The following is a 288358-nucleotide window of genomic DNA, read 5'->3' as shown; positions in this document are numbered from 1 at the left end:
TGGTGCAGTTCACTTCTAACTGTCTACGATGCATGGATTCAGGGTGGCAAGTCGATGCTGCATATATGGATCTAAAAGCTGCACGGTGGACCATAATATCACAAACGAAGTGACAGACGACTTACTGGCGAAGAAATCCATTTAAATAATGTGGTTCACTGTAATAGAATTTTCTTGGAAGCTTGTGCCATCATCCACCAGATGGGTTAGTTTTTTTGTTTTGATTTGAACAAAGTTGATTTTGTGTACAATGATTCTTTGACAGTGTGCAAAGAGTGCGTATCATTTTCTCATTTTTTTATGCATTTCAGTTTTGAGTAGAGTGAAAGAGATAGAAACAAAATATTCTAGTACATTTGGTGAAAATGCTAGTTCAATCCAATAGTAGTGTTGCCATGTGGTACAATCCAGTAGTAGTGGTGTTGCCATGTGGTACACTGAAAAATTGCAATAGAAGGTTAGTCACCAAAGTTTTCGAGCCGCTCCGTCTGTCACTTCGTTTGTGATAATATCTTGCTGGCCAAGCTGGAGATACTTGGCATCTCGTCAACTGCTGTGGATTGGTTCAGATCTAACTTGGTGAATCGCTATGTACATGTCAAGATTGGCGTGTCGGAAGCGGATGTTTTCTCAAACAACTCGGGAGTTCCGCAAGGCAATAACCTAGGACCGCTACTATTTTCGATCTTTTTAAACGACGTCGCCTTGTTGATACCATCAGGATGCCGCGTTTTCTATGCAGACGATACGAAAATCTACAAAATTATTATAAAAGCCTCTCGGACTGCTGGGATCTACAGAATATGTTAGGTATTTTTGCTGACTGGTGTTCAAGAAATTTGATGAGTCTAAGCATAGAAAAATGTAACAGTATTTCCTATCACCGAAAAATCGAACCAATCATGTTTGGCTATGTTCGCTACGGACGCTGTCTTGCTCGTGTAGAGCACATAAAGGATCTCGGCGTTACCTTGGACTGCCTTCTCACTTTCAGAATCCACTATAATGACATCATCTCCAGAGCTAATCGACAATTGGGCTTTATTTTCAAAATTACTGACGAGTTTCGTGACCCGCTATGCCTCAGGTCACTTTACGATTGTACGACTTTTCCCCGAAAACCAGTCCCCCGAAAACACTTTCCCCGAAAAACATTTCCCCGAATGTAACTTTTCCCCGAAATACAATTCCCCGATTGGAACAGTTCCCCGAAAATAATTTCCCCGAATCTGCAAATCTTCGCTGGTTAACTACTTGTTCCGAACAATACCACAATAAACATATTAATGTGTGTCGAATAAAGACAATAGGTCGTATGAATAAAAGCGTTTACTTTACTTTTCTTACGGGAAAGTAAAGTAAACTTTTTTTATTCATACGGCCCAATAGTTTGACTTTCGTTAAAACAAAATGTAAAGGTCAAGATCCATAAATCGGTGTAATCGGTGTAATCCGGTTCTATAACATTCCCCAGAAAACCATTCCTCAGAAACCTATTCCCCAGAATGCACCATTCCCCAGAGAAAAAAAAACATTCCCCAGAAAAGCATTCCCCAGAATGTACCATTCCCCAGAAAAGATGATGAAATTAGTAATTTTCACTTTTCTTTTTTTTTTTACTATTGATAATACACTATGTTTACTTTTATGGAACTATGTATTTATCAATTCCAAACCATTTTTTAACTCTTTATAAAATGACAACCTTCAAGTTGTCGAGCACTTCGTTCATCATTTAATAAGTCAAAGGGTCTATTATGCAATCCAATTCAACCAGTCGGAAACTGTTAAACCTTATCGAAGAATTGTTCGACCTGAGTTGAAGAATTTCTCGTGATGGATTAAAAAATCGGTGCATGGAACGTTGAACTACCGATTACAAATTTATAGCATTATTCCACTCGTTATTATCCCAAATGGTCCTTACCCCGAATCCCTTACGAAAAGCTATTGATTATATATTTTCCTTATTTATTAAAAGAAGGGGATATTCCCTTCTTTATCATACATCCAAAGAATTAATTATTTTCTCTTTTATATATTCAAAGAAGGGAGTATTCCCTTCTTTATCGTTTGTCCAAAAAATTAATTATTTCCTTTTATTATATTTTCAAAGAAGGAAATATTTCCTCCTTTATCATATATTTAGCAAATTAATGATGTTTTCTTTTATATATTCAAAGAAGGGAATATTCCCTTCTTTATCGTGTATCCAAAAAAATAATTATTTCCTTTTCTTATATTTTCGAAGAAGGGAATATTCCCTTCTTTATCATATATTTAACGAATTAATGATGTTCTCTTATATATATTCAAATAAGGAAATACTCCCTTCTTTATCGTATATCCAAATAATTAATTCTTTCTTTTTGTTATATTTTCAAAGAAGGCAATATTCCCTTGTTTTTCATATTGTTTACATATTTAAAGTAGGGAATATTCCATTCTTTATCGTATATCCAGAATTAATGATTTCCTTTTCTTAAATTTTCAAAGAACAGAATATTCCCATCTTTATTATATATTTAACGAATTAATGATGTTCTCTTTTATATTCAAAGAAGGGAATATTCCCTTCTTTATTGTATATCCAAAGAATTAATAATTTTCTTTTGTTCTATTTTCAAAGAAGGGAATATTCCCTTCTTTATCATATATTGAACGAATTAATCATGTTCTCTTTCATATATTAAAAGAAGGGAATATTCCCATCTTTATCGTTTATCCAAAGAATTAATTATTTCCTTTTCTTATATTTTCAAAGAAGGGAATATTCCCTTCTTTATCATATATTTAACGAATTAATTATGTTCTCTTTCAAATATTAAAAGAAGAGCATATTCCCTTCTTTATCGTATATCGCGGTATATTATATATATTTACAAAGTTTTTCTAGCGAAGTCTTCATTATGAAATTATTCGATAGGAACCACTTTGTTCGTACACTTTACACACTGGTCAAACAAATACGAATGCAAGGTTTTAACGAAAGCCGTCGCCAAATGTCATAACAAGTCATAACCACTAACTGTATCTAGGGTGTTGAACGACTTTGTACTGTTTATCAATATTCAGCAGAGATATTTTTCTGAATTTCATATAGATAAGTTGTAACAAGCCCTAGGATCATATTTAAATAGATCGTACAGTGTAAATTGTATCTTTCGGGGAACTAGTTCTTTCGGGGAAATAGTTTTCGGGAAAACGTTCCTTTCGGGGAACTGGTTCATTCGGCGAATCGTATTTCAGGGATAAAACTTTCGGGGAAAGCGTTTTCGGGGAAAAGTCGTACAATCCACTTTACTGCTCGCTTGTGCAGTCAAGTTCAGTTGTTTGGTGCCCTTTCCATGCTAGCTGGTTCACTAGAATTGAATCCGTTCAACGCAAGTTTGTGAGATATGCTCTTCGTTTCCTCAACTGGCGTGACCCAACGAACTTGCCACGGTACGAGGCGCGTTGCCGTCTTCTGGGAATCGAGCCATTAGAAGTAAGACGGACGGTCGCTCAAGCTATGTTCGCTGGAAAGCTGCTTACGGGTGACATTGACTGTCCAACACTGCTGTCACAGCTAAATATGTATGCCCCTGAGAGGTCTCTTCGTCAACGCGACTTTCTGTTTTTGGAACCACGGAGCCGGAATTATATACAACACGAGCCAATTCGAGCAATCAGCCGGCAATTCAACAACTTTTTTTATATGTTCGACTTCAGCTGACGTGTTTCGTCATCGGCTACTTGGCCTTTTCCGTACCGTTGACCGTAACTATTTAGTTGAAGTTTTATTCATTTAGACCGAGATTTAGACAATAATTGTCAGTTGAATTTTTTCAATAAACAACGAACAATAAACAAATGTAAGTACTTGAACAAAAAGAAATAATTTAACTCAAATGCTTTAACTGCATATATAAGAAATTTCGCGTATTGAGATACAATATTGTCGCTAGACTTGGAAACCGAAATGACCCACTCGCGACAATCGATTTTACTCTCGTTCTGTACGTTAAACATAACGTCGCATCTTGCGATCGGAATCCTAACAACAGCCGTAAATCTACTGGCGGAGGTGTCCTTGTAGCTGTCCGTAGCGGGTTGGAGGCAAAGGCCATCGAGAACGATTCATGGAACAATGTGGAGCAGGTTTGGACAGCCATCAATCTGGGTGATCGCACACTATTTCTATGCGCTCTGTACATTCCACCTGATCGAGTCCGCGACAATGAACTCATCGATACTCACTGTCGGTCAGTTTTCACAGTTGTCGAAAGTTCCACTCCAGTTGATGAGATATTCATTTTTGGTGACTTCAATCTGCCAGGCGTTTCGTGGAGTCCATCTCATAGCGGATTCCTGTATCCAGATCCTGATAGATCTACATTTCACGCAGGAGCTATTAGCCTTCTCGACAACTACAGCGCAGCGACGCTTTCTCAAATTAACCATGTAGTTAATGAAAATGGTCGTAGTTTGGACCTCTGCTTCGTGAGCACACAGGACAGGGCTCCATCAATTTCCTCGGCTCCTTGTGCACTAACTAAGCTAGTTCCACATCACCCTCCTCTAATTGTCACTGTTGAGGACAAACTCGTGCGTGATTTTGGCGACTATACTGCTACGGTTTCTTATGACTTCCGTAAAGCTGACCACCGTAGCATCATAGATGTATTGTCTAGCATGGTATGGGAGAACATCCTTGATCCAGATGACGTTGAGGCTGCAGCGCAAACCTTTTCACATGTCTTGGCATATGTCATTGACAGACACGTCCCGAAAAGAACTCACCACAAAGTGTCTCACCCTCCCTGGCAAACGAGAGAGCTACGTAGGTTGAAGTCAATCAAGAGAGCAGCATTGAGAAGATTTACGAAGCATCGCACACTTCCTCTGAAACTACATTATGTGAGGCTGAATCACATGTACCAGCGAGTCAGTCGTGAATGCTTTTCAAATTTCCAACGAGGCATCCAGCGCAAACTTAAGCTACACCCGAAATCCTATTGGAACTACGTGAACGAGCAACGCAGGGAATCCGGCCTCCCATCGTCTATGGAATTCAACGGAGAAGTTGCTGCCACTGTTCAGGATATATGCCACCTTTTTTCCGAAAAGTTTTCCAGTGTATTCACTAATGAGACACTAACTGACGACCATATTAACCTGGCTGCCAGGAACGTTCCAGTAAACGATCAAACGCTGGGTGCAATTGATGTAAATGCAGAAATGATTTCTAAGGCCGCGACTCTGCTCAAGTCATCCTTCAATCCTGGACCTGATGGAGTTCCATCTGTATTTTTGAAGAGACATATTGCTAGCTTGTTAATTCCGCTTCTTCGCCTGTTCCGAATGTCTCTCTCAGGTGGCATATTTCCATCTTGCTGGAAATTTGCGCACATGTTTCCCGTCCACAAAAAAGGAAGGAAACGAGCTGTGGATAACTATCGAGGAATTACATCGTTAAGTGCCGTTTCGAAGCTATTCGAGCTAGTGATTATGGAACCGTTGCTGTCCCATTGCAAGCAGTTTTTGAGTGCTGATCAACATGGGTTTACTGTCGGCCGCTCTACAACTATCAATCTGCTGTGTCTCACATCGTATATAACCGAAAGCATGTCGGATCGGGTTCAAACGGACGTTATTTATTCAGACCTATCCGCAGCATTCGACAAGTTGAACCATGCTATTGCGATTGCTAAACTCGGCAGGCTCGGTGTATGCGGTAATCTTCTGAGTTGGTTTCGATCATATCTTACCGGTCGGCAACTAAAAGTTGCCATAGGAGATTGCAGATCAGCTAGCTTCTTCGCCACATCAGGTATGCCTCAGGGAAGCCACATGGGACCGTTAATTTTTATACTGTACTTCAACGACGTGCATCTGGTCATCGAAGCTCCTCGGTTATCATATGCAGATGACCTCAAAATCTTCCTACGAATCTGCTCCATTGCTGACTGTCACTTTCTTCAACGTCAACTGAATGTATTCGCTAGTTGGTGCAGGTTAAACAGAATGGTAGTGAACCCAGCCAAATGCTCCGCTATTACGTTCTCACGAAAACAACAACCGATAATATTTAGCTATGACCTGCTTGGCTCGACAATCGAACGCGTGAATCAGGTGAAAGACTTGGGTGTGATCTTGGATTCGCAGCTTTCTTTCAAGCAACACATTGCATATGTTGTTGATAAGGCGTCAAGAACTTTAGGGTTCATTTTTAGGATAGCTAAAAACTTCACTGATATCTACTGTCTAAAATCTCTCTATTGTTCGCTTGTTCGATCGACGCTTGAGTATTGTTCAGCGGTTTGGAACCCAAACTACAACAACGGTGCCGAGAGAATTGAATCTGTTCAACGTCGCTTTCTTCGTTTTGCGTTGCGTAGATTGCCTTGGAACGATCCGTTTCGATTACCAAGCTACGAAAGCCGTTGTCAACTTATCGACCTAGAACTTCTCCGGACTAGAAGAGACACAAACAGAGCCCTTACCGTGGCCGATATTCTACAAGGAAGGACAGATTGTGAGGCTATCCTGAGGCAAATTGACCTGAATGTTCAACCCCGACCGCTTCGTAATAACCTTATGCTAAGACTGCCTCTACGTCGCACAAATTATGGAGCGTACGGTGCGATTTGCGGACTGCAGAGAACATTCAACAGAGTTGCATCCGTTTTCGACTTTCATCTCTCCCGTGATGCGCTTCGTCGAAAGTTTTCTTCTGTTTTTCGCCGGCAGGAGTTAAGATATTGACTATAAGATATACGTTTTTTAATGTTTTTTATGTTATGACCATGCTTGAATGTATTTTTTTTTTACCATAGTTGATAAGGTTTAAATCATTGGGGCTTCATCCAGCCTGTTGATGTAATTAAATAAATAACAAATAAATAACAAATCTAGTGCGAACTATAGCGCATCATTTAACAAATACAGCGCAATAGACGTTATGTTTAACGTACAGAAAGAGAGTAAAATCGATTGTCGCGAGTGGTTCATTTCGGTTTCCAAGTCTAGCGACAATAATAATAATACACTGAAGTCGCTTTTTAAGCCATTTTTAACACGTTTTTTTTTTACGCGGATTTCAGAATCTACACGGTTTTTTTATGCGGATTTCGGATTTTTTTACTCGGATTTCAGAATTTACGCGGTTTATCGTTATACACTGGAGTCGCTTTTTACGCGGTTTTTTACACGGTTTTTTTTACGCGGATTTAGGAATTTACGCGGTTTTTTTTAAGCGGCACGTATCCCCCGCGTAAAAAGCGACTCCAGTGTAATCGTGATATTATCTGTTTCTTTGCTAACAAAACACGCCGAAAACGACGCAGATATCATTGCCATACAAATTCCTATGGCGACGATTTCTGCGTCGTTTTCGGCGTGTTTTGTTACCAAAAAAACAGATAATATTAACTGCTTATTTGTTTGTTAAATTGCGTTGTACAACGATTTGTTTTGATAAAAACATTCAGCTCTTTTGAATGATTTGATGAATTACCCATTTATTGTAACAAAATCATGTTTTTTTTTCGGGAAATAATTACCTCCTAAAGCGGTCCAAAATACATCCGTTACCCTATATATGGTGTGACAAGTACAATCATACTCTATATGCTCAGGGAAATCGAGAAATTTTTCAACCCGAAAAATACCTAGACCAGACCGGGAATCGGTCTTGGTGGTCTTGCTTTGTAGCTGCGCCTTTACTGACTGAACTAAGGGAGGCCCCCGATGTAACATTCAACTACATGCTTTGCTCAACCATACCTTAGAATGTTGCTAGAATCCTAATAGGTTTTAACGTTCTTTTTGTTCTACCATAGCAGAAAATGGATGTTATAAATGCAATAAATGATTGTATATTTCTTTCCCCAGTTAGCATTAGTCGGAGTCATCCATATCATCGTCTTCGTCCTCATCGTCGGAGGTTTCATCCGGATCATTGACCTGATTTTCACATTTCTCACACTGACATTGGAACAAATAGTTCTCGCTGAGCATCTTTTGTCGAGAGTGACGCGACCGTTCCAGTGCACATTCATCTAGATAAGAAATGCAAATTTCTTCACCTACCTTAATGTCTCGAGTCGTCGTCAGTGCCACTACGTTGTTCGAATGTGGGAAACGGCACTCAGCATTTGGAGTGCAGCTGTGATTAACTTTGCTCTGAAAGCTGTACAAAGCCGATCCTTCATTGTTGAGAAAACTTCCCACCACTTCATCTAACTTGTTATACAAATTGTCAATCAGTACGTCTAACGATTCGCGCCGATTGTCCGGGAGCTCCAGTTCCGATACATTTCGGACCCAATCGGCAAATGAGCTGGTGCCAATGCCCTGACCGTTGGTGCCTATCAAAGCCAGCAGTGACCTGAAACCGCTCAACGTTAGCCACTGAAGACGTTCGTCCGTAGTCGGTTCAAAAGCCCTGCATATCAGCTCATACAACTCATCAATTTGCTGTGAGAAATTTTCTCCAAGCATTTTATGGAAGATCATCAGGTCTTCGTTCATCGTCTGACTAACGAAATCCTCAAATTTGGCTCGTAGTCCCGTAATGTCGTCGCTTTGCTTGAACATGCTGATGATTTTCACCACCAGCTGGATGCTAGATGTTTCAGGCGGATAATGCATCTTCCTGAAAATACAAAGTATTAGAACAAACTATTGGTTCTTCAAGTATCTTCTTTATGTGATTAATCATACTTCCAAAACTCTACAAGTGCATTCGTAGGATGTTCCAAATTTCCCTTTTCCGCTCCCAAGCACAAAGCTCTGTGGTACAGTTTAACAGCATTCTGCAGGCACTCTTCACTACAGTACACTTCCCGGCAATCAGGGCACTTTGTATGACCGCTGAGCTGTTCCTGTACTGGACAGCATTCTACGTATGGTAAACTGATCGAGAAGTCATTCGCAAGTCGGCGAACGTTGGTTTCGGCTGTTTCCAACGGTTTCAGACAGTATTCACATGCCAGATACCCGTAAGTATAGTTCCATGAGAATTGAGCCGAAACCAACGGAGCTTCCTCGAACAGAACTGTATCCGCTTTGATAGGCGCCGTGGCGAAGACTCCTCTACCCTGTAAACAAGACGAATGATCAACTATGCTTAATGTAAAATCTTCATGTTAGTATACTTTTTGAGTGGTCGTTCGCACTTCCACAACAGACATTTTGTTGTGGATTATTATTTTAGATTACAATTTAGCTGTGCCTTTTAAAAAAGCCGGAATTTTCTGTTTCACGTGCTTAAGCTGATGTTTATTTTTGCTATACCGCCCGAAGCGGTCGAGAGAGGAGAACCCGCTTTCGAGTGTCAGGGAAAACGTCAGAATACCGATGTCATTCCAATGCAATGACTGGATTACCGAGGTATAGCAATCGGTTAGGTTGTGTGAGTAAAACCCCTGTACGATACAAGCAATTAGTGACGTCACTACTTGCGTTTACGTTGATTTTTTGGATTACTAATCCAACCATATTTCTTGATCTGCTTCACCTCTTTTTGATCATTGATTCCAATGACTTTATATCTCGCGTCACTTTTCAAATAGACCAATGTAACATATCCACCATTTTGAGAAAATCGAAGTTGAAGTTCGACAGATCTCGCGTCACTTCCCGCATAAACGCGAACCATCACATGACCTTACCGATAATGGTTATAAATTGTTTATAATCCCTGCTAAACTTCAACTGAAATGGTTATGGAACTTTACATGAACGTTTAATGATAAAGTTTTAACCTTAAGTATTATAGTTTTTTGGAAGTGGACCTTACAAATAATGGTTTGTTGAGAACCATTACCATTCAAAATTCTTGTTTTCTCCATACATTTTCGGAAAGAAAACTATACTAAAACCTTTTAACTTATGGTTTGAGAACATTAATGGTAATGGTTATGGTAACCAGTAAGGTCCATGAATGGTTTTGTAACATCGATCAACTTTATGTGGAATATATCGCGAATTGGTTGCCTGTAAATTACTGATTACCAATTCACGATATATTTCACGTAAAGTTGAGCGATAATACAAAACCATTAATGGACCTTACTGACTACCATAACCATAACCATTAATGTTCTCAAACCATAAGTAAAAACGTTCTAATATAGTTCTCTTTCCGAAAATGTATGGAGAAAACAAGAATTTGGAATGGTAATGGTTCTTAACAACCCATTATTTGTAAGGTCCGCTTCCAAAAAACCATAATACATAAGGTTAAAACTTTATCACACAAACGTTCATGTAAAGTTGCATAACCATTTCAGTTGAAGTTTAGCAGGGATTATAAACAATTTATAACCATTATCGGTAAGGTCATGTGATGGTTCGCGTTTATGCGGGTTTTCAAATAAACCAATGTAACAAATGTAAACAAATCGAGTTAAGCGATACAAACTATTGCTCTTCTATCATTGTATGTGATACAAAAACATCCATCCAAATTTACTTTCATTTATTTAAGATAATCATTGATCAAAAATTGTCCAATGTACAGTTTGAAATGATGGGTACATGCACAAACGAATTCGTATGGGTACATGCACAAACGAATAAGTGACAGACGGAGCGGCTCGAAAACTTTGGTGACTAACCTGCTATTGCAATTTTTCAGTGTACCTCATGGCAACACCACTACTACTGGATTGTACCACATGGCAACACTACTACTGGATTGTACTAGCATTTTCATCAAATGTATTGGAATGTTTTGGTTCTATCTCTTTCACTCTACTCAAAACTGCATAAAAAAAGACAAAATGATACACTCTTTGCACACTGTCAAAGAATCATTGTACACAAAATCAACTTTGTTCAAATCAAAACAAAAAAACTAACCCATCTGGTGGATGATGGCACAAGCTTCCAAGAAAATTCTATTACAGTGAACCACATTATTTAAATGGATTTCTTCGCCAGTTAGTCGTCTGTCACTTCGTTTGTGGGTACATGATTGTTACTTCGGTCATTCGGACTGCCTAACATGATTGGTGCTCATTTTCCAAAGGCGGGGCCAATCTAAAGTTAGGTACTGTACTCTGAAATCTGTGAAAGGGAATCTAGTATCACAAACGAAGTGACAGACGGAGCGGCTCTAAAACTTTGGTGACGCACCTGCTATTGCAATTTTTCAGTGTACCACATGGCAACACCACTACTACTGGACTTTACCACATGGCAACACTACTACTGGATTGAACTAGCATTTTCATCAATTGAACTAGAATGTTTTGGTTCTATCTCTTTCACTCTACTCTAAACTGAAATGCATAAAAAAAAAATACAAAATGATACACTATTTGCACACTGTCAAAGATCATATTGCACACAAAATCAACTATGATCAAATCAAAACAAAAAAACTAGCCCATCTGGTGGCTGATGGCACAAGCTTCTAAGAAAATTCTATTACAGCGAACCACATTATTTTAATTGATTTCTTCGCCAGTTAGTCGTCTGTTACTTCGTTTGTGCTAGTATCATGTAGACAAAACTTCCAATGTAACACTCATTGATTATGTCATTGAGAAAAATCGTCCAATGTACAACTCGACTTGTAGAAACGTCCTATGTGGTTTTTTCTATGTTGTAGCATGAAATTCAAAGTAAAATTGTGATTTTACCGTTTCTTCTGAATTTTCAACGTTATTATAGACTGAACCATTTGGTGGATTATTTTAACTTTTAATAATAAAATAATGTGGTTCTCTGTAATAGAATTTTAGTCCACCTTTCGCCCCTCACCGCCAGGTTCGCTAGTATTTTTGTTTTGAATTAATTCAAGTTGGTTTTGTGTGCAATGATCTGGCAACCCGTTTTTCCTCGCTCGCGTTGACGAGGTGCTGTTTTCTCACTCATCGAAGGAAATTTTGATTAGAGTGAGAAAGTAAGGAACAGTCAGCGCGGGAACCGTGTGCGTTACTATAGGTGCGGCAGAAGGAATGTAGGCAACTCTTTCGTTCTCACGGTGTTCTTACGCATGATCCAATGCTACGTCACACTAGATTATGCATAAGAACGTCGTGATAATGAAAGAGCTGACTTGTTGCCTCACCAATCACATTGAGATGTTTTTTTTTTATTCTGAGAAAAGTTGACCTGAGTAGCCAGCCACTTTGGGAAGCAATGTTTTAATTTCATTCATAATGTAGAGGGATGGCGGTTTCAGTGAAACAGTGAGCAAAAAAAAACGTTTGCTAGTATGGAAAACCGTGGCATACATAGTGGTCCCATTCTACTAGCGGTTGCAGAATATTTCCCTGCTGTGACGATCCGACAGGGAACGTTGATTACGTATTCCGGCCATGCTTTTGGACATTGCTGTGCGGACCATTTATTGGTATCATGCTGCCCGGCATTCTTTGTTGCTTAGCAAACATGTTACCACAGACAAACAAACATAACACATTGAATATTTCTCACTGTAAAACATCGTCGCTAAGACATTACCGCCATCTGTTGAGTACACTGTGGTGGGCACTACACTGAACAGATGGCGGTAGTGTGTAAACGTCAAACACAAGGGAATTGACTATGCGCGCCACAGCTGGCGGTACTACCAACTACGATACTTTTAAGTTGTCCGTTAAATGCTTGTTCTATGAACAACTTGCGAGTGTTATGTCTGTTTGTCTGTGATGTTACTGTTATCCTTCCAGCGACCCTGGTGTGTCCCAATTGCTCGGAATGATTAAGCTCTGCAATACTTTTCAATATCTAACAAGTGGTTTATAAACCAGTTTTGCAGTACATATAGAATTTCTGGAATGTTTGCGTTGTCCTATTTTTCCTTCTTTCAACAACATTTGTGGGCTTCGTGGTCCAGTGATTAGCAGCGTCACCCGTCGCTCACCAGGGTGTCCATTCAAATCCCATTTTTTAATTCCAGGTATTTCCCGGTTATTTATAAAAAATGTGCCTTATACCCCGGACAGACTATGGCTTATATCATGTAATATAGGCTGTCTTGCAATGAGCACTCATACATTGGATTTCCAGTGAAAACTAATTGTATGAGTGTTCATTGCAAGGCAGCCTATATGACATTATATGAGCCATGTCTGTCCGGGGTATTAAACAAAAAAAGGCGTTCAAAATTAACCCTTTAAAGTTAATGATATAATTTTGTCAGCAGAATTGCTTTACAATACGTCTACTTTGCGGGGCTGGTAGTGGGTACTTTGTGCTTCTACTCTGTAAGTTCGACACACAGCAAAAAAAGTTGTTGAATATTACATCGAAACTGCTGCAACCAGATCAATCCATCGGTTGTGTAATATCATATTGTACGATGTACATCGATTTTGCGAACAAAATTACATCCATTGCTGTAATATTATATCTGCTTTTTGCTATTACATCATTATTTCATACATCAGCTTGAATTACGTTGATCGATATTACAGTTTTTTTTGCTGTGCATATATTGTGAAGAGCAACGCAAACGTTTATGATCGACGTTGCCTTCGTTGGACTGTAATGTAGTTCCCTGGCTCCTAGCAAGCAACGAAATCGAGGCTTCAGTATGCCAATAACCCTCTCTATAATTCTTCTAGCTTGACTATGCTTGTGGTTGAAATGTAGAATGTCTATTTCATGCCGCTTACATCAAATTCGGTTAGTTTAATAAAAAAGAGGGGGTTAGAAGCAAGGGGTGTACCGTAAAGTACCCATATTCCGTTCACCTAAGCCCCTTATTCCAATGATTTTTGAAAAATTCCAAAATAATGTAAAATGTAAAAATCTCAAATTAAGGTAAATGTGCAAGAAGATATTAACAAATGTTATATTGGAAAAATATTTAATTCAGAAAACTTTCCAATGTATTGCAAATAAAGCCAAAAATGACCGGAATTAGGCGCTGAACGGAATTAGGGCACTTCACGGTAAGTGATTTTGAGAAATTCTCTTCATTGATATTCTCTTTCGTTAATAATTCGGTTGCAAACACATTTCTTGATGCGCTTACCATTCTGAATGCTGAATGAGAATCTATTTTAGCAAGCTATGTAGCCGAAATAGCGCGAAACTAGTTTGTTTAGGCGTGGTTATAAAAAAAAGTCGATGAAAAGAATCGCTCAAAATCACTTGCACCCCTTTGCTTCCAACCCCCCTCAATTTAGATTTTTGATTGAACCCCAAAATTCTGACAACTTCAAGATACATCTTATTGTATACTTCTCACTAAACTAGACTATTTGACTGATTTTGAAAAGTAAAAGTGCTATTTTATGTCGAATTGTCTCGTATACCTTCATAGCACTTATTGCTTGCTCCGTGAGGAATAACTGCCCTGAATCAAGACGATTGGTTGCAGAAGCGCAGTTTTATTACCGTTTCAGCACTTTGCAAAGTCAGAAAAACAGACGAGTTTGGTGCGATGTAAGCAATACTATTTTTTGAAAGTGAACAAGAATGTTATTTACTGAATTACTAATGCTAAAAAAAGAGTCTTACCGAGAAGCCATGGATGTCGCTCGCCGCCTTCATATGCCTCGTACATTTTTTGCCTTAATGCGAAAATGTTCCAGATGAAGGCGTCATGATAAGACCCTGGATATCTGGCTTCTATGAATCGTATCATAGAATTATGATCACAAGCCTGAAAACAATTTCCAAACATTGTAAAGGATTATGAAATTTTCTTCCTGGCACATCAATAGAACTTACAATCAAAGCATTCAAGCTGTAGAAACCCTTCCTGTTGTAATAAACATGGCGTGTATTCTTGCTAGGTGCAATAATTTTAATAAACGTACCATCTATTACTTGTGTGATACCGGGGATGCCACTTTTTAGGTAAAAGGTTCTTTTAACGTTCCGTTTCTCTTGCCCCGTTATTTCGGTTTTTATCCATAGTGGGCAGATCTTGCGTTCCATCACCTCCAGAAATTCTGCCAAGATATTTGACACCGTTGGTTGACTTAAACCAAGATGCATGTCCGTTACCGACACATTGTTGATAGCTTCCAGTCGCCAGAAATCTAAGCGATGCACATATTTTCAAGACTGGTGAAATAGCCGTATTCCTATACGTCAACTTGAAACTGTTTTTGGTTAAATCTACCAGATACAAAATCGCCTCCTTATTCAACCTGTAAAATTTCACGCAACTGAAAGGAAAAAAGGTTGTTCAATTGAAATGTAGCATTTCCACACCAAAACGAAAAAAAAATCTGATTTACAGTAAAACGTTGCGCAGAGATGTTCGTTATCACCCAATGCTGCATTTTTCATTGAGATCTTTTTACCCATCAATGAAAAATGCAGCATTGGGTGGTAAAGAACATATGCGCAAACATTCATGCAAATCGGAAATCATCATATCCAACCGATTTGCGATTTGGGCTAGAAATGCTCAATGATCAAATCTGCTACACTAGTATTTACTTACTCATTGTCTGATAACGACATTGGATTTGAAGTATCACGAATATTTCTACGCATTATAGAAATATTAACCAGCTCCTCTTGGTTATCCTCGTCTTCGTATAAAAAAATCAACACTTGTCCACATCGTTCTCTGGTAGTCAAAGCAGATTGCGACTAACTGGAAGGCTACTTAGACTTATTTTAATCATGGTTTCAATACAGGATAAAGAATCACGACTAGGACCAAAGATCTGACAACTTACGATAACAGTTGAACCACAAGCTAAATGCCATTAAAATACTTGAAATCCACCATGAAACCTCAACTTCGTTAATAACAAAAATTACACGAAATTCAATATTATTACAAAAAAATCTTCAACGGAACAACAAAAACAAACTTGAATATTATTAATCATTAAAAATATTGATCGTTATCTGTCAAAAATGACATGACGCTAGCGTTTTATGGCCAATTCAATCTGATTCAGTCGACTTCCATAATGCCTATTGCTACACTCGACAGCCACTCGACGGCGTCGAGTGTCGAGTTACTCGACGAGAGTGTCGAGCTACTCGACGAGAGTGTCGAGTTACTCGACACTCGACGCTCGACTCGACTTACATAATTGGGGCCATGAAAAAATACACATTGATCGACATCAAAGTTGCAAGCCTCACTCTGCGTAAAAGGTTGGCGCCCAATGCATAAGTTTCCGGGTTTTTTGACAGATATTGCATGGGCTAACTGTCAAAAAACCTAAAAACTTATCCATTGTGCGCCGACCTTAACTTTTATCAACTCTGACTAGACCCTCTCTACTTTTTTTTTTCATTTTGTTTATTTGGCAGGCTCAAATGTTAAAAGAATAACTTAGCGGAGCCGAGTAACATGGAATACCAATTTTGGTACTCAAAATACAAACAAAAGATATACAAATGCATATTATTAAAGAATTTTCCTGGGTGGCGATCGAAGCGGCGACAAAGCGATCTTCTCCCGTGCACGCAACTTCTTTCTTTCCCGAATTTGTTCCTCATTTTCGTTGAACCCGAAACGTGATCGCTGCTGCTGCATCTGAACATCGTTTCCCGTTGCATGCTCTCCGCTACTCTCGTCGGTCGTCGGGGTAGTCTCGTCCATTTCGTTATCTTCATTCAACATCTCCAACCCCGTGTCCGTTTCCTGGTCGCTAATGACAAACGACGCACCTTCCACCACTACACCAGCATACGTACTGCTGCTGTTTTGTTTTCTTTCACTTTGCTTTCCTTTTTCATTTAGTTGCTTCTCCGGTTCCTTCCGAGCCTTCCGCTTGGGACAGGAAAGCTTCCGGTGTCCGTCCGCCTTGCACAGAAAACATTTATCTTTGTTGCCATCATAAAATATATTTCCTTTGCGGTTGAAGAAATACAATGAAGTGGGGATTTCCTTCTTCACATCCATATATATACCGCGTATCCCTGTATAAACCTCAAAGCACATATCAGATGGAAATTTCTCCCGGATGATGCGTTTAATTTTTCCATATTTCCCCAGCACTTTATCCAGCTCGTTGTCCGGTACCTCTGGTGGCAAGTCATACACACGCACATACTCGATAAATTCACCAGCATGCGACATGCGTACCTTTGCCGTCGTTCTATTCGCATAATGGAAGATTAAATCCTCCGAATTGTATGTCAGAGCATGGAGCATCGCTTCCTTTAATTTGAACTTTATGAAGACTCCCCTTTCCTCACCAATGCGATAAACAGCTTCCATTTTAGCCGGATCCGCGTCGAGTGCTTTGGCGAAATTTACAATCTCTCCGATGTTTGGTTTAGCATCATAATGGCTGAAGCTAAACTTGATGGTGTTTTTTACTTCACACATCTTGCACCGTAGCAACAAAAGGCACAAACTGATAGAAACGAACAAAGGGCAACTATGTAATAGCGAGTCTCAAAAACAGGCTATCGCGGGGTTCACACCGAAATAAAAATTCGACTGCTGCTGTAGACAGCTGTGGGACAACTGGGACCCTCTCTACTTATTCGGCTTGATTTGGCATCAAAAACAAATTTGATTTCATGTAGGGGCTTATTACGGATGTCACTTCACGGTGAAAACTTGTCACTTGTCTTCACGGTGAAGTGATTCCCATTTGATTTGTACGGCAATCACGGCTCTTATTCTGAGTTTCACTTCATGATCACCGTGTAGTGACACCCGTAATCGATGTGCGGTATAAGAGGTGAGGAGAAAGGAAACTAGTGGACTCTTTCGTACTCGCGTCTTCTTATGCAGCAACAGACGTGACGTCACGTCTGCTGTTGCATAAGAACACCGTCAGAATGAAAGAGTCCACTAGTTTCCTTTCTCCTCACCTTTTTTTTACCGCACATCGACCCGTAATAAGGCCCGTAATGTCAGCCTAAACGCCCCTACTTTGGGCCCATACATAATTCAGCAATCGACTAAATTTTCAATAGCGACCAAAAATATTCATTAGTACCGTCCCAATGACGCGTTCATCAAGATAAAATTGATAAATAGCAGATTTTTAGCGATGGGTCCAATCTTAGATCCATAGGCCAACATTATAGCCATTTCCCCTACTTTGACGATTGCAACATTGATTACCAGATCGGCGGTAAATTGAATCAACTTATTTGAACCATTTACGGTCGCTTTAAGGAAACGTTCGGAAATATACATTAAGTCGATGAACTACGTAGACAGTGTTTGACTGATTTTTTACCCCCACCCGCTGTGTAAAGTCATTCATATATTTTGACACTGCCGTTAAACTGTCTACGTAGTGTATCGATAGCTTTTTATGAAAAATGTATGAAATATTTTATCAAGCATCAATATGCAGCGGCACAGAATAATATCTATCTACCTTAATTTACCTATAGACTGCGCTATATGCCTCGTATTAAAGTCTTTCCAGCATTGGTTTCACATTTCGATCCCAATTTTCGTCCCAGCGCAGTTGTTGAAATTCCTTCAGCTTTTGGTTAATTAGTTCCTTTTGATTAGTCAGTGCCACGTTCACTGGAAAGTCCTGAAACCATTCGCAAATTTGGCCAGCCAATTCCTTTGACGAATCGAAAATGAATCCATTCTGACCGTGCTGGACCAGTTCTTCAATGCTAGAACATGAAACCGGGAAAAAATTCATTAGAACTATTAAAATTAACGGAATTTCGATGTCTTAAATATACCATTTGAATTTGATCGCGCATACAGGCAGGCCGGAACCGAACATGTCAACTACCTTCATTGGGAGATCTAGTCCGCTGGAACTGTAGTGCAGACAGACACCGAGATCTCCTGCCGCCAACAGCTTTGGATAATCAGAATTCTCCAACCACGGTGTAATAACGATAACTTTTTCCCAAGTTTTTTTACGGATGAGCATTTTGTAGTGTTCTTTCTGCGGGCCTTTACCAGTGATGACGCAAACCAAACAGGGGTAAAGGATAGGGTCGTCAACGGCTTTGGTCTCGTAAGCGTCTAAAGCATCTAGAAGAATCCTAAATTCCTCATCCGGAGTCCAGCTGGTGCTGGATATCAGAAGAGCAGGTCGGTTCTGTCTGTACCGGATATCACCGTTGGAGAGCTTAACTGTGAAAGCTGAAACCTCTTGCGCATCACTGATTTTTTCATCGTCGGGAACGGTGCCTACAAATTCCGGGATAACTTTTGACAAATTCATGAACAAATTGTGTCGCTCCTCAAGTGTTGTTGGATGAAATTGTATGGGTGGTCGATCGTACAGGACAGTGGCCCTAAAAGGATGAGAGTTTGGCGGATTAATACACAATACTAGTTTCAGCATGTTGTAGGTAAATAAGTCACCGTATGTTCCAATTATCTTGGAGGTCTTGTTGCATCGCCTTGGTGACACAGAGATTTTCGGAACTCTTTCGCCCAAAGCGAAATTCAATTGCTTTGGCAAACTTTACGATAGGACTGCCTGGCGAAGACGTGATGGCCAGAATCGAATGTGTATAGTTATGCCAATCGATAATCATTTTTGTCGACCGTGCAAATAGACAGTAGACGTAGACTACCGCTACGGTTGGGATAGCCGGAGGATTCTGGCACAGGATAAACTTTGGTTTCCGGATGCTTATCAGCACCATCAGCAGGGTCAGAGCTTGCCAACATGATTTAAATACATATTTTAGAAGACCTGGGAGATGGAGTTCCGGAAAGGGATTCAAAGGGTGAATCCTAACGTTGGGGTTCGACGTTAGATCTTCCAACGGTTTAGATTCCACGTATGCAATCAGATCGACACAGTACCGCGTTTCGGCAAGGCTTTTTACGTGATACTGCATCCGTGGACTCCGGCCGATGTCGCCCAGCACAACCACACACGCGTTCTCTATATTGGGAGCCAAATGTTTCATCGCTTCACCATAGAATAAGCAACTTATTTAGAAACTATTTCACTATAAAATTCGTTAGTAACTGTTTTTGATTAATTTAGCGATGACGAAAATAGAAAGTTGACATCATATTTTTGTAAACATAGTTCAACACACTCATGGATGAGTCTACGTTTTTCTTTATTTTTTAACACAAAACAATTTAATAATTATGATTCTCCGATTTTTCACGTCAGCTCTGCAGATTGGAAATTATATGAATTATGTATTTAGCGTTCATATTTGAGGCATATTATATTCATATCACATCATATATATGGTTAAATTAAATTAAATAAAAAAAAAAAAAAACAGTATACGGTAGAATCCGAGGTAAAATCGGTAAAATATTTATACATAGTATATAGTTAATGTTTGAGTGATTTATTTTGTGCATACACCTCAAGACACACTGATTTCAGCGCTTTCACCACATCAATAATGCGGACGATGAAAGAATTAAAGCGGGTGGTTTGTTTTTCTTGCAGTTTCAATCATTTTCTTGCAGTTTTCAACGGAATTTTCGCGGTACGACTTGTTTTGTTCGTCGCTCGTATCGTCTCTCTCTTCGCTACGCCAAACACTCGGTTCGATTCGGTATAAATCAAGATGGTTGTTTGCAAGAAGTGGAAGCAGTTGGTGATAGGTGAAAGTTTTTATTGAAAATAAAGTGAACTTTTGATTGAAATCGGCTGAAATTAGTATTAAAACTACGTTTTGTTCGTTGGCCATCGAAATTGAGTATTGAACACGAAATAGAGCGGTGCATTTTGTCCTGGGAAGCGATCATAGCATTCCGCGCCTTCTGCACTTAAGTTGCTAGGAGCGGCTGTTAGAAACACCTGGAGAAAAATGGCACTGCTGAATGGAGCTCGTTTGAGTGTCCTCCGGAAGAATTCCGACGATGTCACTCAAGAAGTGTTGATCCGGACCAGTCAGATAAAGATCGGATCCGAAGTAAACTGTACCATCCGTCTGAAGAGTGAACTGGCGGAGAAGTTACACTGTAAAGTTTTTGTCAAAAATGAGAAGGTACGTAACTAGATTGTAATAATTTATTATATTATAAATTTGTCGATTGATGTTCGATCAAAACAATCATGATATTATCATATTATGATACCCTATGATCGGTATGGCGCATTTTTTTCCTGTAGCCGTTGATCTTCCAGGATGCATATTTTTACCAGTATTGGGCGTTACTGAATTGACAACGATTGAAAATACTAGCTGAACATTTCAAAAGGTCCTTTCGATTCTCTTAATCGACTTCTGTCGTTAATACTAGACTAATATTTGAAAAGGCGGAATTCCAGAATCATCATATCGAGAAAATTAATCCTATTTCACGACTTTCCATTTTCTGGATGATTTTATTAGCTTGACTATATAGTTATTAGTGCAATCTATCATCATGCATCACCAGAAAGATAACACGAAACGAAAATCAATTATTTTATTCGTGTGTTTCACTTATACATTTTTGCCAAAACATCAAACTTATACATTCCATAAGACAAACCACATAGGTCCTATAAGAATGCATAAAAGGTATGTGTGACCGCTTATACATTTCATTTGACACATGATATTCATTAACTTTTAGCAAGGCGTCTGCTTATTAGTTAACTTATACATTTATGAATAATCAGCAATAGAAATTTTCCAAAAGGTAGAAGGAGATTTCTATCCGTTAAGATGTCTCTTTAGAAAACATCGTACGCCCTGATAATTTCTTACATGTTGTTCCCCCCTGATCTTCCACCATTCGAACTGCCAACACTGGTGATACGCCGTGGAAATACACCCTCGGGTTTTTGTTTTTGTTCCTTCTTGGTTCTTCCTTCGCAAATTTGACGAGAGTGGAATTGATGAATCTACGCGAAACTGCACCAGTGCATGCGACACCTTGGTTTGAAATCCAAAACCACAAAAGTGATGATGTACTAAAAAAATATTCCATACGATTTGACAGCTAGCAAAACGTCATTATCATTTAATGAGCTGGATTACCTCATTGATTATCATTTTCACATCATTTCCATCTGCTGGCCGACCGTAACGTAGATTCACCGACAAACCGACATGAAACTTAAACTTAACTCTTGATCGAGACGATAACGGCCGATTCAAATGTGCAGCGATCCCATCTGTCAAAACCATAGAAATGTTTTATTTGTTTATTTGTTTATTTGTTATGGTTGCATCAACAGACTAGTAGTTTGTGAACTGTTCTCTCTATATGTGGAAAAATATGGTTTGTTTACATTTTGACTCTTCCGCCCCTTTCAAATGTTAGTCTAGAATAATTATGCATCCAAAAATTCCACATGATTTTCATTTGATCACACATACATACTTAGAAATTATCGCCGACTTCGGTAATTTTTACCGAAATCTGAACAGCTGAAATTTGATCATTTAAAAAAGGTTGAACATGTTTTGAAATTATTTTCAAATTCAATAGCCTTTAAATCTGTTCTGATTTCGGTAGAATTTACCGAACACGGACACAAAATCTTAGTGTATAGACAGAATCCACTCAGAATGCATTATAATATATTATAAATGAATATCTAGTATGTGTGGCTTTTATGTGTACACATATTTAGTATGTATCCGACACAGGTAAAGGGTGTCCACGATGAAATTGCCACACAAAATTGATTCGCAAAATTCGAGTTTTCATCCGATTTCCATCAAATTTTCAGGGATTGAGAAATAACTATTAAACTTCATTTTACCATTTTACTCGTATTTTATTTACAGTCCATACGCAAATGCCCGCACCTTGGCCTTAACCCCGGCCATAAGATTCTGCACAACCTGTGAATCAACCGTTTTTTGCATGTAAACCCATACTTTCTTCAGTTCCTCGACTGTCTTCACTACCTTAGGTCGTTTAAGAAGGTGCTGCTTCATAATCGCCCAGTACTTCTCGATGGGGCGGAGCTCCGGAGTGTTGGGAGGGTTGAACATTTTCGGCACGAAATTGACCTTATTGTCCGCATACCACTTCAGCACGTCCTTGGAGTAGTGGCATGAGGCCAAATCCGGTCAGAAGATTGTTGGGACGTTGTGGGCCTTCAGGAGAGGAAGCAGCCGCTCTGGAGGCACTCTTTTATGTACACCTGTCCGTTCATCGTGTCCTGGGTCACGAAAGGTGCACTCCGCTTCCCGCACGTGCAGATGGCTTGCCAAACCAGGAATTTCTTCGCAAATTTGGACATCTTCTGAGTGCGGACATGCTCCGGAACGCTGAACTTATCCTTGGCCGTGAAAAACAGGTTGCCGGGGATCTGTTTGAAGTCGGCCTTCACATATGTTTCGTCGTCCATGATGCAGCATTCAACTTTCGTCAGCATGTTGAGGTACAACTTCCTGGCACGGGTTTTGGCGGACTTGTTCTGCTTCTCGTCGCGATTAGGGGCCTTTTGTACCTTGAACGTTCAAAGCCCAGCCTTAGTTTTGGCCTTCTGGACAAAACTTCGGCTTAGGTGCAGCTTCTTAGCCACATCCCTAACGGAGGTGTTCGGATTTCGGTTGAAGGCCCCAACTACGCGGTTGTGATTTTTGGTATTGTACGGAATACTTTTTCCTTCACTTCTGGGCTTCCGATCGGTGGTCAACCGTTCCTCGAACCGCTTAATCACTCGCGACACCGTGGAATTCGCGATTCCCAACGTTCTAGCGATGGAACGATGCGAGAGATCCTTGTTCTCGTGATGAATGCGCAAGATTTTATCACGCACGAGCTGTTCTTTCGACTCCATTTCCGCGAGTTTTGATCACAGGACTTTAAAACTTTGCAGGATGTAAATAATGCACTATGAACTAAATCCACCCAAATTTTCATTAAATTCTACCCAACGGTTAAAAAGTTAGAGCAATTTCATAGTGTGGCAATTTCATCGTGGACACATTTTATCATTTGTTGATCACATTGAAAAAATTCATGTGTGAGATGCACGTTAAATTCAGCCTCTTTAATAAAAACAATCTTTGTATTTAACTTAGACTAATATTTCAGAGGCGTCGCGTGCCTCATTTGTTTACCTGTGCACCAAACTTTGTTCGTTATAGCTTACCATCACATATTAGTTTTTGTATATTTTTCAATGCTTCATGAATTCGAGGGACATATTCTCAATTATTATATTAATCACTACCTAACGTAACATTTGAAGGGCCTATAATCTTTTGACTGAAGTGTAATGAAAAATATCCGTCAAACACTTCCGAAAACATTTTTTGATAAAAAAAAAACATTGTCAAAATCTATAGAAAATTCACGACGTCCTATGAGGAGCAAACTTGAATTAATCAACTCTTTATTCATCAGAACAACACTATCAGAATGTACCAGGGGATGCTCATAAGTTTTCACAGGCACACCGGCGCAACCATCGGTAATTGAGAGATTTATAACTGACAAGAGAGTAAGAGCGAGCTTTTGCGCTCTCTTTTTCCATTACTCTCTTTGCCTGCAATCAGATATCCAAGTGCACAGCGAGAAATGCACACTTTAGGCACCCATACATCACAAATGTTCTTCTAATTTAAACTCATACATTCAAACTTGTCTGCCAGTATGATAACGTCCAAAGCGTACCAGACTGCTGTTTCCGTGTTGCTCCCGTTTGACGCGTGACTGCTGAAAGTTTCAATTACAACTAGTGGTGCAAACCGCCATGTATTGTGGAAAATTTGTGGTATGTTTCAAGAAGTGATAGAAGGTCTGCTTGGCTTACATCAGGCATTGACCATTCACAAACTTGCCACCCACCACCTAAAAAAGCTTGCTTTTAGGTGCACTATTTAACTAGTTTTGTCATGGTAGTGTTATCGATATGCTTAAAAATCAATGCATTAGGGATTAGGCAGACCATCCGAACCTTTGTGAAGCAAACCAAGGTCGAAGATTTAATTGAGCCACACTATAAATAGTGTATTCATGGTCACTTGTAATCTGGAGTAAAGTAGTACAGCTATAATGTGACCATAAAATCTATAAAAAATCTAAATGCATTATTTTAATTATTCACACCTGTGTCGTGCACTGGTTGCACATGTGGACGCAACACTGAATATTTGTAAAGGGCGGAATTCCAAAATCATTATATCGAGAAACCGGTTCCGAATTTAATGACCAGATTCCACTGGGGGAGAGAGAGATGATTCACAAGCAAACAGTCAGAGAAGTGAGAAAATAAAACAAAATAGATACCTACACGGTAAGAAAAAAGCACCCAAAAGTAAGTTCATTTCACTCATCTCGGTACTATAGTGCAGGAACCCAAAAGTAGGTAAAGCGGTTCAAAGTATTTTTCATTTACTTGTGTGCAATTCGTATGGAATTTTCCAATCGCTTTCTACCCAAAAGTAAGTTAGTTGTACCCAAAAGTAGGTAAATATGATTATACTCAACGTTGGGTTCCCACACTTTACTATCCCTGTTGGGTGGTTTTGCTCGTTCATTTTTGACAACATTAGAAGGAGAAAAGGAGACAAACTAGTCAAAAGTAGGTAACAGAGAATTGGCCGTTGGGTACTTTTTTCTTACCGTGTACGTGCTACTTTGCCCTTGCTGGGTTTATATCAGGCAGGTGAGTTGAATTGGCCACTTTGTCAAGCAGTTTTGGCGTGACTTTCTACCAGCGATTTCACAAAACTGGACCAACTAATATCTATTTTTTCATGAAACGCACAAATCAGTGCCAACATTTCAAAGGGGCGTAATTGCTTTTGTAAACAATGACTTTAGCCATCAATTTCTCGCGAATGAAATCTTACCTCTCCAAAATTACAATTCTAGCTGGTAGAGGAAACATTCCTCTACCTTCTAGTGTCATTATTTTTCATGAGTGAGCTTTTATTCGCGAGAAATCGACGGCTAAAGCCATTGTTTACAAATGCAATTACGCCCCTTTGAAATGTTGGCACTGAAATGTTGGCTACTTTTCTCGAGGTTCTAGAAGAAAAAATCTGAAAATAATGTTTTTTTTTTCAAAGTTCGAGTAGTAAACGTCATTTTAACTGCTCGAATGAAGTGGTTAATTCAACTCACCCTGATTTTTGGTTGGTGTTCCATTGAGTTGACAGCGAATAGAGCTAGTCCGACGTTTGATTAGTTTCTGGACGTTCATTTCGCAGTTCAAGTGAGTTGAACTCTGAATTGAATCTTCAAAATCCGGCTTTACCGTTTCTACTGCTTATATTGTTGCTGCTTTGCAACAATAGATGCTGGTCGTACACAATGAGCTGGATTACCGAGGTGAAGCAATCGGTAAGTTGTGTGAGTAAAACCCCTGTACGATACAAGCAATTAGTGACGTCACTACTTGCGTTTACGTTGATTTTTTGGTTTACTAATACAACCATATTTCACGATCTGCTTCACCTCTCTCTGTACCTCATTGGGTCGTACACACCGTCCGTGTGTTGGCTCACTTCTTTCTGCTAGTTATTGATGCCGTGTATTTTGCCGTATGGTATATTGAGGGAAATTTTTATGTTTATTTTCTTTTGTGTGCATGATTTCAATAATTAATTTTATTTATTTTAACCAATTTCAATTAAACTATTTTTATTAATCCGGGTGTTCGGATTTACCTTAAGAAAATACACCACCTTTCTGTAGCAGCTTTAAGTAGCAGCTCTAAACTGTAATTTAATATTTTAATTAGGTTGATGCACAATTTAATCTTACAATAACTTACATTTGATAGTTTCTTTCCAGGTCCTCGTGCTACTGAGGTTCGGCAAGGGCTTACAAAGTTGATTACGTACTTTTGTAGGCTAAATACAATGTTTTAATTATCTTTTAATTATGTAACTTTTTAATTTAGTGTATATAGATAGGCTTAAATCACTTACGTTATTGTTTAACTAAGATAAGCTAAGTTTTAAACCCTATTAGTTCAAAACAATTTAGTTTTATTTCACGTACTGCATTCCCTAGAATAAGTAATACTTTTATAATTGAAATTCATAAATGGAAATATTTTACTACCACTATTTTTAGGCTCGAGTTGAGAAGTTAATCTTAGTTGAAACACTATTGTTTCACTGTAGTTTTCTACTATATAATCGCTATTTGTATAGCTAACGAAGTTGTACCTCCACTTATATTCACCGAGGTTTGTTTTTGTTTCTTCCTTTTCCTTCCGTCCGATCGCTGTCAACTAGATCGATCAACGATCTACGCTATGAGTTAGACCGTCACTCTCCACGTACTGTGTGCCTACTGGTTTTCGCCACACCCCCGCCCGTAACTCCGGTTCCGGATTCTCGTCGGAATTGCCGGATTTACTAGGAACCTCGATAACCGCCAAGTTGGCAACAGCCCGTCTGAACACACCTCTAGACGTTCGAACATTGACCTGTCGTACTCTGCCATCATTACCTTTAAACACTTCCTCGACGATCCCTCTGATCCAGTTCTTCCTTCGTGCGCCATCTACGACAAACACTAAATCGCCTACCTGTATCGCTTTGCGCTCGTTGATCCATTTTGTCCGCTTGTTTATTGTCGGCAGGTATTCTTTGCACCAGCGCTGCCACATTTGGTCGGCCAAGTACTGCGACCGTTTGTACGCATTCCGCAGAGCTTCCGCAAAGTCCACAGCGCCGTCCACAACCATGTCTGCATCCTTTATAACGCCACGGAGAAAGTGGTTTGGTGTTATCGCTGCAGCTTCTGCAGAATCTTGTGGCAGATAGGTCAAAGGACGAGTGTTTATCATATCCTCTGCCTCTGACAACGAAGTCAGCAAGATTTCATCCGTAAGTTTTCGACCATCATCGAGCGCCTTCAATGCCTCCTTTACCGATCGTACCATACGCTCCCAAATACCACCCATGTGTGGGGTACCTGGGGGAGTGAAGCTCCATTTAAGTTTGGAACTTGTCACGCTTTCTGCACATGCTCGATCGATGTGCCACATCCTTGCCAACTCATTGCTAGCGCCTTTGAAGTTTGTACCGTTGTCGGAGAATATTTCGTCCGGAGCTCCACGTTTGCAGACAAACCTCCTAACCGCCATTAAACACGCCTGAGTGGTCAAACTGTGCACAACTTCTAAGTGCACTGCTCGCACCGCTAGACAGGTGAAGAGCGCTATCCACCTTTTCTCCCACCGTCGGCCCACCAACACTTCTACGGGTCCCAAATAGTCTACGCCAACCGAACTGAACGGACGAAGTTGTGGCGTAATCCGTTGTACCGGTAGCGATGCCATCATGGGAGCTTGCGGCAAACAGCGATTGACGCGGCACCACATGCAACTCTTCACCGCTTGTTGAATAGCCCATCGCAATTTGGGTATGTGGAATCGTTGCCGCAATTCATTACACACGGTCTCACGATTTCCATGGCCGAACTTCTTATGGTAGTACATTATCAGCCTGTTGGTTACCGCATGTCCTTTAGGGAGTATGACCGGATGTTTCATGTCGAATGTGGCAAATTCCGCTTGCTCTATTCTGCCTCCGACACGCATAACTCCTTCGGTATCGAGTACGGGGCTTATCTTGCAGATGGAGCTTGATTTTTCTAATCGTCCCGGAGCTTGTTCCGGTTTCAGCTCTAGGTTTCTCTCAAGGATCCTTTTCTCCTCTGGAAACCCGTCACGTTGAGCCTGCCTCCACAAGATCGTTTCGGCCGCTTGCAACTCGTCCTGTCGAAGAGGTTGCAGGATAGATTTTGGTTTTACTTTTAACAGACGTTCCTGACCCGGGGTTGCCTTGGACACCAGGATGGGTTGACCAGCTATTTTTCTGCGACAGTTCGCGACGAACCGAATCACCCTGGCTGTACTTCGAAGCAGACGAATCCAACAATACGTTGACTCAATGTTGATCAAAGGAGCACCAAACGCCACTTCATGATGTAGTACACACGTACGCATCTCTTCACTGGTATCAACGGCAGGCAATCCGCTTACTGGCCACAGTTTCTCAGTCTCCAAAAGAAATTGTGGACCGTTGAACCACGCACTGTTCGACGCCAATGGAGGACCCTGTCCCCATTTTGTCAGAACGTCGGCGATATTTATTTTTGTTGACACCCAACGCCAGTCGGATATGTTTGTGTTTTCCCGAATCTCGCCAATGCGAAAGGCCACAAACTGCTTATATTTGAGCTGGTCGGAGCGAATCCAACTGAGTACGGTCTGGGAATCAGTCCATAGGAATTTGTTATTAATAGGGAGGGAATGATGTGACTGGACCGTACACAACAGCCGTGAACCCAGAACTGCTGCCATCAGTTCAAGGCGCGGGATCGACTGTCCTTTTAACGGCGCTACTTTCGTGCGAGACATCACCAGAGAAGTCTTCACGCTTCCATGCACTACCGTTCTGAAATAGGCCACACATCCATACGCGTGCTCGCTGGCATCCATGAAAATGTGAAGCTGGAGTGATTCGACGGCGGATGAATATGAGTCCCCGAGATAACAACGAGGAATACGAATACCTTCTACCTGCGTCAACAGACCCGTCCAACGCTTCCACTTCTTTAACGACTCATCGTCTATTTCGTCATCCCAACCGCAGCCCGTCCGCCACAAATCTTGGATGAGCATTTTGCCGTGTATCGTAAACGGAGCCAGAAGTCCGAGTGGGTCAAAGAACCCCATTACGTAGCTTAGGACCAACCGCTTTGTTGGTCGTTGAGCACCTTCGAAAAGCGGTTTTAGCTCTGGTCGATGATCGGTGGCAAATGAAAAGACGTCTTGGCTTGGATTCCAAATTATTCCAAGGACTCGCTCGTTCTCCGTTGCTTTTTCGACATTGAACTGAACTGTTTGGGTCGGCTGTGGTTCTCCAAGACACTCAAGTACTTCGGCGGAGTTCGAGACCCAGTTTCTAATCTCGAAGCCCGCATTTGAATGAATGAATCGTACCTCTTTAGCTCGACGTACTGCTTCTTCGATGGTGTTGACACTATCGTAATAGTCATCAACATAGTGTTTTTTGATTATAGCTGCCGCCGCCTCTGGATACTCTGCTGAAAACTCCGACGCGTTGAGATTTTTAACATATTGTGCCGAACATGGGGAGCAGGTTGACCCAAACGTGGCAACATCCATGATGTACACGCTCGGCTCCTCATCCTGTAGATTCTTCCTGAACAGGAATAGCTGCGCTCCCTTGTCGGCCTTGCGGATTTTCATCTGGTGGTACATCTCACGAATGTCTCCCCCGAAAGCAATTCGGTGCTCACGAAAGGGACAAAACACAGCAATCAGTGGTGTCAGCATATCGGGACCTTTGAGCAACTGGCTGTTGAGAGACACACCATTTACTGTTGCTGCAGCGTCCCATACGAGACGGATTTTCCCAGGTTTCTTCGGATTTTGGACGTAATTCAGAGGAAGATACCACCTCTTTTGTGGATCGATTTCCGCCAGCTCCTTCGACGTCGCTAGGTGGGCATAGCCTTTTAGTTGATACTCCTCAATCTGTTGTCGAATCTTCTCGTACAACTCGGGAGTCTTTCCCAAACGCTGCTCCAACTGCTTCAACCTCCTACGGGCCATCGGAAAACTGTCCGGAAATGTTGGATCGTCGGTTCTCCAGAGCAGCCCTGTCTCAAAACGATTACCGACACGCATGGTTGTTCGCTCCAAAATCTCCCGAACTCTCTTCTCGTCTTTTGTCTCTTGTACAACCGCCACTATGGATTCTTCCAGAGAGTAGTGGTCTTTCAGCAAATTGTAGATATCTTCGTTGCTAATTTCACGGTGATGTCCGATGATATTTCCACCGCCTGTTCGTCCTGCTGACGGACCATAAATCGACCATCCGAGCTTAAAACGCACAGCTATCGGTTCTCCAATACCCCGGACCTTGGCTTCAATTGGCGCAATGGTGTGAAGATTGTTTAGGCCAATGAGCAAACCCGGATGTTGATCCGTGTACGAGACTATTGGCACGTCACGAAGATGGCTATATTTAGCGGATATTTCCGCAGCATTCAGTGACTGTTTCGGAAGAAGCAGTTTTTCAACCGTCTGCGCGGACGAGAGTAGGTATTTTTCTTCTTTTCCCACAGCGGAGATCCTCAAATCCATCCTTCTGGAATTCGGTTCAACACGTGTGACATCCGCGGTCCATTTTATGGTGAGTGGCTGCTTGACACCTTCGACACCTAGCTGTTCAGCCAGAGAATGTTCAATCAGGGTAATCGATGCTCCTTCGTCCAGGAACGCTAGCGTCGATACGTGCTTTTCCCCGCAGTGTAGTGTCACGGGCACCATCCGGAAGATTACGGAAACCGACGTGCGGATGTGTGTATTAATGACCACCGCACTTTCGAATGGGTGCAGTAACGGATGATGGCGCTCACGGCAGTTTCCTACGTTGCATCGGATTTTAAATTTACATGGAGCGTTACCATGATCATTTAGGCAGATTTTGCAGAGCTTGCCTTTCTCCACGATCTTCATACGATTGTCAAAATTCAATGCTTTGAAGTCTTGGCAAAAGCGTAAGCGATGGTCCGTTCTTTTGCACATTTTGCAGGGTTTTAATTTATCGGTGGTTAGCTCATTTGCTGCGTTTTCAGGCGTGCTATGATTGAAAACGGACCCTTTTTCACGGCTCCTTCCCTTTCCAGCGTGTCCCGGGAACTTAGTTTTGGGTTCTGGTCTGTACCCATTGCTTACGTTGGCCTCGCATGCCTCCGACACAATCTTAGAGAGGAAATTGGAAAAAGTTCTCAATGTTACCGTTTTCCTCTTGTTCCGGAAACGAATCCACTCTCGCTTGTCACCTGCAGGTAATTTGTCCACCAGGTCCTGAATCAAAAGCGGATTGATCAAATGCTGCTTTAGGCCCGCAGCCTCTAGATGGTCACACAGCTGTTCCACTTCGTTTCCGAAAGGGATGAACGTCTCCAATTTGTCTGCTTTTGGAGCATCTAGACGCTTTACTTTTTCCAGGTGACAATGCAACAGCTGCTCTGGGCGTCCGTAGAGTTGACGGAGTTTGCCCATCACCTTCGGCACTGACTTCGGCATCAACAATTGCCCACGAACGCTCTCCAACGCAGGACCCTTCAGGCTATCCTGCAAGCGCACCAAGTTCTCAACATCGTTGAAGCCACAAGCTGCATTGGAGGCTTCGTAACTCCCGACAAACAGCGGCCACTCTTCGGGTCTCCCGGTGAAAATAGGAAGCTTCTTAGAAATCCCATTTCGCGCTGCCAACTGAGCTTTTGTTGGTCCGACCGGCTGGTGCCCCTCCCCGTGTGAGGCTACCTTTTTCTTTCGATGTCGTGGCTCATCTTTTGGTGGTTCTGGATCTTCCTCCGTTTCGTAATCCGATTCTTCGTCTGACTCTTCAACGGTCGTTTCCCCCGAGCAATCATCATCGACCTCCTCATCGTCGCTGTTTTCTTCCGCCGAATCGTACTCGTCATCCGAACTTTCATCCGACCTTTCATGTACCCTATGTTTTCCGGTTAATGGCTTCTTCCGTTGGACCTTCAGCTGCTTAGCTATTTTCGGCGAGTCTTTTACTGAATCCGGTTTCTTTTCGTCAGCTTTTCCGTCGTCGTACTTCTCGTCTGCTCCACCATTCCTTGACGTACCTTTCACACCTTTAATCGCATTTCCATATGATTCCCGCATCTGCTGCATACGATCGGCATGCGCTTGTGCATCACAAAGTTCTTGTTCCAGCAATTGCTTCTCTTGCTGCATTTCCTTCTCTCTTAGCTCATTTTTCATTTTCCGCAGTTTTTCCTTCACGATCCGATCCATTTCCATACGTTTTTCTCTTAGGATCTGCTCGCTTTCCATTTCCCTTTCTTTTGCTTTTCGCTCCCTCTCCAACGCTCTGAGTCGTTTCTCAAGAGTGGAACCGGCTTGACGGTCAGATTTGGTACTGGACTTATCCGACTGTTCATCCGTTGCAAGCAGTTTCTTCGGCTTCGTTCCTTTCTTGGCTTCCTCCAACTTTTTACGGTACTCATCATCTACTTTCCGGCAGGTCTCAGACAGGCAGTACCACTTTTCCTGCCCTTCGAGAGATTCACGGGTAAGTCCCACGCATCGAAAATGATACCAAAGGTCGCACGCATCACATCCCACCATGTCCTCATCAGTCTCCGATGTATTCGAGCAAGTACCGCAGGGGGTCAACGTAAAACTCCCAGACTTCACCATAGTGTTTGAGGTTATATCCGATATCAAATTTTAGAGAATGTTCGGATTTACCTTAAGAAAATACACCACCTTTCTGTAGCAGCTTTTAGTAGCAGCTCTAAACTGTAATTTAATATTTTAATTAGGTTGATGCACAATTTAATCTTACAATAACTTACATTTGATAGTTTCTTTCCAGGTCCTCGTGCTACTGAGGTTCGGCAAGGGCTTACAAAGTTGATTACGTACTTTTGTAGGCTAAATACAATGTTTTAATTATCTTTTAATTATGTAACTTTTTAATTTAGTGTATATAGATAGGCTTAAATCACTTACGTTATTGTTTAACTAAGATAAGCTAAGTTTTAAACCCTATTAGTTCAAAACAATTTAGTTTTATTTCACGTACTGCATTCCCTAGAATAAGTAATACTTTTATAATTGAAATTCATAAATGGAAATATTTTACTACCACTATTTTTAGGCTCGAGTTGAGAAGTTAATCTTAGTTGAAACACTATTGTTTCACTGTAGTTTTCTACTATATAATCGCTATTTGTATAGCTAACGAAGTTGTACCTCCACTTATATTCACCGAGGTTTGTTTTTGTTTCTTCCTTTTCCTTCCGTCCGATCGCTGTCAACTAGATCGATCAACGATCTACGCTATGAGTTAGACCGTCACTCTCCACGTACTGTGTGCCTACTGGTTTTCGCCACACCGGGATTTCAGTGACTAGTGAAAACATTCCTTTCTTCGAATATTTATAAAATTTCTTTTTCGAATCTATCTTCTTCTATATAGGTACATACAAATGAATTTCTGTCTGTCTGTCTGACCCTTATAGACTCGGAAACTACTGAACCGATCGGCGTGAAAATTTGTATGCAGGGGTTTTTGGGGCAGGAAAGGTTCGAGACCCCTCCCCCTCTGTAGAGGGGGGTTCTTATACAAATGAATCAGAAATTGCTGCATTACTCGAGAACTAATCAAGCAAATGGAACCAAATTTGGCATGTCGAGGTCATAGGGGGTAGCCCCTTAGATAAGAGGGGGGGGGGGCTTCATACAATATAGCATGCTTTTTTTAATTGGCGCATAAACTCAAGCTAATATTGAATCCCGAGCAAGGCCGGGCACACTCAGCTAGTATTTAATAAAGACAGAAACACAACCTTCTTTGAATATTCATGAATAGTTCTTAAGAGCTTTAAACGTTAAAAAAGTTTCGATTTTGTGAAAGAACGATTGCTGCTAAAAAAAAGTAATAATCATAGATTGTAAAGTAACTCTTGGTTTCCATAATATATTGAATTAGTGATTACGCCAAACGTCCGTTATGTCAAGTGCCCATAATGCCAAACGTACCAGACTCGATAAGCATCATTTCGACTAATTTCCTGAAACAATCTTTTTAGGTTTTCATTGCAAATTATTCCTTAAAACATCCCATATCTGTTGACGGAAAACTGATTCCAAAGCGCGCAATATTGAATGATGGGTGCCTTATAGAAATATGTCGAACGCGATTTCGTTGGACCTTTGACACAACCCTTCTACAAGCTCGAACGGAGAAGGTTAAAAAGGCAGAAAGAACTCCAACCAGTTCAAAGCTCGGCAAACCTAGACGCACGACAATAGTCCGCAAGAAACAGATAATCGAACATGCGGAACATGCCGTTGGTTCCAGCGGTAGAAAATCAGGTCCGAAAAAATCCCAGAAAACACCAACATACACTCTACCTAAAAACAATAAACAGCTATTGAAGAACATAAAAAAGAGATTTACAATGCACAGGTATGACCTTATTTTGATACCAATTGATTGTACCGATATAAGACTTAATTTATTTCTGCTTTGAAGTGTTATGGTTGATCATAATTCCGACGATGACGAAGAAATAGACGACGAAGATCACGATCATAATGAAAGTACTGGTAAGTTTTAGTGTTGTATTTGTTTTAATTTGTAATTTTTCATTGTTGATATTCAAATTTGGTTTTATTTTCTATAGCTACGGAATCGAACATCGACCATGATATAAGTGATACTCCCAGAAAACTTGCTCCTCCTGATATATCGAAGAATAATACACCATTCTATACACCAGATCTGGAGAAGGAAAATCAAACTCCCGTAGCAGTTGGTAAAACTCCGGGAACCCCAAAGGCTCAGGCCTTACAATTGGAAAACTCTGCCATGATGATTCTGTCGTACACGCCAGTCGTTGGTCCTCGTTCCAAAGTTAATGTTGCGAAAACGCCACTATCATCAAACAAAAAAACTACACACGCTCTACGTTCTGGCTTCTTGACGCCTAAAAATAACAACATCTCGACCGTTGCGACCACTTTGAACTCGCCAAATGTTTCTAAAGTGGGCAGTTCTATGTACCTTATCGATCTTACAACTCCAAACTCAAAAAACAGCAGCTATGCCAGTAATCGATCGGATCAGTCATTTTCATCGCCAGCTGGATTAATCGATCTTACAACTCCCCCTTCGAAAAAGTCAAAAACTCCATCATCTGCCATTGCCAAGTCGTCCCAGAAAGGATTGCTACGCTCGGCTCTGAAAAATGCCAGGCAAACTCCTCTTTCCGCGTTGCGTTCTGGCTACGCGACTGGTACTCCAAAACATGTCCCGAAATATATGCTCGAGGATTCGGTGAGTAAATCTCCGAAAACACCGGGAAAAAGCATTAGAACTCTACTGACTCCGTCAAGCAGTTCTAAGAACAAAACTCGCAGTCAAATGACAACGCCAATTATGAATAAAACATTCGATTCACCCGTTACCGCTCACTCTCAAAAGCCACAAACGCCACAACATAAGGGCGAACACGGCGGCGAAACTGATACGCCAAAAGAACCACCGGTTATGACTACAGATGAACTGTTCGATACGTTAGTGGGTAGGCAATCCATCAAGAAAACATATTCAAGGAAATCCGAATCTCCGAAAAAGCTGCCGTCTCCATTGGTCCCAGTGGAAGGGTCGTGCGAACTTCCGAAAACTGATATCGACATTTGGGTAGAATCGGTCGTGGCTGCCGTCACTAGCCCGGAATCTCTGGATGCGGAATCTTTTATGAAAATGCCCAACCGTACGACGCAAGTTCGTTCATCTCAATACTCCGATATAACTCCGCATGAATCTTTCACAGATGCACCAGTTGCAGTAGCAATTGAAATGCCTCCAACGGACAAATCTCAAGAGAACACAAGCCCTGACGAAGTGTCGGCAATTATCAGCGAAGGTGAAATCGAAAAGCATGATAAACCAAATCCTGCTTGGACCCGCAGAAGTCATACGCCCTTAGCGAGTAAAATCGTTCGCTCACTGGGCTACAAACGGCAAACGATCGGAAACTTTTTCACCAACATGTTTGGAAAATTGACTGTCAGTCCGGTGACCAGAGTAAGCATTACTGGTGAGAACAGTGACGAGGTAACAGAAGAAACCCATCAACCCGACCTGGATCGTAGCTCAGAATCCGAGATTTCAGAAGAGGAATATCACGACAGCGAATCAGACCAGCAGATAGATGTAGCTGTTCAATCCGAGGGCATCAATCCTAGTCCAAAACTGCGTCAGTCTTTGCGGGATACTAGAAGGTTTATCGGAAATGCGTTGACTTCATTGAATACATCTAAACTGACGTTAGACAACTCAGTTGAAATCGACGAAAGTCTACTGTTGAGTGAAACCTACGACGACAATGTAGTCAACCAAAGCGCATTGGTGGAAGAAAATTATGATTTGACTGATCTCAGTGCTCGACCGGAAACGGCACACCTGATTGACGTGCCGTGTGCTGTTACTCTTGATGAACATTCACAGCCCTCGACATCCGCAAGGAAATCTGCTAGAAAGGTCGTTCATCCGGATTTTAGATCAGAGATATCTCCTACGGACAACGATACACAACCGCTTTCGCCACGGTAAGTTTAGTATTTATGTGTTGTCGATCTTACTTCTACTGTAAAATTATTATCGTTCTTTAGGGTTGTCCATCAGTCACGTACATCTGTTTCCCTTTCTACGCCATCAGTTCGAAAGAATATTCGTCAAACGCTGGATGTTGACATTAGTCCTCTGGCCGTCCCCCTTCAGCTCACACCAGTCAAGGATTCCCGGAAATCCGTTATAAATTGTTCGATGACCGATCAAGAAGTTTCAACGTGCGTCATCGATGAACCCCACCAGGCACCGGTTACTGCTGCACGGTATGTGGCAGATGCTTTTTAATTTCAGAAATGGATTAAGATTGAATTCTAATAATAACAACTTTGATTCGCAGTGAAAGTGTCTTGGTTGATACTAGTCCTGATGCTGATACTGCTATCACAGAGAAGAGAAAATCATTTGTCTCGAGACGGAGCTCCAGAAAATCTATTGTACATAATTCTATTTCCGACACAGGAGCTTCCACGGAAGAATCAAAGGACCACTCAAGCGTTTCTGAGTAAGTAGCATTGATCAATGAGTTGTTTGTTCCTCTTTTTGACGTAGGACTACGCCTGTGATTTCTATATGGGGGTACACTTTGTGAAAACCGAAAATGGAACATGTAACGAAATTATGAAAGATTGTGAATGTTAATAACTAAGCTGCCCCTGGACCAATTTCAATAATTTTCTCAATAATCGATCAGAAATATTTCTACGGATCGATAGCAATGCTTTCGACTGTTGATTTTCAACGAGAAACTAGTGTCCAAAAGCGTCGAAATAACTAACAAATCCACCAATTACGTACATGTGTATGTTGCTTCCCCAACACAGTTATCAGAGAATCGTTTCTTGACGTCTAAACATGTCGATGTTGCATTGACTTCTTGCCACAAGATTTCACCAATACAACGTTGCTAGTATAGCCGTGTAAAATCGATTTGTTTATTATTTTCAACCACGAAATCAGTTGTCAAAGTGTTCGACTTAACAGCTGTTTGTTTTATTTTTTTTATTTTCAAGCAGTAAAATGCTTGTATTAGTTAAACTGCTTACTAATCTAACGGTGGTAGAGAACTCTATTGCTGCTTCTCCAACACTGTCATCAGAGAGTCGTTAGTAGACGAAATAAGTCAAAGTGGCATTCGCTTCCGATCTTCGGGCGTGTGTAACATTTTGCACACTCATCGCCATGTTCAGAACACACACAAAATGCTCTCCATGCTGATGTTCTGGATGATTGAAGAGCATAGCAGAAATAGTGCAAAATACGCTAGTGAAGCCATGGTCATCAAAAGAGGAAATCGATTAAGAGAATTGACTTTCACACCTCTGCTTTCTAAGCCCCTTAATTCAGTCGTCGTCATATAGCAATGAAAACTAACATCGCACCGCTTTTGATGCTTGGTTTAAACTTACTGGTTGCAATTCTGCTGTTCGAGCTTTTCGAAGGACCAAAAAACATGAAATTATTAGACTATTTTCTATGGATGCCTAAAGTTCAATTATTCAATTAACGACTAATCGTAAAGATTTTTCCAGCTATTCGATTAACTATTTATCGAATTTTCAATCATTCGAGCACGTAACCGCCATCCCTTCTTATTTCTACTCGTTTGATTTAGCGCAGTATAGAAAATAAATAAAAGTATTAATTTATCTGAACAGGCATAGACAAGAACCATGACGTGAAACAGGATCATAAATTCGTCGAAAAAAGTGTTAAGCGTCTTTCTGCTAAAGGCTAAGATTTACCAACCAATTGAACCTCTGTCCAGCAGCAGACGAGTCGAGACTCTTGCGAGTGCCCAATCATTAAACCGAAGAATATGGGATTGTCCGGTCCGATTTGCTTATCCAGCTCCCTACACGTCATCATCATCTTCCAAAGGTTTTAAGCCTGTACTACCATCGGCTCTTTTCAGGGCCACAAAGATTTTCCAAAGAGTTAAATTTCTGAACATGTTCCAACTAAAATTCATATCAAAAGGTTCTTTTCAAGGCAATCATAGTCATACTAAAGAGTATAAAAAGAGAAAACCTCGCTCAAATTCCTATTCCTACACAAAACACAAGCTCCTGCTGCAGTTAACAAATAACATATATTATATAATACCACGTAGTCCTACGTCACCATTGCGTACAACCCTATAGGGCTGTCCCTTGTAGATTTTTTTAACAAGACTAATTATATAATTTAAGCACGGAATCGTCCGACGTTAATTGTCCGGTGGAAACGACTGAGAGTGCAACACCTCTGCGTTCTCGTCTATCCATGCGCGTTTCCAGAAATTCGACGGTCAATGTCGAAGCGCAACAGTTGGAACCTGCGGAGGAATGGATTCGGGATGGATTGCATCCCTCTGCGGACGTTTCTTCTGTTGATCACATGTAAGTTATCTAGATTTGAATCATTACGTATGATATTTTGTGTAGTGTAATCGTGCTCCCCGACTAAATTACCTTGAATCGGAAAATCACATTTATTTCTGCTCGGGACATTAAAAAACCAACAGTTTAGAGCAGCTTGGTCAACAATATTTTCTTATTCTTTTTGCCAGTATCAACACATCTGCTACTGAAAGTACTACACCAAACCTCGAAGAGGGTACAGTACGTGGAGAAGTCCAAAACGGAAATGACGCATCTGTTGCAAATAATTCTGGCGTCGATAACAACGAACTGGAGCAATCAATCAATCTCGAGGACGCTGAAGAGGTCACATCCACGAGGCGTTCTCGTTCCATAAAAATACATAGTACTGTCCCAACAGAGAATACGGAACAAATCACTTCAAATCAATCGACCACTGAATGTGTCGCATCCAAAAATATTTCTCACTCTAGGAGAGCTACGTTTTCGTCTTCAACTCCACTGCAAGAGGAGGTGGGAATGAAGTTAGCAAGCCCTGAACCGACCTTAGGACTGCAAATGATGTCGTCTGCTAAGCGAATTACTCGAAAGTCATTAGCAGTTACTGCTGCTAGTTTACCAAATGCTAGTCGGACTATCAGCACAATGATTATGAGTGAACCTAAACTATCACTTCGGGGAATTCGATTGCCGGCAAGGTTGTTGGGCCTCTAGTTAAAGCATTGAATGTAGATTTGACCTACTTTTTTTTATAGCTTACGTCTCAGTTTTCACGACCCATCCATGGATGATCTTAGCAGCTCGCCCGACAAAACTTTAACGGAAAACCCTGTCATTGACGAAGGTAATACAGTTCAACAAATCGGTCCAGAAACGATCAGTCCCACTTCCAACTCAGACTCGCCGGACAACGTCTCCTCCGCCGCTGGTGACAATGAAGAGTTAATGGAAGCCAACCATGATTCATTGTCTACGTCAACTTTGGAAGCTGTAGACGCTGAAGTAAAAAACTTAAACGAAGATAAACACCAAGATCAATCGACCGTATCTGAAATGGTACAATCTCACATATTAGTTAGATGGGCTGTTACTAGTTATTTATATACACTTGCATTCCTCATAGGTTTCCAACACACCTGTTCGCCGAGGAAGGAGTTCTCTCCGACAAAGTCGAACGTCTACAGGTAAAAGCGATAACGATAGACTGAGTGCATCGATGGGAAAACCGGTAAAAAATCCAACGAATGGTACACCGATTTTTAGAAAAGCTATCTTTGCCATGTGTACCCCATCGCGTACATCCGGTTATTCAGATGCCCCTGGATTACGTGCGATGGCAGCTGGTCAGGTAACTAAAGAAATGACACAAGTTCGTACAGAATCCAAACCAGGAACTCGTGCGCGTTCTACAAGAAGATCAACTATTGGTGCAAAGGAATCAACTCCCGCGAATCGTAATCCAGAAATAGATGCTCAAAATGAGTTCGCTATTGTGGATGTTGCAGCAAGTATTAGGTCACCCAATAAGGATTCGGAGCAAACGTCAATGCCGACTGAAGGTTTACGACCAGATTCCTCACCGGTAAGACAAATACATTTTGGTTTAGATTTTTGTCCGTTTTACGGAATCCTCTTCGATGCTTCCACGCCTACCATCAATGCAATCGATAACGCACTTTTGGCTGATATTAACCATATGTAGGCTAAATGAACCAGTTTTTGGCCCAATAAGTTCCCTAATTCGTCCTATCTTAGTTTTATTTATTTATTTATTATGAGCAAATGCTAGTATAAAAATGAATAAAAGTTATTCATTTATGAGTAACTGATAATCAATTCTAAAATGTGTAAAAAATATACACCTTTAGGGGTAGTCCCGATGGATCACTTACACTATTTGCTACATCTTTCGATGTTTTGTTGTTGTTTTAGTCAGTTAACTCTCGTAAGGTCGTAAATGTTTTTTTTTTTTTATAATTTTTTTTTGATATTTTTAGCCGTAAATGTGTCGATTTTAGGTCGTAAATATGCTGTCGAAAATTTGGCGCAACTTTTCACATTTTGTTCTTTAATGCTGAACATATAAAACGCCACAGTCAGTTCTTCGTTCTAGTCCTTCGCTGTAAGGATCTGCGGAAAAGTTGGCTAACTGTACTAATGTTAAATATTCTCAGCTGCAACTTTACTGACGACCACTTTTTAACGTAGGACTACGTCTGTGATTTCTATATGGGGGTACACTTTGTGTAAACCGAAAAAGAAAATATAACAAAATTATGAAAGATTTTGAAAATAAATAACTCAGCTGCCTCTGGACCAATTTCAAAAACTTTATCACCTGTTCGATGATTTGCGCATCCCTACTGCGCTCCCCAACCGCAAGACTTTGGCACACCCTGTGCGATAACAATTCAATTACAACACACAGTCCTTTTCTGTTCTTTTGTTTGACCGAATAAAGTTAGTTGTGCTCCATAGTCATGAGAATCGAGACGCTTTTTATTAGATTGACTATTGATTGTTCGTAGAAACCGAACCCCCAAAATTTACAGTCCACTCGATACCGTTAACAAAGTGGTCCTTCGAACCGGATCCTAAGAAACCGGTGGATTTCGACGCGGTTTACGTGAATAAAGTACGTGATTTCTAGTGAGGAATTTCGATCCGAGCATCGGTTTTGTACTGCGGTCGAACCGGTGTTAGTGACGCGCTAGCAGCTTGGCTCAAAGCGGTCGCTACATGTGAAAAGTGAAAGAAGAATTCCTATCTGATCCGTTCCGAAACGTTTCCGACGCTAAAGCGTTTTCAAGTGCATTAGTGCCCTTTTCTAAAAATTCGTACAGCTAAAGCGGGATTTTTTGCAAATGGCGGTTTAGTTGTGTGCGCGAGTGAAAAAGAAGATGCCACCAAAGACACCGAGAACGCCTGTACAGCCAGCTACACCTGTTGCTGAACAAAAAGTGGAGAAGAAAAAGAAAGAAGAAAATAAAAGGATGGAAGAGCAGCTCAAGGGGCTAGTCAATCAGAGAGTGGCAGTTCATGGCAAACTGGCCCGTGTTAACACTGCTTTGCAGTACAGTGCGGATCAACCGAATCCGAACATTAGAAACATTCATTTTCTTCAGTTCCACAAAAAGACTGTAGAGAACTGTTATAACGAGTGCAATAGTATTCAGAATCAGATTTATGTACTACCACTCTCTGAAGACCGCCAAGAAGAAGAAACCGAGAGCTACATCGAATTCGAGTCGCTATACAACGACGTTTCCGTTCAATTGTGTATGTTGATCGAGGCGGTGACGAAAACAGAAACTGAACTAATTCTCCCGGTCGGACATCCGAATCCAGTTCCACCGTTTCCAATCCATCCGTATCTCCCACCGCTACAAGTGCCCTTGCCGACATTCGACGGCTCTTACGAAAAGTGGTATTCGTTCAAGTCTTTGTTTACCACCGTGATGAACCGCTACCAGCAGGAGGAACCAGCATTGAAACTGTTCCATCTGCGAAACAGTCTTGTCGGGCAAGCAGCTGGCATCATCGACGAAGATTTGATAAATAATAATGATTATGATGCCGCATGGATGTTGCTTACACAGCGGTACGAAGATAAACGTGTCGTTGTTGACAAACACGTTGAAAATCTATTCAACCTGCCGAAGGTTAGCCAGGAGAACGCAGCGAACATGAGGAAATTGATCGACAGCAGCACCAAGAACGTGGAGGGCTTGCGGCATCAGAACTTACCGGTGGATGGACTCGGAGAACAGATGCTGGTGAATCTTATCGCTGCAACGATAGACTTTCTGCAAGAGCAGTGTCGAATTTACGAAAAGCTCGACGCGAGTATGAAGCCGTTGACGGAGAGTGCTAAACCGAAAGCGATGGCTAGGAGCCATACGCTAGTGACAAGTGATATGAAGAATGACAAGTTTGAATACAAATGTCCAGTGTGTAAGGCAAGCCATGAACTTTGGAAGTGCGAGGCCTACAAAAACAAAAGTGTCAGTGAGAAATACGAAGTGCTAAAAAGGTGCGGCGCCTGCTTCAACTGCTTAGGGAGAGGCCACCAAACCAGTGCATGTGCATCGTCACGTTCTTGTCGGGAATGTGGCAAGAAACATCACACTACGCTCCACGTTGAAGACGCATTTAAAAACGTGAACAGCTCCACTTCCTCAAATACGACTGATTCTTCCACGCCAGTCGTAAAACCAGCTGGAAACCTGATGACCAGCACTACAGCAGGAACGTCAACAACCCTGTGTGCTGAGAATTCCGAGAAGCAGACCCTGCTTTCTACTGCCGTTGTTTTGGTCAACGGCTTGTGCAGCACTCCATATCCATGTCGTGTGCTTCTGGATTCCGCTTCGCAAATGAATTTTGTGACAGAACGATTTGCGAACCTACTCTCACTGAAAATGGTACCTGCTAACTTCACGGTTAGCGGTCTGAACGGCAAGAAAACTAGGATTTGCCGTATGCTGCGCACCACGATTAGGTCTTGTCACGCTGGCTTCACTACTGACCTAGATCTACTGGTTACCCCACGAATCACTGGTGATCTGCCGGTGAAATCATTCGATGTTTCGGAGTGGCCCATCTCGAGCGAGCAGGTGCTGGCCGATCCGACGTTCAACAATCGAGGACGTGTCGATATGTTAATCGGCGCTGAATACTTCTGGAACCTGATGGAGGATGGCCAAATCGAACTTGGTTCGAATCTTCCAATACTACGAAACACGAAGCTGGGATGGATTGCTGGAGGAATAATCGCGAGCGATGCACCTGTCGTTGCGCGCACTTTCTGTCAAACAACTGACGACGACCCGATCATCGACCGGCTGAAGAGCTTCTACAGGGTGGAGGCTTGTGATGAAATTCGCCCATCCGCTACAGCGGATGAAGAGAAGTGTGTCGAACATTTCCGTCGCACACACCTACGAAATGAGGAAGGGCGGTACATTGTGCGTCACCCCTTTAACGAACGCAAGCACGAACTAGGAGATTCACGTGAAATGGCGCTGAAACGCTTTCTGCACCTGGAGCGGAAGCTAGACAAGCAACCAGAATTAAAGGAGCAGTACTCGCTGTTCATCCGAGAGTACGAACAACTCGGGCACATGCGAGAGATTCAGGAGACAACGGAGGAACCAGGATCGGTGTACTATTTGCCACACCACTGTGTGCTGAGACCCACCAGTACGACGACCAAATTAAGAGTTGTATTTGATGGGTCGGCTAGAACGTCCTCGGGTGTATCGATCAACGATATACTGATGACTGGACCAAGTGTTCAGAGTGATCTCATCGCGATTTTGCTTCGTTTCCGAGGATTCCAGTTCGTCTTTACGCTGGACATTCCAAAAATGTTTCGTCAAGTTGGCGTACATTGGTTAGATACAAGGTACCTACGCATTTTTTGGAGGTACAACAAAGATGATATTCTGACCGTCCGAGAGCTGCAGACGGTTACGTATGGCCTGGCATCATCACCGTTCCAAGCAACGATGGCGCTCAAGCAAACTGCAGTTGATCACAAGGAGGAATTTCCGGAAGCCGCAAATATCGTCGAAAAAGGGACGTACATGGACGACATCCTAACAGGTGCCGATACGCTAGCTGAAGCATGCAAGCTCCAACGAGAAGTGACGGATCTGCTGGCGAAGGGATGCTTTGGCGCTCATAAGTGGTGTGCCAACCACCCCGATATTGTGAAAGGTGTTTCTGAAGAGCTACGAGGAAACTCGTTCGTAGTATCTGACGAAAATTCAAAGTCGATCGTGAAGACTCTTGGCATGACCTGGGATCCGGTCGACGATTGGTTTTCTGTATCGGTTCCGGAATACGACGTTTTGGATGAAGTGACTCGTCGCAAGCTTCTAAGCCAGCTGGCCAAGATTTTCGATCCGCTGGGCTTCTTCGGCCCCGTGATTACAACTGCAAAGCTGATTCTGCGAGAGGTTGGCGAAATGCAGATTGATTGGGACGAGCCAGTCCCTTCTGAAGTGAGATCCAAGTGGCTAAATTTTCGCACAGAAATAGCCGTCCTTAACAAGGTGCGAATGCCAAGGTGGATTTCCTGGAATGGTGCGTTCAAGCTTGAGCTGCATGGATTTGCGGACGCCTCCGACGTGGCGTACGGAGCGTGCCTCTATACACGAGCAGTTTTTCCAGACGGATCCGCTCAGATGAAACTGGTTTGCAGTAAATCCCGCATTCTACCGATGAAGAGGGCGAAAACTAAGGCTGTCACGACTCCTCGTGCTGAACTGTTGGCGGCCTTGTTACTCGCCAAGTTGACTGTGAAGTTGCAGGACGCTACGGAATTAGACTTCGCGTCGACGAATCTGTGGAGTGATTCAAAAATAGTGTTAGCGTGGATCAGCAAACCACCGAACGTCTTACATACCTACGTTTCGAATCGTGTAAGTGAAATACAAAAACTTACCCCGAATTGCAGCTGGAAATATATTCCTACGGACGAGAATCCGGCCGACCTTATATCCCGAGGAGAGCGGCCGAAAAAATTACTCGAGTCTAAGATGTGGTGGACTGGCCCACCCACATTCAACGGTTCTGTTGTAGAGATGACAGATGTAGTAGCTATTCCGGATGAAGAGTTACCGGAAATGCGTGCTGGCGTAGTACTGGCTGTGGTTGCTCTCACCAAAAGAATGCCAATGTTTGACAAGATTAGCGATTTCACGAAGGTTGTGCGTAGCACAGCCTACCTGGTACGCTTTGCGATGTTCATCATATCCAGGAAGAAGGAGTTGTTAAAGGGCCCGCTCACTGCTGAAGAAATAAAGCGGGCAACAATAGTGATTGTACGGTTGGTTCAACACGAAACGTTTCAACCAGAGATTCTCGCCCTGATGAGCGGCACGGACGCAAAGCATCGACTCAACGGATTGAAAGCGTTTTTGGACCCGGAAGACGGCGTGTTACGAGTCGGAGGTCGAATCAAGCGAGCGTTCATACCATACGATAGTCGACACCAGATGTTGCTGCCAGCAAAGCACCCGATCACGGAAGCACTCGTCCGACACCTACATCTAGAGAACCTTCACATCGGGCAGAAAGGTCTACTTGCCATCGTACGACAACGATTCTGGCCATTGAACGTGAAAAATACAATTCGCAAGGTGATTCGAAATTGTATGGTGTGCTTTAGAGCAAATCCGTTGAAGACAACTCAGATGATGGGTGACTTGCCATCATATCGTATCCGACCTGCTCCAGCCTTTTCGGACACTGGTGTGGACTACGCTGGGCCTTTTTGGCTTAAGTCATCGTCTACTGCTCGTAAGCCCTATATTACCAAGGCCTACGTGAGTCTCTTTGTGTGTATGCAAACCCGTGCCATACATCTGGAATTAGTCTCCGACTTGACGACGGCCGCGTTTCTTGCTGCTTTGAGACGATTCCACAGCCGACGTGGGTATCCGAAAACAATGCGCTCTGACAATGCAACAAACTTTGTCGGAGCCAAGACCGAGTTGCATGAGCTGTGGCTACTGTTCCAGAACCAATGTTCTACAGGAAAGATCGTGAGGTACTGTACCAACAAGGGAATCGAATGGTCCTTTATCCCACCGCGAAGTCCACACTTTGGTGGCATTTGGGAAGCTGGCGTTAAACAAGTGAAACATCATCTCAAGCGTATTGTCGGTGACCGGAAATTGACTTTCGAGGAGCTGTATACTACGCTGACTCAAATCGAAGCTGTATTAAACTCTCGACCCCTGGCGCCTAGCTCGGATGACCCAAACGACTACACAGCTATAACACCTGCTCACTTCTTGGTAGGCCGCGAGATGCAAGCCATTGCTGAACCGTCGTACTTGCATTTGAAGGAGAACACTTTATCAAGGTGGCAGCTCGTGCAGACCATGCTGCAGCACTTCTGGAAACGATGGACAGCGGAATACCTGCCGGAACTCCAGACTCGATCCAAGTGGCTGAAAACGAACGAAATCAAAGAGGGTTCGCTAGTATTGCTTGTGGACCAGAACGCACCGCCGCTGCAGTGGCCACTAGGAAGGATTTCAGCCGTGCACCCCGGACAGGATAGCGTGACACGTGTCGTTACGGTGAAAACAGCAAATGGAGGAGAGTTCAAGCGTGCTGTGACGGAGGTCTGTTTGCTGCCATTTGTCCATGAGACTTGAAATCGGCATTTCAACGCCGGGGAGCATGTTCGATGATTTGCGCATCCCTACTGCGCTCCCCAACCGCAAGACTTTGGCACACCCTGTGCGATAACAATTCAATTACAACACACAGTCCTTTTCTGTTCTTTTGTTTGACCGAATAAAGTTAGTTGTGCTCCATAATCATGAGAATCGAGACGCTTTTTATTAGATTGACTATTGATTGTTCGTAGAAACCGAACCCCCAAAATTTACAGTCCACTCGATACCGTTAACATCACCAATCGAGCAGAAATATTTCTACGCATCTGTTAAGTTTAAGACTTTGTCATTTTTCATAATGTTGAAAATTTCACGAATGTGCAACTGTTGCTATGATAATTAAAATGATCCTCGGTTGCCTGCGAAAAGCGATTTCCCTAACACAGATTTCAAAGTTGAATTGCATCCGGTCTCACCAAACGGTGTTCTCCAGTACACAACGAAAGGCTCCCCTCAAGCAGCTAGCTATCAAGGCTGCCTTCAACCGCTGATCGGATTCAGTTCCAATCACCGTGTGTGGTGGAGTGCGGACGTCGGCATCAGCAGCAACAGCAGTGCTTTCGGCGCGTGGCGTTGAACATTGTTCTCCAGTACACAACGAAAGGCTGGAAGAAGCCGCACCACTATTGATCGGAATCAGTACCTCTTCGTGAGTCGCTGTGGGCCATCTATGCTAAGCGCGTCACCCTCATTCCAAACAACATATAGCTCACAAAAAGGCGAGATGTTTAGCTCATTGGCTAGTTCATCGCGTACTTTCTTAATTGGATAGGATGCAAGAAATATCCGCACCCGACTATTCCACGTTTGTTATTAAACCGTATCCGACCCGAATCCGAAAATTTATTTATTTGCATACTCGTACCCAACCGAACCCGTTACGGTTCGGGTTTCGGGTAAAAATGCCCGTACCTGACCGTCTCTTCTAAAAAGGCTATTTAATCCAGGATGATTTTAATCACTGAAAAAACCACATTAGGAAATAGTTCCGATACTATTCCGAAATGTTATGATGAAGTTTTCGGTAACAAATTCAAAATGGAGTTATCTTCACAAGTCACATATACACTAATAAAATATTTTGGTTTAACTTCAACTTTAAAATGTGATATTTTGACAGCCACCATAGTGACACGCCGATGCACGCCGCCGATCAAAGTCAACGGCTTCACGCCGCCGAGGCAAAAATGGTTTCTACGCCACCGCCGCCGATGAAAGGACCGAGAATTCAGAACATCATCTATACATTAGCTACTTACCTGAGTTCTATCAGTTTCCTATGCAAAAGTTACAATTTACCGTACATAATTACGTGGCAGAACTTTGTTTTGCCCAAACATCCAACATCTGTTCATTATCAGTTATACATCAACATTGATGAGAATTCGGTAAATATTATATAAAACTGTTGCTTCGGTTATCCTTTGTACTGAAAATTCGTAGAGTTCAATAAACAAACTACTTTACCGTTTAATCTGTAAAAAGATTTGCAGTATAGGGGAAATGGATGTAATGTCGGCCTAAATGCTCCTAATTTTGGCCCATACATAATTTCAGCAATCGACTAAATTTTCAATAGCGACCAAAAATATCCATTAGTACCGCCCGAATGACGCATTCATCTAGATAAAATTGATAAACAGCAGGCTGATGAAATTCATATGAAAAATCATATAAAATTAACGTGATCCCATAAATGTTATGTGAAATTCAGTTGAATCCCATGAATTTTGTTAATGGATGAAAATCATTTGCGTTTCCAATGGAAGCTACATGAAAACTATTTTCGGTGTAGAGCCATTTCTCCTACAAACAGTATTATTTCGGCAACTTAACTGATATTCAGTTATTAAATACCGATTGTCGGTTTCAAACCAGTTCTGAGCTGATGTTTCAGCTATAATTTTGCTTTACAAACCAGAGTCAGTAAAAATAATTATCGAACTCCTAAATCCTGGATGAGTGTGTAGAGTTTGAGGTTTTCAAGTTGTTCGGAATACTACTTAAGATTGCACGAACTTTTTATAGCAGCTGATTTACGCAGCTTTAAAATAGATAGTTTTCCTTAAAGGGTGATACGGTCAAAATTTGGTCAATATCAACTTGACGTATTTCTTTCAATTTTGCATTTAAAAAACCTGAACACCCCTCATTTTGAAGGTGTGTGTGTGTAGAATGTTGCTCCTATTTTGATTTTGGAATTCACTCTTCAGTTGTCAAAATGCCGTCCAAGCAAGAAGAGCAGCGTATCAAAATTTTGCTCGCGCATCGCGAAAATCCGAGCTACTCGCACGCAAAGTTGGCAAAATCGCTAAAAGTTGCCAAATCAACCGTTACAAATGTAATTAAAATGTTTGGGGAACGTTTGTCGACAGCCAGGAAGTCTGGATCGGGGGGAAATCGAAAACCGGAAGCCGCTGAGACGACAAAGAGAGTTGCCGGTAGTTTCAAGCGAAACCCTAACCTCTCTCTCCGAGATGCCGCAAATAAGCTAGGTGTATCGTCTACAACCGTGCATCGAGCCAAAAAACGAGCCGGAATATCGACTTACAAGAAGGTAGTGACTCCAAATCGCGATGATAAACAAAATACGACGGCCAAAGCGCGATCCCGGAGGCTGTACACGACGATGCTGACGAAGTTTGACTGCGTGGTAATAGACGACGAAACCTACGTCAAAGCCGACTACAAGCAGCTTCCGGGACAGGAGTTTTATACGGCAAAAGGAAGGGGAAAGGTAGCAGATGTTTTCAAGCACATGAAACTGTCAAAGTTCGCAAAGAAATATCTGGTTTGGCAAGCCATCTGTACCTATGGCTTGAAAAGCAGCATTTTCATAGCTTCCGGGACTGTCAACCAAGAAATTTACGTGAAAGAGTGTTTGAATAAACGTCTGCTGCCTTTCCTGAAGAAACACGGTTGTTCCGTACTGTTTTGGCAGGATTTGGCATCTTGCCATTACGGTAAAAAGGCCATGGAGTGGTATGCCGCCAACAACGTGCAGGTGGTTCCCAAGGACAAGAACCCTCCCAACACGCCAGAGCTCCGCCCAATTGAGAAATACTGGGCTATTGTCAAGCGGAACCTAAAGAAGACCAAAAAACTGCTAAGGGCGAGCAGCAGTTCAAGGCAAACTGGCTTTCTGCGGCGAAGAAGGTGGACAAGGTGGCTGTACAAAATCTGATGGCAGGGGTCAAGCGTAAGGCCCGGCAATTCGGATTTGGAAAAGCGGAAGCCTAACTGAATATTTTTCCTGAATTTTATACTAATTGAACTTGAAAAAGAAATTTAATTTGATTTTTTAAATAAACGATTTCACCGATTTACACGCGTTTTCCCTTGACCAAATTTTGACCGTATCACCCTTTATATCTCGTCCTACGAGTGATGCGTTGAAGCTTTTACTTTTGCTCCAACACTAGTTTTTTCTAGTCAGGATCTTTGTCCGCCTTTCTAGTCACTAGTTTACGGTATCTGTAATTTTAGATTCAGTTTTGTTTTCCAGTGCTATCCAACTTTCAATTACTGGTAGCGCAATTTTCTAACTGAACAATTACACTTCGATCAACACTATTTTAATTACATTAGTAATTCCACTATAATAAATGTTTTTAATTTACTCACTTATAACATTCCATACACTTTAGGTCTCGATTTGTTTTTTTTTTACTGTTCTCCTAATCAATTCCTCCGTTTACCTAACAGCGATATGGCGTTATCACTAGACTGGTATTTGGCCCAAACCGTGTGGCCAGTTTTCTTCACACAAGTGCTGAGTATAAGCAAATTAAAAACATTGGAGACGTGTTGCTAAAATCGGTCCGATACTGTATTTGGTCTGGCTAAAAATTGATGGTGAGACTGGAGCAGAGGAGCAGAGCGCCGTTGTTAATAGCGCAACATCATAAGCGAAATCGGATCTTACTAAGGGTTTCATTTGGGGTAATCCATTTAGTTCTGAACTCTGCCGCTAGAGCGACACTGTTGCTAACTTTTTAAAAGATCATCATAGAAGTACGTTTAATTGTATTTGTGTGTATTTGTATTTATAGTATTTTTAGGAAAAAAAAAGTTGATGGTTGATTTTTTTCCTTAAACTTTCCTATTTGTAGGTTTATCGTGTACCCTTGTTCTATGATGTTCTTCATTATATTCTATGGTACCTACAACTTACTTCAGCATCTCAATAACTCAGATATAAAATCATGGAGAAATAGCGATGATATTTATGAAATAATAAACTGATAAATGAAAATGTATGGTGTTTTTGCAGATAATCTATACACCACGTACACGAGGAAGGGCTTTGAAAACTGAAACACCGATCGCTGCGCCTGTATTAATTGACTTTGAATTCGAAACTGGTATTAAAACACCGGCATCTGTGAGAAAGTCCCAACTGATAACTTCGGCAGCGACTTCTTCTGCTGACAAGAGTATAAGCATTCAGATAGTGGAAGAAATTCACGATTCAATCGTTGAACAAGTCGTGACAAAATCAGAGGTTTTCACGCCATTCGAGGAGTTCAGCGAAAACGTTGCAACTTCATCGAAGATTGAATCCATGCCTGAGCATTCCATCGAAGTCGGCAGCCCTCTGCCAGAATCATGCTCAAGAAAGTCAACGGTTAGTGCACGCCAAAGCATAGTCAATGCTGAAACAGATCCTCAAAACGAATCCACAATTTCGGAAGTTAGCGAAAACATTGAAACTCCATCAATGTACACTTCGGAACAAACGTCAATGTCAACTGACATCATAGACGAACCTGCAACAGTTCCATCAACGGTAATATCTAGTTACGTTTGATTGAATTATTTTCCCTTAATTTTAAATTGTATGATATTGCAGGTAGAACATACGCCGCTTACACGAGAAAGGTTAGTTAGTGGTAAAACATCAGGATCTACACGAAAACCCCTGCTGACGACTCCTGCAGGCACTCGTTCTGCTAATGAAAGTGGAACGATGTTGCAAGACCAAATTCTCGATTCATTCGTTGATCAACAAGATGCTTCGATAACAGAGCCTGAGGTTTTCACACCATCTGAGGAGACTTCTGTTATGAGAGAAAACGCTACTGATGCTTCAAAGGTAGCATCCTTTCCTGAACGCATCAGCCCTGCACGAGCATCGCGTTCTTCAAGAAGATCAACGATTAGTACAAATGACTCGATACTTACGTGTAGTGATGCAGAACCAGGTGTTTCAAATGAGTTCGCTGTTTCCGATGTTCCTGTAATCATTGGTTCATCACCGAAACAAACGGAAATGTGGACTGGAGGAAACTTGCAAACATCTATATCAGCATCTCCATCGGTAAGACAGTTACATTTGGTTTTTAATAGTTTTCAATACTATGTACTATGTTCAGGTGGCCTGCGTTTTAGTTGGGCTCCAGTTAGTTCGGCTGTAGCCCACCAAAATCGAAATCAAACGTCATTTTTTACAGTGCTACAACAGTACTTTCCCGTTTTTTGTCAGCCGTACCTGAAATTTTAGGCTGACAAAATCGGGAAATTTTCTTCTTCAATATTTTAACTATCAAAATTATTCTGAAATCAAGTTTAACCATTATTTATCCACTATTAATGGAATTACTGATAAATGTTTACTATTCTTACAACAAAGGGTAGACCAAACGTCTCGAAAAGTTTGCGTACGGTTTGTTGAGCCGGTACGTACTGTTCGGTTTCTTTTAATTCCGCTTGGTTTTCATCGCTGCAACCAAGGCTGAACCTCCATATCTCAGTATCAACGTAAATACACTAGCCAGGAGCCGTCTCTTGCTACTACTTGGTCCCAAGATGTTCGGTATGATTCTGGCTACCGCGTTGATGGCCTTCGCTGCCTTCTCGTAGGCGTATTCTACGTGGCTAATGAAGCCAAACGGTCGTCGACCATCGCACCCAAGCATTTTAACACGCACTTCTAGTTTATTGCGTGCTCCCCAACGGTAATTTCTGACCGCTGCAGCGCTTTAAAGTTACTGATCAATACCACCTTGCTTTTAATGTGAGCTATCTGCAGCTACGCTCCATGCATTAGGTTTCCAATCATGTCGAACGCCTCGGTCGCCAACATTTCCATCTATTCCAGCGTCTTGCCTGTTACCGTGGGTAACGTAAAACGACGTCGTCCGCAAAGCCAACGATCTCAACTCAGTTTTAGGCCTCCATTTTAAATCACGTTCCAGAGCGTTGGACCAAGAATGGAGCCTTGTGAAATTCCCACCGTGATCCTAATCGATCTCTGTCCCATATTTGGCTCGTAGATAAGAACCCGGTTCTGGAAGTTGCGTCGGCCTCCCAGCTGGAGTTGTTGAACGCATTCTTGACGTCGATCGTTATCACAGCGTAATATCGATCTCCTCTCCACTTCAGTTTCGACGCCTTCTCGTTTCGGCTCTCTCGACAACTGTCCGAATTGCATCCACTTTGCTCTTCCTTTTTGAAATATGAACTGCCTCTCCGGCAATCCTTGCTCACTCTCCGTGCATTTCGTCAGCCTGTTTAGGATGATCCTCTCCAAGAGTTTTCCGAGTGTATCCAGCAGGCACTGCTACGAGATGCTCGTTGGTGACTTCGGCGTTATCTCCCTCTCCGTTTCCGTACGATGTAGGTGGCCAGGTCGTTGGATCGTGCTTCAAGAAAAGTCCTTTCACGATGGCTTTCAGGTTCTCTAAGCAATGCTACGTGCTAGAAATACTCAGAGGGAGAGATAGGCGGAGAAAATGTTTTGAGCCAATCGAACATTCCCATTAGAATTTTCCGAGGATTTCTTATTCTTACTAGATTAAATTTGAGAGTATTGCAATCGAACAGAAATTCAATCACTTTTATGTTTCGTGTGCTTCTGAAATTCAACTAGTTTTTGGAATCAAAAGCAATATTCGAACTCTATTGATTAATTGATCTTAGTTGGTTAATTAATGGCACCAAGTAATGTGCAAAATCTTGCGATGCAATCAATTATTATTTTACACGTAAATCGAATCAAATATAAAAATCATATGAAATGCTAGCTTCTGGCAAGGGTTGCAAGATAATTTAGGTACAAATCTCTGCCTCCGAATTGTATTTTGTTTTCTCCGCCCATCTCCCTCTGAGTATTCCTACTGCGTGGGGTCAACAATGTCAATTGACGTATGATATTGGGCTATAGCACTGAATTTCACTTCCGACACTGCCATTCGTAGTAAGCATGAAATAAAGTGGTTCGGCTTTGATATGAATATCACTAGCGAAAAGTAGAAAATCTTGCAGTTCATCACAGAACTTTGAATATCAGTAGTCCCTTTACTATGTCCACTGACATTGAGGCAAATGATATTGATATTCTAACTGTGGGAAATGACACTGACATCAGATGGTTAGTGAAATTCAGCATATTGTTGGTATTGATATTGATATTTTGCAGCACTGTCTAAGAACATTTCAGCGGGCATAACTTGACTTCTGATCTTCGTCATCACGACTCGGTGTGCGTCGTTGGCAGCAGCGTCTCGACCCAGCTCCAGTTGACAGTTTGACTTGCTTTGCTTTATCTCTCGTTTATGTGCTCGGAACATTCCTATACGTTCCTCTCTATATGCTTCTGTTCTTGCTCTCTCTCTGAACACGTCCTCTCTTTGCAACAGTAAGCTGTAGGCCGTCTGTTATTTAGCTCCAGTTTCCTTGGCATATGGTCGTGTCACATGCTCTCCCTAACGATTCTGTCAACTCATCTTCCTTTTTTTAACTTTATTTTTGAGATTTTTAGCCGTAGGCTAGTTCATCTCGTCCATGAAAGGTGAGGCCTCAGAAGGAGGACCCCCAACAGAGTAGTTTTTTACAGTGTTTACTTCAACCGAAAATAGTTCCTGGCTCGATCGTACATTTACACAACATAGTAAAGACACAACATTAAAATCTGAATAAGACAGATCTCCACACCGGGGGAACCGGGAGGCAACCACCAGGCAGAGATGTCCCATCAGCCAAAATGAATTAAAAAGACTAAACTTTAAAAAGCGCATTACTGCTGCCAGTGTGGAGGGATCATCACCCAGCATGTCATGTCGCGTATGTTATTTTGAAGACCATGGAATTCCCGCAGGTTCTGGGGGCATACGCATATAATGTGCTCGATTGAGGCTGGAGCTCTACAACAGACGCAAGTCCTGTGGAACGGCGTTCCACCGAAATTGTGCGAGATCTTGGTGTGACCGGTCCTCAAACGCGACGCTATCTTCTGATCCCGCTGGTTCAACTGTTCTGTCCATTTCCTCGTCGTCCCTTGATCCGTCTGATGAAGAGGGAGCGGTTTTGAGCCCACTATGCGTCGCAAACTTCCCGTACTTTGCTTACGATCCATCGCTTGACATCGTGTAACGGTACTTCGTTGGTATAGCAAGGGGCAGATGGTCCTGCCCCAGCCAGAAAGTCAGCTTCAGAGTTGCCTGGTTTTCCGCAGTGCCCCGGAACCCAGCAGAATACCGTGTTTGGTGGTGCGGACTTCATCGTCGCCTGTACCCAGGGATGAATTGGGGCCTCAGATGTCAGGGCTTGTATGACGCTATGCGAATCCGTGAGGACCAAGATCGGTCGGTCAGAGAGCGTTGTAGCAGCGATGAAGATGGCAGCAGCTTCAACAGAGAAGACAGAACATAGCGGCGGTAAGCTGCAGCTGGTTGGTGTAATGTTTCCGGCTAAACCGATACCGACCCCGGCCCGAGCGCGAGATCCGTCCGTGTATCGGTGAGTGTGCGTGGGTTATTTTTTCCTAACATTTCAGTTATAGTCCTTTTCATGGCCACGGAATTGTCTCCGGCTTTGAACATGTCCTTAATCCGGCTTTCGATTTTCGGTAATGGTGTTTGCCAGCATTTGTCTCTATGCCTGTGGACCCTGACCACTGCGGGGAGATCTTCGTTGGCAGCCGTGCGGAGGAGTCTTTCACTTCAGGTCGCAAGTTGTTGTCCTCTCTACTGCCACAGGATTCCGTTGGCCGATGCCATATCGGATTGCCTGATGGTCACTATGGGTATATCCTTCACACACTCTCCAATTCATGTTTTCCACCAGCGACGGAGTCCGCATAAAGTGACGTCGATGATGGATTCCCGGTCATCTATGCGAAAAGTGCTGGTGGTGCCTTTATTGAACATCCTAATTTCCAGCTTCGAAAGAGCTTCCAGCAAAATGTGCCCTCTTACATTGGTACATCTATTTCCCCACTCCACTGCCTATAAGCATTGAAATCCTCCGACGACTACCGGTCTTCGTCCGATCAGCTCTTCGGTAAGTCCAACCGGCGTCTCTTGGAACCGCTCCATCGTCCATCGGGTGCGTAACAACTGCATATGAATATTCCGGTAATTTTGGCGATCACGAAACCTTCTTCTTGAATGGAGTATCTGCCCATAACATGTAGGTATTGTAGCCATCCCAGCTATATCCGCCACCTAGTTACCTTTATCGGGAGGGACTCGGTACAGCTGTGTCACAGTAATTGAGGTTTATTTGAGTTACCTCTGTTATTGTTGCGACAAAACAATTAAGTGTCATTTGGAGAGAAATGCTTGAGAATTCATGCTTAAAAACCAAAAAGTTCGGCAAAATATTCAGGCTGACAAAATCAGGAAAAAAGATGACAAAATCGGGAAAGCACTGTATTTCTTTTTCGATGGGCTCATGTATGAACAATTTGGATAATTGCTAAAGGATTGTGATGATAATAAACAATCGGTGTATCCCTCAACCAATTTTCAGCTTGACAGCTCAGCCCAACTAACGAAAGTTGACTGTAGTATAATAATTTACTTATAATGAATACATAGTATAATACTATATTTATAAGAAACTTGTGATATTTTCAGGTAATTCGTACGCCACGGGTACGTGCTAGTGCGACGAAAATTGCAATATCAGCCGTCTCTCCTGTGTCCGTTGATTTTGAGCACGGTGCTGCTGTTAAAACACCAGCATCTGTCAGAAAATCTCTGCTGATCAGCCGTTCCGCTAATAAGAGGGCTACAGTGGCAGAACAAATTTCCGAATCGATCGTTGAACAACCAGATGCGTCAATAAATGGAGCTGAGGCTCCGACGCCATCGAAGGAATCATTCTTCATAAGTGAAGATGTGACACAACCTGAACTGGCGATCGAAGATGAAAGTTCTGTTCGAGCATCTCTTTCAATGGTAGAACACACATCAGAATCAATCGTTGAACAACCAGATGTGTCAATAATAGAGCCTGAGGTTCTGACGCCATCAAAGGAATCATTCATCATAGACGATAATGTGGCAGAACTTGAACAGTTGATTGAAGACGGAAGTCCTCTTCGAGCATCTTTTTCAACAAGGTCAACAATCGCTGCTAAGGAATCAACACCTGCCCGTCAGAACATAGTCGATGTTGAACCTGGTGCTCAAAATGCGACAGTTGTATTAAATGTCACACCGTCAATTCAGAGTTCAGAACAAATGTCAATGTTGGCTCAACACTTGCACAAATCGGTAGCTACTTCATCACCGGTAAGATATTTTAATATTAGTTACAATAAGGTGCACTAATAGAGCATGTACGATTTTGCAGGTAATTCATACGCCACGTACACGAAGAAGGACTTTGAGAATGGGAACTTCGTTCGCTACGCCTCTGTTGGCTGAAATTGAACTCGGAACCAGCATTAAAACGCCAGTATCAGTAAGTCACGTGCAAGTTCACGATTCAGCCGTTGAACAACAAGATGTGTCAATAGCAGAACCTGAGGTGTTAACACCATCTAAGCAGACTTTCGTTATCAGTGGAAACACTGCTAGTGTTTCGGAGGTAGGATCCACCCCTGAATACAGCAGCCCTGCACGAGCATCGCGTTTTTCAAAAAGATCAACTATTGTTTCCCTTGATGCTGATAAGAGGGCTACAATGGTACAACAACTAGCTGAATCGGTCGATGAACAACCAGATGCGTCAACAACAGAACCAGAGGTTTTCACACCATCTAAGGATACTTCTGTTAAGACTGGAAATGCAGTTGATGCTTCAAAGGTAGTATCCACTTCTGGACACATCAGCCCTACACGACCATCGCGTTCTTCAAGAAGATCAACGATTGGTACAAATTATTCGAAACTTTCGTGTCGTGATGCAGAACCAGATGAGCTCGCTGTTTCCGATGTTACTGAAAGCATTGATGCAACCCCCAAACAAACGGGAATATCGACTGGGAACTTGCAAACATATATGTCAGCTTCTCCATCGGTATTAGACAGTTTAATTTTGGTTTCAATATTTGGCAATGATATGCAATTTCTAATATTTACAGGTAATCCAAACGCCACGTGTATGTGCTAGTGCGACGAAAATTGCAACATCGACCGTCTCTACTCCTTTGTCGTATGATTTTCAGCACGGTGGTAGTGTTAAAACACCAGCATCTGTAAGGAAATCTCTGCTGATCAGTCGTTCTGCTAATAAGAGGGCTACAATGGCAGAACAACTTTCCGAATCGATCGTTGAACAACCAGATGCGTCAATAAATGAATCTGAGGCTCCGATGCCATCGAAGGAATCATTCTTCATAAGCGAAAATGTGACACGAGCATCGCTTTTAAGGACATCAACAATTGGTGCTAAGGAATCAACACCTGCGCACCAGAACATTGTCGATGTTAAACATGGTGATCAAAATGAGGCAGCTGGCTTGTCAATGTCACTGTGGGTTGAACACTCGCAAAAATCGGTAGTTGCTTCCTCATCGGTAAGATAGTTAAATATTAGTTTCAATATGGTTAATCTATAGAAAATGCGTGATTTTTTAGGTAACCAATACGCCACGTACACGAAGGAGGACTTCGATAATTGGAAATCCGTTCGCTACGTCCCTGCTGGCTAATGTTGAACACGGAACCAGTATTAAAACACCAGCATCAGTAAGGAAATCCCTGTTGACGACTCCGTCAGGCACCCGTTCTTTTACAGAAAGCTCTAAAGTTGTGTTTCACGAGCAAATGTACGATTCAATCGTTAGACAACAAGATGCGTCAATAAGAGAACCTGAGGTATTCAAACCAGCTAAGGAGACTTCTGTTATGACTGGAAGTGCTGCTGAAACGTCAAAGGTAGCATCCACTCCTGAACAGTCAACCGAAAGCGTGGCACCATTTTGTGTTGAATCCAAGGACAGTATCCCTACGCGAGCATCTCGTTCTTCCAGAAGATCAACGATTGGTGCAATGGAATCGAAAGAGATTGTTGAACATGCTATAGTGCAAGTTTCATCACCACATCCACAATCACCGGAGCAAGACTTGAAAGAATCGTCAATAGCTTCCTCACCGGTAAGCCCTATAATTCTCATTTTGTATTTCAATATTTTATAAACATATCCTTGTACACATTGCAGACAAAACATACGCCACGTACAAGTGGAAGACTTTCAAAAATCGGTACACCAGCCTTAGTAGTGGAGAAAGGTGTAAGAACGCATGCGTCCGTGAGAAAATCCTTACCGACAACTCCGACGAAGCATTTACAAGAGAAATTCAACGAATCAGTCAATGCACAACATGATATCACAATTTCAAAGGACGAGCTTCTAACGCCGGTCAAAGAGATATCGACGGTTGAATATCGAACCGTTGAATTTACTCCGGAGTTAACTTATGCGTCCCGGGATCTCGATTGTGTTGTTACACCAGCGTTGGACACGATTTTCAAAACTCCTCTACCAATCCGCGGTACGCGAACCCCACAAGCAGCAGTGAAACGAACTCCGGCGTCAACTAATGAGGAGAAGCAGTTGTCGAAATCAGTTGCTTCTGGAACTCCAGTACAGGAAACTCGTTCAACCAGAAAGAGCAGTCATGAATTGGATGCAGGTAAGGTTTATTTTACCTAAATATAAACCATATGTTTTATTGGTCAACGTCCTATCGTGTTAATAGTCTTAATGTCACATACTTAATTGCGGTTTTGCAACTAAAATCAAAAAGCGTGCTTGCCAAAAACAGAACAATACTTCAGTCAAAACAAAAGTCAATTGTGTTGCAACCATACAAAACATGATGACATACGACTTGCAAAGCTTATTAAAAAAAAATGTTAATTATTGGCTAATATTTACATCTCAAAATAAACAAAAATGCAATGACATTGTATTTGTTTATTATACAGACTTTCAGCCTATTGAATAAAAACAGCATTTCAGCAGTACTCTAATTAATTTTCTTATTTCAGATGATCGCAAAGTATCCATTTCGCCGCAAATTGAGGCAGTTCACGATGATGATTTGATCAACCAGACAGACGAACTGTCCATAAGTCACGACACGAATATTCGCCGTTCGACAAGATTTAGTACCTCTGCGCTAGCCAATGACAACGCAGAACATCAAAACAGCAGAACTTCCGAATATAGTCTGAGCTCATCCATGATGGTTGGTCTTTGCGACTCGCCCCTGACCGTGACGGATGCTAACATCACTGCAGCTCCATTCGTAATTGAAGAAACGCCAATTATATCCGTTGGACCATCTGTAAATATGAGTAATGTGTCTGGAAAGACAAGCTCTGTCGATGTTTGTCCTGACTTGTTGAAGCATCTTTGCGAACGGGTCATTACTTTGGAACATGAGTTGGACATTCTGGCAGGCGATTCTGCCAACTCAGTCAATGTTCTGCAATCACTGGATGAAACTGCGGCAAACTGTACTGACACTTTGATGGGAATCCAAAAACTACTGGAAACGCCATCAGCAACATCTACGCTCAGAAAGAAACTACGATCTTCCACTATTCCGACAGAATTGAGGGAAACATCAAATTTGGATGGCGTCGAGCAACTGTTGAAAACACCGATCGGTAAGAAGTTGTTGCGAACTCCAGAGACCGTTTCTGTGGGTACGTCGATAACAACAACTGCGCATTCTGAACTTGACGAAACAGCACAGGATAGCATTGGCTATCTAGACGGTATCCAAAAGCTTATGGAAACACCAGTGAGCTTGGCGGTCCGAAGAAAGAAACTGCAAAAAAATCCTGCTATTGATTTAAGCAGTTCTTACCATTCGACTCTCAATACCACTGTCGATTTGGAAGATGTTGGGCAATTTCTAAAAACTCCTACGGTAAGTTCTGTAATGAAGATAAAGCTTACTAGAACTACACCCGATATTTCAATACAGTTGGAAGGTGTTCACGAGTTGTTGAAGACTCCGGTAGCTGTTGCTGATGATGCGAACGAACGACTGGATAACAGTCCCGTCGCTATGGAAGGTATACAACGAAGACTGACTCCAACAGCTAGTTGTGTTGTTTCGTCCTCTGATAGAAGTACATTGAGGACCTCAGTTTATTCGATAGATAGCTCAACCCATCTAGAAGGAGCCCAGCGACTGTTGGAGACTCCGGTGACATCAGCTGTTTCACCAAACGATACATTCAGCTTGGACGGCGTTCATCAACTACTGAGAACACCACTTTCTACATCTACTGTCAAGAGGATTCTTAAATCACCGACTAGTCCTGATTCGACGTGTGCTCAACAGCCAAGTAGTACCATTGAGGGTGTCAAACGGACACTAGATACACCTAGTACTGCTGATCTGGAGAAAGCGGAACGATTGCTCATGACACCGGTTGGCCACGGTTCAAACTTGGAAGGTGTTGAGCAAATGTTCAAAACGCCAATTGCACTATCGACCGCACGGAAAAACGTAAGGTCTACAACTAAAGTTCCGATGATTAAATTGGATGAAAGCAGTAATTTTGAGGGCATACAACAGATGCTGCAGACACCGGTGGCATTCATAAGCAAAGGAAGACTGTTGAGGTCTCCGGCGAACAACTCAGTAGATGATAGTAGCATAAATCTCGAAGGTATGGAACAATTGTTGAAATCGCAAACTGCTAGCACTCCTATTGTTAAAAAGACAACCGAGACTCCAGTCCCATCTATCGGCGTTCGAAAGAGCTTGAGATCTTCATCCGCAATCAAGTTAAATTATACCGACCTAGACACCAGCAGCAGCCACTTGGAAGGAGTCCAAAAACTGTTGCTAAGTCCTGTTGCAACACCTATTTCCCCGGAGAAGCAATTGGATGCTACCAAGGAAACTACACTTAACAAAACCGTCGATCTAGAAGGAGTCCAACAATTACTGAAGACGCCAGATGATGCTTCCGTTGCCAAGAAGGTTGACTCTGACAAGTCTATCTGTTTGGAAAGTGTTCAGCAATTATTCAAAACTCCAAATCCAATTTCGGTTGTGAAAAGGAAGGAAAGATCTGTCACTACTGCTGCGGTAGTAAATCGATGCAATTTGGATGATAGTGATGCTTTGGAAGGAATCCAGAATCTACTAAAAACACCAGAAGTATCTTCAACAATTAAGAAGCGCATAGGAAGAGAACATCCTGTTAGTCCTGTGAACTTGAATGATACGCCTATCAACATGGAAGGACTTAAACAACTTCTGGAAACACCGATGGATACCGAGAAAAAACTAGGATCCACATCTGCTGTAAATGACGACACTGTCATCTTGGATGGTATGCAACAAGTTTTGGGGACAACGACTTCTACGCGTGGAAACGAATCCCAACAACATGATAGAACTTCCAATCTTGAAGGCCTTCAATCGATGCTATCGACGCCGATGGCATTATCCAGCACAGGAAAAACGGAGCCTAAGTCAACCTCTGCAGTTGATGGATTGGATCAAAATTCCTCCCGGTCTACACCGGTTCCAGTTGTCACGAACGAATCTGTGAGTTTGGAAGGCATCCAACACATGTTGGAAACGCCAATAGTTATGTCCACCGGCAAAAATATATTGAAACGTGCCATCGTCAACCCGATACGTGGAACGCAATCCAACACCTCTAAGAACACGGAAGGAATCCAACAGCTGTTAGTCAAGCCTACTATAATTTCCGGTCAGAAACCATCTGAAGATTCTCCGAATGATAGTAACTTGGAAGGCATTCAGCAGTTGTTGTTGACACCGGCGATGACTTCCGTGAAGGTAGACGTTAGCGTTAGTGATGCTGTGACGGAAGTAAGTACTCCATCTAACACCAGACTCAGGCGAAAGCTCTACACCAAAAACGACCCTGAAGATAGGACTCCGGAATCAGTTAAATCGCCGGAAATGCACCCTGTCACTAGCAAAGATTATTTGAACATTTTGATTCCAATTGCTGCAAAAGACACTAGGCTGGGTAAAAAAATGGCGAAATCAACAGTGTCCGACAACACAAGCAATAATACCAAATCCTCCGCAGATGAACCAATTCGTAAAAATCCATCTAGAACCTCCAAGAAACACAATTCGTTAACGGAAGAAGTACTGGCAGGTGCTTCGCCAGAAGTAACACACTTTAAACCGAAACAGCCTAAAGTCGTTGAAGAGCCTACGCCTATAACTCCAGTCGAGGTAGTGGCTTCGACGAGCTCCAAGTCTGATTCTGGTATTCAAGATCTGTCCGCGGGACGAAGAAAGGTGATGTTTAACGAAAACCTTCAGATTAAGGAAATCAACTCCCCGGCACCCGTAGGCGATATCATCCTGAAAGTGTCCCGGGGTCGCGGACGCAATGCTCAGAAGGTAGTCCAGGTCATCGTTGAGGAACCCCGTGAGCAACCTATGATCAAACCTGCCCGGCGTGCCACGAGAAAAGATGCGGAGAAGGAAGAATCAAACAATGCGGATGAACAGCCCAGTGTACAACTTGTTGATGCTGAAGTGACGAATAATACTACTATGACAAAACGTTCTCGGCGTGGTACAAAGAGAGTGATGAATGCGATTGAAGTCTCCAACGATGATATCAACAGCCAGCCCAAAGCAACTTTAGATAGAACAAACGAGGAATCCAAAGGTTGCACTGTTCCCGAAGTAAATGATAAAAGCGAAGCAGAACAAGTGGTGAAGCGTGCACGTCGAGCCGTAACGAAGAGTAAACCGGAGGCTAAAAAGACATCAACGCGAACACGATCCAAGAAGCTTGATACTGTTGAGGTGCTCCACAACGAAGCAGCTGTTTCTGCAGATCAAGTTGAGTTTTCAGCTAACCAAGAACACTCCAATGCCACTTCAACCCCGACACCCGAACGATCTCAATGTGACCCACAGAAAAACATAAGAGACATCACATCTCCATTTGAACTGACACATGATGAACAAAGCGCTCCCGAACCTGTGGCCAAGATATCGGAAGATGACCAAGTGGTCGAACCTTTGTCTGGTCGAGGCAAGCGTGTAGCGAAACATCCCACAACTAGATCGAATCGGGCAAAATCGTCCAAAAAGAACGTTTCGAATGAAGATTCTACTACCGATGCACATACTGTCATGGAATCAGTTGAGCAGGAATCAACTGTAACAACAAATATCGATTTGGAAGCATCTGATTCTGCTGCAGAACCGTTAGAAGAGAAAGCTGCACCCAAACGTACAAAACGGGCAACTGTAACCAAGAGTCGACAGCGTCGGGCTGTTGCTACTAAACCTGAAACATCGGATGCTAGGTCGTCCAGTGGTTTGACGCAAATTCAGGAAGAACAAATTCTTGATACACCGATACTCCATACTCCCATGGATGATGCACCCGTTGTTGAACAAGCAGCAGCAGATTCCACCAGCCACGACGAACCGGAAACAATCCCAGTCAAACGAGGTCGTGGACGCAATACTCGAAAACCAGCAACGAAATCTACGGATGAGCCAATTGCTGCAATGAAAGAAGCATCGCCGATGCCCCCTCCTCCAGTGATGGATGAAACCTCCGAAAAGTTGACTTCAAAACATGGTAGCAAGGCTCGTAAAAAGCCTGTAGTGCAAGTAGAACCAGAAGTGCATACCACTGAAGAATCACTGAATGAATCGCGTATGGCAAGAACTATGCTACCTGCAACGCACACGTCGACACCACTGTTGAAGATTGAGGAAGAAAAACCCAAGTCTACACGAGGTCGTACGCGAAAGATTGTGAATCCAACTGTTGCTGCACTAATCGCGGAAGAATCTACTCCAAACAGACGTTCCCCAAGGAGCCGTCAAGCTGGTTCTGAAAGTAGAACGCAGGACAGTCAGAATGCAACAGATGCAGAAGAACCTAAAATCAAACGATCTCGAACTCGCACCGCCGCTAAAATAAATTTGAATGACGATTCAAAAGACCATCCACCAACCGACGAAAACATTTCTACTGCCACCGAGGACGGCACATCAAATGACAAAAAGCCATCACGAATTCCTGCCAAGCGAGGACGGGGAAAAACTGATCAGACTAAAACAGAGCCAGTGGTTGTGAAGGAAGTAGCACCAAAGCGCATTCGAAAACTGCCAGCAAAGCTGCAAGTTACTGACTCTGTTTATGTACCAACCAGTAACGATACTGAGACCGACACTGACAAAGCTGATCCAGAAATTCCACCTTCGCGCAGCCGACGTGGTGGTACAAAACATATAAAACAAAAGGCGGATACATCGTCCACACCAGTAGTCGAATCCAACGATAATACTAACGATGTCGAAAAGAAGCCATCAAAGGGTCGGAAACCAGCGGTTAAACGACCTGCTACGCGTAAAAAGACAGCTCACGTTCCAGAAGAAGAGGCAGATGCTGATGGATCAGCAACCGCCAAGGAAATTCAAAAAGACGAAGAACCAGTGGTGGAAAGTTTCGAAAATGCCACGGCCACAACCAGTCGCAGGCGACCATTGCGATCGCGAAAGTGAATCCGTTGTTGAAGGAGTCGTCATCGAAAGGGATCTCTTTTCTTAATTTTATTTCTTTTTTTTTTAAATTTAGATGGTAATGTCACCGTGAGTGAATGTTTCATATGACTTTATTTTAACTGTTATTTTATATTTTAACCCTTTTATTCAAAAACAAACTGAACTTTTGTATTTTATAACCTAAGTACCTATACACAATAAAATTTGTTTGATTTGGCCAATGTATACGACTTTATGCAAACAGTAAATATATGTTCGAAACTCCTATAATCTGATGGAAAGCTCGGAGGGTTCATGATGGAAAGCATCTAATGGTGCTAAGCTCCAACGGTATTATCCTTAAATTAAATCCCGATCAAGAATGTCGGGCTGCTTTGATGTCGACGTCGGTGTTAATCAATGCCTTCCTAAATGAGCATTTGGTAGATCCCCCATCAGGGCCATTATTAAAAGGATTCAAAGCTTACTGCCACAGGGGGATGGGGCAAGAAGACAATACGGGGAGAGATGGGCCACCGTTCGTTTGGGCATATTACTTATTAACTGAATCTATTTTTGTTACAAACTTGTTGAAATTTTTTTTTCCTTGATTTGTTTTCCGTGCTGAGCACCAATGCTACCGGCGCCAGGGAGGCAGCTCCCACACCTGGACCCTACCTATCGACCCATCAATTCATGAACCGGGGACCAACGGCTTTACTTCCCATCCGAAGGAAGGCGTGATCAGAGATGTTATGCCTCAGAACATCCCGGCGGCGCCGACTGGGATTGAACCCAGGCCTGCTGTGGTGAGAGACAAACTTGTTGAAAATGCTTCTAATATGAATCTCTATGGAAACCGTATTAAGATTCAATTATAATATGTCCAAGATAATGATGGAAATGTAACATTAACTCAAAATCTCTAAAATATTATGAGATATGCAGTTAAGAAAACTAACATTGCATTCACTATATTGTATTTTACCGATCCGCTGGTTCTACAGCGAGCAATACACGTAACAGTCGCTTAAAGGACTTATGTTTGTATTTCACATGATTGTTATTATCTAGCGACATGCTGACAAAACGTCTAATTTGACTAGGGTGCTTACACAGACAAACAGACGTAACACTTCATTGTACATCTTCGTTCACGCATTTAACGGTTGATTTGAATATTATCAGTTCCGCGAACTACTCGCCGCAGCGCTGGCATCGGATCACTTTGACATTTGTATACATTCTATAGAACTTTTATGCAATATTGTTTGCTAGCTAGCGAGCAAGCTTGTTTTCCGCGAGAAGCCCGAGAGATGTCATTACTGAGGTCCTATGTTTTGAGATACTATGTTTTCAAGAAAAACTTTTTCAAAGAGTTTCGTCTGTTTGTCTGTGGTGCTTATATTGCCCCGGAGCAAAAACTGAACTTTTTCAAACATAACAATTTAATGGGTAGGGGAAATGGCTCTAATGTTGGCCTATATGGATCTAAGATTGGGCCCATTGTTAAAAATCTGGTATTTATCAATTTTATCTAGATGAACGCGTCATTGGGACGGTTCTAATGGATATTTTTGGTCGTTATTGAAAATTTAGTCGTTTGCTGAATTTATGTATGGGTCCAAATTAGGGGCATTCAGGTCGACATTACATCCATTTTCCCTATATCATATTGTATCCATATTTGAACACTGTATGTACATTATCAAACATATTCCATAGCATTGGCATGATCACAGCTATCATGTATTTATGAATGTTTTTCATGTTTTATGATGTGTTTTTCTTAGGGGGACCATATTGACCCTATCTACCCTAAGTGTTGAATGGAAATGTTTTAGGTGGGTATTGGGCTGTTATTGAAACGCCTAGGACCCTTTAACAAGATTCCTGAAGGCGCGGAACTATCGGATCACTGGTTAAGTGTCCTTTGAGTACAACCATACTCTATACCCAGGGATGTCGAGAAAAAAAATTACGATACCGGACCGGGGATCAAACCCAGCCGCCTCCAGAATGGACTTGCTTTATAGCTGTGCCTTTACCCACTGAGCTAAGGGAGCACAGCGGAAGGGACAAGGGTGACCAATTGAGAGCTGCCTATGTCAAGCATTTTTTTGGAACTTTTTCCGTGAACTACAACCAAGTTCGAACTCTCGGAATTTTTTTTTCAAGCTCGGAATTCTAAACTTTTCCTTAGTACGGGATACCAAAAAGGAAGTTAAAGATCTAAAATAAACTGCAATAGTTTCAAAGGTTTAGAAATTTCCATTATCCAAGACACCCCTCACCATCCCTCTCCAAAGGGGGAGTTTGTTAAAGAGAGATAAAACCGATTTGTACCTTCCTAAAGTTGTCCTAGCTCGCTTTCTACTCTCTATATGCAATTGACCACTTTGTTAAGCAGTTTTGGCTTGACTTTCTATCAGTGATTTTACAAAACTGGACCGACTAATTTTTTTTTCTCGAGGTCCTAGAAAAAAAAAATCTCAAAATAATGTTTTATTTCAAAGTTTGAGTGGTAGTAAATGTCATTTTAACTGCTCGAATTAAGTGGTTAATTTGCACTCTGCCGTACTCTAAACGGAACTATCAATTCTATACTTTCAACTCCTCATCTATCGTATAAAAACTACCACTTTAGTCTGTTATTTGAAATTAGTATCTTCAACTAAGTGATGTGATGATGATGTTAGTTTGCGTAGGCGAGCCTTGAGTCACGAGAAAAGTGTTTCGGACATTATGTTCGCAATAGCTGATGTGCTCTTTTCTGTTGTTGGTCGTGATTTGCTCAATTGGTTCCGCTATTTGACAGCTAAATTGGTTCCCGATATTTTATCCACCAGACTATGAATATAGCGACTATACACTGAGAGCAGTTCCGCAGTTGATAATACTATATTGTAAAGTTGTTTCAAATACATAACACCACTAAATTTGTGCAGACTACATATGATATTCTTTTTAAAATTGATAGTTGTGTATTTTACCATGACAATCATGTCAATGCATTGGAGTTAAAACTAATATGCTTCATAGTGCTCTCGACAATAATTCCAGGTTAATAGTTTAACCATCAGTTGCGTTTAAAACCAGCACGTTTTTAAAGTAAACTTAACTGTGGAGTATACACGCAGAAAAAAGTTTTTTAATTTCAATGATATTATGTATTAAAAACAACAACAAAAATTATCATTCCCCGGCTAATAACTTTTTTTATTGAATTCAACAATAAATCTTTATTGTTCGGACATAAAATATTGTTGTTTTCAAAATCTGTCAAAAACGCAATTAAAAATATATTTTGTTGAATTTACAATATTTATTTTCAAACAGACAAAATCTTTTTTTGATAAAAAAAAAATAAGTTGCTACCAACAATAACTTTTTTTTATTAAAAAAAAAATGCTGCAAATAACAAATTGTTTTTAATAATTTAAAAATAAAATTGGTTTGGCATAAATATTTTAATTTTTAATTTTAGCAGTTTTTCTATTCGAGAAATAATTTTCAATAAATTTAAAAATTGTTTTTGGTTTCATTTTCTATTTATTAACAAACGGTACAAATAGTGATTCAATAGGTTTATCAATTATACAAAAAATACCGAAATTATGACCTCTCATTAACGGTCTGTAAATTAATAGTTTGCGTTTCGAAACGGGCAACGTTTCCACGGTGTATTGATTTGCTGGAATCGGGGAAAAAAAATCGTTAAAACACGTATTAAAATGCAAATACTGAATTCCTTACAAAGAAAGCAACTTGTTCAAAAAAAACTTCTTCCGACGAGACTGGGAAGCCGAGACTGCACAGGCATTGAAAACACACACATACATTGACAAAATGAGCCTGTGTATGTTTTGGAAAAGTGTTACTTTTAAATTTACAATATATTTTTAAAAAGTAGTTAAAATAATATTTGAAGACAAAAATATATTTTATTGAATCTACAATATATTTGTTTTCAGAATTTGCAATGAAAACAACAAAAAACATTTTTGAAGCTACAAAATATAAATATTGAATTCAAAAAAAGTTATATTTGACATTGCAAAATATTTCAATAATATTTTTTTTTTGGTTCAATAAGGTCAATTTTCTCTGCGTGTGGTATATTTTAAAACAAGGGTTGTTTTTCTTGGTATAGAAAAATTAAAGTTTTTGATTTAGTTTTACGATTTATAATTTATCCTTTTTTTATTGAATTTGAAACTCATTTATTCAACTATGCTTATATAATATGACATTTAATTGATTACATAAAGAATTTCTTAAGTCTAATGTAACTGTTTCCCTGAACATTGTAAATATGAATTGGAGGTCCATCAAATAGGTCTACATGGAGTATATGAAATAGTGACGTGCAGCTGTTCACTTTAAAGGATGCAAAGTGGGTTGAATATTCTTGGATCTGCCATTGTTGACATGCAACATTTAAAGCATTGTTTGAGATTAGTAAATCTTTGATTTGATGTAGTTCTATGGCATTCATATTTATGGTTGATTTTGTTAAAAATTGACCAACTCTATACTCTGTGCCTCTGTAGGTTACAGTGCATGAAGCTTTAAAGCCTGAAGTTAGTAGCTTACTTGTTAAATTTAACGATGAAAAATAAGGTAAATCTATAAGCCTCAAGCTAACAGTATTTTCGTAAACTAAAGGGTCCTTGAAATGATTCAAATTTCGTATATTATGCATAAAAATTAAGTTAGCTTTCGTGCAGAGTGTAAAGCATATGTTACGCCTAGATGTTATGTTTCTGCAATATTTCTTAAACACTTGATGGAATGCTTCAAAACGGAAACTCCATGTGTATCGCGGAGGGCCTATTTTTTTAATTGTCTGAGGATAGTGAAGCAGTATGTGGTACTTTGGTTTAAGATGTTCATCAAATATTTCTTTGTACAGCGTGTGGTGACAAATTATTTGTTTTTCTAAAGTACAGAGAAGTTCATCGTTAAATCTAGGAAGCAAAATCATGTTCACTAACTCAACCAACGATAAAACAAAATTCCATACTTTATCATTTTCTGGTATTAATTCACCAAAAATTAAAGGAAAGTAATGCACAAAGAACATCATTTCTCTTGCTGTCATTTTAAAATTAGTTGATTTGATTTGTTCCTTAGTAATTGTTTTAAACGTATTCCTTTTTTCTGTTTCTTTACAATCAAACATTTGAATTCGGTAGTTAATGGTTTTCAAGGAAATTTTCAAATGTTTGATCATGTAAGATAAAACAAGAGACATGTCATAGTTACAAATTCCATGAGAATAAAAATCATGCATTAAATCAACACAAACAAATTCAGCCACATGATAATGCTTTAATTTATTGAATGTAGACTCTTCTTTTATACCTGATTCTTTAAATGGTTTTTGAACGTCAATAGCATAATTGCTTTTGTTTCGGTTTTGATGAAAGTCAAGCCTTACATTCGTTTGCGATTCATATTTATTCATAGTGCAAAATCTGCAATAAAGCAACTCACTGAAGGATGTAGCATATCCCATTAACGTATTTATTCCCAAATTATCTCCTAAGATACCCATTAGAACAAAAAAGAAATAAATCTTACTTCCGTTAATATCCAATTCAATACCGTTTTGCTCTACATCAATGAACACGTCAATTAAATCTTTCAAAGCCTGGGATGGGCCTAGTTTTGTTAAGTCAGACGATTTTATGAAACCAGCAACAAACAATTTCTCCAATCGTGATAAAAAATGTGTAGAGATTGTAGGAAAATTATAGTATAATCTTGTCACCTTGTGAGTACCAGAGCATCGTTCATCTCAACTTCGTCAGAGTATAAAAAATAGGGAATTACAAATCTACTAGCAAACTCTTCTTTTTCATTTTTCCACAACGTACCATTGACGACGTTTGTTATAACATTACTCTTCTCCAAAGAACTCATATGCATAATTGTTTCGTTGAACACGTCTCCACTTTCAAAAAATAGTTTGAACTGATGCTTGATCGGCATAAGACATCCTTTAGAAATTATACTTCCATCCCTTTTTTTTTTTTTTTTTTTTTTTTTTTTTTTTTAACTCTTTATTTGTTCCAAATTCAAAATAAATTACATTTCATTTTAACCTAGGTGCTCCAGTTACTGCAGTAACGTACCAGCCTTAATTGTTATGATATATATCTAAGTGTTTTTACATTGTTCATGTCTTGGCAATTCAGTATTTTAAACAGGTTTTTTAACCTGCATGTCAGTATAACAATTGATATCTTAAAATTAAAAACTAAAACTAAATCTTATCTAAGTATAAAGGGAATTAATCGTTGCAATTGAGGATTGCAACGATTTTTGCCTGAAATTATTAATTATTTTGTTGGACATTTGTGCTAAAGTCTCAACATTCGAAATTCTATGTACTTCGGTTGTACTGTACCAGGGAGGCAACTTCAAAATCATTTTCAGAATTTTGTTCTGAATCCTTTGAAGTGCTTTTTTCCTGGTAGTGCAGCAACTAGACCATATTGGCACAGCGTAAAGCATGGCCGGTCTAAAAACTTGTTTAAATATTAGAAGTTTATTCGTCAGGCAAAGTTTGGATTTCCTGTTTATAAGAGGATACAAACATTTTATATATTTGTTACATTTCGCTTGAATGCCCTCAATGTGATCTTTAAAAGTTAATTTTTGGTCAAGTATTAATCCAAGATATTTCACTTGGTTTGACCAGGAAATTGGAACTCCGTTCATAGTGACTATGTGACTACTACTAGGTTTCAAAAACGAAGCTCTAGGCTTATGTGGAAATATTATAAGTTGAGTTTTGGAAGCGTTGGGAGAAATCTTCCATTTTTGTAAATAAGAAGAGAAAATATCTAAACTTTTCTGAAGTCTGCTGCAAATAACACGAAGACTTCTTCCTTTAGCGGAAATGCCTGTGTCATCAGCGAACAAAGATTTGTGGCAACCCTGAGGCAAATCAGGGAGGTCCGAAGTGAAAATGTTATACAATATAGGCCCAAGAATGCTACCCTGAGGAACTCCTGCCCTAACAGGTAGTCGATTAGATTTGGAATTTTGATAATTTACTTGAAGAGTTCTGTCAGTTAAATAATTTTTAACTAATTTCATAATATAAAGTGGAAAATTAAACTTTTTCAATTTAGCAATCAAACCTTCATGCCAAACACTGTCGAATGCTTTTTCTATGTCTAGAAGAGCAACTCCAGTTGAGTGGCCTTCAGATTTGTTTGAACGAATTAAATTGTTAACTCTTAAGAGTTGATGAGTAGTTGAATGCCCATGGCGAAATCCAAACTGCTCATCTGCAAAAATTGAGTTCGTATTGATGTGAAGCATCATTCTATTCAAAATTATCTTTTCAAAAAGTTTACTTATTGAAGAAAGCAAACTTATTGGACGGTAGCTAGAAGCTTCAGCTGGATTTTTATCCGGCTTCAAAATTGGAACAACTTTTGCATTTTTCCATTTATCAGGAAAGTATGCCAAATGGAAACATCTGTTAAATAATTTTACCAAGAAAGACAAGGTACTCTCTGGGAGTTTTTTGATGAGGATATAGAAAATTCCATCATCACCTGGAGCTTTCATATTTTGAAAAATTTTAGTTATAGACCTTACTTCGTCCAAATTAGTCCCCCAGGAATCATCAAAAATATTTTCCCGAGAGAAAATATTCAGAAAATCCCGAGCAACCTGATTCTCAATAGGACTAGTAAGACCCAAACTGAAATTATGGGAACTCTCGAATTGCTTAGCAAGTTTCTGAGCTTTTTCCAAATTTGTGATCAAAATTTTACCACCTTCTTTAAGCGCTGGAATAGGCTTTTGAGGTTTTTTCAAAATTTTTGTGAGTTTCCAAAAGGGTTTGGAACTCGGGTCTAATTTAGAAATATTATTTTCAAAAGTTTTGTTCCTCAGGGCAGAGAATCGCTTTTTAATTTGTTTTTGCAAATCCCGCCAGATAACTTTCATGGCAGGATCGCGTGTTCTTTGATATTGTCTCCTACGGACATTTTTAAGACGGATCAAGAGCTGAAGATCATCGTCTATTATAATTGAATCGAATTTAACCTCGCATTTTGGTACTGAGGCAGCTCTTGCTTCAACTATAGAAGTAGTCAGAGATTCAAGAGCATAATTAATTTCATCTTTGGTTTGCAAAGGAATGTTTGGATCGAAGTTATATTCCATAAATGTTCGATACTGCTCCCAATCAGCTCTATGGTAATTGAAAGTAGAGCTGTTGGGATTACAAATTATTTCTTGGGATATTTCAAAAGTTACTGGAAGGTGATCAGAACCGAAGTCAGCATGGGTAACCAGTTGGCTACAAAGTTGACATGAATCAGTTAAGACCAAATCAATAGTGGAGGGATTTCTTGCAGAAGAAAAGCATGTTGGGCTGTTTGGATATTGAATAGTGTAATAACCTGCAGAACAATCATCAAACAGAATATTACCATTGGAATTGCTTTGAGTATTATTCCATGAGCGGTGTTTTGCATTAAAATCACCAATAATGAAGAATTTAGACCTATGACGGGTAAGTTTCTGGAGGTCACCCTTGAGAAAATTCTTTTGCTGGCCTACGCATTGGAATGGCAAATAGGCAGCTATAAACGTAAGTTGTCCAAATTTTGTTTCAACAGAAACTCCCAAAGTTTCAAAAACTTTGGTTTCAAATGAAGAAAGAATTTTATGTTTGATTCGTCTATGAATAATGATGGCAACGCCACCACAGGGTCCATCAAGACGATCATTTCTATAAATCAAGTAATTTGCGTCCTTCTTAACCTTATGTGCAGGTTTAAGGAACGTTTCAGTTATAACGGCAATATGCACGTTATGAACTCTCAAAAAGTTAAATAACTCGTCTTCATTATCTTTAAGAGATCGAGCATTCCAATTTAAAATATTTAATGCTTTAAAATCCATTACTGAATTTTAAAGTCATGACAATATTATTTGCAAATTTTACTCCAGTTTGAATAGCATCAAACATGGAGTTAGATTTAAGCATATCAGAAATCATGTCAATTAATGAATTCTGTAAAAATTCCATTTTGGGGGCAGTAATGCTTCCTAAGTCAAAATTGTCAAAATTTCCGTTAGAACGGTGGTTAGTATTTTGATTTCTACCCGCTGCAATAGCAGCATAGGTAGCTCCATTAACTCGCTGAACATTGTTAGCAGCGAGGGGAGTAGGTACAGATGAAACATTTGAAGCAGGGGAGATATTTGTACCTACGGGTACGAATGTAGAATTTGTTCCTCGCTGACCGTTGTTAACAGCAGAGGAATTTGTACCTGTTCGGAAACGTGGAGCGTTTCCTACCTGACGGTTAGAACGAGATTGTAGGATCGCTTTGCGAGTCTTACATTCCCAAAAATTGGATTTGTGGTTTTCACCACAATTTGAACATTTAAATTTCTTAGGATCTTCCTTCACAGGACAGTCGTCCTTTGCGTGAGAGGAATCACCACAATTCATGCATTTAGCTGGCATGTAGCAATTTTTAGTTCCGTGACCCCATCCCTGGCACTTACGGCACTGGGTGAGGTTTTGGAAATTTCCTCCAGTCTTCCTGAAGTGTTCCCACTTCACTCGGACATGGAGCATAAGGCTAGCTTTTTCTAAGGCCTTAAGGTTGTTTAGTTCACTAGATTTGAAGTGAACTAAATAAAAATCATTAGAAATCCCGTTGCGCGAATCGCCAGGACGGGATTTCATTTTCATTTTGATTACTTGGAGTGGCACAACTCCAAGTAATTTTGCCAGTTCATCTTTGATCTGATCCAGGGATTCACCACTGGGCAGTCCTTTCATGACAACCTTGAACACACGTTCAGTTTTGGTGTCGTAAGTAAAAAATTTGTGCTTCTTCTCAGTAAGATACTTGAGAAGACATTTAAATCCGTCCAAGGTTTCAGCCAATGCACGGCATTCACCCCGACGTCCAATTTGTAGTGAAAACTTAACTTTCACGAAATTCAAAAGTTCCATGCGAAGAGCATGGAAATCGGTAGTGGTTATCACAATAGCGGGAATCTTTTCCTTCTTGGCATTAAGCCGGGAAAGTTTACTAGAATTTTTCTTGGATGATGGATCATTCTCATCATCCGTGAGCAAATCAAATTGATTACTCAAATTAATTTCATCAGAAGGGGGGTCAAGAGTTTGCCCCTTTCTTTTGCGTTTAGGCGCCATGGCGGCAGTAAATTTTTATCCAAATCGACTTCCAAGCAGATTACTATAAGAATCTGAAGGATCGAAGAGGAATTTTCCAAATCGATATCCAAGAAGGATTACCTCGGGTAGGGTCCAAACAAGGATCGAAGAGGAATAAGAGTTGAACAAGGTAGAAATTTTTTACAGGTTGAGCACTGAAAACTGCTGTTTAAATTTGTTGTAGCTTTAGGTAGTAGTAACACTTCCTTCAGCAAAAAGCAAATAGATCCGCACGGCAAGAGAGCACGATGCGGACTGTGATACTTCCATCCTCATCTTCATAGTGGATCACTTTTTTTTTTTTTTTTTTTTTTTTAATAATTCGTTTATTTTTCCAGGCGCATTTGCTGTAGCTTTGCGGAGCCGATATTCATTGTTTAGATAACAAAATTACTTAAAACTAACGTTAGTAAAGCGGGGGCCGATTACTCGCGGCTATCTCGAGGTTAGGGGTAACAAATTGTAACAAATGGATGGCAGGGTAGGGATTGTGAACACAAGGTTTGGAGAGCAATGTGCTCTTGATCTCGAACTAGGCGACACTCTGATGAAAAAGACAAACATGGGGGTACACCGATGGGTAGCTAACAACTTGGGAGAACACAAGATGACACTAACTTCTAAATCCTCAAATCTATCCGTTTTAAAAACACATAAATTAAATTCAAATAGTCAAGGTCTCGGCTCGCCAAGACATCTCTAACGGGTATCGCGGGTTGTTTTCCTCGGGCCCTGAGGGATGTGGATAACTCAGATCTGGCAACACGGTGTAAGGTACACGACCAAACAACATGCTCGATATCGTGATAACCACTGCCACACGCACATAAATTGCTGCCTGAGAGCCCAATTCGATAGAAGTGCGAGTCTAACGAGCAGTGATTGGACATAAGCCTTGAAATAACGCGTATAAAGTCGCGGCTCATGTCCAACCCTTTGAACCATGGTTTGTTCGACACCTGTGGGAGAATAGAATGTAACCATCTTCCCAATTCACCATCATTCCATTTTTGTTGCCAACTGATGAGGACTTGCTGGCGAGCAATGGAGAAAAATTCGTTGAAGGCGATTTGTCGCTCAAAAATATCGCCTTCCATAGCGCCCACCTTAGCCAATGAGTCCGCTTTCTCATTACCCGGAATTGAGCAATGAGATGGGACCCAAGCTAAGGTGATAGTATAGGAGCAGTTAGATAAAGCACTCAGTTTAGATCGTATTTCAGGCAGGAAATACGAGGAGTGCTTCATCGGCCTCATTGAACGAATAGCCTCCAATGAGCTAAGACTATCCGTAAAAATGAAATAATGGTCAGAAGGTAGTGAGGCAATTCGCTCTACTGCGTAAAATATAGCTGCGAGTTCCGCAACGTATACGGAGCATGGTTTCTGCAGTTTATAGGAGGCGCTATGAAATTGATTAAATACACCAAATCCAGTGGAAGCATTTATGGTTGACCCATCTGTGAAAAATCTTTTATCGTTACTTACATGGTGGTACTTGATTGCAAAAATTGAGGGAACAACCATCGACCGATGGTGATCTGGTATTCCATGGATTTCTTGCATCATGGTCAGATCAAAATTTACAGAGGAACTATAGAAGGCTTGGAAGCAATCACGATTGGAGATTAATGAAGAAGGACCAACCTCCAGCGTCATGTACTCATAGTACAAACTCATGAATCTTGTTTGAGGATTTTGGTCGAGCAGCTTCTCAAAGTGTTCTATTACCAAAGGATTCAATACTTCACAACGGATGAGGAACCGGAAAGACAGCTCAGCGAAACGATCTGTCAGTGGGAGAACACCCGCGAGTACTTCGAGGCTCATCGTATGCGTCGAGTGCATACAGCCAAGCGCGATTCGGAGGCAACGGTATTGAACTCGTTGCAGCTTCAAGATATGTGTTTTCGCCGCGGATTGAAAGCAGAAGCTACCGTACTCTAGAACCGACAAGATGGTTGTTCGATACAACCTGATAAGATCTTCCGGGTGTGCTCCCCACCAAGTTCCGGTAATTGTACGAAGAAAATTGATTCTTTGTTGGCATTTTTGTTTTAGATACGCAATATGTTTTCCCCATGTGCATTTGGAATCGAACCAGACACCTAAATACTTGAAAGATATACTTTGAGTGATTGTTCTACCCTTTAGTTGAAGCTGTAACTGTGCAGGATGATGCTTCCTAGAAAAAACAACCAACTCAGTTTTCTCCGGAGAGAATTCGATACCCAGCTTCATAGCCCAAGTAGACAAATTGTCTAAGGTATCTTGCAATGGTCCTTGCAGGTCCGGTGCACTTGGCCCTATAACGGACACAACGCCGTCATCTGCAAGCTGCCTTAGCGAGCAATTTTCATCAAGACAACCATCAATGTCTTTAACGTAAAAATTATAAAGAAGGGGGCTTAAACATGAGCCCTGGGGGAGACCCATGTAACTAATTCGTGAAGTTGTCGAGTTTCCATGAGAAAAGCTCATATATTTCTCAGACAACAAGTTGCTCAAATAGTTGTTCATAATTGGTGAAAGCCCACTATCGTGGAGTTTATCCGAAAGGACATCGATACAAACAGAATCAAAAGCCCCCTTAATATCCAAGAAAACTGAACCCATTTGCTGTTTTTGCGCATAGGCCAGTTGAATTTCAGTTGAAAGCAACGCAAGACAGTCGCTCGTTCCTTTGCCTCTTCGAAATCCAAATTGCGTATCTGAAAGTAAACCATTCGACTCGACCCATTGGTCTAGACGAAAATGAATAATTTTCTCCAACAATTTCCGTATACAGGACAGCATCGCGATGGGACGGTACGAGTTATAATCCGACGCGGGTTTACCGGGTTTTCGAATGGCGATAACTCTTACTTGCCTCCAATCATCCGGAACAATGTTGTGCTCCAGAAATTGATTGAATAAGTTCAACAAGCGTCTCTTCGCGACGTCTGGGAGATTTTTGAGCAAGTTGAACTTGATTCTATCCATTCCTGGAGCTGAGTTGTTACATGAGAGGAGAGCAAGTGAGAATTCCACCATCGAAAACGGAGAATCTATTTCGTTACTACCCGACGGACTATCACGAACGTTGGTTTGAACCGACACCGAATCCGGGCAAACTTTCTGCGCGAAGCTGAATATCCAACTGTCTGAGTACTCCTTGTCTTCGTTGACCGGTGATGACGCGTTGCGCATTCTCCTGCCGACATTCCAGAGTGTTCTCATCGAAGTCTCTCTCGACAAACCATCGACGAACCGACGCCAGTAACCGCGTTTTTTGGCTTTAATCAAGCTCTTAAAAGTTTTCTCGAGGTCGGTGTACCGCTCGAAATCTTCGACCTTACCGTGTTTGCGGAAGCGTTTAAACGCGGCGGACTTCTCGCTGTTCGCGTCGGTGCAATCCTTATCCCACCACGGAGTGAGAGGTCGTTTGCGAACGAAAACACCCGGAACGCGTTTCGTCTGTGCTTGAAGAGCGCAGTCAACGATAAGTCGCGATAAAAAGGAGTACTCATCCAGCGGAGGGAGTATGTCAACCGAATCAGTACCACCGAGAACCGCGGACGCAAATTTTTGCCAGTCGATGTTTTTCGTGAGGTCGTACGCGATGTCAACCGAGCGAGTGGAAGATGAACCATTGGTAATAGAAATTTTGATTGGCAAGTGGTCACTACCGTAGGGATCTTGAATTACTTTCCACGAGCAATCCAACGATAGTGAACTCGAACTGAGGGAGAGGTCTAATCTACTTGCTCTTGCTGGAGGTTTGGCCACTCGTGTTACTTCCCCAGTGTTTAGAATTGTCATATTGAAGTTATCGCAAAGGTCGTATATCAGGGTTGAGCGGTTGTCATCGTACAGTTCCCCCCAGCCTGTACCGTGGGAGTTAAAATCTCCTAATATCAACCGAGGCTCAGATAAAGCTGAGCAGATATCTGAGAGACCTTGGCGAGAAATCGCAGTTCTTGGAGGAAGATATACTGAGGCAATACTGAGGCTTTTACCTCGAATATTTACCTGACATGCGACAACTTCAATGCCTGTCACGGAAGGCAGATCGATTCTATGAAAGGAATGGAGCTTATGAATCCCGAGAAGCACCCCTCCATACGAATCTGCTCGATCAAGGCGAATAATGTTAAAATCGTGGAAAGGGAGATCGGTGTCTGAAGAAAGCCATGTTTCACAAAGAGCAAATGCATCACAAAGTGAGTTGTGAACTAAAAATTTGAATGTGTCAAGTTTCGGTATAAGACTTCTACAGTTCCACTGAAGAACAGAGATCATATCCCCGACCTCATTCGGAAAATTATCCATCAAAGGATATGATCGATGCAAGGAAGGACCACCTAGAAGCTAGTTGCTTCAAAAGAGTTTTCACGAATGGAAGCACTAAATTAATAATGTTCCGAGTTGAGTCAGAGACGTTGAATATATTGAAGATGCTCTCCACAATTTCAGAAAACGTGAACATGGCATCATGTTCTTGCTGATTATTCAGCTGTTTTTCTGGCTGAAAAACTGGGATATCTGGGGTTTTAGATGATCCCGGAAGTGGCGGAAAGTCCTTGTTAAAATTACAAGATTTAAATCCCGGTGGTGGGGGTTTCGGTACATTTCCGCTACCTCTTAAATTTGTCAAGGTAGGTTGGTAGTCCATACGAGAGGCCTTACGAGGTTTTTGGGTGACGTTTATTTTGGACCGCTTCCTCGTGTTGCCATTAAAGACAAAAGGACTACTCTCACCCACCTCTGAGTCAGAGCCCTGATCATCATCTGGCAGGAGGTGGAATGTGTTGTTGCTTTTTGGGGTGGTTTGGGAAGATGAAGCGGTCGTTTTTAAAATTTCTGCTAACGAGCGCTTAGAGCGAGCTTGCAAAGACCGCTTTAGTTTTTCTCCCTGCTGTTTGTACTTCGGGCAATCACTCAGAGCATGCGGAGCATCCTTACAGTAAACGCATTTTGGGGTAGCATGACAAGGACCCTCCGTATGCTCCTCCCCACATTGATCGCACCGCGGTTTGTTGGAACAAAAGTCCGCGGTGTGACCTAGTTGTTTGCATTTCAAGCAATTCATTACCCTCGGTACAAACAAGCGTACAGGTAGTCGAACCTTCCCAATTGTGACGTAGTCAGGTAATGCCGATCCTGAAAAGGTCACACGAAACGAATCTGAGAGGGTATACTTTTTTTTTGTGCCTATGTGCGACACTGACTGCAGTTGAATGCAGTCCAGTATCTTGACTTTCGGGAGGGCACGGTTTTTGAAAATGCCGAAAGATTCGACTTGCAGGAAATCCTCACAAGTCAGACTCGATTCGGTGACCACTCCTTCAATTTCTACGTCACAACTGGGGACGTAGACTCGATATTCGATCGAAAAAAGCTCACAGGCAACAATCCGGTTTGCCTGTTTCAGGTCATCAACGGTAACGCGCAGTTTGTTTGACGTTACCTTAAAGATATCGGTTACGGCCGAAAAATGTTTTGTCAGATCCTTCGAAATCCGAGAAATATTCAAAGGTTTTTGTTTGGGCCGGAAAAAAACAACCCACGGACCTTTTGAGTCGCTTGGGTAAGCTTTATGGCGGGGGGTCGCAGAAATTTTTAAGGGAACGGTTGGAGTAGGGGGAACAGGTGGACGAGGGGGCGATGGTGGAGAAGGGGGGGCAGGGGGTGAAGAAGGTTGTTGTTTAGACATCACCTTTGGGTAAGCTCCAGTGCTCGTTTTGGGGTCCGAAGTAGAATCCCCTGAGGTATCCATTTCCTCTTCAGTGAGAAGCAGATTTTCGAATGATGGAGATTTAACAGACTCATCATCGGAGATATCTGCTAGCGAAATACCCCCGCCATCATTGGTTTCATCCATTGCGGGGTCTTAAGTACCTCCGCAACAGATTTCGACATAAAAAAGGAAATATATATATATATATTTATATATATATATATATATATATATATATATATATATGCGTTGAGAAAAAAAAATAATAAATAAAAAAAAAATAAGAAAAAAAAAATAAACTTATCCAAAAAATATAACGGTAAAAATAATACTTAATCCAACAAAGCAAAAAAAAAAAAAAACTTTAAAATGGAAAAAAATAATGCCAGGAAAGTTAATCAACACTATAGGGAGATTAATCAACTTGCAAAAAAAAAAACAGTAAATGAAAAAAAAGAGAAAAAAAAAATGAAAATTTTTTCAGGAAAAAACAAAAAGGTGTCAGAAAAGTTAATCAACACTGTATGGAGATTAATCAGGTTGCGGAGAACGGAAGATAACCGTTTGTTACTTAACTCTCCACACAAGCGCACGGAGTGTGGCTGATGACGATGATCTATCCTGATGTGAGAATGATGGTGATGATCGTTCTATTGTTGCCCTCGAGTGTTTGCAACAAAGCACCGGCTGGCTCGCCGGCTGGTGAACTCGATGACCTTGAGTTTGCCGTTTCGTGATGCGATGAAACTTGTTGGTTAGAGATGTACAGCTCATCTGCCGGACTCGGCCGGAAATGACTGCTTCCTTTCTCGAACGATTGAGCGGCAATTACAATTCCGCGATGCTCACTGCACTGTTGTATACTACAACACCACTCAGTATGAAAGCGGATTGAAAAAAAAAACCTCAATAGGGGAAAAAAACTAGTACCGATTACGGAGTGCAAGCAATACTTGACCGAAACAGTCGAGCGTTCGATGTGGAATGATAGTGGATCACTTGTAATGTATCTTTTAGATTTATGCTATGCAGTGTCTTGTTGAATTTTTGTTCAGTGCCTATGAATTGAAATGGTTGGTATATATCATTGATCAACTCTTTGATGTTTTCATTACTATCAACTGTTGGTTTTCCAACGAAGAGAAAGTAGACTCCGAACGTTTAACGATTTATTGAGGATACGTTAAAATTTCCTGGAATGATTTATGCCGTTGAAATTACAGTTCTTAGCTTCTAGTAGTATAATATCTTACGTTTTGTAATTCTCCGTCGTTGTAACCCGGTAACGAAACTGTTTTATAAGAAACTGGCCAACTCCTGAACCGAGTCCTGAACGGGGTGATAGTTCGAGTTAGCTGTATATAATTATGTTCATGACTCACAATTTACCGTATTAGAAACAACGAAATTAGGTTTCAATTTAGAGGCTCGATCGTTTACCCAATCAACTTAACCTACAACTTTCTAGAAAGGAAAATGAGTTCAGTTTTACTTCAACGCTTCGCAAATTATTGTTGCTTTAACTCACGCAACTACAAATAGCAACTTAGATTTAAGCACAGATAATATAGATAACAATTTCATTAATTTTAAACTAAATCCAAAGAATAATTTTAGGTAATCGCGACATCGTGTCACATGGTTTCACTTGTTCTTAAATGACAATTATTTTCCCGTACCGTCCCTATCGGCATTCCAACAACTGTCAGCCGAGCCAAGGCAAGTAAAGGTTGGAGTTTCTTTAGCTGGTGAGAAGGTGCGTTGCTACACGAGGGGTGTCGCAACAGTCCCCCCCAGTGGTTGGACCCTGGTCCCGATCACTCTTGTCTGCACCGACGTCCAGCACTGCCAGGCGAACTGCCGGGCGCTCGTACATACCTGAAGCCGTCCGTACCGTCGCCGATCGTACTTGACCATCCTTGGATACCTTCGTGTTGACTACCCTGCCTTTGGGCCAGCAATTTCTCGGGAAACTTGGGTCCACGATAATCACGATGTCTCCTATCTGGATCTGTCGACCGGCCGAAAGCCATTTAGTTCTTCTAGTAATTTCAGGGAGGTACTCCGCCAACCACTTCTTCCAAAACATATTGGCTAGGACTTGTGATGATTTCCAAGCACTTCGGAGAGCTAAGCCGCTATCATCGTGGAGTACTAGGGGTTTCGAACCATCGGTAGAGCCCAGCAGAAAGCTATTCGGGGTAAGAGCCGGGGCAGCCTCGCCGTCAACTGGTACATAGGTCAGAGGGCGCGAGTTGATGATGTTCTTAATCATCACAAGAGAGTTCCTGAGTACTTCGTCTGTTGGCAGCCGTTGAGTTGGAAGTATGCTGGTCAAAATCTTCTTTACTGATTGTATCAGTCTCTCCCAGCTTCCTCCCATATGAGGAGAAGCAGGTGGGTTAAACGACCATTTGAGGTTCTCGGTCGTAAACTCTTTCATCAGCCGCTCTTGATCTACCTGAGCTAAAGCTTCCTTCAGCTCTTTACTCGCACCGACCAGGTTGGTTCCTCGATCACTAACAATCTCGATTGGAGATCCCCGTCGCGCTATGATGTTTTGCAGGCACATTATACAAGAGTCCGTCGTCAACGAATGAGCCAGCTCGATATGCACAGCTCGAGTGGTCAGACACGTAGCTAGCACGCCCCAGCGCTTCTCAACACGGCGACCGATTACTACCTGCATCGGGCCGAAATAGTCAATGCCCACGTAAGAGAAAGGCCTAACAAATGCCGCGAGTCGAGTTTTCGGTAAATCGGCCATTGAAGGAGGCTGTGGTTTAGCAGTCATGATTTTACATTTCTGGCAATTTCGACGAGTTTTGTTGAGAACTACCCGCAAACGAGGAATGTAATATCTTCGCCGTATTTCGTTCAGCACGGTCTGGTTGCATTGGTGATGGAATTCCTCATGAACTTTTTGAACGACCAGTGATGTGATGTAGTGCTCTCGAGGAAGGATGACAGGATGCTTCGTAGACTCATCAATTAAATCGCAAGCGCTAATGCGACCACGCATACGCATCACCCCAGCACTATCGAGATATGGTTCCACTTTATACAGAGAGTTACCTTTAGGTAGAATCCGCGTACCAAGAGCCGGTCCAGGTTTCGCAAGCAGCTTCCGTTCCTCTTGAGCTCGGCGATAGATATAACTGGCAGCGTCGTTCAATTCATCAGCACTCAATGGACCAGTATCAGGTTGTTCGGCAGCTATCTTTTTCCGGAGATTCCTGGGAAACCGCATTACGAACGCCACAGCATGAAGCAAACGTTTCCAACATGAAAAGTCTGTTGGAGTAAGAACCCAATCATCAACGTCACGGTGGTGTAGCAAGTTTTGACGGTTTTGACGGAGCTCCTCTTTGGTGGATTCTAAAGCTGGGAGCTTCGGCCAGTTTTCTTCCGGTTGCAGCAAAAATTCAGGGCCGTTGAACCACCGACTATCATAATCAAGGCTTGGTGCACGCTTCCACTTCGTGGCTTCGTCGGCAACATTCAATTTCGTAGGCACCCATCGCCATTCAGCAACATCCGTGGTCTCCAACAGCTCACTTACACGGAAAGCGACGAACTGGCTATATCGTCGATGGTCGGAATTCAGCCAGCATAAGACGTCACGAGCGTCAGTCCAGAAGAATCGCTTGGTGATGTTGTACGAGTGGCCTTGTTCTACGGCTTTTGCCAATCGGGCGCCGATGACCCCTGCCTGCAGTTCTAAGCGGGGTATGGATACAAACTTGAGCGGTGCTACACGACTTTTGGCCCCGATCAATGAGCATTCGATTTGATCATCCTCTTCAAACCGGAAATAACACACAGCAGCGTAACCGTTCTCGCTTGCGTCCACGAATATGTGGAGTTGAACGGAGGAATGTACCGACGTCTTCTGGCAGCGAGGAATCCGCAAATTTTCAAGCTTCGGTAGAAACTGCAACCCAAAAAACAATGATGACGCGTCGTCAACGAACAGTGTGTCTAGTCGGTACAGTTCGGTGTCGGTGTTTTCCGATAGCCTCACCCAGCTGATGGAACGGCAGAAACTGGAACGAGCTCGGGCAGAGCTGGAGCTGAAACGTAAACATTTGCATGAGCAGCAACGATTGCTCGATAGTGCACTAGCAGCGCAGCAGACTGACGGTCACAGTAGCAGTGTTTTCGCTCGTGGCCTCAACGAATCGCTTGTTTTGCCGTCACCAACGATGGGCAAACCTTCTCGCGCGGTGCCGCAATCAGCAGCAGCAGCAGAAAATGTACGTCGTAAAGTGACTCGAAAAGATGCACCTGCCGAATCGTCGCTCGTTACACCAATGGTGTCGATTCCTGGGGAAGGGTCGCCAGCTGTGGAAAACGATTCTCAAAATGCTCTGCGAGAGCTGAAGATGTGAGTAGTGCAGTGTGAAGCCAAAGGAAAGCCAACACCTGAGCAACTTTCCACCCTGCAGGCGCAGTTGGAGGCCTGCCGAAATCTGCTTGCAGGATTCCAGTCCAGTGTGGATAACCCAGTAGTCAGTCAGCCGAGATTGGAAAAGCAAACCGGTGCCATCCCAAAAGCATCCCGGACAGTGCCAACCGTTCCGGAAGGGAAGCGGTTCCGAGCAGAACGAAACGATGCTGTCGAAGAGGCAGTGGGAGGTAAACCATCAAGCATCTACTGGCCTGTAGGAATCCCGGTAAGCCAAACGGGCTTGCCGCCGGTAAGTGGAACATTCGGATCGACCGAAATTGATCCGAACCAAATGGAAAACTCAGGTAAGCGTCATGCCTTGAACTTGTCAGACAGATATGCAAATGAAATAGCCTCCCACAATCGCCCCACGACCAAAATAAATGAAAATACCCGCGAGCAGCAGCGTAACGACGCGCGCCCGGGATGTTTCGGTGTGTCTTTTGAAAATCTCCGTGAGTAGCAGCGATATCTTGACGCGCGCCCGGGTGCAATGACTCCCTTGACTATGTCCTACAGTGAAAACGAACCAAAATTTGTCCTAGAGCAGTCGCGTTTTCCTCCCGCGCGCTCGGGTGAATTAAATGAATTGTCTGTCCCCTCTCGTCCGTTTATCAATGTGCCCCGGAACCACGATGCTTCACCTCGAGTTACTAGTGGTCCAACGCAGCAGCAGCTAGCAGCGCGGCAGTCCCTGGCCAAGGAGCTTCCTCGTTTCTCCGGTGATCCTGCTGACTGACCTATATTTATTTCGAACTACCGCTATACTACCGAAGCGTGCGGTTTCAACGATGGAGAAAACATGCTCCGCCTGCAGCGGTGCTTGTCTGGGCCAGCATTGGAGACAGTTCGTAGCCGATTGGTGCTGCCAGCAGCAGTACCTCAAGTGATTGAAACCCTACGTATGCGTTATGGTCGCCCAGAATTACTGATCAACGCATTGCTCCGCAAGGTGCGAGACATCCCAGCTCCAAGGTCCGATCGGCTGGAAGGATTAATCGATTTCGGGATGGCCGTTCAAGCGTTATGTGATCACATCGAAGCAGCGGATGAACAGGCTCACCTTTCAAACCCGTCGTTACTGCAGGAACTGGTGGTGAACCCGCATAAACGCGAACCATAAATTTACCTTACCTAAAATGGTTAAAAATTGTTTATAATCCCTGCTAAACTTTAACTGAAATGGTTATGGAACTTTACATGAACGTTTAATGATAAAGTTTCAACCTTATGTATTATGGTTTTTTGGAACTGGACCTTACAAATAATGGGTTGTTAAGAACCATTACCATTCCAAATTCTTGTTTTCTCCATACATTTTCAGAAAGAGAACTATATAAAAACGTTTTTACTTATGATTTGAGAACATTAATGGTAATGGTTATGGTAGTCAGTAAGGTCCATTAATGGTTTTGTATTATCGCTCAACTTTACGTGGAATATATCGTGAATTGGTAATCAGTAAATTACAGGCAACCAATTCGCGATATATTCCACATAAAGTTGATCGATGTTACAAAACCATTCGTGGACCTTACTGACTACCATAACCATTACCATTAAAGTTCTCAAACCATAAGTTAAAAGGTACTAATATAGTTCTCTTTCTGAAAATGTATGGAGAAAACATGAATTTGGAACGGTAATGGTTCTTAACAACCCATTATTTGTAAGGTCCAGTTCCAAAAAACCAAAATACATAAGGTTGAAACTTTATCATTAAACGTTCATGTAAAGTTCCATAACCATTTCAGTTAAAGTTTAGCAGGGATTATAAACAATTTTTAACCATTTTAGGTAAGGTCAATTTATGGTTCGCGTTTATGCGGGAAACTTCCCGCCGATCAGAAAATGATGTGGGCGGGCTACAAACGAGGGTTCCAACACGTCGACCTGAAAACGTTCAGCGACTATATGGCATCGGTGGTGCAAGATGCATCTAGTGTGGTGACATTTGAACCCGATGGCAGAAAAAACAGTTCTCGTGATCGTCCGAAGAACAAGGGATTTGTGAATTCCCATTCGACGCAAAACCAGGGGACGTCAAGAGATTCAGCGAGTGAGCCGACAGCGAAACAATTCAACTGTGCATACTGCAACAAAGCTGAACATCGAGTGCGTGACTGCGAGGCGTTTAAGGCGTTGAATGTGGATGATCGTTGGAGGAAAATTCGAGAGTTGGATTTGTGCCATACTTGCCTGTTCAACCACGGAAGGAGAGCCTGTCAAACTCGGAAGATCTGTGACGTAAACGGATGCCAGTTCCGGCACCATCCACTTCTTCATTCATCAAGAAGATCTCCGAAGGCATCGACCTCTTCGGTTGAGGTTGCGGAGAACCACACTCACTGCAATTCGAACTCGTCTACACTGTTTCGGATCATCCCTGTGACTGTTCACGGAAAGACCCGTTCGATCAACACTTTCGCCTTCCTCGATGAGGGTTCGGACTTAACTTTGGTGGAGAGTGATTTGGCTGAATCATTGGGCGTTACAGGCAGCCCACAACCTCTATGCCTCCGATGGACTGGCAACACTACGCGGATGGAGAAGGTTTCGCAGCGAATTTCTATCGAGATTGCTGGCATGGGACAAACTAAACGGCAAAAGCTCAGTAACGCGAGAACAGTCCAAAGCCTCAGTCTTTCATATCAAAGCTTCAGCGCGGAAGAAGCCGTGAAACAACATGCGCATTTGAAGGATATTCCCATGAGCAGCTACGAGAATGCAAAGCCAAAAATTCTCATTGGTGTCGACAACCTTCGTTTAGCGGTTCCGCTGAAGACTAAAGAGGGCGATGGAACTGGTCCTGTGGCGGTAAAAACCAGGCTGGGCTGGTGTGTATACGGTCCATGCCGGAACAACGAAAATGAATCCCACAACTTTCACATCTGCAAGTGCAATTGCGATGAGGATCTTCATGAGACCATCAAAGAGTTCTTTGCCGTAGAGGGAGCTGGATTTTTTTTTTTTTATTTTTTTTTTATTCTTTATTTAAGAGATTTTTAGCCTTAGGCTAGTTCATCTCTAAGAGGGAGCTGGAGTGCAGCAAGCGGACGTTCCGTTATCGAAAGAGGATGAACGAGCGTTAACCATAATGGAAGCTACAACCCGGCGAACGGAGAATCACTTTGAAACGGGGCTGTTATGGAAGGAAGACGAGTTCGAATTTCCTAACAGCTATAACATGGCTCTGCGCAGACTAGAATGCCTCGAGCGCCGAATGGAACGTGATCCGGTCCTGAAGGAGAACCTCCACAGAAAAATCGAAGAATACGAAGAGAAGGGCTACGCGCATAAGGCTACGAAGGAGGAGTTGGATGCGGCTGATCCTAGGAGGATATGGTACCTTCCGATTGGAGCGGTTATGAACGCCAAGAAACCGGGAAAAATTCGAATCATTTGGGACGCCGCTGCAAAGGTGGACGGCGTATCACTGAACAGTGCTCTTCTCAAGGGACCTGATCAACTATCTTCTCTTCCGGCTATTCTATTTAACTTCCGACAGTACAACGTGGCAGTGAGTTCGGATATCAAGGAGATGTTCCACCAAGTTGCAATTCTGAAACATGACAAACACTCTCAGCGCCTCGCTCAGCGCTTCCTGTGGAGGTCCAGTCCGTCAGAAGAACCCGTCATCTATCTGATGGATGTCGCTACATTCGGGAGCACTTGTTCGCCAGCATCAGCGCAATTTGTCAAGAATCGGAATGCCGAATTGTACGCTGAGCTATATCCTGAAGCAGCAAAAGCGATTATCTATGATCATTATGTTGACGATTACCTAGCGGGTTTCAGCACCGAAGAGGAAGCAGCGAAGGTGGCGAGTGACGTGCGTTACGTTCACGGCAATGGAGGATTCCAGTTACACAACTGGCGGTCGAACAGTAGCGTCGTACTGGATCAGCTAGGTGAAGTGCAGCACGAACCAGCTAAGCAGATCAACCTGATCGATGGATCGAGAACTGAAAGAGTGCTCGGTATGCTATGGAGTCCGTCAACGGATGAGCTCAGTTTCTCCACCCAGATGAGTGACGAGGTGCAAACGCTGATGAGCACAGCGACGCGGCCGACAAATAGACAGGTCTTACGCTGCGTTATGACACTATTTGATCCTCTTGGATTGCTCGCGCCGTTCGTCATCCACGGAAAGGTGTTGATACAGGATCTGTGGCGAGAAGGAACTGGATGGGACGAACGAATCAGCGACGAAGCCTACGCAAAGTGGCAGAGGTGGGTACAAATGATCGAGTACATTGCCGAAGTCCGAATTCCCAGATGCTACTTCCCTCATGCCACTCGAAGGACCTATCAAGGCGCAGAAATGCACGTTTTCATGGACGCTAGTGAGGTAGCTTATTCTTGCGCAATTTACCTGCGCATTTTTAGCGAAACAAGTGATCCGCAATGCTGTCTGATTGCCGCCAAATCCAAGGTCGCTCCATTGAAGCCATGGTCTATCCCTAGATTGGAATTGCAGGCATGCGTTTTGGGAGTGCGATGGTCAAAGTTCGTTCGAGAAAATCATGATATGTCTGTGTCGAAGGCAATCTATTGGACGGATTCCAGAACTGCGCTAGCCTGGAATAAATCCGATCCGCGTAACTATAGACAGTTTGTTTCCTGCAGAGTGGGCGAGATACTGGAGCACACCACAGCGAGTGAGTGGCGGTGGGTACCTTCAAAGTCTAATCCCGCGGACGAAGCGACGAAATGGGGAAGCGGACCTTACTTCGACCACGAGAGCAAATGGTTCCACGGACCAACCTTTCTAAAAGTTCCCGAAGAAGAATGGCCCCGCTCCAAGGAAGCGACATCGACAACCACGGAAGAAATGCGTGCATCAGTCCTGCACCATTGCTCCTTCGAACCAATCATAGACTTTAACCGTTTCTCCTCCTGGGACAGATTGCAACGTGTGACAGCTTATCTTCTACGGTTTCTGCACAATGCGACCGGTAAACTGCCGAGGTTCAAAGGACATCTGCAACAGTCAGAATTACAGGTAGCCGAAGAGATCATACTCAAGCTGGTGCAGCGAGAAACCTATCCGGATGAAGTTGCAGCACTGTCAAGCAAACTGCCCAATGAAAGCGGTCAGAAGGTCATCGGGAAATCCAGCGCTATGAGCGCTATCTATTCGCTAATGCCGATTATGGATAAGCAAGGCTTGCTTCGGGAACAGGGTCGTATTGGAGCCACCAAGGACGTTTCTTACAACGCGTGTCATCCAGTGATCCTTCCGAATAAACATCGAGTCACAGAGCTTCTGGTGCATCGATACTATCGCTACTACCGTCATGGAAACTCTGAAACGGTAGTGAATGAAGTCCGCCAGCGGTACGCGATTCCAAGGCTGCGGGTGGTCGTTAAGAAGGTGAGTTGCGATTGCATACCCTGCAAAATTCATCGGGCTCGACCAGCAGTTCCTTCGATGGCACCGCTCCCTCAAGCTCGCCTAGCCCATCATGAACGAGCCTTCACTTACACCGGAGTGGATTATTTCGGACCGCTGCTTGTGAAGCTGGGAAGATCCAGCCGAGTTTTTTAGTGATAACGGCACAAACTTTCAGGGAGCCGAACGTGTACTACAACATCAGATAAGCCAGGGACTGTCTGAAAAGTTTACCAGTGCCAACACCAAGTGGACCTTCATCCCGCCAGGAGCACCACATATGGGCGGAGCGTGGGAACGCCTAGTACGATCCGTAAAATCTGCCATGGGAGAAGCGTACTCCGAGGGGAAGCTTGACGACGAGGGGCTCCAGACATTGGTCGTGGAGGTTGAAATGATTGTGAATTCAAGGCCTCTGACGTACTTGCCACTTGAGTCCGAGGAAGCAGAGGCCCTAACACCGAACCATTTCCTGCTGCTAAGCTCAAACGGGGAGAAGCAGCAAGACAATTTGGAAGAAACCGTTTCGCAAACATTTAGCCATTTGGCCCGCGGTCAACTCCTGGGTGTTTCCTGGAAGTTGATTCAGCAGCAGCTGGATACATTCTGGAAGCGATGGTTAGTGGAGTATTTGCCGGTAATCCGTCGGCAACCGAAGTGGTTCGACGAAGTGCGACCGTTGGAGCCAGGCGATTTGGTGATGGTGGCAGAACCAACGAAGCGGAATGGATGGGAGCGTGGGCGAATCATTAGGATGATCCCGGGAGCAGGTGGTCGAAACCGACAAGCTGTCGTCAGGATCGGCACGAAGACGCCAGTGCGGCCGGTATCTCGGTTGGCATTGCTCGACGTGAAGGAGAATGGTGGAGTTCCGGAGAGCTCCGGACTACACCCGGGGGAGACTGTTGGCGCCAAAGACGACGAGCTGGCCACCCTGATCACGGACGTTCCTGAAGGGTGTAACGCAACGGTCGAAGCTGTCAGTGTCAGCGAGTAAGCGTCTGGCAACACGATCGAAGGAGCGGACTTCCGGAAAAAGGAGAAAAAAAGGCAGTGCAAGCAAGCAGTGAACACGCAAGATTTTGCTACAAATAAAATTTGTTTTCCTATTACTACAATAATTAAACTATATTGAGCTAAAGTAGGGATAAAGGTAACTTGTTTATAACTAAAATTTCCTTATGTAGACTAAAATTAATTGCCTTAAAAATATTGATTCCTAGTTCAGTGAGACCTAACCTAACTTAACCTAAATTCGGATAAAAGGCCCTAGATCACGAAAGGCCACTGATTAGTAAGTACTGTTGAAGAATTATATAAACTTAAACTAATTGTAACCCTCCCTAGCTTTGAAGCTGTAACGATAATAAAACCGCTATCAAAATCAGTGCGGGCTTTTTAATCCGACCGACGCAACACAACGCTTTTGGAAAATGCTTGACATTCCACTTTTTCAATAGTTTCTTGTTGAAAATCAACAGTTGAAAGAATTGCTATCGATGCGTAGAAGTATTCTGATCGATTGATGATAAAATTATTGAAATTTATCCAGGGGCAGCTGAGTTATTAACGTTCAAAATATTTCATAATTTCGTTACATGTTCCATTTTCGGTTTTCACAAAGTGTACCCCCATACAGAAATCACAGACGTAGTCGTACGTCAAAAAAAAAAACAATGGCACTGACTGACACTGATTCGCAAAATTTTTCAAGAAGATTATGTGAACTGAACAGAACATAAGTGGAACTTCGGATCAGAACTCCAACTTTTCATTGGAGAACACAGTGCACCTAGCAGTAGAAGGCATCTTCTGCCTGCAGTTAAGATATGCAGCACGCTATGATAGTGTGAGTGCGCATAGCAAGCCCGTGTGGAACGCTACCACCAACAATCAATACGAAACTAACGATTTTAAATTGGCTCACCACTTTAGTAGCCTATTGGTCCCAAGCAAACGATTAACGTACCCTATTCTAGTTGAAATTCTATTACTACACTATGTTTGTTTTGATTCGCTATGAAAGTTTGACAGATAACATCAGGGTTGTGTGGATTCATGCAGAACATGCAGGGGTGAGTGAAATAGCTTGGGACTGCTTGGGACCGTTGTTCTGGTACTGAGTGATCCAAAAATAATAATGATTTTCTTCGGGACCCAGTGGTCTTAGAGTTACCTCTATGCTACCACTACGCATCACTTGTTGAGCAGAAAAACGTACCACTTTTTGATTCACCGATTTGTTTGCACTTCCCCTTCTGTTCTGTGCGTCCATAGTCACTTGAAAATTTTTAAACACGAGGTGGTGTAATCCTATAGGATTATATAGGGGAAATTACGGCTTCGGCATGACAGACTATTTTCGGCAACACAAATTGAAATACTATTTTCACTGGATTTTCTTACGAAAACACTTCGCTGAATGCATGCAAACGATTCTTTATGCTTTCAGCTTCAATTTGACTATAGTTTTACCACTGAGAAAAAGCAATCTAGCAAGGTTTTCTTGAAATGCAACACACGCACTACTAATTGTAGCTGATTTCGAGTTGCCGATAATAGAACAGTAGATTTACATGCAGTTCAAATGGAACGGTTGCCGAAGAAAAACTGGTTGCCGACAATACACGCTCTCACTAGAGAAGATTGGAGCTTTATAAATGCGTTTCAAAACAGTTTTTGACAATTCTTTCGACTGAAATTGTTAGAGCAGCTGGCAGCAAAAGATTGCAAACAAACCAATACTGCATATGTGTGCGTTCCTTAGTGAAAAAGGCTATAGAAAGAAGGTCGCTGCTTAGGTTGCCGAGAATACGTAAATTCCCCTATATGATCTATATGGAGATAAAAAAAAATTAAGATGCAAATTGGTAACTTGTTTAAAATGCTGGATTGCCAAGGCAGAAAAAATGTCAAAACACTTAGATAGGGTTAACTACCCCATTTCCGGCCTATTAAGCACAACCCGCACTTAGTCGTTCTTAATCTAGCGCAGTTTAGCACCAAACGGTATGTTATTATTACTCACGGCTTTCAAATTTATTTACCTTTCCGTACGTACCGTACACTGCAAATAAAATTCACGTAATTTTCACCTGAAAAGGTACGTAGATATTTTCCATCGTACCTTTCAGGTGAATATTACGTGTTTTGGGAATGAAATCCAGTTTAAGTGATGCATATAAAAATCAAGTGATTTTCACGTAAATGTTACCGGACCTACAGATGATATTCAAATTGGCAACACTTAAAAGTTACGTGAATTTTCAAGTAAGGTTCACAGGGTTTTATAGTTATATTTAAATGAGTTTATGGTAAATTTCGATTTATTTTTTCATGAAGTATATGAAGCCAGTTATTTTGGTGACACATTTATTTTCCAAATGTATAAAAAATAAATAATACAAATACAACAAAATTTTGTATTTAATTGGTGCGCCACCTATTTCATGATTTCACTTGATCTGCTGCCTGTTTTTTCCTCATCCTGGGGTGGAACTGCATCTATAAGGACTCACGTTTTTTACTTCAGGAAAGGGCTTCAGTTTCTGGGAGCTCGGTATTTTCATTAAGATCGCTGATTTCTGTATAAAATAATAGAAAGTGAAAATTGATCATCATTCTATTTTTTTTTCAACGTAAATAGTTGATTCTTACCATTTATTTAGCCAGGAACTGATGATCTGGAAGCTTTCCAAAAATCCCCCATTTGCTGGAATAATCATATAGTTCGCCAATTGAAATTATAAGTAGCCCAAATAATCTAGCAAACGCTAGGATTAATAAAAATGAAATTTTTTTTTCTGAATTCCAATGAAAGTTAAAAACTGGGCTGTCTGGCAATCCAAAATCTTCCAACAATGGGGAATGCCTATACTTTCTTCTGTCGCCAACTTGAACTTCGAGGTTACGCACAGAACATTTTCTCACCATGAGATCACGTAAAATGTATGTGAATTTCACATAACCTTCACCAGCATGACACATGGACTCGACCAGTAATCCAGTAAATTTCATCACCATGTCGTTAAATTTTACGTGTAGCATGTAAATCTTATTAAAGGGTGATACGGTCAAAATTTGGTCAAGGGAAAACGCGTGTAAATCGGTGAAATCGTTTATTTAAAAAATCAAATTAAATTTCTTTTTCAAGTTCAATTAGTATAAAATTCAGGAAAAATATTCAGTTAGGCTTCCGCTTTTCCAAATCCGAATTGCCGGGCCTTACGCTTGACCCCTGCCATCAGATTTTGTACAGCCACCTTGTCCACCTTCTTCGCCGCAGAAAGCCAGTTTGCCTTGAACTGCTGTTCGCCCTTAGCAGTTTTTTTGGTCTTCTTTAGGTTCCGCTTGACAATAGCCCAGTATTTCTCAATTGGGCGGAGCTCTGGCGTGTTGGGAGGGTTCTTGTCCTTGGGAACCACCTGCACGTTGTTGGCGGCGTACCACTCTATGGCCTTTTTACCGTAATGGCAAGATGCCAAATCCGGCCAAAACAGCACGGAACAACCGTGTTTCTTCAGGAAAGGCAGCAGACGTTTATTCAAACACTCTTTCACGTAAATTTCTTGGTTGACAGTCCCGGAAGCTATGAAAATGCTGCTTTTCAAGCCACAGGTACAGATGGCTTGCCAAACCAGATATTTCTTTGCGAACTTTGACAGTTTCATGTGCTTGAAAACATCTGCTACCTTTCCCCTTCCTTTTGCCGTATAAAACTCCTGTCCCGGAAGCTGCTTGTAGTCGGCTTTGACGTAGGTTTCGTCGTCCATTACCACGCAGTCAAACTTCGTCAGCATCGTCGTGTACAGCCTCCGGGATCGCGCTTTGGCCGTCGTATTTTGTTTATCATCGCGATTTGGAGTCACTACCTTCTTGTAAGTCGATATTCCGGCTCGTTTTTTGGCTCGATGCACGGTTGTAGACGATACACCCAGCTTATTTGCGGCATCTCGGAGAGAGAGGTTAGGGTTTCGCTTGAAACTACCGGCAACTCTCTTTGTCGTCTCAGCGGCTTCCGGTTTTCGATTTCCCCCCGATCCAGACTTCCTGGCTGTCGACAAACGTTCCCCAAACACTTTAATTACATTTGTAACGGTTGATTTGGCAACTTTTAGCGATTTTGCCAACTTTGCGTGCGAGTAGCTCGGATTTTCGCGATGCGCGAGAAAAATTTTGATACGCTGCTCTTCTTGCTTGGACGGCATTTTGACAACTGAAGAGTGAATTCCAAAATCAAAATAGGAGCAACATTCTACACACACACACCTTCAAAATGAGGGGTGTTCAGGTTTTTTAAATGCAAAATTGAAAGAAATACGTCAAGTTGATATTGACCAAATTTTGACCGTATCACCCTTTATATTCTTGGTTTTAAGAAGTCACCTACATTTTCAGGTAAAATTTACGTTTGTCATAGGTTCAGTGTAAGATTTGATAAAGAGAAACCAACCGTTGACATATTTTCAAAAGTCTAACACTGCTTCGTGACGCCAAACTCGGCCTAACGCATTGAAACGCCAATGAATTCACTTCGGCCTATATCGTATGAAGATAAAAATTGATTCGGTCGGAGCGCTTCTTTTGTTTTTGGAAATTATGGCTGCAAACCTTCATATCACGCGTTCTCATTGACTTCATTCGGTAGCTTATTAACTAAAGTATCGTACCAAACGCATAATTGACTTGTTAACTCTGAAATCATGGATTTATTTGAAGTTTTCTGCTCGATATCCCAAAATGGGCGATTAGGCCGAAGTAGTTCCTACCCTATATATCATGCACTGAAGCAATTTATTTTGAATTTGGAACAAATTAAAAAAATATATTTCTCTTAAAGAGACAGGAGCTCATTGGTTTTCTTAGTTCGGAGAAAAAGGGGAACTACCGAACAAGATAAGGGGAGTATGTGTGTGATGAAAAATCATGGTTTACGGTAAAAGAGATGGTTGTACAATTTTATTAACCTTTCAAATCAGTAGAATTTCTGTCTTCTGGTGTGTGAACCAGTGGCATCGTGGTTCTAAAGGTGAAACAACGCAAAAACAACCTAAAATGTGTGAATATACTTCTTATACCACAGGATAAAGCTTTTAAAGTAAATTGCGACATACGCTACCATTAAATAATCACAGCAAACACAGTTCTCATGGAGCTGACCATTGGCTTAGATTTAATTTTAATTTCAAAATGCTGATTTATTTTACGTTGAAATTCTATTACAGCTCAGTGTGTTGCGCTTCTTGGTTGGAGGAAGCATCTCCTGAAAATGTGTAAGATTAAAAATGTTAATTGCAAATTTCGACCGGCCTTACCGACAACTTACCTTGGGAATGTGAAATCTGACCAGCCTCGTGTTCAAGTTCGTCCACCTTAGCTTGAAGTCGTTTTATCTCCGTGTCGTAGTCTTTCCATTCGGGCACGAGTCTTTGGGCCGCGGTCAGTTTAGCCTCCTTTGTCAGAGGATTATTGCAAAGATCAATGGTCTTTGCGTGTTGCAGTGTATCGCTACTGCACCAGGTTTCGCACCATAACCATTCCTGGGGCAGAGATTTAATTGCAACCTGGTGTATCATATTATTTGGCAAATCTTGATCCAGATTCGACAAACTGTTTGGATCCTGACTCAGTGCTTGATACTGTCCGCGGATACGATCCCCGGCGGCAATCTTACGGAAACGCTTCAAATCGACCACGTACAGCGCCGAAATGTGGTACTTTCGGCCTTGCAAGTGGTTCCTCCAATATCCTTGTTTCCAAAATCGGAATCCTTCCATTTCCTGACGGGAGTCACAGAACGGAGTATAACCATACGGTGCTCCGCCGAGATCGAAATCATTGAGCTCCTTCATATCAGCACGAACGATTTGATCGGCATCCACGAAAATAAATTTTTTCACATCCAGTGGGAAAAGTACGTCCAGGAAAAGAATTTTATATCCCCAAATTATCCGTTGTTTCTCCGTTTGCTGATGCAACCACCGTGGCCATTTGTACTGTACTAGTTCGTACTGGAAATTGTACTCTTTGGCCATGTACGGCAAGAAGTCTATGAATTGTGGCGATAGATAGTTCTTCAAGAACCAAAATTTGACGGGAGTTTTGGTGTGCTTCAAAAGTGACAGCATCATAATTCGTAGCAGACGCTCGTACAAATGACCGGACGCAACAGAAAAAATGTTTAGCACTTCTTTATCTTGAGCATCACCGGATCCTACGATGGAACTAATAGAATCCCATATGCCACCACCGGAGTCCTTATCATCACCTAGCAAATCAGCACTAGCTTTGCCCGGTTTCTTGGTCACCCTTAGCTTCAATACGTGTGACTTCAACGAACTCATGATAACTCTTGTGTCGTCACTGGAGTGCACTGTGCTGGGTCCTTCGGCGCTGGTGATGTCGTAGATATCGGCACTCTTCCCGTGACGCAATTTCAAGATCCAAGCTCCTGGGTTTGCTTTCAGTTGGAAATAACCCAAATTGGCCATCACAATGGTATCGACAACAATAGGATGCTCCTCGGTGCCGAGAGTGATTTGTAATCCTCGTGGGGGAGATCCCGTTGTAGTGTCGAAGCAATGGCCCTCCAGTAGCAGATATTCCAGCTCGTAATCACTGTGCACCGGTCCGTTGATTTCCGAAAGCTTTATGTTGTCCAGGTCGTATACGGATCTCACCACTTCTACGAGCCAGTTCTCGGGCACCTGAAAGCGTAAAATAGTCGTTAGATATGATAATTCCTATGATCATGGGTGTAATTGGTAATAAGATTTACGTTGAGACTTTGAGTCAGCAAGGGATTGGCAGGCAATCCAACGAACTTGGCGTACGGACCCGGAGCGAGCTTTCCATCTGATGTGAATTGTAGTTCCGGTTCGACGACAAATCGGTAAAATCTGGAATATGCAAAAAATACAGAAGATGATGACGTCTCTAAAAATACGATTTTGTTATGGAATTTACAAGGCTACAACATAAATTGGATCCGTTGGTGATACGTTGCGGCAAAATGGCAGCTAAATCTATATTGACGTAGCTAGACAATTTTACTGGAGTGGGCCTATGGGGGGGTATGTTTGCTTTTTTGTTTTGTTAAACTACAGATAGAAACTCTGGAACTGCCAGTCAATCAAAAGGCGTCAAAGCTATTTGTTATTTTAGTTTCTTGTTGGATTCATTTTCACTTCATCCAATACGACCTATTATTTTTTTTTTTTGTTTATTAATTTATTTGGTGAGGCTCAACCGAATTAACTTTACAGAGCCGAGGATTCATGGTATACTATACAATACATCTTAAAAATATAGTCAAAAGGTACAACACAATAAACACTTTATCTTCCGCTATCCAAAAAGCCTCCTCCATCAGAACTGGAGCCGCTTCCAGTAGTTTCATTGTATGGCAAATTGTTGTACGCCAACGAGGGTCAGAGCGCGTCCATTGTAGCAATGGACGCAAAACGTGGTCAGCACTCACACACTCATCACGAAACGGTTGCTTTCCAAAGTCGACGACGCATCGACCGAAAGAACTGCTGATGAAAGCGGACCCGAAATCATTCTGGAATTACGTTAACGACCGAAAATCGACGAAAGGGATTCCTCAGAACATGCGCTACCAAGGAATGACTACCACTACGCAGCAGGAATCAGCGAATATGTTCTCGTCTTACTTTCAAAGTGTGTCAAGTAATAACTCACCACCTTTGTCTGTAACGTACCTGGACAGTATTCCGCAGTATGATGTAAACGTGCCACGGATGAATTTTTCACCAAACGATGTACTGCTCAAGTTGCAATCAATCGACGGTTCAAAAGGCGCTGGGCCTGACCAATTGCCTCCATTTGTCGTTAAACATTGTGCGAATTCTCTAGCGTTACCTGCAAGCATTTTGTTCAACCGTTCACTTAACGAGAAGTGCTTTCCTACGAATTGGAAATCTGCTTCAATCACACCAATTCATAAATCTGGTTCGCTCAACGATGTAGAGAATTATCGTGGGATCTCCATTCTCAGCTGTCTGCCGAAGATCTTCGAAAGCTTGGTGCATGATGTGCTGTACCAGTCTACCAAATGTATTATCTCTACTGAACAACACGGTTTCATGAAAAAGCGCTCGACCACAACGAACCTGCTAAGCTATGTATCGACTCTTGTGAATAGGATGGAAAAACGACAGCAAGTCGACGCTGTATACGTGGACTTTGCCAAAGCTTTTGATAAGGTGCCACACATCCTTGCAGTTGAAAAGTTCAAAAGGATAGGACTTCCTGAGTGGCTGACACAATGGATTCTGTCTTATCTCACAGGGCGCAGTTCTTCGGTGAAAGTCGGTGAGTCCTACTCTGTTCCATTCCAGGTTCATTCCGGAGTGCCTCAAGGCAGTATCTTGGGACCTTTGCTGTTTGTTTTGTTCATTAACGACCTCTGCATGAAGATAAAATCTCCAAAATCCTTGTATGCTGACGACCTCAAGTTTTACCGAGTAATCACGTCGCTGGTAGACTGCTGTGCGCTTCAAACGGATATCGACGGACTTCTGGAATGGTGCAGTTTGAATGGAATGGAAGCCAATATCAAGAAATGTTGCGTGGTTACATTCAGTCGTTCACGTACACCGATTGCTTTCGAGTACAGAATGGAAACTTGTTGCTTGAAACGTACGAGCACCGTTAAGGATTTGGGGATTCTCGTTGACAGCAAACTAAGGTTTGTCGAACACATCGCTTCAGTAACAGCCAAAGCGTATTCTCTGCTGGGATTTTTGAAGCGTAACACGAAACTCTTTGAAGATGTGTACAGTCTAAAGACGCTGTATTGCTCACTTGTACGCAGTGTTTTAGAATATGGGGTGCAAGTCTGGGCCCCGTACCATGCAGTTCACATCAATCGGATTGAACGAATTCAAAAGAACTTTGTTCACTGGAGAGATAGAACGAACCTGCCATCATATGAAAGCCGTTGCATGTTGATTGATCTACCAACACTATCAAGCAGACGAGTATTCCTTCAACGCATGCTCATCTTTGATGTCCTGACAGACCATATCGACTGTGCAGACATACTTGAGAAACTCCGCTTTAACACACCGTTTCGGGTGACGCGGCAACCGGAGTTCTTCCGCCGATCGAATCACCGTACTGACTATGGAATGAACAACCCTCTGGATGTCTGCTGTAATCGTTTCAACGAGGTTTCCAATATGTTTGATTTTGGTATGACTAAAACTGTGTTTAAGCTTAGAATTAGTAGATAAGTTATTTTTGTCTGTACGATGTTTTTATATATCGAAGATTTAAATACAAATAAATACAAATATGAAGAACAATGAGGAGGACCACACAATGGTTGCTGCCGAGAAAACAGCCGATCGCGTAGCACACATCAAGAGTGGTCTGCTTTTGTCGACAGCCGAGTGAACACTGAATACGACCTATTATGGCGAAGCTAACTATTATTGTAATGGTGAATATTACATTTTATTGTATTAATTTCATAACAACGCTTTATAAGCATACTGATTTTGAACAAGCAATGATCGTTTGTTTAAGCTTTTTGTAATGAAAAAATAACATATTGTTCGGATCTCATAAGGATTTTAAGGATCTCAAACTAATGTTAGATAATTCTAAGGGTTAGATATAATTTTGTAACTAGATTTTAATGAGATGATCCATATTTAATCAACAATCAAATCTCAGACATAGGTACCAACACTTAATTCTAAGACTTTTCATTTATAATTGAGGGGGTTAGAAGGAAAGGGGTGTAAGTGACTTTGATCGATTCTCTTCATCGACTTAAGGAGATAAATTAATCAAATTCTCTTGAGTTTTATTAAGGGAGCATACATTAATTACGTCACGCTAAATTTAGGGACAATCAACCCCTCCCCCCCCCCTTTCGTCACGTTTTTCCTATACCTAATGCATTGCTTGTCACATATTTGTAAATCGTGACGTACTTAATGGATGCTCCCTAAGAATGCAAAGATTAATTAAAAGTGGATTTCAAGGGTTTTCAGGAAGGAATTCTCACGTCACTTTTCAAAAATAGACCAATGTAACAAATGTAAACAAATCGAGTTAAGCGATACAAACTATTGCTCTTCTATCATTGCATGTGATACAAAAACACCCATCCAAATTTACTTTCATTTATTTAAGAAAATCTTAGCTCAAAAATTGTCCAATGTAAAGTTTGAAATAATGGGTACATGATTGTTACTTCGGTCATTCGGACTGCCTAACATGATTGGTGCTCGTTTTCTAAAGGCGGGGCAAATCTAAAGTTAGGTATTCTACTATGAAATCTGTGAAAGGGAATCTAGTATCATGTAGATCAAAACGTCCAATGTAACACTCATCCATTATGTCAGTGAGAAAAATCGTCCAATGTAACATGTCCGGTGTACAATGCGACTTGTCAAAACGTCCTATGTGGTTTTTTCTATGTTGTAACATGAAATTCAAAGTTAAATTGTGATTTTATCGTTTCTACTGAATTTTCAACGTTATTATTCACTGACTCCATTAAAAATAGTATTGCAAAATGTATTGTTTCTAAACAGTTTAAATAATAATCTGTCGAACTTCAACATCGATTTTCTCAAAATGGTGGATATGTTACATTGGTCTATTTGAAAAGTGACGCGAGAATTTCTAAAGTGTTCTACACAGAATTCCGAGATTGTCATTGTTTAGTTCGATAGCTTGGTGCAGGGAAATTAGTCACTAAATCACAACACACGATTTTGCCTTGAACAATTCTTAGTTTTATTGACACCTTTTTTACAGAGCGAACTGAACTCATTCACTCCTATGAATGGACTGTACTCTCCCTATTTTCTCCTAATCTCTGCTACCTGCCCAAACGTAGCAGGTTCATTCACGTTTGCGCTTTGTCCTTTCACGAGTCCATAAAAAAGCTGTTGTCTATAGTGTCCTGCGCCGCACTGCAACCAGTTTTTTTTTCTCTTTTATTCTGACATTGTCATTTTTCTTCCGTTCATTCTCGCGCGTTGAGATCTCTAGCTCTACAGATGGAAGAAAGGAAATCTTGGTTATTGCTCTCTTGTACTCGCCAGCCGTAGTCTTGATCGTCACTACACGGACCACGTCGTCGTTGCCAGGATGTAATGCGATTATCCGCCCACGTCTCTATTGCTGAGGAGGCAGATTTTCGTCAAGAAGCAGAACCAACGCTCCAGCATCGATTTTCTTCACGCTGCTATTCCACTTTTGCCGACCTTGCAAGTGATGCAAATATTCTCTGGACCATAGTGACCAGAAATGTTGTTGCATGAATTGAATGTGTTGCCACCTGCTCAATCGTCCAATCTTTTCTTCATTGTAGGAAGGTTCTGGTAGTGCCAATCCCGATCGCCCAATCAAGAAATGGAAAGGAGTCAGAACCGACCAATCGTTAGGATCATCTGACATTGGAAATAATGGTCGAGAATTTAAGACCGCTTTAGTTTGCGCCAAGAATGTGGTCAACTCCTCAAAAGTGAGCTTGGTTTCGCCGACGACGCGCTTCATGGATTTTACTCCAGCTTCCCAAATGCCACCGACTTCTTGGAGGAATTAAATGCCAGCAAATGCCCTTCACTGCACAAAACTCTTCCACTTTTCGCTGATGTTGTTGATCATTGAACAAGTCCCTGAGTGCAGCAAGCTCATGATTGGCACCCACCAATGCAGTTCCGTTGTCTGAATGAATATCACTTGGCAAACCAAGCTTGCTCACAAATCGGTGCAATGCAGCAATGAAGCTGTCCGTCGTGAGATTGGAGACCACTTCAAAGTGAATTGCCTTTACTACCATGCATACAAAAACAACCACATATGCTTTGTAAACCTTTGAACTTCTTCCTCCTAGCTTCAGTAGAAACGGGCCAGCATAATCAATTCCAACTTTTAAAATACTGGCGCTTGATTTACACGGGACTCTGGAATGTCACCCATGAACTGACTCCCTGCTATGCTCAGCTAACAATTTAGCACCACACAACTCTAAACGGGGAATGGTCACCGGTTTCAGTGGGGCCACCCTTGATTTGCTAGCGACCAGATTAACCAGATTGTGCCTTCTGCTGTTATGCTTCGGATGTAAACCACAGCTCCATATGGCCGCATGGAGGCATCAGAAAATCCATGTAATTCAATCCATGTCGCATTACTGAGAACTACACAACGTTGCTTTTGTTTTTGATTGATTGCCGGTAACTCTTCTCGAAAATGCTTCCATTGATGCAACAATTCGTCGGGAAGCTGCTCATCCCAGTCTAGTCCAAGACGCCATAAATCAGGTGATGACTGGTTCCAGGAATCCCAATGGATCGAAAAGCCGACCGATATCCGACAACACCTCACGCTTCGTAGAAGAAATCTTCCCATCAATCAACGGCTCGACGTGAAAAGTGAAATAATCTTCCGAAGGATTCCAGATCAATCCAAGTGTCTTGATTGTATTATTAATCCCAGATTCTTCGAAACGGACTTGCTTTTCTTGCAGATCCTCTGGAATTGCAGCTGGGACCTCTGCACTATTCGAACAGAATTTGTGAACGCCGAACCCTCCTCGAGCCAATAATTCTGATAGTTCTTCGTATGTATCGATCACCGTTTCGACCAATTGTTCACCGATTAGAACATCGTCCACATAACTGTCCTTTTCGATAATTTGCGCGGCCAGTGGAAACAGTATACCTTTGTCTGCAACCAGTTGAATCAATGCTTTTGTCGCATGATACGGTGAACTTGCCACACCATTCGCCGTTTTCATCACACCACACAATCTTATGGTACTTGCAATCATCTGGATGCATACCGACTTGACGGTACATTTTTGGAACATCGACTGTCAGTACCACTTGATGGCCACAGAAGCGCAGAATTATCTCCACCAGATCACTTTGTACAGTAGGCCCAACCATTACAGCATCATTCAACGAGGTTGTTTTTGCCGATGCGTCGAAAACTACCCTGGTTTTCGTTGTGGACCTAGAGGTCTTATACACAGCGTGATGCGGAATGAAGTATCCGCCTTCATCTACGACCAGGATTCCTTAACAAGGAAATCATCAGTCGATCATAACGCTTCTTCACCATAACAAATGAATCACCAAGTTGATCCTTTAACTCGTTGAACGGAAGTCGCACTACACAGACGAACGTCCTCGATTTCCCAAAACTTCACCATAGTTTCATTCAAGATCTCTTATTGTTTACTGAATTGACACAAACGTGCACGTGGTGCACCTCTCCTAGTTTGCACTGAACCTCCGACGACCCAGCCAAATTCAGTTTCAGCTAAGGTTACAGCACTGTTCTCTATCTTCAAGCGTCCCTTCTTCACCAAGTCTAAAAATATTTCGTTGCCAATCATCATATCAATATCTCCTGGAGCGTAGAACAACGGATCCGCTAACTGCACGCCATACGGTAGTTTCCAGCATTTAGTATCGATCACCACGACGGGTACGTTCGATGTTACCCTTGGTACGACCAAGAAATCTAATTCACTCGTCGTGAACGAACTGATTCGTGACAGAATTTTCGTCAAAACTATGTACTTTACTCGAGTCTGAATGTCGTTGAGATCAGTGATAGGAGATCGATGCGATTCATCTTTAACATCAGCTTACTTGCCAACCTCTCTGTGAGTATGTGACTGTCGGATCATGAATCTAACAGCGCACGACACTTAACGGTGGAACCTCCTGTTCCTACCACGAAAATCTCTGCCGTTGACAACAGTACCTATCGCTTTGTTGTGCCAATCTGTGCACACAATGTCGTTGCACTTGAGCATTCTACGGCTTGCTGATCCTGCGTTTACTCTTGCGTCTTCATGCCTGGTGACGGGGACTTATCTTCTTCACTCGTTTTCTCTGCTGTATCTCTAGGATGCAACAGACTATGATGCTTCCGACCGCAACCTTGGACCTTGCACCATTGGTCGAACGGACAGTCGATTACACGATGTTTTTGCTTCAGGCAATTGTAGCACAAACCTGCCTTCGCAGCAAATGATTGCGTTCCGGGAACAAAATACTCTGGAACTTCGAGCACTTATAAATAACGTGCTCTGCATCACAGCACGGACACGCTTCTCTTGCCGTCTGGATGAACGACTTCGATGTCTGTACTTGAACCTTCTGGTTACTCATTGGACGTTGTTTGGTCTGTACCATTGCCTGTTGTTGCTGTGAGCGATTCGTACGCTGTAGAACGCGTCCTCGTTCACGAAGAAATTCAACAAATCTATCCTGCAGCTGCGTATCGTTGTCGAGCTTCTTATAGAGAACGTTAGACACAATCAATTCCCCCAAGCCTTCGACAGGATAGCCATCACCTTTCAAAGAATCGACGTGCTTCGTACACGTTTCAACCAGCTGAGAAATCGATTGCCCACGGTTTTCCTTGTTGACCTTTGCGCAATCCAGGATAGCGTCAACGTGAGTATCCAGTATCAGCCGTTTATCCTCGTATGCGTCCTCCAGAATCTTCCAAGCCATTTCTTAGTCGTTGTTGTTCACGACGTCCTGATCGATCAACGTAAAGTTCGTTGTGAATTTTTTCGAAGACCGCATACTCTTTGCGTTCAGCAGCTCGTTGATTTCTCGGCAGCAGTACGGAAATTTCGGCATGTATTTTATCGAATTCGTTCGCACACCGCCGCAGTGTATCAAGATGAAGATTGAGCAAATGACTGTTGACTTCTCCTTGCAACGATTCCTTCATCCTGATGAATTTATCTATGATCAGTTCACGCCGATCCATCAGCACCTCCAAGTTGGATTCCATTGCTTTCTTCTTCTCGAGCACTTCCTTAGAAAGCTTCTGTTCCGCGATAGGTGGAATTGTATTCTCTTGTTCACTACCTGAACCTGTTAGCGCAACCAAAATGTTTCTTATTGTTAATTGTTGCAACACTTCTCGTGGTGTTTCACAGTCACTCATGTCTACACTTCTCCGGAATCGTTCAACCAGTGATGTACCACGGGCACGTCTACTAGTTTACTTTGACCTTGAGTTACAATATATGCACACGGTGCATCACAAATTGTAACGTTCGTTTTATCGGCTCCCAGCCTCACTACCCACACGGTGCGTTTAATTGTCCAACATCCACATTTACTTTTTCTCTTTTAATCTGACATTGTCATTTTTCTTCCGTTCAGTCATAAAGAAATGTTCTAGGAATACTGGATAGAATCATAAGTGATTGCTCAGTAAGAAGAATACAGTCCACTTATTTCAGTGTATACACATACAATGTTGTATTTGCGTTACCTGTTAAATGAAAAACCTTGTCAGTTGAATTATTAGTAAAATAAATCCTGTACCGAGCAGATGCGTTCAATTTTAGTTCTTTTCAACCATCGAGAAATCGCTAGTCCGAACCACGCCAAAAACTTTCCCCCAAACATTTTGGTCCTATTGGGATCCGGATTTGGACAGTTTTTGCGATTCCTGGATGGTTCGCGGAATCTTTTTTGATCGCGAGTGCAAGAAGAAATTGGATTTACATCAAAATCTTTGATGGCGCCATTATTGGCGACGGCGTGCATGCAAGAACGTGTTGCGTGATTACGTGGAAAAGTGGTTTGAGCTACCACAAGTGCGAAAGATCGTCAAACGGTCTTTAAGTGGATTATCTGGTCTGGCGTTCCGCCACCGGATGAGCAGCGGCACAGTTTGCCGAAGTTTAAGTTGGATTGCGGCACGTACAGGGCGTGCTGGCAAAAGCAAGCGAAGCGCGAAGCTTCCAGATTAAAAGTGTGGTTAAGTGCAAAGTTCCGCACCCATTCAGGACGGTTGCAAAGAAGAGCGAAAGCGCGAAGCTTTCGAACGACTGAAAAAAGAAGAAGCGCGAAGCTTTTAGTACAAGAAAGTGGTTATGTGAAAAAGCGTCGTAATCAGCCATTGCGGCAGCGAAGAGCGACGAAAGCACAAGGCTTGCGAAAACAAAAGTGAGAAGAGAAAAAAGTGAAACTTTTTGTGAACAAAATGCAAAAGAAGATTAATGGGTGAACATAAAAGAAAATCATATAAGAAAATTAGTGATACTCCCAGAGTAACTAGAAGTGTATCGAGAAAAAACCTGTTGGCGGCTTTGACGGGATCAAGAGTTCAGGAGGAATCCACTGATACGGATGAAGAAACTGCTCAGTGCTCGAAGTCGCCGCTGGAGTTCAGTGTTACCCAACAGAAAGAATTAGACCGGGTGAAGAAAGTGCGTCAGAAAATGGAGCAAACATTGGAAAACCTGAGCGAACGTCTGGATCTCATCATGGAGAAAATGCATCGCATTAAAAAGGCGATAAACAAGGATGAAGCGAACAACATACACTACCTGACTCTCCAGCAGCAAACAATCCAGAAGTCCTACGAGGAATTCGATTCCGTTTACAACGAAGCAGTCGGTCTCGTCGCCTGGGATAGAAAAGGTGAATGGAAAACCATTTACCTTGATTTCGAAACACTCCATGCCGACTTATATGTGAAAGTGCAGACAAAGATAGCTGACTTGAAGCGCGATGATTCAAGTCGAGCTTTGGCACAAAACGCCAATGCGTCGGAATCCCTTCCGAGAACACAGGTGATACACAACGTCCCTCACTTACAAGTGCCATTGCCTACATTTGATGGAAAGTTGGAAAACTGGCACTCATTTAAATGTATGTTCCAAACCGTGATGGGTCGGTATCCAAATGAGTCGCCAGCGATCAAATTGTACCACCTAAAAAACTCACTGATTGGCAACGCAGCAGACAAAATTGATCAAGAGGTAATTAATAACAACGACTATGAGTCGGCATGGCGATTGTTGGAAGATGCATATGAGGATGAGCGATTGATCATCGATACTCACATCGATGCGTTGCTAGATCTGCCTAAGTTGACCAGAGAAAACGGCGATGAGATGCGAAAGTTGGTGGAGACATGCACAAAGCATGTAGATGCTTTGAAAACCCGGGAGCTCCCGGTGGAAGGTCTGTCGGAGATGATTCTTATCAACCTGATCAGCAAGCGGATGGACAGAGAAAGTAGAAAGTTGTGGGAGTCGTCATTGAATCGTGGCGAACTCCCATCATTCGAGGATCTGATTGATTTCCTTAAAGAAGCCGTGTCCTTCAGAAGTTGACGAACTACACCCACATCAATCACCCGCAGGTAGCAGCAAAATTCGGACAGCAGCAGGCAGCGATAAAGCCCAAACAAACGAAAATGTTCGTTCAAACAAACAAGGAGTCGTGCCCGTGCTGTTCCAATCCCCACTTTATATATAAGTGCACCGATTTCAAAAAGCTACCTAGTGCCGAGCGCTTCGACAAGGTCAAGAAGGCAGGTCTATGTTTTAACTGTCTGCGCCCAGGACATCGTACAGTGGATTGCACATCGGACCAGCATTGTAAAATCTGTGCTAAGCATCGCCACAGCTTCCTCCACAATGAGCGCTCAGAAGATTCCAGGAAGCAAGCTGAGATCAACCAACCGAAGAATTCAGTGGAAGCTGAAAAGAAAGAAGAACCACCAGCGGCACCTGAGCAGCGCACAGTCAGCTGCTGCACACAAACGCAACCAATATCGAAGCAAATATTTCTGTCAACAGCGAAGATCGTGGTGTTCGGTTCCGGTAATGCAACTACGACATGTAGAGCGTTGCTGGACTGCTGCTCTGAGTCCAACATCATCACGGAGAGGTTGGCGAAGAAACTCAACATGCAGTTGTTAGTAATGAATCCGCCGATTACGATCTGCGGACTGAACGGGATGAAGACAACGGCCAACAAGGTTGTCCATACGAAGGTGTCGTCTCGAGATGGCGAGTTTTCTGCTGTTCTTGATTTTATAGTGACGCCATCAATCACCGAGCTACCGACAGGTAAGGTAGAAATCAAAAACTGGCCACCTGCTGGCATCGAGCTAGCAGACCCAGCGTTTGATGTTCCGGATGTCGTCGATGTGATTATCGGCGCTGAAATATTCTACGACATTCTTATGAAGGGACGTGTGAAGATAGGAAGTGACTTCCCGACACTGGCTGAAACTGTGTTCGGGTGGGTCGTCAGCGGTTCTGCGGAGACCAAGCAATCGGCTGTCCAAAGACGAGTCTGTCAGCTAGCAACCACGTATGAAGATGTCAACCGTACTCTCTCCAGATTCTGGGAACTGGAGGCAGGGTATCACACCAGCAAGATGACCGCAGCAGAGCGTGCTGTAGAACAACATTTCGATGAATCGCACAGCCGAAACAATGAGGGGCGGTACGTTGTTAGATTGCCATTCAATAATCTCAAGGGTCAACTGGGCGACTCTTATGAGAATGCGAAGCACCGACTTGGAAGGCTGATGGTCAGTCTTACCAAAAACCCATCCAAGCGAGAAGCCTACACGCAATTCATGACAGAATATGCGACTCTGGGCCATATGCAAGAGGTAAGCCACAACCCGGAGGAAGGCTACTTCTTACCGCACCACGCAGTCTACAAGGCCACCAGCTCGACTACAAAAGTTCGAGTGGTTTTTGATGCCTCGGCGGCGTCAACGACAGGCATATCTCTCAACGACACTCAGCCGGTAGGACCAACAGTGCAAAGCGACTTGGTCACTATCATGCTACGTTTCTGTACGCATCAGGTAGTGGTAACAGCGGATGTACCTAAGATGTACCGGCAGGTACTAGTACACCCGGACGATCGAAAGTATCAGAGAATTGTGTGGTTCAACGACGCGAACGAAATGGCTACCTTTGAATTAACAACGGTCACATACGGCTGTTCGAGTGCCCCTTACCTTGCCACAAGGGCGATGACACAGCTAGCTATGGACGAAGCAGAAAACTTTTCAGTAGCAGCTGGCGTTGTCAAGGAGGATAGCTACATAGATGATTTTCTCACTGGAGGCAAAACAGCTGCAGCCGTCGTGGAAATCTACAAACAGTTAAAGGCCATGCTGAGCCGAGGTGGCTTCGGTGTGCATAAATTTTGCTCCAATAGCGCTGAAGTTCTTCAGTCCATCCCAGCCGAGTTGCAGGAAAAGCAGGTAGACTTCGAGATGTCTGATATCAACGACACTATCAAGACTTTGGGGCTAATATGGAATCCTAATTACGACTACTTCGCTTTCAACGTACGACACCTGGAGCTGAATGGAGGCAGAATCACGAAAAAGATGGTTCTACCGGAAATTAGCAAGCTTTTCGACCCACTGGGTTTCCTAGGACCGGTGGTGACCACCGCAAAACTGATAATACAAGAGCTATGGCGTTTGAAGCTGGGTTGGGACGATGAGTTGCCCGACGAGCAGATGCAGATGTGGTTAATGTTCCGTAAACAACTGGTTGCAGTACGGAATATCAAGAAGAAGAGATGCGTCATTCCAGGCGATGCTACGAAGATCGAGCTACTTGGTTACTGCGATGCATCCAAACGGGCATATGGTGCTGTCCTGTACGCTCGGAGCGAGCTCAGCGATGGTACAATAAACATTCAACTAGTGTGCAGTAAATCCCGAGTAGCCCCACTGAAGCCGACGACCATACCTAGGCTTGAACTGTGCGGTGCACTAGTACTGGCACAACTGGTTCAGAAGGCGATTAAATCTTTGAAGGTGAAGTTCGACAGCGTCAAGTTGTACTCCGACTCGATGATTTGTTTGAGTTGGCTGAAGAAGTCCCCAGCGGTCTTGAACGAGTTCGTGTGCAACCGAGTAGCCACCATAATAGAACTAACGCAGAACTACGCATGGGGCTATGTCAAGTCCGAGAATAATCCCTCTGATGTGCTTTCGCGAGGATTATTTCCAGAGCAGCTGATCGAGGATGAACTTTGGTGGAGAGCCGCACCAGAGCAGCGACAACGTTGTGAAGCAGAAGATCAATTAGTTCCTGTGTTGGCAGATGAAGAACTTCCGGAGCTTCGGAGTACAAAAACCATTCTTGCTGTAACCGTGGAAAAATCATGCAGTAACTGGAAACGGGTTAGCAACTTCAACCGTCTGCAACGTGCTTGGGTGTATGTGTGGCGGTTTGTTGAAATAACCCACACGAAGAAGAGAAATCCTGTGAGCAATCCGTTATCAGCCAGCGAATTGTCTAGGGCGACTCAAACCATCTTCAAGGTCATTCAACAGGAGGAGTTTAAGGAGCAGCTCAAGCAGTTGCAGTCCGGGGACAAGAAGCGGAACAATCTGTCCAGCTTGGCGCCTTTCGTGGACGGCGAAGGCTTCATCAGAGTCGGTGGTCGACTAAAATATTCAAACATTCCCTACGAAGGCAAGCACCAATTACTGCTTCCAGAAAGGCATCCAGTGGTCGAGCTGCTAGTACGCCACCTACATGAGAAGAACCTGCACGTAGGACAGAACGCATTGATTTCGATAATTCGTCAGCAGTATTGGCCGATTAAAGTGAAGACAACCGTCAAACGGATTACCGGTCGATGTTTCAGGTGCTTCAAGCACAAACCACCACAGTTGAATCAGTTTATGGGCGAGTTGCCAAGTTACCGAGTCACACCTGCACCAATGTTTGCTTCGACTGGTGTAGATTTTGCTGGACCATTCATAATCAGGGAAAGTGGTAAAAAACCGAAGTTTCTGAAAGCATACGTTGCTGTATTTGTGTGTATGGCAGTGAAGGCAGTACATTTGGAGCTATGCACAGATCTGCGCTCAGAGACTTTCTTGGCAGCATTGCAAAGATTCACCAGTCGACGTGGCTTTCCTTCAAACATTCATTCGGACAATGCCACAACATTTATCGGGGCTTCCAATGAACTTGCTGAACTACGAGAACTACTACTCACTTCGGCGGAGTTTGGTAGGTCGGAGTAAAGGCAATGAAGTACCTACTCAAACGCGTTGTGGGAGAAACGAGGTTAACATTCGAAGAAATGACGACGTTCCTGGCCGAAGCGGAAGTGATTATGAATTCTCGTCCTATGTGCCCCTTATCAGACGATCCCAACGATTTCCAGGCTTTGACCCCTTCGCATTTCCTGATTGGACGCACAGGTCAAGCAATTCCCGAACCGTCGTACGACCAATTGAAGATTGGCAGGCTGTCAAGGTGGCAACATGTGCAGTACATGAGAGAACATTTTTGGAAGCGATGGTCTGCTGACTACCTACACACGCTGCAGACACGGCAGAAATGGAAAGGCGATGTTCTGGACATCAAAATAGGTGCTTTGGTGCTACTGCGAGAGGAGAACGTTCCACCACAGCAGGGGAAATTGGGCCGCATCACTGCTACACATCCAGGTGAAGACAGGGTGGTGAGAGTGGTCACCGTCAGGACGGCAAGTAGCGAGTTTAAACGGGCAGTGACTAAGATCTGTCTGTTTCCGGATGTTGACTCTAACGATCCAACGGGGGGTGTATGATTGCTCAGTAAGAAGAATACAGTCCACTTATTTCAGTGTATACACATACAATGTTGTATTTGCGTTACCTGTTAAATGAAAAACCTTGTCAGTTGAATTATTAGTAAAATAAATCTTGTACCGAGCAGATGCGTTCAATTTTAGTTTTTCAACCATCGAGAAATCGCTAGTCCGAACCACGCCAAAAACTTTCCCCCAAACAATAAGATTATTGCAAGATTTTTACCCTTCTTACAAAGAAGGGTATAGATATCACTTGAAAAACCGACTATCGATCCGAGGCCCGGAGGGCCGAGTGTCATATACCATTCGACTCAGCTCGACGAGATCGGAACATGTCTCTGTGTGTGTGTGTAACGAAATGAATGCGCTCACGTTTCTCAGCAACCGCTCAACCGATTTGGACAAACTCGGCGCCACATGATAGGTCTTGGGGTCCCATTGAACGCTATTGAACGGTTTTGAAATCGGTGAACCGGTTATGGAGATATGGCCGGAATAAGATCCGGTGAATATGGACCTTCACGCTGGATTTAACGGAAAACGTATCAAAACCATCATGCGACACATCAAATTACTACAGAATTCAAAAATAAGATCAATGCAAGTCGTGTTAAGTGTTCCAGACCACATTGGACACACTTGGACATGTTCCGGGTACCCCGGGGAAGTTGCTTGAATATGAATTGAATTAAAACCCATTAAATCACATTAAAATACGATGATAAGGTGATTGGTAGCCTCACCAAATAGACTACACCCGGATATATTCCGGGTACCCCCAGGCAGTGGCGTAGCGTCACTGGATGACACGGGGGTGGGGGGCATGGTCACTGATAATGGCAATAAAATAAATAAACTTGAATAAGTAAGAAGGGTCTGATCACACCATAGGTGGATAAATTCGCGTTTTTTTTTTATAATATGAAGGTGGTTCATCACTAATTATTGAGAGAAATCCTGAAAGTAAAAGTAATTCTGAATTTTTTTTGGAATGATCCTAAGCAAAGATATGAGTTTCTGAGAAACAATTTAGAAAACTCAAAGATTTTTTTTAAAAGATTCCTTGCACAGACAAATAACCTCTCCCCTCGTAGCGTATTTTGCTATACCGAATATATCACCGGTCACATATTCCGGCACAGGCATGTTCCTTTATGACTATGGATGGACCTGACATTTTAGAAAAGTGTGAAAAATTCTCTGTGGACGTGCATTAAATATCCAAGAAATTCTCTAAAATTTGTGACATGAAAACTTTCAAAGGTTCTGAAACTATCACTAATATTCAAAACACCAGACTCTTGGACATTGCAAATTTTGTTTAGATCTCAGACTTAATTTTTGATATCTTTCATGGAAAGTAACAATTCCGGACTTCAAAAAGTTTTTAAGAGAAATATTCAAGATATCGGACTCAGAATATTTATTAACATAATTTGATTAATATGGGTACGACAAAATATTGTAAGGTTCCAATAAAATTTTCGTTTTTCCCGGTTGTTTTTGATTCCTGGTTTTTTTTTCGATCAGAAAACACACGGTATTGCCATTAATGAGTTAAGCCACTTAACTTCAAAATGGGATAAATTTGACTAATTAATGGGTACTTTCAAGATGGCATATGCACTCATGATTCATCTGTTTGTCTGATGGCGGTAAGCTCCAACTCGGAGTAACTTTTAATACCGACCCAGATTTGATGAGCTGCAAAATCTGCATTGAGAATTCGGTCAAATTCGTCGTGACTGACCGTTTTGGGTAGAATCCATACTGATCCGTGGAAATGTAGTTTTTACAAGAGCTGAAGATTGCCTCATTGATGATGACCTCGATTACTTTGGAGCAGCATAATGATGTGATACCTCTGTAAATATGGACATTTATTTACCAACGTCTGATAATAAACCGTCATATTGGTAGAGGTGAAATCACTGTGCTGCTTCGAGCCTGTGGTGAAAATCAGACTTGGTAATATGTTCCTGAAAGTAACTCTGAAGGCATTTAAAATGCTCATAAGAAATAATTTAGTAAATGAAGATATTGAGCAGTTCCAGACCAAATAGCAAAAAAAAAAAATATTTTCGGCTCAGGCTTCTCCGATTTGCATGAAACAAAATTATTAGATATGGGCAATCATTCACATTTTTGCACGAATTCGGCAATTTTGGATCTTTTTTTTTAGGATGGCTTCTTTCAATAAAAGCAAACTTTTGGAATTTAAAAAAAACTATGGACATTTTAAAATAGACAACAATTGTAGAACAACAACTTTTCGTCATGAAGTAATGAAATTGGGTTGTTAGCGGAATGCTTGAACAAAACAGCAAAAAAAGTTATCTTCCATTTAATTCCACTTAATTCATTTTGGTATCTATACACAATGTGTAGTCTTCATCAGTGTCATTCCCACTAAAGGCCCTCTTCAGTACTCATCCTAACTAATAATAACCAAAGATTTAAGTAAAGTAAAGGAGAAAAACTCTATACAACTATCTAATAAGGAAAATCCCTAAAGGCCAAAAGTTTGCATTTTTCATGATAAAAAAAACACAAATTATATAAGGAAATTTAGAAATATTTGAGTATTTAACACATTTTTAAAATATTACCTCAGCATTACAAAAAAAATAACGGGTTTATTTTTCCGAGAAAAACTTTATTAAATTTTAAGCGGCGCCGATGGTGTAGTGGTAAGCGTGATTGCCTCTCAATCACAGTCGGCGCCGCCGGGATTTTCTGAGGCATAAAATCTCTGGGGGCACATTGCGCATCTCGAAACGAAGGCATTTTGTAGGAACGCTTGTATGAAAAAGTTTTTCGTTTAGAGATGCGCAATGCCGTCCCTGATCACGTAAGGGAAGTAAAGCCGTTGGTCCCCGGTCTATGAGTTGATGGGTCGATAGGTAGGGTCCAGGTGTGGGTAGCATTGGTACTTAGTACGGAAAACAAGATCGACGGAAAACAAACCAACGAAAAAATAAACACTTTATTGTTCTCTACAACTTTATATTAGACGTCATGTCGATCAGATGTGACGTATTCGTGCTACAATATAATAAAACATGTCAAAGACATAATTTTGAAAAAAAAAAATACGGGATCCAGAATGGCCAAATTTTAGCAAAAATGTCCCATAACAATTATGTAAAGTTTCATGCAAATCGGCGAAGGTCGAGTTTAATCGATTCGTCATTTGGTGTAGAACTGTCTTCTTCTTCTACTACGCATTTCAAGCTTATTGCTTATCGCATATTAGCTTATTGCGTGCTCTCAACTTAGTGTTCCACAGATGTACTTCCACAGTTATTAATAATTGAGTGCTTTCGATGCCTGTACCATTTTTGCATTAGTATAATTTTGTGGCAAGTTCAATTATAGTCTATGTCCAGGCAAGTCGAGAAATTTCCAACCCGAAAAATCCCTAGACCGGACCGGGAATCGAACCCAGCCGCCACCGCCAGCATGGTATTGCTTTATAGCTGCGCTTTTACCGACTGAGCTAAGAGAGACTTGAAACTGTGTTCCATTGTAAATTTTTCAAGATCCCATACACATAAATTCAATTTTTTTTAACATGCTGAGACTGAGAACAAATTTAAGGATCCTGGTCCATGGAAACTGTTCTTGGCAAATCAGAGTTGATTTTCTAGGCACTTGCAAAAGTAGACCTAATTATTAACTCTCATAAAACCTGCTAACTGCGTGTCGATGATGTGAGCAAGCTCGCTTTTCGGTAACGGGACAGTCGTGCTATTTAACAGCATCGACACGCAGTTTGCAGGCTTGGTACTCTAACAAGGCATAAGACCCAACGCCAAACAACGCCTGGAGTGGAGATTTTGTTGGGAGTAACTGGATCAGCAGATGAAATTTTCAACAGAGTTCTTCTTTCCAAATGATTCACAGATGACTGCTAGATGTTACTCAATAAACTGGATTGTGTAAACAATCGAGTTAACAGCAGTTGCTAGATTCAACATGTAGCAACTAATAAATGTTGTTGTATAATGTGTAGAAAGTCCAAGGATTTAGATAAATGATCCTCGACCGCACTGAGAGTCGAACATGCATGGATTAATTTTTTGAACGATCTATTTACGCATCCGGTTAATCGAGGGATACCAGAATATGACCAGCCAATCTTAGTGTTTACACATCATGAAGAATATAACAAATAGTTAACTACTTACGTTTTTACCGGCATATCACTGTGTCTGTCTACGGCACAAAGAATCAATCGCATATTGCAGTTGATCACATTGCGCAACAAGATAAGCAAAGACGAGAGCTTTTGCGCACCTCTCGAGGCTGGATCTAGCACTGCAACGACCTCGAAGAAGGGTAGATCCTTTGACTTGGGAGGAAGTCGGACCACGGTGTGATTTTCCTGGATTTCTGCCGGTATATTGAAACGCGATTTCGACTGCTGTCGAGGCACTAAAATTGCTACCAATTTGAAAACGGTATCACTGGTGATTTCAACGTCGTCTTCATCGACAGAAGCCTCCTTGAGAGCCTGTCGAATCTTATCGGTGTATTGCAGATTGATGAACTTTTCCAGCAAGCCGAAATCTTCCGAATCGAAAACTTCGTCCTGATCGAATGTTCCCAGAATGCGCCCGTTGGCCACCAGAGCACTGAGAGATGCTTTCATTTTCAGCACACGTTGACAGTAAACGCGGAGCATTTTTAAATGAAGTTGCGTTGCTGGAATGAATCCGAACACTGGGTCGGGAACTTCGAAGTCGTTCCCCTCCTCAGCTTGCTTCAGGAGATTTATGACCACCTCCGTTGCCTCATCGGGTTGAAGTGTGTTGATGGTAGCCCACACGAGAGCATTCAAATCTTTCCTCAGTTCAGATCGAACGGCAGCTGTACCGTCTACATTGGGAATGAAGGCCACTCGTGTTCCGCTGGTTGATTTCTGAAAAGCTTGTTCTTTAGACAATTTCAAAATTTATGTGCAGAATGGTAATACTTACCATAAAACGTAACGCATTCTGCAAGAGCTGACGACCGTTGGTTTGTTGCAAATCTGCCACAACCCAAACGCTGTGTAAATGTAATCGCTGGCCCATATACTTCTCGTAACTGGACTTTCCTCCCAGGTACTTCAGATTCTTGATCAGTGTAGCCGTTAAATCGGAGTTTGACAATTGTGCCAGAGCGGATACGTCCTCGAGGTCCGGATGAGGATTGCCGGATACGTCCAGAAAAACTGGATCTTCGACAGAAAGAATCCGCTGATTCAATCGCGGCATAACGTGCGGTTGTTTCATCAGATAGTCGATAGCCGGTTCCCCGTCGTTCAGGTCACCCTTGTAGACGGCCTTTTGGATGGTGGGTGTTTGTTGCATAATTTCCGTTAGAATGGTTTCTTCGAAGTCGTCTGTGTTAAGCGTGCTTTGCGACAGCAGGACGCCATTCATCAGTGCCTGGGGTGTAGTTTTCAATCCTAACCTTCCGACGAATTCCTGTGACAGCTGTCGACCGTAGTCAAAGTCGGAATCTTCACCGAGAATTTCATCAACTTCGTCCGATTTCAGCTTAGAGAACGATTTCTTCAACTGCTTTCGAACATCATCATGTGTAATGTCACGCTTCGTTGTTGCAGCAAAAAGCTATAAAAAAAACAAATATATTTGAATTCAAAATTTGATTTTATGATAAATTACTCACATCCGTTAGAAAACCGAGAGCGTCGGTGGATCCTTTCTTCTGGTGCGCATAGTTAAAAGCACATACGATGGCACGGTGGTCGACTTCCTTATCCGAGCTTGCTCTAGTGTCAAACACCAACCCTACTCGAACCGGAGCCGAATGAACAACGAAACTTTCCGCAAGCTTCACGATACCTCGACCGCTCTCGTCAAAGGAAATGGGATCTATAACAAGCACCAGATTGAACAGATTCTTACGAATGTTCCGTAGCATTCCGGGGAAAGTAGGACGTAGCAGGTCCATGACACTGCCTGGCCACCGTCTATATTGGGCGTCGTTTTCCAAATCGTTGATCCACGTGATGGCAGAATCACGAATATCGATGGCAAATTCTTTGGATGTAGACGAGAGATCCAGCGCCAACAGCGGAGCAGCCGTCTTGCCACGGAGATTGATCTTATTAAGCCCTTCCAATACGTGCATTTCTGTTCTGAGAGTGTCCAACAGGGTAATCGTATCGATTGTGTCAGCATCGAAAAACAACCCATTCAAAAATAAAGCAGAATCTGGCGGCTGAAGATTCAGATTGCGTCCCAGAACTTCAATGTTATGCCGCATTTCTTTTTTGAAATCTTCCGAAACTGCTTGAGCGAGTAGGGATTTGGCTTGCGTTGGGAAATTCTGAGCGGTAAACTGCAGTATCTGCAGCGCTTCTTCTCCCTGAATTTGAGCAATTCTCTGAGCTGCCTGCAGACCCAATTCCTGAAACTCCCACGCTTTGAGTGGGGCAATCTCTTCATGCTTCTCCAGCAATGAATTGCGGAACCGATCTAGCGAATGAGAAAGATGTGGCAATCGCTCCTTGAGCTTGACGAAATCGAAACCTTCAACTTCTGGTTCCGCTGAATCGTCGTTAAGGTTCGCTTCTTGATCTTGCTGCTGGGGCGAATCGTCTTGACTTTTGTACTCAGTTGATTTTAGATGCAATTCGACTCCATAGCCCGACAAGCGCATTTTCTTACTCGACACATTTTTGATGAAATGACGGAAAACATACTTAATCGCTCCCTTCTCGGCTTCTTCCTTAAGAATGACGTGGATATTTTGAAACGCGTCAGTTCCAATTTGTGCATATAAGATAGCTGTTAAAGAGTTATTCTCCGACGCTGGGTACACGTGATCCAGACTGTAGGTTTCCACTTTCGTTTGGTCCGTGTCAATCGCTTTCAGGATACTTCTTAGGTCACTTTCGTCGCACGCTATCTTACCTCCTATGTTCACGAAAGCAGATGTCTCACAATCGCCTTGTTTTAGTACCTCGTTGGAAATCTGAAGATGGGCTTGAACTTTTGCAGAGAAACTATGAAGCGATAATGCCAGTTTCAGAAGGTTCGTTTGACCGATTCCAAGCAAAGCTTCGGCAATCTCGATTGACTTCTTATATCGGTCCTGCTCGGTACCTGTGTTGGAAAGCAAAATTTAATAAACATATCAAACACACTATTTGTTTACATTGTCACCTATGCTGTGCAACCCATTTGGTATTTTGTTTATCAGATCGATATAATCCCAAAACAAATTGACATTTTCCTCCTCAATGAATTCCGCTATCTCCAGTTCTACTGGCGTTATGCCCCATTTTGCAGACAGCTGCGTAGTGATGGGATGGCTCTTGGATTCACCGGTAGCATTTCCGATGAGAGTTATCACTCCTAGTAATACTAAACTGTGCACCGTTTTCATCTTGGATGCTGAAAAAATGACGAATATTTCCAGTTACTTGTGTAAAAACGCAGCAGTGATTATTAAATTAGGTAACTTACACTGTTATCCTTGCGCTTGCACCGTAACCTCAAACAACCGAGTTCCAGCAAAGCATAGAATGCATTTTCTTTTAACAGAAACAGTTGGTGATATTTTTTTAATTTAATCTTGTATTAACCAACTGTTTTATGAGTTCGATTGCTCTTAATTCAATGAAAAAGCTGTTCTTTCATAAAAAATATCCCACAAAACGCTGAGCTGGTCGAACGACGAGCTAGTCCGGCGACGAGAACACCCGAGGAAGCGAATTATTGTTTTGACACATCATCCACCAATCAGAACGGGACACAGCGCATACAACATACAAGGAAACTTTATATATGGTTACCGAAAAACACGTTATAAGTACAATTCAGTGCCAACATTTCAAAGGGGCGTAATTGCATTTGTAAACAATGGCTTTAGCCATAGATTTCTCGCAAATAACAGCTCACTCATGAAAAATAATAACACCACCAGGTAGAGGAATGTTTCCTCTACCAGCTAGCATTGTAATTTTGGAGAGGTAAGATATCATTCGCAAGAAATTGACGGCTAAAGTCATTGTTTACAAAAGCAATTACGCCCCTTTGAAATGTTGACATTGAATTAGTATATACAGGTATAACAAAAGAGGGTATTTGTTGGTATTAGTAGCAGAAAAGAGCACTCAAAAAATATTGAAATCTAAATAGTATAAAAGCTACGCTAAATCGCAACTCTCCTGACCGACGCATAGCTTGGTATAAAGAGAGTGAAAGAGAGAGAATGCAAGCTTACCCTAATAAACGGGTACCATACACTAACAACGTCATAGATGGTACGACCATACCACATAAAGTTGAGATGATATCCCGAATTGGTGGTTAGGCTCCTCTAATGGTTATTGTTTATGCGGGTAGATAAAAATGCTTTATACCCCGTTCACATTACAGCGTATATCACGTGATATACGCTATCTTGCAATGAGCACTCATACATCTAGTTTTCACTGGAAATCCTATGTATGAGTGCTCATTGCAAGACAGCCTATATTACGTGATATAGGCTGTAATATGAACGGGGTATTATTCATTGAATAGTATAAAGTTGCTGAATTTTTTAGGATGTAGTCCGTTTATTTGTCAGGATGCGTTTTTGATTGCGTTTTATATCGTGATAATGAATAAAAGTAAACAGCAATAATGCAGTAATATTTTTATTGTAATAATTTAAGATAAAATATGAATCGTGTATGTTCTCAACCGAGCCTGCAAAACTATTTTCGTACTCCAGTTTCCGTTTGACAATCACTGGAGCAATCATTGCCAAGGTGCTGAAATATGGAACAGATATCTCTAATTAACGATCTAGGAAGAATCAATCCCTTTGATATAGATCTACCTCATACTCGCACGATAGATTGACCTTCAGAAAGACTATTGTAATGTTATACCCCGTTCACATTACAGCGTATATCACGTGATATACGCTATCTTGCAATGAGCACTCATACATCTAGTTTTCACTTGAAATCCTATGTATGAGTGCTCATTGCAAGACAGCCTATATTACGTGATATAGGCTGTAATGTGAACGGGGTATTATGGTAATTGTGTAAGTAACCCTTTCACATACGGGCGTTCTTGGATTGTATCCGACCAGCAGCTCCAGATCGGATTCTTCACAGGAATTCAGCAAAAACTTAAATGAAAATTATGTGGACGATTTAGGGATGCATCGCAATATTTTGCACATTTCTTGGTGCCATTCGTTAACCGGCGAAGATCAATTAATCAATAGAGTTAGAATATTGTTTTTGATTCCAAAAACTAGTTGAATTTGAGAAGCACACATAACATAAAGGTGATTGAATTTCTGTTCGATTGCAATACTCTCAAATTTATTCAAATAAGAATAATAAAAATTCTAATTGGAATGTTCGATTTAGAAATACTCAGAGGGAGAGATGGGCGGAGAGAATGTTTTGAGCCAAATGTATTGTCAAAATCTGAGCCAATCGAACATTCCAATTAGAATTTTTCCGAGGATTTCTTATTCTTACTTCAATAAATTTGAGAGTATTGCAATCGAACAGAAATTCAATCACCTTTATGTTTTGTGTGCTTCTCAAATTCAACTAGTTTTTGGAACCAAAAACAATATTCTAACTCTATTGATTAATTGATCTTCGTTGGTTAATAAATGGCACCAAGAAATGTGCAAAATATTGCTATGCAATCAATTAATATTTTGTACGTAAATCGAATCAAAAATAAAAGTCATTTGAAATGCTAGCTTCTAGCAAGGGTTGCAAGATAATTTAGGAACAAATCCCTGCTGCCGAATTGTATTTTGTTTTCTCCGCCTATCTCTCCCTCTGAGTATTTCTACACGGATAGAAATCTCCTTATACCTTTTGGCAAATTTCCATTGCTGATTATTCATAAATTGTATAAGTCAACTAATAAGCAGACGCCTTGCAAAAAGTTAATAAAGATCATGTGTCAAATGAAATGTATAAGCGGTCACGCATACCTTTTATGCATTCTAATAGGACATATGTGGTTTGTCTTATGGAATGTATAAGGCTGATGCTTTGGCAAAATTGTATAAGTGAAACACATGAATTAAATAATTGATTTTCGTTTCGTGTAGTTCGGTTGGCTCAGATTATGACAGTTCATTTGGCTCAAAACATCCTCTCCGCCCATCTCTCCCTCTGAGTATTTCTACTTAAAGCCCTACACAGAGAAAAAATTACCCTAAATTTAAGTTCTTTTTACTTAATTTTGGGTTATTTTGAGTTTTGCATCCCACTCTCACTTTTTGTTGTTGTCAAAAACGGAACGAGAGATTCGACTTTCTCATGACTATCGTTCAATAAGCTACTAGTGTTGCTACTAGTGAGTATATGAGATATTCTCAAATTTGAGTCAATTGAACTTAATTTTGGGCGAACGTCAAACGGACGTCACCACGGTCGAACGTGTTTACAAATCATTGCAGTTTTTATCGCGTCGCCGCGAGTGAAATCTTGTGAGTTTTCATCTTTAGTGAGTCGGAACAGTTTCGGGGGCGAACAGGGTGTCGCCCCATCGTGGAAGATTCCCTTTTTCCCATTTCAGTCAGTGGTAATTACGTGTGGTAATTAAGAGGCAAGCGCATAGCGACGCAATAGTACGGGAGCCATCGTTGTCAAAAGTCAGCACCTTCACCGAATTCAGTGGTGGCTCAAGGGGGATAGTACCTTTTTCCCCAGCGGTGATGCTGGACGGGAATTTTCCTCCGCTCCCCCCCCCCCCCGACAAGGGAGGGGGTCCATATAATGTTATTGATGGATCTTACACCGGCGCAACCCTACCGGGTTTCATGGACAGAGACGGCAACCATGGTGAACTGATCGTTTTGAAACTGGCATTGGATTCCGGTAAAGCACCGGAGAACCCATTCCTCTTACGGACATCTATTGAAAGCCATATCAGTGGCATGATCGACGGTGCTTTTCCAGAGGCACGTGGTCTGACATATGCCCTAAAAGTGCGGAATCAAAAGCAGGTGGACAAACTCCTGGAAATGACTGAACTGCTAGATGGGACGAAGATAAAAATCACTAAACACACCGGACTCAACTCCGTTCGGTGCGTGATCAACATCCAAGGTGTGGAGAAAATGTCCGACGAGGATATACTAAAGTATCTTTCCAATCAAAAGGTCACATACTTGCGTGAGATTCTCTCACGCAAAATCGGAGGCATCGAGCAGAAAACATCAACGGTCATCTTGACCATAGAGAGTACCGTGCGACCAACACACATCGATGTGGGATACCAGCGATGCAGAACAAGACCTTATTACCCATCACCAATGCTATGCTACCAGTGCTATCGCTTCGGACACACCAAGGCCCGTTGCCAAGAGACCAACCCCACCTGCGGACACTGCTCTAAGCAGCACGAGATCGTCCAAGGTCAGCGCTGCTCTTTTGAAATGTTCTGTCCCAGATGCAAAACAAACGACCATGGCATCTCCAGCAGGAAATGCCCGATCTACGCTTATGAAGATGCTATCCAACACATCCGCGTGGATCACGGAATATCCTACCCGGCAGCGAAACGGCTATTCGACGCACAAACCGACAGGAGCTCCTTCGCCGCGGTAACAACTGCGAGCAAGGATAAGGTAATTGAAGACTTATCAGAGAAGGTCAACATGCTGGTCCGAAATAGTCAGGAAAAGGACAAGAAGATCGCGGAACTGGAGAACACGATCAAATATGGTCATCCAACGTCAGATCTCGGCAGCGAAGCCCACGAATTCCGGAAGGACATCGCCGAGCTTCGCAAAGAAGTTCAGAAGAAGAATCAACATATCTCCCAACTGCTCGAAGCCCTGAAAAAGCAGAACGATACCGCTGTACAAGTAAAACAACTCCGCAAGGAACTTCTTCAGAAGGACGAGCGCATCAAAATTTTGGAAAAAGGACAACAAAAAGATAATCGAATGGAGCTCACAAGAAAGTACGGCACTATCGAGGATCTCGTGGCTAAGGTGAAAGTCTTGCAACACTCCTCAAACACAAAGGACAAGGAGCTCGCATCGCTTCGCAAGATGAAAGACACGGCTACAGACGAAATTTCTCTCCCACCACGACAAACTCGTAAAACAAAAAAGACCACCCAGCAACCGACGATACCCCACCAAAACCAGGAACTACTGGAGGAACCTCTTCCCCCGGTGCCGTACACCGGCACTAAGAAAAAGGTCTCCCAGCAGCCTAGATGTGAAAAAGATGCCAAACGGTGCAAGGAAGGTTCCCCGGCTAGATTCTGTGACTCCGACGATGACATGACGCCAGAAGAAACACGACTCTCAGCAAAAGATTCCAACCCAACCCTTGAAGAAAATATGGACACAGACTTTCTTATCTCATCCGGCGAGGAGGAAGTGGTATTCCCGGACTCCCCAATGGGTATATAAGTCCCGTCCTCGTTACTCAGATATTCCAACTACGAAAATTACTTTCACTCAACGCACTCATGGCCCCATCACCAGCCAATAAGAGCGTAATAAATTCCACAGATTACGAGGACATCGGACAACCTCCACACCGACACACCAGAACACCACGTAACAAACCTGAACTACAAACCAGCGACTTGGATAAGGCCTTGGGCAGCCGGGGCCCCACCGGTGCGGAAGTTTTCGGCCAACCGGAACCGGTGGACACCTCCCGGCGCTTATTGGCAACCTCCACAGACCGATCCCATAACATGGCTCGTCTCACTTACCCAGTGGAACAGCGGAGCAGGCGAGGCACCACCGGTGTGGACGTCTCTGCCTCACCAGAACTGGTGGACACCCCTCTACCCTCCGCTGTGGCTGGAAGAGGGACGGACAAGGGAGGAAACTCCTATTCCCCTATGGATAACGGGGGAGCGAAGGCTACTATATTAAACTTGTGGACAGCGCGGGAATCAAGACAGGATCGAACGATTACCTCATACCCCTCCGATCGGATAAAAATAGGCTTCTTCTCCAATCTAATCTGGCAGTACAGACATCGCTGTCGGCAGCGAGGTCAACCTTAGCTACTTCTGTCAGTGGAACTCTGTCGGGGTTCGCCAGCATCTTTGAAGGGTCGCATGATAACTTCATCTTCCCCCTTACGGACACAGAGGGAGGCAAGAATATTCATCCAAGAAAATTTGGGTCAAGCGATGACATCGCACTCCCCCACCAGGACACCGAGGGATACAAGAACCTGCTCCAGGGGTCAAGCGATGCCATCACACTCCCCCGCCGGATCAATGGAAACAAAGCTCATCAAATTTAAAACCCGCTGCTAGGACGCTCGTAACGGATAAGGCCTCGGGTAATCGGGGCCCCACCGGTACGGAAGCTATGGGTCAACCGGAACTGGCGGATTCCCCCAAGTGCTCGTTGGCAAACTCCGCAGGACAACGCCACACTGACATCCTTCCCTTGAGAAGATCCCTCCGGCTTGCTTACAAAAAACGCATCCCTCCGGATGCACTAACGGACGCGAGAAGGTATGACCAGTGGAGGGCCAGTCTAGGCCATCTCACTCCATCATCTCCTGGCCCATCATTGGGCCCGTCCCATTTCCCAGCAGCTCCAGCATCTCTGCCGGCGGCGGGGTCCCTACCGACAGCTTCCTCCGGTGGAGCTCTGCGGGGGTCCGCCCTTCAATACAAAACCAAGATATCTCCCAGAACTAACCATCAACACCCAAAACAGAACGGTTTGCCCATCGGACCCTCTAGGCTCCCAACTCCCGCACATTTGCTCGCCATCCAGTGGAATATGAACGGTTTCTTTAATAACATCAGTGACCTTGAGACGCTAGTCAGAGACCATTCTCCAACAATCCTGGCGGTCCAGGAGGTTCACAATGCCAGCATAATAAGCATGAATCGATCCTTATCAGGACAGTACCGCTGGATACTGCAAAAAGGTGATAACATCTTCCACTCAGTTGCCATAGGAATCAGGACCTCACTCCCCTTCTCCAAAATCTCAACACCGGTAGACCTCCCGATCGTCGCAGTTAAAATCAGCTGCCCAATCGCTATAACAATCGCCTCCGTATACCTGCCAAGCCAAAAGATAGCTGACCTCCGAAACCGCCTTGAAAGCTTCCTCGAGACCCTCGAGGAACCTACCCTTCTACTCGGAGATGTCAACGGTCATCACCAAGCATGGGGTAGGCACCAGTCGAACCGAAGAGGAATTGAGATAATGGACCTTGCTGAATCCAGGAACCTTGTCCTTCTAAACGATGGATCCACCACCTACACCAGTGGTCGGAGGGAATCGACCGTTGATATATCCTTCGCCAGCGCCAGTATTGTCAATAGAATCCTTTGGTTCGCCAGTGATGACCCAATGGGCAGCGATCACCACCCAATAGGGATCCAGCTAAACGAAAGACCTCCCGAGATATCTCGGAGACCACGATGGCTCTACCATCAGGCTGACTGGGCTAAATATCAGGAAGCCATCAAGGAAACCTGCCGGAGAACGAGCCCCACCAGCATCGCTGAGCTCACCGAAACAATATACGAAGCAGCTACCGGAGTCATCCCTAGATCTAGCCCTACACCAGGCAGGAAAGCCCTCCATTGGTGGTCACCCACCACCAAAGCCGTTATAAAAGCCAGAAGGAAAGCCCTCCGGGCTGCCAAGCGCTTACCTGCCGACCACCCAGATAAGGAGACCGCTCTGAAGCACTACAGAGCAAAGAGAAACGAATGTAGAGACGCCATCAGGGAAGCAAAAAAAAACAGCTGGGAAGACTTTCTCGACGAAATAAACCCTAGCCAAACGACCGTCGACCTGTGGGGTAAGGTGAATGCCCTCAGCGGAAAGAGGAAGGCACGGGGCATAATCATCGAACACGAAGGGACAACCACACGAGATCCAGATAAAATCGTCGACGTATTAGGCAATCAATTTGCCGCCCTATCATCAATTGAAGGTTATGATGAGAATTTCCACCAGATCAACAACCCGTCCATTGACTCAATTGTTAACATGCATATACCAGAAGAAGACGACTCAGCAATCAACCAGCCATTTAGTATGCGCGAGTTCTCTCTTGCCTTATCGAAGGCCAGAGGAGGGTCCGCTGGACCTGACGAAGTTGGATACCCTCTTATTCGAAACCTTCCCATGGCCGAGCAGGTAAAATTCCTGGAACTGCTCAATCAAGAATGGCTGCAGGACTCTTTTCCGGAAAAATGGAGGCACAGCCTCACCATTCCGATCCCAAAACCGAACACCTCAGGACACGGAGTCGATAAATTTCGACCAATCTCGCTGACCTGTTGCGCATCTAAACTGATGGAAAGGATGGTGAACCGAAGGCTCATGGATTTTCTGGAAACTGGAAGGTTACTCGATCGCCGACAACATGCCTTCAGACCGGGACATGGGACCAACACCTACTTTGGGACCCTAAGTGAAGCACTTCAGGATGCATTCGCCAAAAATCACCACGTCGAACTGGCCACCCTGGATATATCTAAGGCATACAACCGTGCTTGGATGCCGGGGGTGTTAGAACAGCTCAAGAAATGGGGACCTAAGGGCCATATTCTGAAATTTATACGAAACTTTCTGTCACACCGTACCTTCCAAGTTACCCTTGGAAATTGCCACTCCAAGACCTTCAACGAGGAAACCGGGGTACCCCAGGGATCGGTGATTGCGGTTACACTATTTCTCATAAGGATGAACGGTGTCTTCTCGCGGTTGCCGAAAGGAGTCCTTATATTTGTATCACGCAGAAAAATTTACCGTCGAAACAAAAATATTTGAGGTAAATTTAAACGTAAACTCAGTTTGTTCTGGCCACAAACATAAACTAGGTTGATTTCAAACGTATTCTATGTTTGAATTCATTGATAATAATGTTTAAAACAAAAATAATGTTACGTTTATTTTAAAAATATTCGTGTTGAAAATAAACGTGAATATTTTTGATTTATTTGAAAACTATATGCGATCAAAAATTAATATGTTTATTTTAAACATGCTTTTCATGTTTAAAATAAACAAACATATTTTGAAATTATTTGGCATTTGAATGCTGAATAAATCAAAATAAAATTGATAGCAAATAAATAGAAATTTCTGCTATTATGGAAAGTCTGTGGATGTTTGGATCCGGGGGGCCGTCGGGGTGGGTGTCCGATCAGATCCAGTTCAGTAAAACCGGTGAAACTTTGTGATATTAGCGTCATTTTTCGTTTCTGACGCTGGTCCTCATACCGGCCTCTTTCTAAGTTTAGTGTTCGGGGATGATCTGTTTTTCTTTCGACGTCGGGTGGGGGTGAGGATGATATGGGGATCAGCATCAGAAACGACGGATTGACGTTAATATTGTGATGTTCCACCGGTTTTGTCGAGCTTGGAGCACTTGCTTGCGTTGGTTTCCGGACCCTCTACTTTGGTTTCGCCGCTTGCAGGCCGTTTTCGGTTAAGTTTGCCGAATGTAAACAAGAAGGAAAAAAGGACACGCTAAAAATTGATTACCCAGATTATGTATTGTTGAAATAAACATGCTTTTGAATTTAATTTAAACATACATATTTTTGTTGAAAACATGTTTTTAATTTACTTTGAACTATTCATATTTTTATTTAATAAACATATATATTTTTAACTTAAATGAAGAATATTTGGTTCCGTGATATGCTGATGATATCGTACTCATGGTGGTCCGAGCAACAGTCAGAGCATTACGAAGAAAACTTATACAAGCCACCGCCTACGTATCAACCTGGGCTTCGTCAGCTGGATTTCAGCTCTCCGCAAGCAAAAGCGGTTATACACACGTATGCTCGACCAATCACAAGGTCTTGAGCACCAAGATCCTCATCAACGGGAAACCGGTCCCATTCCATAAAACCATTCGAATCCTCGGAGTCTGCTTCGACCGTCACCTCACATTCGGCCCGCACTTCAACGAGGTTAAAAGCAGTTGTAAACAGCGAATCAACCTGCTGAAAACTCTGGCTGGGCGCCACCCAAATGCCAACCGGCAGACTCGTCTGAACGTTGCAAAAGCTATCATAAACTCACGCCTAACATACGGGATTGAAGCAATCTACCTCGCAATGCCTCTGCTGGTGGAAAAACTTGCACCTGTCTACCAGCAAGCCTTACGATTATCATCGGGCCTCCTCCCAGGTACTCCTGGAATAGCTGCCTGTATCGAGGGCGGAGTGCTCCCCTTCAACAGGTACATAACCAAAACAATCTGCCATCGAGCCATCAGCCACTGTGAAAACACGTCCGGTAGCAGGAAGGAAGGTTTCCTCCTCGTTGAGGCTAACCAACTCCTCAGAGAATCATCCAACCAAGTACTCCCACGGGTGTCCAGGGTCCACTGGTGTGGAGCCAGGGGTTGGAGCCTGCCAAAAATTCGAACCGACCCTACAATCAAAAATATGTTTAAAGCAGGTTCCAACCCTTTAGCAGTGGCACAAACGGTCCTAGACCTTCAAAAACGAAAATACGAAGGATACTCAATCAGATACACCGATGGCTCGGTCGCTCAGGGGAAGGTGGGGATCGGGATCTGTGGTCCCAATCTCAGCGAATGTCATCGACTGCCAGACCAGTGTTCGATATTCTCCGCCGAAACCGCCGCGGCTTTCATAGCTGCCACCACCTCCGATGAACGACCGATAGCCATCTTCACCGACTCCGCCAGTGTGGTTGCTGCCCTTGAGTCCGAAACGAGTAGACACCCCTGGATCCAGGCGATCCAGGAACATGCACCAAATAACACAACATTCGTTTGGATCCCAGGGCACTGTGGTGTTCGGGGGAATGTAGAGGCGGACCATCTAGCAGCCTCTGGTCGGCACATGGCCAAATATACGCGAGAGGTACCAGGACCAGATCTAAAAAAATGGGTAACCAAAATTATCGAGGATTCCTGGAGCCGCGACTGGATAGCAGCTAGAACACCAGCTATTAGAAAATTAAAAGAGAATATTACTATATTAGTTCGGTTCCCCCAAATATGGTTGAAGAATACCCATAATCGCGAAAAAGTGCACATACCCATTTTAAGAGTAAAGACGACATACCCATATTTGGGTACATGCAATTTACGGATAATGTGGGTAATGTTTACCTATGTATGGAAAATTGATTTTGGGTGAATTTAACCCATATTTGGGTGATTTTTTTTCATTTATGCTTTTGAACATTTATCAAATTAATAAAAATACAAAATCAACTTTTATTAAAATCAAATGCAATTCTCGTCACCAATCAATCGAGGCCAATGTACTGGTACTTAAATAGATCCAGCTTTAGCAGGAATAGAATTTGCGCCACAACGCTAGTCGTCGTGAGGGTATTACGTTCCGGTTGAATACTGTCGGCAAGGGTAGTGGCATCATTCAGAATTTCATCCTTTTCGCTCTGACTTTTGCCGGCCGATAAGGATCCTCAGATCAATGTCCTCATCCTCATCTTATTCCTCCTTTTCGTCCATATCTTCGTCGGATGGAGACAGTTTCTCCGGCTGTGAAAACAAAGGGAAAGTATCTTCCAAAATACTTACCAATGTGTGTGATTCTGAGCCGGGTTACAGTTTCGCATATGGGATGATAGCAGCAGCAGAAATACACAACCAATGCTGGAAGCGACGCGGTTTTGACAGTGTTTATGTTTTCATCCAAATATGAGTAAAGTGCAATTACCCATATTTAGGTAAAGTTACTTTACTCATAATGTGAGTGAATTCTACTGATTTTTATCAGTATCATTCACCCATATTGTAGGTATTGTATCAAAAACCCAAATATGGGTGAATCAACTACCTATTTATGGGTGAACTGCATTAAGCGTGTAGTGTGTGTAAATTATGTTATTAGTGTAGTGTTCATGAGATCCTGCCTGGAGAACTCAATAGTCGCTATATTCATAGTCTGGTGGATAGAATCTCGGGAACCAATTAAACTGTCAAATAGCGGAACCAATCGAGCAAATCTCGACCAACAACAGAAAAGAGCACATCAGCTGTTGCGAACGAATCTTCGGAACCCCTTTTCTCGTGATTCAAGGCTCGCCTACGCAAACAAACACCATCTTTACGTACGATAAACGTCAGCAATCTCTATAAGCCAAATTTGGGTAAACCGGCTCAAAGTCGTTTGCATTTAAGCACGGCAAAAAAAATTACCCATCGCTTAGTTATTTTCAATTTTTTCTACCCAAAATTAAGTTCAATTAACTCAAATTTGGGTATATCGCATATTACTCAATTTTGGCTTCTCGTACGGAACTAGACGGTTGAGTCGAATATTTCGTTCTATTTTTGACAACAATAGCGAGAGAAAATGAAACGGGCTGAGGTCAAATAACTCAAATTTGAGTTTAAAAAACCCAAGAGGTGGGTAGTTTTGTTTTTCTGTGTAGCGACTATAGAGCAAAGCGGTGTATTTTGACGGTTCGATTGGAACAACTTTTGACAGGCGTCCATACTTTTACTGTAGGGCTTTATTTCTACTGTGTACTAGTGAAAGCCTATTAAATGTCAAAAAGTTCTATATGCCATATTTTTTCCAGTAGGTGCCTATGACAGATCACCCGATAGCCATCTCTGTCGCTCTCGTATGCTTTTCATCATTTCATTAATGAGTTTCTTTACTGTGTTCTTGTTCTCTTTTTCTTAATAACGGCATTCCATTCCATCATTCGCATTCAAGCAGCATAAGCATAAATCCTCCCGAAAGAAACCAGTGATCGGTTCGAGTCGAGTACGAGATGCAACATCGACTCTGTCTTCGGTTTTTGTTCGTTCGTTCGTTTAGTACGTTTTCAGCTTCTGTGCAGAGTGGTGTTCTGGGGATTTGTTCGATTTGTTGTGTTTCGGCATTTTGAGCAGACTTTCCGCATTTTTTAGTTCTGTAATTTTCTCTGCTTCCTAAAAAGTTTCAATTTGTTTCTGATGGTGCTCAATGTTTGGTGAAGCGTATGGAAAAACATTTCTTGTTTCTTTCTAAGATAATATGAAGAAGTACTTTGTGCGATGTCTGCAAAATTTTGGTTGATTCAAGAACCTATGGTGGTGTGCTACTGAATATTGTTCATTGAGTAAAAATTGGTGTTGTTCTTCGATAAGTGTGTATTAGTGTTGTATTGCCATTTATCGCTCTTCCCTAAAGAAAGTGGCAAAGCGTGCACGGCTGAATGCGAACGAAAAATAAAACAAAATTTAAATTTTAGCAAACCCTTTTTTTGGCCATAGAAGACAAGACTCGGTAAAAAAGATTGCCAATATTTTTGCTAAACGAGAAACACAACCTGTCTGGTTTGTGTGCGTGGTTTGCCGAGTGTGCCGGTGTATGAGTGTGTTCACCTTTTCGTCACGAGATTCGGATTCGGTCAAAAATTTCGCTACTCAGAGAGGAAGACGATCACCAGTTTGCCATCGGAATACATAAAAAATAGTGATAAAAGTATGCGATAAAAATGTCTGAGTTTTTCGCGATAGATTTGTAAACATTCGGGCTACTTTCCGTTGGTGTGACGCGCTTCTGAATGGTACAAAAATATACAATTAGCTTATTGTGTTTTTCCAAACGAATATCGATTGGGACGAACATAAAAATAAACGGCAGAACAATTTGCAAATCCTTGCAGTGTTCGATCGAACCGAGAGGAAAAAGTTAAAATTCAAAATCGAACCGTGGTAGAGTCGCAGCTGAATGTCATTCAACTTCGTACTGTGGTGATTTTGTGTATGTTCCCGTCATAGAGAACATTATTGAATCAAGAAGGTATCTACATACTGCTGTAATTGATCCTGAAGAGAGTGTCTTGTACGTGTACGACTGTTGCATAAAACGGTTTGTGTATGTGTCGCAATAATTATGACCGGCTTTTAATGATACTTCTCCTGTGAAACGGTGGTGAATTACAATCGAGAGCGTACAACACTATTGGGTTTGTCGACAACTGTTCGTTATCAACTTGAGATTTGTGCAAATTGGAACCACTTAAAGATGGCACTTGTAACCAGAAACAAAGCTCTCGCTCTATGTCTGCACTTGTTGATTCTTTCCGGCCAATGGCAATCAATGGCAATGACGAGCAGTGTGCCATCGCCAACGGGAGGTACCATTGGTGGCAACAGCAGTGAAAATGTCCTCCAGACCGAGAGCACAGGAACAGGTTCGGTAATAAAACGGACATGTTCTATCGTGCATCCCATTTTCGAACAGCGGGGTTTCAACACAGTCAACATGCCAGCTGACCCAGTTACAGGTGAGTGTTATTTTTTATCATTTCCAGTGGAGATAACGTCCGTCAATCAATGATATGTATTAGTATTATTCATTGCTCATTGGGTTTGTTGAATGAATGAAGTTTTTACAAGTAAAAAAGACACGACAGTATTATTGATGTAGTACTATGAGATAAAGGAACACCGGGGAAAGTTGAAACGGTTTTTGTTTCAAAGGTTAACTTGGAGGGTTTTTGTAAATAAAATAAAATAACATAAACCAAATTGTTGCTTAAAATTTGCTGTGAAAGCGTCCTCTATCATGAAAATATATTGAATTGTAATTAAGAATGCAGAAACTTACATTTCTGTAAAGATGCAATTGGGTTCTTTAATTTGGCAAAATACATATATCGGTTATTTTCATCATCTGAAAGAGCTTCGTTTTGATGGCGATTTTTGCTAATGTAATCACACTTATTTAAAATAAATCAGTGCAACAAAATTGATAACATTTTTGATTGAGGTTCCATTTTTAATACAGTTTACGATTATGCATTCACCTCAATACCCCTAAAGAACCCGATTACGGTGTGTATGTATTATTTCATCTTACCCCTACAGTATGGTAAGTTGAAACACATAAAGTTTTGATCAAATTGGAAGTTTTCATCAATCTCCTCCTAAAACATGAATGAACGTAAACCCTGGCGGGAATATAAGTATTCTCCAAAGAGCGCGAAGGGTAGTGAAGTTTATCCACAAAATAACCATGAAACGACAATGAAATAATTATAAAATGCAATACATGACAACTAACCCTGTTATAAAATATATTGAATTGGTCAAATGATCATTGCGTTTCCACAATAGGTTTACCACATACTGTCTGTAGGTTTACAATACATTTCTGTGTTATCATAATTTTCAACAATAGAAAAGTATTAAAATTCATGGGAGCTTCTCAACAATCAATTTTAGCTACAGAACAGCATCTGCAGCTATAAACAGGCTTATTCAGTTTTTAATAAGTTAAAATGTTTGTTGAGGGGGGTGACCCCGGCGTACTGGTTAGCATCCAAACCTCTCACGCCAAAGTCACGAGTTCAAATCTCACCCCCGGACAAGTCACGAATGACCCAAGAGCGTTAAAGTGACTTTAATTAAAAAAAAAATGTTTGTTGAGTTTAAAACATTGATTTTCCATGATTATATATAACTCAAACCCCTTTTTCTATTGTTAAAACAGTAGGTGCTATTGTTTTTCATGTTGTAGATTTTATTCGGTCACCCACCGTTATTTCCCAGCTGTATTTTTTTTCTTTTTTCTTTTTTTTGTATTAAGAATGAGACGTTCGCCATTTCCCTTCCCATGGACATGGAGGTTGACGGTACTGAAGCAAAGGGTTATGTTTAATCTCTTTATTTTGCAACGATGATGATTTCCCGTAGTGACACATATCACCTTCATAATGCTTCCGTATGCCTCAAACGATTAATTCTTGGTTGTTAATAGAACTTCCTTGATGAAATCAGCTGCTTCATGCAGACTGAGCAATTCTGATTATAGTATCAGACTTGTTATGTATACAGAGGAACTGGGAGGGATTATTAGAAACTTCTCACCAATAAAGTAATGATCTTCTAGTAAATTTTGCATATAATTTTATTTTTTATTTTTTTTTATTTTAGCATATTATTTTTGTTACAGTCAATTGGCATTAGCATACGATACAAAAGATTTAATATTACTTGCTCGTTTTTGTGTAAAATAATCAATTATACCTTTGAAAGGTATGCTAAGGTAAGGTTGCATGCAGGGTTACTTCCACTCACTTGCTATAGATGAGTGATTTTCGGAGTTTTGAATTCGTTAGATGTTGTAATGGGGATTTGTGTTTGTTGGATGCGGGAGGAGATTATTGGAGGGCCGGTGTTTGACGCATAGAGCCTGTCAATTTCGCTTTCGGAGTTTTTTTTTAAGGCTTTATTAAAGAGATTTTTAGCCTTAGGCTAGTTCATCTCTAAAACACGGTTTCAGAGTGTCTTTCCTTTATTTAACGTCGGTCTCTGTTCCGCAATCTAGTGCCAATCACCGACGGACATCGGTTGCCATCCATTGACGGCAATCGAGTGCAGGAAGGCAGCTTTCCACACCTGCGTAGGATATCGCACCCATTCAACACACATGGGCCGGGACCAACGGCTTTACTTCCCTTCCGAAGGAAGACGTGACCAGAGATTTTTATGCCTCAGAAAAATCTCACCGACCTCGGCTGGGATTGAACCCAGACCCATTGGGGTGAGAAAAGCAGTCACGCTTACCACTACACCACCGGCGCCGGCACTTTCAGAGTGTCGCAGTCGGTGGTTTTATGATTCGTGAGCGCTCGCGATGCGTAGAATCGTTGATTGTGGCTGCGAGTGGATTTGACGGGTTTTGTGCGTCCGACGCTTGCCTTTTGGCCTCTTCTTGTGTCTAGCATGTGCAAGGTGTCATTATAGCGTCTAATGGTTTTCAGATTCCTGGTTGCGTGAAATACATTTGTGAGAATATCTTTTTGAGATTTTAGTAGTTTTGTAGTTTATTTATTTCATGTAATTATCGTAAATGATAGTTATTCAATAATAGATAATTCATCCATATATTCAATAATAAATTTACGAATGACTATAATTTGGATACCTAACAATTGGACAGAATCACTAGCAATAATAGGTTGCGGAGCGTTCGCCTTCGAAAATATCGTAAGACATTAAATTGGAGGCAGATTCTGGTGCGGAATTACAGGCTGCTGTTTTGAGCAACTTATCGTCATAAAATTAAAAATTACATTTAAGTATTAGTCAACAAATGTGGATAGGAAGTTAGATATGTTATGGTATGAACTTTTACAACGTTTTTCGTTTGTTTGTTTATTTTTTTATTTTTTTTTAATCTTTTTTGTCAATTATTCTTGAACGCAGTTAAAACTAGGAGATGAGGAAGAAATATAATCATTTGGTGCAAACACACAAACACACCCACACCCACACACATACCCTGATACACAAACACATCATGACATTAGACAAGAAAACATCCAGACATTAAAACTGACGTACGAATGAGAAGAAGACATAGACAAAGACAGACCAGCGATTACCGAGACATAAAGATTTTCAAGAAGATTATGATTAATCAATATCGTTAATCCTGTGGTTAATTGGTCACTATAGACTAATCCGTCCGGCATCGTAGTAACTGGAAATTTTTTCTCATCAACCCCGATCATTGCAATCCTATGGGGATAAAAAAAAGAATGAGACGTTCACCATTTCAACTTGTCCTTCTGTACTCATTTAAATTTACCCCATAGGGACCAATCTGGGGCAAGTAGAAATGCTGTAAATGTTTCAGAAAAACTAATATTTATCGTAATTTTCTATATCGCTCTTACTAGTCATATGCTTCTTTAGTGCATAAAACTGGATATAATACAGAAAATTCAATTTATTTTAGAGGATGAAGCGCTGTGAAAAAAAAAATCTTTGATTTGTTTACCGTCGATCTTATTTTCCGTGCTGATCACACACCTGGACTCACCTAACGACCCATCAACTCATGAACCGGGGACCAACGGCTTTAATTCCCTTCCGAAGGAAGGCGTGATCAGAGATGTTATGCCCAAGAACATCCCGGCGGCGCCGACTGGGATTGAACCCAGGCCTGTTGGGGTGAGAGGTAATCACACTTACCACTACACCACCGGCGCCGCTTAATCTGTGAAAAAATGATTGTTATAAATTGTATAAATTCGTTCGCGCTTGAAATTTTAGGCTTTGAACGTCGACGGTGTTTTCGAAGAGAACAGGTACCATAGGTTGATGAAAGCTTTAGCATAATATCGTATGACATAATATCATAAAGCCATTTGACATTGTAATTAGTGTTTACATTTCCCGACCTTTTTCCAGTGGTGTTGCACATATACATTTCAATCCTAGATGCTGAAAAGATTTCATGCTAACAAATCAATCTACGAAAAATCTACTGTCATTTTTCGCATATACTTGTGTCGTGCACATCTAGACGTAATCTTTTAACCCTCTGCTACCTGGGAATCGGTAAACAGCTGTTTTTATCTTCTCGGGAATTACCAAGTAGGTTTATTAGAAAGAATATATTTTTTTTAAATCCTGCTGGATCCATAAACAATTTTAACTTCACCTGGAATTTTTTTTCTCTATCTATCCCAGAATATTCTTCTGACTTACTTACTTAAGGGTCCTGTGCACCACCAGCGGTGCAAAGGGCCAACGTGAAAGACTTCCATCCTGGGCGGCTGCTCGCTTTTGCCTTGACATGGGCCCAGGTCAGATTCCTATCGACTTGCTTAATTTCCTTATTGAGGCTCCGCCGCCATGAGCCCCTGGGTCTGCCTCTGCTGCGATGTCCTGTCGGATTCCAATCCAGCGCTTGCTTGCAGACTTCGTTTCCACCCCGTCGAAGTGTATGGCCGACCCACCTCCACTTTCGCTCTCGAATTTCTGTTGCTATCGGCTTCTGATGACATCGACGATGGAGCTCGGCATTCGAGATCCAGTTGTGAGGCCACCAGGCACGAATTATATACCGCAGGCATCGGTTGATGAAGACCTGCAGGTTTTGAGTGTTCTCCGCTGATACACACCACGTCTCGCTTGCATATAACAACACATATTTCACGTTCGAGTTGAAAATTCGGATTTTGGTGCGTTGACTTATCTGGTTGGATCTCCATACGTTTCGTAAACTCGCAAAGGCAGCCCTAGCCTTCTTGATTCGTGCACCTATGTCGCTCTTGGTCCCGCCGTCCGACGCTATTTGGCTGCCAAGATATTGGAAACTTTCGACCTTCTCCACTGCTTGCTCTGCTACCGTAAAGTTGGAAGGGTTGCCCGTGTTGATATCCAACGATTTGGTCTTGTTGACGTTGATGATGAGACCCGCCGTAGAGGAGCGTTCGGCTAGGTCATTGAGCTTACTCTGCATATCAGAGCGCCGTTGTGCTAGTAGAGCAACATCATCAGCCAAATCGAAGTCGTTGAGATGCTCCATGGTGATAGGCTGCCAAAGCAGCCCACGGTTCGGTACACGGTCAATTGCACCTACCATGATCTCGTCGATTACGATGAGAAACAGTAGTGGTGATAGTATACATCCTTGTCTCACACCAGCGACTACCCGGATAGGGTCGGACTAGGCTCCGTTATGCAGAACTCTGCACGTGAAAGCCTCATACTGCGCTTCGATGAGGTTGATGATTTTATCCGGGACTCCCTTGCGTCTCAGGGCGCCCCACAGATTCTCGTGATTGAGACGGTCGAAAGCTTTTTCGTAGTCAATGAATACCAAATAAAGGGACTCTTGGAATTCATTGACCTGCTCCAGGATGATGCGGAGCGTGACAATATGGTCCACACAAGATCTTCCGGCACGGAATCCTGCCTGCTGCCGTCGGAGAGTCGCGTCGATCTTCTCTTGTATCCGATTCAGGATAACTTTGCACAGAACTTTGAGGACAATACACAGTAACATGATGCCTCGCCAATTGTCGCACACAGTCAGATCCCCCTTCTTTGGGACCTTCACTAAGATGCCCTGCAGCCAGTCGGCCGGAAAAGTCGCAGTGTCCCAGATATTACAATAGTTGATGCAATATTTGTGTGGATAGCATGGGGTCAGCTTTGAGCATCTCCGCTGATATGCGATCGACCCCTGGAGCCTTGTTGGATTTCATGCTTCGGATAGCTGCTTCAATCTCCTGCAGTGATGGGGCCTCGGAATTGACGCGAGTGATGCACTGCACCCTAGGCGGATCATGCCGAGATGTTGATGGCTGGTTGGCCGTCGAAACTTGAAGAAGTTGTTCGAAGTGCTCAAACCAGCGTTTCAGCTGGTCAGTGGGGTCGGATTCTTCTGACATCGCCCAGAAGTTTCTCCTATTTTTATGCGGTTTCTATTAACATCCCCGGAGTTTTCTGCGGGAGATTATTCCGCTTTATCCCCGAAGTTTCTCCCATCGGGAGTATCTGTCGTCTGGCTTTCATTCTCGTAGTAGTTTCTTCAGACTGTCCCCACAAACGGTTTTTCCAACGAATACTGGAATTTTCACTAGAGTCTCTTCTGGCTAACTTCCACTTGAAGTTTCTTTACATTTCCTTCGCAAGATTCTTCCACTAGTCTTTCTGGCTTTTTTCCGACTGTTCTCAGAAGTTTCTTCAGACCTCCATCGGAAGTTTATTTCCGACATCCCTTGAAAGTCATTCAACTCCGGAAATTTCTTCCGACTTCCTCAAATTTTCTGACTTTCGCTGAAATTGTTATATTTTTTCGGAAGATTTTTACCGTGAAAGTTCCCTTCAACGTTAATTATTTTTTTCCGATTTCTACCGGAAGTGTCATGCAATTTCCTCCATAAATTTATTTTTGATTTATTTCAACTTCTCGCAAAAAAATGGTGAATGTCCTGGGATGGTCCAGGTAGGAAACACTAATTGTAATGTAAACAACACGTAATTTGACCTCAGGGCCTTATATAAATTAGTCAGTCAAGGCACGGTATTATCAAGCCGGATTCCCCGTCTGGTCTAGAAAATATCCCGGTTTGAAAAGTTTCTCAACTTCCTTGGGTATAGAGTATCATTGTGCTTGTGACACAATATACAACTTCATGCATTGGTTGGCACATAAAGCTATCATCTAACCTTTAAGTATTCGCACCGCTGTAAAAAATCTACTGTACTTTGGAACTCGCTCAACGTGAAACTTAATATGTTGCATGAAATTTGTCCAATAGACCAATATTTGAAGAATATTTTGGAAAATATCAGGTTTCATTAAGTACCCTCATGGTGAAAATAACATACTGTTGTATTTTGTACAATGCGCGAGTGCTCGTATTACAAAAGTTGGCGTGAGTACTGAAAGGTTAATGACGAAACAGTGGTGAATGAAGACTTCAAAAATCTGAATTAGTGCTGAAATCAGCCTTCAAGATTTAATACTCTGGATCATAGATACCCAAACTGTGGGTCGCGAAAAAATATCACGTTACGTATTTTCCCCTCTATTTTTAGAAATTTTTCTCAAATTTGACAACCTTTCCGTTAATCTTCTTTTACCAAAGAAGAATTCATTTCATGAACGCATAGTTGAAAACCTCTTTTAAATAACCTTGTAGGTACAAGAACAGACCGTTTTGACGTTTAAATGTCTTTCTCTATCAAAGTGTGGGCGAAACATTTTAGTTGTGACGAGAATTTTGAAACTACATCCAGACTCTGTGTCCAGACTCACTGGACTCACTGCACCTTCCACCGGGAGACATGGTGGCCAAAACTCGTTGCGTTGATTTAAAAAACGTGTTGACTACCAGGGTAAAAATTGTGATCTTTGTTAAAATCAAATCCCTCAATTCTCGGTTATTCGAAAAGCTTTGTGAAGACATCGGTAGTAATTTCACTTAACTGCTGTTCCACACTAAAGATCGATGGCTATCGATAGATAAAGTTTTTACAAAAGTTGTTGAATTACGTGAAGAGCTTGTGATTTTTTTTTTAAGGAAATAGAACTTTTCACTACTTTTGCGTTCATGCCAAATCAAAGGATTTGTGGACTGCTGGATTTCTGGTATCGTAATTTGAAAAAAAAGGAAATTATGATTGAAAAGTATCTTAAACCATCATCTGTTATCAGGCATGGAAAATCATTTGCATTCATTTCATACATTCATTTGTCTTTAAACCACAATTAATAAAACAAAGTTTAAAATCCCCCTGGGAGTGCGAAAAGTACATATATCGTTTTGGTGGGTCGCGCATTCAAAAAGTTTGGGAACCTCTGCTCTGGACTAATGCTTACTTTGGTATCAGTGAAAGTTTGATTAATAAACTTCTCTTTGTGAGTTTTACAATAGTATAGTCTTTCCACTGAATGCAGTAAAGTGATTGGGGTTTCGGTAACATTGTAACATTGTCCTATTATGGTGTGTTCCAATTATGGCCTATGGAATTCCTATAGGCCATAAATGAAATACACCAAAATAGGAACGTATATCCATTACTGGTACATCTATCCTATATAGATTACCGAAAAGTCGATAATTAACCATATTGCAGAACCGTTTCATTTCGGTCAAATTAATTACCAAACACGAAATCAAACAAATAATTATGGTCTTGTCAAATGCGTGTTACATTATCTATACACAGATACCAGAACCTTGAATGTTGGTTTTTTCCGCTGCAATCTGTTACTTGTTTGAGGAAATATTTACCCAGACAACATTGGTAAAAAAGAAGACTACAGAAGAAGTATTGAAATAATGAAACAATAACTTTTACCCGGAGACATCAAAGTTACAGCAATGAATAAATGTGCTCAGTGATATTTCGAAATGCTTCCGAATTGAAAATGGCTTCAAAACGGTGGCTCTATGTCGCCTACATAATGGTACTATTTATGCAAACCACTCTCCCTAGTCTACATCAGAATACTGTCTTCGAGGGTGGTTAATGCAGGGAAGAAGCGCCCCTCACACAGCAATAGTAAACATAGCAACATCGGGGGCTTCATGTACACCACACCGCATACTCATTCACTGCGATGCTGCTTGAATGACATGAAAGGATGAAAGCAAATATTTATGTGACAGATGAGAGCCACAGAGAAAATACGCTCATATCCGGTAGAAAAGCATTTCTCAACACATCCTCCGTCTTGCCAGCCGTTCCGTATTATCCGACTCATGAAACTAGATAGAAGTAGTGCAATGGTTTCTGTAGTATAACTGCCTATTACCGAGTAGGGCGCTCAATTGACTTACATTTCCTGTTTCAAAATGGAATAAAGCAAAATCAAAAAAATAGTGCTACATTGATTCTGCAAAGCTAATATTTCCACACTGTATTAAATAATTTACCAGTAGTTGATTGTGAATTTAAATTGCACATTTTCTTTTCTTCTTCTTTTTTGGCTTATGCACATCCGATGCTCGTTGCATCGATATTTCCACTCGAACGAAGCTTTTTTTTAAATACACAGTTTTGGTCAGGTTCCGTCACAGTCGTCTATCCGCCCGTTGCTCATACTTTAATCATCTCCTTTCCAATATATTTATTATTGGATTTCTATATATAAATATCCGAATCGACATATTTTGTGTACCGTTTGAAGCACATGTGCGCTCTAAATTGGAATCGTTCAGCAGAGCAGAGCACGGGTTCGCCCCAACAACATCAACAACGACGACGACGACGTCAACGACGACCGTTTGTTTAGATACGAAGTTGTGAAAAGTAAGAATCCAGACTACAGTCTGCGATTCCTGGAACATGTACAAGAAGACAGGAAGACAGTACCTACACTTTTTTCATCGAGTTATTTTACTGATCCGGAAGCGAAAAATCGATAATTTTATTTGATTTCGATAACACCCATTGCTTTAGGCTTATCTTCGTAGACCAAATAGAAGCAACACGAATAAGCACTTGATTTACGGCGTACATCTGAATGATTTAAAGTTGACTTGATTAATGGATGAAAATCGGTTCAATTTTATCTAGAAGCAGCATAAGTCCATGTGTAATCAGTCATGTAACGTTCCATGGAATCATTGCCTTACACAGCAGAAACTTTAAGTTTGTAAATTTACACTTGATTCGTCGATTTATTTTTGAAATGTGCTGTTAAAGTTTATTGCATTTGCTTATACCTATTTTTCTGGTGGTTGGATAATTTCGAAATACGAAATACGAATTTCGTATGGCTCAAAAGTCATTTTTCAAAACATCAATGTATATGGATTAAGCATCAAATATACCATATACAACGCGGTATAGCTCTTGCAATGGTGCGCGGTAATTCAAGTAATCACAAGCAGATCCATGTTACGGAATAACTGTTGGAAATTTGGTAAGCTTGATTTAAATGTGTTGATTGATTATTCGTAGTTGCTTTCTTTATTTCTGAATAAGTGGTAATTAGCATAGCATAGCATATGTGATTGTTCAAATCTGTATTGCACAATCATACAATTGTATTTTGCAGAAAATATCGTGTGTTGATGCAGAAAAAAAAACTTTAGATTTTCCCCACACAAAAATATAATCTACAAAACAAGCATCGGATTATACACCTGGCCACATACTTACAATCGCAGGGGAGGGAGGGAAAGTTAATCCAACATTAACTTAAGAAGGTGAAGGGAACTCATACTTCAGGGCTGGTAGCAGATCACTTTTTAGTGACTAGGTCACTTTTTTTTAGCTCAGTCATTGTTTTAACTCAGTCACTTTTTTTTTAACTCAGTCACTAAAAAGTCACTTTTTACACTTTTTACTATAATTGTTAGTCCAAATTTTAATAAGTATTTAAGATAAGTTCTGATATTTTTGTTAAGAGAATTCTGATGAGAATTCAATGAAAATCCCGGAAATTCTAAAGGTCTCCAAACTTAGCGGATAGTTGTAAAGAAATTCTGGTGTGATTTTTTAGATGGATTTTTGTTTTGAGAATTCTGAGGAAATACCATGGGAAAGAAATTCAGGGTCCAAGGGCATTCAGAGAAGAAATTTCGTTCTGAAGTTAATTGCATGAGATTCTAAGGAGAATGCAAGTAAATCTTAAATTGATTTTGAAATTAACCTTCAGGGAATTCCTGGAAGAAACATTAAAACTTCAAATTTTGTGGATTGTTCTGCAGAGAATTTCAAGAATGCAATATTATTTTTGTTTAGCTTATTTCAGAACCAAGGAAAATAGCAAATTAACAAGGTTAACTTACCTATATATAAACAAATTTTTAAGATTTCGAAAGCAGAATCAAATTCAAAATCTACGAAAAATACTGTTGTTGTAGTAAATGATCTATTTAACCAAATGACATCATTAGCATACATTAGTTTAAATGTATAGGGTAGAGAACTACTTCGGCCTAATCGCCCATTTTGGGCCTATCGAGCAGAAAACTTCAAATAAATCCATGACTTCAGAGTTAACAAATCAATTATGCGTTTGGTACGATACTTTAGTTAATAAGCTACCGAACGAAGTCAATGAGAACGCGTGATATGAAGGTTAGTACCCATAATTCCCAAAAACAAAAGAAGCGCTCCGACCGAATCAATTTTCATCTTGATCCGATAGGCCGAAGTGAATTCAATTGCGTTTCAATGCGTTAGGCCGAGTTTAGAATCCGTAGGCCGAGTTTGGCGTCAAGAAGCAGTGTTAGACTTTTGACAATATCTCAACGATTGGTTTGTCTTTATCAAATCTTAAGCTACGTACGGAAAGGTAAATAAATTTGGAAGCCATCAGTAATAATAACATTCCGTTTGGTGCTAAACTGCGCTAGATTAAGAAAGACTAAGTGCGAGTTGTGCTTAATAGGCCGGAAATAGGGTAGTTAACCCTATTTCACAACAAGTAAAATTTACAAAACTCCAGAAAATCCGGAAAATTTCAAATTGCTATTTTCTGGTCATCATGTATAACGTAATCAAAAGAAAATTATTCAAGTCACTTCAAATACTCCTCAATATGGAATTTGCCTACATCTTCCCTTACAATAGATATTCCATTTTGAGAAAGTTAGACACAGGCGAGAACGCATTTTAATCCATAATTGCGATCTATACAATTCAGCGCTTCAATTCGAGTTTTTGTTACTTCCGTTTTAATGCGATAGGGTTTTTGATCCAATTTCCGTCTTACTAAGCACAACCCGCGTTTTACCTATCTTTTTTGAATGGGTTTGAACAAAAAATGGAATATTTCTTTCAGAGATGACTTCTAAATTTATTCACCTTTCCATACGTACCGGTGGATTTGATAAAGAGTCACAAATTGTTGAGATATTGTTTAGAATCTACTACTGCTTCTTGATTCTAAATCCGTCCTACGAGTTTCAATTCCGTCCAAACGCATTGAAACGCCATTAGATTTTCTTCGTCCTACGGATAAACGTAGAAAAAGGGGATTCGCTAGGAGCGCTTCTTTTGTTTTGAGAACAATGAGCGTAAATATTCATACAGGATTTATGTTGTAGCTAATGAACTAACGCATCGGAACAAACCTATTATTGATTTGTGCGCGGTAAAATCATTGATATTATTGATCTTTTCTGATCGATAGAACGGAAATGGGCGATTACGACGCAGTAGCGCTCTACCCTATACAATGCAAACTCTTGTATGAAGAACAACTTTTATTAGATTTTTTGAGATGAGCACAGGTTGCCGCAGAAGTTTCGTGTAATTCCGCCTTTACTTTATATGAAATGCATACCCCTATCGTACACTCTCTTATTAGGATGGAAGCTGGTTATGAGGAACTTCAATTACTTCTTGGGAACGATCGAACATTTTTTTCTCTTAATGAAGAAATCATTAAGAAGGCTCCCATTTTTGAAGGCCCAAGTGTTGGATACTTCCGAAGGTCGCTGAAATTTGCAGAACGTTTATGTAGTTCCCAAATGTCAGAACGTATTTCAGAATTTGAAACCTCCAAACCCCTGCATTCAGTTCCCTGAACACCAATTAAGATGTATGTAATGTACTCGTCCGGTGTTTGTTGGATACCTCCTCTGAAGTTTGCAGATCGTCTCTTAAGCACTTTTAAGAACTTCGACGCTGTAGTTCGTCGATGCTCTCAGATGTTATACATGATTCACAGCGTCTTATTTTCATTAGCTCTCTGGACCTCTTAGAAGTTCTCTGTGAATTTAAGAAAAGTTTAGATGAGTTTAGTGAACTCCAGAGTAGAGGATTTCTTAAATTACAAAGTAGGTCTAACCAAAACCCATTACCCTACACCCGGCAACGAAACGCGTATGGACGTTGAAACGATAGATGTATCTCTTAGCGGAAGTAAATAATCACAAACAAATACTGCGATCAGCTATTTGATGTAGGATTAATGTCTCTATTGTCAGCCTCAGTGTCCCTAATATTAGGCTTACTGGTAAATTTCGAAGGAAAGCATTTTTTTTCAATTTTACACTAGCAACCAAAAATAATAATAAAAAAATTGTCCCGATGACGTATTGTTCTAAGCAATACTGAAGAACAAGAGATGTCAATCGATGGCCAATCTTTCGATTCACACACCAACATTAGAGCCAATTTCCCCTATTTTTATTAATAATAAAGAAGCTAAGGTGAGCTAATGTCATCAGTAAAAAAAGTCTAAATATACGTTTTGCTGTAAATTTTGTCGAATAGAAATTGTAATGTAATATTAGTACGATAAAGTCTGCATTCGTGTAATGAATGCGATTTGTGGGTTCACGTCCTACTGGTTGCCGTAGAATTTTTGTTTTGCAAATTTTCTCAACACACGTGTCTTTCCGATCATGTGTGCTTCACTTCTCAGTATAAATATTTACAAATAAAATTAATTACGTGACTTCAGTCAATAAGATTAAAAAATATTGATTTAATTGTTTAATGGAAGAATTTCATACCAGCAGCTAGAAGGAAAAAAACATGTAGTTTTTTCATTAGCACCAGATTGGGAATTGATGAACCAACTATGAATTGAAGCGAATAGCGCGGCATCTACTTTATGTATTTTATACATCCGTAAAAGGACCATCATTTTAATCATTCCGAGTACCTCGTCATATTTCTACCTGCTACTGCGGCAACTATTGCAGCTTGAAAACACATGTATCTCTACAGTCGGCCTCTGTTTTAGTCTCAGTAGTTGAGTAAAAAAGCTCTTCCAATACAACCTACGATGAAAAAATAAAATCTGAAAAGTCAGGAAGAAGGTTAAATGGTGAAATGCTAAAATGTGATATATAAACTCCCAGGCTTGCATGCTTCTTTTTGTTTTCGTTGGCTTCCTCCTATATGTTCTACATTCCAGGTTTTATATTCTCTCTTTTATGCACCTTACCGTGCTTATTCTACACCGAGAGAGGACTTTCCATCCTTGTCTGTTTCAATGCGACCAGTCGATAGTTGGTTCGGAATGGTTTGAGAGAGGCAAAACGAAACCGGGAAGCTGCATAGAAGTAAAGGGAAGTAACAAAAGGAAGGGCAACATAGTTCTCTCTAGCACAGACTCTAAGAGGTTACAGTGGCGCCTAGAGTCGGTTATAATGACAAAACAATAACACAACACAACGCACGCTGATGGTGCAGTCCGTGTGGACGGAGGGCAGAAAACGTGTCTATGTAGCTTCTCTTCTTCACACTTTCCCATTTTCTGGTGGATAATTTGCTGCTGCAGCCGGACGGTCGATGGGAACACACAGGATGCAGTTTTACAGCTTAGGTACCACCGGGAATTATGAGAATGTATGTGAATAATGGTAGTGCTTCTTGAAGAATGCAGTACCGACTGGCGAGATGGATTATTGACGTGTTCATGTTTGTTTTGATTAACTTAATGTGATGCATGGTGATACTGTGGTCTCCCCACAGTCTAGTCAGTAATGGCGTGGCATACCATGCTGTAGGTGGTGGGTTTGTTTCCCAACCCGATCGAATACATTTTCTTTGTTTGCCACACAAATGGAAAAAACGGTGAATACTTAAGGGGCAGGCGTAAAGTTCCACTTGGGGCGTAAATAGTCAAGGATATAGAATGTGATACATTGTCAACATGGGTAAAAAATTTCTAATCCCAATGCATGTTTGGCTAGGGCTTAACATATATAGTCTAATATATTACAAACCTCCGATGAACCCAATTATGGGATATATACACACAAATATATATTTTGAAAGATGCCAGCTTAAATTTAATTTATTGTTCCGATAAAATCGTAATTTTCTAAAACCAAAAACCAATAAGGTCGACATTGGTATATGATCGGTCTATTGTAGGATATTCAGTTAATAGTGTCCACCTTTACTTGAAGCAAAACTGCAAAATTTGCTTATTGTTTCGAATAGCCAATCAATTTCAGACTGAGAGCTTTAACATCGATCGATATGCAATGCTGTCGGCGATGGTTTCGAATTACGTGGCAACCCTTTTTCTCCCCTATGTTATGCTAGAATGGTTCGACCTCATAAGGTTAGAATCTGTGTACCTTGTGCCTTGCATAGCTTACTGTTGCGTTGGAATTGGCCCTGTCTGCTGCCTCTCAGCTAACCGGTTTCAATATTCATTAAACAGTGGTGATTTCCTACTTAGCATCATTAATAAACGATATTTTTCCATCGTTATTTTATCCTTCACCGACTCCGACACCGACCCGTGTGAAATCTTACATGCTGTACGGAAAGTCACCAGGTCGCACCCAGTTAATCATTTGACTAGCTACAGGTATTGACAATCTCGAAGAACATCGAAAAAGTATTAAGTGACGCGCTGGTAGGAGTTGTAGGAGCAATAAACTTTCAAAGCAAAAAAACTGTCTCAAAATGAGGGAGTGGCACTCACCAGACTCACTGGTCTCGTCAGTCGAATGGTGGTCGCACGGCAAAAAAATAACACGTCACCTGGGAGTTGGGATATAGAAAGAACGAACGGGGAAACAGTATTGAATATCTGTTTGACCTTGCCGGTGCCAACCATCTTCGCCACTTAGTATTTTTACTGAGTAGAGTGATGATGACATGGCAATTTTGAAAGTGCATAAACATGTGATATTGCAGGTATGGAATCCAAATGATTTCTTATTTATATGTATGTGTCATTTGAATTTAACAGTGGCTAAAATCTCTTAAGAAAAATTTAAATGTTAAGAAATAAAAAAACAACATCACTACCTAGTAAATTGCTGAATGAGTATGTACTAATTTACCAAGGTTTAAATACCTATTTTGCAATTTCCTTTCATTCATTGAGACGTTTTCAGCATTTTCCAAGACGTTTTTCAATACTGGCTATAGTGGTGTTAGATATGATAAGATAATATGGGATTTTATTATACTTTTGGGATTTCATTTCGAACATGAGTTAATCTATCTCAGACAGGGTATCAAAACACATAGAGCAAGCAACAATATAGATTAAACGTTTGCGATGATTGTCGTGACAAACTCTCTGCAACATAGCTTGTTCGGAACGGTGGATAAACTTGTTTGCAGCGACTAAAGATATACGTAAATCAATTGGGATATTATTGTTATGATCGGGATCAATCTAGATAGATGTCATCAACCGCGTTTGCTGCAGACAAACAATTTTATATTGTTGCTTGCCGTTACTGATCACGCATTATTATTTGGCTCATATGTCGTATGTCAGTTTTGTCATGATACAGACATTTTTGATTCTCTGATCTCAGATGATTCTTATTTTGCATCAGGTTTCATGTTCAGTCTTCATCACCAGGACCGGTAGCTTGATTTCTGAATAGTTTGTTGAGGTTAGGAAGCTTTTGATCAAATCTTACGCTATGTGCATTCAAATCAGTATACCTTCGGATCAGTGCTGGCTTACTACAGTTTACTAAATTTAGAAATTTAACATTTTTAATTGGCGCCTACCGTATACTCAAACAAACTAAAGTGTAGCGGAAAAAACACATTTCTTAAATGCTTTTTGTCGGCTACTCTACATTTTCGCACACCACAGAAAATAAGCACCTGCGCGACACAGTTTTGTGTGGTTTGGAATTTTGCTCTTTTCTAGTTAATTACCGCATGTATGTACATTACGCCATTTTGAAAAATTCAAGATTCAAAATGCCCGAATTTAAGCACAAATGGTAATGATTGCCCATAACAAACAATTATGCGGAACTTCATGCCAATCGGAGTAGACGGAGTCAAAAATATTTTTTTTTGTTATTAGCCTGGAACTGTTTATTTCGCAAACAATGCTGAGTATCCCATGAATCCAATGTTATCTGAATAATCTCAATAATAAAGGCATAACAAAAAAGTTATCTTTAGAATTAGACTCTTAGATGGTAATTCGCGGAAATCGTGGAAAAATAAAATATGGATAGAGATAAAACATAAAAGGGTATCAGACTTCACCCAATATTGAGCATCTGATATCTATATTCTAATATGAGAGGTCACCATGTAACTTCAATAAGTGCTTTTCAAAGGAATTTTACTGCGTTTCTCAATCTTCATTTTCTTCTTTTTCTTATTTGAAAATTTAATAAGCTCCCAACGCATCAATATTGAATACAGATGTTATATATGTATATATTATGATGCTATATGTGTGTACAAAATATGACTACCTGTAACTTAAAAACAAATTGATCATGATTTTATTTTTCAGTATCCAAAAGAAAAATCATTACGCTAAAGAAATAAAAAAAAAGAAAGAGGATGTATCCAAGACACGACCGTAGATTTGACGTAGGATTACGTGCTCGGTATCAGTATTCGGCGACTGTGTTAGGGAAAACACTTTTTCCCATCACGGAAACGCCTCGTTTTTTTATGACAAATTTACGCATTTTCGTGCACAAAACAATCGGAATTTTTGTTTTATTCAATAGATAATTAAAAAAAAAGCAAAAAATGATTGGAGGAATTTCTTGCTAACATTTTCCAATCGCGAAATATTCGCGATCAATAATTTAATCAATTTTTTTTTTGCTTTTGTCTAGTGTCCTGGAAAAAACCTTACCTTAATTCGAAGTGTGTCTGGTTAATTGACAAGATCATGTGGTATTTGGTCATTTTTTATGTACCACTTCTATACTTGACGCATTTAACCACAAACGTTTTGTTGCTGGATTTTTTTTCCTCTGTTCGGGACCTAACACTACTGCGCCAGTAAATTGATCTATTGTAGTATATCCTGTGTTCTTAGTTTAGTGCATGTCGTATTACTCCATTGTTGCTGGATACATTATCAACGAGCTTTGAAGGTAATGTGGCTGACAAAAAAGGCGAACGAACGTTCAAAGAAAATTAACTCTTAAGCAACAATAACTAATGATGGTCCTGAAAATAACCGTTCTGCCGTGATGGTTGAGTAATGCTGAGCTATTAGGGTGTTCAACACAGCTGAGGCTGGCGAGCTGTATGTTGTTTGGACGAGGGTGACGTGCTTGGCATAGATGGCCCACAGTGACTCACGAAGAGCTACTGAATCCGATCAGTAGCGGTGCGGCTTCTTCCTCCTTCTTCGGTGAATGGACGCTCATGTGGGCTGCAGCATGCTGCTTGCGGGCAGCCTTTCGTTGTGTACTGGATAACAATGTTCACCGCCACGCGTCGAAAGCACTGTTGATGACGACTGACCGGACACCACCACACACGGTGATTGAATAAGCACCGTTTTCGAGACCGGATGTAAGTAGATTTTGAAATCTGTGTTAGGGAAAGCGCTTTTTGCTGGCAATCGGCGATCATTTTGATCACCATTGCAACAGTTGGAAATTTGTGTAATTTACAATAGTGACCTATTGAAAATTTATAAAGTGTTCATTTAAGCAGATTCGTAGAAAAATTTCTTTCCGATTGGAAATAAAATCCATCCGTTATTGACAGAGTTATAAGTGGTCAAAACCTGACCACTTTTCGTAACGCGGTCGATTTTGGTTTTTAGAAATCGCACCCCCAATATGTTATCGGAAAACGTAATCCTACGTCAAAAAATAAAGCGTTTTTTCAACTTTAAAGCAAGTGTTTCCATTTACTGACCCTTTTGACTACCTTAGAATCGAGAGACAGCTGATGGCTCTGCTCCATCTTTAGCAGAATTATTCGTTTAGATTTTTTTTTAATATTATATCATTTTAACGAATTTTGGGTCATTCGTGACATTTCCGGTGATGAGATTTGAACTCCTTACCTTTATCGTGAAAAGCATGGATGATAACCTCTATACCGGGCCCGTCCTCAAATTCGTTAAGTATTTTATAGGTTTAAGCACCTAAGTTTTAATGCTTTATCATGGATTTATATAACAAACTGAATGAAGAGTTTTCATGTAGATATCTGCGCTTTTTAAGGCTAGCCATGTATCACGTTGTTTAGGGTTAATTTACTCGATAATTAATGTATCCTAATATAATGTCATATGAATAGGCTGCTGAAATTCTAGAATAATAAAATTTACTTAAATTTAAACACAAAAATCAAAGGTTGCAGTGATTACCGATTCCAGACTGAGATTCAGTTTTGGACAATTGCCGGGAATCAATTAAATTCCTGGGATTTTAGGATCATGATCCCAGAAAATTCTGGGGTTTCTAGAGGAGAACCTACGGATTCACTTCCTTGTGAGTTAATGATATTTTGGAAAATGAAAAAAGCACTCATACGAATTGCGCACGCTCTTTCACACTCCGTGTTGTTATCCACTGTTTGTTTTCAATGGACGATAATACACACACTCTCTCTCTATGACATGATAGTCAACATCGGTGAACGCTTAAATAAATGAACATCCTTTGGACCGTTGAAAATACGCGGACATTGAATGATGACGCACTATTCTTGACTATTGTTTGTAATTTAATGATATTAACATATCAATGATTGATTTGAATGACATACAAATCACCGTCTCCGAAGCTCACTCAGTGTAGTCCGCAGTAAACCTTTCTGAGAAAATGACCGAAAGTGAACTATGTGGGTATCGTCTCTTAGTAAGCGACTGAATGTTTTAGTTTGCCGTGTAATTTACCGTTAGATACAAACGGGTAGATAAGGAAACAAATCGAATAATGCGGTGCTGTTACAATCGGACGTTAATGTTACGCTATGGTTATAATACAAATTTGCTTCTCAAAAGTAGCTTGTTTACTACAGTCTACTATAAGTAAGTTAGCTCTCTACAGCTCGGTAATGAAGGGACCTTCGAGTTAAAGAAATATCGAGTTATAGAACAACAATCCCATAGGACATCAACATCACAGTAGCTATGACATTATTTTTTATTATGGTTCCATAACTCTATATCAACTTGTGGAGAGTTGACTGTACTACCATTCATCTTATAAGAAACATGTGTACAAAGAATGTATGGCACCCATACTTAGATTTGCTATGTGTATTCGCTGCTTGGTTTGTGTGTACAAGAATTTGAACCAACAAAACTACCAGTCATATTTTCAATAATTCTCGTTCAAACAAATTATAGTTAACCAACAGGAAATCGGGCATACAAAAAGGGACGATTCCTTAAAACAGCAAAGAGCAAAACCAAAATAACCCACAACAATAAAATAATCTGTTGCGACAATCATCGTAATTTCGGTTGAAATAATTCAAGTACACTCGAGTGCAATCGTCCAAAGTACCGAAAACTGACCACGCTTCTTTTGAAGGTGTTAGAAGCACTTGACTTGAGAGTGTTGTGTAGCAAACACGGCTAGACAAAGAAGTGAGAGTTGAGAAACGTACAAAATAAAAAGTGCCGAGCAGTTTCCCCCTAAATGCGAAACATATTACAACAAGTTGCAAGACACCGGCCACCGCCACTGCCACAGTCTTTGCTTTTCTAGACTTACGGCCTATGTGTGTATACATGCGGTAAGCGGGGCAGTTGGCAATTATCTCAAGAGAGCGATAAATCAAACGCGTACGCTTCGATGCCGCCTGACGACTGACTGTGAGATTCAATGAGGGGAATCTTGGCGCACGCGTATTGTTTAGCAAAACAAAGAATAAAACTAGGCTGGATTTATGCAAAATTATTGGCTCGTTAATCGTCCAAGTATTAACATGTGTAATCACAGGACAAGTTCTTAATATTAGAAACTGTAATGTGATCTACATTCCAGTTTCTAATATTCTAATTAACTTACGCATTCTTAAGTTTAAGGCATTTAATGTGGACAAGGATTTAAACCAAAACCAGATCAGATGGAGCGGTTCGATTCCCGGTCTGGTCGAGGATTCTTTAAGTTTTGGAGTCTTTTTTCGCTTTTTTGAACATACACATATTGATTTGGTTATCCCTCACCATGTTGTAGGGTCTCGCATAACTATAATATTATGAAAAAAAATGCTCTTCCATCTGACATGAAAAATCGTTTTGAATGTTTCTTAGATCAAGAACAACATGTGAAAAGGGCATACAAGCTTTTTGTAAACAAACATTCTTATGCCCTTTTCTCGCCACCCATATGACACCAACGGAAACCATCAACATCGCCGGATAGGGGAAGGTTTCCCCTTCCCGATGATGTTGTTAGTTTACGTGAGCGACCCTCGGTTGGCGAGAAGAGGGCCTACAAAGGTTTGTTTACAAAAAGCTTGTATGCCCTTTTCACATGTGGCTCTTGAGATGGGTTTTCTAAGAAAAATTTTCAACGATTTATTAACGAACACTTCAGTAAGGAATATTTAGGAATTCCGGTAAAAATGCAATTTGCAATAATCCTGCGACTTCTCACCGAAATTACTTCAGATATTATTTAAAATCTGGTGAAACAAATTACCGAACTAGAGTTATTTTGATATAAAAATTCGGTGCAGCTAGGCGTACGAAAATGAAAAAAAAAAACGTGTTGAAACATGAACATGAAATGCAGTGACAGTTCTGCGAAATCAACAAAAGCTGTATAGAAGCTCAGGCTTAAATTATGAGTATCACAGACCTCACCCGAACATAACAGTTCTACATTGAATAGACTGACAGTGACAGCTGGCAAAGTTTTCGGAGGAAATGTAGGTGATAAATGTGTCAAAGAGCATGAGCCAACACAAGTCAATTAGTTACGCATTTTTCAGCGCAGGAAAACGAAGGAGAGCTACGAATGGAATTCCTACCATTACTGCTGCAGTTATCAGCGTATAAGTCGATATTATACATAAATTATAACATAATTTTATGAATAAGAACCTGAATGGGGTAAAAAGTAGACCAGATGACACGCATTGAATATGGCAATAGACGAAAAAAGGAGACGGATCTGTCTCACATCTAGACTGGACACGGCATATTTACCTGTTCTTTTATTTGATCGTACCAACCTAACCCCAGAGCGATACGGTGGCGATGTGTAACTGTGTGGCGGTGCTGTTCACTCAGTTCAGCAGTAAAAAAGCATATATAAAAAACCCATACTACGGCATTCATTTCATCTTTTCATTATTGTATTCAATGATCTGCATCATCATCATTTACCTTAACCTCGTCGTTTTGAAACTTCTTAATATATTTCTCAATTTTATGTGTTTCTTCTTACCACTTTTCTTTCCGCTTCATTTTCGCTCTTCTCTCCGCTGGACTTTTGCTTTTTTTCAGATGATCCGTGTTATACTACTCATCTTTGCTTTTTCTCTTATTCTTGTGTTTTTGTATTCAATGAATTCGGCAAGAGCATTAAAAAAAGCTGCACGAAGAATGCCTAGCTTAGGCGCATACATTGGGACCACGAATACCCTGAAAAGTAATATAGGAGGCCACCTACTTGATAAAGTATTAATCTTTATTTCCTATCTCACACCGCTTGTTTGAAGAAGCAAAGCCTTCTCTTTCGTACATCCACAAAAGGTAGATGTTGTTGTGTTTGTTATTGCTGTTGATGTAGTAGGTTGGGATGTGTGCAAGCCGAACCGACTGGGACCTTACCTGGGAATAGGCCATTACGGATGCATCGGCAGCAACATTTTTCACAGGAGACTCGTGAAGTCATTATTATGCCTTGCAGCAGTGCTATGGACGAAAAGGAAAGGAAAGAAGAAAGTGGAGATGCAATTATCATATTTATCTACTGCGTTCCTTCTGAGTGTCTTTTTGTTTCCAAAATTCCACCTGTCAGGCAAAAGGGATCTAACCGGTGCAACCACCGGGAAAAATATTAAATTAAGTTATTTGGTGTCATTTCTCGGGTTGAGTTTTATTGTGGTCTTACGTCCAAAATATGCAATGACAAGTCAGATTTATTGTATACATATGCTTGTAGAATGCGTCTGCAATGCATTTCTCGAACACCATTCACGCATGGTTTTGCTTGGTGTTTGAAACTTCATTGAATTTTTTAAGCTTTTCCATTTCTCGATCAGATGAAAAGCAATAATGTTTGCACATACAATCTTTTTAAATACCTTCATGATCGCTTTGAGTTATGGAAAAACCACTTAAGACCTTGCTTTAGACCAGTGGTGTTCATCCCTTTTTTTCATGGTCATATTTTAAGTTGAATTTTGTGTGTTTCCCAATGATTTCGGTCATACATTCGATATGCAAAAAGAAATTCATGCTGAGGTTGTTGCATCATATATATCCAAGCACCATCTGCTGGCCATGGACCGCACTTTGGCCCTCACTGCTTTAGACTATCGGGGGACAGCAAAAACAATGTTCCGGGTGCCCCTGGGAAAGTTATGATATCATAATCCATTGAAGGCAATATTAAACCTTTGCAGTCCGCATCGTGCTCCCTTGCCGTGCGGATCTATTTTCTTTTTGCTGAAGTGTTACTGCTACCTAAAGCTACCACAAATTTAACCAGCACTTTTAAGTGCTAAATATTACCTGCAAATGTTCTACCTTGTTCGATTCTTTTTTCTCTTCGATCCTTGTATGGACTCTACCCGAGGTAATCTTGCTTCGATATCGATTTGGAAAATTCCTTCGGATTCTTATAGTAATCTGCTTGGCAGTCGATTTGGAGAAACGAAAAGTGCAAATGATCCATCATCCAGGCAAAATTCCATTAAACATTCCTGGCGTAATGCCAAGAAGGAAAAGGTCCCCTTATTGTGATAACCACTTCCGATTTCCATGCTCTTCGCGCGGAACTTTTGAACTTCGTTAAATCAAAGTTTTCACTTCAAATTGGCCGTGTATTGGCTGAAACCTTGGACGGATTCAAACGTCTTCTCAAGTATCTTACTGAGAAGCAACACAATTTTTTCACTTACGACACCAAGGTTGTTATGAAAGGTCTGTCCAGTGGTGAATCCCTGGATCAGATCAAAGATGAATTGACAAAATTACTTGGAGTTGAGCCAAAGTTAGTTAACAGAGTTAATTAAAATGAAAATGAAATCTCGTTCTGCCGATTTGCGCAACAGGTTTTCTAATGATTTTTTTAGTCACTTCAAATCTAGTGAACTAAACAACCTTTAGGCCTTAGTAAAAGCTAGCCTTATGATCCATGTCCGAGGGAAGTGGGAACACTTCAGGAAGACAGGAGGAAATTTCCTAAATCTCACCCAGTGCCGTAAGTGCCAGGGATAAGGTCAAGGAACAAAAAATGTAAACATTCCAGCTAAATGCATGATCTGTGGTAATTCCTGTCACGCAAAGGACGACTGTCCTGTGAAGGAAGATCCTAAGCAATTTAAATGTTCAAATTGTGGTGGAAACCACAAATCCAATTTTTGACTCCACGTTCCCAAACAGGTACTAATTTCTCTGGTGTTAACAACGGTCAGTGAGGAATAAATTCTACATACAGCTCACAAGTTTCAAATTCTTCATTTATGCTCGCTCTTAACAAAGTTCAGCTAGTAAATGGAGCTACCTATACTGCTATTGCAGAATCAAAATTCTTGGCAACATAATTCTAACGGGAATTTTTATGATTTTGACTTAATTAGCATTACTGCTTCTAAAATGGATTTTTTACAGAAATCATTAATCAACATGATCACTAATATGCTAAAAACTAACTCCATGTTTGATACTATTCAAACTGGAGTTAAATTTGCGAACAATATCGCCATAGCTTTGAAATTCAGTAATGGATTTAAATCATTAAATATTTTGAATTGTAATACTCGGTCTCTTAAAGATAATGAAGATGAGTTATTTGACTTTTTGAGAGTTCATAACGTGCATATCACCGTTATAACTGAAACGTTCATTAAATCTGTCCATAAGGTTAAAATAGACTATAGACTTAAAACTATTTCATTGGTCGAAATGACCGTCTTCATGGAGCCGGTGGTGACGTTACCGCTCATTATAGGTGATTTTAATGCAAAATACCGCTCATGGAATAATGCTCAAAGCAAGACAACGGTAATATTCTGTTTGATTATTTTTTTTTCTGTTCGGGACCTAAAACCACTGCGACTAGTTCTTTGATCTATTGTAGGATATCACGTGTCTTTAGTTTAGTGCATGTCGTATTACTCCATCACTGTTGAGAAATGATGAAGTATTCGGTTTCGGTGGTAGTTCTACCACGAAAAGGTGATCTACGCACGTTATGGGACCTGTTTAATGATTGTGCTGCAGGTTATTTCAATATCTATTCAATATCCAACATGCTTTTCTTCAGCAATAAATCCCCAAACTATTGACAACTGATTCATGTCAACTTTGTAGTCAAATGGTTACCCATGCTGACTTCGTTTCTGATCGCCTTCCAGTAACTTTTGAATTATTACAAGAAATAATTTCTAATCCCAACAGATCTACTTTCAATTATTTCAATTAGCTGATTGGGAGCAATATCGAACATTTATGGAATATAACTTCTATTCAAATTTCATTTGTAAGTTACTGTAGTAGCTGGAGCACCTAGGTTAAAATCAAATAAAAAAAAAACGAATGCTAGCGGCGATAGACGGCGGAAGATGGTCTGAGATAGCACCTAGTAGCCTGCGTTGAAAATAGTGATTACTTGACAGTTCTCACATTCTAACTTGTCGCCCTTTTTGTATATTGGGCATATTACTGCCTATTACTGCACTTTTTCGGTAGCTGTTCTTTAATCCCAGATCCTGACTATCAGTCGGTGCAAACAAGTAGTAAACTTATTCGGGCCCATTTTAATAAGTTCCGCTTCGATACCATCCTTTTCAGCTGCCATGTTGTTCTTAAGTTGTTTGATAGCATCCATAACTTCACATATCGTGGGAATTTACAGGTCACCTTTATCCACCGTATCGATGAAGCTATTGTTCCTGCTGTCTTAGTTCTCCGTTACTACGCCATTCATCATAGTGCTGCTTCCATTTTTCGATCACCTAACTTGCATCCCTCAAGATAGCTCAATCGCGTCAATTTTTTTTTCTCGCGGCACAAAGGCACACTTTTAATTAAAAGTAATGAAGTGGTGTTGAAAAGTTCATTAAGTTATCAAATCCCTTCCTTTCCGTTGCATCAGGTGTCAACGCGTTGCAATGCTAAGCTAAGTTCATTTACCTTTTCGTTCCTCTATAGGTTTTTTTCTAGGCAGGGTCTATTATAAGAGAAGAGCGGATTCAAAACAAACTGTCTTGGCAAACTATGCCTAAGTGATTTCTAGCAAAATTGCCAATGCAATAGGCGCAAGATAGGCGCTGCTCGATTGGCTATGACTATTACAGTCCTTTGGCTCAAAACCAACCGGTCCACCCCTCTCTTATATTAGACCCTCTCTAGTTTTTATCCATCTAAATTAAGACAATCATTTTAAAACTTACTGAATACGCGTCAATCAAGTATTGCAGCTGATTGAAAGTTTTAGTACATTATGTGGTGTATGTTACTATCGATAATGTGTTGTAGTTGGAAATAGCTTGGTAATGCGTTCTTGAAAAGGGGCTATTGGAGCTACGATATAGATGTCACCTACTAACTCCCGGGTTCACGTATCTTGCATTCATCAGAAATTATTGCAGGCAGATTTTGTCCATAATGTCACTGCCAGTCAGTGGGAGTTATCGAAAGTAACAATCGGGAAGATTGTAAATACACACAGATACAATTTATTGCAGTTGAATTAATAAATTGTAAAATTTGGGAGATTTTGATATATTTACTTCGAAAACCGGACACAAATTGTATTTTAAACAACTGGTAACTTATTTTAGCAACATTTTGATGCTGCAATATTAATAAAAAACTGAATATGTACCTCTCCGACCCTATTCAAACAACGAAACTTTTTGGCGATAAGAAATTTCGGATAAGAAACTGGCGATGTCAAGCATGACATCGTCTGAACTGCGCTCTATAATTGTGATCATGTGAAATTGTCAAAACCAAGAGTGTCATCTGAATTTCCCTTTTAATCCTCATACTGAAAGGCTGAGCAATGTGCTAGCGGATCTCTAAAAACATAGTCTGTGGTGTTGAAAGGGCATCCTAAAATTCAGCTAATTACAACTTACTAATTTTCAAGATACCTGTCACATACGGGGAAATAACAGACGGAAGAGAATCAGCAACAAGGATAAATGCATATAGCTTTGAATATCTGAACGGGGCGACGGAGCGAATGGAATGTGAGAACATCATACGGGCGCGGATATTATCCTGGACACTTAGTGTATAGCATGTCACAGTTCCCACCAGTATTTTGCGGGCTCTGCCCTTGTTCTCCGCTCTGTTCTGTTCCACCAGCTGTGAACATTTCCGTTCCGTTGTTACATATGCACGGAACAACAATGCGTCTCCACCTCCCTTTTCCTGTCAGTTATACGAAATTCTTTGTGTTGACGGGAGAAAAAAAAACTCCCCGAGCGTTGTGCGGTGCGCCAAAGATAGCCCACCAAAATCGGCTAACAGCATTGCTTCGATGCGGCGGCGATGATGGCATGTGTGGGCTCTCTCTCCTCTCACTCTGGGAAGTAAAACGAAAATGTTGCGCAGGAGAAATCCTACCCATAATCTTGTATTCGCAGTGCTTTAGCGAGCGGTGGCGGTGCACTGCTGGAGTACAGCTATAGGTAGTGGACGACGGGGTAAGACGGCCAAAGGAAAATTCATCCAAAACTATATGAAATTACCGCAATAAATTAAGTGAATAGTAATGTTAACAGTACTTTCCCTAATTTGAATTTTAGGAACTTTCCTTTTTATTTGATGATGTTTTATCACGTATCAAAAAAGAATGATGGTTTATCACGAACCAAAAATGGGGAAAGGTTGACTGCCCCTAGGGGTAAGACGGCCTCATGGAGTACGATCAATTTTGAGATACACTATAATATTACCATTTGGTAATTCCTACTTAAATTTAACTTTTTATAACTATTTACGGTTTCTAGTTTCTTATACTGCTTACCGTACAGTGCTTAAGTATAAGTTCTAAATATTGTGAGATCAATAATAATCAATGCGATTGAAGTGAATTTAACTTAATGCTAAATTTAAATTATAGATGGTACGGTGAAGTGAGAGCAGTTAAGTATGCTATTTTAAAGTTAACCTAAATAAAATTTATTTGTTGCCTAAAGCATACACAACAAAAACGTGTTGCTCACCTAGAGTTGGTGATTCTAACCCAACATATAATATAACAAAGAATTTTACATAATATTTTTTTTAACAATTGATTGTTGTAATAATCCACAAGGTAGCCGTCTTCCCCCGTCGTCCCCTACACTGAACTACACCCCACCGACCGGTCGGTATTGGAACGACAAAAATGGTTTACGTTGAGAATGCTTACGCTTCAACTTCACATTTCATCTTGATTATAATTTATATTACATTCTTTCATTATACATTTCCATACCTTTCTGTTTTTCACTCACAACACCTTTTTGCATTTAGTTTGTAGAAACTGTACGCTGTAGCTAAACGTAGAGTTTTAACCTTTACTACCGCAATTTAGCAAGCAAGTGGTTACTCGATAAATTTACTAGTTCAATTAATAGCTTACATTTTTTTTCTCAGCATAGTATGTATGACTCTTCAGTGCTGCCAGTGACCTTTTAAAGTTATCATTTTATCAACTCAGTTGAATTCAATTGGCTTGAAAAGTTGAGCCTGGTTCAACTTTTTTCAATTCAAGTGAGTTGATCAAGTCAGTTGAATGGCATGGTTCACTTCGCGTTCAAGGCTGTGAACCATTTGCCGAGTTAAATTTAACTCGTAGTTAAAAGTGACATTTCGAAAGTTATTTTCTATGTTCGAAAATCCCCGTGCTGTCGATCGACCGGTTTTCGAGCCACGGTTGTCAAAATTTAACTTCTTGTCTGTCAGAAATAACCATGCTCGGATAGCAGGGTTAATCGATAACTTTTCATCTGTCAAATTTTAACCAAAAGTTAAAATCATCCACCAAATGGTTCAGAGCCCAAGTCAGTTGAATTCAATTTAGACTTGCCTAGTCTAAAGCCAGCTTAATTTCTGATTGCATTTAACGAACATTACAGTCAAAGGTATGTAACCATGCCTGTATAAGAATGCTTTCAGTCTTAAAACAAAGATGATGATTTGTTTGTATATATTGCAAACATGCAATTCCTTTGATACCTGCAAAAAATCCGCAGTGAGGATTAACATTTGCTCAAAAAGAGCGATTATTCAAACGAACGAAATTAATTTAAGTTGGTAGTCATAAATTAATAACTCAAAATGTGTTCACTTCGACGCGTTCTTCCATTCACCCGTTTCGGCCGCTCTTTTTTTATCTCTCCATGCACGGAGTCCGTTCTACAAATAACCATGCGAGAGTTGTGTGAGGGAATTTCATTTGGGCCTCCGCAAGATCGGACCTGATACGACCAGTCGACCGACCGACCGACCAGCACTCTCCGGATTCCGCTTTAAAAGTGCAGGGTATAGTGGGGCAAGATGGGTCATGCGACAAGATAGATCAGCTAGTACATTTAATAATTTAGATGTTTGTCAAAATCAACAGGTTCTATGCTATCCCAATGATGGTTTGGTTTTTTTAAACTGTATTGGGAATTGAGCCTCCATAATAAAAAATACCATAAACGAACGATAACTCAAATGATTGAACTATTCCACAAATGGTTCAGATGATAACCCGAACACGTCGTTAAGCAAATTAACCATAACATGTATACAGGCTGTTGATTTTGAAAAAAAGAAACAAGTAGATTACCCATCTTGCCCCACCTTACCCTATATTTCTTTCTCTCTTACTTTTCCATCTACAACTTTTTTTTTTGTTTATGAAATGTGAGAACGAAACACTAAACAAGCTGTGAGGTACATTCCAGAGTTTACCTTTTCTTTTTGTTGTGCCTTGCTTCCTCCTCAATTGCCGGAGTTTACCTTTGCAGTCGAGCGAGCGGCGCGGTGGAACGAGCAACAGATTTCGGACTTTCGACTTCGTCCCATTTTTCCCCCTTCCCAAAAAAGCACCACGAGGTGCAATGGGCTGCGCCGAAACGGCACATCGCATATATGTATAACGACCAGCGACGGATCTTGCTGATGTCCCCCTTGTATGACCGAAGCCAGTCGAAAACTGAAAGCATGCATCATGAAAAGCTACCACGGATTTTTATAAATTGCTTGATTCTGATATCTGCGATCTACTGATCTCCAAACTAGGAGTCTACCTTGAGTATTTGTGTAGGAACTGGGATAGGAACCAGATTCTTTTCTGGATTCGTTATCAGATGATTTGATGAACTGGAAATATTTCCCGACTGTGCGTCACAGAGTAGCCGGATAAATTGAATCATCAACGTTTCCGACGATGTTCAGTTTGGAGATGTATGTAAGGTAAACCATGTTTTGTTCTTTAGTGCCCAGTTTCATCAGACCAGCTCAATATACAGCTAGCAAACTTCATCACATGGTATTAACCGATGACTTCATTATATGCTGGGTTCTATCATGTAGGGAAGGGGTAGGCAGGAACAACAAATCAGTAGAACTGTACACTCATTTAACAACAACTTCCAACCTTGTTTGAAGATCATTGAGCATTCTTTGTTTAAATTGTCTTTATATGTATAATGGTAATAATATCTAGTAACACACTTGTTACAGATCGGTTGAAGCAAGTTCTATACAGTGACACCGGTGGTGTAGTGGTAAGCGTGATTACCTCTCACCCCAGCAGGCCTGGCTTCAATCCTAGTCGGCGCCGCCGGGATGTTCTGAGGCATAACATCTCTGATATCGCCTTCCTTCGGAATTTGATGAGTCGATAGGTAGGGTCCAGGTGTGGGAGCTGCCTCCCTGGCGTCGGTAGCATTGGTGCTCAGCACGGAAAACAAGATCGACGAAAAACAAATCTTAGGAAAAAAAAAAGTTCTATACAACTTGTTTTTAATCACAATAAAGTGTGCTACGGGAGGATGGTTCCGCCATATAGCTCTACAAAGATTTGTAGACTATTTTGTTGTTTTAAACTATGATGGTTTTCTGAGCAGAATATCATGGGTTCAATCCCGAGGCCCTTTACATTACTGCGTTGATAGCATCGCATTATTTGCTTATGAAGCACTTAATGACCGCATCGCTTTCCAAAGTGACTTGGGGTCTAATTTACCCTTCTAACACTAAGAAAAATGTCCTTTGCGTTTAGATGCAGAATTATACTTGGTCTACAATAACAACGGATGGTGAACTAACAATCCTTCCCCTCCCCGATGATCGTAAGGACGTGAATGACATTGAAAGTACATGGATTTCTAATCCAGCCTCATTTATTCGGATATTTGTGCAAATTTCACTAGATCTGGCCAATCGCAGGGTAGCAACTACCAATTGTACGGTCATCAATGCTCTTGTTCGTGTCGCATATTGTGTTCAATTTCTAGTTCTAATCTATATTAACTACCAGCTACAACTGTCGTGAACTGGGCTTCCCTTAGCTCAGCCGGTATAGATGCAGCTATAAAGCAAGACCTTGCTGGAGGTGGCTGTATTCGATTCCCGGTCCAGTCTAGAATTTTTTCGGGTTGGGTATTTCTCGGTCTTCCTTGGCCATGGAGTATGCTTGTGCTTAGCACACCATATACATACACTAATGAAAAAATTGTGCAGGTTTAGAAACTTCTCACAGCTTAACAACTGTGGAACTGCTCAAAGAACACTAAGTTGATGGTCGGTGCTAAGTCCCAGTGGGGACGTAATTAAGCCAAGGAAGAAGGTCTGTTGTGAAATGACCTCAACTCTAGGAATCTTATATTTTCACCAAATCTTTCTTGAAAGTGAGCCTTTTGGGATCCCCTATCTTGGCTAGTTTTTCCTATGTCTAGAAGTCGAGAAGCGCCCTTTTCGCGTACATGTCTGCTTTAAATCGAACACGAATGAAATTTCAATAGAAAATAGCAAGCCCAGTTGACATTTGACACTTAAAAAATACACTTGTATTCATTTTGTCCATTGGGAATTATACTTGTGTGAAAATCACAGCTAGTTTCAAGCTCTAAACTTCGAAAAAAAGATCAGTGGCTATTTGTATGGTTGGTTTGACGATTATTTATATACTACAATATAATGATAAGCACTTAATTTACTGCTAAATTCAGACGTAAAAAAATCCACCTTTCCTGCCGGATACAGCAGGAAAGGTGGATTGTTATTGTTATTCTTGGCTTTAAAGGTTGAAACCCTTTCACAGTTGTTAATTTTGAGTTTTGTATGTCAACAAATGCATGAATTTGTATATTGTGTAGCAAACACAATAACACTATATGCCCAGGGAAGTTGAGAAAATTTCCTACTTGAAAAATTGGCTGGACCGGACTGGGTATCAAATCCGTCCCATCCGGTTTGGTAATCTTCTTCTTATTCCAGGCTTTTTACTCTTCTGTAGCGAGCGTTTAACCGGTTCTCAACTTAGTGTTCTAGATGTACTACTGAAGTTATTAGTTGAGAGCATTCTGTGCCAATCAATGCATGCATTTGTGTATTGTGTGGAAAGCACAATGATATTATATGCTCAGGGAAGTCGATAAGATTTCCTCGATCGGACCGGGAATCGAAATTTCCACCTCCTATCTGGGGTTCGGGCTGGCTTGGTAATGTTCCTTAATTAAAATACTAGGATATCATTACCACATTTCGCCTACTCATAGAACGCAAATTTTCATTCAAGTGTGTTAGGTCATCTTCTAAATTTTAGGATTATGATTCATGTCACAAAATAGTAAGACTCGGCGCCTTTGATTGTTTTATATAATATATTTAAGAGGCGCTAATACACCGCCCTGAGATACTTTTTTTTTCCTTGATTCGTTTTCCGTCGATATTGTTTTCCATACTGAGTACTAATGCTACCGACGCCAGGAATGCAGCTCCCACACCTGGACCCTTCATATCGACCCATCATGGACCGGGGACCAACGGCTTTACTTCCCTTCCGGTGGTGCTGACAGGGATTGAACCCAGGCCCTTTGGAGTGAGAGGCAATTACGCTTACCACTACACCACCGACGCCGCTGGTTCCCTGAGATACATTAAAACTAGTCTTTTCGGTTCTGTCACACAAACAGCTATTATACCTTGAAAGTGCAGAGCGCTTCATTGTTCGTAATAACAAAGGCTCTCTTTAAATCATCTAAAGAGCTATCACCAATATCCAATGCGATTCCGACCTTCTCGATCGATTGTTCCGGAACACCTGTGTCAACAATCGATTACTATTTAAATATTCCAACAGCGGACCTCTAGTAACAATATTTTAAATGTTCTCTAATGTGGGAAATTTGTTGATAAAACGAAACTCACCAAATTAAACATTACAACAACTTTGCGCTTAGTAACAATTAAACATTCCTGCTAAGGCTGTGACACGTGTCCAGTTTGCAATGATTTAATGACAAATTCCAGCACAGTATGACCGATGACATGAAAGCAATCCTGAATAACTCTAAGTAGCATTAAAATTATCTACTCAACAAAAAGCAAAAAGCGTTCTAAAAAACTGATAACCTTGTTGCTCATCGCCAAGCGAGTGCAAAATAGAAAGAGTATTGGTGCCAGGAAAACCAAACGAAATTAAAATTGCGCAGTTTTTCAATAAAAAAAAGCAAAACTCGGGGTCAGTTTGATCAGTGGGTGGTTTTGGTCTCTGATATTTTTCATTATTTTTCTCCAAGTACAATATGTTTGTTGTTTCTGGACGTAAGAATGCAACCTAATTCGACATCAAAAGTATTATATTTGATCAAAAACAATCAATACTAGGAGCATCAATTTGATCAATTTGACCCCATTCTACAGTACTCAACTTGCGTCATAAAATAAGTGATTCGTTTGCGGATCATTTTTTTCTTGTCTTCGGCTGGTTCGTCCCGTTAATGTTTAGTGAGGAATGAATTAATTGTTGTATTTATTTGTGATTTTTTGCTGAAAAATGATTAAACCTCAATATTGGCTCGTGTCAAGGATGGAAAAATTATGAAAATTCACCATGCATGCTTTTCCCATGATGAACTTGATGAAATTTCGTGAACTTTTCCAACACAGGTTTATGTAAATGTAAACTGAGCCTCTCAAAACAAATTTGATCATAAGTAGTATGTTGTGATATTAGCGGTTCGGTGGCGACCGTTTTTGCTTACTGAGCAGAAGATAGTGGGTTCAGTCCCAAGCTCCTTTATACATATTGTAAATTACTGAAGTTGTATCGCGTTCCCTTTTTGAACATAAACACATCTTTTCAGTTAAGCGCATCGTCGCTGTCACCGTGTCTAAATATCATCAATTCTTATGTTGTGAGTTTGATTGAATTGAATTTCTTTCAACTGATTCTCATGTCTTATGGCCGCTTGCTAGTGCCGGTATCAGGGCACCGAAAGTTACATGAATTTTTCGTAGTATGTACCGTGTACTAAAATTAACCATGTTGAAAACCAGGGTTACTTCCACTCACTTGCAATAAAAAATGTTTTTCGGAATTATGAAATCATGAAATAGTATAATGCTAATTAGTACTTGTAAGTTACAAGAAGAGATAATGAAGTATATGTTTGACACATAAAATCTGTCAATATTCAGCGATTTTACGACTCGTGAGCGCTCACTCTGAGTGAACGCTCACGAATCATAAGATCGCTGATTGTAACGCTCTGAAAGCGAAATTGACAGGTTTTATAAATCAAACACATACTTTACACCCTCTTCTTGTTACTTAAAAGTACAACATATCATTATAACATCTAATGATTGCATAATTCCGAAAAATATTTTTTTATAACAAGTGAGTGGAAGCAACCCTGTTGAAAACCCACACCTTTCATTTAATATCCCAGTGATAACTTGTTGAAGTTCAGAGGATTCCTCGGCTTCCAACAAAGTGAGTATCTCATCAAACCAATCCTACTCATTCCCTAATTGACCAGTATTCGGACGCGGCCGACGCTAGTATTGTCTATTGTTATGTTTGTTTGAGATCATTAGTTTTTTTTTTCAAATTTATGATGAATGCTAGTCCCAAGCATATCTGTTAGTTTTCTGTATAATAACAGTTGATGTGGCAATAACGGAATAGCATTCACGGGTGGTAAATCATGCTCATGCTCAAAAACTGTGCCTTGAATAAAAAAAATGATTTCTAATTGCTAACTAAACCTTTCGATACAATCTTCAACCGTTGCATCATCCTTCTAAAGAATCCAACATTTTCTTAGAATTGATTCGCGTGTCGTCGGATTCATCCCCAAATGACTCACCGGACCTGAATAAACATGCTATTGCAGGGCTGATAGCGGGTCACTTTTTAGTGACTTTGTCACTTTTTTTAAGGTGGTCACTTCAAAGTCTCTATTTTCGTCAAAAAGTCACTAAAGTCACTTTTTTTTAAAGCGAAGGAGGCGCTCAATAAAGAACGCAAAATATTTTTCTTGAATTTTTTTTTTTGAACCATAAAATCTTTTTCAGTGCACCTATGTATAGCTCTGTTTAGGAATATCGGTCAATTCTTTTTCGCTTTGACAGGTTAAATGTTGACTGAAGTTCACTTCTATTCGGGTCTACGAAATATGGCGCACAGGTTGACAGATCCTTATGGGGATTTTCTGTGGAGTGAATGAATACGAATGATTCACACAAGGAGTAAAGAGTTCTAGCATATGAAGATGAGTGAGATTAATGCAGCTGGGTGACATGCCGCCATGTTATTGAAACCAACATCTGAAACGTCACAATTCCAGTGTGAACTGCAAAAATGGCGTGACTGAATTGTCTTATTTTTATCAAATGAAATTATTTTCCCTTTTATGCCATATAAATGCACACTTAGAAATACCTAATCTTACACGTGACGGAATCCATCTTTGACATAAAAGATGGGACGTAAACAAACATGTCATGTAAAATTAAATGCTCCGAGACTGAAAAGCTCGAAAGTACGTTTGATTGAGCTGAATTTCGCGTCTATTATGACTCAATTTTATGTCAAAATTGACGCTCGTATATGTCAGTCTCAGAGCACCTAAATTTACATCAATTTTTCCAAGTGTGTGGTTGACTTCGTGGTAGAAAATCAGAAAATAATATTTTATGAGTCCTAAGTTTATTTTTCACAAAATGTAAGCAAAAATATTAAGAATATCCATAATATCAGTCACGCCTTTTTTGAAATTCTGGCTTGAATCTTCTATTTGTTTACAAATTATGAGCTGTCAGTGGGGCCCGCAATTCGCGGGTCCGCAGCGATGTTAGCTCTTTTCAAGGCAAGGCAAACAAGATAGGGATGCCACCTAGCTGGATTAATGTTATTCTTACTCTTTCTGGCGAAAAATTCGCCCAGACATACCACCGAACAATGAGGTGTCCGCTTTCTTTTATTCGTTAATAAAATAAAATTCCGCAGTGAAAACAACGACAAGAGAAATTTCATAACACATAACCTTACCTAGTGCGTTTTTTTATTGTGCATTTCTCACCCAACTAAACTACTTTTTCGGTAGCTTTCCAAATGGCGGAAATGGTCGTAAAACTGCGCTTTTGCATTGCATCGGCTTGAGGTGTTCGGCGCACTTTTTCCTTGCCTCGTAAGGAATACGCTAAAGTGACAAGACGTCCCGGATTCGCCTTCCTGTCCCGCATTACCAAATGTCCTGCAAAACGTCCCACATTATCAAGTGTCCCGGAAATTGCCTAGCGTTCGAAATGTTGCTTTTGGTTTTTCGTTAGTGTATTTTTGGTTGTTTTCGATTCCATCATTTCTACGGGCTTCTTCAACGTAGTCCTAAATCCTGGTTTCGGTTTATTTAGAACTATAAAAAACCACAACACCGGTGTTGTAAATTTTGTTTTATGCTAGATATATTGTGCATTATTTTGAACCTGGTATATGCTGGAAAATCCTTTGAAGTACTTGAAGGTACTATGACGTTTTGAGAACTTCTCTAAAATGCTGGGATATTCTTGTGAGATTTTTCGTATTCTCTACAATTCTGGGAGCTTCTTTTGATTTTTAGCAGCTTTGGAGAAGCTTGGTGTTCTTATATTAAGTATTTGGACTAATTGAACTAGAACTTCAATCCGAAAAACAAAATTGATGTGCAAGGAAACTATCTGAAGTTCTGGGAAATAATTTAAAGTTCTATGAACTTTTCTTGAATTCTCACATTTTCTAAAGGAGCATTCCTCTAGCGTAGAATTTTTTAATAATTCAAGACCCGCTACCCCTTCGTCCTTAAAATCAATAAACTTCTCTGAAGCTCAAAGAGCTTTTTGAACTTCTGACATATTCTGCCAAGTTCCTCAAACTTCCTTGATGTTCTGCGATATTTAATGAAAAACTATAACCCTCTCTTTAGTTAGTTTAGTCTTGAAATATTTTGTTCTTTGGAATTTTTTGAGATTCAGGGAACTTTTTTATATGCTTTGAACATTATTGAAATTATATAAAATTTCCAAAGGATTAAAAAAAAGTTTAGACTTCTTCGAAATGCTGGCAGATTCTAAAAGTTGTTTAATTTTTTTAGAAGCTGGGAGAAATTCTCTCAATATATAAAGTTGTCTGAAATTCTTAAACTTTCTCTGATGTTCTAGGATCTTCTATGAAACTTTTAGGCTTCTTTAAAATTCTGTAAAATTCATTAGTTTTTAGGACTTCTCTGAAATTTGAGGAAAATCTTTAAAAATTTCAAAATTTACCTGAAGTTTTTTAAAACTTTCTGAAAACTTATGATCTTCTCTTAAGGCTTTGAGTTAAGATAACATGCTGGAGGATTCTCAATAAACCCTTCAAATTACTCTTAACTTTTGAGATTTTTTTTAAACTATATATTGTTGAAATAAACTGACGCAAGGTTCTTAAATAATTTTGAAGTTCTCCCAATGATCTTCTCTGAACTTCATTAATATCTATGGAACTTCTTGAAGTGATGAGTACTTCTATAAAGTTCTGAGGGCTTCCCTCTAAAATTGTCGTGTACTGCATGTTTCGTTGAAGTGAATTACTGAAGTCTAAGAAATAAGAACATTTATAAAGCTATTAAATAATTTTAATAAATTAATTTCACATAATGAAGGATTATTCATCTTCTCAGTGAGAAAAATATAAGTGAGTTTATATAGTAATATAATTGGTTAAGTATAACTAAACTGTTTTGTTTTTTTGAGAAAAACTAATTGTTGCACCAAAATAAAATATCTTTAGAATACGGGGATGTTGTTGTACGGTAGCGACACCTACTTGAGTTAAGAGAAGAATCAGAAATATGTAAAAAAAGTGAGTTGCACGAAAAGACCTGTTTTCGTTTCAATAGTTTGAGTCATATTAATAGTTTTTATGTGTTTTTTAGGTGAAGTGGCTATGTTCAACCTTTTTCATGTATAAAATCAATGATTCCATGGAGCATTGTTGAATAACGAGGCGATTTGTGAATCGATGATTTTTGTGTGTTTAATTGTGTGTCCAAACTTCAATTTTTAGAAAATTATACAAAAACAAGGATATGGCTGAAATAGAGCTGGCTCAAGCCATGCTTGATGGTGTCGAGTCAGTGCGCAAAAAGCAAGCGTCGCAAAAACGAGCAGCTGACAGCATGGAGGAAATAGTCAACAAGAAGAAAGCAACTGTTATAACTAACTACTTCGGAAAGAAGTAGTACTAATTTCCCTATTTTGGATCCTCTATTAGCTGTCACTAGATTCATGTACTATTCATTGTTGATTTTAAACTGTTTATTAATAAGGTGAACGTTAACCTGATACTTTAACTAGTCAAATATATTGGTTCCATGCAATCTGCATTCAAAGTTGAAGTCATCATTACGTTTTTGTGGACCACTCAGTGTTCGCTGAAGGATTGCTTACGTTCTGATGATGGATGATAACAAAATTTTACTGGAAAACAAGGAGAAATTCATACTAGTCAAAGAATCTAATCTCGGCACAGAAGCACAAGATAAGGTTGAATCACATTAAATTCAACCCAGAAATAGACATTCATTTTACATTTTTTTTTTGCAAAAAATGTTAATTAAAACAAGTGGTTCACTATGGGATGCTGAAAGCTTTAGGGTTTTAGTTTGGAACATCTGACTATATGTTAGATTTTGCTGTGCTTCCGTAATTGGTAATTTTCCGTTTGATTTAATCAATATTTTTCATAAAATAATTTGTGAAAGGAAATGGATTTTACCGGATAATCGCTCCAGTTTTTCTGACCAATTACAATAATACCAATAGTGCACTAAACGAAGCGGTCAAATTTAATAAGAGGCGTAATGCATTAGGAGATGCCATTAGATAACGAATAGTATTGCGAACTCAAAGCTGACAAAAACTCATATGGGACTGATGTGCAGCCCTGTCTGTAAGAAAACTGACAACATATAAGTGCTTGTATACAATACCAACCGAGGGTCACAGTCTCGCCATTCAACGCTCAAAGCTTGAGGGTATTTGTTCAAATGAAATACTATATGGATGCGCATGAAAGCTAGTAGAATTGCCAGTCTTCTTGGTACGTTGTGTTCCATCGAACAGCTGAAATTTAGATGTGTTTTCCTGCAGATGAAGACGGATTATATAGGTTGTTGTATTATAAAACACGCAAAAAACCATACAATAGCGATTGTTTTTATTAACGATAATTATAATGAATTTTAATAGCATAATGTTTAAAATGTAACACACATTTTGGGCAACAATTATGAATTGGAACAGGTTTACTGAAAAAAGGATTTATCTTGAAAATTGAACAAAATGAAAGAGTAGCCAGCAGCAGGCTAGTGTAAAAATCAATCACTCATGTCTGTTTACAACAGATACCGATCATACAAGAACAAATACTACTAATATTGACAAAATGCTTAAAATCTTCTTATACATTTTTAAATTGGAGCTCAATAAGTTCTACTTGGGTCTCCTTTTTTGGTCACTTTTTGTGCCTTAAAAGTCACTTAATGGTCACTTTTTTACTCATTTTTGTCACTTAATGGTCCCTTTTTTACTCATTTTAGTCACTAAAATCACTATTTTTGGATATATTTGGTGCTATCAGCCCTGCTATTGACACGATTCCTTCGGATCGACTTGACCGCCTCTGAGTCACCTGAGCACTCAGTGACTGAAAGAAGAAGCCATTTTCAGATGCCAAATATTTTTATGGCATTCAAGATCAACGAATCAATACAGCCGTGTGAAGACGAATTTTCGTCAATATAGTAACTATAACATCAATCAGATTAAGTAATTATACTCCCTGTCAGTTTGTGTTCCGTTTACGGCCTCGAAAAGCAATGATAATTGAATCTCGATTTGAAACTGGTTCGATTATTATCTCATCACTCAAAGGCCTAGACGGGGTAGGTCTTTAACACGCCGCGGAGAGCAAAGAGCGCAGAACCGGCAGGACGTTGTGCTCTGCACTGTTGGTCTGGGATGCCTTGATGCCCGAGACAGAGATTGCTAGAGGGAGGAAAGGCGTGCGACGATCGACGATGGGAAGAAAGAAGCCGTCCGCAGCTCTAACAACAGCAGCCAGCAGAAAACCGCTCGCGGCACGAGAAAGAGAATTTGAAAATAAAGTGAATCGAGAAGCTAATCATTGATACGTTCCGCAATTTTCAACGCGTAGAACATTTGAAATTAATTCTAATGCAAACACCAGCATCGTTTCTCGCTTCATGCATGTAGCTGGTGTTTAATTTGAATGAGTCATTTTCTCGGCAGAATCAGCGAAACAATTTTCATTTCTCAGCTGAAGACAGTTGAAGTTTACACGTTGTTTGTTAGGGAAACTGTGCTCGTGCATCTTCAACCGGATGGACATGTGTTTGTTGCACCAGTTTTGCCGTTTTGTTTCTACCGAATAACATCGAATGATACCTGCCGGGATAATTCGGGTTGCCGAGAGAAACATATGTAACTCTTCTTCGTTGAAGACGGCTGTTTGTGGAGCTTATTTCTTAATTCTTATGGGGTGTAATTTTCGCTTCACTCGACTGTGTTGCTTCTTTATCGAAAGTGTGATAGGCGAAATTACGGCCTCGGTACTTCTTTACCTATTATTGTCAATATTGTAAATTAGGTCCTTGAGCGCTGATTTTTGGCGTGAAGGTGCATCAAAATAAACACTCGAAGAATTCATTTAACCCCTGACGATAATAGATAAAGAAGGGCCGAAGCCGGCATTTCCCTAAATGCTTAACTTTTTGGTGCCTTCTCATTGATTTGAAGTTTTTAAGAATTGAGAATTGAAATCGGATTCTCTGGCTTCGTCTATAAATCTGACCAAACCGGGAATTGAACCCAGCCGCCTCCAGTATGGTCTTGATTTATAGCTGAGCATTTACCGACTGAGCTAAGGGTGGCCCCAAAAGATTAATACAATGGTAATAAATAAATTTACAAAGTTATAAAGTTTATAAAGTAAAAAAAAAATATTACAACAAATCAATGCATGATCTATTTCCAATGGTGCCGATTAATATAAAATGAATTCAAATTGTAACACCTTTACATTCATTTGCTTCAGAAATTTCTAAAATAAAAATCGATCCATTAATAATTAAAAAGTTAGCTTGCAACTTGGGGGTGACACATTTATTATGTCACGCTCTACGGGGGGAAAAAGCATATAAAAATCGTGACGTAGAGAGAAGGGAGGTCTTAAATTTCGCGTGAAATAATTCATGTATAACGCCCACTTTCGTTGATGCAAGAAGACCAAATTTTGAAAGGCCAACGCTACCTTAAAACTCCAAAATGGTTATAAAATGCCAATTAGCCTTCAAACTGCATAATTGCCTGAAACCTATCTTATAAAGAAAATTGTGAAAGTATCCACAAATAGCCACTATCAGGGCTGATTTTACAAGGCAATTCATCCATTCGTGGATTCTATTAACCTAGTCCTTAAAACGTCGAAATAGCGAAATAGTAAAAAAAAATTATAGAATAAAGTTGAAATATCATCGATAAAATTGTGAAAATACGCCAAATCTGTCCAATAGTGGCCTTAAATGCGCGGAAATGATATGAAAGCTCTACAAGAGTTTTCAAAGACAAGGCATTAAATATACTAAATAGGATTTCAAAACTCTGGGTTAAATTCCAGCCCGAGGTCGTTAGGATTTTTTCTGCGGCGAAAAGAAATCTGGTCGCGCCTTCCTTTGAACTAAAGCCGTAGATCCCGGCCCATGTGTTGGAATGTTCGATAAGGTCCACGTGTGGAAGCAGCCTCTGTGGTACTCGATTGGTTTCGGTGAACGAAACGCACACAATGGTTTCGGAAAATTGGAACGCACACAATGACCATAAAAACACCAAAAAAGACCGGAACCGTTAAATTAGTCTGTAATTGGTAATAGTCAAAATGGATTAAAAAGCTAACATTTCTCAAAATCGCCAAAATGGACATAAAAAAAAAACATTGATATTACATGATAAAACGCCAAAATAACCAATAAAGAGCGATTACAGTTGAAAGAAAATGTTTTACTAATATACCAGTTCCAGGCCAAATAGGATAAAAAAATAAGACTCGACCTTCTCCGATTTGCATAATTATGGATTATGGCCAGTCATTCACATTTTTGCAAAAATTTGGTAATATCTTCAATATTTATACACTGAAGTCTTTTTTTACACGGTTTTTTTTACACGGTTTTCCTCGATTTACACGGTACTTTTTTAACGATTTCTCGACAACGATACAACCTATCGACTTGATTCCAATCACATTATCCGTTTCAAGCTATTTGTAATCGAATGGCATACTTAAAAAAAAAAATCACAATTTTTGGTGTAAATACAGAAATTTTTAAAATATGTCTATATGGACCATATCATGCTTTAATTACAAATGGCATCAAAATCCGATTTTTTAAAAACATTTAAAGGGTGATACGGTCAAAATTTGGTCAAGGGAAAACGCGTGTAAATCGGTGAAATCGTTTATTTAAAAAATCAAATTAAATTTCTTTTTCAAGTTCAATTAGTATAAAATTCAGGAAAAATATTCAGTTAGGCTTCCGCTTTTCCAAATCCGAATTGCCGGGCCTTACGCTTGACCCCTGCCATCAGATTTTGTACAGCCACCTTGTCCACCTTCTTCGCCGCAGAAAGCCAGTTTGCCTTGAACTGCTGCTCGCCCTTAGCAGTTTTTTTGGTCTTCTTTAGGTTCCGCTTGACAATAGCCCAGTATTTCTCAATTGGGCGGAGCTCTGGCGTGTTGGGAGGGTTCTTGTCCTTGGGAACCACCTGCACGTTGTTGGCGGCGTACCACTCCATGGCCTTTTTACCGTAATGGCAAGATGCCAAATCCGGCCAAAACAGTACGGAACAACCGTGTTTCTTCAGGAAAGGCAGCAGACGTTTATTCAAACACTCTTTCACGTAAATTTCTTGGTTGACAGTCCCGGAAGCTATGAAAATGCTGCTTTTCAAGCCACAGGTACAGATGGCTTGCCAAACCAGATATTTCTTTGCGAACTTTGACAGTTTCATGTGCTTGAAAACATCTGCTACCTTTCCCCTTCCTTTTGCCGTATAAAACTCCTGTCCCGGAAGCTGCTTGTACTCGGCTTTGACGTAGGTTTCGTCGTCCATTACCACGCAGTCAAACTTCGTCAGCATCGTCGTGTACAGCCTCCGGGATCGCGCTTTGGCCGTCGTATTTTGTTTATCATCGCGATTTGGAGTCACTACCTTCTTGTAAGTCGATAGTCCGGCTCGTTTTTTGGCTCGATGCACGGTTGTAGACGATACACCCAGCTTATTTGCGGCACCTCGGAGAGAGAGGTTAGGGTTTCGCTTGAAACTACCGGCAACTCTCTTTGTCGTCTTAGCGGCTTCCGGTTTTCGATTTCCCCCCGATCCAGACTTCCTGGCTGTCGACAAACGTTCCCCAAACACTTTAATTACATTTGTAACGGTTGATTTAGCAACTTTTAGCGATTTTGCCAACTTTGCGTGCGATTTTCGCGACGGCATTTTGACAACTGAAGAGTGAATTCCAAAATCAAAATAGGAGCAACATTCTACACACACACACCTTCAAAATGAGGGGTGTTCAGGTTTTTTAAATGCAAAATTGAAAGAAATACGTCAAGTTGATATTGACCAAATTTTGACCGTATCACCCTTTAAGCATGCAAAAATCAAAATCTCGTAGGTTTTTTTTTACACGGTTTTTTTTTACACGGACCGTATCCCCCGTGTAAAAAAAGACCTGAGTGTAATTTATTTTTTAATGAAGTTCATTAAAAATGGAAACTTTAGGAGGACACACAATCGTAAAACATTAACTTTTGGTATTATTTTTAAACTTCTTGTTAACTACCTAGCAAAAAATAAATTTTAATATTACATCCAAGAGGATGCACTTCAATCATGTCGAAAATCTCATGTAATTTTTATGACCACAACAATACACAAATGCAGTAAAAGCAGCGTAATGTCAGTTCATGCACTGTATTAATGATAATTTTGTGCTTTTTGGCAAGTAATATTACACCATATTTTTGACACGATTGAAGTGCATCCATTTTGATGTGATATCACAATTAATTTTTTGCTGTGTAGCTTTTTCTGTAATTTTTGCACATATAACTATTTAGAATGTCTCAAATGTTTCCTGTGTAGAAATTACATACACGCTAGTACTAGTAAAAAAAAATTTAATGTTCGACCAAAAGTTCTTGTTCAAAGATTTTTGTCAATTTGTTGTTGTCATGGTTTTTAAATATTCCAAAAGTTTGCATTTTTATGAGCTTTTTTTTATAAAAAATTAAAAAGATTTTGTTAATTGCCGATGGAAGCACTCCTCGGGGAGCATTCTCTATTTTTCGTGATTTCAAAAAAGGACTACTTTATTTTATCAATATCTACGGAACAAGTTAAGCTACAATTAACATCATATTATTTTCGTAGTGTTGCCAAACATTTTATAATTGCGTTTAAAAACCAAAAATGAGATTTTCTCAGAATGAGTTTATGTATTTAGACTTACATTCTGACAGGAGTATCACAAAAAGGTAAAATAAGTAGCACGATCTTCATCGAAATGTAAGTATTATTGGCTATAATCATAACAATCAACTCGTATATTCATTTAAATACATATATAAAACGGAAGGGACGTTCCAACAGGGCACCCGATTGAAGCGATTTGGACAGGGAGAGTAGGAATGCCAACTCCTTGTTGATAAAATTTCGTGGATAGAGGGCAGGCTCTTCTCCCCACTCAATGGGGCATCTTCCTGTTTGGGGGTTTGTCTTTTTGACCAACTGGCTGATCAAGTTGCTGGAACGAGATTCTTTCTTGTTCCGTAGATGCGTATAGGCGACTTTGCCTATCGATCTACCCAATGCGTTTTTGGCCCTTCATACACCGACATGTTGAGGACAATCAAAGGTTGTTAAGCTTGATCAATACAAACAAAAAAGAGAGCCCACTCCTGTTGGACTTAGTTTCCGTACTACAATGGGTGGTAAACCACAATCATCTATCTATTTAGATTTACATTCTGACAGCACCATCGTGTTCCCCATTCTTTTTTAAGACATAAGAAACACTTATCGTCAAAAACTAATTTCCGTATTTCCTGAGATAGTGGGCGGAGGGATTTGTAGATGGAAAATTAATCTTAAAATTTGACAACACTGTAAACAATTTATTCTTGATTTCGTGTTTTCTTACTTCAAAAACATTTAAAACAGTAGGCGAGAAAAATGAGTTCTTTTAACTACAAAAGTGGGCGAAAAGAATATTGTTTTCCATGTTTTTTACATTCTTTGCTAAACAATGATGTATCTCAAGAAATATGCAAATTACTTTTTGTCGATGAGTATTTATTATGTAAAACACGATGGTGCTGTCAGAATGGAATTCTAAATATACCAAATCTGAGAAAATCTGGTTTTTAGTTTTTAAACGCAAATCTAACATATCTGGCAACACTGTACAAACATAACAAATTCATATTTAAATTTCTTGTCTAATTTTCTCATAAAAACACTCTATATTAATAATTGTAGCATTATTTTTCCGAAGATATTGATAAAAGAAAGTAGTGTTTTCTTAAAAACACTAGAAACATAAAATGTTCCCCTGGACCGAGGGACGATCGGCACAAAAATTCGGATTAATAAAATTTGAACCAAAATAAACATCTCTTCCAAATTTGGTCCAAATCGGAAGAGATCAATTTCACTTTTGTATTTTTTCTCGGACATTTGGTGAGGAATGACCCGTATACTTTTTGAAATCCCCTCCCCTTGGCTAGTTTTTGCACCTTGCTGTTGGTGGGCGGGCTTAATTTCATGCTTTATAGTGGAGTGTTGGAGACGGTAGGTTTATGGCCGGCGTTGCTGGCTCATGCCGCGATAGAATGGCGCCATGGACAGGCAATGGGGATTACTGAGCTTCCCCTCTCTGATAAACCACTGCATGAGAGAACCAAAGATCTAGTCTAGCAGTGATAGTATCACACATGTTACTCCTTTGATTGAGAGCCGCGTCGTAAAACGCTTACGTATAGAGCATTTCCAGCCCAAAACGCAAACCGGTTGGACATGAGTGTTTCCGATTTGAATGAAACATTTCTCACGTGTTCGCTGCTACTTCTTCTTTCTTCTTCCTCGCATTTCAAGCTTATTGCGTATGGCATATTAGCTTATTGTGTGCTCTCAACTTGGTGTTCTAGATGCACTTCCACAGTTATTAATTGAGAGCTTTCGATGCCTGTACCATTTTTGCATTGATATGATTGTGTGGCAAGTCCAATCATACTTCTATGCCCAGGGAAGTCGAGAAATTTTCCAACCCGAAAAATTCCTAGACTGGACCGGGAATCGAACCCAGCCACCTCCAGCATGGTCTTGCTTTGTAGCTGTGCCTTTACCGACTGAGCTAAGGGAGGTTCGCTGCTACTAATGGTTGCATTTTTCATTTAAATATGATTTTTCCCCCCAGAGTAACTTTTGAAAAGGGCGTATAAAAAATGGATTATTTTTTTTTTTCAAAAAATCAACTTGAAAACTATTGATGTGATCAAAATGGCATATGAGAAGAAGTTTTAGGTAGTTAAATTATCTTTGCGGAAAAAATACAGTGAAAGAAAAACTTAGTAAATTAGTATTTAAAAAACGTAAAACGATGATTATCTCAAAACACCCCCCCTTCGATCTTCATAAATTTTTTTTTTCAAGAAAATTGATGGAATACCCTTAAATTTTGTGAAAAGTGTATGCTGGTTACTTTCTTAAAAAAAAATCTATAATTTTTTAAATTTTTGTTGATTTTTACAAGTTGATGAAATTGCATATTTTTTAGTAAAATAATAATTTATTTGGATTCTACGCATAATTTTCGATAACTTTGCAAATAGAAACTTCTTTCCTAAGTCCAGCCGTTCTCAAGTAATTTAAAAATCAGCTAGGAAACTAACTTCAAAATGAAGCATTTTAGTCACATGAAGGTGTTACCTGGGTCGAACTAAGATATAATAAATAGGTATAGGCCAAAATCAGAAGTACTTGAAACACGTTTAATTTTAGATTACAAGCACAAGTGCAGGTACTTAATAAAGCATGGGTTATGATTGATTAGGTGAATTAGAGCTTTTAATAATTTATTAAATTAGACTAATGAGATATCATAATCATCAAATGAACTTAAATAAGAAACTTCATAAAGTCTAATGACATTAAGTAGATTAACAAAAGAATAAGGATGCGGGGGGGGGGGGGTCCGCTTAGGGAGGCAACTAACCTTTAAAGTTGTAGAATAAATCTTCTTATTTAGTCTTGAACTTTAGTAAGAAAACGCAAGCAGACCAATAGCATTAAGCAGATTAACAAGGAGAGGAATAGTGTAGGAAATAAGTAAAAGTAGGGGTATGTGACAATTAATAACTTTTAAACTTTTGTAGGTATTGTATTCCCCTGAGTTTGTTGTACTCGATTACTATATAATTCTCTCAATACGCGAAATCTCTTATATATGCGGTTAAAGCATTTGAGTTAACTTATTTCTTAACTCCAGCTTGATACCCAATAAAAAAAAAAGATTTAAAAAAAATAAGGAATGAAATCATTGAGTTTTTAACACTTTTTTTTTAAATTTTTACTCAAAATTTAAAAAAAAATGAAACATCATGCATTTTCTTTTAACCGGCACCGGTGGTGTAGTGATAAGCGTGACTGCCTCTCACTCCAAAGGACATGGGTTTAATCACAGTCGGTGCAGCCGAGATTTTCTGAGTACAATAGAAGTTTCAGATATAGGGCAATATTGACAAATGTTATTATTGTTGACAAGACAATATTTTTTCGTTTCCCATACATTTTTCAATGTAAACTTTAGAATTGTGGTACAAATCCAAATCACAAACAAATTCGTTCGAATTTGGCACAAGTTTTGAAGACTTCAATACAAAGAAAGAGCAGTGGAGAGTACGGGGTTGTGAAGATGAGTCACTCTAGTGCGCACTCTGTGTATTGCTTAGGTAGAACAAATCTAATTCCCTGCTCACAAAATTTGACTATACGCAGCGCTTTACATTGTCGCAAGTAATAACAACCAAAAGAAATCATCTCGCAACGTTTCATTAAGAAAGGCACTTGATTTCAAGAGAATTAAATCCTTGACATTTCTTAAATAGTTCTTGGTATCCCTTTCTCTCATTATACGCATTTTTCAGGTTTGTGATCTTCTTCTTTACACTCGTATTGCAATCCTTGCTTTATAAACTTTCAATCTGATTTCGCGCTGGTTCTCATGCCTGAGCAGTGTGCATTCCATGCTTCTACTTATTTCTCTTCTCTGCAGCAGTGCATACACGCTGCAGTATACTCCCATGCCTGCCTGCGTCAAGTTGCTTCGTCGCTGAAAATCATGTGGTGCCAAATCGACGAAACAGCGTGTAAAAGCTGCGGATGCTGCAGAAAACCTGATGTGCAAAGAAGATATAAATTCCTTTTCCGTTCAGGTCGGGTTTTCGTCGTTCCGAAAAGCGAGGATCACGGGTGTATAAAATACAATATCTTACAGGGCAAACGATCGATCGTTTTCAAAAGCGTTTTTTTTGTTTATGCTATTATTCCGTCAGGTCCTTAATCCTTAGAACAGTTAATCCAGATACTTATCTCAAAATCGGATTAAATGTATCTTTATATCCCGGAAAATGTGCTACCATTTTTTTTTGCGTTTACTCTTTAGGGATCACTAAAAACAGACGTAGTATTTTTTATAGTAGACATTAGAAACATGATGTTAATTTATGATGCACAATGATGTCAAATCCAAGATCTTCGGATGCATTTGGAATTCCCCTATCATATCGATTATATGAAACAACAGTTTTTTAATCATGGATTTAGATCGTTTGAATTGCGTTGACGTAATTTTTTACAGATAACCCAATTGTTTCCATAAAATGCTAATAATTTTCACAATCAACTCGGATCGTCTTCCAGTCTTCGACACAATTGTTGAATATATAATTTACTATTATGGTGTATGATTTGGTGATGTTTGGGATGTTTGCAACGCCACCTAGTGACAAAACTTCAATATCTTTATACATTTTAAATTTTAAATCTGAAAAATAGCTTCAAATAGGTAAATGTTGACCGATTTGGTTCAAATTTTGTACAAAGCCTCTGGATTGCATAGAGAACAACTGGTATTATGGTGAGGGGGAGGGCCATGTTTTGGTCACCCTAATGATGACTTAAGTTAGACAAATGCGATATGTTTGTATTAAATTTATATTTAATTGGAACAATTTCAACGCATTTTAGTAGAATCGACATAAACGTGTATATATTTCGAATGCTCTAACTTTTTGCTTTCCAAACTTGTTTAAAAATCAAAAATCGGTTTAAAATTGTACCGGTTTTTTAACATTTACTTACTTACTATGAGAACAATTTCAAATATGATTTCATGGTGTACTCGACAATACTACAATAAGCGATGCCGGTGGTGTAGTGGTAAGCGTGATTACCTCTCACCCCAGCAGGCCTGGGATCATTCCCAGTCGGCGCTGCCGGGATGTTCTGAGGCATAACACCTCTGATCACGCCTTCCTTCGGTCCCCGGTTCATGAGTTGATGGGTCGATCGTTAGGGTCCAGGTGTGGGAGCTGCCTTCCAGGCGTCGGTGGCATTGGTGCTCAGCACGGAAAACAAGATCGACGGAAAACAAATCAAGGAAAAAAAATACTACAATAGGCCACTTGAAAAGTTTTTTGTCGTGTAACAGCGTGCATTTCATGAACAGCAATAATCATGTATTGTCAATTGATTCTCAAAATTATGGAACCATGTTACCAATTGATCAACTATTTTTTAGCAACATTATACTTGTGCACAAATGCTGCCTTCACTGGAAATGATAATCAATTTGTCTTCACGGTAGTTTTATACTATTAATCCCATCCAAAACCAACAAAACAGGTTCCATTTGCATTTTGTTATTTGATGACTTCAGCTCAGACCAATAATCAACTTCTGAGCGTATCCCTGATTTGAAAGTCACATCTGTTGACGACAACACTGGGAAAAGTCAACTAGAAGCGCATACCGTCGTAAGCCGTCGCCCCAATAAAATAAGTATGGCATTTTGCATAATTTTATAATTTAATAAAGCGAAACATCAAAAGACTCGAACCAACTCGATTTCGAATGTGCTCGCTATCTTAATTAGATTTTGTTTGGAATTTTTCTCCGAACTTCGTTTGCTGAAGCTCTTTGAGTTGGTTTTTTCTTCGTAATTATCTAATTAGGCCTCAAAAAATTTGAGGATTACAAAAGAAAACTGCTGATTTTAACATTCTGGAATGTTTTAAGCTGATTATCTGAAATATTACAAAATATTTTAGGAATCCTAGGACAATTTTATATTAGTTTAGACAAACAGAAAAAAGCAGCTTTTGAAAAAAAAAACTCAACTCTGGTGACAGGATATAATTCATAAGTCAATAAAATAAATTAGCCACCCTGAGCAACGGTTTTCCAAAAAAAGCTTTTCATTTATGTACTCAAGTTCCAAGTGGCGCCACTCGCATATTATGGGTTGTTCCTTTACTCCAGCTGTTAATATAACCTACATGCGCGAGTGATGCGTGTGTCAATTTTTACACCAGTCGCTATCTTAACTTATCGTTCGGCGGAAATGCTAACCTCTGTCTTTTTTTCTCTTTTCTCTTTCAGGTTCGTCGGCCTCTCCAGAGCTTGTTTCAGTTTACAAATATCCTTGTTTTTCTTATGCCTTTTTTTTTTTTTTTTTTTTTTTTAACTCTTTATTTGTTCCAAATTCAAAATAAATTACATTTCATTTTAACCTAGGTGCTCCAGTTACTGCAGTAACGTACCAGCCTTAATTGTTATGATATATATCTAAGTGTTTTTTACATTGTTCATGTCTTGGCAATTCAGTATTTTAAACAGGTTTTTTAACCTGCATGTCAGTATAACAATTGATATCTTAAAACTAAAAACTAAAACTAAATCTTATCTAAGTATAAAGGGAATTAATCGTTGCAATTGAGGATTGCAACGATTTTTGCCTGAAATTATTAATTATTTTGTTGGACATTTGGGCTAAAGTCTCAACATTCGAAATTCTATGTACTTCGGTTGTACTGTACCAGGGAGGCAACTTCAAAATCATTTTCAGAATTTTGTTCTGAATCCTTTGAAGTGCTTTTTTCCTGGTAGTGCAGCAACTAGACCATATTGGTACAGCGTAAAGCATGGCCGGTCTAAAAACTTGTTTAAATATTAGAAGTTTATTCGTCAGGCAAAGTTTGGATTTCCTGTTTATAAGAGGATACAAACATTTTATATATTTGTTACATTTGGCTTGAATGCCCTCAATGTGATCTTTAAAAGTTAATTTTTGGTCAAGTATTAATCCAAGATATTTCACTTGGTTTGACCAGGAAATTGGAACTCCGTTCATAGTGACTATGTGACTACTACTAGGTTTCAAAAACGAAGCTCTAGGCTTATGTGGAAATATTATAAGTTGAGTTTTGGAAGCGTTGGGAGAAATCTTCCATTTTTGTAAATAAGAAGAGAAAATATCTAAACTTTTCTGCAGTCTGCTGCAAATAACACGTAGACTTCTTCCTTTAGCGGAAATGCCTGTGTCATCAGCGAACAAAGATTTGTGGCAACCCTGAGGCAAATCAGGGAGGTCCGAAGTGAAAATGTTATACAATATAGGCCCAAGAATGCTACCCTGAGGAACTCCTGCCCTAACAGGTAGTCGATTAGATTTGGAATTTTGATAATTTACTTGAAGAGTTCTGTCAGTTAAATAATTTTGAACTAATTTCATAATATAAAGTGGAAAATTAAACTTTTTCAATTTAGCAATCAAACCTTCATGCCAAACACTGTCGAATGCTTTTTCTATGTCTAGAAGAGCAACTCCAGTTGAGTGGCCTTCAGATTTGTTTGAACGAATTAAATTGGTAACTCTTAAGAGTTGATGAGTAGTTGAATGCCCATGGCGAAATCCAAACTGCTCATCTGCAAAAATTGAGTTCGTATTGATGTGAAGCATCATTCTATTCAAAATTATCTTTTCAAAAAGTTTACTTATTGAAGAAAGCAAACTTATTGGACGGTAGCTAGAAGCTTCAGCTGGATTTTTATCCGGCTTCAAAATTGGAACAACTTTTGCATTTTTCCATTTATCAGGAAAGTATGCCAAATGGAAACATCTGTTAAATAATTTTACCAAGAAAGACAAGGTACTCTCTGGGAGTTTTTTGATGAGGATATAGAAAATTCCATCATCACCTGGAGCTTTCATATTTTGAAACTTTTTAGTTATAGACCTTACTTCGTCCAAATCAGTCCCCCAGGAATCATCAAAAATATTTTCCCGAGAGAAAATATTCAGAAAATCCCGAGCAACCTGATTCTCAATAGGACTAGTAAGACCCAAACTGAAATTATGGGAACTCTCGAATTGCTTAGCAAGTTTCTGAGCTTTTTCCAAATTTGTGATCAAAATTTTACCACCTTCTTTAAGCGCTGGAATAGGCTTTTGATTTTCTTATGCCTTGTTCATTCTCTCCGCACGACAACATCAATCACCGGCGCAGCAGCTCAGTCAGTGGCCACAGGAAAAGGCTAAAATAAAACACCAGAAAAGTTAATTACACTACAATTACGGGCGTAACTACAGAACTTAACCCATATTTTTATAACCTTTCCACCGGCTGGTTAAAATTATGAATTTAAAGTACGATTTTTCAAGCCTTGATGTGCTTTTCCGCTCGTTTGCTGCACATCAATCTATGATGGTTGTCAAGTGAAGACGAAGAAGCCGGCCGGTTAGGATGCAAGAAAAGTGGCGGCAAGGAGCGATTAATTTTTGATTGCATTGCCACTTGATTAGCATTTTGCGAAAAATTTAAAACTTAATTTGCAACTCTGGCGGCCGCTGTGGAAACCGCACAATGCACCACCGCGGCTTGTTGCAAGCAGAATGGATAGAGTGCGAAGCATTCTGGTTTTGGCTGTGAGTACGGAACTCGTCCAAGGTACGTTGTAGCGACTTGGCAGTGGATGATACAATGTTGCATGATTTGCATCAAACCGGAACTATATGTACACATTCTGCTTTGTGGAAAGCGAGTGGATGGAATGGAATGTTGTGGCTTCTCCTTTTTAGGCCTATCAGTTTTATGGCGGCCGGTGAGAGGTAATCAGGTTCAACATTCTGTTTTATAATTTTTATCCTTTGAGTAGAATGTTACGTAAAATATGTCTCCGGCAAAATTGCTTGAAATTGGGTTGGGAAGCTCGCTAAACATCGCGAGCTTCCCATCACTGCATGTCGGCATTAACATTTCAATACGTTGAAAATACTATTGGTAAAAATGCTGAATTCTCGCCAATGATAAGCTCAAACACTACACCCAATAGGGGGGATTGAAGATTTGCTAACAATTATGTGGGATACCGCATGAACGGAGACCGAAAATGTGGAGTGTAAAAGTGAGAGAAATTAATTATGACGAAAAAAAAGGGTGCCGACTGGACTCGAACCACGAACGTTGCGAATATCAGATCTGTGGTTTCTCCACTGCTCTCTCCATGCTTCGGAACATGAATAGACCAAAAGCAAATAAGAAGCGCTTGTAGTACGATAATTTAATTTCGCATGTTTTTTCTGCTGAACGTCAATTGGAGAGAATCGTTCTACAATGTTATAAATAAAATTCTTGGTGGTTAAGTCGAAAGCCCGGTGGTGTAGTGGTAAGCGTGATTACCTCTCACCCCAGCAGGCCTGGGTTCAATCCCAGTCGGCGCCGCCGGGATGTTCTGAGGCATAACATCTGTAATCACGCCTTCCTTCGGAAGGGAAGTAAAGCCGTTGGTCCCCGGTTCATGAGTTGATGGGTCGATAGGTAGGATCCAGGTGTGGGAGCTGCCTTCCTGGCGTCGGTAGCATTGGTGCTCAGCACGGAAAACAAGATCGACGGAAAACAAATCCAAGGAAAAAAAAAAAAAAAAAGTCGAAAGCGTAGACAGAACACGAAATAAAAAAGTCAAAAAATCATTGCACCTTCGCTGAGGATGATGATAGGAAATATGTATTGATAAAATTTTAATATTAGGATTCCTATCATCCTCCTCAGCGAATACCGCAGAGAACAGTGCTGCTAATTTTCATATTATTCGATTGAAGATGAACCAATACAACCAATCAATCAATTCTGCGCAACGAATTTTCACATGCCCATCATTTGAAGAGTAACTTTCTCAAATGAACCTCATCATCACTGTCAATTGAGTCACTCACTATGAATTGATATACGGCAGTGGGTATGAAACAAATCCAGAAAAAATGGTCCCGAACAGACATGTTGACCCGATGGCAGATCAATGTCAGGCCAATTTAATATAAATATCGGGTTGATGTCGGGTCAACATCGGGTGGGGTCAGATAATAGTCAGGTTGCTGTCGGGCTGGCTTACCTATTTCGCTGTAATGTCGATTAGAGCTCCGTTTGTGTGTAGGTTAAACTCTATTGAATGATATCAAGCGTTTCTCAAATGAGAATGATCCATGCCTTCGTCAAATGACAAAGCAAACTGATGTCACCCATTCGAATGAGGCCTCTTTGATAGCGGATAGCTGCTTTTCTCATTCTCATCAACTATATTTAATTGGGTTCTTTAAGGGTATTGAGGTAAATGCATATTCGTAATCTACATTAAAAATGGAACCCAAACACAAAATTTCATCAATTTTGGTACACTGGAACTATTTTAAATAAGTACGATTACATTTGCAAAAATCACCTTATTAGCGCCAGTTTGTTAGTTTAGCGTCAAACAGTGAAGTTATTATTTTGCTTTAAATTTTGATTTAAAAATCGAGGTGAAAGCGTATCGCTGTGCTCCGAAAACATAGCTCTTTCAGATGATGCATAAAAAACGATACATTTTTCAAAATTAAAGAACCCAATTGATTTTGAGAATTAACAACATTGATTAGGATGTATACATGGGTACACACTTAATCACGGTTTCCTTGTTCGGTAATTTTTTTTACAGTTTTCGAACTGTAAATCACAAAAACTACCGAACATTCAGCTGTTCTCAATAACATTACTGACGTTCATTAGTTTTTGCAATAAACTACTGAATGCGGTAATAGTAATTACTGAATTGACCGTAAAATAACAGTTTTACGGGAAATGACCAAAACTCAGTTAAATTCAACACCGAGTTTTCAGTACTAATTATGTTTTACTGAAACATTCATCAAACGAAATTCCAAAATTACTGGTCACACTAGTAAATTGGACTCCTTTACGTCATTCTCCTTCGTTCCACCTCGTGCACTTGACTTCAGAAATTTGTGTGTGAAAACAGCAACATGTTTGTGAAAATAAGTTAAATGACTGGAAGTCAACGCAGGAGTGCAGAATCATTCACGAAATCCGGCAGTTTCTGCACTCCTACATCGATTTCCAGATGTTCCATTGAATTTGCGGCCAAGAATTTCAATTGTGTGTAGCATTGCTCCAGACTTAGGCTCGCAATCTTTCACTCCAAGAAAGCAACCAGCCGACTGAACCACGAGGAAGTATTGAGCGCTTAAGCTGGACTATAGTTCAAGATAAGTTTAAACAGCATAATTGCTATTATGCCTCTAAACAAAATAAACCTGAGTCCCCTAATAAAAATCTTTAAAAATCCGAAATAATTTATTTACTACTCATTGATATGTATTCATCAAAATACTGAAAAATTCAGCAAAAATAATGTAAACAAATAAATTACTGAAAAGGTCAGCAATTCTTTAACTGGCTAAAACGGTAAATTTTGACATTTCAGGGATTTTTTCATTTACCGAGATTTTCAGTTAAAACAAAAACTACTGAATTGATTGCTGAAAACTCAGCTGTTTAAAAACCCAGTAAAATTTTACCGGCTTCGGTAATCTAAACTCTGTGTGTATACCTACCATTTTTTATGTTTTCTAATCATGAACAAAACATAACTTCCCTCCCCTTGGCTAGTTTTTAACCTGGACGTTGGTGGGCGGGCCTAATCTTATGCTTCATAGTGGAGCGTTGGAGACGGTTGGTTTAGGTCAGGCATCGTTGGCTCATGCCGTGACAGAATAGCGTCATGAGCATGCGATCAGGATTACTGAGCTTCCCCTCTCTGATGAACCATTGCATAAGAGAACCAAAGTCCTAGCCTGAAGTGATAGTATCACACTTGTTACTCCTTTATTTGAAAGCCGCGTTGTAGTATGCTTACGTATAGGCACTGACGTTGGGTGCGATACTGGCGGGTTTTGCCGCAAATCACTCTTATTTTATTTATTTTTACGCAGGTAGATTTATTTGGGTTTGCAAGGGAATTATACTATTGAAATATTACAGAAAGTGCCCAACGGTGCTTCTTCTATTTGTGTGACAAGCTTTCATTGTTGTTTTCATTGAAGCATTACTCAGGGAACAATATTAAACACCATCATGGTATTATAACTTATCTTATATATGCTTCATTTTGGTTTGGGATAAGTGTTTGAACTATGGCTCGGGATTTCCACTGTGGCGTGCTTCTATTGTGACATATCCATACGTAATTTTGTGGGAGGACATGAGGACATTACTTGAAACACGTTAAATTTTAGATTACATAGCAGTTTAGGTACTTAATAAAGTATGAGTTATGATTGATTAGGTAAATTAGAGATTTCAATAATTTATTAAATTAGACTAATTAGATATCATAATCATCAAACGAACTTAAATAAGAAAATTTAGACAGCCTAATAACATTAAGTAAATTAACAAAAGAGTTAGGATGCAGGGGGTCCGCTTAGGGAGGCAACTAGCCTTTTCATATATTGTCTGTTTATTTGGATGGTTGCTTTAAAATACACTGGAGTCGCTTTTTACGCGGTTTTTTTTACACGGTTTTTTTTACGCGGTTTTTTTTTACGTGGATTTCGGAATTTACGCGTTTTTTTTTTTACGCGGATTCTGGATTTTATGCGGTTTTTTTTACGCGGATTTTGGTTTTTTTACGCGGATTTCAGAATTTACGCGGTATATCGCTTTTTACGCGGTTTTTTCTTACACGGTCTTTTTTTACTCGGTTTTTTTTTACGTGGATTTCGGAATTTACGCGGTTTTTTTTTACGCGGATTCCGGAATTTACGCGGTTTTTTTTTACGCGGGACGTATCACCCGCGTAAAAAGTGACTCCAGTGTATCAATTTGGTATATATGTGAAAGGATGAATCAGTGGGAGATAGACTTTCGGTTTATGTACATTTTGCAACACAAATCTAATACTATGTGTCATTTCCTCAAAACCCCCCAATAACCGACCTCTTCAATCCCTTCCTTTTCCCATGGCGTTCAAGTGGTCCGCATAGACTATTCAGCCATTACCCGTCATTTATCCTCGGCTTTGGATTGACTTGCGCTCCCATTGCCCCACCAAACGCTGCAAAATGAAAAATGAAAATGATAATGACGCCCCCATAGAGTGCCTTTTGAATATCCTTGAAGCCTTTCAAAGGGAATCGAATTCTCAGGATATGTTTCTTCCAATGCTATTCTAATAACAGTATCGAAGGAATTCAGTAGAAATTTCCAGTCCTAAGGGAATTTTGAGACGAATCTCAAGAGAATTTTAAGAAAAATTCAAAGGTAGAAGAATCCTGATAAGAATTCCTAGACAATTCTGTTTAGAATTCCTAGACCATGCTGAGATTAACTTCCGAATGAATATTCAAAGGGAACTCTATATTGTATTATGAGGAGACATTTAAAGTTTGATTTAAGTATTGAATATTAATTGAATGTTGGGCAACATCGCCAATACGACTCATTCACATGAAGTGAAACGAAAACTTGTTGTGTGGTGAAAAAAAGTAGTTGCACCAACCGGATGACCCCATTGTTTACGTAAGGTGACGACATCTACAATTTGGGAATGGGTTCGTTAAACTAAGGTGTATGTCATGTATGGTGATCTGGGGCTGTATAGATCGAACCGGGAATCGTACCTACTGCAGCCGCATCCTCCTTGGCAATACCGTAACTGACTAAACTATCTGAGGCCCTACTATTATAACACGTTCGTAAAATTATTAAATCTTGATACAATATAAAATTTCAATTGAACCCAAAATTCCACACCACATAAATGCTTCCAGATTCGACAGTTGATTGAAACGGTTCGCGGTTGGTATTCAAGCAAATTGAAATTAAGTGTGCGTCGACCGCGAGAGGCTGAGTTATGTTACCCGGTTCAATAGCCATGCTTTTTGCGGTGTGTGCGAATGCGTTTATAAATGTACTTTGCTAAATTTATTTCTTCCTCGGCATATTACCTGTCTGGTCCTGTTTGGTCGAGTTCAAGTCCATTTTCTCCACCACCACGTTTGCACCGTTCGTGCTCTTCACTTTGCTCGGCCAGTAGTGGTGTGGCAGCGCGGCAAAGTGGAAGATAGGAAGGTAGATCTGCAAGGCATGATCTGCCCCTAAGAGAAATAACTTCAAGAAAATAATGAATGGATTGTATGATGTGAGGAGGGAAAAAACTGAATCGAAATTCCTCAGCGCTTTGTTTGTATTAGTATTGAATTTTTATTCCCATGGTTCTTTTTTGAGATACTGAATCTTATAACCGGTATCTTCTCTTCACGATGAGGGAGGCGAATGAACAGAAAAAAAATCTGGATGAAAAGAGAACCTAAAAATGGGCGATTACAAGCAGCAACATTTAAAGAAGATAGTGGTTTTTATAAATGCTTTGAGTGGAAGAATAAGCGCACAAGAACAGCAAAATGCCAAAGAATTTTTATTAATTAATTAGCATACGAATTTTATTTGTGTTCATTGTTTGTCTAACGCTGCAGGAATCTGCAAATCGATCCTGGAGCGTTCGATGATCGAAACTTCAGCTCAGCATCTTTTGTAAACTATTGTTGATTCGTCACTTTCCGAGTCAATGATCACTAAGCCTTTTCTATAGATAATTATTTGATGATCTCGCTCTGGCTAGGACATGAGCAAAAAGATTTAACATAAAACCGTATTAAATAAACGTTTGCGCGTAACATTTACTCTATTAGTCGTGCGTATACACTTATAAAATTCTGGTTTTACGTAAGTGTGAGTGAGTAAGAAGTTGAAGCAAAAAAAAACATTTTCTTGATGCACCAATTTTTTTGAAATTTTGCCAAGTTGTTGTCATAATAAAGATTTTTCACAACGGCACCGGTGGTGTAGTGTTTGTTTCTTTCTCACCTAAAAAGGCCTAGGTTCAATCCCAGTTGGCCTTACTAAAAATTATGCCGTAGGTAAAAGTAAAACTACTTAATTTGATACGCCACTTGTATATCTTGAGAAATCTTAGACCACCTCGCTCTCTTCTTACGCAGACATTCAGCAACCTTCTTCCAGCTTAATTGTTTACGTAGTCTATGGACGGATTCTTGTGCATTGTACTGAAATTCTCAAAAGCCGCGCACAATGCATCCGGACCTGATCCGTTGCGAAAAATCTGACAGTTAGACAATAGGTTAAGCTGTCACTTTTCCGCAACGTATCACATCCGGATGCATTGTGCACCATAATTTACTCGAATAATATACACACGTTCTCGCCGTGGACGTGAAATTTCCACAAAACATCCCATGTAAACTCCGAATAACGGTCTGCTCAGAGGTGGAATCCTATATGAAAATACACTTGGTCTAATATGTTAGGTCAGATTCTCTTGGCAGCAGTAGGTAGGCGCACAAACCAAACAAAAATTATCTAATTGGGCATGGTCAATCAGTTTCTTTCTGTACTCGTTTCCCACCAAACCTATAGCTTCTCGACTGTTTCCAGCGTTTGCATTACACGTGTGCCTCTGCTTTTATTTTATTTTTCTCTTTACGGGTGCCGAAAAAATCTGTCGAGTAATTTAAATTCTCCAGAATAATAACCCTGCGGAAAAGTTCTTAATTATTGCTTCCGCTTTAGTTCATAATTTTGTTGTTTTACTGAAAGGAAAGCAACGTTTAAAATTGAATAAAGTTATTATGTTTTCACCTTTCTTTGAGCGTGCCTCATGCTCTAGCAAGGCATCCAAGCCGTAAACAATAAAAAGCTAACCGATTTTTAATATACATAGTTGAGGTACACTATGGTTGGAATTTTCTAAGTACTCTGCTTTTTGCGCATAGTTTACAATTTAGACCTACAATTATGGTTCGTATGTTGCTTTCGGCAATGTGATTGAAGGTTTACCGGTGGTTAATATTTCGGTTTTGCTAAATGTGTGTTTCAGACGTTAGATGTATGTACGGCCCTATAGGAAGGCTTGTATTTTGCCAAGTCTCCAACCCGATTGAACTATCAATAAACAGAGTTGTTTGAAATAATAGAAGCCCATAATTCATAAAACCTTGCAAACTTCAACATGTAATATCGTTGTTGTCTTGTGACCAATTGAGTTTGACATTTTGTATAGCTATGTGCACATCTTGTGAACATTTACTAATGTTACGTACTACCTCCGAGCCCCTTACAAATCAAAGCTATTCAAATTAAATGACAATGGTGCAGCCAAGATTGGGTAAGTGGGGTGAGGTGATTAAAAAACTATTTTTTATAGAAATGTTCAGGTGATTCCTAGTATAGCCACGTAGGCTATACATGCACTTCCACTTCGAATTTTCAATTAGACACATCTCGGAAATTAATGCCTCATTTCACCTGAAATTGCTACTTCATGTAAGCTGCAGTTCAGCAATCGTGGAGTAACAGTTTCATTGTGGTACGTATCGTAGAAGCTGATATTTGTGCACTTTAAGTTTCGAAGTGGTACACCTTATTTTTGAATTTTTAAACGGCTGTGTTTCCTGCCGCAGTGGCATCTTGAGAAACGCTATAAACTACCACAGTTGCAGGGCTGTTACAACAGGCGCGGATATCGCGGATTTCGTGGATTTCGCGATTTTCGCGGATTTGTCGCGGATTTGAAGTTTCAGTCGTGAAAATCGCGGAAACATTAAATGATGTCGCGAAAATAGCGAATTGAATGATGTACTGTCACACAAATTGTGGAATTCATTGTAACCTTTCCGTCCCGTATTATTTAGCTGTCATAAATTTTGTTGTTCATTTGGCTTTCAATTTTTTACCGGTTCAAACTAAACACCCTGCAAATAATCTAGAAATGATCTTAATTCCATAAGTCATACCGGATTTACACGGAAATTCCCTGAGGTTTGTCCAATGTGAGACATTATCATGTTTTTTTTTATTTCCAATATGAACATAGCATTTTTCGTTGTCAAATCATAAACCAATCGTATATATGCGAGTAATTGCCATGCAAACTGGATATTCTAGATTCTCCAAACCGTCCTGGAGTTCAGTTGATTTGTTCTACTATATCAACCAAGACTGCAATAATGTCTGTAGTATCGAAATCTGTCCAAACAGATTCAAAGTGTCTATGTGGATTGTACCCGACCTATTGCTACGTATACAAGATGTTATAGGTTCTGAAATCATTCTGGAGATCAGATTATTTTTCTACTTGATCACCCAAGACTAATTCAATATCTGTAGTATCGAAATATACACAAACAAATTTGCAGTGTCTATGTGGATCATGCCAACCTATTTCCGTGTATGCCAAATGTTCTAGAATTTCCAAATCGATATTTCGATACTACAGATATTATCCTAGTTTTTGTTGATCTAGTAAAACAAATCATCTGAAGTGCAGGACGATTTGGAGAACCTAGTCATCTGGTATACGTGAAAATAATTAAACATTATCCATATAGAGACTATGAATCCAAACAATATTTCTATACTACAGACTTTATCCCAGTCATGGTTGACCTAGTAGAATAAATCATTTGAACTCCAGAACAATTTGGAGAACTTAAAACATCTGGTATACATGGCAATAGTTCATGCATGATCCACATAGACACTGTGCATTTGTCTGGAAATATTTCGATACTAAAGACATTGTCCCAATCTCGGTTGATCTAGTAGATCAAATTATCTGAACTCCAGGACGATTTGAAGAACCTTATTACTCGGAAATAGATCATGCATGATCCACATAGACACTTTGAATCTGACTGGACATTTTTTGATACTACAGACATTATTGTAAACTTGGTTGTTTTAGTAGAACAAATCAACTGATGTCCTGGACGATTTGGAAAACCTATAATTTCCGGTATACATAGTAATAAGTCGTTCATGATCCACACAGTCACATGAATACGATTCGGCAGACCCCAAGGAATATCCGTGTAGATACAGAACCGCGACGTGACCAATAAGTGTGACTTATGAAACTCTGGCAATTTCTCGATTATGTGCAGGGTGTTTGGTTTGAATAGGAAAAATTGAGAAAACTAGAGCCAAATTAACTACAACATTTAGGACACCAAAATACGTCAGAGACGCAAAGATTAACTTTCAAGAAAATTTGCATTTCAAATGAAAATACATAAATTTTTTAAATAATGTTTCATCAAATCAAGGCCGGTATTATTCAATAGAATTTCATAATGTAAGGGTGTTACATAATTACTCAGAATTTATACTATACATAAATATTTTTTTTAAGTTTACAAACGATACTCCTTTAGCTCAGTTTTTTTTCCTCTGTTCGGGACATAAAACTACTGCGACCAGTCATTTGATCTTTTGTAGCTCAGTTGGTAAAGACGCAGCTACAAAGCAGGTCCATGCTGGAGGCGACTGAGTTCGATTCCCGTCCGCTCTATTAATTTTTGGGGTTGGAAAATTGAGGATAGGATGTTACAGGTATAGAAAGCTCTCAATTAAAATGTGAAAGTAGAAGTACTAAGTTGAGAGAAGGCAAAAATCTAATATGCTATAAGCAATAAGCTCGAAATACCATGTAGTATTATACAAATGGTATTTTTAGGCAATGAAAACAGTTTTTTTTCGCGGATTAGTATTTGAAGTCGCGGATTTATTTTGAGGAATCGCGGATTTCGCGGATCGATATTAGAAAATCTTGTAACAGCCCTGCAGTTGGTAATTGAGATCTTTCTAAGCTTGACATTTTGCATTAGTATATTGTGTTGCAAGTACAATATACTTATACAAAACTACTATGCCTAGGGAAGTCGGGATATTTTCTAACTCGAAAAATCCCTAGACCACACCGGGAATCGAACCCAGCCGCCTCCAGCATGGGTATAGCAGCGCCTTTCCCGACTGAGCTAAGGGATGTTATATACATACGTTACATATGTTCAACTAAACTAATCACATACCAGTTAATGTGTTAATGTGTGTGTTTGTACGAACAACAACTAAAGAGATGAGCAGTGATAATTAGTAATAAGCTAAAGCTTATAAGTATGTGCATACATGCAGAATGTGCTTAAATTAAAATAAAATGTTTTTTTTTTTCCTAAGTTTGAGTGAAATACAATATTTTGCCACTTTATTGAATTAAAATCCCAAACAATGTTCCCTTCCCGTTGATCACTTTTGTCATCTTGCTATGGGTAGGAGGGTTTAATCTAATGTTTTTTCCTTGATTTGTTTTCCGTACTGAGTACCAACGCTACCGACGCCAGGGAAGCAGCTCCCATATCTTGAACCTACCTATCGACCAATCAACTCATGGACGGGACCAACGGCTTTACTTCCCGTAATCAGAGATTTTACGCCTTAGAAAATCCTGACGACGCCGACTGGGATTGAACCCAGGCCCTTTGGAGTGAGAGGCAGTCACGCTTACCACTACACCACAGGCGCCGCTATAGTCTCATGCTGTAGACCTGCATGGAAGACCAATAAAATTTGAACAGTAGTAAAAGAATCACATATTCTGTTCTTTTATTTCTTTGTACAACAGTTCAAAAATTTTTTGTGTCGAATAAACTAGCGAAACGACCATAGGGTGGCATAGTTTTGTTGTTATTTATTCATTAATTTTCATTGAATGAATAATCAAAAATATCTATATTGCCGTTGATATCATACACATTCTTATATATTGCTTCACTTTTGAAAAGGGTGCATGTTTTGATCATAGCTGTGAGCTGTTGATAATAGATCCTGTTGTGGTGTGCTTCTGTTGTGGTATTTGGCAATATTATTTATCATGATACAGTTGGGGGTCATGCAGCCATGAGTAATGCACATGCTCTAAACAATATATTTAATTTAGATAAAGATCTGATCTTTCGAAATGAAGCATTTAATCACAGTAAAGTGTTAGTTAAAACTGACGAATTTAAAGGTTTTCAGTCTAAACAGTCAGTCTGAAAAGAAAAGGACATGAAAAATCTGCTTAGGAAGCCTAATAGCCTTTAAAGCCAAAGAATAAACCTTCTCATTAGTTTATTTTTAGTTACAGTCAATTGGAAAAGGAAGAGTTCGACAGAATTCAAAACATCGATGTTATTTTGAGGATGGCTTGTTAGGAAAATTTTGATGGCTTGTTAGAAAAATTGTAGCTTCTAATTAGTACTAACTTGGTTTAGATTTGGTTAGGTCAGAATTACCCGAAATTTTATTGGAGACGTTAAGCTTAGGCTGTGAATATTTCACCCGAAATTAAATAATAGGTTTATTTGAAATATATTTTCGGTATAGGGTTAGCCATATTATTTATTATACAACTTGTTTGCCTACTTTCTAAATTGTTGAAAAAAAAACTTCCTTTTATAGAATCAAGAATCAATCTAAGTCTATTCAGGAATAGTAAAATAGGGGATGATAAGATGCAGATAAATGTAAAAAACAAACTTAGTATCTAAATCTAGATTCTAGCGGCGCCGGTGGTGTAGTGGTAAGCGTGTTTACCTCTCACCCTAGCAGGCCTGGGTTCAATCCCAGTCTGCGCCGCCGGGATGTTCTGAGGCATAACATCTCTTATCACTCCTTCCTTCAGAAGGGAAGTAAAGCCGTTGGTTCCCGGTTCATGAATTGATGGGTTGATATGTAGGGTCCAGGTGTGGGAGCTGCCTTCCTAGGGTCGGTAGCATTGGTGCTCAGCACGGAAAACAAAATCGACGGAAAACAAATCAAGGGAAAAAACCAGATTCTCTAGGTCATGGAACAGGATCGATAGGTATAGAAAATAATCCATCTCTACCTTTTTATTTTCCCATCATTAACTGTCATCACTGTTTATTAAATATTACCTATATTCAATAACCGATATTGACCATGCCACTTCAAACATGTCTCAGCCACTTCAAACTAGAGAACAACGGATAGAAGATTATGAATAACATAGATGAATACTAACTAACTCATATTTTCCTTGTTTCAAAATCATCCTCGGTGGAGCAGCCCGAGTCTAAAAAGTAACACGGACGAAGATGTGTTCCTTTGACTACTGAAAAATCCTGTTCCCCTAGTTGTCAGGACTACGGCTCAACCAATTAATTCTTTGTTGTTAATAGAACTTTCTTGATGAAATCGTCTGCTTCACGCAGGTTGAGTAGTTCTAATATCTACATATCAGATTTTTACTGCAAACAAAGGAACTGGGAGGACTTATTAGACACTTCTCACCATTTATTGGCACTTTTCTCGTTAGCTGTAATGTTGGTCTATGGATCTAAGACTGGGCCCATCGCTAAAAATCTGCTATTTATCAATTTTATCTAGATGAACGCGTCATTGGTACGGTACTAATGGATATTTTTGGTCGCTAATGAAAATTTAGTAGATTGCTGAATTTATGTATGGGCCCAAATTAGGGGCATTTAGGCCGACATTACATCCATTTCCCCTATTTGAAAATTTAGAGCGCTGTAATATTTTATCATTTTGCTTACTTTCTTATTGACATAGAAAGTTTTTCATATGGTTCATTTAGAAAAAAAACCTACTTAGCATTTGAATAAATATACATAGTTCAACTTTAATCTTTTTCTATTGTTATGTGGTTTTATGGTATTTGAATCGCTTGGTGCTTTGTAGCTATTAAATACGAATTACTTCCAATATCATAGTTCAAACTCAATACGACCTGAAAATCTACAATGACCTAGTGAGCACCATAGCTCGTGTCATCTGTCAGTATTGTGTATTACATGAAGAGCTCAACCGAGATAATAGTCTATTAAGACTACAGTTGGTAAACTCTCGAAAAAAGAAAAAGACAGTAAGATTTGAACGTAAACAAGAATTTGGGTGAATATAGGATCACATCAACACAATTGTAATTTTACGTCTGACCATCTGACATTTCTTGATGGGACTGATAGGTGGTTATTTCACATGATAAAACAAACGAACCTGATGTATTTTTAACCTTTTCCATAACAAATTTCTTGGTTTTATCAAACATTATGAAAGTAGATGCCAAGTCATAGTGCATGCCGCTGTTAAGTCACAACTGATAAAAACGCATATGTAACTGATATGTGACTATAGGGAGCTCAGTATATTATCAATGCTATAGTATCAATAATGTATTTGGGCGGGGCTTATCGCCAATGAATATAACTTCGGATTGGTTGCGACTTTGAAATGGTTTATATGAGCTATTATCTTTTAATTCGTGATAAATCATAAAAAAATATTGTTGGAGAATGTAAATAATGGAAAACTATGTTTTTCAACTTGAATAATAAAATAATGTATTTATTTCATGTGTAGCTTTCTGAAACCTATTTTATTTGTATCATTATTAAAGTCACTTCATCATACGTATTTTAGGTCATTCGTGACTCGTCCGGAGATGAGTTTTGATCTCGTGACCTTCAGCGTGAACGGCATGGATACTAATCAGTACGCTAGGGTTGTCCTATTTATTCAATTCCGTTCAATGGATCATTTTTGGACTTTCCTTGCATCTACGTATGCTTGCTATCGATATTTCTACAAGACGTTGTTTACTTTTTGGTTGATTGGCTAATTTGGATCATTGACCGCAGTAGAAACTAAATGTCCATGAATTGTATGCATAAAAATACGAAAATACCATATTCACATATTAAGGCAGTTCATTTAAGGTCAATAAAAAGTGCTACAGAAAACCACAATCAAAATGTAATGAAGACATAATGACCACGATTGATCAAACTGCGGTTCGCGCATACATACACAAGAAGTGGAAAGAGAAGAGAGCGCACAAAAGACGCGTTCCAGCTTTGCTTTGCGTTTCACCACTTTGCTGGGTCCATTATTTGTGAGACAACACGTCATCGTGATCTTAAATTGATTTTTTATTTTTCAATTAAGATTTTAATGGATACCAGCAATCAACAAGCGATAAATAGCTTGCTTATGGCATGCTCAATCGTTGAGATCCGGCAAGATGTCGATCGTTTTGTTAGGCATATTGTTGTCTTAATGTATTTTGCATTTAGATAGACCTATGTGTTCGGTCGGTTCTCACGTAGTTTAGATCTACTAATCAGCATCATCGCAGTGTAATGGTCAGGAATCGTTTAATGCTCGTTTAACGATTTTTATACGTTGTGAATTTCATGGCGGCCAGGAAATGACTTTGACTTTGGGGATCTTTTTTAAAACTTAAGCCAACATTTGTCTACTATCAACTAACAACTGTCTCGATTTTGTATGGCACTTAAAGATATTTTTTTCAGAAATACCAACCTTCCAAATACTCCTGATCGTTGGCAAGAAGAAAAACTGAGAACAGCAAATATAGTCTCTGGTGAATAAAACGATAACAGATTCAAATAAAACGACAGCCGGGAGTCGTAAAGCTGTGCAAGCCTCTTCCAAACAATCATGGAGCTGTGGGTGATCTCTCGCTCTCACTGTTATTGGGTTGGCCGGTTTCGTTAGAGTCTGGCATTTCCTGGATTTTCTCACACGGTGCGCTAAAGATCTCTCACATAATTGAAGAAGTGCCGAAAGCGACAAAGCAAAAAGGCGAACATGCTACATTTATCAGTAGTTTGTCTTTGTCGGTTGTGTGTTGGCATTCTTCCTCGAATTACGGTGTGTACCTTTTTCGGATTTCCTTCATCGCTGCTTTGTTGGGACCGTGGTTGGTGGTTGGAAGTGCATGTAAGCATTGTGGGAAAAGTAACAAATAAAGTGAATAGATTGAGTGAGTGGTCCTCTTTAAAGGGTCACATATTTTCCTTATGTGTAAACTTTGGTGTCGCCAGATTTAAATAATGTTGACTTAGGACAAAATCAAATCCAGTCATGAATCGTAAGAAACTATGCAAATTAGTCAAAAATTGTGCCTTATTAGCGACACATTATTTGTAGGTATTCTTGACAATGAACATACATAGTTGGTTCAAAGGTCTTGTTTTGCAAAAGAATTATTTACACCTCGTTAATTTTGTAAACAGTTTTGATCGTTGACAAAGTACTCGCATCATTTAGACCACTATACTCCAAATTTTGTGAAATTCAGGTAACCAAAGTCTGCATACATACTTTTAATGTTTTCCGTATATATTGGTAACATACTACAACTCAGTAAAATAGAACACCGAGTTTTCAGTAATGTTTTACTGGAACAGTCATCAAACGAAATTACAAAATTACTGATCTCACCAGTAAATTGAATTCCTTTACACCATCCTCCAGATGTTCCATTGACTTTGAAGCAAACATTTTCAATTGTCTGTAGTAGAGCTCCAGACTAATGCAAGCAATCTGGCACTCCAAGAAAGCAACCAGCCGACCGAAACACGAGGAAGCGTTGAGTGCTTAAGCTATAGCTCAGGATTAGTTTAAACAGTCCTTTAATAAAAATCGTCAAAAATCCGAAATATTTTACTCATTACTCATTAATATTTATTCATCAAAAGACTGTAACAAAAAAACTGAAGAAGTCAGTAAAAAATGTAAACCAATAAATATAAAAAAAAATCCAGCAATTCTTTTATTGACTAAAACGGTAATTTTTGACATTTCATTTACCAAGTTTTTAGTTAAAGAAAAAAACTACTCAGTTGAAAACTGAATACTCAGCTGTTTAATAATCCAGTAACATTTTACCGAACTTCGGCAATCTAAAATCTGTGTGTAAGGTTTTACTGTGTTTTTGAATTGTGGGATTGTTTGGTAAAAAATCTGTGGATTATTCAAAAATGAGAAAACTGTAGTACTGACTTAGTTCCATTAACCACATTTAATGATAAAAAATCATATTTGTCGATTTCATTGATTCCTTACCGATAACGGTCATAAATTATTGAAAATGAGCAATAGAATAGCGAAAAGAAGCAATTGAAAATTTAGAAGTGCAAATAAAACCTAAAAAAATAGCAACAACAATTACCTTTTTATTATTGAAACATTGTTTTACCGACAAAAAATATATTTTATATTGCAGCTTTTTAATTTGCAATTGCTTCTTTTTAATTTTCAATTGGTTTCTTTTCACTAGTCTATTGCTCATTTTCAATAGTTTATTGCTCTCGACTATGCAGGTTTTTTTGGTAATCATATTTTAAGTGCAAGGTGTCGTATATATTTTTGGCAAATAGGAATTGCCTCTCCAATCAGAGCGTCTGTTCACGATGGAGGTGTGGCTCAAACAGCGTCTGATTGGCATCCAGTGGTAGGATAAGAAATGCTATACCTAAAATCCCAACAAACAATTGGGAGCTGCATAAGCCAATTTTGCCTGTATAAGCTGTACTGCAACTAAAATTATTTATTTCCCAACCCCATCACGACTGATAGAGGAGACATTAGGCCAAACAGCTATGCCTCCAAAAATTTCAAACCATTATAGAAACCAACAACGCAGCGCCTATTACCTCGCTCCTGGATACTTAAATGAGTGAGAATAACTTTCATCCGCTCAACATTCTCTACACTTATCTCAGCTATGGATACTTGGAAATGATAAAATTTAGGAATACTTACCATTCAAAAATTTTCTAACACGGACATTTTTTCAGGATATTTATTTATTGGTATAATATTCACAAAACAATATGTCAGCACTAATATTCAGCGGCCAAAACATTGTCGAATAAATTGAGCATTAGGATTTTGTTGGTATTCGAAAATTTCAAAAACTGAAGAATTCTGAAAACATCCGGAGAAAGTGTGGGGTTAATGTTGTTTGAAGAAATTTTTTTATCAATTAGAAATAGGAAACTGAAAAGGCAGTTGCTTCCCTGTTTCAGTTCGATTGTATTAACCAAGAAGAATAGGAAGAACTTATTTCCGTTTCCCAAATAATGCAATCAAAAACAGCTGGTTAAACATTCAACACACATCACAACCAAGAAAAGTCAATTTCCTAAATGGGTACATTTCAATCAGATTCCCGGCAAGGGTTCCTCTACGGTACCAGCAGAATGGCTCAGGACCGGAGCAGTCGAGTGTACTTGAACGACACTTAATTGAAAATAACAGTGCTAAATTCTAGGTCTAGGGCTCTTCTTTGTTGTATATTCCTATTCAGTGGGGTGGCGGGCTGCTGTTTATCGCTCCGGTGATGACTGACCGTGTTTGAAATTTGTTCAGTTTCATGGCGTGATAATTATTGACTAAACGCAGTTTTTCCTGTAAATTTAACAATAAATCGTAATAAACGCTCATTGAAAGCTAACCCACACACCAAGCGTGTCGAATGAAGATTTGTGGCTGTTTAACGCTATGTATTATGTATTTCGGCTTCCCTTTTTCGGAGTTTCTCTGTGTGTTCTCGCTTTCAACGGTCCAACGCGCATTTCTTGTTGGACGACCGGGGACCCCATTCATTTATTGACAACGTCATTAAGAGAGATTTTAATGGATTACATTTCAAACTATTGTCCGGTACCTAGACGCTATAAGGCGTTGGATGATTTGTTTTATGTGTTTTGCCTCTTTGTAAACATGTAGACAGGTAATCTTTGGGAAACTGCACTCAAAACGGGCGATGCAAATTTTATTGTAGGTTTACTTTATAGGTTGGAAAAAAAAACGGCTCATACCGTGAAGACATACATTTCATCGTAGGTCATTCAGTAAACTATCAGAGATTATAATACAAATTTTCCAAATTTGTTTGACCCTTTCCTTTCCAGAAGGTTTTCCGTTGTTTTGAGATACTAAGGGGCTGTTCATAAACTACGTAGTCAGTATAGGGGGGTGGGGTGGGGGGCGGGGGTTGACAATTATCCACGGACCAAGAATCCTAAAAAACCGTCTACGTAGTTAATGAACAGCCCCTAATATGTGTTTTTTTGAAAAAAAAGTGCTAGAACAAAAAATATATCATTAAAATTATCGAATTCTTTAACAATACTTTTTGTTCAACAACAATAGTATTTTTAAATAATATATACATATGAACGAGAATAATGAGCAGACGGAGAAGCTTAAATTAATACTGACTGTTTAATTGTATACTGACAAACATGTGACGGACCGAAAAGTTGTGGTTCACCATTAGAAGGAGAGGTTAAGAATATTTGCAACTTTGCTGAGTCCGCGAAATTGTATCATTGTATGTCTCCATGGTGCATGTAAATTATTAGTTTCTTGACAAACACGTCTTCTAGGCTTAAGAATCAAATGTAAACAATGACTTCTATCACCGACTTCTTGTAGGCCGAAACTCACCTATGCAAACCTACAATATTGAAGGGTGATTTCTTCAGTCAGATGAAGTTGTTAGTATTCGTTGGTGAGTTTGCGGGAAATCGGCGTTTGAATGTTATATTAATCATTGGCATTATATACATACGTAGGTATGTGGTTTTGTGATTTGTGGTGTAGAATATTCCTTTATTAAGTTTTTTTTTCCATACTGTTTCATTACCTTTATCTTCACGCAATGTGGTAGACGGTTTCTCACTAGGTGCTCTTTTTCTTCTTTTTCTTCTTACAGACAGACCATTACGATACTGTGATGTGCCGCCCGGTGGCACCTGTTGTACACACACGATAGAGAATAAGCTTGCAGTGCACGCCAAAACACTGCTGGAACGGAACACTAAAGACTCGATCTCGAAGCTGTCTTCGGTGCTGGGGATCCGAGCGCAAAAGTTCAATGGTAAGTCGCTGTGGATATTTACATGTGTGTCTTTTCTCTGTTTGTATATACCATGTTAAACAACGAGGAGATGGAGCGCACTGTGCGTCCGATAACGATCTTACACGGGTGACAAGAATATTAAGGCTTCCATTTTGCGCTTAAGTGTAAGCTTCCATATAATAACGTGCAAGAGATTCCAAATGAGGCATAACAATTAGTGTCGTCTGAAATTTCCACCGAGTGGTTGTTGACAGGAACTCACCTTTTTTTATAACACCGTTTATTTAGGCTGTATGCTGTTTCTAACAGCAGCGGTATTAAGAGGAGAATATACACTAAAGGAAGTGTTATTTTTATTGCTACCCTGTCGTTGAAATTGACCATAGATAAAAGCTCCCGTCACGGCAAAGTTTGTCATACCTCTTTCTTCTTTTTACGATGCCGGCTAAGAAAACGAAAACCTGCTGTATGAAAAAGTATCATGTATCATCTCCTTCATGGAGGCCGAGATCGTTTTCTGCTCCAACTATTTACTTTGAACGGGACCATAAAGTAGTTTGAATCTTAATTCATATTGACATAATATATTCTGCCATTCGATAATAGGCTCGCATCTAATTCATCAGGCGATCCTAGTGCCTAAGCTTCTTTGAACATGTTTACTCAAAGTTAAACGATTTTTTTTTTGGGATTTGAACATTGGAGAACAATAAAGTTTATAAATGCAATTCAATTTATTTTCCGGTATACTCTGAATACATTATTTCTGCAAAAAAGTTAGATAAAAATCAAAATACTGTAGGCATTACAAACATTACGCAGTGTGTTTGCTATAATAACATTCGAACAAAACATTCTCTAAACCTTCACCATTTAAAAGACGATATGCCTTCATGTTCACATTCTTTATTGAAGAATCTTCTTTTTTTTATGTTTTCCAATAAAAAAACTGACATAAAATTGTCTTTTAGAAACAACCGCTCTAATTTACACATATTTTGCATAAAAAGAAGCTTCGGGGAAAAAATTCAGGCTGGCCACCAGTGTTGGCAAAATCATCATACAAATTATATTGTTGCGCTCTCATACGCTCTCAATATCACGCGTGATATTGGAACTCCCTCCCCTTGGCTAGTTTTTAACCTGGACGTTGGTGGGCGGGCCTAATCTTATGCTTCATAGTGGAGCGTTGGAGACGGTTGGTTTAGGTCCGGCATCGTTGGCTCATGCCGTGACAGAATAGCGTCATGAGCATGTGATCAGGATTACTGAGCTTCCCCTCTCTGATGAACCATTGCATGAGAAAACCAAAGTTCTAGCCTGAAGTGATAGTATCACACTTGTTACTCCTTTGTTTGAAAGCCGCGTTGTAGTACGCTTACGTATAGGCACTGACGTTGGGTGCGATACTGGCGGGTTTTTCCGCAAATCACTCTTATTTTATTTATTTTTACGCAGATAGATTTATTTGGGCATGCAAGGGAATTATACTATTGAAATATTTCAGAAAGTGCCCAACAGTGCTCGTTCTATTTACGTGACAAGCTTTCATTGTTGTTTTCATTGAAGCATTACTCAGGGAACAATGTTAAACACCATTTTTGTACATGGTATTGTAACTAATCTTATATGTGCTTTATTTTGATTTGGGATAAGTGTTTGAACTATGACTCGGGATTTCCACTGTGGCGTGCTTCTATTGTGACATATGCATACGAAATTTTTTGGGACGACATAGTGGAAGCGTGTGAGTGTAGTTGGAGCATATACCCTATATAATTTAAAAATCAGCTAGGAAACTAATTTCAATGTGAAGCATTTTAGTCACTTGAATGTGTCACCTGGGTCGATCTAAGATATAATAAATATAGATCAAAGTCAAAATTACTTGAAATACGTTAAATTTTAGATTACATAGCAGTTTAGGTACTTAATAAAGTATGAGTTATGATTGATTAGGTAAATTAGAAATTTCAATAATTTATTAAATTAGACTAATGAGATATCATAATCATCAAACGAACTTAAATAAGAAAATTTAGACAGCCTAATAACATTAAGTGGATTAACAAAAGAGTTAGGATGCGGAGGGTCCGCTTAGGGAGGCAACTAGCCTTTATCCTCGGCTTTGAATTGACTTGCGCTCCCATTGCCCCACCAAACGCTGCAAAATGAAAATGAAAATATCACGTGTGATATTCGAACAAAATATTGCGAGACTATTCACAACATATAAAATTGAGCTGAGAGTTGATTCGACACAAACATGATTCCGTTGCACATCGTTTTCTTAAGAAGAGAAAGTATAGTTTGCTATCTCTCTTTACTCTTCACCGATGGCAGATACGAAACTACTGCTGTCAGCAGTAACGGTAGTTTCGGGTCGCGTTCGGATGTAAATCATAAATCATGAAACTCAAACTCACTACGGTTTGGTTAGAATTGTAGCTAGTGAGCTTTGTTAACTTGATATTCGTAGCTACGATATCACAGCTCGTAATATCATACACAGTTGCTTGCTTGTTGATTTTTGTCTACGAAAAGCAAGCGTGATCTTGGGCATTGGTGACATTTGATTTTTTGATATTTTTCCAACACTGATGGCCACTGAACTGGGTAAACCGGGATTTAAGTGGGAATAGTTCACATCAGGGAAAAAAATTGAGAAATAACCGGGAATTTGATTGCAACTTTAAAAAATTTACTCCTTTTGATCGAATTCTGGTTAATGGAGCACATTTTTCATATACCGATAGATCGAAAACAAATCGAAGTAAGTAATTAAAAATAAGTCTGAATCCTGGATTAATTATCAGTGTGCGCAAGCTTAAAAAAATTCGATATCTGAATTAACTATATAATTTCTTTGGAAGTCTTCACAGGATCTTTGTAACTTTATTATAAAATTGGTTAGAATCATCCCAAAATGTCTTCAGAGTTTCTTTCAAGATGCCTCACAACAATCTGATTCTCTCTGGCAGCCCTTTGCAATTTTCTCCATTACAGTCTCAGATTCTGATTCTCTTTGGAACACTTTAGGAAGTCATCCTACAACAATTTTCTCAAATTGCGTTCAATAAGTACATTTAAAACTCCCTTAAAATATTTTTTTAATTTGCTCGGTATACTCTTTAGAATTAAAACAAAACCCTTGGACTTATTCTCAGAATTCCAATGAACTTAACCTCACAGTTGTCTGGGAATTTTTATTCGAATCACAGACAAACAGATATTTTGAACAACCTTTTTCAAACTATCATCACAAAGCTCACTAACGACATCTCGTGGAAAAAATCTTTTTTGCTTCGTCGCAAACAATATTGCATACAATTTCTTTAGAATTTATATAAAAGTCAAAGTCAAAACACTGTGGTAGGAGATTTGTGAAATTAACAATGTTTGAGGTGAACGTCAAATGGATGTACGATGACTGGGAATATAGAGTTACGTCTGTTTATCTGTTATAAAAGAATGTAATGATATAAGAATTCAGGGTTTTACTGAAAATTCCTTCAAAATCCACCTCAGTTTTCCCAAATTGTAATTGTAATTCTTCAGTACATATCCTGTGCCTTCCGCCAAGTTGGCGCATCTAGGGACCAACCCTCAGGTTTATGCACCTACCGTCCTTCCCGTTGCACTTGTCAGCTTGTGCGATACTCTAAACTCACATGGGTGGTCGAATCCAGGTCCTCACCAGGTCCTGGGTAGGCTCAAGTGTCCGTCTAGGTTCTGGTGCATTAACTGCCCCGTAACGTAGGTAAATCACCTTTTCGTGGTACGTTACGGGATGTAAGATCTACCACCGATTCCTAGTCCTGACTACTTCAAACTAGGGGAACAGGATTTTTCAGTAATCCAAGGAACACATCTTAGTCCTTGTTACTTTTTATGCCTTGTTGATTGTGACAAAACTCGACTTTGCCTACCGACGATGATCTTGAAACAAGGAAAAAAATTAGTTAGTTGTCTTCATCTATGTGATTCCTAATCTTCTATTCGTTGTTCCATAGTTTGAAGTGGTTAAGACTAGGGTTCTGATGCATGGTAATTATCGGTGTCATACCATAATTTTGTTGCTAAGGAATCCAATTTTGACTGACAAAGGGGCGCGCCTTTGGCCAACATTCCGAAGGGTATAAATAGCGGGACCTTTCAATTAGAGTCGGATCCTTGCGATAAATGCAAGAGTGGCAACTATAAAAAAAATCGAATACTTCATAATTTCTGAATAGTGATGGAGTAATACGACATGCACTTAACTAAGGACACGGGATATACTACAATAGATCAATTTACTGGTCGCAGTACTGTTAGGTCCCGAACAGAGGAAAAAAAAACTTATATCTACACAAAAAAATATGAATTATATTGGTGTATGTAAACTTCTTTTTCACGTAAACTAGCAACTTGCAAGAAATTTTGCTTATAAAGATGATGATGATGATGATGATGCATGATTGTAGCTACTACTATTTGAAATTTTCTTATTTAAAAATTGTCTTGATCTGTGTTGAATAACAGCACTTCATATGTAATACTAGTTTTACATCAACACAATTGAATTAATTATTCTTTAAAGCAAAATGTCTATAAACTGAATAAATATTTTTTAGCGGCGCCGGTGGTGTAGTGAGGAGCGTGATTATCTCTCATCCCAGCAGGCCTGAGTTCAATCCCAGTCGGCGCCGCCGGGATGTTCTGAGGCATAACATCTCTGATCACGCCTTCGTTCGGAAGGGAAATAAAGCCGTTGGTCCCCGGTTCATGAGTTGATGGGTCGATAGGTAGGGTCTAGGTGTGGGAGGTGGCGTCGTTAGCATTAAAACAAGATCGACGGAAAACAAATAAAAAATACATTTAATACACAACAATTTAAAGTTTTTAATATTTATTACTGCAAAACAGCTATTAATTGGCCATAATATAATAATAAGCACGATATTTTGACAAATTAAATTATGTAAAATAAGCCATTTGATTTGCCAACTGCACAGACAAAATATGAAAGTAGCGTAAGATCACCACCGTGTGATGGCCGTTCACTGCTCGACCTCCATTCACCACTCATATAAAAAAATGTTTAAAAATTTCACAAAATGAGTTCACACCCAGATCGTTGGGTGGTTCGAAATTTGCCCTTAAATTTGGTAAATCCAATGAACACTGTTTCAACTGTACGGTTTTGTACAAATTGGTTTAAATTTATTTAACATTATTTTTATGTATTATGTGAATTTAAGCTTTAGTATTTATTTTTTTGAACAAAAAGGCGTTTCTATTAATATTCATAAAGAGGGGAAATGATTCTAATGTTGGCCTATAGATCTAAGATTGGGCCCATCGCTAAAAATCTGCTATTTATCAATTTTATCTAGACAAACGCGTCATTGGGACGGTACTAATGGATATTGCTATTGAAAATTTAGTCCATTGCTGAATTCATGTATGGGCCCAAATTAGGGGCATTTAGGCCGACATTACATCCATTTCCCCTATATGTTGAATTCTTCGACATACCCAAAGTTGGCTTCCCCCTCGATTCCCCTCCCCTCTAGAGAAATGTTCTTGATAATGCATCATTTCATTTGCACTAGGTTCTAGCTGCGGATCTCTGACGCCAAATTTTGTGTGACCGGTTAAGTGCCTTATATTTTTCAACGAAAATAGTTTATAACTTTTTCACTAAAAGAGATAGCAGTTTGGACTCTTCAGCAAAAATAAGTGCATACAAAAGTTCTGAAAGTGCTTATAATAAATTAGTTACGAGTCAATGTAAAAAAAGGCTAATTTATTAAAACCGATTAGAGATAGAAAATTGGTATCTTCAAATTCTGTAAAGTTGCTTCAAATAAATTGTTCTACAGCTTTGTTAATCATTGTGCCGGTTTATCTCGAATAACTAAAAGGCTGATATTTAGAACTCTTTAACAATAGGGAGTTTCCCTATTTACCTCAAATCCTTTATGTGTACACAATTGTTTCCTGCTATAGAAGACTTTGGAACCACTGTGCAGTGAAGGGTGACGGTTAAGATCTCCCGATCATGCCGAAGCTAAGGATATACATTTCGATTCCGTAGAAGAAAACGAAATTTGCAGTTTAAACTTTTAAAAATCTTAAAGCATCTGCTTTAAAAACAAGGATTCAAACGTCAGTTTGTCAAAACTCTTATAACAACTACAAGATGGTTCAGAATAACTGTCACCGATTTCACAAATATGCAATAATCACTTGGTAAAATGGGTATATGTTCTAGTATTTTTGTTTTAAAGTATGTACAAATATCAGCTTGTAGTGATAGTATATTCCTTTCACGTTAAATTAGTTCTAATTCGTCTAGAATAAAAAGTTAAATAATATAATATACTTAGAAAGCTTTTAATATCAGTCCATCTAAAAAACAGCAAGCCGAGAAAAACGCTGTTGAATACAATCTCCACATGGGATGGACAAAACATGTAACTTTTAGTGCACAATATAAAATGCCGGTAGTTTACAGTCGATTCTAATGCATAACTTATTTCTGACAAAAATCCATATGGGCATACTAGTCGACATTGTCCTACGCACTTCAAGAATTTGCAATATTTTATAAATTTTGCCTCGCTGTATCCAAAAATGTCTTCAGATTTTATGTAACACGTACAGCTTTTGAGAAAACCGGACTTAAATTCTCAAAAATGCGTATTTTCATGGAAATTTGTTTTGTTTGCTCTGCCTACTTGGATTTTTGCTCCGTCCTTTAAAAGTTAGGTTTTGATATTATAGAATGGACATAGCTGTATCCGTATGTGAAAGTATTTTTGTTTAGCATAAAAAATTATTGTTTTATCTAGTTCGATTCTTTTCATCGACTTTCTCTTTCGTTAATAACTCAGTTGCAACAACATTCCCTGTTCCCTGTTTGGAAGATAGATAAAAACCTCCTTATCATGCTATAGGCAAAAATAGCACGAAAACTGTTTGCATAGCCGTGGTTATCAAAACAGAAAGTCGATGAAGAGATTCGATCAAAGCAGATAGGCCCTTTTTCAAGCTCTGTATAGAATTGTTGTTATAACAAAATAAAAAAAATCTCAAAACGAACACGGGGTTGAAAGCATAAAGTTAAGAAAAAGGAGGGTGATGTTTATTTTTTAATAATCATTCTGAAATTAAATATCATAAACGCTCGAAATCCGAAAACTTAGTTTACAAATCAAACCACTTTGAAAAGTTAATTATCAATGCCTACCACGCTCAAAAAAGCATGTAAATTGTACCATGGTCTTTTACTATCGCTCAGAATCACCACTCATAGGGGAAATGGCTCTAATTTTGGCCTTCGTGTTATTGAATAAAAAAAATTAAATGTCTGGATTAATGAAGTGTCCGGTATTCGGTGCATTACGGTATAATTTTCGACTTTTTTTTTGTCGCAAACACACAAACTGTAATGGTGATAATCACTTACGAAAAAAAGGTAGTACTATACTGGATATTTGATCAGCATATGCCCGTCCCTCAATCGGTAGCATCCGATTGTGAACAATTCTCGTTCTACTTATTTTTTCGAGACCAAACCACCGGTCTAGCTACAGGCAAGTGTGTTTATCCCTCCATACGATCGCCATATTGATTTAGATGCTTGTATCGCCTTTGTGCATACCAAGTTTATCTAACCATAGCTCAAGCGGGCATTTTATTTACAAAACATATTATTAAACAAATAGTAAACCTAGAAAAGGTTAGAAAAATATAACACACAACGGTATCTCTCTCTGACTCTACTGCTAGGGACTGAATCTTCTGTCTGGCTGACGGTCTGAAATTCGACTCAGTAACTCGTAAGAGAAATGAGTTGGTATAAGTAAAAAGAGCACATTTTCGGTATCGCATTCCAGTGTTCGCTAGACAGAGCAGGAATCAAATTTGAAAAAAAAAGTAGTGGAGAGGAACGATAAAAATAGTGATGTGTGGAAGCAATAAAGTAAATTTCATCGTTAAATTTAATTTATTTGTATTTAAACTGACTGTGCTAGTAGTTGGACTTTGATGGACGATATTCATTATTATGGTTTGGCTCTTTGGGCCAGATCTATCGGCCAGCCAACCGGATCGTATGGAAGCCTAAAAATACCATTTCAACTTGTTTATGTTGGTCAGAGATTAATCTGTAAGAGAACTATCTTACTTACCTACATGAAGTAAATGCATTCTCCTCTCAGCTGTGCATGATGTACTTTTTTACGACTCGAAACGATCTGAGCTCCAGAGCGTTATTTAGATTAACGAGTTAATTTTCGAATGATTCACTGGAAAACATGATTCATTGAAGTGCACTGCAGGTCTACACCTCAATTTTCGGTTTGTTCGTGTTGCTACATACATATGTTGTAATTCTACTGAATCTTGTTTTACAAACGTTGTGGGATCTCCCACAGTAAATAAAACGCAGAAATTCGATTAAGTACATGCATCTTATTCTTCCTTGGCTTTATTACGTCATAGACCGGACATGGAATCGAACCCAGTCGTCACGAGCATGGTCTTGCTTTATAGCTGCACCTTTACCGACTGAGCTAATGGAAGCTAATGGCACTAACATGAAATACCACAGCGATTTTCCAGGTGGTCGAATTTAAGTTATCTAAAATAAGTTTTTTTCTCTGCACCACTGCATAAAATTTTAGCTTTGTTGTGATGAACAAGAGTCGATTTTTCTTAAAATTGTATGAAAAAAATGTTCGTAGAAAAAAACATGAACAGCTCCTACGCTACTTTACGATATTTAAAAATTACGTAACTCTCACAGAATACAAGTCTCGTGCGCATTATTACTCAACTAATCTCATTATAGTGGCTTATTCCTAAGACGTACTTTTCGTGTCTCACTTAACCGACTGCCAATTATTTTTAAGGTAATTTGTTCTCCGAGTTGAACAAGAAGATACTTTGCAGTTTCCGTTATTGAAACTCTTTTGCTATTTAGGACAGACACATTAATCGCAAGCAGCGTTTTCGCTCTTGTTTTATACCCACTTTTACGCCGTCAAGTTGAATGCCTGAGTCAGCTTCTCCGTTGCAAAAAATGATGATCAGTGTACCTGAAGCCCGGGCTCTGCTCTTGGTTTGCCATGAATATTTTAATGATCAAGAATATCGGTAATAAATTCCTCATTTAATTTTTACTGTACTCGTATGCACGGACGACCCCGGCGAAACCCGTGTAACCAACCTGCTTTGCGACTTTTTTGAAATTGCGGTGGCGATTCTTTCTGCTGCCACTCTCCGTGCGAACAACTGGTTTCCTCGGACTGATCTGGTTTTGCTTGTCATTCTGATCAAGTGCGGGTGCGGACTCAGGTTCTGAATTTATATACTTATTTGATTACACTCTATCGAATGAAGAATGTGAGATCTTTGATCTATTTTTTGCTGAATAAATTGCGTTCTAAGCTTAACATGTACGTGTATTGAATTTGTTTCTATGAAGCTTCTGACGTTTGACGTTAGATCGTCGAAACGACAAACAAATCAATTAGGTTTGACAAATGTTTTTTTTTTTGTGCATCTCAAACTCTCATAATATTCTCTGGCAGTGCATGGATCGATCTTTTACAAAACACCAGCTTTGCAAGTTAAGCCATTTGGCTTCTGGTAAGAATGTAGCATTCTGTGTTATTTATATGCATATGCATGCGTTACTACTTTTGTTTGCATTTAGCCATTATCATCTTCACACATTTGTTTCTTGGCGGTCAGTCGCAGTTGTATAGGATGTGGCCATCATCGTACATGCCAGTTGTCGCATGCAAAATATGAAGCGACTTATTGGCGGTGTTATTGGCCATGCCTAGAAAGAGGCACAAGAAAATTTAAATTTCAAACAACCGCTTCTTAACGATGTCGTTTTTGATTGGGCTGCTTTTCGAATATATACACATTTTATCCACGTCTTGTTTGGTGGGCGAGACCCGACTGGACCACTCAGTAAACTGTATACTTCTCTACATTGCTGCTTGCTTGTGGCAGATCATAAATGAAGGCGCCACATTTTTTCAATCCCACGTTAATCTCAGTATTGGAGTTATCTTCTTATTGATGTCACACCAGATGGTTTCTCCGACGTTACATGAAGCTGTCTTGGAATGAGTGGTGATATTTTAAGCAACATGCCAACATGACAATTCTGAATAAGGTTGCTTTAATCCTAGTAGTCATTTAGAAGTTGAATTGAATTGCACAGCCAAAGATAGGATTATTAACTAAAATAGAGTTTATTAATTGGTTGAGTGATAAGCGTGACTGCCTTCTCACCCCAGTGTATCTAGGTTTAATGACTACCGAGGTCGCTGGGATTTTTCATTGTGAAAAATTATTTCGTCTCGTCTTCCTTCCGAAGGGAAGTAAATCCGTTTGTTTCAGCCCATGTCTTGATGGGCTCGATAAGTTCCAGGTTTGAAGTCGTATCCCTGGCACTCGATTGCCGTTGGTGATTAATCACCAATTGGCAATCAACGCTGCGGAGTATAGGCAAATGAAAAAAGTAATTATTGGATGTATACATAAATTTTGTATCTAACTACTAAATTAAAGACAAGAAAAAGAGGATGAAATTGATCAAAACAGAGTTTAAAATCAATAATAAGTATACCGCCCATAAAGCATAACTGTCCCATTTTGTTATATCTTTATTAAGGAGACTTTCGGCCCTGGGCTTGTTCGTCTCCGGCCCCATATTAATAGGAAATCAAGCAGACATGGGACAATTATTCTTTTATGGGCAGTTAAAAAAGTATAACATAATTTTCAAATCAATAGAACGTGTATTATGTTGTTAAATACATAACATATATATTTTATATGCTCCCCATTCCCAACAAACATTGAGCGCTGAATAAGAGTTTATTCAGGCAAAAATATGCTTCTTCAGCTAATTAATAGCTTATTCAGCTTTTAATCAGCTCAAATTGTTGTGTTGCTCTTTCAAAGCGTATTGAGGTCCCGAACAACAATATAAAATTTAAACGAATTTGGTTATAATATCGATTTGCGGGATAATTTTAATTTTCGTATGGGAAAATATATTTTTATTCATTTGCTTATCTAAAATCCAAATATTGCTTATATTTCACCAAATATCGGACGTAGATTGAGAATACTATACAAAACAGCTTTGTCGAACACTGAAAATCGATTTAATCTTTGTACAAAAAGTTACTAATCTTTCACTTTAGACCAACTGGTCTAAATTAATATAATAATAACATTTTTCTCAGAACTCTAATCAATTTTACTGTCTTGGACAAAGTTGTTCTGCATAGTATTTTGTAACCTATTTCCGAGTTTTGGTGAAATTTTTACAATATTTGTTTTTTTTTTTGCAAAAAATGAATAGGTTCGTTTCCTTTCCCATACATTTCTCTCGCAAATCCTGATCATAACCAAATTCGTTCAAATTTGACACCGTTGTTGAAGACCTCAAAACACATCGGAAGAGCAGTGGAGAACAGGAGGTTGTGATCCATTATACAAACTTGATCCACCTTAATGAGTATGCTAATTGACGTTTGAGTGGTTTTTTATGAATTTTAAGCTAGATTTTTTTTTTGCATTGTGAGTTTTTTTTTTTTTAAATATAGTCACTTTAACGCTCTTGGTCATTCGTGACTTGTCCGGGGTGAGATTTGAACTCGAGACTGTGGCCTGAGAGGTATGGATGCTAACCACTACACCGGGGTCGCCCCCAGCATTGTGAGTATGAGTGTCTGCGTGAAGCATGAGAATCTCATGCGTGAGATTTGTTTGCCAGAACGATCGCCTTTCGTTTTGATAGGATTTCGCTGGCCTAGTAATGACCATTTTTGCATACTAAGCAGAAGTTCGTAGGTTAAATCCTACGCTTCTTCATATTATAAAGTTTTTTTTCTTGGTTGAAGAGGACGTGGAAAATCGCTACTGATATAACTCGGTTGGAACTGTGCTGTTGTGTTCAATTTTTGCAAATTTTGAATTGCTTTATATCGCTCGGCCTTATCGATTGTCGGTTTCACTGGTTTTCAGTTATGTTGGTGCTCAGTGGCTTTATGGTGTCCGTTTTTGATTTTGCATGTGTAAGCAGAAGATTGTGGGTTCAATCTCAGGCCCCTCTACAGTATTGAGTAGATAGGGTCGAATTATTTGCTGTCGATAATCTACGTAGAAGGTTTTTAAGAGATTTCAGACCCCTTTGCGTAGAGAACTGTCCATATTTTGTTTGGAAATGTGTATAGACCGTAGACACTCGCCAACCCCCCCTCCCTCTACGAGTCTACGTGGTTTATGAACAGCCTCTTATCAGGCTTTAAAATACATCACTTTACAAAGTGAATCCAAATCTGATTTACTTTTCTCACTAACAAAAACGTTTTTCTCGTGATCACCGTGGAGATACAGAGGTATACTCGGTCTCTAGGAACAACGTATGTCGACGTAACAATCCTCACCCTCCCCGATGACCGTAAGGACGGTCCCGTTATTGATCTTGAAGAATTGAGGAAATTGTTCACATCCTTTAAGCTTAGTAAGGCCAATCAGGGTTTTTTACAGATCTGGAAATATTGTGTTACAATCCTGGTTAAACATGAAAAACGCTGCTAATTTTATTCAGCTTAATGACTTACCATATCATTCAGGCTAAGTCCTGGTTGTCCTTTCCTGTAGTTAGAAGTCGTCTCTATCCAACTCGATCCATGGTTTCATGTCGCCAGCCACGTTGTCTGTGGAGGTTCCGCATTGGACCGCAGCTCGGTATATATCTCCTCCGTTCATACAGTCTCCACTAACATCCTGCGTTGATGAATCCCTCATAATTTTAAGCTCCGGTTGGGTGTACATCTACTTCCAGCCAGACGTTTTCGGCAGGGTTGCTTCCACTCACTTGCTATAAAAAAATGTTTTTCGGAATTATAAAATCATTAGATGTTATTATGATATTATTTGTTTGTAAGTTAAAAGAAGAGGTTGTACACACATGAAGCCTGTCAATTTCGCTTTCAGAGTGTCACAATCAGCGATTTTATTATTCGTGAGCGTTCACTCAGAGTGAGCGCTCGCGAGTCGTAAAATCGCTGATTGTGACTATCCGGATGCGAATTTGACAGGTTTTATGTGTCAAACACTTGCCTTTCAACCGCTTCTTGTATCTAACAAGTACAAAATATCATTATAACATCTAATGATTCCAAAATTGCGAAAATCATTTTTTTATGCAAATGAGTGGAAGCAAGCCTGGTTTTCGGAAACCATTTTCTCTGGGTTTTCATCCGACAGTCTTACGACGTACCCAGCCCACCGTAATTGCCAGATTTTTGCAATTTGTGGTTCATTGGCCTTCGCCATGGTCTGTATTACATCTGCACTCTACCGTAGATAGCACGTAAAACCTTCCTTTCGTAAACACAATGTTGGTTCTGCACGAGCATAATCCAGGTATCGTGGCCGTAGAGAACTATTGGTTTAATCTGAGTTTTTTCAACTTCATTTGGCTGCGTACTTTACTCGACGTCCTTAGGAATCCAAAGTAAGCTTGAATCAAATATATTATATTAACAATATGATCCATTCATGCCTTTTCCAAACATTGCAATGACGACCTAAACATATTGCTTCACACACCATCTAGTGTTGAAAAAGGTCAGCAAGAATCATACAATTACATCGAGGGGCGTGAATATAGCACTTATTACAAAAATAAAATTCAAATTATTTCCATTAATTACATTTCGTATATTACATGAAAATTTGTCTGACGTGTCACTGTTGTCGTCAAATAAAATAATATGCGGAAATACATACATTTGAAATATTATGAAAATTTTCAATTGGTTTACCCCTTGGGAAGATAAATAAATACAGTGGTAGCGTTTTTGGCCACATAGGCGCTTTCATCGCTAAAAATTCGGTTCGCCAGATAAGCGAAAGAGTGGAACATATTGTTAATATAATATATTTGCTTGAATTCTTGCCGTGCGTCTTTGATTTTCTTTGCTGGTGTCAATATCAACGATCAGCAGTGAGTAAATTTTATATGCTTGAAATTTTGGAAATATGTGGATCAGCCCCCATAAATCGAGAATTTAATCTGCAATCTACAGAGAGAAAATGCATAAAATAAACACTTTTGATGTGTGACATTAATTCTGCAATTCAATTAGATGGAATGAATATACAGAGAGAAACAGATACTGATCAATTCATAATGTACACACTTTGAAAGCGTCAATTCCATTGCACCACGGAATCTCAATAGCATCTATTTATCCTCCGCAGTCGATTTAATTATTGATAAGCAGCCCTAACGCCTTGCAAATGAATGCAATCTTTCATCCCGTTCAACAGTTTGCTCCGCCATACGATATCCGATTTAGTTCACTTGCAGTGGTTTTTGAGCGAATATAACAACTTATTTCATTCCTCATCTAGGGTACACGCTCCTATAGAACGTTTACCCTATCTGCTGTCGGCCGAAGTGATGTATCAATAAAAATAAATATAAATAAATTCCCATTCACATCAGCGGCAGCGGCAAAGGCAGAAATAAATAAATCAACCAAATAAGCCACCATTTACACGCTTATTCACCATAGTTCGCGTTTCTCTCGGCTGCGTTGTCTTACAGGCCCTGGATTAAATATGGCAGCAGCAGCACAATCTAATGGTTGTCACACCGCCGACCGCGAAATTCATTTAAATTTTTAAATAAATTTTAATCAATTCCCAATTATATCGCTTTTGTCTCCATTTTGGTGCGATGATTTCAGCACCTCCAGTATGTCGCAGAAAAAAAGCTTCAGCTTAAGCGGCTCCGTCTTTTATGTTTGCTGAACTTTAAGCATGGTGGAAGAGGACTGAAATGAAACCGTGAAGTCAGCCTGCGTCTTGTCTGGTGTGGCTCGATAACGATGACTAAGCCATGGAACTACATATAACCGAACCATGATATCATCTTTATACGGCAGATTTTTTATCGATAGCTATCTCAATCATTTGATAAAATAGAGTGATTAATTAATGATTCCTAATATATTGCCACCAGCACAAAACTTGTGTTGCTTATAAAGCCCTGCCAATTTAGAATCGGTATCTCAGAATCTGTTTGGTTTAGGATAAAACGTTATTAGAAGAAAATTTTATGTATTTATTTTAGTTTAAAGATACAATGATGGGTTTTGCGATCCATCAACTTCTGCACAAGCAGCTGGACAACCAAACCGGCTGGTTTTTTTCAAGTATCTGTCCATTGAAATGGCATCCTTAGCAATTTTTCCACTCTTCTTTAGTTTAGCTTTAATAATACCCCAATGCATTTCGATTGGGCGGAAATCCGGGTAGTTTGAGGGTTTCATCCCTTTCTCAATGACGTCTACTCCATTATCGCGATACCACTGTTGCGCATTCTTATTGTAGAGGCAATTCGCCAAATCTAGCCAAAACTTGACGGGCCTCGGTGCGACCTAATGAACAACAATACAGGCATTCGTTGATGTATAACTGTCCGTTCATAATGTTGGTTGTGATTTAAATCGAAGTCTTCTGCTGGCCATAACTGCATATTCCCTGCCAGATCATACCGGCAAAACTGTCCGCAAAATCAAATTTATTTTTCTTGGGAACATCTCCGCCACCCCTGAAAACATAAAACTTCTGTCCCGGATGCTGTTTGTAGTCCAATAGGATGAAGCCGTTGAATTTGGTTGGCTGTACTTAATTTTCTTCAATAATCCGACAGTATATGTGAAAGTGTTATTGTTTCAAGTTTTCAAATACATTCGATACAAAAACAAAACAAACCAACTATTAATCTGTTGAAAGTATTGAGAAGGTTATGATTGATGTCTCTTAGCCGAGAACCCCCTCCAAATTGGGGGCCCTGGCTTTAGTCCACCATCGCCCTACCATTAATACGGCACTTTATGGTATGAGACATTTAGAGTTTTTTTTATAAATATTTATTTAATGACAGGAGGCAGTTACCTAACAAACTTGAGATAGGTGCAACATCTATACCTTCAGTCCAGCTGACTCCTGTTATTTCGGAACATGGACAATAATATTTTTTAAGTCCCACTTTCGGCCCTTGGAGTGGGCCTTCTTCAGGCGATATAAAGTTGTACAGTTTGGTGTGCCGCTGAACGGTAGACGGTGCAACTTTATATTTCCTGAAGAAGACGCTGAAATGTCGAAATGCTAATGTATTTGATTTTGATCCAGTGATATCCAAAAGTTAAATGAAATTACAAAGTAGTATCTGTTTTGCCAAATGAATTTAATTGTACTGGGTGAGCTAAACAAATGGCTATTTTAATACTAATACACACAGCCTATTGTTTATCGTCACATTATTTACCTTTTTGATGAGGGGACTCTGATTTTTTTGAGTCCATTGCTCTGCAATGGGAACTATGATTTTTAAATTTAAATTCATTTAAAAGTATCTTTGATAAGGAGAATAATAATAATAATTTGAATCCATCTTCACAAATGAACGATTACTTGGATAATTAGTATTACAAACATCGTTTTAAATTATAAAGCAGTTATAACCTTCCGAACAAATAGAGATTAGTCGTGCGTAGTTCAAAAACTAACTCTTCGACCATGGCTAATCATAAGCGCTACCCAAGCAAAGCAGGAGATCAAATTAAAATCAAAGACAGCTGTTATGATGTAATTCCCGAGCAAAGTTAGAGATCAAATTGAAATCAGAATTTGCTGTTATGATGTAACTTATTTTGAATACTCCATTTGATCTAATTTTGGTTGACTTAACAGTTAACACAGCAAAAATGAGAGCAACATTTTACACTGTTTAATCAAACGGAAAACTAATCCTGCTTTCAATGAAATCAATGTGATTACTGATTTTGCATTCATAATGTTTAACTGAATACGAGCCTGGCGTAAATGGTTAGCATCCATGCTTTTCACGCTGAAAGACTTGATCTCAAATCTCACCTCGGTTTAGTCACGAATGATCTAAAATGTGTTAATCAAAACATATAAACAATAATCGTTAGTTCAACGACAGATGAATGTAAATCAAATTTAAAAACAAGAAATTAACAACAAGACTTCAAGTTAAGTTGCTTTGATTTAAAATGTCTTGACTGCATAATCAAAGCACAATATTAAATCAGACTTCTGACGCGACAATTGTAATCAAAATGAGTTTTCATTATTTTCTCCTTTGGTTTGTTTTTTCCGTCGATCTTGTTTTCCGTGCTGAGCACCAATGCTACCGACGTGCCAGGAAGGCAGCTCCCACACCTGGACCCTACCTATCGACCCATCAACACATGAACCGGGGACCAACGGCTTTACTTCCCATCCGAAGGAAGGCGTGATCAGAGATGTTATGCCTCAGAACATCCCGGCGGCGCCGACTGGGATTGAACTCAGGCCTGCTGGGGTGAGAGGTAATCACGCTTACCACTACACCACCGGCACCGTTAGAGTTTTCATTATAATAGGAACTGCAAACTTTAATATCGATTTGCTTTCATTTTGTTGACGGACTTTGCTCGGGCTTCTTTTTAATACTCCAGTTGATCTCATTTTGGTTGACTTAACGGTTAACACAGCAAAATTGAAAGCAACATTTTACAGTGTTGAATCAAATGGGAAACTAATCCTGCTTCCAATTAAATCAATTTGATTACTGATTTTGCAATCATAATATTTAACTGAATACGGGCCAGGTGTAAATGGCGCACGCTGGAAGACTTGAGTTCAAATCTCCCGGACAAGTCACTGTTGGCAGCAGCCAACATCTCAACCGCATGGGTTGGAAGGATGAGCTCCAGCAGCATCAACTTCTTAAGCCTTGACTGTGAACTGTGCCACAGCAAAATGGCGGATCCAGCCATGCCACGTACGGAGGACGATGTGCAGCCAAAGGCTACCTGCGATCGCTGTTTGCCCTCTCAACCTGCACCCGACTTGCATTGATTAACTCTTTTGAAGAAATTCTAAAACTCTTTTTGGAAGCAAGCGGGTTGCAATGTCGAGATAAACAAATAGTCACTAGCAGGAATTAGCCTGCACCGAGCGTGCCGAGCGAATTGTTAAGATGGCGGGTGAAAGCGTCACAGCAGCAGACTCTTCAGGAAACACCATCAGGATCGTCTTCGGGTTCGGGAAATAAAAAAAAACACTTTATCTTCTGTTCCTCTTCGATATATTCACCTTGATGGTACGATTACAAATGACAATGAGTCCGGTTGTGACCGGCGCTTTTATAGAAAAAAGGGTTTACAAAATAAATGAAACACTGTGATTGGCTGCCCGACCAATGACGCTTTGGCAGGAATGAGGTACCGGCTGGTGTACAGCAATGATAGCGTTCGATGAATGGCTGTTGATTTCGGGTTGATGATTGTGGTGGTCGTTCACGCAACGACGGCAGACTCTCGTTCGCTGCAGCGAACATTCTAGCCCGCGCCGGTTCCCAGTAGATCGGCTTCGCCTTTTTTCGATGACATTCGTTGACGGTTATCTTCAATCGGCAGCAGTGAAACTTTCACGATCGACCGCCGATAAACAGTGTCTCCCACTCTTACGTCTACAACTCTCACTAGACCATCCTCCCCAGGGTACACTTGGACAATCTTACCCAACTTCCAACACTGTGGAGGCAAACTCTTGTCCGTGAGAAGAACTATATTTCCAAGTTTAACGTTTGAGAGAACTATGCGATTTTTTGGTCGGGGTTGCAAACTAGTCAAATAATCACGGTGCCACGATTTCCAAAAATGTTCACGCTTAGCCTGCAAGAGCTGCCATCTGGAAAGACGGTTTTCATTTATCCCATCATACGATGGCTCGGGGATCGCGGTCATCGGCCTTCCGATAATGAAATGGCCAGGAGTAATAACTTCTCCTTCGGCGGGGTCGTCAGAAAGCGAGAACAGGGGACGCGAGTTTAGTATTGCCTCTACTTGGGCCAACAATGTGCTAAACTCTTCAAAAGTCAGGGGAGTTGATTTGAGGATTCGTTTCAAGTGGAATTTAGTAGATTTTACAGCGGCCTCCCATAGGCCGCCAAACTCTGGAGACTCCGGTGGGATAAATCGCCAGCCGATTTCTTTACTGAGACAAAACGATTCGACAAGATTCATTGCAGTTTCATCACGGAACATGGTAAACAAATTATGTAACTCGGTCTTGGCACCGCGGAAATTGCTCCCATTATCTGAATGGAGCTCCCGAACCAAGCCGCGTCGGCTAACAAATCTCTGAAGAGCTGCAATGAAGGCCGAAGAAGTCATGTCAGAAACACACTCTAGATGAACGCATTTAGTCACAAGACACACAAATACCGCTATGTAGGCTTTAACGACGACTAGTTTTCTGATTCCCTGCCTGACGAGAAACGGACCTGCATAGTCCACACCTGTTATTTCGAAAGGGGCAGCAGGCGTGACTCGGCTTGCCGGCAGGTTCCCCATGTACTGCGAAACAGCCTTCGGCTTGACGCGAAAACACTGGACACACGACCTAGTTATTTTTCGAACGGCGGATCGGGATCCTAGCAGCCAAAATCGTTGTCTCAGGGAGGACAGCAATCCTGAGGGACCAATGTGAAAATTTTCCTCGTGGTACGCTCTGATAATAAGATCAGTAAGGGGATGACGTGGTAAGATGTATTGGTGCTTGGACTCGTAGGGGAGGTATGAATTTTGAATTCGTCCACCAACTCTCAAAACTCCATCTTGAATGAAGGGACCAAGTGATCCAATGTGCTTGCAAGGTTCACCGTCTTCCACTCGCTTAAACTCATCAAAAAGGGCCTCATGCTGAATGACTTGAACGATTGAATGCAAAGAGGCACGCAGCTCTGGAATGGTAGGCAAATTATGCGAAACGCGATTTTTAGGATTCTTTTGCCGGCAGTTGTAAATAAAACGCTTTACATAAGCAAGAACACGTTGAAGCTTCCTAAGCGAATCGAACCTGGCAAACAACGGCAGTTTGTCGTTGTTGAGAACTATCATTACGGTTGCATTCGCTGGTTTCAGGTCGGGGAGCTCGAACTCAGGAATGTCGTCAACACTTTGAGCATGGAAGTGAACTGCGTGAAGGAATTGGGGACCGTTCCACCACATTTCGTTGGTGTTCAGAACGCTGGGCAGTTGGCCACGTGTAATCACGTCGGCAGGATTTTCCTTAGAGCGCACGTAGTTCCAGCTCGTGTGAGCATTTTCCTGAACGATCTCAACGACCCGGTTTCGAACAAAAGGAAGCAGTTGGGACGGGGATTTTTTGAGCCAATGGAGCACAATTTGACTATCACTCCAGAGCTGAACATTTGTGAAACTTACTTGAAGAGCGGAGGTTACCTTGAGGACCAACCTTGAAAGCAGCACAGCTGCACAAAGTTCTTTACGCGGTATTGTCATATCCTTGGTTGGGGCAATTTTGGATTTGCTGCAGAGTAGTTTGACGGACACGGAACCATCGGATTGAATGCTCCGTAAATAGATGCATGCTCCGAAAGCCATTTTCGAAGCATCAGAAAAACCATGCAATTCCAGAACAACGCACTTGGGAAGGGTAACTGAACGAGGGATTCGAATGTCATTCACATCAACAAGAGAACTGCTGAATTTCAGCCAAGACTCCAACAGAACTCCTTCCAAAGGGGCATCCCAATCGATATGCGCGATCCAAGCATCCTGGATCAGCTTTTTTCCCAATACTATTACAGGGGACAGAAGCCCAAGGGGATCGAACAGCTTTGCGATACACGAAAACATGCTTCTTTTGGTAACTGGGAGGACTTGATTCGACACAAAGTTCACGGCAAAGAGAAACTCGTCATTTCGAGGGTCCCAAACGAGGCCGAACGTCTTGATTACCTCATTGGCTGAGAGTTGATCAAGCTGAATTAGGGTTTCTCTCTGCGACTGTGGAACATTATTGAGAATGGGTTCATAGTTACTGCACCATTTGTGGACAGGGAAACCACCGAGCTCTAGCATTTCTTGAATTTGCTTTCGAATTTCCTGTGCTTCTTCGACAGAGTCGGCGCCAGACAATACGTCATCGACATAGCAGTCATTACGGATGGCACGGTTTGCCAACGGGTACTTATCTCCTTCATCGTCGCAGAGCTGGAGCAAGGATCGTGTTGCTAGAAATGGAGCTGTAGCCGTCCCATAGGTTACAGTCAACAATTCTAGAATTCGCAGTTTCTCGGACGGACTTAAACGCCAAAATATTCGCTGAAGGGACGTTTGAAGGGGATCAAGAAATACCTGGCGGTACATTTTTTGTATGTCTACTGTTAGAACGAAAAGATACTTGCGGAACCTCAACAGTATGCTATCAGGTCACTCTGAACTGTGGGGCCGACCTGCAATACATCGTTGAGAGACAGATTTGTAGATTCTTTAGCCGATGCGTCAAAAACTACTCTTAACTTTGTGCTTGAGCTGTCCGGCCTGAGCACGGCATGGTGAGGCATGTAGTACTTCAGTAAGTTTGGGGGATCATCAAATTCGAACACCTCTTTGCAATGACCCAACGACTCATACTCACGAATGAAGTTTGAATACTGAAGACGGAGGTCCGGATCCTTGTTGAGTCGTCTTTCCAACAAATGGAAACGGCGGAGAGCTAACGACCGATTACTTTGCAACTGAGCGGAATTCTCCTTCAAGGGAAGCTTAACAATGTATCGTCCAGTGCTGTCACGGCGATGATTCTGGCGAAACGATTCTTCGCATTGCTCATCCTCCTCAGATCGTGAGCGTTTTACTTCTACTTCCTCTACTTCCCAAAACTGCTTGATGGTTCTATCAAGCGAGGCGAGCGACACCGAATGGACCTGCTGATAATTAGCAACTGCATCTGAGTCCGTCACGACCTCTCCTGATGCGACCCAACCGAGATAGGTTTCGCGGAATTCTGGCAAACCTCTGGAAATAACTACGCTACCCGGTTTCAACAATTTGAAGAAATGTTGGTTACCAATCAGCAGGTCAACCTCGGAAGGACGGTGAAAGTTGGGATCAGCCAATTGAAAACCACAAGGAAGGTTCAAATCAGACACATTAATCGGTTTGCATGGAAGAAGACCAGTGATCTTCGGGGTAACAAAACAATTGAGGGACAAACGGAAGTCACTGTACATGGATTGCATGTCCACTGTCACGAAACGATTGGATTTACTCTGAGTATCGCTCACACCGAAAATTCTCACATCCACTGACTTTCCCTGGAAACCGAGCTTCTCATACATGGGCAACGACAAAAGATTGACCTGCGCACCGCAGTCCAGGAAAGCACGACACGGGACGAACTGCCCATTGCAGTCAACGAGATTCACTTGTGCAGTTAAAAGCAGTACATTCGGCAGAACGGCTGAATTGGCGAGAGAGTACGACGAAGAAACGGTGGCGGACTGCACACTTTCACTGGAGGTTTGACTGGACATCGAAGCCATATTTGGCACGACCGTGGGACGATCCTGCAGAGTTTCGGGTTTTGGATTGACATTGCTTTCAAATTTAGAGCCTTCATCATGGATGAGAGAATGATGGTGTCTGTTACACTTCGCGCATGTTCTCTTGGATAAGCAGTCGACTGACCGATGCCCGTGACGAAGACAATTGAAGCAAAGGTTTGCTTCCTTTACCTTAGTGACGCGTTCGGGAATAGACAGCTTTTTGAATTCGGGACATTGGTAGTTGAAATGCGATTTTGAGCAGAACTGACAAGACACTGGTTTGGGATCTGGGGTGATGGTGTGCACTTTCACACCTGCGGGCTTGTTTGCGTGTTGTGGGGGCTTGGGTGGCGCATTTTTCATGGGAATGGGAAGATCGCTTTCACACCTTTCAAGGACTTGGCACTGTTCTTTGAGGAATTTGAGGGTATCATCGAGCTTTGGTAGCTCCCCATGGGCAAGAGTTCGCTCCCACAGCTTACGAGTGTTTGGATCGAGGCAAGATATCAAAATTTTGTTAACAATCAGACCGGATGTTCCTTCGGTCGATTGTTGCATAAACTTCAGACCTTCAATGTGTCGCGTACAAGAGTCAACTAATTCCCTAAGTTCTTTGTGAGACTCCTTACTCATCTTTTTCAAAGAAAGGAGCCCACCAATGTGAATGTCCACAATGACCCTGGGGTTTTCATAACGCTCCTCAAGTATTTCCCAAGCATGGGCATAGTTGTTGTCGGCTAATGTTCTCGAGTCAATGATGTTGGCTGCTGCGCCAACAAGAGATTTCTCCAAATGATGCAACTTAATGGCATCCGAGTCTGAACACCGGCCAACGATGTCCAAAAACATTGACTTAAATCGAGGCCAACTTTCATACCGACCATCAAAAGTCGGTATGGGAGCTTTCAAAGGCTGCTGCTGCACAATAATTTGATTGTGACTGGAAGATGGAATCTGGTTGTCAGGATTGGCAACCGGCTTGGAAACTTTTTCAATTAACCATTCGAGACGCATCATACACTCCGTATGAAGCTTGTCAAATTCATCCAGCTTGGCATCTTGTTCTTCCATCTTATTTTCTGGAACAATGCCCAAAATTTCTTTGTGCAGCGCAGTATACTCAAGGTAGTGAGAGTCTAGCTTTTTGGAGTAAACTTTGAGTAACGGGAGACTCACCTGTTTGTCATCTTCGACTTTCTCGAGAGCGTGGGAGATTGCTGTCACTTTGCCCTTCACCTGGCCGCGTTGGTGGATGAGCGGCTTAGTGTCAGCCATCGTCAATTTGGTTGGTGTCCGGTCAACGAAAACGACGTTACTGCAGGAAGAGTAACGAAGTCACTACGGATAGAGTGACTGGAAATGATATTGAGGGATTGATCCGGAACCAGGAGCACTTCGAATGGTTTTAGCACTGATAGTTTTTTGTCGTTTTTAGCACTGGATTGTCTTCTTTTTGTCACTAGTTCATCTGCTTCAGTCAATGTTCCACTAATTCTTCTTCTTGAGTTAATGTTATTCTCTTTTTTTTCACTTCACTTTTCGATTTTTTCCGTCATATCCGGCTCGAAGGACCAACATGTTGGCAGCAGCCAACATCTCAACCGCATGGGTTGGAAGGATGAGCTCCAGCAGCATCAACTTCTTAAGCCTTGACTGTGAACTGTGCCACAGCAAAATGGCGGATCCAGCCATGCCACGTACGGAGGACGATGTGCAGCCAAAGGCTACCTGCGATCGCTGTTTGCCCTCTCAACCTGCACCCGACTTGCATTGATTAACTCTTTTGAAGAAATTCTAAAACTCTTTTTGGAAGCAAGCGGGTTGCAATGTCGAGATAAACAAATAGTCACTAGCAGGAATTAGCCTGCACCGAGCGTGCCGAGCGAATTGTTAAGATGGCGGGTGAAAGCGTCACAGCAGCAGACTCTTCAGGAAACACCATCAGGATCGTCTTCGGGTTCGGGAAATAAAAAAAAACACTTTATCTTCTGTTCCTCTTCGATATATTCACCTTGATGGTACGATTACAAATGACAATGAGTCCGGTTGTGACCGGCGCTTTTATAGAAAAAAGGGTTTACAAAATAAATGAAACACTGTGATTGGCTGCCCGACCAATGACGCTTTGGCAGGAATGAGGTACCGGCTGGTGTACAGCAATGATAGCGTTCGATGAATGGCTGTTGATTTCGGGTTGATGATTGTGGTGGTCGTTCACGCAACGACGGCAGACTCTCGTTCGCTGCAGCGAACAGTCACGAATGGCCTCAAATGTGTTAAACAAAACAATAATCGTCAGTTCAACGACAGATGAACATAAATTTAAATTTCAACGTGGCGTTAATATCAGAACTTGAAGTTAAGTTGCTTTCATTTAACAACACTTGGCTACATAATGAAAGCACAATATGATATCAGACTTTGTCGCGACAATTGAAATTAAAATGAGTTTGAGGAGCTGCAAGCTTTAATATCGATTTGCTTTCATTTTGTTAACCGACTTTGCTCGGGTAATGCCCCAACAATCTCAAATTTCTACAGATAATACCACTTAGTGAAGGATGGGCTAATACAGATTAAGATAAAAACCGTAGTCGATCGATACGGTGATCAAACATTGATGACATAGTTAGTATTGAATCCGAAGAACAAACCATAGTGAAACTAGAATCTCTAGTCGCCGGTACGGTCGTTTGCGAGTTGTATGCAAATGAACCAGTTGAAATGCCGAATAATCTTCAGCTTTCTTCTTATTTGTCTTGATATAACAAAGGGAGGAGCTCATCATCATCGGCACCACCAGTGCGGCGGCAGCCTTGTCGCGTCGCTAGATGGTTGTCTCGCGATGACCACAGCAGCCACAATTTAGCTTTCCGCATGAACGCGCCAACCTGCGCTTCTGTTGGGAGTTTAGAGACGATCCCTTTCTTGCCAGAGCCCGCACGCATGCCATCACGTTCGATATTATAATAAACGGATGGAGTCGACTGTGTGGACTTGTGGAGTTAGCCTGTGCAGGCCAACAAGAACTACATCTTCACCGTGCACAAAAAGTCGCTGTTCCTGTTCGTTTGTGTGAGATTTACAGACAAAGTCAACTTGTTACGTGCGGTCATCGTTTGTCAATATTAGGGAAATTAGCATTTTATTTCAATTATCAAAATGAAATATATACAAATTTATGAGGCAATCGCGCCGAGATAGAGACACCGACAGTCAGTTTGGGGTATGTCAGAGAGACAAACAGCAGGAGGAGATCTAAATGGAAAAGGCTCGGCTCACAAATCGATTCCATGCAAATTATGTGAATATTGGTTTGTCAGGTTTTCGTTCTCTTTCTTATCTTGTGTGTGTTTATCTAAATTTTTACTGAATGGAAGCAGAGAAGAAAATGTTTACCTTTCATATGATTAAAAATTGGCGGTACACAAAAAAGGAGAATTTGAAAGACAAGCTAAAGCAGGTTGATCCAGTAAGTTCATGTGGTATTTTGCATACACTTTTCGTTTAACTATTCGCCTTGTCGTTCTGTTATTGACTCCTAGTATTAATAGCATTTTAACATAACATGTGATTGGGATTTTGAAATCCTCATATTACCCTGAACCGGATAATGATACCGTTAGTGGTGCTTTTTGGTATTCCTAAATTTTCTTAATATTATGTGTCTTGTGATGTCGTCTACCTGTCATTAATTTCGCGAACGGTCATTTTATTACAATGAACATTTTTGAATAAAATCATCACTGGGACATTTCCTCGGTTCACGGAGAATAATTTCGACTAAAAGTCACTAAAGTTACTTTTTTCGAGAAAATGTTCACTAAAGTGACATTTTTTAAACCACCAACATTTATTTTGGATTCAAACTATCTGTATTACTATCAATTAACCGTGATTTTAGATAACTTTTCACCTGAACCATTTAGATATTCGCATCATTTTGATTGCACCGAATACTCATGTTATAATTCCGATTTTTGGTCTATTGGTGGAGCTATAAAGAAATGTAAAATTCAAAGAGGTTTTATCAATGCAATTAGATGTAATACCAAATACCTAAATAAGAAGGAAATCTCTTGGTTTTCAGTGCTTCTAGGTACAAGGCAAGATCCGTTTTTAAATGTTGAATATATGTCAACTGAAAAATCAAAACTTAATGCGGGTTTTGAACAGGCTCACTGGGAAATATCTAAATGTAACTTTATGAATACTTTTAAGTGATATTAAAAACTTCAAAAGCATTTTTTTTTTCTGAAAGATGTCCAAAAACTTATTTTGAAAACTTGAGGGAGACTTTCCCTTTTGATGATGTGCATTTTTGTAAAAGAGAGCAGACTCAAGTTTTCATATGATTTTTAATTCTTTCGAGCCTCTCCAGTGATATAAACATTCCTAGAAGTACGTTTTTCTGCAAATTACCAGGAAACGCTTGGGTCCATCGCTAAAAATCTGCTATTTATCAATTGTATCTAGATGAACGCGTCATTGAGACGGTACTAATGAATATTTTTGGTCGCTATTGAAAATTTAGTCGATTACTGAATTTATGTATGGGCCCAAATTAGGGACATTTAGGCCGACATTACATCCATTTCCCCTACCTGATCCTTTTTTTATGATATGCATTTGAATATTAATGTTTACATACATCCCGGGATTGATTGTGTGATAATTCTGGAGGATGAGGTCTCCCTAAACAGAGCTTTATTTTTGACACTCTATTTCAGGATTATGTGTGTATAATCATTTGAGGATCAAATCTCCCCAACAACTTCAAATCATATTGTCTGGAGACATTCAAATTGGCTTTTAATAAATTATATTATGAAGATTTAAAACATCTGATGGGGCTATCAATTTATAAGGGTAACAGTGCATACAATTCATTCCATACACAACAATACAACGAACTTGAATGATCAAGTTGGTCATTATAGTTTAACATTACTGCCCATAATCGCATATCAGTCCCATCTTTGCTTGATTTCCTATCCATATGGGACTGATATCCGATTATGGGTAGATTAAGGCTCAAGACACCGTCACTCAATTCGGATTCTTCTTGTGTTTGAAATATTCTTCAATCATCATCATTAGTTTACACATACATTCACACACAAGCCATCCGAAAATTTAAAGCAAGTATTTCATGATTTTACATCGTATATTTTCTGGGTAAAAAACCATCTGTATTTACTTACTTGTGTTCTTTGTAGCATTTCGCAATTTCACGTAATCGAATACATAAAATTAATATAAACTGGAGGTCAAATCTCTTGGTGAACAAAATAAAACACCAAGAAAATCACTTCGACTCCACTTCTTTGCTAGCGAACCCAAAAGAATCATTGAACAAGCGTTGCCAGATGAATTACCTCTAGCAGTGAATATAAGTTTATTTAAACAATTATTTCGGGAATAAAATTTCAGACACCTTAAAACCTCCAAATTTCGATTAGAGTCGTATTTACGGAAATAAATCGATTTAATGATTTTCATACCCGCCAGCCTAAAAATAGAGGGTTGGGGCATTATTTTTTTTTTTGAAAAAATATTCTCACACATCGAGATTTGGAGGGTTTTTTTACCAAATCTCGATTAGAGCCGTATTTACGGAGATAAATCGATTTAAAGATTTTGTGCAACTCCTTCGATGCTAATGCATCGCTAACAGGGAAGATTGCAGCATTGCACGTAGCCTGTTATTGGCTTTGTGTGACGTCACGTTTGCTGTTGTATTGAAAAGTAAAATAATAAAAGAGATGGTAGATTTTGCTCACCATACCAGTTGATATTTATGATTCATTGACTGTTTCGAATTTTACCAATACTTTTAGAAAGTGATGATTTAGGAATACAAGAAGAAGTAGCAAAAGCAAATCGATTGATGGTTACTTGCCTCTTAAAACTAATTTATGTTTAATTTTGAAAAAAAAAATCTAGTAGGGGAAATGCAGGTAATGTCGGCCTAATTTGGGCCCATACATAAATTCAGCAATCGACTAAATTTTCAATAGCAACCAAACATATCCATTAGTAACGTCCCAATAACGCGTTCATCTAGATAAAATTGATAAATAGCAGATTTTTAGCGATGGGCCCAATCTTAGATCCATAGGCCAACAGAGACATTTCCCCTATCTGACGTAATTTAGATGTTTAACTCTAAACGGTTTTACTGACTCGAGGTCGTTCCTTAAGCGGTGTTGGTACAGGTTAAACCTTTGCCGACTGTCGGATTCAACGCGCCTACGTCTACGGTCAAACGCTTTTGAGCTTATGTAGTATAGAATTTGTTCGGTGCGGTCGCGAAATCTTGAAATGATTGATACGTTCTTTAAATTAACTAATTTGATACAAAGCTCCGTAGTAAATAAGAAGAATATCTAGGGAGGAAACCAAAATTAATCAACTTGCCAACATAGGCTATCACATTTATTTTGGTGGCACTCTTTAAATGATAATAAGCCTTTTTTCACGCTTCGGTTTTCTCGCACGGCTTTCGGAATTCGCGCGGTTTTCGTAACTTACATAATTTAGATATTTCGTTCGAAACCGATTTACTTATTCAATCGGTTTAATACGCGGATGTATCTACGCGCACACGTCACAGCATTTTTTCTATAACTACATATCTTGAAACAATACACACGGAATCCAGTGTTCAAGCGGCCAACATAGGCTAGTCCTTCTGCTGTATTGTCAAAGATAGAAGCAAAATTTATTCAAATGGGTCAAGTCTTTAAAACTAAGCTGTCACGCAGCTCCAGCTTGACACAAAAAAAAAAATTAAATTTGAAAAAAAAATCTAGCTTTAAGTAAAATTTCATAAAACTTATTAAAAGATTGTATAATTTTAATAACTCTTGAAAAAAATAACTTTAATAGTAGGGACTTTACAGTAGTTACCTAACTTTCGGCAAAAGGCTATTTATGCCTACGCTTATACTGGTGCTATTTTTGCCTCATATAGTACTGATCATCCTGCCCCATAAGTAGAAAATTGCGCTTGAAAAATTGAAATTTTGTCATTTGGGACTTGATTTGTTAAAAAAAAAAAGTAAGAGGTTGTATCCAAGACATGCGTGCTCGGTATCAATATTCGACGACTGTGTTAGAGAAACCACTTTTTCCCATGACAGAAACGCCTCGTTTTCTGATGACAATTACGCATTTTGGTTTACAAAACGCACGGAATTTTTAGTTTATTCAATAGATAATGAAAAAAGCGAAAATTGATTGAAGTAATTTCTTGCTCAAATTTTCCAATTGCGAGATATTTGTGATCAATCATTTAAATTTGAGATTTTTTTGCTTTTTTCTAGCGTCCTGGAGAAAATCTTACCTTAATTCGAAGTGTTTCTTGTTGATTGACAAGGTCATGTGGTATTCGGTCATTGCGAGAATTTGTATGTACCACTAATACTGTTACGCATCGGATCACAAACTTTTGGTCGCTGGGTACATTATCGAAGAGCTTTGGGGTGATGTGGCTGGCAGCAAGGCGAGCGAACGTTAAATGAAAATTAACTCTTAAACAACAATAATTTATGGTGGTCCTGAAAAGAACTTAGCTATTACGGATGAGGCTAGCTAAAATGAGGGTGACGCGCTTGGCATAGATGGTCCACAGCGACTTACGAAGAACTACTGAATCCGAACAGTAGCGGTGCGGCTTCTTCCTCCTTCTTCGGTGAATCGAGGGCTCTTGAAGGCAGCCTTGATGCTTGCGGGGAGCCTTTCGTTATGTACTGGAGAAAAATGTACACCGCCACGCGCCAAAATCACTGCTGCTGCTGCTGCTGCTGCTGCTGCTGCTGATGATGATGATGACGACCGTACACCACCACTCACCACACGCGGTGATTGAATAAACATCGTTCGCCGAGACTGGATGGAATTCGATTTTGAAATTTGTATTAGGGAAAGCGATTTTTGCAGGCAATCGGTGATAATGTTGATCACCATTGCAACAGTTGAACATTTGTGTAATTTTCAATAGTGACCTGTTGAAAATTGATAAAGTGTTCATTTTAGCAGATTTGTAGAAAAATTTCCAATCAATTAGCTTGTTTAGAATTAAAATCCAACCGGTTTTTATTAGAGTTATAAGTGTTCAAAACCTGACCACTTTTAGTAACGTGCTCGATTTTGTTTTCTTATATTGCACCTCCAACATGTTGCCGAAAGACGTAATCCTACGACAAAACTTTTATGAATTTGATAATTTTGGGCTGTAAGGAACAACTTGTTTCAATATCGTTTTTGTTTCAAGACGCATTCCAAAACAGCAACAACAAAAAACTTCTGGAATAGAAAGACTAACTAGAACCTAATACCGAATAACCATAACTAATCACACATTATTATGTTTTCAATCCCATTTCAGATTTTTTTAAACAGTTGCTCACCGAATCGAAAGCTGAGTTCCATGCAATGTTCAAACGAACGTACGGAACCATCTACGAGCAGAATGCGTACGTCTTTGCCGACCTGTTCACCGAGTTGGAGCGATACTATGCCAATGGCAAGGTGGATTTAGGGGAAGCTATGGATTCGTTCTTCAACGTTCTCTACCAGAAGATGTTCACCGTCCTTAATTCACAGTATTCGTTCAACACAAAGTGAGTGCCGACTGTTGCCTGGAGGTATTATCATGAATTTTGAATTGTTCTAATTGTTTCCATCTGCCTTCCAGGTATCTTGGCTGCGTTAGCGAGCATATGAAAGAATTGAAACCATTCGGTGATGTCCCCGATAAGCTCTCGGTGCAGATCAAACGGTCCTTCGTTGCGACACGTACCTTTGCTCAGGCGTTAAACTCAGCTGCCGAAGTAGCTAAGAATATGGTGAATGTAAGTTGCGCTCCTCCGCCACCGCAGGCAAACAGAGATGTGTAATTGCTCTTGCGAGCGTGTTAAATTATGTTCGTCTCTTGAAAAGCTGACGATATTAAGCATTAAAAGCACAGACTGTCTGTGAAAGCAAATAAAAAGCGGCATCTTATTTGCATTTCCTCTTTTCTTCTATGTGTCTTTGCCCTGCAGGTACGGTTAACAGCTGAGTGTACGGCAGCGTTGACAAAAATGAGCACATGTAATACTTGTGCTGGGTTTCTGGAGAAGCCGTGCTCGTCCTACTGTGTAAACGTGATGAAGGGTTGTCTGCAGAATTACCTGGAACTGGATGCCGAATGGGACTCGTTTGTGGCCACGATGGAGCGTGTTTCCGATCGACTGCTAGGACCGTTCAACATTGTGATGGTCGTTGAACCGATCAACATTAAAATTTCGGAAGCCATAATGAATTTTCAGGTTTGCATACTTCAATTCATTCATTAGTGTTGTAATGTGTAATTATTTCCTTGTACTGTCCACAGGAAACTGGCCAAGACATTTCCAATCGAGTGTTTCAAGGCTGCGGAAAACCTGCGCTTGGCCGAAGACGGAGATCGACTAATCTGGTACCGCTGGTCGAACCAGAGCTCATTAGAAATAGGCGAGAACTTCAAAGCAAAGACCGAATGCAAGATGATAGCGATATTTTCATTTTCGATGATGAATCCTCCATTATCAACGAGAAACAGATAACGAAAAGATCCGCACAGGATTCCTCCAGTCAGGAACTGAAGTACGAACCAGTGCAGTTTTCCAATGGGGAAATCCAATTCACTAACAACAATGGTCCACCTAGTCATCATCAAACCCCAACCGCCAACGCAAATACAAATAGAAGCAATAGGAGGAAAAACAATCGAAAGCAAACTGACGATGAAGATAATACGCGAGAGCCAATCGATCGGTTGGTAAAAGACATTCGTCAACGAGTGAAAGACTCGAAACGGTTCTGGTCCAACCTTCCTTACATGCTGTGCAACAATGAGGAAGTAGCCGCCTCCCCGAGTAGTGACGGTAGTTGTTGGAATGGACATACCGTTGACCGGTAAGCAAAACCGTTTGGCTGAATACATTACTGTGGTGTTCAACTAATAGATTTTTATTTTCCAGATACCTCCATGGGATCGCTTCTGAGTCGGAGAAAAATCCCGAATTCCCAAACCGGTCTGCTGGTAGTAGGCAAAGTGCAATAGTGCAACAGCAATTGTTCACACTACGTACTGCCATTAGCCAACTAAGGAATGCTTACAATGGGCACGACGTCGAATGGACAGATCAAGGTGGGTTCATTTTTCTTATGCTGATAATCCTATCCACCATGTTTGTATTTGATCAGGGTATCGACTATCTGCAAAAACCTGTAAAATCAGGCAACTCAATTTTAGTCCTGGAAATCATGGAATCTCAGGGAGTTTTTTTTTAAACAGGGAAATATTTGTCAATCCTGTCGGAAAAGTATTTCTGATCTCGCTACTACTGTGGTTTGAGGATATTTGTAAATTAATCAAATCTTTAATAGATTTGTGAGCTTGTGGATGCTCAAATTAATGATTTAAAACGTGACATTTGGGTAAGTTGAGCAGAAAATTGCTTAAACAAAGAGCATAACCTTCTTTAACTGGATATGTAGTAAAAATTGCAGATGCTTTACTGTAAAAACTGTTAAAATCCTATCAATTTACACGCTGCATTACTGTCCGTGAGATTCTGTTTGGAGAACTTAATTTTGATAATTATGGGCCTAAATGATCAATAAAAATGCATCTCTGAGGTGACACGTCCCTGAGTTGAAGTGGGATACAGAGGGTCGGTAAACATCAATTTACATTTTTGAGTAGAGCTATAAAGGCATGGTATTACCAAGCCGTAGACGAAGGGGTCGCTCGATTCCCAGGTCGGGTCGAGGAAATCTTTCGGTTAGAAAATTTTCTCGACTTTCCCTCCCCGGGCATACAGTATCATTGCGCTTGCCACATAATATACAAATTCATGCATAGGCTGAAATAAAGCTCTCGGTAACTGTGAAAGTGCAACACTAATTTGAGAGCCGGCAAAACGCTCGCTACAGAAGGGTAAAAAACCTAGATATCACTTCATGACAAACATGATGAAGTCCATTGGACCATATCACTCTGCTACAACAATAAGCTACATTTATTTTAACATGACTTTTTGTATTTTGCAGAAGATAACTACTATGGCAGTGGGTCCGGTGGTGGCAGTGGATTCGATGAGGAAGACGAAGCAGGATCCGGTCTAGGCCCATGGGATGTGGAGGAACGTCACAGGTCGGGCATGCCGGATTACCCGATCGGTGTTTCGAAAAGTGATATCAGTGGTAGCAATAGTGGTAACAATGAAATTGACTATACCAGCCACCAAAATGTACCCGGTGTGGAAGGTGGTAGTAGTAGTAGTGGAGGCACGTCCTCTACCACTGGCAGTGGTAGCTCGCGGGCTCCACCTATTTCCATAACGCGGGCGCTGCTGCAGTTCTTCTTGCCACTTGTGATCGCGTGGTTTGGTGGACTCTTCGCCGATTTGCTGTGATTTGATCAATAAGTAGCTGTGTAATGTGTATATTTTTAACCCTATTGGTTTTTAACTTATACCGACCATCCAAATTGATTGTATGATAGGCGGAATGTGAGATTAGATTCTGCTATGTGCTATGCAAAATTGTAAATGCATATCTAAAAGAACAGATGTGAATATATATTTATAGGTAGTCTCTTTTCTAATTTTCAATACATGTGTTTGTTACTGTACACTTTTTAATGTGATGAGATTTGGTTTGGGCAGCTGAATAGTGCATTTCCAGTCAACCTGTAATACGTAACAAATCTCCTTGATGCTTTCCTTGATTTCAATACTGAGTGTGAACGTTCAATTGATGTAGTATACATGTTTGTGTTTTGTTTACCTTTCTAATAATTAGGTAATTTGTTTTGCGTTACAATTACTGTATCTCAATAGTTAAGAAAGTTAAACAGATGAGGAGTTTTAGTTTTTACCCAAAAATTATTATTTTTTACAGTCGGTTAATTTGAATAAAAAACTTCAAAACTCAAAGATAGGAATCACAAGCTGAAGACACTCTTAATATTATTTAACGCGATCAATATCTTATCTCATGCAATATTTTCTTTTACAAAACACTCCTCCTACATCTCATTGACTTCATACTGATTCAATAGGCTGAAAGTAACATATCAAATAAAATAGTTCTAAACCTGTGCGGTCATCCCAGTGTTCGAAAAAATATCCAATAACCACTTGTGCCAGGGTACTTAATTACATTCTATACTGTCACTATTCACATAACAGCTCCATGTCCTATGGATTTCCTATCTATATGGGACTGTTATGCAAATAGCGACAGTATAGTAGATCGAGAAGAGTGTGTTGTCGTTTAATTGCATTTTTGCACACCGCCATTCTCTGACGCCATTCCTTCTATGCTTCATTTGTGTTCTGATAATATTTGCCACAACGCGAAGGAAGAGGTAACATGCGATTTCATTATTAATATATTTAGGCCTTATTATTACTCTAGTCAAATTATAAATAGTTTTGACCTTCTTCCTTCGCTGAATAAGATCGGCAATATAGATCAAATTCTGTGTTCCGGCAAACAGAGGAATTTCTACAGTACCACTGCTGTGCCTATGTTCTACAGTATCTAATGACGTACCAATTCCATATGACTGCCCTTAAACACTTACTTTGCCAACATAAAACCACTAAGTAACGCTTTACGTACAGTTAACGACCTTGTAAATATTAAGTTGTAGAACATTTAGATAGTGTATCAAAATAGATGCGATGAGGTGAATGCAAATTGGAAAGGATCCGCACATGTTAGGTATATTTATTAACTTTTCCAAACTAAATTAAATAATTTAACTTATGTAGTGAAATATGTTTAACTAGCGCTAGATATCTCTCCGAAGGAAGTAAAAAATATACGATCGACCGAACATAAGCAATTAAGCGCTAACATTGCTCTGCCGACTTATTAAATCTCAAAACGCAAAAAAGCAGTGCTACTTTCAGATAGAAAACAAAAATGAATCTGTTGCACGTCATCTCCTTGCAATGCGTTATTGAATACAGGGGTTCTAGAAGTTTAAGATAGAATGTTTATGCGCACAAAACTGATGAAAGGAAACGCATAACAGCCCAGCCATAGGCTGTATACAGGCAGCAGAAACAGTAATTGTGAAAAGGATAACAATAATCTACTTACGAAACCCTACTCTGAATAATTGTGTTGTCATGCGAACGGTGACACAACACAGATGATCGTTCTTTTAGTGTAGCTTCCTTGAAACCTAACTAACAAGCATCAATCATTTAACAATATAATTCGACGAAAATGTAAAGCACATGTCGATAACACATAGCATTTGACTATTGTCCCGAAGCATTTCTACATTTTGATGTCCATTAATGAAAGCAAATGGCATGGTGATACCTAACTTAGAGTATATAATTTAAACTGAAGAGTATTGACTATATGGAAGTATATACGATGAAAGAAAAATAAATAAATAGCAGAACAATTTGTAAAAAATATATCTCTGTTCCTTGCGTTGTAAAATGTCACATTCCCCTAAGAAGTTTACCTGGGCATACTTGTAAGCAGTTGGAGGCGGCGGGTTGGATTCTCGGCGAAGCCTATAGAGATTCACGCAGAGAAATGCTTTTTAAATTCAAATGGATATATTTTTTGCTCAGGGCCTAATATATTTTTGGTATTGATTCAAATATATTATTCGGTTAATTCAAAGAAAAATATTTTTGAATCAACAAACCGGTTGTAGAGTCAATACTCTGTTTGTTGATTCTAAAAACCATTTTGTTGATTCAAAAATATGTTTTGTTGAAATAGTGATACAATATGTTTGATTCAATAACAAAATACATTATACCCCGGACAGACTAGGACTTATATCATGTAATATAGGCTGTCTTGCAATGAACACTCATACATCTAGTTTTCACTGGAAATCCAATGTATGAGTGCTCATTGCAAGACAGCCTATATTACATGATATAAGCCATAGTCTGTCCAGGGTATTAGGCCCTGAAACAAAAATCCATTTTTCTGCGTGTTGCTGACGTTTATCATAGTGGAAAATTTTCCCGATGAAAACAAATCACTGACACAATCATACTTTATACCCCGTACAGACTATGGCTTATATCATGTAATATAGGCTGTCTTGCAATGAGCACTCATACATCTAGTTTTCACTGGAAATCATATGTATGAGTGCTCATTGCAAGACAGCCTATATTACATGATATGAGCCATGGTCTGTACGGGGTATTATACCCCGTTCACATTACAGCCTATATCACGTAATATAGGCTGTCTTGCAATGAACACTCATACATAGGATTTCCAGTGAAAACTAGATGTATGAGTGCTCATTGCAAGACAGCGTATATCACCTGATATACGCTGTAATGTGAACGGGGTATTAGCTATCTCTATTCTGCGCGGCGTGTGAGGTGAGGTGACTCGCTGTCACTAGGGAAGTGGCAATTGTCACCTTAGGTGAGGTGACTTTCAATTTGATTAGCACGGAGACTCACCTCACCCGAGGTGACAATTGTCACTTCACCATCACTTTACTGTCAGCTAATCTCACACGTCACGCAGAATAGGCCTCAAAATTCGTATACACAATTCAGATTTCCCCTGCACATTAAATGTTGTTATTAATGCATACAAAATTAAGGGAAAGTTGGGCAATTTCACCATATGAGCAATATGACCTATATACACTGGAGTCGCTTTTTACGCGGGGGATACGTGCCGCGTAAAAAAAAAACCGCGTAAAAAAAATACCGAGATTTTGATTTTTCACATGCTTAAATATTTTTTAAAAATTTGATTTTGATGCCATTCGTAATAATAGTATGCTATGGTCCATATAGACATATTTTAAAAATTTCTGTATTTACACCAAAAATTGTGATTTTTTTTTTTAAGTATGCCATTCAATTACCTATACTTTAAAACGGATAATGTGATTGGAATCAAGTCTATAGGTTGTATCGTTGTCGAGAAATCGTTCAAAACGTACCGCGTAAATTGCGACTCAGCGGCACTAACCGTGTAAAAAAAACCGTGTAAAAAAACCGCGTAAAAAAAGGCTTCAGTGTACACTCATAGTAATAGCAAAGATGAATACTAAGATGAAACTGTCGGAAGAAAAACTTTCATTTTTAGTGTCCTCTTTCACGGTCCCTTTCATCCAATGAATACCCCCAGTATGCAAGGTAATTTTGTGGTGTTGCTGCCCCCTCGGTAGAGATAAAATTTTGCACGCTTTTTTTTATCAAAACAATCACACCAAAATCAGAGATGTCCCATTTTTTAATTACTCGATTAACAACTAATCGATTATTTTTTGTTCGCTGAGCAGTCATTTTTTCATCAATGAGAGTGCAAAACTTGTTTGAAACGTTCGGTGATGATCCTGTGCAGAAGTTAATGCTTATATCGGCATGATATAACCGATTACAAATATTTTACTGTTCGGTTCGTTAATCGACTAATCGATTATCCGAATGAAAAGGCCATCACTAGATGAATGTTAAACGTCATTTCAAATATAAGGACCGTGTTGGCCACACTGGCCTCAGCGCACCTACCGTTGGTGCCTACGTGGATCAGCACATCCCTGCAGCGGGTTCAGCAGCGAAATGACAAGCGGAGTGACAGGTATCAATCTGTCACACCGGGTGAGTAGGAAAACACATAAAACCCGGACAATCGACAGCCATTCTATCCCTAATTAGTTCAGTGCTATTTAATTAAAATTCTAATATAGTTTAAATACCTAAATCTAGTGTTACTCACCGAAGAAACTTGTAAGTTCTTTTTGCATTAAGATTACTGTGAATTAAGAATATTTTGCGTGTAAATAGGTAATCCACAACTCTGTGCAATTGAATCGCAGCTAATTAACTGTCTCACCAGACAACAGAATCGGTGAGAATGATGAATTGCTAACGGAAGCTTACAAATACTTAATCTACACAGCAAAAAAAGTTGTTGAATATTACATCGAAACTGATGCAACCAGGTCAATCCATCGGTTGTGTAATATCACATTGTACGATGTACATCGATTTTGCGAACAAAATTACATCCATTGATGTAATATTGTATCTGCTTTTTGCTATTACATCATTATTTCATACATCAGCTTGAATTACGTTGATCGATATTACATTTTTTTTTGCTGTGTAATGCAACTTACCTAGGACTTACAGCTAAAACTTACGTGCTAGGCTAAACCTAAATCCTGGAATACTCCAAGGGGAACTAAACGTGAGTACTTCTTATCTAAACTTACATCTAGGCCGAACAAAAATAGTTGAGAACGATCAACAATGTTATACAAACATACATCCATATATATAAACTACAGATATGAACCAAATTTACATTCTACACATGAAGTACACTGAAATCTATAACGATTTATTGCCAATATTTAGCAAACTTAGATATATATATATACATAATTACTAATTATATCTGAAATTATTGTTATTTGCTAGGAAAATTATATTCTCACATCAAGTAACACCAATCGGATCGTGCGTTTTATTCGTTTCCGGCCTAAGTAGTGAGAATCATAATTTTGGAAACTTCCCGTTGAAATCGATTTTCAACAAAATATAATTTTCGTTTATTGAAACGGTACGGTCGGTGCAAGTCAAATGTCGCGAAGTGATGGTAAATCCGATTCGAAGAGCACTCGTAGAAATGGTGTGAACAGTGAAGATAATGCTGCTGGTGGTGATGGTGGTGGTAATACGGAAGTGGTGATATTGGAGGAAACCGTGGAAGGACATACCTGTAGAGCTTGTCAAGGTCCTGACACCGAAGAGATGGTTCAGTGCGACGTATGTGATCGATGGCACCACTTTTCCTGTGTAGGCGTATCGGAGGAAGTTGCCGACAAGAGCTGGAGTTGTACTAACTGCGTGACTGCGAAATGGGTCCAGCGAACTAAGGCAGCTTCGGACGGAGCACCAATAAAGGAAGACGTCATCCAGAATCGGAGATCGCTGCAAGACCTAAGCATCGGAAAAATCGTGACAAGCACCCGTGGCAATCCAGTAATTCCTTCAGCTACAACATCACAAAAGTCAGCTAAGTCGCTGACAGTTCCGTTGACCAGCCATCATCCAGCACCTCTGGTTCCAGTACCCGATCAGAAGCAGCAGACTTCGACACATAGCATAGATATACCATTGATTGGCTCTGGAATTCGTTCAGATCCAGCGTCGCAAAAATATTTGAAGTCATTACCAGTTTCGTTGGCCAGTAAACACCAAACGTGTCCAGATCTAGGGTTCAGCCAGCAGAAGCAGAAGTCGTCGTTACCAGCTGTAGTGTTGCCAGTGATCGATGCAGAGGAAGCGATTTCTGAAATGTCCATCTCCTCGTCACAAAAGTCTGCAAGAAACCGCGCCAAGCTTCAACTAATGAGATTGCAGGAAGAACGGGCATTTCAGCAGCAGCAAGAAGAGCGCAGAAGAATCGCTGAGGAAAAGGCAGCCCAGGAGTATAAGGAATATCTGGACAACAAATATAAGATTCTGGAGGATTTAGCGAGCGAACGAGGATCGAGTCGGAGCTCTAACTTCTCTCGTCGTCGGGTTGAAGAATGGGTGCAAGCAACTAACCCTACACCCTTAGACACAGCCAAAACCGCCGCTCAGGAGCAAGACGGCCTGCAAGAACAACAACAGCAGGAACATCGGCGTCAAGAGTTTGTCGAGCAACAGCAGCAGGAACGGTTGCGGCAAGAACAGCTTCGAGAAAAACAACAGCAGCAGGAAGCGACACTGCAAGAACAACATCAGCAACAACGGTTGCACGCAGATCAGCTACGGAAGCAGCAGCAGAAGCAGTTGGAGAGAGAGCAGCAATTTCGGCAGTATCAACAGCAGCAGCGGCAAGAGCAAATACGTCAGGAGAGTCTTCTGCGACAGCAACAGGAAGATTTGAGGAAGGAATCGGATGTGGGAACAGCAGTTGGAACAGGAGAGAATTCTACGCGACCAGCAACAACAGCTAGCGGATGGTCAAGGGGTCATGCGACGACCAGGAAATCTAATTCAATGCAACCAGATGCCAGAACCACAACTCAACCCTCCACCGGTGAATCTCGAAGCAGAGTCATGCAGAGAGTCGATACGTGAGCAACCTGGACAATTCCTTCCAGATGCTCTACCGCAGTCGACGCAACTTCATCCGAGAGAATCGTATTATCCGCATAGACCTTCTATGAATACAGGCGACAGAAATAGAGGGCCTTCAGTAAACTCGTCGATTGTGGATGATGATGACCAGTTTCAACTTTCCCGCTCTCAAGTTGCAGCACGACAAGCAGTATCCAAAGATCTGCCTATGTTTTCGGGCAATCCAGAGGAGTGGCCAGTTTTCATATCCATGTATAATCGAACGACCACGATGTGCGGATTTACGGAGGATGAAAACATAGTTCGACTGCAGAAAAGCCTAAAAGGCAGAGCTTACGATGCTGTCAAGAGTCGCTTGATGCATTCCGGAAACGTTCCTGGCATTCTGTCCACTTTGAAGATGCTGTTTGGTCAACCAGAGGTGATCATACAATCGCTAATTGGGAAGGTGAGCTCTTTATCGTCGATTCGAGAAGACAAGCTGGAAACGCTAGTGGACTTTGCGGTGAATGTCCAAAACTTCTGTGCCACTGTAGACGCGTGTGGACTGCAGGAGTATATGTACAATGTCACTCTACTACACCAGCTAGTCGGCAAGCTACCGCCATCGCTCAAACTCAACTGGGCACAGCATCGTCGAACACTGTCACTGGTCAATCTGGCGACCTTCAGTGAGTGGATTTATGCCTTGGCGGAAGCAGCGAGTGTCGTCGTATTCCTACCGGCGACACATGACGGGAAGCCAACTGAAAACGAAGCGCGGGGGACTAAGAAAAGAAATGCGTACCTCAACGCCCATTCTGAAACGTTTCGTCCTAAAGACTACAGTAGCGATTCGGAAGAACAGACTACAGTTGCATCAACTTCGGGGAAGGAATCCTGCCAAATCTGCAAGGGAACTTGCAAGTCGGCCGACAAGTGCAAACGTTTTCTGGAACTGTCCAGGGAATCACGTTGGGCCGTCATAAGGGAATTTGGATTCTGCCGCACATGTCTGCGCATCCATAAAGGATACTGCAAAGCAAAACCATGTGGTAAAGATGGATGCACCTACCGGCACCACGAGCTGTTGCACAACAATTCGAAGGAAAATCCGAAAAACACCGGAAGTACCACTGAACGTGAGCAATCTTCGCAATCCAGCACTTGCAAGTCCGGATGCAACACCCACCAGACAACCGTCAGCTCAGTACTGTTCCGTTATCTCCCAGTAGTGTTGTATGGAAAAAATACAGCTATTCGCACGTACGCATTCTTGGATGAGGGTTCTGCGCTTACGTTGCTTGATCAAGAGCTAGCTAACGAATTGCAGCTTGATGGCACTGTAAGCCCTTTGTGTCTCCGATGGACTGGAGGAACCGAACGACACGAGGCGGATTCTCACATCTATAATCTTCACATTGCTGGTGGCAAGAACGAAAGCAAGAAATTCCTCTTGAGCGATGTTAGGACGGTTAAAGAGCTACTGTTGCCGCAGCAAACGATGGACATGGCTAAGTTGTCACAGCTGTACCCACACCTTCGAAATCTGCCGATCGATTCTTATCGCGACGCTCGTCCACGCATTCTAATAGGGATGAAGCACGCCCTGCTCAGTCTTGGCCTGAAAAATCGAGAAGGGGAAATCGGTCAACCAATTGCTGTGAAGACACGGCTCGGATGGACCGTGTGTGGAGGATGGACTTCCCAGAACGAAGCGAGCCTACACCATTACACCTTCCACGTTTGCCCCTGTAGTGTGAAGTCAGACGACGATTTACACCAAGCTATGAAGGACTACTTCTCAATAGACAGTCTCGGGTTGGTTAAATCGGAGAAGGCGCTTTTGTCCGTTGAAGATGAACGTGCAGTATCACTGCTTCAGTCGCTTACCCGTCGTAAAGATGATCGATACGAGTCCGGGCTGCTCTGGCGGTTCGATGACGCCCGCTTGCCTGACAGTCGATCAATGGCGCTGCGGCGATTCCAGTGCCTGAAGAAACGGATGGAGAAGGACCCACAACTGTCTAATACCCTGCAAGCGAAAATTGCCGAGTATGTGGAGAAGCAGTACATCCGGAAGCTCACCGACGAAGAAATCAACCAGAAGGTTCCGCGACGCTGGTATTTGCCAATCTTTCCCGTAACCAACCCAAATAAACCTGGGAAGGTGCGAATTGTGTGGGACGCAGCGGCCATCGCCTATGGAACGTCCCTGAACTCAGCGCTGCTAAAAGGACCGGATCTGTTGTGCTCTCTCCTCGCGATTCTACTCCAGTTTCGGGAACGCCGTATCGGACTGACCGGTGATATCCGTGAAATGTTTCATCAGGTACTGATCCGAGCCGAAGACCAGTTATGTCAGTGTTTCTTCTGGATAGACGAGCATGGAGCTATAGTGGTGTACGTGATGCGAGTGATGACATTCGGGGCCTGCTGCTCCCCCAGCACTGCTCAGTTCGTGAAAAATACCAATGCGGAACGATTCGCGAGCAAATATCCAGCTGCCTGCGAAGCTATCACGAAGTCGCATTACGTAGACGATATGCTCGTTAGTGTGGATACCGAAGAGCAAGCCATCCAGTTGGCGAAGGACGTTAAGCATGTACACGAGCAGGGCGGCTTCGAAATCCGAAATTGGGTTAGTAACTCGAGAAAAGTACTTGAATCGCTACAGGAGACAGACACCGACGAAAAATGTCTCGACTTATCTCCGGAGCTGGCCACCGAGAAGGTGTTAGGCATGTGGTGGAACACGAGCTACGACGTCTTCACCTACAAAGTGGGATGGAGCCGCTACGACCCTGCTCTGCTAGGAGGCCAACGACGTCCAACGAAGCGGGAAGTGCTGCGTGTCCTAATGACCATTTTTGATCCACTTGGCTTGATTTCCCACTTTCTATCGTTCCTGAAGATCCTGCTCCAGCAAATCTGGCGGTCCGGTGTGCAGTGGGACGAAGAAATCGACGACAATGCATACGAAAAATGGAACACATGGTTGCAAGTTCTACCTAGGGTTGAACAGATTCAAATCCCTCGATGCTACAACTCCAAATACTCCGCGGAGGAAGCTGATGATATCCAACTCCATACGATGGTGGATGCCAGTGAAAACGGCATGGCCGCTGTTTGCTATCTGCGTTTCGTCAAGACCGGAACGATCATCTGTTCCATCGTCGCCGCAAAAACGAGAGTCGCCCCGCTTAAGTTCACGTCGATCCCAAGAATGGAACTAGCAGCTGCAGTCCTTGGCGCCCGGTTGGCTCACGCTGTCGAAAGATCGCTGTCCATCCACATCTGCAGAAAGGTGTACTGGTCAGATTCTCGAGACGTCCTATGCTGGATCAACTCGGACCATCGCCGCTATAGCCAATATGTTGCTCACAGGATCAGTGAGATTGTAGAGATTTCGGAAACACATGAATGGCGGTGGGTCCCGAGCAAGCTGAACTGCGCCGATGACGCTACCAAGTGGAGTAGGCTACCAGATATGTCATCTAATCATAGATGGTACAAAGGAGCAGACTTTCTCTGGCGCGCTGAAGAAGATTGGCCTCCATCGCCAACACTTAGTGGTTCTACAGAGAACGAACTTCGCCCTTCCTTCCTGGCTCATCACGAACTATTGGAACCCGTCATAAGTGTCAGCAACTACTCAAGCTGGAAGAGGCTCGTCAAGGTTGCAGCACTCGTTCATCGTTTTGCGAGTAATTGTCGCCTGAAGCACGCCAGGAGACCGATTCTCACGGGAACACTCACAGCAAACGACCTGTTTTCCGCCGAGTGTTTGCTGATACGGCTCGCGCAACGGGAAACATATCCTGACGAAATTGCTGTTCTTCAGAAGGCATCGCGATGCCCTGACTCCTGCACAAGTACTATCCCGAAAACCAGCTCACTCTACCCGTTAACACCATGGTTGGACGACCATGGAATCATGCGTATGCGAACTCGTATCGCTGCTTGTCAATATGCTACTGATGACGCGAAGCACCCAATTATTCTCCATCGAAATCACCACACCACCACCCTGATCGTAGCATACTACCACCTCAAATACCACCATCAGAACCACGAGACCGTTATCAACGAAATACGGCAGAAATTTCGCATCCCTCATTTACGCACCTGTTACGAGCGAGTGAGGAAAACTTGCCAGTGGTGTAAGAACCAGCACGCAGCACCCAGCCCACCTTACATGGCAGATCTTCCGCCAGCCCGCCTCGCTGCTTTCTCGCGACCATTTACACATGTGGGAGTGGACTACTTTGGGCCGATTGAAGTCGTCGTCGGAAGGAGAGTCGAGAAGCGGTGGGGAATGTTAGCCACCTGCCTGACCGTGCGAGCAATCCACATAGAAGTCGTGCACTCGCTTTGCACAAGCTCCTGCATCATGGCGATCCACAACTTCATTGCACGGCGTGGTACTCCTCAGAAGATTTACAGTGACCGTGGCACGAACTTCATCGGTGCAAATCGGGAATTGAAGCAAGCCAACGAAGCAGTCCACCAACACGAACTGATGAGAGAGTTCACGGGCTCCGGAATTGAATGGGTGTTCAACCCACCTCTGTCGCCACATATGGGTGGCAGTTGGGAGCGATTGATTCGCACCGTCAAGAACAACTTGATGGTTGTATGTTCGTCGAAGAGGCCGTCCGACGAAGTACTCCGCAACTTGTTGATCGAAGTGGAGAACACCGTGAACTCGCGACCGCTAACGCACGTGCCGATAGACGAGGATTCGGCACCAGCACTGACACCGAACCACTTTCTGCTTGGCTCGTCCAACGGGTCAAAACCGCTTGTTAACTTTGATGATACCGGTGCGATCCTAAGGCAGAACTGGTGCACATCGCAGATACTTGCAAACCAATACTGGAAGCGTTGGGTATCGGACTACCTGCCAGAGATTACCCGCCGTACCAAGTGGTTTCGTCGGGTAAAGCCGATTGCCGTGGGCGATATTGTGGTCATCGCCGATTCCAACATGCCCCGCAACTGTTGGCCGAAGGGGAAAGTCATCGGCATTAAAGTCAGCCAGGACGACCAGGTTCGGTCCGCAACCGTAAGAACAGTGAGTGGTATCTACGACCGCCCGGCGACGAAGCTTGCTGTTTTAGACGTCCGGTGCGACGGAGAGTAAGCCAACCAGGGGTTGTCGTACCCTGGGGGGAGTGTTGGCCACACTGGCCTCAGCGCACCTACCGTTGGTGCCTACGTGGATCAGCACATCCCTGCAGCGGGTTCAGCAGCGAAATGACAAGCGGAGTGACAGGTATCAATCTGTCACACCGGGTGAGAACCCGAACACATAAAACCCGGACAATCGACAGCCATTCTATCCCTAATTAGTTCAGTGCTATTTAATTAAAATTCTAATATAGTTTAAATACCTAAATCTAGTGTTACTCACCGAAGAAACTTGTAAGTTCTTTTTGCATTAAGATTACTGTGAATTAAGAATATTTTGCGTGTAAATAGGTAATCCACAACTCTGTGCAATTGAATCGCAGCTAATTAACTGTCTCACCAGACAACAGAATCGGTGAGAATGATGAATTGCTAATGGAAGCTTACAAATACTTAATCTAATGCAACTTACCTAGGACTTACAGCTAAAACTTACGTGCTAGGCTAAACCTAAATCCTGGAATACTCCAAGGGGAACTAAACGTGAGTACTTCTTATCTAAACTTACATCTAGGCCGAACAAAAATAGTTGAGAACGATCAACAATGTTATACAAACATACATCCATATATATAAACTACAGATATGAACCAAATTTACATTCTACACATGAAGTACACTGAAATCTATAACGATTTATTGCCAATATTTAGCAAACTTAGATATATATATATACATAATTACTAATTACATCTGAAATTATTGTTATTTGCTAGGAAAATTATATTCTCACATCAAGTAACACCAATCGGATCGTGCGTTTTATTCGTTTCCGGCCTAAGTAGTGAGAATCATAATTTTGGAAACTTCCCGTTGAAATCGATTTTCAACAGACCGTACATAAATAATGATGCAATTTGAAAGGAACCGGGTCTAATCACAAATTACGTCCCCACGGTAACTGAAATAAACACGAGTGTTCACCGGTTGGTAATAGCAAAGATGAATACTAAGATGAAACTGTCGGAAGAAAACTTTCTATTTTAGTGTCCTTTTTCACGGTCCCTTTCATCCAATGAATACCCCCCGTATTCAAGGTAATTTTGTGGTTTTGCTGCCCCCTCGGTAGAGATGAAATTTTGCGCTCATTTTTATCAAAACAATCACACCAAAATCAGAGATGTCCCATTTTTTAATTACTCGATTAACAACTAATCGATTATTTTTTGTTCGCTGTGCTGCCATTTTTCCACCAATGAGAGTGCAGCACATGTTTGAAACGATCGGTGATGATCCTCTGGAGATGTTAATGCTTATATCGGCATGATATAACCGATTACAAATATTTTATTTTTCGGTTCGTTAATCGATTAGCTGATTATTCGAATGAAAATTGGTCACCACTAGATGAATGTGAAATGTCATTTCAAATATAAGGGCCGTACGCAAATAATGATACAATTTGAAAGGGACCGGGGCTAATCACAAATTACGTCCCATGGTAACTGAAATAAACACGAGTGTTCACCGGTTGGTAATAGCATAGAGGTAACTCTGAGACTAAGGTCCCGAAGAAACGTGCTCAACTTTTTGGCTCAGCTCTGGTACAGATAAAATGAGGTGTTCTTGGATTTTCCTATGTTTCGAGGGATGCATCGATTAGCTTGGGACCGAAGAGAGTACCAGAGCTGAGCCAAAAAGTTGCGCACGTTTCTTCGGCACTTTCTGGTCTTAGAGTTACCTCTATGCTGGTACTCTCTTCGGTCCCAAGCTAATCGATTCACCCCTCGAAACATAGGAAAATCCACTAGCCCCTCATTTTATCTGTCAAACTTTCATAGAGAATAAAAACAAACATTGTGTAGTACTAGAATTTCGTTTAGAATGGGGTACGTTAATCGTTTGCTTGGGACCAATAGGCTAGTCAAGTAGTGAGCCAATTTAAAATCGTTAGTTTCGTATTGATTGTTGGTAATAGCACAGACATACAGAGGTAACTCTTTGAAAAAGTTTATCTTGAAAACATAGTATCTCCAAACATAGGACCTCACTAACGACATCTCTCGGGCTTATCGCGGAAAACATACTTGCTCGCTAACTCGGTAAAGTTCTATAGAATGTATAGAAACGTCAAAGTGATCCGATGCCAGCGCTGCGGCGAGTAGTTCGTGGAACTGATAATATTCAAATCAACCGTTAAGTGCGTGAACGAAGATACACAATGAAGAATTACGTCTGTTTGTCTGTGGTAATAGCAACCGGTGGACTAACGATTTTAAATTGGCTCACTACTTGACTAGCCTATTGGTCCCAAGCAAATCGATTAACATACCTCACACGGAAACCGCAAAATACACAAAAATGACTATAAAGGACTCAATTTTGACTATAAAGTATGCATATTCGGTAAAACGGGACTACACCTAAAATGTGTGTATTTTTTACACCTTTTATGAGTATCTGTTACTCATAAATGCATAAATGTTATTCATTTTTGTACTAGTAATTACTCATAAATGTGTTAAATTTTGGTCATTTTATGGGTAATCCCGTTTTCTTTCAAAAATGCGTACTTTATGGCCATAAAAAATTCGTTTGCGATTACCGTGCATTTTAGTCGAAATTCTAGTACTACATTATGTTTGTTTTCATTCACGGTGTTTCGTGAAAATCCATTGGTTTACTCATAAATGGGTAAATGGGTGGTCTGTCAATAAATGGGTGTTTTTTCACCTATTTTCTTGAATTGTGTTTACCGTAAAATGGAGGATGCAAGCGCTTGGTTATTTGTCCTCGTTGATATAAAAAACTTTCTTTTTTTTTTTATTAATTAATTTATTTGTACAGGCTCAATCGAATAAACTTTACAGAGCCAAGTTATCATTTGCGTTATACATAATTGATGTCTTAAGTCTAGATTTAAAGGAACTGAACCGATTACTCGCGGTCATCTCGAGGTTAGTAGAGATTTACAGTTTTATGGATGGGGAGAGGGAGGAGGAGGTATGAGTTATGATTTACGATACAAATATTTCATTATTCCTAAAACATGAACTTATTCCTATTCAATTTAGTATCCACAGTGTAATTATACAATTATTACAGAAACAAGCATAAAAAAAAACCCACACGAACAAAACAAAAACTAAACACAAGGTTAGTCAAACTTACAATCTAAGGTTAATATTCTTAAAGAAAACATATATAAGTTTCATAAACTCCAGATCGCGTCTACCCAAAATATCTCGAACTGGAACATTAGGTTGTCTACCTCGAGCCCGAAGGGAATCGTACAGTTCAGATCTGACTCCACGATGCTCAGCACAAGACCAAATAATGTGATCTGCGTCCTGGTAACCTTGTCCACATTCACAGAGATTGCTGTCCCCCAGCCCAACACGGAACAAGTGAGCGTTTAACGAGTAGTGATTGGACATGAGGCGAGACATCATACGAATGAAGTCTCGAGCCACATCCAACCCCTTGAACCAAGGACTCTTCGACACCTTAGGGATGATCGAATATAGCCATCGTCCCAAACTTCCTTCGCTCCATTTATTCTGCCAGCTGACGAGTGACTGTTGACGATAAATGAAGAAAAATTCATCGTAGGCGATTTGTCGATCGTAAATATCGCCTTGCATAGCGCCCACCTTAGCAAGTGAGTCGGCCATCTCATTACCCGGAATCGAGCAATGAGATGGGACCCATGCAAAGGTGATGACAAAAGATCTTAAAGATAAAGCACTTAGAAGCTCTCGTATTTTCATGAGAAAATACGAGGAGTGCTTTACCGGCCTCATGGAGCGAATAGCCTCGACAGAACTGAGACTATCCGTAAAAATATAATAGTGATCTGGTGGAAGTGAGGCGATCGTTTCTAGCGTATAGTATATAGCCGCCAGCTCAGCAACGGAACAGGGAGCTTGAAGCATTCGAGAGGCGCTATGAAATTCGTTATAAATACCAAAACCAGCGGACGCCTCTATTAATGATCCATCTGTGAAGAACGATCTTGCGGAATCAACTTGGCCAAACTTTGCAGCATAAATTGACGGAACAATCATGGAACGATGATGTTCTGGGATCCCACGAATCTCCCGCGTCATAGATAAATCAAAACTAACTGAATTGCCGAAGTCGGAGAAACATACACGATGAGGAATATACTGTGAAGGGCTGACATCCTGTGTTATGTACACGTAGTACAATGACATAAAACGAGTTTGAGGGTTCAGCTCAAGAAGCTTTTCAAAGTTTTCGATTACCAGTGGGTTCATAACTTCGCAACGGGTGAGGAGCCTGAGGGACAATTCCGAAAACCGATCCGATAGTGGCAACATGCCCGCCAACACTTCTAGACTCATCGTATGAGTCGAGTGCATGCATCCTAACGCGATACGAAGACAACGATACTGGATACGTTCCAGTTTGATGATGTGAGTTTTAGCCGCCGACTGGAAACAAAAACTACCGTATTCTAAAACCGATAAAATCGTTGTCCGGTACAACGTTAGAAGATCTTGCGGATGGGCTCCCCACCACGTTCCGGTAATTGTTCGGAGAAAATTGATCCTTTGTTGGCATTTTCGTCTCAGATACTCAATGTGGGATCTCCAGGTGCATTTTGAATCGAACCAGACCCCAAGATATTTGAAGGACATAGAATGAGTGATCGGTTTACCCAAAAGTTGAAGCTTTGGTTGTGCTGGGCTATGCTTCCTAGAAAAAACGACCAACTCAGTTTTCTCCGTGGAGAATTCGATACCTAGCTGAATAGCCCAAGTAGACAAATTGTCTAAGGTATCCTGTAAGGGTCCTTGCAGGTCGACCCCTTTGGGCCCTGTCATAGACACTACGCCGTCATCTGCAAGTTGTCTCAACGTGCAGTTGTCACTTAGACAATTGTCAATTTCTCTGACGTAGAAATTATACAAAAGGGGGCTTAAACATGAGCCCTGGGGGAGACCCATGTAACTAAATCGAGAAGCTGTAGAGTTTCCATGAGAAAAGCTCTGACAGCAAATTGTACAAAAAGTTATTGATTAATGGAGAAAGGCCACAAGCGTGGAGTTTGTCTGAAAGGACTTCAACCGATGCTGAATCAAAAGCCCCCTTTATATCCAAGAATACAGAAGCCATTTGCTCTTTTTTAGCAAAAGCCAACTGAATTTCTGTGGAAAGCAACGCGAGACAGTCGTTCGTTCCCTTGCCCCTACGGAATCCAAATTGAGTATCTGAGAGTAGGTGGTTCGTCTCAACCCATTTGTCCAAGCGAAAAAGGATCATTTTCTCCAACAATTTTCGAATGCACGATAACATCGCGATGGGACGATACGAGTTATGATCTGAAGCGGGTTTTCCCGGCTTTTTAATGGCTATAACTCTCACTTGCCTCCAATGATCCGGAACAATATTGAGCTCCAGGAACTGACAAAACAAGTTCAACATGCGCCTCTTAGCGACGTCTGGGAGGTTCTTCAACAAGTTGAACTTGATTCTATCAGCCCCCGGAGCCGAATTGCCACACGAAAGGAGCGCGAGTGAGAGCTCCAGCATTGAAAAAGGCTGGCTGATCTCGTCTACCGAATTCGTCGTTTCGCGAGGAATCATCTGTGCCGGCACGGAATCAGGACATACTTTTCGCGCGAACTTGAGAATCCAACGATCTGAGTACTCCTCGCTCTCGTTGTTCGAAGACCGGTTACGCATCCTTCGCGCCGCGTTCCAAAGCGTATTCATCGACGTTTCGCGCGACAATCCGTCCACGAATTGCCGCCAGTATCCGCGTTTCTTGGCTTTGATGAGGCTCTTGAGTTCGCGTTCAAGAGAAGAGTACGCTTCGAAATTCACGGGTGTTCCACGTTTCCGGAAAAGTTTAAACGCGTCGGACTTTTCACGATAAACCTCAGTGCATTGCTGGTCCCACCAAGGGGAAGGAGGTTTCCTACGGAAAGACGTTCCAGGAACCGGTCGAATTTGAGCTCGAAGCGCGCTGTCCAAGATCAGATTGGAGAGGAAGTTATATTCCTCCAACGGTGGAAGAACTTCTACCGACGACACGGCTTCCTCTATCGCGGTCTTGAACGTTGTCCAATCGATATTACGGGTGAGGTCGTACGCGACATTAACGGATTCCGACGGATTGAACCCACTGGCAATCGAAATTTTGATCGGCAAGTGATCACTACCGTGGGGATCTTGGATCACATTCCACGTGCAATCCAACGATAATGAGTTAGAGCAAAGTGTGAGGTCTAATTTACTTCCATTTGAGGATGGACCAGCCAAACGTGTTACTTCTCCATTGTTAAGAATTGTCATATTGAAGTTGTCACAGAGGTCATATATCATAGTAGAACGGTTGTCATCATACAGTTCCCCCCAGCCTGTACCGTGGGAATTAAAATCTCCCATAATCAACCGTGGAGCAGGAAGTACCGAACAGATATCTGAAAGTTGTTTTCGATTAACAACGGCTCTAGGAGGAATATAAACAGAAGCAATACAAAGGCTCTTACCTTTAATAATAGCCTGACATGCGACAACTTCAATACCTGGAAATTGTGGCAGATTCACTCTATAGAAGGAATGGCACTTTTTGATCCCCAAAAGTACCCCTCCTCCACGCGAATCCTCACGATCCAGTCGAATAATGTTAAAATCATAAAAAGGAAGATCGATATCTGAAGAGAGCCAAGTTTCACAAAGAGCAAATGCATCACAATCATTATTGTGAACTAAAAACTTAAATGAGTCTAATTTAGGAATAAGACTTCGACAATTCCACTGTAGAACAGTGATCAAATCCCCGACCTCGTTTGGAAAATTATCCATCGAAGGAAATGATTGCTGCAAGGAGGGGCCACTTCAATGTCAACTGCTTCAAGAGAATCTTCACAAAAGGAAGCATTGCCAGAACAATGCTTTTGAGAGGATCAGAAATATTGAGGTACTTGAGGATATCGTCCACAATTTTATCAAATGAGAACAACCCAGATGAAGAAGGGGCTTCTGTTCTTAAAAATGGGACATCAGGGGTTTTGGATGTCCCCGGGAGAGGTGGAAAATCCTGGGTATAGTCAGTTCTGCGGAACGCAGGAGGAGCAGAAGTCTCTTTTTTTCCACCACTCCTTGATTTGGGCAAGCTGATTTGGGGTTCTTCACTGTCAACTTTCCGCGAACGGATGCGTTTTCGTTTCGGTGCAGAAAAACGGAAAGAAGTTCCCTCCTCAGCCAAGTCAGAGTCAGTCTCGTCATCTGACAAAAGAGAGAATGGATTTTTGTCGTTGGTCGATGGCGTGGCCGTCTTAAGCATTTCCGCAAAAGACTGCCGGGAACGTTCCTTGAGTGAGCGTTGTAATTTCTCCCCGCGTTGTTTGTACACCGGGCATGACGAGAGACCATGAGGAGTTCCCTTACAGTACACGCATTTTGGTGCAGTGACTGTGCAGGCGCCATCCTCGTGCTTCTCCCCGCATTTGGAACAGCGTGCCTTGCTGCCACAGTGGGACGCCGTATGTCCCAACTGCTTACAGTTTTGGCAGTTCATGACCCGGGGAACGAACAAGCGCACAGGTAGTCGAAGTTTTCCCAGCTCGATGTAGTGAGGAAGGGCTGAACCAAAAAAGGTCACACGGAACGAGTCTGTGGGGGTAAAACTCTTTTTACCCTTGCTGACAGATACTGAGCCCAGTTTTTGGACATCCAGTATCTTCACCGGGGGAAGCAAACGGTTCTTGAAACGGCCAACCGCCTGCTTCTCCAAGATCTCGGAGGTCAGACTCGCTTCGGTGACCACACCTTCGATCTCGACATCACGAGCTGGGATGTAAACTCTATACTTGAGCGTAAAGAGCTGGGAGACAGCAATCTCATTAGCTTGTTTCAGGTTAGAGACGGACACACGAAGTTTATTGTGCCTAACCTTCGTGATTTCGGTCACGGCCGAGAATCGCTTCGTCAAATCATTTGATATTTGCACAACGTTCAAAGGTTTGTTTTTGGACTGAAAGTAGACAACCCATGGGCCAGTCGAGTCATCTGGATAGGCTCGCGATCGGGGATTTTTCTGAGCCTGACCTTTGCCAGACTGAGACAACGAACCAGGGAAGGCATCATCTGTCTTCTGAGAAGACGTACGTTTTCGAGCCTTCTTGCCATCGCGTGGCAAAGAAGTGTCATCTTCCGACAAAACGTCCATTTCGTCTTGCGACAAAATGTCCATTTTGCCGTACTAGTGGGAGCGAAAAACGCTCTACCACTGAAACGATAATCACTCGGACACAATACACAAAAAAAAACTACAAACACAGAACACAAACTTAAAATTTAACTGATGGGCGAAAAAGAGAAACAAGAATAAAAACTTATCTGATAATCCTATACTACTACCACCCAGCGTTTACACAGCAGCAGCGGAGCGACGCGCAGCGTGGATGATCTTCGATCAGCGTGTGCGGGCGGTCTTCGTTCGAGACGGCTGTAAGAATCGTCCTGGTCGTTGACGGCCGGGTGTTTTCTCACCTGTCGAGAGAAGGACCAAAATGTAAGAATCGTCCTGGTCGTTGACGGCCGGGTGTTTTCTCACCTGTCGAGAGAAGGACCAAAATGTAAGAATCGTCCTGGTCGTTGACGGCCGGGTGTTTTCTCACCTGTCGAGAGAAGGACCAAAATGTAAGAATCGTCCTGGTCGTTGACGGCCGGGTGTTTTCTCACCTGTCGAGAGAAGGACCAAAATGTAAGAATCGTCCTGGTCGTTGACGGCCGGGTGTTTTCTCACCTGTCGAGAGAAGGACCAAAATGTAAGAATCGTCCTGGTCGTTGACGGCCGGGTGTTTTCTCACCTGTCGAGAGAAGGACCAAAATGTAAGAATCGTCCTGGTCGTTGACGGCCGGGTGTTTTCTCACCTGTCGAGAGAAGGACCAAAATGTAAGAATCGTCCTGGTCGTTGACGGCCGGGTGTTTTCTCACCTGTCGAGAGAAGTTCGTGTCCAGGCTATTTGTTGGGGAAGGAATTTCAGTTTATTCGCCAGGGGTTCCCTCAGCAAAAGACGACACGAACTGACCACCTTTTTTGACAATAATTTCAACGAGATTAACTATTTTTTTTTTTTTAATTTATTGAGGAAAACTTCTTACAAACTTGGAGACAAGTCAACTAACTTTTTCACTCTGAACAAATTTTTTACTATTTTTTCACACCCGCTTGCCCCGATCGTTATTTTGTTGCTATGGTTACGCTCAGGGGTGGCCTGACGGTTGACGGCGCGACGACTGCGATACCCGAGTAGAAAAGTTCGGACTGGCAGTGTTAGCAACATTCTCCGGGCCAGGAACCGAGCTGATTGCCTGGAGCAGCACAACCTTGCTTACAGGTCTTTTGTAGGTCGACTTTGAAGTCCGCACTGCAACTGTTCTCACCTTTCCATCCGGTCCTTGGTAGATCTTCTCTACAACTCCTTTCGGCCAGCTTCCTCGGTGTAGCGATTCGTCCACTATCATCACTAGATCACCGACGTGATAATCGTGGTAATTCCTGCTGTCCGGCCACTTGCGGCTTCTGATCAACTCCGGACGGAACGAGGCTATCCACCTGCGCCAGAAACGATCCGCGTAAATCTGAGAATGCTTGTAGGCAGCACGACAGTTAAGATCTCGTTCATCAAAATTATGGTCGAACTGGATTGAATTGTTTCGGCCAAGCAGCAACATGTTTGGAGTTATCGGTTCAGGGTCCAGGGGGTCATCCGGAACGTGTGTCAAAGGTCTGTTGTTTACGGTGTTCATTGCCTCGCATAAAGCAGTACGCAGCACCAAGTCCGTAGGGTGCCTATCCCATAACATTGCACGAAGGGCAGTCTTCACAGAGCGTACTAAACGTTCCCAGCAACCTCCGAAATGAGGAGCACCAGGTGGAATAAACTTCCACTTAACACCTCTGACGCTCAGCGAATCTTCAATCTGCGGCTGATCCAGAGTTCTCACCAGTTTCTTCAGTTCAGCATCTGCACCAGTAAAGTTGGTACCGTTGTCGGTCATGATGCACTGTGGTAAGCCACGGATGGACATGAAGCAGCGGATGGCCATTATGCAGCTGCCCGTGTCTAAAGATGGCACGACTTCAAGGTGTACAGCTCTTGATGTCATACACGTGAACAATACTACCCACCTCATTTCAACACGACGACCCACTTTTACAGACAACGGTCCAAAATAATCAATACCCGTACATGTAAACGGGAACACGAACGGGGTTGTTCTTTCCGGTGGTAGGTTTCCCATTTGCGGAACGGTCGGTTTTGCTCTAAGCTCACGACACTTGACACAGGACATCGTGTACTTCTTTACCTGTGAGCGAATCTTCAGGATACGGTGCCGTTCCTTGATATTGTTAACAACGGTTTCCATTCCTTGATGTGCGTTGGCGATATGGTACATACGAATCAGTAGAGTTGAAAACTGGTGGTTGTCAGGAAGAATCACAGGATTGTTCACTTCAAACGACTTTCCATCATCCTGCACACGACCTCGCATACGGATGATTCCGTTTTCCAGAAACGGCGAATATGTTTTCAAACGACTATTGCTTTTCACGAATCCGGTCTGCTTCAGACTGCGCAACTCTTCACAGAAAATTTGCGACTGTACCTTCCTGTACCAGGCACTCTTAGCTTCATCCATGTCGTTCACGGAGATTGTCAAATATCTAGGCTTTTTACACTTTGGCAGTGCTAAAATCTTTCGCATTTTCAGGTTGTACGCAGTAGATCTAATCAAGCGATTGAAATCAGAGAACCTCTCAATATCGGGAAGGTCAACTAACTCAACTTCAACCACGGTACAACACATCGGATCCACGGAAACGTCAGCAATCACTTCCATATGGAAATTTATCAACTCAGACGAGGACATCTCTAGCGGTTCATTGTTCGGCCAATGGACACTATCCCGATACAGAAAGTCAGCACCTTTCAACCATTCCTGCATACAACCAAACTTGGAGGACTTCGTAGCCAAATCAGCTACGTTCAGCTGTGATGGAACCCAATGCCACAGATCAACTCCATGACCATTCTCCTTAATTTTCATGACACGAGAACCAACATATGCCGTGAGCTTCTGACTCGTCTTCAACCAACTCAAGCAGATTTTAGAATCGGTCCAGAAGTACTGCATATTCACTTCTATTTTTAGTTCGTCTTGAACTACCTTCATCATTTGACTTGCAAGAACACACCCTTGAAGTTCAAGTCGTGGTACCGTCGATGATTTCAGTGGAGCAACTCTTGCCTTGGCATACACCAATGCAACGTGTGACTTACCGTTTCGACGATGAACCATGTAAATCACACATGCAAAAGCCTTAACGCTTGCGTCACAGAAAGCATGCAGCTCAGCATCGGCAAAGGACGATACCTCCGGGAAGTAGCACCTCGCAACACGTATTTCTTCCAGCTTAGCAGTTTCGCTCAACCACTCCATCCATTTCGGGACCAGGCTCGAGCGAAATCAGGATCGGAATCCATCTTCTTCTCGGTGATTTGAAGTCGACGCAGTGCATGTGGCTTGCTATCCGGAAATGCGAAGTTATTGTACTTGTAGATCTGTCCTACCTCAAAGCGTTCTCCTCGTCGCGTGATTGTACGGTTCATTATATCCAGTGCACGTTGATCTTCGTCTGGTATCTTCGGGGACTGACCAGTGATGCCAAAGTCTTCCACCTTGTACATCTGCTTCACCAGATCCGTTAGCTCGGTGTCATCGTCTTCAGAACACATCGGGAAAGCATGATGATCGTTTGATCCAGCAGCGTTCGGTTCAATTACTCCGTGAATCGTCCAACCCAGGTGGCACCGAGTCAACTGCAAACCGTTCAGTGAGTATTGCACCGTCTTCAGAGGTACAATCAGACCAGCGTTGTTCGAACCAATCAGCATACAGGGACGAGCATCTTGTATCGCAGCCAGTTTATCCTCATCCAACATCGGGTACAACAGCTTTACTCTGTCAACGTCAAATTTAACCCGTGGCAAGTCGATGTTCTGCACCGTGCGAATATTGTTTGCCACGAACCATTTCGCTTGTTCCGACGGTCCAGAGATTTGGAAAGATAACATCATGGAATGTTCCTCCTTGTGTGAAATGCCGTTAGTCCATCTATAATTCACGGAAGAGATCGGCCCTTGCATTCCAATCCTCGTCGCTACAGCAGCATCCATCATCGAGAGAGAAGAGCCTTCATCAAAAAGGGCAAACACTTCCTCGACGGCATTCGGACCACGAATCTTCACTTTTCCCACTCGGAGCAGTGTGTTGACGTTTTTACCGTTCACGTTACATACGTTCATCTGACTGTCTTGAGTATCCGGTCGGCGAGACGCGGTGGTCATTGGAAGTTCATCATTATGGACCAGTTCGTGATGATTCTTCTCACAGATCGAACACTTCTTCTTGGATTTACAGTTTCTTCTTGTGTGATCCGCGCTCAGACAGGTGTAGCAGACCTTGCAAGAATTAGCAGCAGACCGACGTTGAGCAACAGATAACTTGCGGAATTGCTCGCACTTCTCCAAACTAGCATGCGATCTTGACGAGCATAGCGGACACTTCGCTGTCTCTTCCGCCTCACGACTGTTGACGTTGAGAACAATCTGCTTCGGCTTCAGTGAGAAGTTTGATTTCTTGGCACTGAAGACAGGATTTAGACTTGCGAGTTGATTGTCCATCTCATCCTCCAACCAGCGAGAAAAAATGTTGAAGTCGATTACGACATCTTCCTTCATCAAAGCGGCCTTGTGTCGAACCCACATCTGCTTGCTGAATGCAGGCAGTTTTTCAGTCAGGTGTGAGATGAGTTCCGGATTCATCAAGTAATTATCCGCCTTGACATTCTGCATCGCAACCTTGGTTCCAATCACCGCGTTGTAGAAAACACGAAAGGACTCGATGTTTCCCTCCTTGATGTTCTCCAGGTTTCTCAGTGTTTCCAATCTATTCGCCACCACCCATTCCGTGCGTCCAAAGTTAGATTTCAGCATCCTCATGATCTGCTGTACATTATCAGGAGATGAAAGCAATGATTCCACGGTCTTGCGCGCTTTACCTTGCAGCGACTTATTCAACCGCCTCAGGTTATCGCGATCGGTCAGCTTAAACTCTTCAGTGGACGTTTTGAATTCGCTCTCAAAAATCGTCCACTCCATTACGTCACCAGAAAACGAAGGCAGGTCTTTTACGTTTCGACTCTGCAACGCCTTGAAAGCCTGAGACAAGATTTCATTCACTCCTGGCTCAGGAGCAGTTACATGATTTCTAGCTCCAGGTTCGTGAAATAATGGTCGGGCCAATTGGTTAGACGGCTCAATGTTTGCATTATCTGTCTTCATTTTATCTGATTCAGACAGCCATTTGCAAACACGTCTCGATGTACTGGTGCACGCACTCGATCTGCTGGAGATGCTCGAGTCGTGACTTGAACCAGACCTCAGTTCATTCTTCTTCGATTCGCGTTCATGCTTTCGCTTTAGGAATTCCACTTTCCTCTGTTCCGTCTTCAGCGCTAGATCTTGTTGAATCTGCAACGCAGCCAGTTGCTTTTCAGCCAGGATCCTGTCTCGTTCGGTTGCAGCCTTTAGTTCTTCTTCCTCAATCTGCTCCTCCAACAACAGGGCTCTGAGTTGGCTATCAGCTTCGCTGATTTTGGAAGACCGGCTTCTACTTGAACGTCGATCAGACGAGGGCGCTCCATTTGAACCACGGGAACTAGCGACATATACCTTATCCGTGCGATTTTCATTTGAAGCTAGAACGGACTCATCGTTCCTGGATTGCAGGTTCGATTGATCTTGCGGATTGCTGTTGACTGGAGGAGTTCGATACATGTTCGAATGACGTGGAAGGCCCACGAGAAAGTTTTCGAATCGTCTCGGTACTGCGCCCCGAGTTTCTCTATTGGAGCGGCGTAACTGCGGTTCCATATAAACTGTCGTTTGACATTCGAAGGACCAAAATGTAAGAATCGTCCTGGTCGTTGACGGCCGGGTGTTTTCTCACCTGTCGAGAGAAGGACCAAAATGTAAGAATCGTCCTGGTCGTTGACGGCCGGGTGTTTTCTCACCTGTCGAGAGAAGGACCAAAATGTAAGAATCGTCCTGGTCGTTGACGGCCGGGTGTTTTCTCACCTGTCGAGAGAAGGACCAAAATGTAAGAATCGTCCTGGTCGTTGACGGCCGGGTGTTTTCTCACCTGTCGAGAGAAGGACCAAAATGTAAGAATCGTCCTGGTCGTTGACGGCCGGGTGTTTTCTCACCTGTCGAGAGAAGTTCGTGTCCAGGCTATTTTTTGGGGAAGGAATTTCAGTTTATTCGCCAGGGGTTCCCTCAGCAAAAGACGACACGAACTGACCACCTTTTTTGACAATAATTTCAACGAGATTAACTATTTTTTTTTTAATTTATTGAGGAAAACTTCTTACAAACTTGGAGACAAGTCAACTAACTTTTTCACTCTGAACAAATTTTTTACTATTTTTTCACACCCGCTTGCCCCGATCGTTATTTTGTTGCTATGGTTACGCTCAGGGGTGGCCTGACGGTTGACGGCGCGACGACTGCGATACCCGAGTAGAAAAGCTTGGACTGGCAGTGTTGGCAACAACGGCTAATACATAGGTGCCACAGTCGGAAGAAGTGTTAGTTTGTTTACTTAAATGAACCATGCCGATTTTGTTATGGCATGTTTGCTATAAGAAAAGCGCCTCGTGTTTATTAGCGAATTTCACATCAAAGATTGATTAATTGAGTAGGAAATCAGTTTGGCACGGCATTTGTGACCAGCATACACCTTCCGGTAGTATGAAACAGGTCAAAAACTGTTCAAATCCGCAGATAAAAATTTTTGTTTTGAATTTCTGTATAGCAAAATAGTGAACTTTGTGAGAATCCCAGCGCAAGCAGATGTACACAGGTTTATCCAAACCGAACTACCGGACAATAAACACCCGTCTCGGGAGTCGCGTGATACCAAAGAAAAATAACCGCGGACTACGTTCTACGTGCGTCTTTATTTACAAGTTCCAATGGACTAGTCAACAAACATAAATTGTACACACATCAGCAATTTATGCTTCGTCAGTCTCTCACTCTCACGCACTCATACACACTCATACGGCAGCTGTCATTCTCGATCTTGGGAGCCACTATAGAGACTCACATGATAGATGCGCGTATCCAGGGGCTTTCACTACTTACTTCCAACACTCCTCCTTAGTGAAGCCCACTACTGCATCTACTTACAACACTCCTCCTGTTCCGTAGCACTCCTCCTGCTTTACGTCACTACCGGCTGCCTTAGGTAGTACAGCCCTCCGATCCGGTCACCTATAGCAACAACCTTTTTGCCTTTCTGGATTCTGCAATCCTTCACACCAAACAGCACATCATAGCCATTGCTTGTGATTTGGCTCACTGACAGCACACTTCCGGACAATCCAGGCACATACAGCAATCCCTTCAGTTGCATGTCAACGGACTCGCCTTCCAAGCCGACTCCAACGATCCTTCCATGTCCGGTTCCTCTGGAAGTTACATTTCTCCCGTCCGCCAACGACACCTTCTCTTCGCAAAACGTCATGCTGTCGAAGCTCGCCGTCGAACCAGCCATGTGCTTCGTACAGCCAGTGTCGATGATCCAACGACCGTCAATCGACACATCACTTGCAGTCGTCGTCGTGAAGCACACTCCTCGACTACTGCCAATGCTACCGGCATCCGATTGCTTAACCACCATCGACTTCGCTTGGTTCTGCTGCCTCTCCGCCATCAACACAGGACAATTTCGCCGCAAGTGCCCTTCTTGCTTGCAATGGTAACAAACCCGTACAAAACTTCTCCGTTCTTCCGATCGCATTGTGGTTTTCATCGCCATTTCACTGGCCTTTTCATGCACTTTGTTCTCGCATCTTCTCCGCCACTCATCTAGAAGCTTACCTTTCACGTACTCCAGCTTCAGGTCTTCTTCTGGACGGCCTTCAAGAGCAGTAACGAGTGGGTTGTACGTCTCCGGCAAACTTGACAACAAAATCGCCACAACAAGATGTTCCTTCAACGGCTCTCCCATGCTGGCTAGTCGGTGAACCAACTCTGACGCTTGGACTAGATGCTCCGACATACTGCCATCTTCTTTCAGCCGCATCGAGCACAATCTCCGCAGTATATGGATCTTGTTCGACAGAGACCCTCGCTCGTGGTAGCCTTTGAGCTTGTCCCACATCTCATTTGCACTAGCAGCTCCCATAACATGGCACAGCTGACCATCTTCTAGCGCCAAACCGATCGTCGCTCGAGCCTTTTCGTTGTTCCTCGTCCAAGCTGCTGTAACCACCTCCGGCTTCGCGTCAATCACCGTTGTCCACAGATTTTCTTTGAGCAGCAACAACTCCATCCGGAACTTCCAAGTTGCCCAATTAAAATCGTTCAACCGGTCTAATGTTATCTTCGTCTCGGCCATTTTCCACGAAACAAAAACACTACGCGCACGGTCGGGCAAAGAAAACAGCTTCACAATCGAGCGAACAATGTTCACAATTCGATACTTTCCACAAAGTGTTCTTTCTTATTCCACTATAAGCTTTTTCCGAACGAAGCGTACTTCTTCAGTTCAAACAATCGCACTTTTAGAGACCGGACCAGCAAACAATAAGTTTGCACTTCAGCCCGTACAGGAGAGAAAAACAAAATTTCTCCTCCTCGAACAAAACTTTTTCCGTTTCGTATTCCGTTCCGTGCTACACACTTGGCCGATACTCCACTGCCAACAGCACAATTTCACCCGACAAAAACGTTCAGCTGCGGACAACAGCACATACACCCGCCGGGGGAAATCTTCTCGTAAACAAAGCACAAGCGCAACGCAATCCACACAAAATGTCTCCTCCACCGGAGAACACTTTTCCACTATTACTTTCTTCACGGATCTGGGCCCATAACCTGTGGGAATCCCAGCGCAAGCAGATGTACACAGGTTTATCCTCGGGTTTATCCAAACCGAACTACCGGACAATAAACACCCGTCTCGGGAGTCGCGTGATACCAAAGAAAAATAACCGCGGACTACGTTCTACGTGCGTCTTTATTTACAAGTTCCAATGGACTAGTCAACAAACATAAATTGTACACACATCAGCAATTTATGCTTCGTCAGTCTCTCACTCTCACGCACTCATACACACTCATACGGCAGCTGTCATTCTCGATCTTGGGAGCCACTATAGAGACTCACATGATAGATGCGCGTATCCAGGGGCTTTCACTACTTACTTCCAACAAACTTTTCGTGAACATTAACGGCAAAGAACTCACCAACACTGGGAGACTGTGAGTTGCTTGCCACCTGTCATAAAACCGTCTTGGTCTTCGTTGGTGTGTGCTTATGTGAGGGTCGGCACTCAGCTGAACACACGATGATAGATGAGCGGTGTAAATGCGGAGGCAGATGCTGACACTCGATGACGATGATCCGTGTGCAGGTAAGCGTTACCCCGCACCGATGGTGCGCAAAATGGTTGGCGAATTGGCAATCGCAAAAACAATTTTCCTTCCTATGATGCCGAAAACACACTTTCTTCTCAGAAAAAAACTCACTTTTAGTTAATTGTGTAACTGGGAACTCTAAGCGAGAAAAAACTGATAATTTAAATCAAGCGAATAGCGAGAAAACTTCCAAAATAGCGGAGCGCGAACTAATTTGACCGTACTTCTTGCTAGGACGCAGTGGAGCGAAAAAAAAAAAAAAAACTTTCTAATAAATTGAAAAAAAATTGCAGATGTTCCGCTCAAATTTTACACGAAATATTAAAATACCATATTGGATAATTTGTATTGACTTAGCCGTAAGCATCTCCAACGTTTCGAATCTAACATTTTCCGGAGATCGTCTATTTTCGCTAAATATGCTGCGGACAGTAACTGTTTGCATTCCCAATGAATCGGTGGCGGAAATGAGACGATGAAATTTCGAAGTGTTTTTTCACCCATTAGTGGGCTAATCGATGCACCCCTCGAAACTTAGGAAAATCCAAGAACCCCTCATTTTATCTGTCAAACTTTCATAGAGAATCAAAACAAACATATCAGTGCTAACATTTGAAAACGGCACAAAAGCCATTTGTAAACAAATGGTTTGTGGGCCCTTTACTCACTACTTAAAGTACACCCACGCGACACAACAGCAACATCGGGTAGGGGAAATTTTCCCCTTCCTGACGATGCTGTTGGTTTGCGTGGGCGTTCTTCGGGTAGCGAGTAAAGGGCCCACAAACCATTTGTTTACAAATGGCTTTTGTGCCGTTTTCAAATGTTAGCACTGATATATAGTGTAGTACGAGGGGGGCGACACTATAGTCGCTATATTCATAGTCTAGCGGAGAGAAATTCCATGTAGCAAAAAAAGAGAACCAATTCAAGATCTTGAAGACCAACAAATGAAAAGGGGCTCAAGTTTTATAATCAAAACTACTAAGATGGTTCATTCCTTGCAAACCGAACGCAAATCAAAAGCATCGGGGAATAGGGAAAACGTTCCCCAAGTGAATTATTATGTTGTTTTGCCTAGACAAGCTTTAAATCGCAAGAAAAGTGTTTCCGGAATTTAGGTCGCAAAACCTGATGTGCTCTTATCTGTTGTTGGTCGTGATATGCTCGATTGGTTCCGTTATTTGGCAGTTTGGCTATCCGCCAGACTATGAATATAGCGACTATAGGCGACACCGGCGACACATCTAAATCTCAAGTTTAGATGCTCAACAAATTTCACACTCACTGAGAAAATTGTGCATATAACGTTTATGTGCCACACACATAGATTTTTGCAATGTGATTGCACAAATGAAATTTATGTGAGAGGCACATAAATTGCTTCCAATCGATTCAATGAATTGTATGTGTGATCACAAATGGGCATTGTGGGTAGTGATGAATAGATTTCATTTGTTTGTTGATACTTTTTATTGTTTGAATTTAATTTTTAACCAGAATGATATAATACTCTAAATTAAAAGCTTCTCCATATATTTCATGTTGATCGGAACAGCCAATAAATTAATACATACACCGAATTGAAAACATTATCGTTCTTCATGATTTGAGCTCTGGATGCTTTCGTGTTCGGGTATTGCCATTCGCTTCATTATGTGCCGAGTTCCAGTTGATAGCTAGTTCAGTATTTTCAGTAATATTCCGTTTCAGCCTCTGCACTTTTCTACTGATCGCACAGTGATTATGGTGTTGCGACCGAGGTTGCGACAAATCAAATATTCGGCTTGTCGATTCCCATTCCAAGTGCACCGCTCGTCACAGATTCAATTCTGGTGGGTTTTTCTGCAGTGCGTCGGATCCATGTTTTAACCGGGCAGCTCTTCCATCTCTCGCTGCAGCAGCCAGTTTAGATCGAGGAGCGAATTTCATCTGGTTCTTAAAATATTACAGTTAAATATACGTTTCAACATTTTTCCTCATATTTACCTTATAATTATGCAATTGTTCTTCTGGAATCTAAAAATACTAAACATTCACAAACTAGTTTTTGGTCTTCATTTTGAAATTCCATTCTCTATCGAGTGTATATTAGTTTTATGTGTGCTCACACATAGTTTTTTGCTGTACCATTAAACATACCGTTCATTTGGGGCACATATAGTTGGCATAAGTAAGACACATGACGTTCATGTGTTGGTTTTAAAATTTATGTGTGGGTCGTTTTATGCAAGTTATGTGTGAAATCATATAAATAAAATCTTTGCTGTTTTATCAGTGTAGCGAATCAATCTTCGAAAAATCTTCTTTAATTTGGCGCATCTACTTGCATCGTGCATCATCTTTTTGCAGGAAATCTTCAGAATCGTCATCAATCTTCTTTCTGTCTTCTCAGCGTGCGCGCAGCTAGCCACAGCAAAACACAATCTTTTCTGCATCGTAGATAGAGTCGTCCCCCTCGGTGTAGTACCAGAACTTCGACTAGAATGGGGTACGTTAATCGATTTTCTTGGGACCAATAGGCTAGTCAAGTAGTAAGCCAATTTGAAATCGTTGGTTTCCGCCGGTTGATGCAAGATTGTCCGCGGCATAACTTATTGATTTTAATACCATTGGGTGAAATTCATTACACTTCAAATGGCTTTCGAATGACTTTCTATGATATTCTCATTAAATTTTGATTCCCTAAATCCTTGTACCAAATGTATTTTCAGCAGATATGATTATGCAAAATATTTTTTTTAAATGCAGTTGTGCCTAAATATAAGTTTGTTTTTGTTTCATATCATAGAATATCAATAATTTCTAACATTGCAAACATTTTACCATATTTAAAAAAATAGATTTACTGACACTTGGAATTGACAATGAAAAATGTTACTTTCAAGTTAAGGGCAACGATCATTCCAACCCTATTCGTATGTTTGAAAACTGATATTGAATGCGATTGAACGTCAATCAAATAAAATTGAAAATAATCAGATGTTTATAAATTAATCACGATCTGGCTTTTAGTATCTTTACATTTATTCATTAAATGGTGACGATCGCTATCGATTTTTCATATGAATGTCTTTGAAGATCGATAAATCGAAAATTAAAGAAATTTAACGAAATGGTTGGTCGGGCTCTGGTACTATCAAAGATGAATACTAAGATGAAACCAAAGATGAATACTAAGATGAAACTGTCGGAAGAAAAACTTTCTATTTTAGTGTCCACTTTCACGGTCCCTTTCATCCAATGAATACCCCCCGTATTCAAGGTAATTTTGTGGTTTTGCTGCCCCCTCGGTAGAGATGGAATTTTGCGCACATTTTTATCAAAACAATCACACCAAAATCAGAGATGTCCCATTTTTTAATTACTCGATTAACAACTAATCGATTATTTTTTGTTCGCTGTGCTGCCATTTTTCCACGAATGAGAGTGCAGCACATGTTTGAAACGATCAGTGATGATCCTGTGGAGATGTTAATGCTTATATCGGCATGATCTAACCGATTACAAATAGTTTACTTTTCGGTTCGTTAATCGATTAAACGATTATTCGAATGAAAATCGGACATCACTAGATGAATGTGAAACGTCATTTCAAATATAAGGCCATTCAAAAATAATGATACAATTTGAAAGGGACCGGGGCTAATCACAAATTACGTCTCCATGGTAACTGAAATAAACACGACCCGCATAAACGCAAACCATCACTTGACCTTACCGATAATGGTTATAAATTGTTTATAATCCCTCCTAAACTTTAACTGAAATGATTTTGGAACCTTACATGAACGTTTGTGTGATAAAGTTTTAACCTTATGTATTATGGTTTTTAGGAAGCGGACCTTACAAATAATGGGTCGTTAAGAACCATTACCATTCCAAATTCTTGTTTTCTCCATACATTTTCGGAAAGAGAACTATATTAGAACGTTTTTACTTATGGTTTGAGAACATTAATGATTATGGTTATGGTAGTCAGTAAGGTCCATTAATCGTTTTGTATTATCGCTCAACTTTACGTGTAATATATCGCGAACTGATAATTATTAATTTACAGGCAACCAATTCGCGATATATTCCACATAAAGTTGATCGATGTTACAAAACCATTCATGGGCCTTACTGACTACCATAACCATAACCATTAATGTTCTCAAACCATAAGTAAAAACGTTCTAATATAGTTCTCTTTCCGAAAATGTATGGAGAAAACAATAATTTGAAATGGTAATGGTTCTTAACAACCCATTATTTGTAAGGTCCGCTTCCTAAAAACCATAATACATAAGGTTAAAACTTTATCACACAAACGTTCATGTAAGGTTCCAAAACCATTGCAGTTAAAGTTAAGGAGGGATTATAAACAATTTATAACCATTATCGGTAAGGTCAATTTATGGTTCGCGTTTATGCGGGGAGTGTTCACCGGTTGGTACTATCTTCGGTCCCAAGCTAATCAATTCACCCCTCGAAACATAGGAAAATCCACTAACCCCTAATTTTATCTGTCAAACTTTCATAGCATATCATAACAAAAATAGTGTAGTACTAGAATTTCGACTAGAATGGGGTACATTAATCGTTTGCTTGGGATCAATAGGCCAGTCAAGTAGTGAGCCAATTTAGGCTGTGAACCATTTGCCGAGTTAAATTTAACTCGTGGTTAAAAGTGACATTTCGAAAGTTATTTTCTATGTTCGAAAATCCCTGTGCTGTCGCTCAACCGGTTTTCGAGCCACGGTTGTCAAAATTTAACTTCTTGTCTGTCAGAAATAACCATGCTCGGATAGCAGGGTTAATCGATAACTTTCCATCTGTCAAATTTTAACCAAAAGTTAAAATAATCCACCAAATGGTTCAGAGCCTTAAAATCGTTAGTTTCGTATTGATTGTTGATAATATTCTTTTTTTTCTTTTTAAATTTAGACTGTCATTTACAACGAGATTTACAGTGTATTTATTCGGTCACCCCTCGGAGAATGCATCCCGCCGCAACGTCCTTCAAAAATGCAACAACATTGCAGCTGTCATTACGATCCAATGCGACTGGTGGCATATTTGTGGCATTTTGATTTGATGGAGAATGGGAAAAAATTGAAAGAAAATGGTGAAAACAGAAAGTTGCGTCCTGTGTTACACCAGCAAATCAAAATGGTTTTTGGATATTTTCTGCGAAGAGAGCCAGTCAATGGACATGGCCAGCATTATTTCGAAACATCTGTGGTTCGATGTAAGTAGTATATTCTTGTGTGCGGAAAGTTGTGTTGGTAAAATTGAAAAATGTTTGCACTTTTTCCATTGTCTTCCAGCTGAAGCCATCCGCCCAGTGTTATGTCTGTGCCGAATGTTGGAAAAATGTTTACGATTTTCATCTGTTTTACTGTAAACTAGAGAAAATTCATCTTGAAACAAATGAACTAGATTCCAAGACGGTCGAGATCAGTGTACAACCCGGTAAGTTGTAAAATTGAGTGACCAGTGTCGACAGTTGCCTGGATGATTTCACTTTCAGATTTCGAGTTTCACCCAATTGATGAAGTCAAACTAGAACCTCCGGATGACTTTGAGCCTTCTCCCGAGGAATCGAATCTTCCGGAGAAACCTGCCGATACAACGATCGAAGATGCAGAACCGTCAACATCAGCAGCAGTGATACGACCGAAAAGAAGTGCTTCCACACCCATTACTTACAAAGCTGAATTGTCCGATTCGGATCCGGAAGAAATAGACGCCGATGACTTCCTGGCAAATGATGGTTTCGATTTCGACGATGATGATGATGATGAGGACTACGTGGAAACTGTTAAAGAAACGAAAGCAAAAGAACTGGCGGAGACACCTAAAATCGTAAAGCGCAGAGGAAGACCGCCGAAACATTCAGCTCTCAAAAAAGAACCTGATACGGAAGTGGAAATTGATAAAAATGCATCGGACATAGGCGAGACCTCGAAAGTGCTTGAAAAAAAGGGCAAAAGAAAGAAGCGTAAGAAAATCACCAGAGAATCCAGTGATGAGAGCTCCAACTCGGACGCTTCCGATGACGTAGACAAGCGTAAATTAGGAGGAAGGCGAGCACGAGACGAACGGTTGTTCAAGTACATTGAAGAGTTCGTTTGCTACTTGTGTCCGGATAGAATAGAATTTGATCGTTTTCATCATGCTAACATGCACTACAAGGAACTGCACAACGAACCGGCTTATTTGAAGTGTATGAAATGCGAAAGGAAGTGCTTCACTCCGGGTGGATTCATCAACCATATGGAAACCCACGACGATCCGGATAAAAACAAGTAAATTCTAATCACTTATCCATTGATACACGAAATTCTACTTGTTCTATATTTTAGATGCAAAATATGTGGTAAGGTCACGGATCAGAAGATCACTCTCAAGAAGCACATGCGAGCCCATCGTATCCAGATGGAAGAAGCTATGCAATTTGGATGCGAACTTTGTACGCGCCGGTTTGACAACGAGAAAGCTAGAAATAAGCACGAACGGCTGCATGGACGGAAAAAGACAGTGGTAAAGAAAGAGAAGGGCCGCGATGAAGAATTGCTTGCATTCTTCAAGGTAATCTCGTGTGATATATGCGATACAGAGAAGGGCGAAAGTCGCTCGTACGAGAATTTCTGGGATCTGAAAAATCACATCATCGCCGAGCACAACAAGACACCCTATCTGAAGTGTCCCATATGCTCCAAGAAGAATGTATGTCGCCAGCAGCTGATTGTACACATAGATGTCCACGAGAATCCGGATCGTTACAGGTATGTACAGAGTCGTCGTTCAATGCCACTATTGTAATTGCACTCTATACCTATAATCCTTTGCTGCAACAGGTGCGACGTATGCGGTGAGGTAAACCAATTTCTCGAGAGACACAAATTTAAAGTACATGGAAATCGTGAACCAGAAAGTAACGAAAAGAACTACGGCTGCGAGCACTGTGGCAAAATGTTCCGTTGTGAAACAAATCTTAAGAATCACATTGACCGCGTGCATGGCGTGAAGGATGTAATATGCGAGATCTGTAATAAACCGTAAGTTGAATCACGTCAAGGTTTCAAATTGCAAACCCTTCATTAGGTTAGGTTAAACCGATGTTACGTATTCTAGGTTCAGCAAGAAGGCAATCAGTGCTCACAAGCGCTCGGCTCACACCGATCTGATGTTTATGTGTGAGCAGTGCCCGAAAATGTTTAAAACTCGTAGTGGTTTAGAATCGCACAAGGGCGAGCACGATGCTGAACTGCGCAAGCCAGTCAAGTGCGAACTATGTGGCAAGGAGATGCGCCGAGGTGCCAGTTTGGCCAAACATATGAAGGTGATCCACACGGTTGGAGATCCCGTCAACTGTAACTTGTGCGGCAAGCAGTTCCGTACGAAGTTCCATATGATGCGTCATCGCACCAATACTTGCTCGGCGACTATCGACTCCAGGCCGTTCAAATGTGAGGTTTGCGGAAAGGGATTCTCCATGCGTCTCACAATGACAGAACACATGACAACGCACACAAGGACAAGCCTTTACCAGTGTGCGTTCTGTTTCAAAACATTCGGATACATATCCAACTTGTACAAGCATCGCAAAAAGGCACATCCAGAAGAATGGCAAGAGGTGCAAGCACGGCCGGACCAAGGGATTGCCACCTTTATTGAGATGAGGAATTAGAAACTTAAAATGCGGAAGTAAACTGTTGAACGCTGTGGAAGTGTTCAGGTATTTTTTTTTAATTACAAATCATTGTAGCAGTGGGTAGCTGCCTGCTTGCTTTGACAGTACTTTTAGATTTTAGCAATAAAACTACCTAATCATCAATCAAATTGTGTCATGTCATTATTTTTTGTTGGTGTGTTGGTAATCTTAGGTATATATAGCCTATAATCCCATATCAGTCCCATATGGAAAAAGTAGGCTTAATAGGGAAAATTGCAGTTGAAACTACGAAGTGTGATTCCCATGTAAATATTTGAAAATTCATAGTAAATTTATTGATACTTTTTGACGTAGGACTACGTCTTTCATTTCTATACTGGGGGTACACTTTGTGAAAACCGAAACAAAATTATGAAAGATTTTGAACATTAATAACTCAGCTGCTCCTGGACCAATTTCAATAATTTTATCACCAATCGATCAGAAATCTTTCTCCGTATCCACTAATATTCTTGTTTTCGTTCAAACCGTATTTTCCATACAAAAAAAAACTTTTTTTTGTATGGAAAATACGGTTTGAACGAAAACAAGAATACGGGTGATTACTTCCGACTGATGATTTTTAACGTGAAGCTATTGAAAAAGTGGTAATGTCAAGCATTGTCCAATGTACGAATAAAAAGTGATGATTTTATCACTGTTTTCATGAAATAAACGTTCTTCCCAAACCCAGTCCTCATAATCGATCACCACTTGGTTGCACATCATTCTGCTTTAACCTGAAAATATATAAAAGAACGCTGCTGTATGGCATTAGCTCATGGATTCTCTGCTTGATCGTCAAGCAGTACAGTCCGGTGTTTGCTCGCTTTGTCGAGTTGTTTGATAATTTATTCCAAACGTCGTCAGTAGTGTCGGTCGCATCGTGTGATGGGAAGACAGCGCTCCCGGAGCAGGATCCGTGAGAAAGCGGAGAAGAACAGTGGTGAGGGTAGCACGAGTATACCTATTTCAAATAGGTACGCTACACGAAACGAAAATCAATTATTTTATTCATTTGTTTCACTTATACATTTTTGCCAAAACATCAGCCTTATATATTCCATAGGACAAACCACATAGGTCATATAAGAATGCATAAAAGGTATAAGTGACCGCTTATACATTTCATTTGACATATGATCTTCATTAACTTTTTGCAAGGCGTCTGCTTATTAGTTGACTTATACATTTTATGAATAATCAGCAATAGAAATTTGCCAAAAGGTATAAGGAGATTTCTATCCGTGTACTCTTCCCACTGATGTTGGGAATACCACATCCGCCACGGTGAAGCGATCCAAGAAGAGGAAGAAAAAACAAGGCCAGTCCGATGGTGCGAGTGGACGTGATGACGTCATAGCAACGAACGCCAGCGACATCGGTGATTTCGGTGACGCCATCGAGCTGAAAGCCATCCGCTCCATCAATTCCATCATCGTCCGCTGGGAGCCATACCGTGGCGGCCATCGTGATGTGACTCAGTGTCAACGGTGTCTGAACATCGGACACGGCACCCGCAACTGCAACATTAAGCCACGCTGCGGCAATTGTGCTCAAGACCACGCCACTTCCGACTGCCCTGCGGATGGAGCCGTGGCGTTAAAATGCGCCAACAGTGGTGGTGCTCACCAAGGATCCAACAAGCAGTGCCCTAAACGCGAGGATTTCAAGCGCATCCGAAATCAGGCGTCCACCAACAATCAACCAGCACGAAGGAAGGATAAGGCCCCAGCTTTCAGGGCCAAAGCGAGCGAATCCAAGGGTGCGAACCTCCCCCCCCCCCCTAAAGAAACGTCTGGATCTTCTGCAGGACAAAGCTCTCCATCCCCCCTGGATTCTGGAGACAAGCAACAGCTCAACCAAATAATCCCGATCTGTTCACAGCGGATGAATTGATGGAGATTTTCATCAACATGACCGGTGCTCTACGTAAGTGCCGCAATAAGCCCGAGCAGATCCAAGTGCTCGGTAAGTTCATGATCCAGTATGGTGTCTAAACCGCTAATCATCGCTACCTGGAACGCTTGCTCTGTAAGAGCAAAACAGATTGAGCTTGCCGGCTTCCTCCGCAACCATAGCATCGACGTGGGTTTTCTAACCGAGACCCACCTAAAGTCCGGTGACAGCTTCTGGTTGCCTGACCACAACATTATCCGGTTTGATCGCACCAGCTCCAGGGGGGGGGGGGGGGGGTAGCGGTCATCGTCAGAAAGGGAATCAAGTTCTGGACTCTGCCCCACTTCTATCAACAATCAATACGAAACTAACGATTTTAAATTGGCTCACTACTTGACTAGCCTATTGGTCCCAAGCAAACGATTAACGTACCCCATTCTAGTCGAAATTCTAGTACTACGCAATGTTTGTTTTGATTCGCTATGAAAATTTGACAGATAAAATGAGGGGTTATTGTATTGAGTACCAGAGCTGAGCCAAAAAGTTGAGCACGTTATTTCGGGACCTTCTATCTGTGGTCCAGGTGGGGGAGCTGCCTTCCTGGCGTCGGGAGCATTGGTACTCAGTACGGAAAACAAGATCGACGGAAAAAAAAACAGAAAAATTGATTATATTTATCAACTGCAGCTCGAATTGCAGCATACTTAGTTACCTCAAGCACAAACGAAGTGACAGACGGAGCGGCTCGAAAACTTTGTTGACTAACCTGCTATTTCAATTTTTCAGTGTACCACATGGCAACACCACTACTACTGGATTGTACCAACAATCAATACGAAACTAACGATTTTAAATTGGCTCACCACTTTAGTAGCCTATTGGTCCCAAGCAAACGATTAACGTACCCTATTCTAGTTGAAATTCTATTACTACACTATGTTTTTTTTTTTTTTTCTCCCTTTTTATGGCACAGACCTGTTGGTCCATATTAGACACTATGTTTGTTTTGATTCGCTATGAAAGTTTGACAGATAACATCAGGGGTGTGTGGATTCATGCAGAACATGCAGGGGTGAGTGAAATAGCTTGGAACTGCTTGGGACCGTTGTTCTGGTACTGAGTGAGCAAAAAATAATAATGATTTTCTTCGGGACCCAGTGGTCTTAGAGTTACCTCTATGATTGTACCACATAGCCGCTCCGTCTGTCACTTCGTTTGTGCTTTGCACACTGTCAAAGAATCATTGTACACAAAATCAACTTTGTTCAAATCAAAACAAAAAAACTAACCCATTTGGTGGATGATGGCACAAGCTTCCAAGAAAATTCTATTACAGTGAACCACATTATTTTAATGGATTTCTTCGCCAGTTAGGGTAAACGCTCCTATAGTTGCGGTACGTTAGAAGCGTTAGGTTCCTATAGTTGTGTATGGAGACTCCATACACAACTATAGGAACCTAACGCTTCTAACGTACCGCAACTATAGGAGCGTTTCCCCTAGTCGTCTGTCACTTCGTTTGTGGTAGTAGTGTTGTCATGTGGTACAATCCAGTAGTAGTGGTGTTGCCAAGTGGTACACTGAAAAATTGCAATAGCAGGTTAGTCACCAAAGTTTTCTAGCCGCTCCGTCTGTCACTTCGTTTGTGGTAGAATGATCCGGAAGTCCAGCTTCATGTAATCGTTCATGATAAAAAACCACGATTTTTGCTCCGTTATAACAAAGCAGCGTAGGAGTTTTGAGAAGATTCTATGGGCTGCACGCAGAAAAATGGATTTTTGTTTCAGGGCCTAATGTATTTTGTTCTTGATTCAAACATATTGTATCACTATTTCAACAATACATATTTTTGAATCAACAAAATAGTTTGTAGAATCAACAAACAGATTATTAACTCTACAACCGGTTTGTTGATTCAAAAATATTTTTCTTTGAATTAACCGAATAATATATTTGAATCTATGCCAAAAATATATTAGGCCCTGAGCCAAAAATATATCCATTTGAATTTAAGAATCATTTCTCTGCGTGTGCTCTTGCAATACCAATCGATGAGCTTAAAAGCAACCTGTTTGGTTTGCAGCAAGGTTTGCAGAGCGATTCCACTATTTGGATTGTAGCTTAGCGTCATGTCCTGTTCCGAAAACTGCAAATTATGCCGTTTGAAGCACCTAGCTTAATATCGACGGTTACTGAAATTAAAATTCAAATCATAATCTTACACAATTTTTCCTCAAATTTCACCTTCAAATTTTTTCACAATGCTTACATACTGGTTTTCCGTCTCCATTTTGAAATTCCCTTGTTTAGTCGGTAGGGTAAACGCTCCTATAGTTGCGGTACGTTAGAAGCGTTAGGTTCCTATAGTTGTGTATGGAGACTCCATACACAACTATAGGAACCTAACGCTTCTAACGTACCGCAACTATAGGAGCGTTTCCCCTAGTAAATTTGTTTTATGTGTACCCACACATAATTTTTTGCCATATGTCATTTCACATGACGGTTATTTGAAACACACATACTTCGCATATGTTATACACTTGAAGCTTATGAGTTGGTTATAACATTTATGTGTGGAGCGTTTTATAAATATTATGTGTGAAATCACATAAATAAAATCTTTGCTGTTTTATCAGTGTATGATAACATGTTCGTGTATAATACATCACATTATGTGCTGGATTTCGGTTGCGCAAATTTATAATGAAAATCGATGCAGCTGTATGCACTCTTGATGGGTTACCGATGAAATTTCGCCTGACTGTAAAAATAAAAAGGAGCCTTGGTACAAAATTGCTTAAAGTTTGAATTTCACGCTTACTTCATGACTTCCGCAGCATTATTGATTTTCTAGTGATAAATTTATGGTGTGCACTTATTAATTTTTCAACCGACTGAAAAATTATCTCATAGCTCGCAACAGCCAACGATAGAACCGATCTTGATTTTGACATTTAATTCTGTTAGCTGGAACAATCAGCAAAATAATGCCGATTACTGGTTTTACAGCAAAACTTGCTTTTGTTGGATACACTTCAGTAATTCATTTTGCTGGAACTTGAACTCAAAATTTGGTGTGTATGTTTTCAAGAAAAACTTTTTCAAAGAGTTACGTCTGACTGTCTGTGGTTTAAGACTCAAAACGGCTAACCAGAAGAAATTGGTTTGATCTATAGGGAACATTTAACCAACTGAAATAAAGTTTGTTTAAGTTTACGGAAATGATGTGATGTGTCTAGATTAGCTGATAATATTTTCTTACGCGTTTAGATTCTGAATTTTATTTACTGCAATGTGAGAAGTTTTTTTAGTGTGTGTTCCGCAAGTGAAGTAGGAATTCGGGTAGTTGCGCCCTCCTTCTAAATTTCTATCGAATAGAAAATAGTTTCTTAAGAAACTAATAAATATTCACACAAAACACCTGAAATTTTATAAACAAGCAAATTAAATTGGTATAGCAACCAAGAAAATATTTTTAAGTATTTTTAGGTATCTTAGATATCACTGATATGTTGATAAAAATCGAAGACATCATATCAAAAAGACTGGCAACTTTGTCAGACAGATACAATAGCGCTGCGCTTGAGGAAGGTGGAAAAACGCATAAAAAATAAGCAATAACACAAGCCTTTCTTCTGAGGATGTAATCTTTGCTATCAAATTCGTTCGAAGCATTTAGCTTTGAGCGGCAGATGACGCGATTATACGTGCCTTATAGCGTTCGTATGAGAAAATCGAAGAGTTGCCAGTCTTCTTGATTTGTTGTCTTCGGAAAAATACAAAGTTTAGAGTGGGATGCCCCTATTCGAAAACGAATACATCCGCAATACTTCGACTGATTATTGTATTGCTCGAGCCCTTTAACAATATGCTGTCGAATTTTGGATGATTTCCTTATAGTTGAATTCGCCATCAACTGACGAGCATCCATATGACTGTCCTCCAAATAAAGGGTGATAGTTATTTGAAAATTGACTGTACAGGGCTCAGAGGACAACAATTTTAGGATAAGATGACTTGCAAGTGTTTTAGATTAGATTATTAATTCGATTGTTTACATTTCCACATTAAATAGCCATAGACAGTCTTTCATAATGGATACAAAAATTCCTTTATGGTTGGTAGAGGAAACTTCCTCCACCACGAAATAGACAATTTTTTTTTTACTTTGAATGATCTATATTTCTTGTATTTGTTTGGTTTACATGTATGAATTTTCAAGTGACACAGATGCGTCTTTTCAACTTAAGTTATTTTGAAATTTTAATTATTATTTACTGTTCCTAGTCCTATCAGGTCTGTTAGAGTATGACTTACCTCTATGGTATGACCACCTTGGTGGGATTGGTTTGTTTTGAATTTGAAAAAGGAGACTACTTAAAACTACTATTTACAGCTACAACTAATCTACAACTACTAAATACACCTAACCTACTATATCAGCAATTCCATAGAAAAAAGTTATAGTGGGTCTCAGAATTTCATGAAAATTGGTATAGTTCTTCCTTATCAAAAAATATTAGACTCGTATTTTTTTATTGCGCCATTAGGGTGACCATTTCCGTGTTAGGGTGGTCCAAAAAATCATTTTTTTTTTCAAAAATGTCTTTTTTCAAAAATTTATAACTTCTGAAGCTCTTGACCGATTTTTACGATTGACCCTTCAAAAAATTGACTAACTACATCAAAAAATGTGTGCTTTTTCTTGATTTTCACTGCGAGGGTCTTGAACAACTTCTTATTTTAGTATTTTTAATTGAAAGACCATTTAATTTTACATAACATATCAAAAAATTAGCGATGTCGGAGAAGCAGTTTTGGAGATACAATTTTTTTTAAATAAAAAATTATTGTTCCGCAATATATGCACCACACGTGCATGGAAACGATGAAGACGCAAGCACAAACGAAGTGACAGACGGAGCGGCTCGAAAACGTTGGTGACTAACCTGCTATTGCAATTTTTCAGTGTACCACATGGCAACACCACTACTACTGGATTGTACCACATGGCAACACTACTACCAACAATCAATACGAAACTAACGATTTTAAATTGGCTCACCACTTTAGTAGCCTATTGGTCCCAAGCAAACGATTAACGTACCCTATTCTAGTTGAAATTCTATTACTACACTATATTTGTTTTGATTCGCTATGAAAGTTTGACAGATAACATCAGGGGTGTGTGGATTCATGCAGAACATGCAGGGGTGAGTGAAATAGCTTGGGACTGCTTGGGACCGTTGTTCTGGTACTGAGTGAGCCAAAAATAATAATGATTTTCTTCGGGACCCAGTGGTCTTAGAGTTACCTCTATGCTACTACTAGATTGAACTAGCATTTTCACCAAATGTACTAGAATGTTTTGGTTCTATCTCTTTCACTCTACTCAAAACTGAAATGCATAAAAAAATTACAAAATGATACGCACTCTTTGCACACTGTCAAAGAATCATTGTACACAAAATCAACTTTGCGAATAAATACAAACACCACCAAACATTTCCAAATGTCACTAACACCGCGAAGCCTATTGGCACAAACGAAGTGACAGACGACTAACTGGCGAAGAAATCCATTTAAATAATGTGGTTCACTGTAAAAGAATTTTCTTGGAAGCTTGTGCCATCATCCACCAGATGGGTTAGTTTTTTTGTTTTGATTTGAACAAAGTTGATTTTGTGTACAATGATTCTTTGACAGTGTGCAAAGAGTGCGTATCATTTTGTCATTTTTTTATGCATTTCAGTTTTGAGTAGAGTGAAAGAGATAGAACCAAAACATTCTAACACATTTGGTGAAAATGCTAGTACAATCCAGTAGTAGTGTTGCCATGTGGTACAATCCAGTAGTAGTGGTGTTGCCATGTGGTACACTGAAAAATTGAAATAGCAGGTTAGTCACCAAAGTTTTCGAGCCGCTCCGTCTGTCACTTCCAGAATGGACGGGAGCGGTCATCCAGATTCTGGACAACGTGCCCGAAACTTTCATTTCGTAGTGAGTTCATTCGGGAAGCCTGTTCATATCGGCCATTTCACGTTTTTTGCTCAGATCTCCAGTCCTCTGAAACTGGCGTCTACGCACATTTCTCAAGCGAATCAGTAATTGGGTGTGGGAATCAATGGCAACAAACTTACCCCTCACAGGAACTTGTCGGACACACGTCTCGTCAGCCACGGATATGGCCTGGTGGAGTCCTTCCAGTGCCCGGTCGATGTCCTCTACGGTGTCAAGCGGCGGATTTTCATCGATGTTTCTGTCAACCACATGCCCAAACTGCACCCAGTTGACATGATGGTAATCTTTGCGCAGGCTTTGAGCAGGTGCCACGTTGATGCCGACTTCAGCCACCACCGGTTGGTGGTCGGAACTGAGATCGTTGATCGCCATCGGTTTAGATAGTCCAGTGTTCGATAGAAAAAAGTCCAACGTGGAAGGGTTTCCCGCCGGAGAGATGAATGTCGGTTCATCCGGAAATTGCACTGTATACAGCCCATGCTGCGAGTGGTCGAAGAGCAGACGTCCATTTTGATTCCGCTGATAGTTCCGCCATGCTTCGTGGCGGGCATTTAGATCGCCCCCAATGACGAATCGTGAGCTCGTGCGAGTGATAGCGGTGAGGTCGTTCTTGAATTTCATCCTTAGTCCGTTGCTGGCAGCACACTGACGAGGGCAGTATACCAACAATCAATACGAAACTAACAATTTTAAATTGGCTCACCACTTTAGTAGCCTATTGGTCCCAAGCAAACGATTAACGTACCCTATTCTAGTCGAAATTCTAGTATTACGCAATGTTTGTTTTGATTCGCTATGAAAGTTTGACAGATAAAATGAGGGGTTATTGGTTTTACCTATGTTTCGAGGGGTGATTCGACAAGCTTGGGACCGAAGATAGTACCCTCGATAGTACCAGAGGTGAGCCAAAAAGTTGAGCACGTTTCTTCGGGACCTACTTGTTTTAGAGTTACCTCTATGAGTATACGGCGATGAACCGGACGTTTACGGTTGGTGATTCCACCTCCACACTAAGGGCCTCGATGATAGAAGTGCGGATATGCGGCAGCGTGCAGAACTTGATTCCTTTCTTGATGATGATCGCAAAACCACCCCCCTGGAGTCGATACGATCAAGCCGGATAATGTTGTGATCAGGCACGCAGAAAAAAATATTTTAAAAGTAATAATATTTGACGTAAAATCAATAAGAATTTCATTTTGTTTTGACTGCAAAAAGAAATCATTATTGTTTCAACAATCCAGTATTTTTGTTTCTAAAAACCCATGGATTGTTAAATCAAAAAGGAAATCTGTTAGAATTTACAAGAGCTTTCATGGTTTTGACGTAAGCTGTCAAATTTGGCAGCTGGGTCAACAACAAAAATATGTTTGTTTTTAAAAGAGATTTCTTGTTGATTCAATCATATTTATTTCATAAAGTATGACAATTCA

At 40.8% G+C, this 288358-nt stretch overlaps 6 protein-coding genes across 9 annotated transcripts; 3 read left to right on the top strand and 3 right to left on the bottom strand.

Annotated features, from left to right (window-relative positions):
- Nucleotides 1-7836: 7836 nt before the first annotated feature.
- On the bottom strand, nt 7837-9264 carry Smyd5 (SET and MYND domain containing, class 5). The gene is made up of 3 exons (XM_065219711.1): nt 9141-9264; nt 8707-9083; nt 7837-8638 (listed from the first exon to the last, which is right to left on the bottom strand). Exons 1-3 carry the CDS (start codon nt 9174-9176, stop codon nt 7882-7884), a joined length of 1170 nt encoding a protein of 389 aa, XP_065075783.1. The 5' UTR covers nt 9177-9264; the 3' UTR covers nt 7837-7881.
- An 8896-nt stretch (nt 9265-18160) lies between these two features.
- On the bottom strand, nt 18161-19907 carry Alg1 (ALG1, chitobiosyldiphosphodolichol beta-mannosyltransferase). The gene is made up of 3 exons (XM_065219709.1): nt 19232-19907; nt 18595-19161; nt 18161-18522 (listed from the first exon to the last, which is right to left on the bottom strand). Exons 1-3 carry the CDS (start codon nt 19786-19788, stop codon nt 18306-18308), a joined length of 1341 nt encoding a protein of 446 aa, XP_065075781.1. The 5' UTR covers nt 19789-19907; the 3' UTR covers nt 18161-18305.
- Nucleotides 19908-20409: 502 nt separating this feature from the next.
- LOC135699459 (mucin-17-like) lies at nt 20410-66429 on the top strand. 3 transcript variants are annotated; one of them, XM_065219721.1, is made up of 19 exons: nt 20410-20838; nt 34379-34758; nt 34825-34898; nt 34976-36905; nt 36969-37190; nt 37265-37429; nt 39117-39305; nt 39476-39985; nt 40043-40343; nt 40411-40869; nt 51759-52274; nt 52338-52805; nt 57346-58005; nt 58067-58735; nt 58800-59234; nt 59296-59814; nt 59880-60354; nt 60713-61602; nt 61660-66429. In XM_065219721.1, exons 1-19 carry the CDS (start codon nt 20659-20661, stop codon nt 66217-66219), a joined length of 13602 nt encoding a protein of 4533 aa, XP_065075793.1. In that variant the 5' UTR covers nt 20410-20658; the 3' UTR covers nt 66220-66429. The 3 variants fall into 3 exon arrangements, with proteins under 3 accessions (XP_065075793.1, XP_065075792.1, XP_065075791.1); XM_065219720.1 differs by having other exon boundaries at nt 58800-59216; nt 60713-66429; XM_065219719.1 differs by having other exon boundaries at nt 60713-66429.
- Nucleotides 66430-97933: 31504 nt separating this feature from the next.
- Uggt (UDP-glucose-glycoprotein glucosyltransferase) lies at nt 97934-122099 on the bottom strand. 2 transcript variants are annotated; one of them, XR_010517521.1, is made up of 9 exons: nt 121880-122099; nt 121577-121807; nt 120075-121516; nt 119378-120016; nt 118586-119319; nt 99770-99890; nt 98318-99698; nt 98111-98254; nt 97934-98041 (listed from the first exon to the last, which is right to left on the bottom strand). XR_010517521.1 is itself a non-coding variant. In XM_065219717.1 (8 exons), exons 2-8 carry the CDS (start codon nt 121797-121799, stop codon nt 98211-98213), a joined length of 4584 nt encoding a protein of 1527 aa, XP_065075789.1. In that variant the 5' UTR covers nt 121800-121807; nt 121880-122099; the 3' UTR covers nt 98048-98210. The 2 variants fall into 2 exon arrangements, 1 of the variants encoding a protein (XP_065075789.1); XM_065219717.1 differs by lacking the exon at nt 97934-98041 and having other exon boundaries at nt 98048-98254.
- A 12038-nt stretch (nt 122100-134137) lies between these two features.
- On the top strand, nt 134138-242687 carry dlp (dally-like). The gene is made up of 8 exons (XM_065219716.1): nt 134138-135653; nt 207899-208063; nt 238912-239146; nt 239221-239377; nt 239570-239836; nt 239902-240464; nt 240530-240699; nt 241605-242687. The coding sequence occupies exons 1-8, from the start codon at nt 135392-135394 to the stop codon at nt 241967-241969; spliced, it is 2184 nt and encodes a 727-aa protein (XP_065075788.1). The 5' UTR covers nt 134138-135391; the 3' UTR covers nt 241970-242687.
- Nucleotides 242688-276346: 33659 nt separating this feature from the next.
- LOC135699464 (zinc finger protein 93-like) lies at nt 276347-279099 on the top strand. The gene is made up of 6 exons (XM_065219745.1): nt 276347-276533; nt 276613-276757; nt 276816-277593; nt 277651-278073; nt 278146-278346; nt 278423-279099. The coding sequence occupies exons 1-6, from the start codon at nt 276408-276410 to the stop codon at nt 278976-278978; spliced, it is 2229 nt and encodes a 742-aa protein (XP_065075817.1). The 5' UTR covers nt 276347-276407; the 3' UTR covers nt 278979-279099.
- Nucleotides 279100-288358: the final 9259 nt, after the last annotated feature.

This window comes from Ochlerotatus camptorhynchus, unplaced genomic scaffold, assembly GCF_037179485.1.
Source record: "Ochlerotatus camptorhynchus isolate MF236.1 unplaced genomic scaffold, CSIRO-AGI_Acam_v1.1 ptg000109l, whole genome shotgun sequence".
In the NCBI taxonomy this organism is placed as follows: domain Eukaryota; kingdom Metazoa; phylum Arthropoda; class Insecta; order Diptera; family Culicidae; genus Ochlerotatus; species Ochlerotatus camptorhynchus.
Note: the sequence above shows the minus strand (reverse complement) of the source record. Positions and strands in the feature narration are given on the sequence as shown.

Bases quoted from the DNA above. Each gene is read 5' to 3' on its own strand.
- dlp (XM_065219716.1), top strand. From the start codon at position 135,392: ATGGCACTTGTAACCAGAAACAAAGCTCTCGCTCTATGTCTGCACTTG. The intron at 208,064-238,911 runs GTAAGTCGCTGT...ATCCCATTTCAG, and splicing joins CCGAGCGCAAAAGTTCAATG to ATTTTTTTAAACAGTTGCTC. The intron at 240,700-241,604 runs GTGGGTTCATTT...TGTATTTTGCAG, and splicing joins CGTCGAATGGACAGATCAAG to AAGATAACTACTATGGCAGT.
- Smyd5 (XM_065219711.1), bottom strand. From the start codon at position 9,176: ATGTCTGTTGTGGAAGTGCGAACGACCACTCAAAAA. The intron at 9,084-9,140 runs GTATACTAACAT...TCTTGTTTACAG, and splicing joins TGCGAACGACCACTCAAAAA to GGTAGAGGAGTCTTCGCCAC. The intron at 8,639-8,706 runs GTATGATTAATC...TTGTATTTTCAG, and splicing joins GCACTTGTAGAGTTTTGGAA to GAAGATGCATTATCCGCCTG.
- LOC135699459 (XM_065219719.1), top strand. From the start codon at position 20,659: ATGGCACTGCTGAATGGAGCTCGTTTGAGTGTCCTCCGGAAGAATTCC. The intron at 37,430-39,116 runs GTAAGTAGCATT...ATATAATTTAAG, and splicing joins GACCACTCAAGCGTTTCTGA to CACGGAATCGTCCGACGTTA. The intron at 39,306-39,475 runs GTAAGTTATCTA...TCTTTTTGCCAG, and splicing joins GTTTCTTCTGTTGATCACAT to TATCAACACATCTGCTACTG.
- Uggt (XM_065219717.1), bottom strand. From the start codon at position 121,799: ATGAAAACGGTGCACAGTTTAGTATTACTAGGAGTGATAACTCTCATC. The intron at 120,017-120,074 runs GTGAGTAATTTA...TTTTTTTTATAG, and splicing joins CTCTCGGTTTTCTAACGGAT to CTTTTTGCTGCAACAACGAA. The intron at 98,255-98,317 runs GTAAGTTGTCGG...ACACATTTTCAG, and splicing joins TCAGATTTCACATTCCCAAG to GAGATGCTTCCTCCAACCAA.
- LOC135699464 (XM_065219745.1), top strand. From the start codon at position 276,408: ATGGTGAAAACAGAAAGTTGCGTCCTGTGTTACACCAGCAAATCAAAA. The intron at 278,074-278,145 runs GTATGTACAGAG...TTGCTGCAACAG, and splicing joins GAGAATCCGGATCGTTACAG to GTGCGACGTATGCGGTGAGG. The intron at 278,347-278,422 runs GTAAGTTGAATC...TACGTATTCTAG, and splicing joins TGCGAGATCTGTAATAAACC to GTTCAGCAAGAAGGCAATCA.
- Alg1 (XM_065219709.1), bottom strand. From the start codon at position 19,788: ATGAAACATTTGGCTCCCAATATAGAGAACGCGTGTGTGGTTGTGCTG. The intron at 19,162-19,231 runs GTGACTTATTTA...TCATCCTTTTAG, and splicing joins CAAGATAATTGGAACATACG to GGCCACTGTCCTGTACGATC. The intron at 18,523-18,594 runs GTATATTTAAGA...TTCATGTTCTAG, and splicing joins TGCGCGATCAAATTCAAATG to CATTGAAGAACTGGTCCAGC.